Source organism: Micropterus salmoides, unplaced genomic scaffold (genome assembly GCF_014851395.1).
Source record: "Micropterus salmoides isolate LMB-PRFRI ecotype aquatic unplaced genomic scaffold, ASM1485139v1 Ms_hic_scaffold_18, whole genome shotgun sequence".
NCBI lineage: Eukaryota > Metazoa > Chordata > Actinopteri > Centrarchiformes > Centrarchidae > Micropterus > Micropterus salmoides.
In genome coordinates, this window is record NW_024040928.1 from 16,686,358 (window position 1) to 16,967,127 (window position 280,770).

At 40.9% G+C, this 280,770-nt stretch overlaps 4 protein-coding genes and 1 non-coding gene across 19 annotated transcripts in view; 1 reads left to right on the forward strand and 4 right to left on the reverse strand.

Moving 5' to 3' along the window:
• Window positions 1-37,423: 37,423 nt before the first annotated feature.
• utrn (utrophin) lies at window positions 37,424-227,868 on the reverse strand. Of its 13 annotated transcripts, none has more exons than XM_038726938.1 (80): window positions 227,463-227,868; window positions 225,540-225,668; window positions 225,138-225,298; window positions 205,563-205,624; window positions 204,692-204,784; window positions 203,353-203,430; window positions 201,613-201,705; window positions 200,689-200,861; window positions 199,584-199,699; window positions 198,733-198,899; window positions 194,160-194,390; window positions 192,937-193,118; window positions 192,185-192,335; window positions 191,827-191,946; window positions 191,468-191,569; window positions 190,872-190,979; window positions 190,554-190,733; window positions 189,432-189,595; window positions 189,197-189,320; window positions 189,012-189,099; window positions 188,004-188,248; window positions 187,115-187,283; window positions 185,801-185,928; window positions 183,137-183,274; window positions 182,924-183,037; window positions 182,565-182,720; window positions 182,145-182,315; window positions 181,794-181,985; window positions 180,895-181,029; window positions 179,007-179,156; window positions 178,251-178,412; window positions 177,518-177,649; window positions 175,407-175,580; window positions 175,070-175,225; window positions 174,763-174,933; window positions 174,083-174,262; window positions 173,290-173,418; window positions 172,309-172,479; window positions 172,077-172,121; window positions 171,744-171,899; window positions 170,875-171,012; window positions 170,632-170,727; window positions 170,243-170,413; window positions 169,563-169,735; window positions 167,930-168,080; window positions 166,750-166,925; window positions 166,247-166,382; window positions 165,647-165,796; window positions 165,320-165,472; window positions 165,114-165,215; window positions 164,764-164,884; window positions 164,059-164,276; window positions 163,798-163,915; window positions 163,318-163,523; window positions 162,207-162,361; window positions 161,845-162,034; window positions 113,414-113,586; window positions 111,690-111,846; window positions 100,811-100,940; window positions 98,838-99,106; window positions 97,643-97,789; window positions 93,424-93,502; window positions 92,107-92,167; window positions 86,299-86,360; window positions 84,865-84,939; window positions 80,699-80,900; window positions 79,904-79,989; window positions 78,293-78,450; window positions 74,552-74,718; window positions 72,402-72,513; window positions 69,236-69,372; window positions 63,800-63,838; window positions 63,246-63,311; window positions 58,352-58,417; window positions 48,505-48,666; window positions 44,905-45,142; window positions 41,775-41,850; window positions 41,419-41,502; window positions 40,028-40,056; window positions 37,424-38,823 (listed from the first exon to the last, which is right to left on the reverse strand). In XM_038726938.1, the coding sequence occupies exons 3-80, from the start codon at window positions 225,208-225,210 to the stop codon at window positions 38,815-38,817; spliced, it is 10,617 nt and encodes a 3,538-aa protein (XP_038582866.1). In that variant the 5' UTR covers window positions 225,211-225,298; window positions 225,540-225,668; window positions 227,463-227,868; the 3' UTR covers window positions 37,424-38,814. The 13 variants fall into 13 exon arrangements, with proteins under 13 accessions (XP_038582866.1, XP_038582865.1, XP_038582871.1 ...); XM_038726937.1 differs by having other exon boundaries at window positions 225,522-225,668; XM_038726943.1 differs by lacking the exon at window positions 225,540-225,668 and having other exon boundaries at window positions 40,028-40,053; window positions 171,753-171,899.
• Window positions 227,869-231,227: 3,359 nt separating this feature from the next.
• On the reverse strand, window positions 231,228-231,310 carry trnal-uaa. The gene has a single exon. It is a non-coding gene; the product is annotated as a tRNA-Leu (tRNA).
• Window positions 231,311-234,985: 3,675 nt separating this feature from the next.
• Window positions 234,986-243,351, reverse strand: LOC119909274 (syntaxin-11-like). Its single transcript, XM_038727406.1, has 3 exons — window positions 243,345-243,351; window positions 242,019-242,140; window positions 234,986-235,940 (listed from the first exon to the last, which is right to left on the reverse strand). The coding sequence occupies exons 2-3, from the start codon at window positions 242,133-242,135 to the stop codon at window positions 235,158-235,160; spliced, it is 900 nt and encodes a 299-aa protein (XP_038583334.1). The 5' UTR covers window positions 242,136-242,140; window positions 243,345-243,351; the 3' UTR covers window positions 234,986-235,157.
• Window positions 243,352-245,983: 2,632 nt separating this feature from the next.
• On the reverse strand, window positions 245,984-249,444 carry stx11b.1 (syntaxin 11b, tandem duplicate 1). Of its 2 annotated transcripts, XM_038727092.1 has the most exons (3): window positions 249,118-249,444; window positions 248,007-248,039; window positions 245,984-247,906 (listed from the first exon to the last, which is right to left on the reverse strand). In XM_038727092.1, exon 3 carries the CDS (start codon window positions 247,897-247,899, stop codon window positions 247,000-247,002), a length of 900 nt encoding a protein of 299 aa, XP_038583020.1. In that variant the 5' UTR covers window positions 247,900-247,906; window positions 248,007-248,039; window positions 249,118-249,444; the 3' UTR covers window positions 245,984-246,999. The 2 variants fall into 2 exon arrangements, with proteins under 2 accessions (XP_038583020.1, XP_038583021.1); XM_038727093.1 differs by lacking the exon at window positions 248,007-248,039 and having other exon boundaries at window positions 249,118-249,443.
• A 1,117-nt stretch (window positions 249,445-250,561) lies between these two features.
• The window catches only part of mthfd1l (methylenetetrahydrofolate dehydrogenase (NADP+ dependent) 1 like), a 41,600-nt gene continuing 11,391 nt past the window's right edge, over window positions 250,562-280,770 (forward strand). Inside the window, exons 1-25 of one of the 2 annotated variants that reach the window (XM_038727090.1) lie at window positions 250,562-251,144; window positions 252,123-252,207; window positions 252,383-252,433; window positions 252,561-252,614; window positions 253,378-253,502; window positions 254,289-254,389; window positions 255,072-255,208; window positions 255,757-255,868; window positions 256,490-256,557; window positions 256,660-256,757; window positions 256,982-257,155; window positions 257,425-257,561; window positions 258,090-258,136; window positions 258,720-258,827; window positions 259,231-259,305; window positions 259,866-259,968; window positions 261,438-261,514; window positions 262,793-262,933; window positions 264,370-264,438; window positions 268,095-268,206; window positions 274,135-274,274; window positions 275,129-275,170; window positions 277,311-277,414; window positions 278,849-278,896; window positions 279,079-279,256. In XM_038727090.1, coding sequence (XP_038583018.1) covers window positions 250,909-251,144; window positions 252,123-252,207; window positions 252,383-252,433; window positions 252,561-252,614; window positions 253,378-253,502; window positions 254,289-254,389; window positions 255,072-255,208; window positions 255,757-255,868; window positions 256,490-256,557; window positions 256,660-256,757; window positions 256,982-257,155; window positions 257,425-257,561; window positions 258,090-258,136; window positions 258,720-258,827; window positions 259,231-259,305; window positions 259,866-259,968; window positions 261,438-261,514; window positions 262,793-262,933; window positions 264,370-264,438; window positions 268,095-268,206; window positions 274,135-274,274; window positions 275,129-275,170; window positions 277,311-277,414; window positions 278,849-278,896; window positions 279,079-279,256 — 2,622 coding nt within the window. In that variant the 5' untranslated portion in view covers window positions 250,562-250,908. The remainder of the gene's footprint in view (window positions 251,145-252,122; window positions 252,208-252,382; window positions 252,434-252,560; window positions 252,615-253,377; window positions 253,503-254,288; window positions 254,390-255,071; window positions 255,209-255,756; window positions 255,869-256,489; window positions 256,558-256,659; window positions 256,758-256,981; window positions 257,156-257,424; window positions 257,562-258,089; window positions 258,137-258,719; window positions 258,828-259,230; window positions 259,306-259,865; window positions 259,969-261,437; window positions 261,515-262,792; window positions 262,934-264,369; window positions 264,439-268,094; window positions 268,207-274,134; window positions 274,275-275,128; window positions 275,171-277,310; window positions 277,415-278,848; window positions 278,897-279,078; window positions 279,257-280,770) is intronic. The other variant, XM_038727091.1, reaches the window with a different exon arrangement.

The window sequence follows — 280,770 nt, forward strand, 5'->3', positions numbered from 1 at the left end:
TGGTGGTATTGCCCAATACCCCCAGCACAGAGGCCGCCTGCATTGCTTTAAAACTATCATACAGCTGTGGGTCTTTACTCTGCCTTTGTTGCTGGACTCTGCTGTATTGGCTGCAGTGATCTTCCTGTCTGCTGGTCTGGCCGGCCGGCTTGTTAGCTTCCCCCTGCGTGCTGGTTCGCTAGCTCCCTCCGCTCACGGTTGCGGAGCGTCACAACCATAGACTGTAGCTACATAAAAAGGTCACATCTCAGAAAATGTTTGAGCACATTTTAGAATCGCCATCATTTTTAGTAAAACTGCCAATATTTGACATCTACACAGCTAATTTCTCACCTTAAACCTTCTCAGAAGTGGATTTAGTGATGAAATAACGTACGAAAATAGTAAATAACGTTCTGTTGTTGGCCTCTCAGCTTCTTTCAGACCCTCGCTTGAATGCCGAAATGAATGCTGGGATATCTCTGCCGTCAAGTGCCAGATCGAGATGGGTCCAGCTGCAGCCTGCAGACAAACATGACAGAAGGACTTCCGGCAAGATGGCGCTCTAAGCAGCAACTCTTTCCCGAGCTCTTCCAATGGTCCCTCAAAAGTGCGTATTTATACAGGAGTTAGTCTCATTTGATGTTTAAAACAATGAATAAGCACTCTTAAAAGAGTAAGAAAGTGCATTTCTCTCCAGTGTATGGATAAACGGGATCATAATTATTCGCTAGTAAGTGACGGTGCTTTCAACATGAACAAACGCAATGCGCCACCAGCTTCTCCGGACAAGCTAAAACTCTTGACGAAAAACAAACCAGGGGAAGTCAAAGACCTGGCTGAAGACGTCGGTATGAGTAAGAAAATACTGGAAGCCGTAAATAAATTGGCAGATAGATTTGATATCCAAGAAAAAAGAATGGAAGAACTTTCCAGAAAGGTGGAGGAGAACTGTAGCTTGGTTGCCGGGTTACGAGAGGAGGTGACCGAGTACAAGGTAAAAATGGCGGAGCTACAACAGCAAGTGGGCACACTCCGGGAGGAGATGAAGGGGCTGACGGAGAGGTGCAAAGAACAAGAGAAATACAAGAGGAGGTGGAATTTACGTGTTAAAGGCTTGAGAGAAAAGGAAAATGAAAACGTCAGGGCAGCGGTGATCTCTCTGCTGTCCAAAATTGCTCCCGGAGTGCCGTGGAACATGGAAGACATGGTGGACAGCGTTCATCGCGTCGGTAAGAAAGAATTGAACCGCTCAAGGCAAGTCATCATCCAGTTTGTTAAGAGAGAGTGCAGAAATGACATCTGGAAGCTTTCTAAAGATTGTGATGTTTGCAAACAAGCTGGCATTCGGTTTGCAGAAGATTTAACAAGAGATGACAGGGCTGCAAGAGAGCTGCTGTGGCCAAAGATTAAAGAAGAAAAGGGCTTACTTTCGTGGGCCCTTCGGCTTCATAGAAAATGTTCAAATATTCCCATAAAAGGTAAAAATGGACATGGAGAGTATGGGCTGTAAATTCTTGAAGTGACTGAATGAGACAAAATGTTTGGTCTGGAGGGACCAATATAATTCCGTTTCTTTAGGCTACAGAGATTTGAGCACCCTCAGGGAGGGGGTGACTGTTAACTTGTATTAATTATCTGTTCTAGTTATGGTAGGTTCTAAGGTTTCTTTTATTTCGTTAAATACCAGGGGACTCAAAAACAATACCAAGAGAAAAGCCATATTTTTATTTTGCAAAGGACAACAAGCGCAGTGTGTCTTTTTACAAGAGACTCATTCCAGTAGAGAGGATTCTACATTTTGGGTTAACCAATGGGGAGACACAATTTTGTTTAGCTATGGAACTAACAGATCAGCGGGTGTGGCTATTTGCTTGAACAATTTCCCAGTAGAAGTCATTGAGTTTGAAGGAGATACAGAGGGACACTGGATTGCTGCCGTTTTGAATATGGAAGGAACTCCACTCATTGTTTTGAATGTCTATGGATATAATGGAGGTTCTAGGAACAAAACTTTATTGGAACAAATCTCAGATACTATTGGAAAATTTAAAGTTAAGTACTCAACTGATAATATGTTAGTGGGGGGTGATTTTAATTGTGTACCCGACGAATGGTTGGATAGACTCCCTACAAGATATACAAACCATGAATACAATCAAAATATAGCCAATTTTTGTATCAACAATTCCCTAATTGATGCTTGGAGACATATTAACCCAAATTTAAGAGAGTACCCATGGGTAAGACCTAATGGAAGTTGTAAGTCAAGAATAGACTTTTGGTTGGTTACTCAGGACATTTTAAAATATATTTCACAGGCTACCATCTCTGCAGCTCCTACTACCGATCATTGTATTGTTACTGTTACAGCGATGCCTGACACGGAGGTAACATTTAGACAGAAATATTTGTAATAAGATTTTTTTGGATTGATGTAAGAGAATTACTCTTTGAAGCACTGAAAGAATGTTTAAACCGTAATATGTTACTAACAACAATGAAACAAGGTATAATAACATTAATCCCAAAGCCAAACAAAGACAAAACAATAATAGATAATTTAAGGCCGATTACTTTACTTAATGTTGATTATAAAATATTTACTCATGCTTTGGCTTCTAGGCTTAAAAGTGGTATGGATAAAATTGACAGTGAAACACAGTCAGGTTTTCTTCAGAATCGCTTAATACATAACAACACCCGGCTTATTTTAGATCTATTGGACTATGCATACTTAGTGAAAGATAACGGTATTATCTTATTTTTGGATTTTATTAAAGCTTTTGACAGACTGGAACAACCCTTTATTTTACAGACACTACAATATTTTGGGTTTGGGAAAAACTTTATTGAGGTTATTTGTATGTTGTACAAGGGTATAACAAGTGCAGTCTTACTTCCTACAGGAACTACAAGAAGGTTCAATGTTGTAAGGGGAATACGACAAGGAGACCCAGTTAGTCCTCTTCTTTTTATTTTAGCAGCTGAACTGTTAGCAGTGTATATTAAAAATGATAAAAGTATAAAACCATTGGATGTTATGGGTAATCCCTTGATAATAACACAGTTAGCGGATGATACAGCACTCTTTTTGAAAGATTCTGATCAATACCTAATGCCTTAAAAGCTGTATCTATTTTTTCTGAAGCTTCAGGGTTGTGCTTAAATTTAAGTGTGAGATTTTGACTATTCACGACTGTGCACAACCTTTTATTCATAACATCCCAGTCAAAAAGGAGGTTAAGTACTTGGGAGTAACTATCAGTAAAGGCCATAATGACAAGGGAAACACTCACATTCAAGAGGTTTTGCAAAAGAATCAAAGAATTTTAAATAGCTGGTTACAAAGAAATATCTCAATTTCTGGAAGAATTCTGTTAACAAAAATGGAAGCAATTTCTAGACTAGTTTACCCTTCATACTCCTTAGCAGTTCCAGACAGATGTATCAAGAAAATAAACCAAATGCATTATAATTTATTTGGAATAATAAGCAGCATTTGATTAGAAAAAGTGACATGGTTAAACCAGTAGAAGGCGGCGGCATAGATGTGATTGATTTTGAAGTAATGAATGGCGTTATTAAATTAAAATGGTTAAAATGTTTATAAAACAGGAACACTGTTTATGGTTTAGTTTTCCAGCTTATCTTTTTCAAAGGGTAGGAGGAATTGGTTTTCTGTTAAAATGTGATTTTGATCCATCAAAGTTGCCACTTAACTTATCAGATTATCATATGCAGGTATTACTGTATTGGAAAATGATGTATAAGCATAATATTTCCCCTCATAAGGCTACGATATGGAACAACAGGTATATCTTACACAAGAGGAAAACACTATTTTATATAGATTGGATGGAAAAAGGAGTGTGGGCTATAATACATCTAATGGACAGATATGGGAATATGTTAAGTCATGATGAATTTAAAACAAAATTTAATTTGGATTGCTCAATTAGACAATATTCCTTAGTATTCAATGCCATTCCTAAGTCTTTGATAAACCAGATAAAAGGAATGTTACAATACTCTGCTGTGATACCTACATCTGCTAATCTCTTTGTGGATAAGTATAATTTCTTAGATAGTAAATGTGATAACAAATTTTTGAGGTCATTGATGACAAAATAATGTTTTCCTCTTCCTGTGAAAAGAGAGGTTTTGTCTGAAAGACTTTCAAGAGTTGAAACTGTCAGGGTTCGAACTAGATTTTTATCATTTCCGTTGTTTCCTAAAATGAAAGAGGGTCATTTCAAAAAAATTAATGACATTTATCCATGTAAAGAGTTCTTAAGAGTAAGATTTAATTTAGATTGTAATGTTTGTACGTTTTGTCAGACTGATATTGAATCTCAAGAACATCTTTTCTACGGCTGTAATGTTGTTAAATTGTTGTGGAACAGAATATTTGATTGGTTAGGTACAAAGAATGTAATACCTGTTTTTGATTACCATCAGGTGAAGTTTGGTTGTTTTATGGATAATAATAATAATTAATGATTTGGAGAGTCTTTTTCGGTCATTGAAAAAGCTGGAAAAGGATAGTGCCTTAAAATTTTACTTTCACTGTATTTTGACTAAATCCCCTTAATTTATGTTATTTTATTTATATTTTTCTTTATTGATTTATACATTTGTAGCTATTTATTTTACGTATTTAATTATTTTTTTGCTTATTTACTTTCGGTTGTATGCTGCTTAGTTGTACAATGGAAGGTCTATGCAATGTTACTACGATGCCTGTTTGTTTATTAAAAATGGAAATAAAGTGATTTAAAAAAAACAAAAAAACAAATGTGACGGAAGTTGAACTTCCATATATGGTTTGTCCCAGAAGTCACCGCGCACAAAACGTGATGACGTTTATCTCGACCACTCGGCCCACACAGGGCCGTTAAATTTAAAAAAAGAGCCGTTTAAAAAGAGGTGTCAAGTGTCATGTGTGTCAATGTGTTAACATTTACTATACTATAAATATATATTATTAATATAGTATATTTATATTATAATTCCTGTAAATATTTATTTATAATACCCTAATGATAATAATAAAGCAATGTTTCAATTCATACCACTGTATATTTTATTTCTTCCAAAGTAATTTTAAGTTTCACAAACCAAGAATATTCTGTAATGTTACATCAGGAGCCAGATGTATCTCGATTTAGGTTTAAACTTTACAACATTACTGAGAAATTAATGATAAAATAACAGCGGTACAAACATTAACACTATCGTTCAGCTGTTGCTGGACACGTCTGCTGTGTTGGCTGCAGTGGTCTGTGTGACTGGGCCTGGGGGAGCTAACCGGAACTAGCTAGCTAACTATTCCTGACAGCCCCCCGAAGTATATTCCTCTTACCCTAACCATCACAGGTGTGTGCCTAAAGTTATTGATTATATGCATGTCGACCAGTTAACCCTACAGCTAGCATGATCCAACTAAATATTTCATATCGAGATAACAATGTTTTTTTAATCGCTGGAGATTTGACTGTTCATTATGATGTAATATGACTATTCTTTAGATATTAAAAACGTTAAAAAAAATATGACTATTCTTTAGATATTAAAAACGTTAAAAAATGTGAGCAACACAAAGGAGGCTAACCCTAGCTGCTAGCACATTGCCCGTTATCGCTTTCGGTCTAGACAGGGCGTCTCATTCAGATGAATCTCAGAGGCGTCTCATACGGATGCCAAAGGGTACCTTTTGCATCAAATAACGCTAATAAAGCGTAAGTATTTGATGCCCTGAGATGAGAACAGACAACAGCACACAAATAATTACGAACAGGCACATTTGTGGTAGCCTTCTTTGACAGACATGACCCCTTTTGTGCATGTGAAGAACGGCTCTTGCTGGCGGTACAGATATGGCACTGACAGTTACCAACTGATGCATCCTCAGTAAAATGGGCGTGTCAAGAACACTGTTCTTGCCAAAATGCAAACTTGTGTATTGGGACAGTACTTGGGCCACAAAAGATGACGCTTCACAAGAACACAAGAACAGACAATAACGTAGGCTGTGTTTGAAACGGAAAGCAGTTGCCTCGCTGCCTCGATACCGTAGTAGACAGCTGCCTCCTTGCTAAGTTAAAGTAGTGGTGCTGCCTCTATTTGAGTAGTTATGTTACCATGTTGTTGCTATCTATTCTTGATATTATTGCTGAAAAGAATCTAAATAAGTTACTTTTGCAGTGTTTTTATTTTCAGCTAGGTTTAGGACATTCCTTCATTTTATGTGTAACCAATGCTTGTTCACAATGCTTTCTGACAACATAATTTAGAAATGATGATAAAGAAATGTCATACTACACGCTATTAATTGCCAGCTTGAATTTAAGGCTAAATAACAAAATTTTCCAGCTCCTGAGAAGATTGTTTTTGGATTAATCTAAGCTTTCCTCATGTAACCTGAGCTCCCCCAAGTGGACGAAATAAGTATTACATGCCATCGTCGGAAATGCGGTTAATGCATAAATGTCACTCATTATTTATCATGACCAATAATTTGACAGTTGTTTTCCTGTTACCAAATGCTTAAACTTAGAACGGTACAACCGTTTGACCATTGAGGTTTGATTGTGGGAAAATATTTGATTATAATACGCGCAAATAGATTTTCTGTTCCTTTTAATAGACATATTAAAAGTTTAGAAAAACAGTCCCTCGGGAAACCGGAAAGAAGGACTGCCCTCTGGTGAACCACGCCCCAACCGACAAAACAGCGACGCTCTCTTCCCCGCTGCTCTCTGGACGCTTCCCTCTTGTCTGCCGGCTTGTTCCGGGCTCTTCAACGGCGCTTCGGCACGCGCCCGGCGTGCCCTCTACCGGCAACGCCCTAAGAATTCGACCAGCGCAGCAAAGTCTTGAAGTCGCTTGAAGCTACACACGTGAAGTGCCGCGACATCGATTTGTCCCTCAGTTCAAGCAACTTTACTTGTTTTATTTTCTTTCTTTTGTTTTGTTAAAAGTTATCAGTCCGTTAAGTTACATTGGTCTAATTCAAGAACGACCAAGTTCCCTTTTAAGCTTTTTCGTCGAGCTAACTTCACCGAGGTCAGACCAAGCCACGTGGTTTCGCCAGCGACAACAAAGGACATCTGAAGAACAGCCGAATTCCCAGACGGAGGACGGCCAACCCTTGAGGGTTTTTCTTCAATCAAACACGGAGAACCCCCGGAGAATTCCCTAGCAAAAAGCCAGGAATCGAGCAGCTAGCGTGGGACCCGTGCAACAGGGACCTACCATAAGACCAAAACAAAGCATTCTGTTGTCAGGGATGTCCCATAGTGTTAATATTGTATTTTAACTCCTAAACTCATAGCTTACTTTCATTAGTTCTCCTCTGCCGTATGAGTCAAATCCTCCCACAATCGAACCTGCATTCTCATTGTTTAGCCATTGTTTATTTCTCTGATGTATTTAAACACCTTTTATATCACCTTAGTTAGTTAATAAATTCACTGTAACCAAGGAATTGTGTGTATTGCCTACTTCTAAGTCCCTGGCAAGAGAATTGACCATTTAGATATGAGACTGACTGATTGATTTAAGATAATTGAGCGATTATTAACTAACTGATCACTGGTGAATAATTGTATAATTATTAAAAGCTACCTAGAGGTCTGGAGACTCTAGGTTAATAACAACTCCGGTGGTGCCCCTGCGAAACGAGTTTTTTTTATGGATTAATATTTTCTGAATATTAAAATTCATAATTGGGTATTAATGCTCATAAATTTATTAAAATTCATTCGTAGTTTAGACATGCTACAGTTGTCACGTCCCAGTAGGGGATTAGGGAGTAACCATTGATGTTAAGTGCTGAAAGTAAGGATGGGATACACCTGATGAAAAATTAACCACGCGTTTTATTAGTAGAACAAAAAGAAACAAAGATCACAGGAGACATACTCCGCAAAACCTAATAGAAAACAAACGGGTACACATGCTCGGGTGAGTGAGCACGGGTGGATTCTGTCAGCAATCACCACTCAACCGAAACCTACCAACGTGGGGAGACAAAACAGTACATACTCCTCAGTAACAATCGTCAACCGCTTATCCTGCGTACAGGGTCGTGGGGGGCTGGAGCCAATCTAAGCTTACATCGGGCGAAAGGCAGGGTACACCCTGGACAGGTCGCCAGTCCATCGCAGGGCCACACATGAATGACTGACATTCCTGGGAGTTTGTACTCCCGAGCCGAACTTGCCAAGTCCGAGCTTTAAAGTACAGAAGCCCCTGTGTGTCTGACTGGGCCAAACCAATACTTTCAAGATAGAGGGGTGTACGAGCGGCCCCTCCCAACTTGGACCGATCTTTGTTTTTGCTGAAATCTGATTGGCTCAATAGGGCCATTCCAAGAAGTTCACTTTCTATTTGGAGCGAATTGGGGCGGCTCAGGAGGTAGAGCAGGTTGTGCTGTGTGTAGAGCGTGGGCAAGATACTGAACCCCGAATTGCCCCTAGTGGCTGTTTCGCCAGTGTGTGAATGTTAGTTTCTGTTTGAGCACTTAGGCTAGTAGTGTAAAAGTGCTTTGAGTGGTTGAAAAGACTAAAAAGGCGGTATACAAATACGGAGAATTTACATTGCATTTAACAAACGTTTCGACGGGGCTGAAGCGTTGTGTGATAGGCTCAATAGAGAGGGCAAATGTGGAAAAGAATGTGGATGCCGAAAAAATAAGAATTAAGAAGAAAAAATGTTGGCATAAGAGGCAGGTAAATGTGCCAAATTAACTGAGGAATCGCTTTATATATATTAGCTGTGGAGGTGATGCACAGGGACAGGGTGATGATGACCCCAGTCATGTTGATGATGAGGAGGGAGAGAAGGGACAGGAGGAGAAGGTAAATGGAACCAGAAAAAACAGTGAAAGGTACAGGGGCAGTGTTTTTAGAATTAGAAAATTGATTATTTTAAGCCATATTTATTACTGATTTTCTTTTTGTGCATATGTAACTGTACAATCAGTAAAAGCAGAGGGTCCAGCACAGGGGAAGCTGAGCCAGGGATAGGCCTACTCAGAGATGAAGATGAGGGATTGGATTTTTCTGCACACACATACACACTGCACTATTTTATGGGAATGTATTGTAGTTTTAGTAGTATGTTTAAGTATTTTAGCCCTCTGACTGACTCAGGCTTGCCCGACCTAGTCTTGTTCAGTCCAGAGCTGCCTTGCTTATACAAAGTAAAGAGGCAGGTGTCATCCTGAAGTTTCATGAAGGTCTTCGGCATAATCTGATTCACTGTATACAACAAAAACACTATAATAATAATAATAATAATCCTTATTTGTAGAGCACTTTTCAAAAACAAGTTACAAAGTGCTTTAACAAGTGTAAAGAATAATACAAAAAAAAGATAAGAGCATGAAAATTTAATATAAAATTAGTAAAATACAATAAAATAAAAGGGATAAAATAAAGTCAAATAAGATCGGGAAAAGCTCTCCTATAAAAGTATGTTTTAAGAAGGGACTTAAAAGAGTTCACTGACTCAGCCGACCTGATTTCCTCGGGCAGGCTGTTCCAGAGCCTCGGGGCCCTGACAGCAAACGCTCTGTCCCCTTTAGTTTTCAGTCGAGACTCTGGAACAGACAACAGACCTCTGCCCGAGGATCTCAAGGTGCGTGCTGGTGCGTATGGGACTAAAAGGTCAGAAATATAACAAGGCGAGAGGCCATGAAGAGCTTTAAAAGTGATCAATAGAATTTTAAAGTCAATTCTAAAACATACTGGGAGCCAGTGTAATGAAGCTAAAATAGGAGTAATGTGGTCATATTTCTTTGTTCTGGTTAAAAGCCTGGCAGCTGAGTTCTGGACAGTCTGGAGTCGATCAATAGATTTTTGGGTTAAACAGGTGAAAAGGCTGTTGCAATAATCCAGGCGTGATGAGATGAAGGCGTGTAAAATGGTCTCGGTGTCCTTAAAAGTTAACATAGATCGAATTTTAGCTATATTTGTAAGTTGATAAAAACATGATTGAACAAGCTTTGTGGTGTGCTGCTCGAAATTTAAATTACTATCAAACCAAACACCAAGGTTCTTTGCCACAGGCTTAATGTGATTTACTAGGGAACCAGCAGATGGCAGTATTTGATTTGCCATCTGCTGGGACCCGATGACCAGGATTTCTGTTTTGTCTGAGTTCAGCTGGAGGAAATTATTTGACATCCATTTTTTAACTTCACAAAGCCAGTTGTTAAGTGAATTCAGCATTCCAGGGTCTGTGGATCTGACGGGCAAGTATATTTGTGTGTCATCAGCATAAATATGAAAAGAAATGCCATGTTTATGGATAATACGTCCAAGGGGAAGCAGATACAAGGAAAACAAAATGGGTCCTAAGACCGACCCCTGAGGCACACCATATTTAACTGGACAGAACGAAGAGAAATAGTTGTTTACAGACACGCAAAACTTCCTATTTGACAGGTAGGATGAAAACCATTCTAGAGCAGTACCAGAGATCCCCACCCAGTGCCTCAGTCTGTCTAACATGATGTTGTGATCAATGGTGTCAAAAGCAGCGCTAAGGTCCAGGAGTACAAGGACTGAGCACATACCTTCATCAGCAGACATTAAAAGGTCATTGGTGACTTTAAGCAGGGCAGTCTCAGTGCTGTGGTACTTCCTAAAACCAGACTGAAACTTTTCAAATAATTTGTTATTTTCCAGCACAGTGAGCAGCTGTTTGGACACAATTCTTTCTAGAATCTTTGCAATAAAAGGCAGTTTTGAAATTGGTCTAAAATTATGTGGGAGGGAGGGATCTAAACCAGGTTTCTTTAAAAGTGGGTTCACGCAAGCCGTCTTAAAATAATGAGGGACACAACCAGTAGATAGGGAGCTGTTGAAAACAGAGATCAAATGGGGCCCAACAGAATCTATTACTTTCAGTAAAAATTTTGTAGGTATTATATCAAGTGGGCCGGAGGACACTCTCATTTGTGATACTGTTTTTAAAAGCTCAGACAAGTCGATGGGATAAAACTGGTTAAAACTCTGTTGTTGCTGGTGAGGGACCTCTGAGTAAGAGGCCACGGGCCACGGGGGTAATAGAGGCTCTGATTGACACCACCTTATTGGTAAAATAAGATAAAAACAATTCACAGTCATCATTACTTCCAGCTGAGGCACAAGGAGGGGTTGGGTTTACCAGCTGATCCACAGTCTTAAACAGAAACCTGGGATTGTGTTTATGTGTAGTAATGAGTTCAGAAAAGTAGTGTGTTCTCGCATCCTTAACCATGTTATTGTAGTTAATTAATAAATCCTTCAGACTGAGGTAATGGACTTGGAGACTGGATTTTTTCCATCTGCGCTCTGCTTTCCTGCATTCCCTTTTGAGGCTGCGAATGCTGTCATTTATCCAGGGTTGCTTACTAGCTTTAGACGTAGGCCTAACCTTTAGAGGAGCAGTAATATTTAGTGACGACAAGCAGATATGATTGAAGTGATCGACCAGATTATTGGTGTTGGAATCAGACAGGTGTTGACTTTGGCTCTGAAAGAATGCGCAAAACTTTGAAACACTTTGTTCATTAAAGATGCGACAACACACGGAGCTTGGTGAGGCGGCATGAGTAACAGGCAAATCGCAGCTAAAGACAATACATCTGTGGTCAGATATGGTCATGTCCACTAATTCCACAGAGGAAATGCTGACACCCAGGGTAAAAAGTCCAGTGTATGACCACGGTTATGTGTTTGCCCTTTGACATGTTGTTTGAAGTTAAAAGAAGTGGCCATATTTAAAAAGTCAGTTGCATTAACATTGTTGGGGTCATCAACATGAATATTAAAATCGCCACAAAGAACAATTCTGTCATAATTTAAAACCAGAGTAGATAAAAATTCAGGAAGTTCTGATAAAAATCCTCCAGGCGGTTTTGGGGGGCGATAAATTATAACAAATATGATAGGTTGCAGCCCTCCAACTTTAAGAGTGAGAACTTCAAAGGAGTTAAATTCATCACAGCGTACTTGATGACATTAAAAATTTTTCCTATACACGCTCACTAGCCCACCACCACGACCACTGACCCTCGGTTGACTAAAGCAATCATATTGAGGCGGACACAGTTCAGCTAGCTGGCTATAGTCATTCATTTGCAACCAGGATTCAGTTAAAAACATAAAATCTAGATTTGCAGACAAGATAAAATCATTTAAGATAAATGTCTTACTTGAAAGTGATCTCACATTGAAGAGAGCCATTTTAAATGAGTTTGTTCTGGGTGCTGGAGTTGGTGCAGTTGTCCTAATCCTTAAGAGATTACTAATATTTCTGTGTGGGATGTGCACATTTCGGTTTACTGGTCTATGCGTGATGATGACAGGAATAGAAGTCTGTGGAACAGCGCTGGGAGCAGACGGCTTTACATGCCAGCAGGTGGAGACAGTTGTTTGTGGCGGTGAGGCAGAGATCTGTTCAGTGAGCGGTGGTGAGTCCAGGTGTGCTGCATGAATGATTAGTCATTCACGTAAGTCATGTGTGGACCGCACCACATGCTGTATGTGAGCAGCTAATATTTCTGAGCCCCGTTTGTTTGGGTGAAGTCCGTCTGTCTTAAAAAGAGACATTCTTTGCCAGAAAATATTAAAATTATCCACATAAAACACACGGTGAGCCCTGCAGGCGGACTGGAGCCAGTCGTGGAGGCCAAGGATTCTACTGAAGCGGCCAGCACCGCGACCGACTGTGGGAATGGGACCAGAGATAAAAACGGACTTTCCGCACTGCTTTAAAAAGTTAAGAAGACGGTTAAAATCTAATTTTGTCAGCTCAGACTGCCGAAGAGCTGTGTCATTTATTCCGTCATGGACTATCACTCTTGTGATGGAGGACGGGAGCGACGGCATCAGGTCCTGGAGTTTTTTTTAAATGACAGCCGTGGTGGCACCGGGGAAGCAGCGAGTGGTAGCGTTAAAGAAACGGATGTTTCTGGTTATGGAGTCACCAATTATTAGTGTGGTTGGGAAGAAAAGAGGACGAGGAGATGCTGGTTGTGGGGATCCAGAGCAGGACTGAGCAGAATTTGCTTCAACACTGCGTGCGGACTGAGGATGGAGTGTGTGAGCTGTTGAGTGTTGTGTTGGAGTAGCAGTAACAGACCTGAGAGAAGGGCTACCCGACGGTGCAGGGTAGAGACGGCCTCCGGAGCGTCTGAGCACAGCCTCCTTCAGGATCCTACGTCGGGAAGCGGAGGTTTTTGACCGGGATGACGGCCGCCGATCAGGTCCGGCGGCAGACCGGCGGCCCAGCGCGGGAGATGTAGCCGGTGAAGGAGATGCAACAGTGTCGGCAGGCAGGCACTGTGCGCCGAAAGAGATCCGTATCAGGGAGACTCAAAGCCGCAGGTGCATCCGCTGGATGGACCGGAGTGTCGTTAGACAAGGCTGCATAGCGGTTGGAGAGGCCGATGTGCGGAGGAGAGGCAGCCCCGTCCGAGCCTCTCTTGCAGCCACGGACCACCACTTCAGCCCAGGTTGACTGATGGTCGAGCAGGATGAAAGCCTGGGAAGACTAGAGGGGTCCCAAAACACGGTGTCCTGGATGTTAGCGGTTGCGCTAAGAGAAACAATCTGTTTGGCTTGTACTGAAGCTACATCCATAAAGCCAGTCAGCAGGGAATCTTTCTCTTTGAGTTCCTCTGAAAGTCGTCGGATGTCTTCCATAAGGTCAGCAATCTTCTTGTTCGCTTTCTTAAGGAGTGTGCAGTCCTCATGGGGCAGAGTTATCTCGGCTAGCATAGTCACCGGAGCTTTGTTGCGATCAGTAGCGTTGATCGCGTTTTTACGGTCATCTAGCTTAAAATCCATGTCGGATGACTAAAATCCTTAACCCACGTAAAACTTAAATAAAGTTAAGTTAAATAAAAAAGGATATAGGGCCCGTGTCCACCAAAGCGTTTTTTGCCAGCTGAAAACGCCACCTGCTGTTCTGAAAACGCCACCTGGGAGCGCTAGGGTGCGTTTTGGAGGTGGTTTTTTTTCGAGACGTTGTGGTTGCTATGATACATAATTTCCGTGGAGGCATGTTGCAAGTAGGGTAGCCTACTTAATTTTACTGAATGTAAAAATGTCACCACAAAGTATGTAGACTCCTTGCTCTGGCCTTTGCTCTGCATGAAGAGAAGGCTGAAACATGAGAGCACAGACTGTCCGTACGTGGGTTCATGAGATTTTGCGGGCGAGGAAACACCTCAGCGAGTAGGCGCATCGCTTTGGTGGACACAGGCCCTAATACGTATTAAAATAACTGCAAAAAGTATTTATGCCCGCCCCCAAAAGGGCATTCGCATAAAAGGCCTCTCTGTCTCAAAGTCCCGGGCTGAATTCCAGTCCCAGTATACCCCTGATGTCTATCCATCCATCCATCGTCAACCGCTTATCCTGCGTACAGGGTCGCGCGGTGCTGGAGCCAATCCCAGGTGACATCGGGCGAAAGGCAGGTATTTGTGAATGGGTTGTAACCTCATTAAAATAAACCATTTGCCGGCTTTCTCGGTTGCCTCTGACAGCCTCTATGCTGCGTTCTATATGTGACGTTCATGCACGTCTTGTCTACTGATTCTGCACTTAACAGCAACAACACCACAGTCCGCCAATGGATTGGTTCAATATCAAGCTGATAAAAAATATTACTGTAATGTTGCAGTGGGCGTTCAACTGTGTTTCCAGCATGTTGTATGATGCAGTCTCTTGTTATGTCAGTCTCTGTTTTGGCCAACTCCAAGTGCTTGCTCATTAGTTTGAGCATGTGCACGAGGACACGCTTGGAAAGGTAGTGGTTGCAATCTGAAACCTCACCTAGAGGCCATGGAAAACTAAACAGGGCCCCTTTAATTAATCATAATTGTGGTTTGGGAGTAACATGATTTAATCCAATCAGAGTGTCATCTCCCATTCCCTTTAAAAGCCAGGTGCCAGCGTTGCTATTCATATTGAGGACCAATTAATAAAAAAGTGGGATGCAGACTTGCAGCAGAGACAGAGAGAGAGAGAGCTTGTGTGGATGAGCAAGAGAGATGGAGTTTGTGAGGGTAGACATGATATAAAAACTTTATTTGATCATGCAATGTAATTTTACTCTACAGTTCTGTGGTTTATCAGTGAAGTGTATGAAGTACACTGCAGACTGGAGTCTCTGTTAACAGTGACAGACAGATCTGTGTTATGTAAGCTCCTCTGTTCTATGAAACATCTGAATCCATACTGCGATGTGTTAGAATAAACTATGATGAAGTGGCCGTGGGTCACATCTCTATCTCCTAGGTGATTTATTTATTGTGTTTTTTTGACATATGAGTGTTTTATTTAAAGGTATAGCCTGTGTTTCATGATAAGAGAGGCTACTGTCAGTAACTTTAAATGTTTCCATGTGCACAGTAATGTCACAGCAAACACTGAGGGACATTTAAGCAGCAAAACTAAAAACTGTACTTTAACTTGACATAACAGAGGGAACTCTCCAGAGGACATTTAGCTTCTGAAATTCATTTTTAGACAGCTCTGATTGAGCTCAGGATTGATCAGGAGGACAGCTGCCAAACAATTTCACTGTATGAACCTGGACTATGTGTGAGGTGTGTAGAAGAACACAGAATATTTATTAAAATTATATCGTGATCCTGTCGGCGCGCGGGGAGATTTCAATAATCACTGAAGCAACACTGCTGTGCCTCGTGCGTAAATGCGCACAGGGTCTCTCTTAATGGGAAGCTATTAATCACAATGTTCATTTTTATGATGCGGCCCACCCAGTCCTTGCTTCACTGGAACCTGTGCCCTTTAAATAGCAGGAAAATACTGCGCCATTGACTTCAGACCAGGTCTTTGTCGGTCAATGGCACAATCTCTTTCTACCGTCTCAAGAAAATGACAGCTGCCTTGGTCGGAAACTAGCAATGACAGTTGCGCTGTACTATGCACTGTTTTGCACCAAGTGTAAGATAGAGCCCTAAAACTCCTTTGATAAACATATCAGATTACTTGAATAAATTACTCTCCCTGGAAAACTCATGCTTATTTTAAGGTAGGAGTGAAACAATGCATGGTCAACAAACTCATTTTAATTACTTTAATGTTTAATGACATTTAATGACTCACAGTAAATAAAAGAATAGTAAAGGAGCAGGGTTGCACTCAGTGGCAGTGGGAAGCTCAGAATAAGTAAGCAATTTTCTCCAAAAGGTTGAAAACACACAACCAATGCTCAATATTTTTGGCATTAAACATCAGTTTGAAAGAAATGTATGACTCATAAAGTGAGTAGAGAGACTGCTGCCTAATTGGTGCCTACTCTTTACTTAGGAGTGTGGAAGTACAGCAGATTTTCTGCAGTTTGGGCATGGAGAAGGAGAACGGATTGGGTTAGAGTGAGTGCAGGCCAATGGATACGGTAATATTAAAAGAAGAGTAAAGGATGCTGTTGGTCATCCCATTGGTGTCTGCGTGTCCATGTGCACTGGCCCCTCTTTCCACCCATTGACTAATGAAAGCAGAAGTCAGTGTGCCAGTGTCCTGATAGCAACCCTCTGTTCCAGGATAGTGGCTCTGCTCTCGCCCTCAGGCCCTGAGCAAGGATCTCTTTATTCCGCTTGGATCCTCTTCTCTTTGCAGCCAGCTGCTGCCCTACTTCGGTTTCTCATTCTGAGCCTATGATTGCCCCCTCTGCTTAAAGCCTGTGCCTCTTTCCTCAGAGGACTATTTGAATCCATTCCACCTTGAATAATTTTGCAGGTCAAAGCTCTGTGTGGAGGCGTACAGTTTGAAAATGGTTTGACATGCAGGTTTGACTTCAGTTTCAAGCACTTGAGTAAATTGGTTCATTTGGAAATGCTGCATATGGCAGAACGGGTCTAGGTCTGGATATAAATGACATTCATTGATTTTTCCTTCTTGCAAAGTATTTCTCACTCAACTTGTGAATAAGCTGTCTTTTTAGCATTCAGTTTGTGCACCTTGTGCAGTAATTGAAACTGTAACATCAGCATGGCCAATGTAACAGTACTCAAGTAGGCATGCATTATAGTAGGCAGAGGAGAGAATGTTGAAAAGGATGTAGCATAACAAGAAGTGCATTGTTTTTATCATACAAGCAGTCAGCAGGAACAGAGAAAGTGAACAGGTGAAACATGAGGCTTGTTTTGAATTCTGCACCAGGCAGTAGGTTCAGCAGAACATTCTGTAAGACGTCAAGACGACCCTCATTAAAGCTCTCTTCTAATTATCATTAGCTAGGTGAATTTGTGTAGTGGGTAATAGATGTGACTCTGTGCTCATTAGGTGACCTAGTGTCCATTTCTTGGCTAGCTGTGTTCATTAAGAGCAGATAAGCCTGGGAAAGAAGGTTAACCAACAGTGCAGAGGTTATTCCTTTCACACATCCATATGAGGTGTTGACTGAGTGGCAAATCTGTGTGTGTGTGTGCTGTTTCTTTTGTGTTTCACTCATAGTTAAAGTTTGGAACATGTTTATGAGCATTTGCTGAGACATATGAGTCACACGTACAATGGAGTACAGAGAGCAGGGACAGACAGGAAGTGCAGTCATGAAGAAACACAATCATTCTTTGCAGTCCCATTAGTCCTTTACTGTCCATCCATGATGCAGTGAAAGAGACATAAAGCTCCTCTCTCCTGTGTAATCAGCAGCTCCAGCCACTTTCTGTCTGAAATGTTTTCTACAATTTCTCATTTTGCACTCGCTGGAGTTCACACCTTCAATTTTACCTGTCTTCTTCCCATCTCAAGCAGTCCGCTTCTATATTCATCAGCAGAAGGGCCGGGTTTATGTTCCTCCAGTACCTCCTAAAACTGACATTTTCCTCACAGACATCAATGTGCACATAAGTTCAAGGCATGAAGGCAGTGGACAAGATGTGTCTATGTTTTTCTGTTTGAAGAATGTGTGTGTATTTTGTTGTGTTGTGGGAGTGGAAAAACGAAAAGGGCAAGGTTCAGCGAAATCCAATAGCTATGCTCGTAGTAAATGACCTTTACTATAAATGTATTCCTTTTTTTGCAGGCAAGAGAGGGATAAACAATTCATCCAGTCAGTCGCAATGAAGCAAACTTAAACTTTAAGTTAAACTTCAAGTTTACTTTCACCCTGCAGGTAAACTTGAACTCGGGGCACCGGAAACAATTTCTGTGCATCCAGGCCTGAACACAGCATGCATGTATGCACACACACATACACACACAATGCTGCTCTGTGGACCAAACTAACGTAAACCTTCCATTTCTTAGGTTGGTGAGTTGTAGGCCTGCTTTCTAATATGGGCTGGGACTCAAAATTGGCACCTTCCCTGTTCTGGTAAGGCCCCAATGACAGGAGAAGTGCGCTTCCACAATTGTTGGACCAAGCATGATACATTTGATTTCAAGATTCTTGTTTGGATTTCTCTGATATTGAACTAGTAAATTGCCCGAGTTAATTAGACAGCAATTATCCCATCTGGAACTGAATTCTATCTGGTAGAATAATCATAACCTTTCAACCTGGTATCTACGGACTCCATATTCTTCCTTACTCTTCTCAGTCACAATTAGTATTGTTTTTAGCAAATAAGTTATTTTCAAAATGTAATAAAAATGAAAACTAGCAAGAGTCATACATACTATAGTGAAGATTTGTACAGACCTGAACATAAATTGGGGTGAGAGAATTAACCACCGACATTATTTATTTTGACATGGGTATTATAGTAAGTCGAAGAAATCAAATAGTAAAACTGTACCCACCACCCTTTACACTAAACTAGTATTAAACTGCCTTGGTACAGTCAGTGAAAATTCAGAACCAGAAGCTCAGAGCGATGTTGTTCCAACCCCTGCATGAGAGAAATTGTGGTGTGCCAAATAACTCACATAACTTCTATCACTTGCTTAAATCTCTAAGTTCATGTTAGATGTACTTTTTCAAAAGTTACCACTTAATAACAACAAAAAAGCATAGTTTCACAGTTGTTTCACTCCACATGTGGTAGTGTAGTTCATCATTGACTCAGCCACTTTGGTGAAGTGCACCGACCGCTTGCTGACATTTGTGTTCCTCTCGCATCATTTCTCAGAAGACTATTTCAGCTTGATATGGATCAGTGAGTGTGAAAGCACCCCTAAAATGTTTCACACAGTGGGTGGAACTGACTTTATTTAGAGATGAAGGGAAAAGAGGACATCTGTGAGGATTAGAGTATTTTATTAGAGCAGTTTGGCATTCTAATTTAGTCATGGTCTTGCCAATGGCTCCAGTTTGCCATGAAAATGTTTCATTCTATTTGCGAAACCTTTACCAGCCATTATTTCCCCGCCTCGCTTCATCTCAGAACAGACACCAAGTGGAGTGGGGTGGAATGGTCGTGGTTGGCCATGTTTGGGCCAGATTGAGAAAATCTCATTAATTTGTCTAAAAGTGGCTTTAGAAACCTGTTTCTGTCTGTTAAGGGGATGGATGCTGGCCGGCATTTGTATCCAGCCCTCAGAACGGCTGTTAGGGTTTTGAGGAATGCCATTATTGGTCACAATAATGTCTGAAGTGAGTACACCTAGTGAGTCTTTGTCATTATTACCTCCCTCCTGTCTGCACAGGGGGGGTGTTGGACAGAGACAAGAGACCTATCACATTATATTAGTAGCTGGCCTGTCATAGCCTAGGAGGAGTTGGACGAATCAGACACATAATAGACACAACTAAAAATGTGTGTGTGTGTGTGTGTGTGTGTGCGTGTAAGTTTTCATGTGTGCCACTGTCTGTGTATGCTCGTGTAAATTCAATTTCCTCATAATTTCCCAGTCACGACAGCAGCGATTCCAATTACTTATTCATGACATTAAATGGAAGCAATCTATCTAACTCTTAAGTGGGTAAAAATGGGTGTTGAGGTTTCTCACAGGAAAGCATAAAACAGATATGTCCAAGCTTTTTATAAAGCCACTACTGTATTAGACCCATCTTTTAAGTAAGTACCAAAGCTTCGAGCAATTTGTTTGAGTGTACACAATTCATGGTGCATTTTTGTTCAATTACTTGTTCAATTACCTACAACCTGTCTCTCTGTGCCTTTTCTATAACAGGCATTGGCATTTTCAGCGGAAAGGACAGGAAAACAACAACTACAGCTATTTTGGTTGCTTAACAGCCTTTACGCTGAATGATCAAATACAGAAATACATGTTTCTTGTTTTCGAGGATGAAAATGTCACAAGAAGAATGAATGTGCACAGTACAAAGAATGGTGCATTATTGACCTGCAATAAAATGTAGTGTTTTATCCCATTAATAGTAAAAAGTTTTTGCTGTATGGCCAACACCCAGTATACTCTGTGAGAGAGCGATATAAACCAGCATTAATAGAATGGTTTGCAGTAACATATATAGGGAGTCTTTGAGGGTGGGGGCTGGCAGCAATATAAACTTTTTGCTTTTACAGCATTGTACTCACACATTGTGATCAACCATCGACCAGTGTCTCCAACAACATTAAGGTGCCTAGCACAGCTTATATGACATTAAGGTGCCAAGCACAGCTTATAACTGATTTAAACAATGCATGCACATTTTAAATATAAAGAGAGATGATTAGAATACAAATCAAATAGTAGTAATGAGGTTATATTATAATGCAAACTGAGTAAAAAGAATACTCCTAACAGAGTATGTAGGTCAAACTTGCACAGGCGTGACAAGTAACCTTCGTTGTAGCTAGGAAGGAGACGACCTGCATGCTTCCGCTGTTGGTAGAGAAAGGCCAAACAGTTATGAGCAGCCACTGATGGGCTCTATAGGTCTGCACAGGAAATGCATGGAGACCAGCAGTGCTTTGACAGTCAATAAGGGCACATCTACAGCCTGTGGTCACCATAGAATGTATAAAATATGGACATAGTGTCCGTGACGTCACTTATAGTTCAGTGTTCAGTGTGGGCTGCTCTCGGCAGCTCCGGCCATCACAATCTTGGAAGTGTCCGACAAATCCAAAAACAGGCAAAGAGGTGGAGCTGAGGCAAGCCAAATGAAGCCTCGTTGCTGAAACCACCTAGCAGCTGTAACTTAATTGAATAATTATAATATAAAGTTATATAAAAATTAACCTCCCACACATCGTTATCGTGAATTAGCAAGCTATAGAGACCAAAAAAATCGATTTTTGTACTGGGCTGTAAACATGTTTATTTCTGCTATAAAGTTGGAAATTTTAACATGAGGGTCTATGGAGACTGACTTGCTGCACGCCAACAAAGAGTCAAATATCTAATAAGTAAATAAAGGATCATTGCAATGATGCCTGCAAAGAAAAATGTAATTTGGATTGATTTTTTAAAATATGAAATAGGAGTCCAGGATCAACAAAGCCTGAAACTGCTACCTTGCAGATAAATTGTTCATTAAGCGAAATAGCTGGGGGAATCTAAAAAAAAGATACATACAGAAAAGGCAATAAGTGGCAATGATGTATTTTGGCCCTATTCCATGGAAGCAAATTGGATTGTGAAGGCTAGTCAGTGCCTTAGGCTCTCTCTACAATCTACAAAGCATGCCACCGCCATCCACACTTGTATAACGGCTCTCAGAAATGTATGATTTGTTATATTGTGGCTATCCAGACAATACTTGAAACATTTTGAACTAAACATGTTGATCTCTTGTTTCCCTATGAAATTGGTGTGAAACAGAAATCCTCCTCAGACAGAAAAATGTACCATTACGGTTGCTTCTTATCCAGTCCTTTGTTTTATCATCACATTTATTCAATAGCAAATGCTAAACAGAGGGGGCGATGTCAAGTGCTTCTGTCTTGCTCCCTTGACTAGTGTGATTTGGCTCAAGTGATAAAGTGCCTCAAGGAACTGAAACTGGTATGCTAGTAAAGCCATCACATCTTCTCTTCATTCAGAATATTTAACCCTCCTCCTTTTAAGTGGGGTTGCTTGTTTCCTGTGCATTCAAGCATGAGATAGATAGAGTCTGGTTTCAGGGGGAAGACAGCAGCAGAATACCATCATTTATACAGCCCACCATTTCTGATGATGTGCAGTGTTACCAGGCTAGGACTTAGTGTGGTAGGATCTATTCACAGTCTGTAACCAAGGGAGCTCCAAGGTACTTGTCTGAAGATGTAGATGAAGAATGTCACCTAGCCATGATTGCTGAAGCGACTGCATACACACACACACACACACACCACATTCAAACAAAGAATTGAAACAATGTTCACATCAGCCAACCATGACAAGGCTGACAGGTAATCTTGGGAGAGCAAAGAAAAGGGCATTCAATATGTCTCTACCTTGAGTCTGTGTGTGTAAATATGAAGATGAGAAATGGATTTGGTCATGTTGGCGTGTGGAAGACCCAAAGGACTCACTCAGTGTGGAGACCCTAAAAACCTCACATCAACCCGCAATGAAAAACCAAGGCAGGGAATTGTGTTTTTAAGGAATCCTATGATAAAACATTGTAAATTTTAACTCAAAACCTCAGTAATAATACTCCTAATACTTTTCAAATATAGAGTCAGTTCTCCTCGAGGTTTCTGCCTGTTAAACAGGACATTTGTCCTTGCCAATGCCGCCAAGTGCTTTCTCATGGTATGAATTGTGGGTACGGTCTAGACCTGCTCTATATGAAACGTGCAATGATATAACTTCTGTCAAGAATTGGCGCTATATAAAGAAATTGAATTGAAAGCATTAAAAAAGTAACTTTAAGATTCTTTAATTAAAACAAGGTAATAGGCAAGTTTATAAGAAGACAATATTCATTTGTCCACATAAAAGGAATTCGGGGCAGCGTCCTCCTCTGGTGTTTTTCTTATCAGTTTCGCATATCTGTGTGAGAAGGAGGGGGCAGGTTAAGAGTCCATGTTAATGGGTCTTTGGTGGGGTGTAGAACCTGGACTGAAAGAAAGGGGTTCTTTGATGTATGGAGTAATTAGAAAGGGGGGCACGGTTGCCATGGCTACCCTGTGTGGGGGCAGTTTAGCGTCTCTTGACCTTTATTCAAAAGGGTTCTGATAGGCTGATTCCGGATGAAGTTAGTCTCTGGGAAGTGTCGGGGTGACACCTTTATGGTCACTGAGGTCCTCACAGCCTGGTTCAGGTTGAGGTTATTCTCTGGACAAGGTTAATATTGTCATTTTAAGAGACAAAGAGAATTTGGAATCTCCATTTTTTTTGCATAAAATAATTAAAACAACACACCACTACATGGGGCACCTTCGCAATTCAACCAATAAAAAAGTTCAGGAAAGCTTTTTATTCTTTCTTGGAAACAAAAATCTTGACAAAAAACTGGCAAACATTGAGCAGTGCAATACAGACACAGCAGTAAGAACTAAAGGAGACTGGAAATAAACACCCCAACTACACAAGAACAATTTTACAGTACTATTTCCTAACACCATGCACAGTTGTTAAGAAATAGGTTTGGTCGGAGACAATAAAAAGCAAACAAAAGACATACCTTTTTAACCAGGCTTTTAGTTGAATTGTATTTATTTTATTTTATTTATCTGTTTATTTATTTATTACTATATACTTACATTTTATTCAGTTTTACTGATGAATTATTTTATTTTATTTTATTATTCTGTTCCCTTACTTTTATTTTCTTAATTTTAATATTTAAAAAAAATAGCATTGCTATTTGCTATAATTTTTTTATAGTTATTATTTATCTTTATCTACTAATACCTTACTCTGCCTCTAGTGTTTCCTCATTGCAAATTTGAGTTTTATGCTGGTAGTGACCATTCATGATAGCATTTCCTCACCTCATGTTTTTATTGTCATTGTCTTTGTGTTTATAGTGCAAAACACTTTGTGTTACATGACTTTTAAATAATGACTGTTTTATTGATCGATTGAATCAAAATATCAGCAGCTGGTTATTACATAGTAGATGCAATGACACCTAAATTTATAGACTCACATCCCAACCTTAATGCCAGCATTTGAGACATTTGATAAATTTTTTCTTCTATATCCAAAACAAACACTACTATTTATTTTCTTGTGCAGGCAGAGGATGCCCATCTTCCACATGATTAAACAGTCACAACGTGACATTATTATGAAGAAGAGACCTCAGTGTGCAGTATATTTGCTCCCACACAAACAAGAACACTAATTTACATGTTATAAAATGAAGCGAGAGGAAAAACATCACTCTATTATAATCTGTGCCCTCAGCGCTACATGCACACATGATCAGACATATGCACGTGTACGCTTACAGCCTAGCATGCATCCACCCACTTATGTGGTATACCCACACCCACGGGCACCCTCACAAACAAAGCAACACTCAACAACGGCTAATTCGTTTACAGACATCGCTCTGCTGGAGAGGATTGAGGCGTGCGGGGGGAGTGTGTAACATCAATTCATCTTTTCCCACTGAAATGGGCAGCGAGGAGGTCTGAGCACATTAGCATGAAACAGTTGTCAACAAAAACAGCAAAACAAAGCAGGGGGTTCCCAGCCACCCCGCACACACGACACACTGGGGTTAGTCCCATGATATTCCTCAACTAGGCTGAAAAACAAAAACATCACACTGACACTGGGGTGTGTAGGTTTTCACCCTGCAGTGTACACCAACGCTCCACACAATGCACCATGCAAACACACATCAAAGACAGCACCTGAAGTACCTCACTCAGGAGTGGATCAGAGAAAAAAATGTGTCATTTAGAGGTGGCTAGCAGGAGGGAAACTGGGGAAGTACTGTTTTTTGGTTTTTTTTCTGTATGTGAACACATATGCACATCCACAGGAAATCATATATGTGTATAAATACATTTTATTCTCCAGTTTATATATCTGAGCCCTTTCTACTCTTAGTTCTTTATTGTTTTGCAGAAAATGTTGCTTTTTCTGTATAGCCACAAGAGTGGTGTCACCATGACAACCTGCTTTTACAGACCTGCCTTGGCTGGATTAGCACAGATCAGTATTAGCTGCCGGTCTGTTGTATTCATCTGGGCTTTCTGATACATTCTGTTGTCTTTGGTAAACAGTGATTTGTACAGTTTCAGACAGAGGTAATCCTGTACATGAGGGTGGAATTAGCCTAAATCAATTATGACCCCACACCGTGAGCATATTATGGCAGCTGGCATCTACCTCAGAGAGCTGTTCCGGTGAGTTTACCCAGGTTTTGTTTCCAAATCATGGGGAAGAGCATTCAGGATGCTGAAATGAGGAAATGAGGAGTTCACACATTGAGTCAAAGTGTAGTTTCACTTCATTCATGAGTATCTCAAAGAACTATCATTAAGCTTCCAATGTTCTGTTAAATCTACTTCTGTTAAATGTACTCAACACTCCTCACCTTTTGACACTTTAAAGATGAAGAAAAATAACATAACTAGTACTGGGCAACGATTATATTTTTAAAATCGCGATTAATTGCAGAAAATCATGCAATTAATCGCATAGTTATGCGCAAAATTGAATAATGTAGTGTATTGCACACTTTTAATTTAAATGTACTGCTATATACACAAAAGTGGAATAACATGTGATTTGCAAACACTTTAAACAAATTACCAGCAGTATTACCTTTACACAGTAGCAATAAAACATTTCTTGTTAACAGATTAACATAAAAAAATCTGTTTTCTTGTTGTTTTTCTTTCTGAATAGGTATCAGCAGAAACATTTTTCTTTTATCAGGGAGCAGCAGAAACACTCTATGTTCAGTAGCAAGTGTCCCTGTTAGAGTGAGGTGAAGTGGTCGCCTCATGCGCACGCCCGCCGCCAAAGTTAAATTGTCTTGAACTTTTTGTAGGCTGCACGATGCGCTGCACAAATCATTGGAAGAGAGACTGATCCTCGCTGTTTGTGAGTTTCCAGAATCTATTACTGTTTAATAAATAGGACATCAACAGGAGGGAATTTGCTGCATCCCCGCAAAAACAAGAGGAAGGCCTATCAGGCAAAGTTATCTAGCCTATAATTTTAGCGCTTGTCTCCCTGTCTGATCACCGGAGCAAAGAGCAACCCCGCGGGGCCAAGCGACTATGTTGTGATTTTAAGAACGTTCCTAAGACCGACATCTTCCCCAATACTGATCAGCATGCAGTGTGTAGCTACCCACTTTGCTAAGGCATTTAATTGTTCGCTTGTCTTGCTTTTGTTTATCTAGCTGCATCCAGCGTAGTCTCCCAAAGCCTCCCTCCGCTGCTTGTTTGGATGGCAGATTTCCCACCCCTCCTGTGACTCCTCCCCTTCTGTGTATGTGTATTCAGAGGCACTGTGCAACGAACTTTTAAAATAATAATAAAAATTGCGTTAACGTGCGATAAAATAATGTGTTAATGCAATAATAACGCAATAATAACGCGATAATAACCCAATAATAATGCGTTAACGTGGCCAGCCCTAAACATAATGGAAGAAGAATTTCTTGGAGTTGACAGCAAGGACGCCCACAAATAACACCTTGAGTAAATAACTGCAAATTCAAGAATTCCAGTCTCTCACTTGTTATGGCACTCAGTAGTGTCTATATTGCATTGTGTTTGTGTTATTATCTGAGGACAATGCAAAATGTATAAACTTAGTCTTATTAGATTGTTTTTTAGTGAGTGAATATGTGATGCACATTCAAAGCCTTTTCGTAGCTTTTGGCCGGAGAACTTGGACTCATGATTGGTTTGCTTTTGTGTTTATATCATATCAGGAAATGAGTACTGTAAGCAGTTTACAGGACACACATTTAATATGTACACACTATCATGAACACATTACAATCTCCTTGAATCACAGTGTGGAACTGTACTGGTTGTTTATTTTCTACCTCAAATCAAGGAAAGCAACAAAAACTTTATACGTACTTTAAGGATGGCTTTAAGCAAATACACTGAGATTGAGCATTTTGTTCATGCATGGAAGAGCAAAATAAAGGCATGAAAAAAAAGAGGAGGGGTCAGAGCAAGAGAGAGGGGCAGAATGAGAGAGAAAGTGGTGCAATGACAGAAAAGGGTGGAAAGCGAAGCAATCTGCAAGAGAGCGAGAGAAATGTGGGAGCGGGATTAACACAATTTCGACTGAAGATATGTAAGTCTGGTGGAGGAAAGTGAAAAGGGAAGAGAAAAAGAGGGAGATTCATTAATGCAGTGGATGGATATGGACCATTAGGTGATTGCTGCAATGTTTCCCAATAAGACTCTCAGGGTCGGCTAATTCACCTGCAATCCTTTACCCTACAGTACACAGGCACAAAGGCCGCATAGCAATCAGCATGCAACATGCAGAAACACATGCGTGCACACACAGATTACATAGTGGGGGCACATTGTCTTTCCAAATCTTCCACACAAGCGCACTCTCACGCTGTCTCAAGGTCATTAACAGTTTTTGTTTCCTTCCTTCCTGCTGTGCTATTGGTGTTTCTTCCACGCATTGTGATAATTAACAATTAACCTTTAATCGACAATACTTGTCAGAGCTCACACTTAACGTGTCCATTAGTTTCATGTCAGCGCACAGCTGATATTAGCAGTCTGCACATACTTAATATCTCACATAATCCAAAGTACACAAAGTCTGACCTTCTAGCTATTGAACAGATGATTAACCTTTATGCTCATTTAGCCTCTGGTTCGCTTCATTACTTGATGAAATTTTAATTACAAAGCTGAAATCATGTTCAGAGAGCCCTCCCTTGAAATCCATATCGAAGCTCTCCCTTGAAGACTATCAGCTAATGTGCAAATTGAATCCAGCCACACGTTTTGTCTGAGTTTGCAACTAGGGACAAAAAAAAAAACTTAACTGGAGCTAAAAAGGAGTTCAGGAATTTGTCAGTTCAAACTTTTGTCTGAAAAATCTCCTGGCACCCAAAAACATGTCAAGAAAACCTTTTGGTCGTCAGCATATGTCACTTTTTAGAATTCCCAAAGCCAATAGTTGTGCATTATGACTGATCAGTCGCATCAGGAGTCCATTTTAAATGGTTCTTCAAACTTTGTCGCTGCTTCAAGATTCAGAGCTTGACAAGGAATTCTCCAAAGCAGATGTTGTTTTCAATACTTAATGGAAAGACTGAACACATATCTCCCAGAGAAGAACACACAAAACCCCAAAGCTATAGACTTGCCCCTAAACAACAGTCAGAACCACAACTGCACACAGCTAAATAAAGCTCTGCATCGCTTCAAAGCACACAACATATAAGTCAGTGCAACTGCATTCATGTTTGTATTAATTAAAGTAAAAATACAAACATGCACCCACTCACACTGTAAATGCATTCACACAGGGGCACACTGCTGATCACGGGGGAGTTAACAAGTTTAGTGGTTTGCTCTACTTTTACATTTTGGCTTGTCTCTCATCAGCAGAGAACAGAGCGTGCAGAGAAGACAAGGCTGGCAGCTGAGTCTCTATTGTTCACCTGCGGATTTGGGAACAAAAACAAGGTGTTGTGTCGTGTCATCCCAGGCCGCTTCCTGTAAAAGGATAACCTGCTTTCAAACTGCAATCTGTATCACACACAGAAACCCGATTCCCAGCGTATTCTCCCTAAGACTACAGGATGGATTGGGGCTACAAGGAAACACAGAGAGGGCCTTAAGCCGGATTGGTTTCAGCTTTACCTCAACATATTTTTAGAGGGGGAAAAGTGGGGCAACACTTTCTCTGGGTATCTCTTGCCATCCATGAATAATGTCATACAGACATGTAGAGGGAATGAGGGAAATTAGGAAACTGAGATTCCAGCCACGAGATTTTTATTTTATTTTGAAATCATCCTATTGCTGCTCTTCATCAGAATAAAAAACAAAAAGCATAACAAGAAGTGCTAATTCATTTCTGTAACTTCTCCCCGCACAGAAGTAATGCTGTGCAATATTGATTTGCTGAGGTCATGGACTTATACACTGTTGGTCCAGACAAAATCAATTATTTAAAGGCTACTTTGAACCAGAAAATGTACCCTGATCCTGGTCAGCCATCAGTAGTTCCATACCCCATACTGTGTGATAGTTTGCATTATAATCTTGCTAAAAGGGACACAATTGTGTTTCAGAAAACACTGCCACAAAAATTATAAATATCTGAATTCTGATGGTTCACTACAGGGGAACAACAGTATAGTGAATTGATAAGATGTGATGTAGGTTGTCAACCTCATCAAGAAGTGATACTAGGGGAGTGACAGCAGCAGAAAGGGACGTAGAATATGAGAGAAATGAACAAACATCTACATCAGGGGTCGGCAACCTATGATAGGCGGGCTGTCGTGGACACACAAAGACATCAGTGGAATGTGAGAAAGCAAATACTATATACTACAATATTGACATCCAGTATGTTATTAATTTGTTAAATATGACATTAGTGTGGTACAGTAGTTAATAAACCAACAGAATTCAGCTGTCAAATAATTTTGTATCCATCAGGAGTGACACTGTACTCTGAAAATTGTCCCTTTTAGCAAGATTATAATAAACAGTTTCACACAGCGGAGTAAATCAAGAGGGCAGTGTCAAAACATGCTAAGCAAAAGTAGCACTTTTGAAACATTGTGTGCCTACAGAAATATCCGAGGTCCTATAAAATGTCATAGTGTATTGCAAAGCGCTGGAAATCATTCACACATGCAGACTACATAAAGGAGGTTTTCCTCAACAAAGGTTTTGTTTGATGGCCTGCTAAATAAGGAGATTACTGAAATGGCGGGAAATGTACACATCCAGCAACGACTGTTGCACTGACAAATGCACCGGTGTTCAGTGCAGCTGTGGATGAAAGTGTGGACATTACTCACATCCCACATCTCGCTATCAGCTGGCGACAGGCCAGAGGGGGTGTAGCTGTAGGTGTGTAGCTTAAAGTATCAACATGCGGTCCAGAAATAGCACAAGCGAGCAGCGAAAGGCAGGGACAGGGATCTTACTAATTCTTAGCCTGGTTTACATTTTACTTTTTAGTAGCCTATATAACAAACTGAGAGAGGGGCACCTATGCAAACATTAGGCCAACAACTCTTTTATACAACAAGGTCAAACTTCAAATAATAGTTTAATATCATCATAATGTGCGTTAACAAACACCTCTAGCACACAGCTCACCCCCATCTTATGGAAAATGTTGCCGACCCCTGATCTAGATGCTAAATGCAAGATTCAAGTTGCAAATTTAACTATGAGCAATACTGAAAGCTTGGAAACATCTGCAGATAGTTGGTTGTGAAGAGAAGAACAGTAAAAAGGAAGAGAAGAAGGACACAAAGAAATACAGAATAGCAGAGATTTAGCACCTCAGGTTGAACAAGGAGACGGGATCACTTCTAACTGGCAGCCACTGGAACTGCCAATTAGAGGAAATGAAAACAATGAACGCCAATGACAGACGGCTCATGTACTCACCAGCAGTTAATTGAAAGAATTTCCTTCTTCAGTTATTATCAAAAACTCAAGCAGAAGACGGTCTCTGTCTCAGCTCACATACTTTCCAAAGCCAAGAATATGAGTGAGGAATATGAATCACAAGTGATTCAGTATTCAGTTATTCACAAAGGACTGATTAAGATGGGCTGCATCTAAAGTGGATGCCACCAGCTGTCAACTTGATTCTCTACTTACCTTTCCTTTCTCTTTGGCTTTTGACTTTATTATTTCTGCACATACGGTAGAATCGTTGCTTCTTCCATTCCTGTTTTCTTTGGTTTTGCAGTGTCTTTCTTTGCTGTAACTGTGAAGTGAAGTTGTATCCCAACAGCCTTGCTTTTAGAAGGACCACAACAGCCATTTTCAAGTTTAGTCAGAGGGGCTCATTGACAACACACTCTCTAGTGATGGCTCAAATAAGCCTATCAAACCACTCCTGCCTACATTATTCACTGGCATCTTCTCCCTTGTTTTTTCTGGTGGTATCAGAGTCACCTGTTCCTTTTATACATGACAACTCCCTTTCCTCCCATCAACCTGCCTGCTGAATTTGACAAGCTCTTTAAAGGCCTCTGTGAATTGTCTTTTGATCATTAGCACCCCATTTGTCAAAAAGAAAATGCATATTCCAAAAAAGGAACTTGGGGAAAAGTTGTATCCCATGCAGCCTCTTCTCTGTGGAGCAAGCTTTCTGCTCTTGTTGGGGAACCAGTTTCATCAAGAGTTTACATGAAGAGGTGTGAGACATATAGTCTTAGAAAGTTTGTTACAGTAATCTTGGCTTTGGAGAGTGCATGTAGACAGTATCTGTTTGTATATTAGGTATAGCCATATAAGTATAAAGAAGGGTGATACCGTCCTAATTATGTATATTACATTTATAACTAGAATAAAACATAATCAACTACAACAGAATAGAATACAGCCTAAGCTCTGCTCCCTCCAGTGAATTCTGTGTCCATACCTTCACACATTTGAGAGCTCCTCCAGCACCTGCTGTCTGCTCTTACAAACTGCTGTAAAGCAACGTTTTGGGAAGGGGACTGTCGACTAGGCAGGAATAAAATAATGAACGTGACATTAATCAGCACGACAAACTGCGCATCTTAGCTTAGTAAAGTTAACTTAATTGATAGCGACATGCAATCCGACATAAACAGACACTTTTTTACTGACAAAAGCTTCATACTGTGCACTGTGTGAAAAAAGTTAATGTTTTGGAAATGTTAAACTTTTGATAATTAAATATTAAAGGCATCTATTGTAGATAATCTCACGCTGAGCTGTTGTTGTGCTGTGGACTGACAGACTGAAACTATCCAGAGCTGCCATTAACACTGTTTTTGTCACACTTTGAGAAATTCAGAGTCTGAATTAGTTGATTCCAAATGAGAACTGTGGTGTCCAAACAATAATGCTGCGATGATGTGTTGAGAGGAAACCCGCTTGACACTGTTCTTGATTATAAAAGTTTATTAAATCAAAGAGTTCAGCATCAATTACAAGCTCGGCAGAAGCTTGGAGAGTGACCCAGCCCGATGGCCACTCTGTCTCTCTGTACATCAAACAAAGCTTATATAGGATATGTTTAGGTATCTGTTAGGTACCATAGAGGGGGCAAAATAAAAGGTCAAACCCATAGAAGGGTACAGTACTATTCTGAAGTAACAAAACAAGGGGTTAGAGGTCAAATTCTATAGAAGGGTTCAGTCCCTACATAAGCACCAATCACTGCTCTCCCCATAGAAGGTCACTGACCCTCTGTCCTGCTGCTACAGTGCTATTTTGAACTGTTATGAGTCAAATACATAAGTATTGGATACTACAGAACACACTGTCATGTGCTCGCTCTATCATGGTCAGTGTCCTTAAGCCTTTTTAATAGCAGACATTTTGCCTCATCACAGTCGGAAAAGCACAGGTGTTACTAATACCATAGTGGCTCATTTATATTCCAGTAAGTCATGACAGTGTGACAGCGAGCCAGCATGCACATAACCAGGACATTGAAACCAAAGCAGCTAAATGCAGCCATCATTAATTTCATTATTTGTACCTGTGCTAATCCTGCTATTATTTGTCAAGATGTCTTCTGTAAGGAATGCACAGCTGGTAGTGCGCTGAGACCCCAGGTGAGCACCCACGGCCAGATCAATCCAACGTAAGGATGATAGGACGATCTGAAAATACAGATGATCGCCCCAGCCTAACCTCTATCTCTTGTCTCTTATTTTCTCTGAAGCACTTGTGATAAAGATATACTGTATGCAGAATGTATAGTCGGTTCATGAGTAAACTTGCCAACACGGGTTTATTACAGAGAACCATTACAAAGACAGTCAAGATGTCATTTCATATACACATCCTCAGGCTAATTTGCGTGTAACTGAACCTGTCTAGCATAGAGGTGTAATCATCACTGGATTTGCTACTCGCGGACACATTTCATTTTCATAAAAATGAAAAACATTGTGTACAGCCAGGGATTTAGTCACTCTTGTTTGGGGCATTATATGCAAGTGACAATGAGTGAACACCTGCAAGCACATTTAGCACACCAAAGGTTCAGCCTCATTTCAACATCAGAACATCATCTGCATACCAAACAACTATCATATGTAAAAGTGATTAAAAATCCTAGCGCCAGCAGTACCATAAACTTTTTTTTGTGTTTTTTCGGTGTACCCTCTCTTTTGCAATTTTGAAAATATGGAAAACATAACTCCAGGTGCCAATTTTCTTTCAGTGACTCATGTCAAACTCAACCAATTCTACTATAAGTTTGTGGATACTTTATTCACTATATTGCACTCATCAACATGCTGATGTTATGGCAACTGGCCTCTGAGCACAGTGACTAAGAGCAATGTTTTAATAATTCAGAGTGTTTTTCATTCACAGTCTGCAGTAAGTGTTGTGGTGCATCAACCACAACCTCTAAGCCACCGAGGTGTGATGAGCATTGCCTCTGGCAAATGGTTTGTTATGAAAATAAAGGGTGCGAGGAAAAACATCTTATTTATGTATTTTTATATATTAGATATTTTGCCACAACTTTCCGACTCACACATACAGAGAAATAAGCAAATCAGACTAAAATGGTTGTGCCCACAATGGAGGTGGGCTTTGTGGTTACTATTTCTTTTTACTAGACACAACACAACAAAGGTCCATTGAATATTTTCCAGGGATATTTCAGCAACCAGCCAATACAAAATGCCCATCAAATTTCATTACAGCCCGTGTTCTGTGTTTACAAGTAGCCTGATTGGTTCATACTGGCAGCAGGGCTCTAAACATCATGAGCAGGAATGTCAATGACCTGCCTGCAGCTAATGGTGCATGGTGTAATGAAACTGGGAAGATACTGACTGATTCCCTGCACACCTCCCACTGCTCTAATTTCAGACACACCGATTTCTGTTAGTCTCCCTTCATTACTCCATGGCCCTGACTGGGCATCATGAATGAGCCTATTACAAAGAGGTGAGGGACATATAGACTTACAGAAAAGCAGGTGAAGTAGGTGTAAGTGCATGTACAGTATGTTTGTTTGTGTATCTGGTATAACCATATAATGATAAATGTTGGTGTTACTGAAACTGGCCTTAAATTAAATATTAGTATAAAGGAGGCAGGTGACTGATAACATAAGGATCACATTACTCTCAAGAAAATGAGAAACAAGTAGCATGGGGGCATACATTTGAAAGAAGAATCTAACAAATCTAAAAAGTTAAAGGAGTGTGAGTGTCACTAAGGCTGGCTCTTACTGAAGTACATAAAAGTGATGTAAGAAAGAATACTTGATATATTAGGTTACGCTCTCTATTTCTTTTTTTTTAAAGCCGACAGAAGAAAATGCTGATAGTGCACAGAATATTCCCTAAAGCGTCCAAAATTAAAACCCTAGGTCGATGCCCTGCCAAGAGAACATCCAGTGCAGTTAGCTACTTAAAAGTAATTGTCAAAGAGAGAGCTAATATGGTGCTAATGCTAACACACCATGTTCACTCAGCATATTCCAGAGATCAGAAGTGCATGGAGGACAATAAACTTCAGCAGGCAAGTACTGCAAGGGAACTGTTAAAGCTAGGAGGTTCATTAGGATACAAGTTTAACTCGGGTTTGTGTGAGCTGGAACGTTTACAGAGCGAAGAACTGTGTAAGCATAACAGAGATTCAACTGCTGACATAATAACAATAATGAAAACAAAAACTGGCTATTCTCCTGATCTGTTTCAGCTCTCCCCTCCAGGTTGCTTGCTTTGTACTCATCCCTTTCCTCTTTTTTCCTGACTCCATCTCTCTGGGTCCCAGTCTGTATTCCTCACAGGTCCTGCAATGTCCTGCCTCCCCGCTCCTCAACATCTGTTCCCTGTCCCTGCCTTGTGCCAGGGGCAGCTACCCGCCAAGACACCCATACCCCCAGCTCTGTAGCTGCCAAGCATCTGATCAAAGGGGACAGCTGTCGAACGGATCTGCATGCCAGCCAGCGTTGCTGCATGAATGAGAAATGGGGAGAGGAAGGGAAAAAATAAACACCATCAGCAGCAGAAAAATGGGTTGGTTGGTGGACAGCTGAGGCCATGGAGGAACCGCCATAGTCTGTTTTTACCCACAGCAAAGAGAATTATCAGATCACAGATGGTGATGCTCAGACGAGGACAAGGAAAGTAAATATTTTGGAAATTGTCTGTTCTGTGAGAGGCTCATATAAACCGGACAAGAATGAACCTGTAGAGCAGAGCACTGACTAAGCCAGGGCAAAGGTTTACTTGCCAGTGAGGTCACCTATGCTTAAGAGGAGGCATCAGGGGCAACTGCGGAACAGGGGAAACCCTGGATGAGTCAGGTTGTTAAAAGACTAAAAGATTATTTTTTCAACCTGGACTCTATTTTCCCCCGTTTTTGTGTCTATGTGACTAATGGGGAGAATATTTTTAAAAAATTGGTCCAGTACTGAGCGAGCACGCTGCAGACTGCAGCAGCGAAAAGAGCTGCAACATAATCCTTGTGGGCAATTGTGCCCCGTCAAAGTACGTCCACTGAAGTGCTTGTTTTTGTCGCTGACAGGATCAGATTGTTATTGTGTCTGACAAAACTCCCTACAGAGACAGACCTATTTTTTTTATTTTTTTAAAAGAGTAGGTTTTTGAGCCTAACTGGATGACAAGATGTCCTCAGTTGAATTGGCAAATCCTCACAATATGACAGCTCCACCACCTGAGGGTCGTGTGATACAATTAAAGCTCCAGTTATTAAATGGGCTAAAAGATTATTTTGTAAACTTTTTGATTTAGATTACAGCGTACTGCACCCTCAAGCCATACGGCACATTTTTCGGCCCAGTAAAGTGATCTCATTACTCTTCATCCATCCAACAATCTTGTTTGTTGGTGTGTAATGAGCGTTACAGCCACAGGAGGCTGCCATAGCAGTAGGCATTTTAGTCTTGCTGTCTGATTAAGATTGAGGACATGGCTTGCAGGATGCTGTTGATTAGAGTTCCCCAAGGTGGAATTTTCCATGTCAGCAAGCATCTATCAGTTCCTACCAGCTCCGGGGCTGCACTGTTTCTGTAGCTGAGCCTGACCTCTGGCCTTTTAGAGGGCCAGAGAATTTCATTACATTGTGTTTGTTAAAACATCCACTAAGTCGAGTTTTTGTTTGAACTGCAGAAAATTTGCTCAGTCTAGCAAGCAGACTGCACCTCGCTGGTGCTTGACAATCTAATGTAAAGTCACAGAGAGCTGCGTCTGAGCAGGATAAAAATACTCAGGAAAGATTGCTGATAGATCATGCAGTATTGTTTTGACTACATTTTATGAGCACATTAGATTGTTGCAGTAATTAAACCAAATCCGCCCTCATATACAGCCTAATCGTCACATTAAAAAGAATAACAAGACCAGTACACTTCTTTTTGTAATCGGATCCAGTAAGGAATAACTACCACCTCTCCCTTGTGTATGCTAGTTTGTTACTTACAAACTGCTTTGCCTTTACAAACAAGCTAATTCCTGCAGTGCATTATAGAAATGGGAGTGACTAATTAAAGGACCTCGGGGAGCCCAGAGGATGTGAGCACACAGTCTATAAGGAGTCAGAATATGTACAGCAGCCCCAGATCCAATTAGGGTGCACTACCACTTGACTACAGTTGCATTATTGAAGCGTATTGTGGATGGTAGATAGGGAGTGCTATTAAGACAAAACTTGTCCTGATGGAAAAGTTAATTCTTTTTTGTTTAAAACACAGGTGGCACAACAAAAAACAACAGGAATAATCCATTAATAGATATGTTAGTTATCACTCTTGTCTCCTGAGCTGTAGTGGAGAGGACACAGTTATACAACTATGACTTGCCTGCTAACATTTTGTGATATAGAAAGTAAGAAAGAAGAGAGTTTGGAGGGAGCAATTAAAGGAAGGAAACAACCCAATTGAATTTGGTGTGGTCTAATAACTGCAGCAGTAAGAGTACAGAAAATATCCTGTTGGGACAATGTAGTCTTTAAGCGAACATCACACAATCTTTAAGAACAATCACTGCATGTGGCCACAAGCGAGTTATGCTGCTTAAAAGAAAAAACTGGGTTTGAAGGGCTGGAGTAAAAGACGAAGGGGCTAATTACCTTTCATCATTCATTTGGAATTCTCAGTTACAGCTCAAACATGTAATAATGATACAACCTCTCACTGCGTGATCAATTGGATGAATAATAATGCTAGGGTTCTGGCTGGATGGCAATGATGACTTGGCAGTAATGAGGCCTATATTCCCCAAACCAGGTGTGGGTCTATATAAGATTCTTTTAAATGCAGGGCTAGTGCTGCATATGAAAACATTTTAAGCAGTAGGATGAATTTCTGCTGAATGTTTATGAAATTATGTGAGGTTCATCTATATTACCTTTAAATATTTACAGCCTCTACCATTACAGTCCTAGCAATTAAATGAACAGAGCAGACACTAAGTTAAAAAACATAACAAACAGAGCAGATGCGTAGTTGTTATAAAAATTTTATTTAGAATAAAACAACGTAGCCATATTACACGTAGTGTGGTCAATCTATTTTACATACCTCAGGAGAAGCGACACAGTTCTGCCATGGTACGGTTCATCATAATTGGAGTCATTAAAATCATCACCAATATCATCATTAGTCTACAGTCAGAGGAGGTTATAGTAGTGTTGTTCAGTCTCACAAGTTTTACAGGATAGCATATAGCACAACAACACAACGCAGTGAAGGACCAGTGCTGAAAGGCCAGTGGAAAAACCAACAACAGATAAAATAATACTCATCATAACAGGCGGCTAGCTTCAGCAGGCCACAGACCCATTGTGGTACAGTAATATGAAGGTTTTACTATTTTACTTGGTATCTCCTTGTTGCAGTGTACACCAATACAGTAAGCTAAAGCTTAGAATGCTAAACCAGGTTGTTCTTATTCTGTAAATGATCACAACTGTTTTAAACAAGTTTACAAACCACAAAAACAAAACTGTGTCTATGAGTCTGAGGTAGCAAGGCAATCATGGCTTTCCTCTGATTTCAGAACATATATCTTTTAAAAAAGCTATTCTACATAATGACGACGGGCCTCTTACAAACCCAAATTCCAAACAATGTTAGATTTAAATCTTTATTTTTCAAAACCTCTATCTTTATACACAATCCCACTGAATTCATGAACTCTTATCTTAGTCTTCCACACGTGGAATGACAAACTGTATAGGCACAGAAGGGGTAAAGTTTATATTAACAAACCGCAGCCGACACAAAGTCCGCCGGCACATCAATGCTTTAAAGGGGAGCTTGACATCGAGCATGCTACGAGATAGATCTTCGAAACAAAACAGGCGCTTCGAGAAGTGACAGTCTATATCTTTAAAATGATCCTTTCTGCCACTAGATGTTATTACTCAGGAACTGTGCGTGCTCCCAAACATGGACCAAAATCCTGTGGCTCCTTCCATTGACAAATAATTGCAAATGGGGGGCTGGAGGGTACAAAGCAGTGGAATGACAAAACAATGTAACAGTTTGATTCCCAGTGAAAGCAGAAGTTAACAAGGACCCTCTCTCAAAAACAAAAAAAAGCAAATTTTACTATACAACGCCATGTGTCCATATACTCATCTGCATATCTAAACAAATCACTGACAAATGTTGAACCAAGTTCAGATACAATCTACAGTTCAAAAAATTTACAGTTTGCATAGTACAAGACAAGGTGGTAAAAGTAGTTAAGTTGTCTGGTCCTGTGCGTCTTTGGGATTTAGGGTCAGGGGGATTGTTTGTTTGGGAATGGTCCTGTCTCTTCCAACGCTTCCCACACACTCACATGTGTGCACACACAGACACACACCATCCTCTGTGGTGACTGTCCTCACATCACCTGCAAAAAAAAAAAAAAAAAAAAAAAGAGAGAACACAAACATGTTATCATCATGTTGGATCAGACAAGAAAAACTTCACGTTTTAAAAACACAATGATGCGTGACTGGTTTCAAGCAGGCCAACTGAAAGTTAGGACTTCTGTCTTTTTTGTTAGCCTGTGCAGCAGGTAAACCCGCCTCATTTCTCTTCATCAAGACATCACTGTGTGGAAATATCAGAGCTTAGAACAAAGTAATCAGGTTTGAAAGGTAAATGGACTGCAGTCCCTCAAGCCAGTTACAGTCCATTAGGAGCTCGGTGTGGAGGAAAGGGAGGAGGTGGGTGTGGATGACGCAGGAGAGATTTCACCAAACATAGCTATCCTCTCAGAAATGGAATTAGGCACTTAAAACCTATTCAGCCATGCCTTTGCATTAACACCAATAGGAAGCACATGGAACGGTGTTTGCCAAGGACAATGGGAAAAAAAAAAGAGTGAAAGGATGACTCAGTAAAAGTAGGCTGAAGAAATGTAAGTGTGGTTCACTTCATTTCCTGAAGTGTACCAAATACAAAGCCATTCTAGAGAGTCATGATAAACTTGATCCGGCTTTAATTAAATTTACAGGTGTCAAATACTGAAAGTGATACATTGAAATACAGTGGTCATCAAAGAAGGTAGAAATCAAAGGGAATGTATGTGTCTGTTTTGCAACAGACACCAGAAAATGGATTCATAGCAAATGCCGGCGTGTAAAGGTGTGGGTGAAGAGACAAGCCAAGCTGTTTGAAAAGACAGTGAGAGAAAGAGGAGAATGGAGTGAATGGCGGGGCACCGGAGCTGGATAAGAAATTAGAGCGGGAAGAGGTCAGTGGCACCAGCTTTCACAACACCTCTGTCCCAAAATGCACCTCGGCGTCAGACCTGGGGGGAATGAGATCAGCAGCTAATGGCACTCCTCAGAGATCCATTAGCCGTCGCCTTCTCACAGGCCACCAAATGTTAAGGGCTGAGGCGGGTGAAGGCTACACGGAGGGGACTACTTTTGTGGCAGCAGCTGTAATTACCTCTAAAATATTGCTCTGCTCAGTCTGTCACCTTTGCCAATTACTAAAACAGTGACCCACAAACACACACAATGGAGCAGAAAGGAATAAAAAAAAAAAAAAAAAGATTTACAGGACTGCTGTGTATCTGGAAGTGTGGAAGAACCTTGCCTTACCTGTGGTCTTGAAGAGAGGCTCAAGGCTGCTGGAGACAAAGCAAAGAGACAAAAGAGTAGTTTAACACTTGGACTCCCCAGTTCATGTGTGTTTTAATAAGTCTACACCAAATTATCAGCCTCTGGGTCCCTCCCACATACTCACGCATACACCCAGCTCTGTGCTGCTCAGTGCCTCGGAGCTGTGCAGAAAGCAAATGCTAATATCGCTGGAGCGTCTGCCAGATTAGAATGGATTTTTAACTAAAGCCCTCATAGGAGTTTTGACTCTAAAAATGCAATTTAGAGTCATTGAGCTCTAAATCACTATTCGAACATTTTTATTTATTTTTCTATTTTCTTAATATCCCCAGAGGTGGATATCCTTCCAATTTCTGCTATAAAGAGTAATGAGGGTCTAAGGCTTTTCCTGATCATATCAAATACCAAATTTAAATGATAATCAAAAAATCCTCTAGGCTGTATTTAAAATCTGTGAGAGAAATTATTTCGTCAGAATCAAAACCATAAAGTCAAAATGCAGAGGAACCTGCATGCTCTACACAAATCACTCTCTGAAAAAGCAAACTCTATATACCACTCCTCATTGAAATACAGTACAAGGCCTTCTGAATTCATGACTACAGACAAGTGCACAGCTGCCCGAGCTGTTATCATTTATACATGACACCCCACAGAGAGCGTGTGCGCACACACACACACACACACACACACTGTACACCACGCCCAAACAAAGCCGAATGACAGATGAGGTAAAAAAAGAAAGAGAAAAGACCAGTGCAGAACAGGAGTATATGAGGTGGTGAAAGAGAAAGATCAGATCAACAAAAGCAACTACAGGAAGTAAAGGAGACAATTAGAAGGTGGACGGTAAGCTAAAATTATAGATGTTGATTGCATCAGGAAATCATCACAATTAATTTAATTAATTGTTGCTACTTCATACAGGGTCAACTTCGTAGAAGATGTCATAGATGCAAAAACAGCATGGATAAACAAAAATCCAAAACAAAAATAGTAATAGGTGCATGCCCTGTAAAATGATCAGAGGAACATGGATCTTGAAGGAAATGTGTTTTTTTTCTTTTAACGTGAAAAGTACTTTTGAACAGATTTGTGATATGTGTTGGGCATTTGCCGTGTTGCATCCCATATCATGTGCAACAAAGTCTATTGAATTACATTCTGGTGAAACTAAACTATTCTCCATATTGCTGTAAAAGATAGGCCCAAACTTGCCTAATTCACACATCTGATAGGCTTCAGTTAAACACAGTGACATGCACTATTTTTCTGCTGACCAGCGTCCTTGTGGCGAAACACAAATCTGCCTTCAGAGACTGGGGAGACACAGTGGGAGAGAGGAGGAGGAGGAGGAGAAGGAAACTTACGACTGCATGCAGGGAAGGAGTTGTTAATCTGCTCCATTACATCTGCCAGGTCAGAGCTACTGTTGTGGGAGTCCAGCAGCTCATCTGAACACACAAACACACACACACAGATTGAATTTCAATTACCATAGCCGCATTTCAATATGTTACCATACCAGCATGAGCAACAAGTTTCTATCTGCAGATAAACAGCGTGACATCCTTTTCTGTGTTGTGGACAATGATATAACTCGTGCTCCTGCTAAATGCTGCATAATGTTACTTTAAACTGTAGCTTCTGCCATAGTGATTGAATTCAGATCTCCATATACCAGCATCAATGGCAGTTTGAGTATTTTTAAGCTTGAGCGTCTCACCTGAGTTTTCAGTGAGCAGTCCTCGATCTTGCACAGTGGGAGAGGACACTCCATTTACTCTCGAGTCCACCTCGGGCTAAAGACAGAGAGAGACACACAGAGGAGTAAGCAAAAAAAGAAAACAGCATTACTATAACATAATTATTCCGCTTGGCATCCGCTTGACAACTTCAAAATTAGCCGTGCTTCACAGCGGCAGGCAGAGACAAGGGAATACCAGAGGGCGGCACAATGTGGCTGTTGCCTTGTGCTCAATTTTCTCATAAAACATTTTTCATGAAACATGTCTCGAGTTTAACATGCTACAGTATCAATCACATGCAAAGACCTCAAAGGACATATGCGTAATTAAATGTTTCTAGCTAATTCTCGTGTACAGAGCTATATTATTGAGTGCACCAGTAGAAATTCCTGGACCTCCAACATGTACGATTAAAATTTAAAATCATGACGACCACGCAGCACACATTTAAAGCAACAATGTGAAAGTTTCTTCACTGAGGCACAAGGCGTGTAGTTGTCTTGCCTTTCTATCCCCAGGTTTCTGCTCTAATACTCATTTTTACGCCCACCTCACTTGAGGCCGATGTGAAAGAACAGTCTGATGAAACAATCAATTTCTCAAACCAACAAAAAGAGAACATAATGAAAAATCCCAGTTGCTCCAAAAAAACATAACAAGACTGTATCTTAATTGATCAAATAGAGACTTGGATTGTGTAACTTAAATCCTGGACAGCTGATCAACTGGTGAAAGCATGCTCTGCTGCATAGAAGCGAACATTTGATGTCTGGAGACAATGCAGAATCCCAAATTCCCTTAAGCTTTTCAACTGCAAGAAACCAAATCAATGTTGCCTCCCTCCCCTGCCTCATCACTCCTTTTCTTCTTCTTCTCCTTCTTCTTCAACTCCTCGCGCCCCCCGGGGCCGGCACGAGCAAAGGCTAACATGTTGGATACGTCTCTGGAGCACAGGCAGTGTCTTGAGGCTCGTCCTAGAATAGCTAAGGTGAGGGCTTTGGTCAGCCTTCAGGAGTGTGAATTTAATGCGTGCCATCAAGCTGGCTGGGTTTATTATTCTGCAGCTTGGCAGTAATGCTGCGGTTGATGGAAAGACATGTTGACATATTGTCAGGACTCCTGGGGGGCTTAAATGTCAGAAAACAGAAGTTCTTATTTAGCGTGGGGGGATGTTTATGCAGGTAGTTGTGAGTGCCATCACGTTTGCATTTTTTGTCTTTCAGAATCTGCATCAGAATCACTTCTCTTTGTGAATAAAATCACAGGGGGTGATGACAATGGTGCAGTACAGACAGTACAAGACCATTTTGAAACACTTGCACGTAACTTAAATATTTCTACTTTATGTTAATTTGCACTTCTTTTTCTCTGTATTGAATGTATTTCGACAGCTACTGTATGGCTACTAGTTACTTTTAAGAATGTATAGAAAACGTGTGTTTTTATAATTTAAACTATGTAACAGAATATGAAGTAGGTCAATTTGCAATTTGTTTAACATCCACCAGTTACAACACTTCAATGCTGCTTAAATGTTGAGATATCACTAATAATAGTCCAATAATATACTATTGTATGCTAATATAACATTGACACAGGCCATTCTGCTGCCTACTTAGTACTTTTCAAGACTCAAAATTCTAAACTTTTACTTATAAAGGAGTATTTTTAAATTTGGTATTAATACTTCCACTGTCCAAAATATTAAGCTGCAAATGTGTATATTCAAATCAGTACGCTAACAATGATAAAACTGCTGTTGTAAATTGAAGGAAATCTCCAATATAGTGAAGGATGGGTACACAAAAAACTTCTTTCTGTCAAAATGTTCATCTTTATCCATTAAAAATCTGCCGAGTCACGTCAGCCGCCTTCCCCAGGCCATATTTGTTGTGAGTTATTACTGTGCTTCCAGCTCCACAGCTTCCAGAGAGCCAATACCTGCCCCCGTGTTTGCTCAGTCTGATTTGTCAGGATTGCGGTTTGTTTGGCTTGAGGGTTTGTGCATTTCTCACTTGGCACAAACAATCCAACCTCAGCGAGCAATTAGGCCAGGCATAAACAAATCTGGACGTTATTGATAGAGGGACTGGAGACGAGTGCTGGACTCCTGGATGGAATGGTAATGATGTGATTAGGATCTAATCTGACGGTTGATGAGCAGGTTTTATTATTCAAAGGCACAAGAAAGTAAGGATAAAAACGGAATGGGTTAGCATGTTTACATACAGACGGATTAAAATGTCAATATTTATATTTATGTTGGATGACTTTGAAAGAATCCTTTAATTCACTGAAAGCATTCTGTATCAGCGTTGCACTTTTTAAATGAGTTTTTATTTTATTTTATGAGTTGCACAGAAACAGCCCTGTCAGCTGGTGTGTGTGAATGAGTCTGTTAACTGTGATTACTACCCTGCTGCTCCCCAACAACAAGCCTAATGAACTAAAAGAAAAGACAACTTAGGGAAGAAATAAACTTCAATTCACAATTATGTATGTGTTGTGCCCAACAGGCACTTGTGAAGACTGTGAAAACATTGTTGGGGTTTATTTTCGGGAAAGGATTTATTTATTTCATTTATTTTTGAAGAACATCACAAAAATCCAAACTAAATCACCACTGCAGACTCTGCTACAAAGACAGGTCATATCAGTTGCCATTAAGCAGTAACAGTCAACCCACTATTTGTTGCATATATTTGCTGTATTACTAAAAAAGAAAGTTAGTTGTCTCATGTTACTTTCAAAGCTTGCATACCGGCTCTCATTTTAAAGCTGACAAATGCTTCGAACTTTATTTCTTGTAACTGTGATTAAGCTACTTCAGGTTTGAAGTTCTTTTCCATTTGGAGACAACTTGCAATATCTATGTTGTTTTCCGCCTGCTAAGCACCAAAACTACAGCCATTCTTTCTGCAAATGGCCTCTTCACAGTGGCAGTTTGAATCTATTTCTAACAGTCCACAACAACAAGGAACAACCCAGAGGAATGAATGACTTTTTGTAACATATGAGTCTAAGAATATATATCTCTGTCTCCTCTCAGCCATAACTTGTGGCTTCTTTGTATAACACAAGCCAGACGAAATTGTTGTGTTATATCACCTGGTGCAGAAGCTGTCGGAGGCGATGGAGTTGAGACTCCAGCTGTTTGTTGTGTTCCTCCAAGATGTGCATACGGGCCTCCAGCCGGCCCTTGTGTTGTCGTAGCAGCTTGGCCTCAGCTAGAAGATCGGCCTCATCAGGATGAGCAAAAGTACCCTCCGACTCCCAGGGGCTTCCGGCAGGGGCCCCTCGCTGGCCGTGCTGCTCCTTTAGCTGCTCATACTCCCTCTGATGGGTCCTGGGTAAGAAGGGTTAGAAACATGTAACTGTTACACCCAGTGATTGAAGAAGTATTCAGATCATTAATAAAAGCAGCAATACCACAATGCAAAAATACTCCATTACAAGTAAAAGTCCTGTATTTAAAATTTGTACTTAAGTAAAAAATAGGGAAGTGTTATTAGCTAAATGTAATTAAAATGTAAAAAAGTAAAAGTATTCATTTTGCAGACAAATTATAACAATGATTTACTATTTAAGAAAGTCAAGGTGAGGCTAACAAGCTAGTTGTTCTCCAGTGTCGCTTGGCTGTTTCTCCACCTTTCAAAGTCAGAGTTGAAGTCAAAACAATACCGAATAACACTGCATCATCCAGAACAGAGAAATCTTGTGACGTGGCTTGTGACAGCTACGCAGTAAGTATTAAACATACAATAAATATATACATAGCATTTATTTTATAAAAAGTAAACAAATAGAGCAGCAAAAGTACAGAATGTACAGATGGGGAGTATGGTCAGTGTGAGTAGAAAGATTTGTCTTAGTGTTCGTATTTTAATCTACAGAGCCCAAAACTTGTCATAAGGTAGTGCTCTTCCAGGTTCACATTCCTCTCTCCTGACCCCAAACCTTCCACAATGATTCGTTCCTGCTGCCTAAATTCACTTCCCACTTCTCCTCAAGTCAAGCTATCACTGCCTCAAAATATTTTTTATCTAATATAGTATTTTTTATTTAATATCTCACAATGGTTTAGCTCATGTCAGATATAAAATTTCTAAATATTCTCTCTAGATAAAGGGATTTTTTTTTTTTAAGACAGAGTAGAAATAGGAGAAGGATAAACACAGCGTCTTCCCTTGCTTCAATCAAATATTTGATGTCATCTTATCAGTGTGCAATCAAAGAAGCAAGGAACTCCTATTTTTCACACAATGATCACTTAACAGGGTCATAATCCCAGAATCCTCTTTAAAACCATGAACTCTGTGATTAGTCCCTAGCTCAGCCAGCCAGTTAAATCCACCCCCAGAGAGATGTGAAGAATTTCTTCATTACTTTTGGAACAAAATAGTGGAGATTCAGTAGCACATTAACACAGAATTCAGGGAGCTTGATGCTATCTCCTGCCCACCTTCAATATTAAGTCATCTCAGTAAAATCTCTGTCAAACCTGGAACGCACTGTTACTTCTCACAATAATCCACCGACCGCTTGGTTTTCAAAAACAATATTTCAGACAGTTAGTCCAATTATAAACATTCCACTGTTTACCCCTCTTAAAGAAGCCCTCTCTGGATCGCTCTGTTCTTTATCTCTATTTCTAAGCTGCAGCTCTAAGATTTTAGAAGAAATTGTCTCCACTCAATTAATTTCTTTTATGAACAACTGGTTTTCACTCTCTACACAGCAGATACTGCTCTGGTCGAGGTCACCAATGACTTATTGCTCCCTGCCAATCCAGGCCTGTACTCATTTTTAATTCTCCTTGACCTCACCCACACAGCGGACAATAAGAACTTAATCAACCCACTGAAAAACTACATTGGCATTACTGTTGTAGCTCCTTAGTCATTTTGTTTATTTTTTATGAACAATTGTACATGTATGTGCATATGTATATTCCTGTGTCTATATGTAGCGGCAGTTGACAAATTAAGGGAGTGCAGATGTTTCCATACAGGGCACTAGGAGTCACTGGATGGTTTGGTAAACATGAAAAATGTGAATTATATGGTATCGCCTTCACAGTCACCAACTCTCAATCTAACTGAACACCTTTGGGCTGATGTGTTGGACAGTGTGCTCCACTACCATCATCACTACCAAAACACCAAATGAAGAAGTATCTTTTGGAAGAATGGTGTTCATCCTTCCAGTAGAGTTACAGAGACTTGGGGAATCTCTGCCAAGTAGCATTGAAGTAGATTGAATCTTACTACAATAATTCCTGGTGGGTTTTCCTGTAATTTTTTAATTTTTATTTAATTTTTTAATGTCATCCATCTCAAGGTCAATGTAAAAGTTATTCTCCACATTTAAAGAACTCAGTACAAAGATTGCTTTCCTTCAGTACCAACGTTGTATCTGTATCTTTAGTATATACATGTTTTTATGTATGTATTTTTACTTGTATTTAAGGGTCAGTATGAACATGTATGTACTTTTCAAAAACAAGTTACAAAGTGCTTTAACCAGTGTAAAGACAATAATACCCAAAAAACAATAATACAAAAACAATACAAGATAAAGAAAAGAAAATACATGTTTAAGATAAATATAAAATTAGTAAAATAGAATAAAATAAAAGGGATAAAATAAAGTCAAATAAGATCGGGAAAGGCTCTCCTATAAAAGTATGTTTTAAGAAGGGACTTAAAAGAGTTCACTGACTCAGCTGACCTGACCTTCCTCGGGCAGGCTGTTCCAGAGCCTCGGGGCCCTGACAGCAAACGCTCTGTCCCCTTTCACTATGTACTGTACTGAATACAGTATTCATATGTATTTGTGAATAGTCACAGTATGCCTGTATATGATTCTTTATGATTTTTAATTATAGTATTTAAGGGTCCTCTTTTAATGTTTTTAATATTTTACATACTTTTATTTAAGTAGTATGACTTGTAGCTATGCATAGAGTGAGGGGGCTTCTCTTTCATGTGATACTTCCTACGGTTAAATATCTATTACAAACAAACAAATATGAATATTATTATCATCAGTGAAAGACTCTCAAACAGAGCATTCAAAAGCTCCTTCCTGAACCTTCACAGTGGGACGCTACACAAAAATTCCACAGTCATGTTTACCTCTGCTTTCTGCTTTCCCAGTGAAATCCTATTTGAAGTGGATAGACAAACATAAAGGACCCCCCACCAAATCTCTCGCCTCTCTCTCTCTCTCTGAGTACAGAACCATAAGCTGCCGTGCTTTACTTAAGTTGGCATTCATGATTCTGGCAGTAAAGCGCTCTCTCTCTCTCCTCCTTGCTCTCCTGAAGCGCCTGTGTATGTGTGTAATCAGTGTTAAATAACTCGAATCGAGCTACTGGTTGCGCAAAAGCACCTCTACAACAATAGATCGTACAGTGACTCTGTGTCTAAGCCATCTCCATTTAATAATCAAACCAGGGAAGGACTTGGCATGTGAGACTGGGGGGTACGGGAAGTGTGTGTTTATGCATTGTGCACTCGAGTGTGAAAAAGAGCACATGTACTCAAATAAAACTTAGGCTACGTTCAGAGTGTAGGCCAAAGTGACCCAAATCTAATTTTTTTTACTCATATGTGACCCAGATCTGACCTATGTTTTGGGCTTTAACCAGCTTCATTCCACACTGAATTCTCTCATGTTTCTTTACGGACATCTCTAATGCCTTACCTCTGCTCCTCCTCCAGGCGAGCTATGATCCGCTCCAGCTCGCCTCGTTCCTCCCTTTCTACGGCCTGTAGGATCTGGGCAGGACTCTGGGGCTGACTGCAGGGGGAGCCCTCCCCTCCCAGTGTCTGACAGTACTGCAGGATCAGGGCATGCTCGTCGTCCCTGTGGAAGTGATTGCAAAGTCACGTGATGAGTGAGGATCCCAAACATCTTGTCCCTTTTAGTCAGTTCAGTTCACCTTAGGGAGAGAGGAGCACTTGAATGATGTGTAACTGAAAAAATGTTGTGCAGTCTAAAAGAATTATGGTAACTACTTGTTGCAAATCATAATGTTTGAAAATAACTTCCAATGGATGCTTGGAAATGACCATATAACACCGTGATGCTTTACAAAGGCATAAAGCAGTAACTATAGAAGCAGCAAAATTGAGAAGAATTGTTTAAAGTTGAATTAATTGTTTAAAGTTGAATTAATGTTTGTAATGCCTTCATTTTATACCTGTTTAGGCAGATTAAGAACCTACATAATCACAGAAACATAATAACACATCACTACAAACATCTGTTATCTATTCAAACTACTTGTTTTTTTTCCTGAAGAAAAGAAATGTATTACGGATTATTTATAGTTCATCATTACAGGGATGGAATGTCTGTGTTTTGCTAGTCTGTCTGTCTACAACTAATAACATTTAATCTTTAACTGAATACATTTAAACCTGTGATTTAAAGGTAGAGTTAGACACTGAGATGGCAGTTGCTGTTGCTCAGCTTAGCTAGTTACCTTTAGCAGGAGTTTAGCTATGTGTTAAGCTTCTGCCTTGTTTAGTTATGTAGGAAAAAAAGTAAATTACCACAATGTTGTCAACATATTTCTAGTCGTGGCAATCTTCCCTGCTAGCTTTCACTTGATATCTATCTTGATGTCTTTCCAGCTTTAGCGTTAGCGGTCTCATTGTCTTTCTGTTGTTGACAATTTCATATGTTTTCAGGAAAAGTATACATTTCTACTACATAAAAATAATTTATATGGTAAAACAAATGCCAAAAATTCAAATTCTAGTCACATTCATTTTGACTTGCTTAACCAATGTCACTTCAGTGTTACAAGAATGATTGTCAGAGGACATCAAATAGCCTAAGGTGGTAACAAATGCCTTGTGTTAAATAAAGCCAGCTTACTGTAAATACAAATAAAAACTGCAGCTTCCAAGCACCTAATCTAAACAAAGATTGTGGTAGCTGCCATGATATATAAGATCCTTCAGCTATTGTCGGTCTGCTACGCTTAAGTCCCACAATCCCTGTTGGAACACAGATGCGTCAGTCTCTACTATCTGATAACTGGGATAAGGGAGGGCTGTGAGGAGATGGAGGGAGCAGAGAAGAGAAGGAGCCTGGCAGACAGATAGGAAGATATGGAGGGAGGGAAGGAGAAATGGCTGCTGGTGTCTGCTGTTGTGTGTCTGTGTGTGTGTGTACATGTCTGTCTCTTCATGTGCTATCTCAGTGATCTGAAAGGTGGTGGCAGGTCTTTCCAAAGCCCAGCTGTCACCTTCCTTCTCAAACACAACCTGAGCCTTAAAGACTAAAACCTGACAACCACACGTGCACATAAAAAAAAATAAAGATGGCAGACTGTTCTATGAAAGTCCTTTCCATTGCTAAAGTGACTGTCCAGAAGCAGTTTGATAGCTTCAAATTGAGTTTGGCTGGGAATGTTTAGAGGCATGGTGGATCCACGTGTGGCTTTCCAACCACTACTGACATTATCTTGGCTTTTTTTAAGATGTATTCAGCCTGTCAAAATCATCAGTCATTCTGTGACGTTAATATCCTGCCGTTATATAAGAATTCCCTCTTAAATAAAAGAATATCTGGAACATAACAACAAAAATATTATAGACAAATGGTATTCCACTACTTATAATGACATATACTATAGACAGAAAGTTTAATTTTATTACAATGTGCGTCTTATTTTTGTAGCTTTGGTCATTGCTTCTATCGGTTATGACAACATTTTTCTTGCTCTGGTAATTGCTGAGATCTGGATTTAACGGGCAAAGAAACACAGGTGTGCAGGCAATTGGCCAGATTATCAAAACAACTTCAATTGAAAGTAAAAGTGAAAAGTGAGTGAACCTGAAATGTAATTTATAATCAATCCGTGCACAGGAAAACTGTGTGTGCGCACAACTATGGTAACTACGGACAAAGTCAATCTGTAAGCTATGGGGGACATTTACAACAAATAGTTTGGCTAATAATTTTTACTGTATACCTTAATTTTCTCACTGAGCACTGTGGTACAATTCCCAAAACAACAAAAACAAGATCCAAGTTGTAAGAAAATGGAAATATCCTTTAATTCATAGATACTGTATTTCAATCTTACTAAAAAGCCATTAGACAAATGAAAAGGCAGGTAATATTGTTTTGGTAGGCACAACTTCCTTTACATTCCCAATAGCAACAACCAAAAATCACAATCAATAATCAGCACTCTGTGGTGTTTTTGGAGCTGTTCCTTATTTGTGTGTTGTGAAGTCATCTGCTTCAGGGGACAGAATAATGTACGGACATCTATGAACTGAAAACTGTGCAGTACTTTAAGCCACACTCTTGGCACCTTTTAAAATAAACAGAGACTTGGTTCACACACACTCTTATCAGGGCCAGACCACGACAGAGTGCATAATCCTTGGCGATAATGAGTAAGTTAATCAAATACGTTCTAGAGAGCAAACTGGCAAACTGACACATCTCAGGTTTTACAGAAGACACTCTTGCATTTCACCACAGGAGACAATCAATGACTAATACTAGTAAAATATTCAGAGTGCCATTATTACCACAAGGATAAAAAGTAAGGTTACAAAAAGGAAGCTTTTTCTTTCTCAGGGATGACATGACTTATACTAATTCATGACCAAGTACTGGGTCGAGTAGACAGCTAATGAAAGCAACACAGAATGAGGCTTTCATCTCTTTTCATATATAAGGAGCAATCTGCCAAACTAGTAGCCTTCCATGTGTGCGGAAGAGAAAAGGGTTTTCATCATTAACCAGCCTAAGCTCCTTGTGTGATTTGAAGCACAAGTTTAGTGCTTTTGGTTTAGTTCAACCTTTTCATATATTTAGCTAAAAAGCAAGGCACCAATGATAAAAGAGGCATTAATTAAACTTGATAAACAGGGACCTTAATGTGTTTTGAACCTTTCTGCACTTTCAATTAAAGAAATGCTTTTTTTATCTCCCATCCCCAGTAGCTCTTCCTTGCCTTTTTTTCTTTTATACAGCTCCTTCCAAGTGTTCTTTATGCAGTCTTTGCTTTTTGATTTGACAGAAACTTTTCTAGTCTTTCGTCATATGCATGCACACAGATTGTGATTCATCAGTTTAAGTTTGTTATGACCTGGCTCAAAAGGCCACAACAAAAGGGAGACACACCATGGTAAAAGTTTAACCAAATATGTTTATTTAAACCAAAATTAACCAAATTAAGAAGTATTTCAAACTAACATTAAAGTATGAGGTATGTAGTCTGTGGTTTCAGTAGTGTCTGTGCAGGATGATGGTTGCATGGGTGTATGTGTGAAGGTGCTGTAGCATGCAAACAAGACAAATATCACAACGCAACAGTCCAACCAAAGAAAACCAAACTAAATGGAAAACCAGGGAGCCGGCCGCAGGGAGGTCTGACCTGGTCTTGACAGCAGCTACCTTTGCCGAATGAGAAAACAGTCCCAAATACTCTACAGGGCAATTAGCCCAGGAGAGAGAGAGAGAGAGAGAGAGAGAGAGAGAGAGAGAGAGGCCACACTCACTCATGACCCCACAGGGCGTCACACTAATAAATTACACAGAGAAAGCTGGCAGAGACGTGATGTTGAATTTCACACTGTCGTGGGTTTGTTTGGGTCAATGACAACATGGCGGAAGACAACGCTGCGGAGGTTTTTCAGTCGTATTTTAGTTTTTATGAAATCGCTGAGGGAAACTTGATTGAAGAAAATGACCTTATAGTAAACGCAGGGTGAGTTAACTTTTAGCTTTAGTTTGTCTCTCTGATTTGCTAACAGCGTGTAAACTGAAGCTCTCAGTGTTGCTGCTCTTGTAGAAACGCTACACGTTGTTCTGTTGCTGTGTGCATCGGCAGAGTCTATTCGTCCACTGCACATGATAACATGTTACGCTGTTTAGTCAACCAACCAGCATATCTAGAAACGCTACAGACTCCTCTGTATTTATGTCAGTTTTTGGGCTCATTGCAGTTACTATCATTGTCTTCTAAAGACTTATTTGTTTTCATTTAATTGTGCACAGGATCATTGCATTACCTATATAATATAAAGTATAAAATCTTGATAATGCACACTTAGATGATTTTCATATGTTTACAAAAGGTATTTGATGTTGTTTTATTTTTTATGCAAACAAAATGGCAATTGTATTTGTAGTTTTCAATATAAAACTTGTTGAAATGGTTTCAGTGTGTGTATCAGTACATTTTAATCTTTTTTTGCACATTTTTTACAATACTGTGATAATACTGATAACCGTGATAAATTTGGTCATTATAATCGTGATATAAAATGTTCATACCGTTTCATCCCTACAATATACCAACACATACACATTTCTCTTTGAAATATGGGTATGCTGTGACAAGGGAGATATGGATAATAAAGGAAGGCTTAGTTACTGTAGGCAAACTTGAAAATTGGTGGTAGTGTTGTCTGCTGGGGTTAGGAGGACAGGGGTCCAGCACAAACTGAGTGACCAATTAGCTAGGTCCCTGGCACCAGGAAGCTGCAGTGGGACATTATTTCTGGCAGGGGGAGCCTGGAGGAAAGCAGGAAGGGGATCATTACATGTGAAAATGGGGACTATAGGGGGTAGAGATGGCTCAAAAACCACCTACTCTGGAATATTGTGAGAAAGAGGAAACGCAGTGAAAGGGACTGGATGCTCAGGCAGTGTGGTGCTGCTTGAAGAGGAAGGAACACGGAGAAGAAAGAGATGATAGAGGAAGAGAGCACCAGTGTGGGAGAGGAATTAAATGGGAATAATGGCAATGAATGCCAAGGCTATTAGCTGCAATGCATTGTGAGTGGCGTGCTTGGTGAGAGAGTGGGAGAGGACATGACTGAAGGGACTTTTACAGTCTCTACCCAACAACAGTAGTCTCTGGGCCTGATGCCTAGCTAACATATCACAAAGCTATCAGCTGCCTAGAATGAAAGAAACACTGAGTGATAAAGACGGAAGGAAACAGGAGAAAGAGAAACAAGGAAATCAGGAATACGAGAGACAGAGAATAGAGACGATGAAAGAGGGACAGTGGCAACAAGTCTTTCATTCATTGTAGAACCTCACTTTCTGTGGGACTTCCAAATTTGGGAAAATAAATCTACTTGTGATTTTCCTGCCAGATATTGCGATTACGATTTGATTTGTTGTTGTTTTTTTAAGTTAAGTTACAGTTCAATATTCACTGCCAGTCTATTTTTGACAGAACCTGTGTCAGCACAGAACAGCTGAATCTGGTCAATTTTCAAAATAAAAACACCCTATGCACACTCCCGATAGTATATCAACAATAAACCATAGACTGTATCAATAAACACAGTTAAAACAGACAAAAAAACAAAACAACTGTTGAACTATGTAGCCTACTTAACCATAGTAGAAGCACAAAAACTTACAACTGAACAAATTAACAAAATCTGAACAAGTCAGCAAAATCAGGCAGTCAAAACGCTCTTATTCTGAAATGCTCCATGTGGGAAATGGGGCCTGCGGAGAGCGGCACAAAACCGGCTCACAGAGAGCTGTAGCTGAAGTGGTAGTTTAAGCACAGAGAATGACAAATTAACAGCACGTCAACAACGTAGGGCAGCTAAACGCTCCACTGGTGAAACACTTCAGGGTGAGTTGACGGCAGACAAAATAGCTACATAGCCGCCACCTGTGTCTGTTCACCTGACTCCATTATCCCACGTTTTCCTCTAGTTTTGTTTGTTGTTGGAAAATGTACACACCCTGTGCCAACTGATTGGTGAGTAGGACCGTAACAGGAGAAGCATGGCGCATGTGATTGGTTAGCAAGTCTGTCACACAAGGACGACAACGGAATAATATGGAACTGCATGACTGTTGAGATGCGCGGTATAATTAACCTACATTTTAATCGCAGTCTTCACAATTAGCTAATCGCATTCTTTCAAATCACAATTTCGATTTGAAAACTATTAATTGTTCAGCACAATTTGGGAATTGATCAAAGTAAAGTCCAGCGACTTCATTTACTGGAGGTGCATAGTTTATGGTGCAGGGCTTCAAAAAAAAGTAGTCCAATGTTTACCTCTGTGCTTAGTGTTCAATCTGAAGGTTGCATGGGCCCAAAGGTAAAAAATGATTAGACTACAACTACAAATGATGAAAGGAGGAGAAGAGAAACAGGGGAGGACGCGGCATGATGAAAGGAGATTTAAAAAGAAAAGGGCTTGAGAAATGAAAGAGAGAGGGACAGGAATAAAGGACAAAATATCAAAAGACAAGAAAAAGGGACAGCACTGGGGGAGAGACTGGAAAGCCAGAGATAACAAAACAAAAAAGCCCGGCGAAAAAAGGGAAGCGGGGAGTCTTGCTCCTCTGGGACGCACCGAGGCATCGATGACAACATAGTGCTTTGGGCTGGAGGTCGCCAAAATATGCAATTCCGACTTCCTAAGTAAGGATTCCCTTTTAGATAAAAGCAATGCAGGACAATAATTACACAAGCAGTGACGCCACATGCACGCTACAGCTCTCTCACACGTACACATACACACACTAATTATTGATATCACTGCACAGCTGGCAGCGAGTCCAAATCAGTGTTTGCAGGCTTTGAACGATCAGAAAATACAAGCCAAAAGCCAAACATGCATGTAATTGGCAAACGCAGTCATCCATGTTACACTATGCATGTTTTAATAAACTCAAACACTGGCAAGAAGGCACCTTCTACTATCGTGTCAAGCGTGGGGATAATTTCTGTGTTTGTGTGTGTGTGTCCACACAAACAACCAGATGGAGTAGTGTGATAGACAAAGAGGCTTGGGGGAAATCCATTGTTGGCGGAAAAAATAATAAATCTTACAAAAAAAGCAAGGAAAGACGATCAACCACTCCACACCAAAGGCATTTAAAAAGGAAGAGGAGGGAGAGTTAATTCGTAGCTGAGAAGTCTGACAACACAATGTACAGCTTCTTCCTTTGAGAAGAGATATGGCTGAGTGGGCTGTTTTACTTCACTGGTATCTATAAAGCACAATGCTGCTATTTTCATGCAGGGATTCAAAGTTACTTTCCGCTTTAAAAGTAGGGCTTTATGATTCTGGCCTTTTAAAACCACCCCATATTTCATTCACAACTAATGTGAATAACACTTTTTGCAGCACAGTAACATTCAAGTGAAGGTTATCACATATGACATAGTAGACTTGCAAAAATTTTTTTAAATAGAACACCTTGCATGTACATTAACATTGTATTATTGTATTCTAAATGTATTTTTAGGGTTATGGTTAGGTTGACTGTAATGAATTTTCCCAAGCACCAATTTTCATCACAGAGATCTCAACATTGTTTAGCACTTAGTCAAAATGAGCCGATATGTGGGGGAATACATTCAAATAAGGTCATTATCCTCCAGAAATAAATAATAAAAAATAATAATCTACAACAGCAGACAAATTGGACATATTTTTTCTTCCTAATTAGTGAGACTGTTCAGACTGCACTAGCTTGCATGCTTGGTTATTCATTTTATTTAGAGTAATAACCACATTTAGCTTTGCATTACAAAAATTGTACATCAGATCAAAAAATGTTGATTTTTTTCTAGAAATTTTAAGTATGCACTGCGCACACAGGTGCTATATTGTGCTCAGTACAAAGACATTCTTGTCAAAGATATACTGGATAAATGCACTACTTCTAGCATTGTTTTTGACTGGCATTTAAATTTCCTTTTTCTAGGAGGATTGTGCACTTTTTATTATTACAGTTACATACAACAGCTTTGCTGTTGTTTTTCAGCAAAGCCGAGTGCAAATCTTACAGAAATTACACTGATGTAAAAGTGAGTGAAAGCAGAAGAGCTATGATTATGCTCTAAATGTGCCCTGATGGATGTTTTTCCCCTCTGCTATTAAACCCATTAGCCTTCATCAAACCATCATCTTCCTCACATCATCAGCACTCTACACACTTCTGTGTAAGAGCGTCAGTGTTGTTTCAGAGCTAGCATAGATAATGGCTTCGTCTCTTAAATAAGCCCGAGTATAAAGCACAAAAGACTGAGGAGGAGGCATAATGTATTTGTCCCGCATCACGAAAGCTCTGAGAGGAAAATAAATCCACCTCTGTTTCCATCTTCTCCCGCTCACCAACACTTTTTGTCTTTCTATTCTTCTGGCTTTCTATTGATCAGTTGAAAAGCAGTGAGCTTTTGGGACTCTTCAATTGAACACCTTCTGTTCCTAAAACCGCTATTCTACGTGGCAAGGTCAGATGGAGGTGAAGTGTGGGAGCAGTTGTCCACACGATGCATACAGCATGCACATCAGCAGGGGATGCAACCTACAACCGAATGAAGCTTGAAGCTTCACTTTATCTTCATCTTAAGATTCTCAAAGGTTTCAACCATCATCCATGTGCCTTTTCATTGTTGTTCTATAATACTCTGTACTGTAAACTTGTTTTTCCTTTCCTGTCTGCCATGCAGGGAATCCCTTTGCTCCCCAGGTGCACACTTTTCAACATTTCTGAAAAACACACTTGTGTAAGAAAGTAGATTTTTGGCTTTGTTCTACTTGAAATTGTTATTGAGAGAAAAAAAAATCCTCTCTGTAGAGTATCTGTTACATTCTCATGCACAAATTAATTTCACACATTGCTCATTTCCAAATCTAGGATGATGATCTATGATCCATGAAAAATTTTGAGATCTACAAGTGTCTTATCAGGCGAATGGAACGAAAAGTAATTTCCCTCCAAAGACAAGAACACAGTGACAAGGCGTCCACTACGTGTGTATTCGTGCTAGTGTGTCCATGAGCTCAGAGGGCGTTTGAACCTCAAGAGCTCATTCCCCTGATTAGGATCTCAGCTGGGAAAAGGGACAAATACGTCCTTCAACTCAAATGGCCACACACACATGCCATCACACACGGAGACACACACACACACACACACTCAGAAACGTCAGCGCTGGTGCTCCTCATTAGCCCCCCCTTTTGTGATTTCTTCTTTTTCAAGTTTGCCATGTTCTCATCTCCTCTGATCAAAGATAACTGGTCGTTATCAGAGATCCTGCAACCAATCACCCTCACTTCTCATTGTTGGCAGTCTAATCTATTACATTTCTCCTGTCCTTTTCGCTTTTTTCAACCATATCCCATTCTCCCTTCCTGCTCCCCCTCACTCCACACTTCTGCACTCTTGGAACCATTCTCAATTCTCCCACACTCTCTCTTGATCTCTTCTCAAGAATGTGGAAAGCCACCTTGTTATTTCTTTGGCTAGTTTTGATACAGTGAACACAGGGAAGGCAGAAATTTGAGCTACCTGACAGGTAAACATTGCACCGAAAAATGTCGGGAAGATATCAGCTAACATGGAACAACATTTTATTTGGCTTTTGGACCAAAGTTTGTTGTTGCTGGCTGGAATGCATTAGAGATGTTTATATAAATATGTACAGTAACTTGATGTTGGAAACACGTAGTCATGCTGGAAGGAAAATGTAGAAACGTGTAAAATAAAATATTGGAAATGACTAATGGTGACTTACATGCTTCCTGTGGCTGAGCTGCTGTCTGTGGGCAGAGAGCCGTTGGAGCGCTCCATCTGGGCCAACCTGAGAAAGAAACCCTCATCAGTGACTGAAACTTATGAAGCATTTAAACACAATCATCATCTCATCAAAACGCAGAAAACTGATGTGGATCTCACAGTAGCACACCAATTAGATGTCAAAGAATGTAGTGAAGTCTCCAACCGGATTGCATGCACAGACTACAGTATGGTCTGGTGTATCTGTGCACAACCATATTTGCAGTCATATTAGCAGTCATGCTAATGAGGCTGTTTCCCCAGATCATATCCTGTATTTACTGAAGGTAAAGTGTGACAGAGAGCAGGGTGGGAAATTAACTTGTTAAAATGTGAACATCTACCAGCCACTGACAGATAAATGCTCAAATTCACCAGCACATTAAAATGTCTACCAGACACTTTCATATTTTACCATCATTGGTTGGTTGCTGGTGCTAATTTCCCACCTGACAGTGAGACAGGGGGGGTCATCCGGCAGATTATGAACATGAATGATGGAACTGAACTATGACAAAATACGCATGCAGGGAGATATTTAAAGTTATAATTCCACCGGTGAAACCTCATCATTGTGTGCATTTGTCCATGCAAATCTATAAGCTACACTATAATCTACAATGTCAGCCTCTGTATTTCATTTAAAATTGTAATTCACAAGGCTCATGCCTGTGCCACTGCTGATAAAACAATGCAGCCAGAAAGACTGAGCGAAGGTTAATGGTGTGTGACCGATGGACGGCAGAGCAGTGCTGCATCAGAAGACCCTTCATGATTTTACGCTTTGTGAGGAAAGATACACTGGAGTCTATTTTGACACACGTAACCCATGTCCACTTTAGAGAAGATAAGCTTTCCACTGATTAGAGATTTATTCAAGGGGCAAGATGGGATTTGTGCAAGTGTCGGCTCTTAATATTCAGACTCATCTTAAAATCAGACATGACAGGTTTTCAATCTCAGTGCAGCAGAACAATACTTTGGTGATGTTGTTAACGATCAACTGCAGCTCACACGCTGTGTGCATGGGTGTGTTGATGTACGCAGCAGGATCATTTGAAGTGGGTGGCTGAAAACAGCTACAGGGCTGGTCTGTACTCTGATCTCAGCAGCAGATCCATAATGTCGCCAGCCAAAGATGTGGGTGGCTGCATGCTCACTCACCGAGCACACTTTGACAGTCATTTGAGATTTAATGTATGCGAAACTCAAAGTAAAAAGCAGACAAACAATGTTCAAAAGTGTTTATGACTGTTGTTGTTTGTACCTTCACTGAAAAAAAAATAAACTTCTTATGCCACAATAGCATATTTTCACTGCACTCAAGGTTTATAAAATATCTAGAGACGTAGTGTTTTCCATTATGTATATATTATATTTAGTTCAGGCTGACATTAATGATTCAATATTTACACTGTTACACTGATTTTTTGCGGAGTATTAAGTTATACAGATTCCTGGCCATGACAGTAATCCAGGTCTTGTTGATTGTGGTTATCAGCTGCTCTGGTGCTGTCTGATGGGAAACTGGAGAATAACAGTTTTGCTTCTCTCATTTGTCTATAATTGTATTGTGAAACAACTTTCAAAATGACACTTTCAGAACATAAATGAAGGCAACATGCCATTTCCTTCTTCCTGTCTTTTTGATGTCCCAGCTCAATAGAGCACGTTCATATTCCCAAAATAAGTAACAGGAATATTTGAAAGATATTGGCAGAACGTGCTTTGTTCGACTCTGACCTAAAAATGTCAATTTGAGAATTTAATGAGAATGAATATCAAAACGCTGTTTTCCTCAAGAAACGTCTCCTCTTCCAGAAACACAGAGCAACTAATCAAAGGCAATCAATACTTTTTGGATTTATATGATTTCCCGGAAGCCTTACTGTACGGACTACGATTTTACAACAGTTCAACAATTATTTAAATACTTCCTTAAAATATTGCATTACATATGTACTATGTTTTCTGCACAACAACTGATTTCCATTTATCTCTTAAAATCATGGTATAAAGTAAGATTTTATTTGGCTGAGCATCAACATCATGTCTGAATGTATTGTATCCAACCAAAGAAAGACTGTTCTCATTTATAGCATTTGTTTCGATGTCTCACTATGGGATGTGCCTCCCCGCGTATTCCTCAGAAGCATTTATCTCATTACGCCAATCTTGATTGGCTGGTGATCGTGGTGCCTGCGTCTAGTGGACCCACCTACCCTTAAATAGCTTACGCTACAACGCAGACACCATTCAAACATCTCTTCTCGCTTCGGAGCATATCTCGATCTGTTGTACAGGCTAGCTAGCTTAACTGTCCACAGATAAGAGCTGACATCTCAGTTGCCTGACATCTCAGTCGCCGTGTCGAAGGCAGCTAGCCTTCGACCTCACCACAGACTAGAGCATTACCCGCCTAGCCGTTTCACAGTAAGGTCTTTTTCTCTAACGTGTTAGCACACCAGCTAATGCGACGTTCTTCTTAATTAGCACTCCAGCTAATGGAGATGGACTCTAATCCCCCTCACACCAGAGGAGACGGTGATCCAGGGGCTCGGCTCTGCTGCTGCAGGAATAAAATTTCGAGCAGGGACACACACCAGGCCTGCTCTTCCTGCCTTGGGCTGGAACACGCCTGCTTGGCCGTTGAAGCCCCCGGTTCATGCAGGCACTGCGCCTGCTTCACCCTGAAGAGCCTTCGACAATGGCTAGCACGCCAAGCTAGCTTGTCGGGAAAGGACCCTTACCTGTCCACCAACGACTTGCCGGCTGGCAATGAGGGGACCGACGTGGACGCTGAACAGTGTGCTAGCGCTAACTGGGGCTCACAGCTGGACCTAGCCACGGCGACCCTGCTTATGGAAGATGCGCTAGAGTTGGATTATGAGGATGATGACGAGGGCACCTCGGAGCTCCTCATATCTGAGGATGATGAGGATCAGGACGAAATGTTCATCCCTTCCGCTCAGGCTGCCAAGCCCGACGCTGTGTCTGCCTCTGCGGGCGAGGACGGGAGTATGCTGGCTTCCCCCGCTCCCAGCATGGATATGCAGGACATGTGCAAACACGCTGCAGCCAGACTGAATATTCCCTGGCCCGTGGTTGTGACGGAGACCACCAGATCCCGTTATGAGGGGAAGAAATTTCCCCAGGCCAAGAGGATGGCCTGTAGCTGTAGTTTTTCCTGAGCTGCTGATGGATGAGGTCTCGGTTTCATGGAAGGACCACCCATTCAGCAGCAAGACCCAGATACAGGGCGCTTCCTCCCTGGATTTTGAGGGCACAGAAAAGCTTGGCATGCTCCGCATGGAGCCGTTAGTCAGCCCACCTCCACCCGCGACATACCACGGTTTCCAGTCCGCTATGAGCAAGATGGCTCAACCTGACAAACCTGTCTGACAGGGAGAAGGAGGACATCTTGGACATTTGCTCGGGCTGTCTCTGGCTCCCTCAGTTTAAAATCCCTAAGCGGCCGAAGACCCAGCCCACCCCAGCTGCCTCTCCACGGCAGGAGGCGAGAGCGGGGACACTGGGACAGCCGGTCCAGACTGCCGGTCAGCAGGCCAGGAAGAAGAAGAGTGCGGTTTGACAGCCTCCCTCTCCCCACCTGTGAGAGGCTGCCGCATCCAGGCCTAAGGTCAAGGGCACAGTTAAATACAATGAACAGAAAAACAATAAGCCGAGGAGAGCTACGGCTCCCTTCAGGACGCGGGATGCTGCCGACTCCATCGGTGCACTAACACCTTGCGCATGCGCAGTGTTGACCAGGAGTCACTCTTGCTCCCCGCCGCTAGATGGCCCCATAACGCCATTATTGACGGCGCACAGTGGGGAAGACACACTGGGGGCTGCCATTCCTCTCTCGCTGATGAGGAAAAGGTGGGCGGCGCTCATGACTTCGGCCTGGGCGCTGAGAACGATATCAAGGGGTTACAGGCTTCAATTCACTGTCGCCCCCCCTCGCTTCTCGGGCATTGTATGCTCCCGGGCTCAGGGGGAGTCAGCTCGTATTCTACAGGAGGAAATTGTCTCGCTGTTAAAAAAGAGAGCGATATGTGTAGTGCCTCCCGAACAGAGTCAGAGCGGCTTTTACTCCAGGTATTTTCTGGTCCCCAAACAGGGGGAGGAGCGGTCTTCTCCCTATCCTGGATCTGCGAGCTCTGAACAAGTACCTCAGAAAATACAAATTCAGGAAGCATCCCTGCTTTGTCTGGTGTGCTAGGGCGATTGGTTCACGTCTGTCGACCCGAAGGACGCCTATTTCCACATTGCAATTTATCCTCCACACAGGAAATATCTGAGGTTCGCTTTTCGGGGTGTATGTTACGAGTACACAGTACTTCCCTTTGGTCTGTCCTTGAGCCCGAGAGTGTTCATGCGGTCTACCGAAGCGGCTGTGGCTGTCACCAGACAGCCCTTCTTGCTGGGGCGAAGCGAGAAGAGGTGCTTATTTTGAATGGTGTCTGCGTTGTAGCGTAAGCTATTTAAGGGTAGGTGGGTCCACTAGACGCAGACACCACAATCACCAGCCAATCAGGAGTGGCGTAATGAGATAAATGCTTCTGCGGAATATGCGGGGAGGCGCATCCCATTGTGAGACATCTCACTCATGCTACTCTGAGAAGCGGGGTTACGCAAGTAACCTAAAGTTTTTGCACAGTAATACATTGTAAGTGCAGACTGAAGGCAAATGCTCCTTGGAAATATTTAAAAGCGTATGTGAATTTAGAATTCTCATTCTATAATGAAGCTTTTTATATGTGCATCATTGCAACACAAATGCAGTTAAAAACTCTTTATATGTGCGCTTTGTGGCATCTGAGATGATGATTGGAGTATGCAATGCCTACCTGCTGGCATACTGCTCTATCCTGGAGTGGGTGTCATCATGAGAGAGCTGAGGTGACTGGGACAGCCTGGAAATGAATGGGGTAATGGAGATGAATGAGATTCAGCATGCTCACACAACCTCATTAACACACAGAGATTCACAGGCACATGCACCCGCTCGCACACACACAGAACCTAATGGGCCTTCACAAAATCACCTAGAAAACAAATCTGATGATCCTACAAAGAGAAAGAGGAGAGCAAAGTGATCTACAGAGCGGTTGGATGGTTTTCGACAGCCGCTGCTGGGATGAGCAACTGAATGCTACTCGGGTGCTTTAGAGAGGAGAAGAAGGTGATGGTAAAGAGACTGAGTGGGTGAGTTTTTTTGGTTGCATGTTCAGCCAATGGGTCAGGCAGGCAGGCGGACAGGCAACATGCAGTGCAGTCATGGTTTAGTTGGAGTGAGGACTTAGTGGGAGGTGAGTGAGGAGAGAGGGCAGTAAAGGAGGTGTCGTTAAAAGCCATTCCAGTCTGGAGACGAGGTGCTGTTTCTGGTGCCGTGGATACTCACTCATACTGCTCCGGACACATGCTGATGAGGGTGACGGGACTGTAAAGAGAATCGGAGGGAGGGAGGAAAGGAGGGAGGGAGAGATAAGGTACGACAAAACATTTCAGGGTCAGATACAAAATCACAGCAGGTGGAGGAAGAAGTGGAAGGAAAAATCTGTCCGGCAGCTGATTGTCTGGACTCAACAGTCACCAATACATACAACACACACACACACACACACACACACACACACACACACACACACACACACGGTTGTGATTATCCCCGTGACATTATCTAAAACATGCTTCCAAATAAACTTGTGACACAGAAAATATGTAGGCTGTCAGTCAGGTTTGAAAGAGTCAAGAACGGCAAGTGGACATCTCAGCACACTGTAATATACCTAGGTTGTGTATTTAAAAGCTCGCACAGAACAAGGCTGATTCTATCAGTTGACTTTGCCGCACATGTATTTCATTTAATTGTTTTTTACAAATCCTCCCGCGTGCAGAATGATATGGCCCAAATCCTTTCCTTTTTCTCATTTATTTCTAGCAGTATTTTCTGAAACAGCATTCTAACAAAAAAATACTGTATATAGAACCTATTTTCTAGTTAATCTGCTACTGAGTACATTGTGTTATAAAGATAAGGTTGGTGTGTAAGAACCCAGCAACTAGTGCTCATTAGAGTTTTTGGAAATAAAATGTGGCAAACCAAGATTCTAGAGGCATGTGTCTTGATTTCATAAAGTCTTTTCAAGTTTCTGGTTCCTAGTCCTCGATAACAGCAGCTATTCTAAAAGAAACGTAGCATAAATTGTTATTTGTAGACAAATGGGACACCCTCTAATCTAAAAAAAACACAAAGAGAGGTGTTGTTTTCACGGAGGAGGCTGGCTAGAAATTGGTAAGATAACAGTTGAGTTTGACATTTGTTCGCCTCGCACGTTTGTTCCCATATTAAAGAAGGGAAATTCAAAGGGAGATGTGAGGCTTAGTGGTTATATTTCTCATAGCAGGGTAGTCACTGTAGTCACACTTCTGTAGCTGCGAGACGAATTTGAAATGTAGCAGGGGATTCAGACGAAGAAGAGTCAAAAAAGAACGACAGTCAGAGAAATAGAGCTCGGGGTCGGCAGGGCAGACTGAGCTAACTATTTTGAACCGCCAGTGCGCCAGTGCGGCATTTTACTCGCCCTCAACGACATCTTTGCCAGAAGGAAATAGTCAGTGTGCTCATTTTGTTTGTCTGGATGTCAGTTTTCATCTTTGCCAAGAAACTGATAGCTTTGTAGACTGTAGACAGTTTTCCTTTCAACCATTTTTATTCTGATCCACATACAGTGACATAACTTTAACCTTCAGATGGATGCACTTGAAAAAAAGTAGTTTGTGGTGAAGGCAGAAACAAAAGTCACTGTAACAGAGGGGGAGGGAGAGAGAAGCACTTGAAAATGAAGCATGAGGAAAAAAATGGGTGAAGGAAATGTAACCAAAGGAAGGGGGGGGGGGATCACGACAGCAGAGACCATGGGAGAATTTCGGGTCTGACAAATGTGGCAACAAGTGATTGTTTGGAATGCTTGTTTTGCTTGCCGAAGTACAATAACATGGTGCTGAGCAGTGCCCTGTTCACATTTCACTTCCACTGGTATAGTGCTAGAAGTAAAAAAAACTAATCTGAGAACATGTCCAAAATACTTTGACTCTGATCTGAAAGAGAAAATTCCCCATCAGCATTAAGATGGTGACATTATAACAATGTCTTACCAGTAGGCTGAATATCAAGCCTGCGGTAAACAAATGGTAATGGCCCATGGTTAAACAATAAACACTGTCACAAGCTGTAAAGCCCATTTAGAAGGGCATGTTTTTAGACAAAGCTAGCTCAAATAAAGCTACCAAAATTAGTGGCGCCTTTAGAATCCCTGGTTGACTGTTGACTGAGGAACAACTGAAGAAACTGCCAAAAGGGCAGATGTCTTAATCATATCTTTGTAAAAATCATGCAGTATGTGTTTTCTTGGTGGAATTCCCTAAAAGGTTTCTAAAAATAAATTCTGTCATTTAATCATGCTGTGGTAGTCACTCTGTTGACTGCTTCTCCTTTTTCTCTGTCAGGGAAAAAGACCATCTGCGCATGCTGACACCTCTACCAGTCTGTCAGAAAGACAGCTAGAGAGCTGGAAAAAGAAACATGTGTGACAGTGTGAGAGTGAGTGAGTGAGCGAGCGAGCGAGCGATTGAGTGAGTGAGTGAGTGAGCGAGTGAGCGAGTGAGTGACAGCTAAGAGGAGAATTATTTATAGCAAACCAATTTTCTTGGGCTGCCTGGACCATACATCCACCTTTAGACAGTGCTCGCCACCATCATCAATGAGCAATTTGGAAACAAAAAATCATGTAACATACAATTTACTGGGCACTGAGGAGATATTTATTCACCTTAAACTAATTTACTTGGGCACAACAAAACCATTTTGTTGAGACTGGATTCTGGTGGAAAAAAAAGCCAAAATATATTTAGCCACTAATTTTCAAATCCATGTTCATGCCTATTAACCTCTCTGCAAGGCCTAATGCAGCCAAGATTAATTTACTCTTTCTGGTTATGCAAGGTAAAAAGCAAAAGCCAAGACCGATTAGAGTGGTTTATTCACATTATCACATACAGCTGTGACGAATCAAAAATCCTATGTGCCGTGAAATGAAGGAGATATAAGTGGGAGGTGAGAGTAGGTGGTGTTTTGCTCTCTTAAGGTGGAAAGAAACAGTGGGTGGAATAAAAAAAGAGAAATGATGATACAAGAAGTGGAAAGGAGAGAGACTGCGAGCGAGTACATTAGGGAGGGCAATTATACAGCAGACAATCTAATTTTCTTTTCGGCTCCTACAGTACTTTAAAAATTACAACTTTTTAGAAGTTTGCTTTGTTAAGATGACCCATAGATCCTGACAACGCATTTAAAGGTTTGGGGGGAGATTTTTTATAAAGAATGAAATCTCTTAATGTTGTTAATAATCATACACAGCACAGAAACTGGAATACTTTAAATATTTAAGCATGATATCCAGGATTAATAGTAAGTTTTTTTTTACGGATTCATCAGATTAGTATTAGACACAAATAAATGAAGGTGAAAAATTGTGAGCAATCATGATTTTATTACAACAAACACAGCAGCAAGTCTTCTGATGTTTACCTAATCTGTATAATTCCTCTTTTAAGACCTTTCTAGACCTTGTTCCAATTATAAAATCCACTTCAATTTAGGTCACAGTATTCATTTTAGTGACATGGAGATGGCAAACGCCACTGAACTGTGACAGGTCTAAAATGACTGTGGTATGCTGAGCATTTCTTAACACTGATCATATGTTTGAGCCAGATCTTCCAAATCCAGGCTTATTTCTGCATAAAGCTGTTTGTAGTGTACTTCAGCCTATGGCAACAAGTGGAGAGCCCACAGCTCACAGGAGAGACTCTATGCAGTAAAATAGAAGGAGAAATGATAACCATGAAATAGTCCTACATTCTCCATTCCCTTCTACCATAATTTGAAAAGATCTCTGTGTTTCGCCACAATTCCTCTACCTTTTAGAGGCATTTATCAGGCAGACATCTCTGCAGAAGTCATTTTTCAGAGAGCAAGGGAGGTGAGAATGGAGTGAGGCGGGAAGTGAGGAGGAGGACAGGCAAGGATGGGAAGGATGAAAGAGGGAGTGCAATCCGTCTGAGAGGTGACTGTGTGCAACTGGATGTCGGGGACAATCTGTGAACAGGTAAGTGCACGCATAAACATCTTTTAGAGTTTTTGGTGCTTACAAGATGCAAAACTACACTGCTTAAAAAGTAAGACGGCATTAGCAGAAAAAGTCAGAATAAGTGACTGAGTGATGGAATTTTCCACGAAATACAGAAATACTGACAGGCAGAGACAAATGATGAAATAGATACATAGATGGATAAAATTTAGAGAAAACGAGTTACAAAGAGTGAGTCTCGGACCGCATGGGGCAAATGGGCTAGTATTCGAATGTGCCACAATTCAGACTCAGTGTAGAGGATGAGGAGACTGCCTGGGGCGTCTGCATAATGTGGGCCTAGTTAAACGGCTCTCGAGGGGGATTTACGGCTGGCAAGAACAGGGACATAAATCAGACGTAGTCACTGGGGCAGGTGCTGCAGACAGAAGATCTACAGTGCAGCGGTGGCACCTAGTAAAGACTGGACCGACAGGTAAATAAACACATAAACTGAGTGAGAAATTAACACTCCCCACATACTGTAGCACAAGTGTGTGTGTGTGTGTGTGTGTGTGTGTGTGTGTCAGGCATGAGACATTTAACAACCTGTGACCTGTGGATATTTATGACAGAGTGAGAGATTTGAAAGTTTCAAAAGGCATTCCATCAATTTTACATGTCAACGCCAGTGGAAGCTGTGGAATAATGTCTTGAGTGGCTCTTGAGAAGCAAATTAATATTACAAGCGTTATCACCTGAGTTATCTTAGCCCGGAGACTTAAAAGTATTAAATGAAAGCCTGAGCTACGAACTGGTAGCACGGAGTTTGTGAGACCTGACCTGACAAGTTGCATTTTGGGAAGTGTAGGAGCCAATGTTATTAGTTTAAAAGACACATTTAAATTAAAAATAAATTATCCAAGTTCTAATTCTCTCTACATGTGTTATCAACTGTTGAAAATGCTAAACTTGGTCCCAATTTGTCATTTTTAGTATTTTAGTAGTTCTGATTGACTTTGGGCGATTAGCTAACCCCGCCCATTATAAAACCGCACTTGAACATTAGCTTGTGGCTTCTGGTAGAGCATTAGGATGTGTGTTGGCAAAAACCTTTTCCGAAAGAGGGTGATGATGCTCTGATTTATTAATTTCTAACTCATTATTCTTACTCTTGATCTAACACGATCAATCAAACTCACTAGAGCTCCGTATCTCGCTGCTTTTTGGCAAAGCAACGCCCACTTTCAAGCAATCCAATCAAATTTTAAAGCTAGATTATGTAACGTGGGAGAAACTACCAAGGGACAGGTTTTAAGGTATCCAACTGATACTGGAAATGACAGTCTAGGCCTTTTCTTTGTTTTTTCTTCAGAGCATTTAATTTATCGATTGCTGTTGTGGATGTAACGAGAATTTCAACAAACAAAAACTAATCTGAAATACTTAAGGATTTGATTTAAATCCCTCTGGTAACAGTAAACTCTGCCACTAATATGTTAAATTACTTAAAGATGCTAGGACTTTGCTTTTACTGTGACTTTAAGATGGCTGAAAGGCATTGTGATGCATGACAGACATACAACTAAACCAAGTGGATTTTGTTTTTGGTTTGGACATCAACCTGTAAAGGAAGAGTTTTGAATGATGAATTACCTGAGCGAATCATCTTTAGGCACTGATCTGTTTCATAAAGTGTTACTTACGTTTCCATGTTGTCGCCCTCCAGAACTGTCTGGACTGGCAGGTAACCTAGCCGAGGATGTTTGGCAAAGTACTTCTTCGATCGGAATTTGTTCTTCAACACTTTGGTGAAATCACGCATGTCCTCACCTGATGTCGTCTATAAGAGAGAGAAGACAAAAGATAGAGTCCCTGTGTTATTTATAGCAGTGTGTGTGTGTGTGTGTTGGTCTCTTGTACACACATAAGCAGCATATCCATTTGTGGAAGAGAATGTGTTTTGTTAATTAGATACTTAGCAAAGGTGTTCATCCTGCAGAAGTGGTTTCTGCGTTGTAAGCAAATCACAAATTACCACAACAGTCTGACCAGAGGGAGAGAAAATCCCTTTGCAGAGAATTCAGATAACCACTGCGGAACACACACAACCCCGGGTTATTTTACTTTTTAAGACAGTTTTTCCTTTATTTGAGAGTGACAAAGTGGATATATACAGGCCACCAGGACACACTATTACATATTGTTACAACAAAATGGCACTAGAGGCACCAGTCACAGTCGAACAGCATCTCCACTTAGGAAAGGTAAAAACATTGAAATTACAGTGATCAATACAGCACAGCACCAAATTTGGCTTCCTCAGTCTCACTGACAAAACCCATTGGAACTATGAAAATGCTACTCCCATATAAATGAAAACCTAATAAAAAAAAGCAATATTGTGGCCATAAAATAAACAGTACGACAAAGATGAAAGAATGAATCTGATTAAATGACTGCACTGAGTCTCACAAAAAAACCAATATGGTTTTTGGAGCATCATTATTCAATATAGACTTGATATTTTCAAAGATATAAAACTGAAATAAAATTTATTTTGAGCACGGGGGAAAGGGCCTAAATATAACTATGTATGGTATGGACATTTTTAGAGGAAACTAAGAGAAACAATAAAAAGAGAGTTGAAATGCAGGATTTAAAATGGCACAAGTTGATTCAGATGAGTTTTCATTTGATTTCTGGCAGGAATTACAGATTGGGGTCTTGGCTAGATTTGGGCAATTTGCTACCAGTCTCTTGCTGTTCAATAAGGCTCTGTTAAGTTAGATATGCAGTGTTTATGAACAACGTTTCACGTGATATCACAGCTTTCCAAAGAATTTCTTACTTTTGTTCCACAGCCAGTCCAGTATTGATCTAACTGTACTCTATGCTTAAGGTCACTGTTCAGGCAGAACATAAGCCGCTGCACCAGTCTTAGGTATTTGGCACTGCAAAGCAAGCGTTCCTTGATAATTTGCTTGTATTTGGCTCCTTTCACTGTTCCCTTTATCCTCAGACATCTTCCAGTTGTTTGTGGTGAAAAGCCTGCGGACAGTATGCTGCTGTCACAACCATTCTTCAAAGTAGCAATGGTGATAAGTTGTGACCGCTTTCTGGCAGACGCAGAGCTTAAAATTATGGCTGATAAGTTCAAATATTCGTGTTATCACTGCATGCAATCTTTTGTCTTTTGCTCTCAGTCTTTCACAGGACATTTTACAGCTTCAGGCTGCTGTCACAAGCCAAACACACCAGATTTCTGCTGAAGTGATTATTGTCCTTCTAACAAGACCTGCCATAATAGCGGTTTTATCAGCACGGTCCCTACATTCACAATCTCCTCTAACCAAAAGTTTGTCTTGCCTAGTTGCTCGGGTTGTTGGGGAACCAGGTCTAAGAGAGTCTAGGAGAGTCTAATAATGTTATTATTCTGCCCCTAATAATGTAGATACACTGTAGATGTACATTCATCATCCCAGTCATGCAAAAATGTCTAATCAACTGAGCTGGCCACAGAGTAGGTCAAGTTGTACAGACACCTAAGGAAGATTAAAAATAATTTGGATTAACCTTCACTGTAATAATAAAATCCACTTTGATTTTAAGATATGAAAAAAAGTCACTGTAGAAGAAATTTCTATTCCGATATAGTTGACAAACAATAAACGCTTGAGTGATTAATAAACCCCTAAGCTGTGTAATAATCTTTAACCAACCCTTTACGTGTCTGTCTTTGCAGCAAAGCTGAAATAAGATCATGTTTTTTTAAAGTCAAAGTGGCAGGCAGCTGCTGGGCATCTTAACTCAGGGAAGAATGATCACTATTCCCTGCAGCTGCCCCTCCAAAGTCAATATCTATCCCATTTGCAAAATTGAAAAAGCAAATTAAAAGACAGAAATGAGAAACGTCTCCACTCGAGTCAAAGTCTGACATTAAGCAATACTGAAACGAGTTGGCCCACAAGTGTGCAATTCCTAACTGAGAAAGAGAGCAATGTTCAATTTCGCCATGCTCCCCCTATTCTAATATTCTTCTCTCTGCATAGTAGTAAAGTGAAATATTGCTTTCTGGCAGAAACAAGTCCTCAGAGAGTCATGAGTATTTTACCATTTGTTCTTGTAAATTCAAATTAAGCCAGAGGTCTGTCGAGACTGTTGATTGTGGAAGAAGTTGGAGAAATCGACTGCATGGGAAGTAGGATGTAGAGGACAGTGGCAGGAGTACGGTCAACTTGTATGAATCACAGTAAGATGTAAAAATCTTTTTTAACAGTCACATTATGGAGACTCACTTCCAACTGTGGGGAAAAAAGCAAGCCCCAACAAGGTAAACTATGAAATTTTACTTACTTATTGATTATATTTTTCGTTACAATAAGAATTGGTGTAGGGGGGGGTTAAAGTTAGGGTGGGTAGGGCTGTCCCTAGTCAGGTTTGGGTCTGACATGCTTATCACTCATGCGGACTTGCAATACTGTTCTTCTGTTTAGGTCTGTTTTTCATGGTTAGGACTTGGAGCCAAATTAAGGGAACTATTAATGCCACAGCATTTGTAGCAACAGCTCAGGAAAGGCCCATTCTTGTTTCATTCATCTGTTGAAAAAAATGCTAGAGGGTTATGTTGTTGTTGTTGCGTGCTGGTTGAGGTACTGGTGAGATGATCTAATCCAGGAAGTCCAGTTTGAGTAATAGATTTCAAATTGAAAACCAGTATAAATGTGTTGCTGTAATAACCAAAGTCTGTAAGTGTGAATGTGTGAGCTTTCATTAAATGGATGAGCGGAGTGTGGGAGCAAGTGGAAAGGAGATATGAGATGAGCTGCTGCCGTGTGTCTCTATGTATGTTTGTGTGTGTTACTCACTCACCGGTGTGCAGTACTCCACCATGGGGTAGTTGAGCTTGTGGCCCTTGGCGGTGCGCCCAGAAAAGAAGCAGCTCTGACACACATCGTAGTTGAAATGCTTCAGACTGCGATACCTAGGGAGAGGGGAGGAGAGGAGAGAAAGGCAGGAATAGAGAGATAAGTTGAGTTGGAAGCAAGAGAGCTCATATGAGTCCTACAACATGACTCATCTCCAGGCTATAGTGGGGCCTCCTGCCGAGCTGTCGATATCCACTGTCACTCTGTCACACAATCCTCCACATGCACTTGTTCACGCACGCACACACACACAGTCTCAATATACTGCGAGTGTGACAGATAGTTGGATTTCCACCAAAACACAAGATGCGTGAAAGCAACTGTTGAGGATGTTTACCTCAACAGCAGCTGTAGCCAGAATGCTGTTTAAGAGCTAAATTGAGACAGGAGCCATTCAGACAAAATAACTTATGTCTTTTATCTTTCTCTCCTCTCCAGCTCTCCCAAGGTTAGTGGACTGATGAGCTACAAGAGAGTGCCATATATCAAAGGATGCAACAGCGCACATGACACCACCAAGTCAAATGTGCCATTACATGCTGACGGGCAGCATATTACTACGAGGAGGGGGCGTTAATCCAAGTGCTTTTTATAAAGATTTATAAAGATTCCAGTACATATGCTTTATGAAGAAATGATCACTATAATGTGAATTCAAGCAGTGATTGAAATATGAATGGCAATAGTAAAAATAACAATTACATGAAATTAATTAATAGGAAACTGTATTTATATATAACTGATTATCCAGCACTTTTAAACATCTGTTTATTATTTTTTTTAGCTAATTATTTCAACACTGCACTTCGCAGTCAGCCTATCGTAGCTTGTACAGTAGCTTACTACAACTGCAGAAGTAAGTACCCACAAGGGTATATGTACCCCTGGTTGGGAATCACTGATGTCAACCATGACACAATGAGAGCTAATAAGATGACCAAAGAAGATCCTAAAACAAACGAGAGAAATACAACTGCATTAAAAAAATAAAAGGTCAACATCCAGTTTTATATTATTACTCCTGCAAATGATCATATTAAAACACCATGAAGGTCTTTTGTTTTACTGGCATGTTGTAGCAGAAGCTATTAAGTTAAAATTATTCCTGGCAGGTCCAACATTGCAAGTAAATATGTAAATGTGATGAATGCTCAGGTGAAGTTTGCTTGAATGCGCAGGTAATGGTGCATGTTGAATGTGGCTCGATGGCTTGTTAACTATCCCACTAATTTGATGTTGTTGAGTTGACATTTATCAAATGTAAACATATTTGCTGACACATTATCATTCATATTCTGTTGGAGTTTTTGGATGATCCCATGTACCATGCTTGTTTAAAAAACGACGAGAAAAAAAAAGAAATCTACTAAATGCCTGCCATGCATTTTCCATCTTCTTTCTGTCTTGCTCTCTGCTTTTCTCTCCCTCTCATCGATCAGTGACAGAACTTGGGAGACGTGTGCTTCATCAAATGTCTGACTGTATTTCTCTCTCTGCTGGCAAAGCAAGGGATCCGAACGGGACAATCCTGCCACCCTACTTCACTTAGCATGGTGTTACGCATATCTCTTGCCACCGGAAAAGCTTTCCCCTGCTAAACTGTCAGTGAAAAACAAAATTTTATGATAAATCGACCACAGCTGTTGAACAGCAATGCAGATCTTTTTTTACCTGTTGTTAAGTGTAAGGTAAGATGCCCAGGAACCAGCTGAAACAAAGGCAGCTATGGGTGTGTGAGCATATGTGTGAGTGTTATTGTCAGTCCTGCAAGGTATCGGAGGGTGGTCTGTTATGGACTGTTTGCCAGCCAATCAGCTCTTTGTGAACTTTGTGAATGTGGCCGTGCAATGTATGTTTGTGTGTCTCTCCGGATGGTATTTAGTCAGTGGTGTATCAGCTGTTGACATTTAGATAAATGCCTGCCCTCCAGAGCAGATCTGCCCTTTATGCTCAACCAGGAGAGAACAACACAGGACCCTGCTACATTTGGTGTTTGTGTCTGGTCTGTTACATATTGCAGACTTGTCTCTTTATTTTGTGCTTCACAAATCCTGAATGAAATGCTGAATATGAGCATGTGCGTGTGTGTCTTACCTGAAGCCAACAATGGGACACTCCTTGCAGATGTTACACTTGGCCTGATGTTTCGCTGTCTCTGCAGCAGCCACTCTGTGCAGGACAGGAAGCCAAACCATGGATTGGGGCTCCAGACGCATCCAATCAACAAACTGCCTGGGCTCCAGCTCCACCTTATTGGTCACCTGTGCATAAAAGAGGCAGCGCAAAGGGTTAGGAGTTTAGTAACCACGTGAAGTTTAAAGTTCAATAAAGAGATAGATAAATATGATAAATTGAACATGATAGAGAAACATGCACAACTTAATTTGCAGAAATGAAAAGCAGGCTGTAACTCTATACTTGTTACCGAAAGCCTAATAAAGATGCAGACATATTTAAGATAGCCATACATATTAAAGCGACAATTCGCTCAAGCGCATTATTGCCTTGAATTGAGGAGCAAGACTAAATAACTTTTACGAGCTCCTTATTCATGTTTATTGGTTGAAATATCTAACAATAAACATTGATTGATTTTAACACCCTCCCTGCCCTTGTCCTACACGCCCATAGCTTTGCTGTTAGCTAACAGCCATATTGCTCCATGCAAGTAGCTATGAAAAACACCCACAAGCTCCTACTTTTAACTGCTGCTCTAAACATTTGGAGGTGTAATTGTTATGTAACCTGTTTTATATACATATTTGTGATACAATTTCTAACATTTGCCTCTTTTAAAACCAACCTGTTGACAAGAAGAAAGGACACAAAATATATTTCAGGAGAATCTTTGTTGAACTGCAGATTATAATGAGCCCATTGGAAAAACCAACACGGGGCGAGAAGCTTTGACATGGCTGTTGTTACAGCTAAACAAATCAAAGACGACCTTTCCATCATTCCTGACACACAAAAAGGGCAGCAAATGCAGCAAAGGGCTGAATAGATTTGAAATAAGAGGAGAGAATAATCAAAAGGAATAACGTTTGTGTGTGTGGATGTTCCCCTGATCCCTTCCCAAGGCTTATGGTGTGCAAGACTATGTCTCAATTTTATAAGCATATCCTTCTGAAAATAAATCCATGCTACAAAACAAACTAAAAAGAAGCACATTCCAACCTGAATATTGGAATTAGGGAGTGGCAATTTTAATTAATATTCGCAGTCAGTTCGCAAAGACACCAGCGAGTGTTGGTATGTCATAAGGTCAAATATCTTCCAAGCACCAAATATGGAAAAAGTACCAATAATTGCCATCAAACATTTCCTCATTCACTCATGAAAAGGTCCTCATTTAAAATTTGCCAACTACAGACTGTATTTCACAAAGCGTTATTTACAGCTGCCTATGTTGAATGTTTTATCTTTAAAGAGGTGGTATTATGCTCATTTTCAACTCCCTTTGGGCTGGACTTAGGGCTTTTTCACTTTGCAATCATATTACATGCATAAAAAAAGATAAATAACTCAATAAAGTAGAGGGACAAAGCCAAAAAGCATAATACCACCTCTTTAAGTTTTGATAAATTATAGAATAACATGTTTATATTCTAATAAATGATATCCAGCCCTAAAGATCACCTGGGTAAATGCATTTCAGGCAATCATTATGTTTAATGTTAAGTGAATTCTATGTCCATTTTGAAAACTTGAAAACCATAAAATGGTTAAGTGTGGTTCTATCAGATGGGTTGAAGTGCATGAGAAGGCTTCTGCTTGACAAGTGAGAACACTGCCAAAGAGACTTTCACCCTGATGACATCTCAAATCATCTTTAATTCCTTCACCCTTCCATTTGACCTTCCCCTGAACAATCAGAGTACATCTGTCTCACCATTCTCATACTCTACTCTCATCTTTGGCTTCCTTCCCTCCTCTGTGCTATCTACCGGCAGATTTATAGCACTTATAGATTAATTACCGCAGGAGAGAGATGGCTATAAGGATGACTAGATAGATGGATAGATGGATGGATAAATGAAGGAGAGTGACAAAGGAACAGTGAAAGAGGCCATATTTATGGTGGCACAACTCGTTCATCACAGGCCCATTAAACCAAATGGACTGGTTGACTGCACTGTCACTGGCAGGGCAAACGGACACACAGGTGTCACATGGCTTTACTTGTGTATGGGTGTAAAAGAGAGCGAGACAGTGTGTAGTATGTGTCAATCTGGTTTCTACCTGCCAACTTGGTTTGATGATTGAATGATTAATGAGCAACTGGACAACAGTTGGCACAGCAATTCATGATCTGTGTCTGAAGTTTGTGAGCAATTTGTGTATGTACTTGTGCATGCTCACCTTTCCGTGTGCATGTGTATATCAATATGTCAACAAGAGAGCGATTTGTAGCAGGCAAGGTGTTTGCCTTGTGCATTATTTTGAGAATAAAAGAGAGAGAGAGATAAGGTTTAAAACTGCCTCACTCGGCTATTTTGAGAGGCGCAGCACAGGAAATCAGGGAAATTTATAGCTTCCTAATTTTAATGTTTGGCTCCCATTTATGACTGCCGAAGCATGAGCCAGGGGAGAAAGAGCGAGAAAAATGAAACAGTGATCCCGGGGGGATGAAGACATCATTAAATGCCAGTAACGTCCAGAGATAAACCCGAGGAAAGTGGTTAGCTGGCCACAGTAAAACACTAGAGGACAGCCAGCAGAAGACTGGAGGCCATTTGGAGGTTTCATGGTTGGTCAGCAGAGCTTAAATATTGAAGCAATTTTACAGGATTGAGAGAGGCAATTAGTTTTGGGAGGATGCATCGAAACTTAATCCCCTACAGTACTGATTACTTGGCAAAACCATTATCAGTAATGTCACCAGCTCTAAATATACTGGGCATTTTGACCAACCTTTGGTAACTCTGACTAAAACTTTTGTGTACCTGTCATGTACAAAAAGCAAGACAACCCCCCTGCATTTAGATGCCAATTCAGAAATGTTGGCAGAGACAGTTCCGGCTCTGTTACAATGCAGTGAAATGAATCCCATCTTTTTGAAGCTCATCATGTTCAGATGTTGACAAGGAGTCAACACATGACATCTTCTATGGATAAAAGTGAACACCAGTGTCACCAGTTTTGTTTGTAACAGATACAAAATGTCTCCGACCCCTGACAGAAATAAACATGATAGGTTAAGTTAAGTTATATGGCTAGGTATGAGGAATGGATTTATTGATTATTTGCTGGGAACGTGATTGCTTATAATTTTTGTTACTGAATTAGCTAATATAAAAATATATTTAGTGCATGTAACAGATATTATGCATAACCTATTAAGAACCCTGTATCCCACCAGAGGAAAATCCTCTGCAGTTGTAGAGAACCAACCAGCAGAGGTTCAGGAAGCTGAGGTTCCAGGAAAAACCCGCTAACTCTGTTCCTGGAGAGCTGGGTCCACCCAACTGCAGGATTACCAACAGACAACAAAAACCTGACTCTCCCCAGAATATGCAGATATGCTAGTCTTTCAAAACAAGAAAGACTAGATATTATGGAAAAGAGCAGTTGTAGGCCAATTTCAGTTGAGTTGTTTTAGTTTAATTAGCAAATAACCTGTCCATTATTTTCTTGATTGAGCAGTTTACGCTATAAAATGTCATTAAAGAGTGGCTTTATTTAATTATGACTTTATAATGGTGGGAAAGCATGAATGCCTTATGCATGCATCCATTTTTATAGAACACATGGTCATCCATCTGGTATATTCTCTACAAGTACACTGACACGTATGCGTTCATTGCACATCTACATGCTTGTGTGTGAACATACGTTCTGGAAGCAGCTGCGGACACTGGGTTCGATGTTGGAGCCTCCGAAGGCGGCCACCTCCCCAAGCTGCCTCGGGATCTGGATGGCTTCATGAAGCAGCAGGCCAAGCTGCCTTTGGTCACACGTGTCACCCGCCGATGCTACCTGGCTGAACAGGTCTGAGCCGGAAGGTTAAGGGTGGAGGTGGATGAAGAAAGGGGGGGGGGACAAAGAGGGAGTGAGAGTCAAAGCATGTGGATGATATTTATAATAAAAGATACAGGTATAAATAGATCTAGGGGGAGAAAGTGTGACAGTATAGCACGGAGTGGGAGGGAAAGTGCGTATATGTATGGGTAGGAGGTGGTTGGGCAGACACAGGAAATCAGGGAAAAGAGACATTTTTAATCTTTCTGTCTTACTTCTTACATGCCAGGCTCTCTCTCTCTAATCTCTCTCTCTCTTTCTCTCCCTGCCTCCCAACTCTCCACCACATTCTCCCAGAGACTGACAGAGCTGTAGTGGATATGGATGCCTGCCCAGTGACACACAGGCTCAACCAGTTAACACATTGACAGCGTTATATTTTAGATGAAGGTCTGAAACATCTCCAGAGCTCATGCACAAGCTGAGCAAAGAAAGCAGAGAGGGTAATCTGGAGAAAGAAGGGAGGGAGAAAGTAAGGGCATGACAGGTCTTTCTGCTCTGCTTGCAGTTGACTTTGATCTCTGTGTGAGCCCTGGCCCTGATGCCAGCTCCTGTTATGTATGTGTGTGTGCGCGTGGGGTGCATGCAAACACCAGCAATGATGTCGTTCGTGACCCCATTCCAACACACACCTCTTGTGTCATCTGACTGATCAACACCCAAATCTCCAACACACCACTTTCTGCTACAAGATTACATTTGACATACTCAACTGTCACCAAAAGTGAGTCAAATGGCAACATGCCTGGTTAGGCGCGCGCGCGTGTGTGTGTGTGTTGCAGTGTAGCTATATGCATGGGACTGACAGCCAATGAGACACTAAAAGAGCAAAGGAGGAAGAACGCAATCAAGCGCGCTTGATACCCTTCTCAGCCTAATAGAAACTGCAAGTGGAACAAATAGGCTCAGGGATGCAATGGCAAGAGAAAGGGAGGAGAAAGAGGAAGAGTGGAGGGCGGAGGGGGAAAAGAAGGGGAGCAAGAGTAAGTAAGATAGGACAGAAGACAAAGTGGCACTGTTGGATGGATTAACAATGGAGTGAGCAGTGACAGCGGAGGAAGATAGACAGAAAGAGATACAGCAACAGAAACAAAGAGCAGGAAGCCAGAATGACAGTCTTCTCCCAGTGCAGCAAGCCTACTACATTCACGCTCTCTAATCCTCCAAAATAAATCAGAATAGAAAATTAAATAAAGAACAGGGGGAAATGCGTAGGAGGTCTCTCATCCAATTAGACGACCCGTCTCCAGCTCCTCTTTCTCTCTTTCCATGCGTTTGATTAATATTGCTGGGATTACAGGCGTGCTGCAGCAGTATGGGATGGACTTGCTGGCCTGTTTGTGTGTTTGTGTCTGTGTGTGTGTGTGTGTGTGTGGGGGGGGGGGGGGTGTACAGCAGATATCTTACAGACTCGTTAGCACTTACATTTGTATTTCTCCTCCAGGTGTCCCTTGGACAAAGAGAGCAAACCGATCTTCATGGACAGCACGCGAATCTTCCCACTGCGACCACTGCAGGGACCACACACACACACACACACACACACACACACACACACCAGACACATCAGACACTGGCAATAAGTCAGTGATATTAATTGTGGGTGTACTGTATGTTTCTGCGTAAACAGTATGCTTATAGGTGTTTAATTCAGATCTGAAATATACGCACGGCCAGAAAATCAGTATGTGCATGCAAAGAGAGGAAATAAAGTGTGTATGCATGCAATAATATTTTCACCGTGGGAGAGAGCTGATGAGAATATTCATACGTTTTCTGCACACCTACAAGCAATGTTTAGACCAGTAAGAAGGGCTATTTACAGCATGTGAACACACATGTCATTACACATGCTGTTTAGACCAGTGCAGAGTTTATTTGACGATGTGTGTATGTGTGTCTGGTCTCAAACAAACACAGTGTGTAACAGCATTGAAAGCATGCCAACTGAGGCACTTGCCTCTAGCATGTTGACAATGCTAGAATATGTAGAGTAATAATTAAGCATCAGTTCTGCCACTTTCAACCAATCTGATCTGACACATGGCACATGTTTAAATCTGTAAACAAGCAACTGCATGAAGATACAAACTTCATAGGATGCAGGCGGCAACATGCACAATTCATAGGTTCTGTCAAAATCTGTGACAAATTTAGAAAAGAAAGGCGACTTTTTCATAACCCCCACTTTCCTGAAAGCCAAACAGATGGCATACATACGTGTCGTAAACGTTGAGCAGCCAGTTGAGACACATGTCAACGCAGAGCGGCACATTAACCAGGTCTTTGTGCTCCTGCTCCAGACCGTCGTAGATGGATGTCAGGCAGTTGATGACGTCGGGAACGGACAGCAGCTGGTTGTTGTTGGTGAGCTTGTGCTGCTCGAAGGTGTTCTGGGCCACACTGAGGTCCAACAAGTCCACTGCAGATGAGGAGGTAGTGGGGGGGGGGGGAGGGAAGAGAAGAGTTAGAAGGGTGGGCAGAATGAGAGGCGTTAGACAGAAAGAAAAATAGAGGACAGAATGGGAAGGAAACAATGAGACAGAAAGAAGGAGGATTGGGAGAAGTAAAGAAAGAAAGTGGTGAAAAAGTGAGGAGAGTGGAGGAAGGTTAACAAGAACAGAGAGTAGGAACAAAGTAAAAAGTTAAGAAAGAAATTACATAAGGGGCGACAGGGAATGCAATAAAAAAGAAGGCAAGTCAGAAACATTAGTAACCTTTTAGATTTTGATCTTTGGACTTTCAGAAGTGACTCAGGTTTTTCTAAAAATGCCAACAAATCTTAACAGGATGAGGAGCTGAAAATGGCACAGACTATTAATAGAGGCACTTCAAAACTGCAGACTTGACTGATACTGTGTCCAAAATAGTTTTAAAAAAACTAACTGCGAGAGTCTGCCAGGAGTACAGACAGACCGTTGTGGTGAAATATTAATATGAGAGAGAAATCTGAACTGAAAAAGACAAATGAGAAAATAATGTACGAGAGTCAGACTCAGAGTCTAGTTTCTTCTAATTTAATTTGTTGGCTACATCTTCAAAGATAAAGCAAAATAGGAATGTTGTATTTATATCAATGTCTCAATTATCTTTCCATTGTCTGCTGCACTGTAGCTATCACTTACATATCTTGAGAGTAGGGAGAACATTTAACAACACAGGCTAATTGAGTAGGCACAAAAATCTGCCAGCGGGGTGAGATCATTTCACTCATTAAAAACATCACCTGCATCAAGAAATTCCTAGAATTATCACTCGATTTCGATTATTACTCGATACAAGCAAGTTTTGACAACGTAGTGTGTTCACACTGGAAAAAAGTGTCAAAATAAAGTACCCTCAAAGCAGACAGCATGTATACTAAATAAGTCCCATTTTTGAGTTTGCTGTTGATGCTCACCGTTCTCCCTCAAAAAATCTTGGAACCTAAAAAAAATATTTGGATGTCTATTTGTGGGAAGGGGATTACGGATTATCTTTACTCATTGCCATTGACGGCAACGTTGCCCTGCACTATTGCTCTAAAAGTTGCTCTGTGTATCATCACCTTAAAGCTCACTAATTAACATGTTGTCTCATTTGTTTGTGTGGGCAAGAAAGGCAATTAACAGTACTTCCCAAACTGTTGAACTATTCCTTGATGCCTTAACATGATTTTACAAAGCCAAGCTCAGATTCTGAGGGAACCTTCATTAGCGCTTTATTCAAGGTCCACTGACAATGTCAACCAGTTAACCCTATCTCTGTTCAAAACATGAAGACATGGCTATGGGTTAAAAACACATACACAGTGTGTCGTCTGCTACAGGTGGTTAATTAGCGTGACCAAAATGAAGGCTATTACAGTGTAGACATAGATCATTACCACTAAAATAGCGTCACAAGCATTTCTACTTACTTATTTAGACCTATCCCTTAGGTGTGTATGTATTTTCAGGGCACTGATTATAGCATATTGCTTCAGATGTATCCAACAAATACTATAATACAGGAGGTTCAAAAACATTTGTGAGTGTGACTACTGTGTCTGCACCCATCTACCTATACTCCATAATACAAACTTACGTTCCTTCTCGGCCACTACGCTCCTCCAACGAACGCCGCCTGGCTCTGCCATTCCTTCACACAAAGCAATCCCAGTCACGGCTGTTCTCATCTGTGACATTACGACGGTGGAACGAGCTACCACACGCCATCAGAGCAGGGGCGTCCCTCTCTAACTTCAAGAAGCTCTTGAAAACTTATCTCTTCCGAGAACACTTCCTCTTATAACACCTCTAACTCGTAACCTCTAAGATGCACTTCCTGTGCTCTTCTTCTTCTATCCCCTTACAATGTATTGATAGCACCTTTTTGTATTGATTGCACTTTTTGTTAACTCTTACTTCCTTCCCTAGGTATCTACCCCATTGATGTGATATGTACCATGAGCTCTAGTATTTATTGCTGCTCTTACTAGTATGTATTGTCAGTTGTAGATCTGTATTTGATGCTGTTATGAGTCTGCAGTTCTCCTCCCCAACCCCTTGTGTTTATGTTGTCTTCCCTCCCTGTGTCTCCTGTTAGTCTGTCTGTCTCTCTGTGTTGTCTGGGCGTGGCTTCTCACTCTGGGCCTGGCGCTCCACCTGCACACCTGATCCACATTCCACTAATCAAGACTCTGCAGTATATCAACCCGGTTCTTCACCCCACTTGTCGCCAGCTTACTTGGTATTTGCGCTTGTGTTATATATTCTATTGTTTGTTTCTTGTGAGATCACTTACCTTGTCTCCCTGTGCTCAGGATTGCTGGCTGCTTGGAAATTCTGCCACTGCCTCACTCAGCTCACAGCCTGCCTGGAAGTTCACTCACTGGTTTCCATTCCCTGGTCTGCCCTCTGCTCTGCTCTCACCCCACTTTTCAATAAACTTTAAATTCCTGGATCTGCTTTTGAGTCCATTCGCCTAGTCTGCCATAACAGATGCTCTGTTGATGCTTTATGTTGTTCCTCAAATGTAAGTCGCTTTGGATAAAAGCGTCTGCCAAATGAGTAAATGTGAGTGAACCACTGGACAAAAGTTTTCATAATTTATGAACCCTCTGCAGTTCTGTGTGCACCGCTCCCTCTGACCCACTAGCACTTTTCCACAAACCATTTAAACCCTCTCAACTCATCCTCTCACTAGAGTCTCCTCATCAACCCTTCTGCGGCTCCCTCGCCTTATGTTACCCCCCCCCCGTTCTCCAGACAGCACTAATTACTGGGGTGTATCCACATGGAGCTGGCACAGCAGGGCAGCCATGCTGTCACAAAGCAAAACTTTACTTCTCTCTAGCTTTCTGACTACACACACAGATATGAAGCTGGGAGACTGTCGCACGTTAGCGGGATGACATGCAACCTCATTTGTGCTTCTCCAGCCCCCTGGCACAGACTTAACCCAATTAGTCAGTTTATAGTGTCCCCTGCGTGTGTGTCATACACACACACACTTACAAACATTGATACAGGCACACGCAAGTCTCCAAGCACAGATTCCAAATGATTCCAGGCTAATAACTAATAACTACTGATCCTTCTGCTGTGTGTTTGTATGTGCGTGCTTTGTGCTATGTCTGTTCTAATCTAATGGATGAAATTGAATTGCGGTGCCCCAAGTCGAAATCACTCAGGCTAATGCATTCCCATCAAAAGCACACACATGCGATCAGAGAGGCAATATGAGATAGCAAACGAAAATGTCTGACTCACTCAAACTCATTAACGACCAACAAACACAATAACACACTTTGATACCCCACGACTGTTCAGGTGCACACACACCGACAAGAGGCATTTGATTCACACATGCACACAGAGCAAACTACCTACAGGCAGCAGGATGTAAATGAGCAGTGTGGGCTCGCAGTGCGTGTTGCTATCATAATGTCAACAGCTGGATAATAGTTAACAATTGTCACCATTACTACTACAAAAGGGGGATTCTGGATGCACCTGCAGTGCGTGTGAGATGGGGGTTGATGGCCACCTGAGACTGGTGATAATAGCTGCCAAAGCTTCCATCATAAACAAGAAAACAGCAGCTCGTGTTGAGACACTTTTTGAAAAAATCCCACCTGTGTACTCCAAATGAGGCTATGCTCAACAGCTAAACACAGGCACCAGCTGTGACTGTGCATGGACAAAACCATGCACATCCACACACACACACAGGCTGACACAGTGTGGGTAATTTTAAAGCCAAAATATCCTTTGGCTCCTGCGCGGTTTCAGGCACAGCGTCTGGCAAAGCTTCAAATCATAGCTGCATCCCCTCATTGCACCCAGACTTCAAAAGAAGCAGACCACTGTTGTAGGTATTAAGGTGTGTTTGAGTGTGTGTGTGTGTGTGTGCATCTTACTTACAACACAGTGCTTTCTGTAGTCTGCGGATCTTCATGGCTGTTCGGTACGCTGAGAATCTCACATTGTTTAAGTCCGCTACAGGCAGACATAGAGATGGAGAGATGAAAGGTAGATGGACAAAAAGAAAATGGAGGCTGAAAATCTGAAAATAAAGCGCAACAGAATTCTGCCTACTGGGCAACATAAGCAGGACCACAGTCTTCAATGAAGTTTGTTAGTTATTGTCTATGGATATGACCGAGTGGAGGGGTGGCTAATGTGGACTGTGTAATTAGGTTAGTGAGTTCTGTCTCAGTGGGGGCTGGTGCTATTTGCTGAGCTGCCGGCCTACAGCAAATGCTCCCTAAGTTTCACAGCTTATTAGTTATCCGGCTGCTCATTAAAGAACAGTCATACTGACCAGCCCACAGGGACAGAGGCGTGCATATGGATATTAACAGGGAGCAGGGGAGAGAGCAAAAAAAGATCAGGGTGCAATTTCCATCAAGTTAAATGTAAGGAGTAAACTAACTAGACAAGAGAGTTAATCCCTCAGCAGAAAACGGCCTCCAAAAGATCAACATGCAAGCTGCAATTTGTAACTTGACTTTATTTCCTCTCATGTTCATTTTGACATTTTTGACAAATCAAAACAAAAGCCATACTTGCCACCAATGCATGAGCATGCCAGAGCCCTGTAGAAGCTGCAGATGCACCTACACGTAATCATTTATGAAATGTGACACTACCGCCAATTATGAAAGTGTTTTTGTGAAATGGATCCGTAGTCCTTTATCTATAATTTCTTTTAACTCTCTAATCTTTAATTGTATTTAAATGTCTTTTATATTGCCCTATATTGCTTTACGTTTTATGTAAAGCACTTTGAATTGCCTTGTGGTTGAAATGTGCTACACAAATAAACTGGCTTTGCCTTTAAAAGACTAATAGACTGCCATAAAACAGGCTTTATTTATCTAATTAGGGTAAGTTCAACAAAACAAAACATTTTTTATGACTTGCCTCCGGTGGTATGTAACCATGTAGAGAGTTTGGAGTTATTTGCCCAGGTTTTGAAATATCTGTCTCTAAAATGTTTGCCTCCATCCCAATACAACGGCAGCAACAGGACTTCTGTTTGTGGTGGTTACAGCGTTGACAGATGTTAAAGTTTAAATATCAGAAGAAGTTTAAATATTCAACAGCACTTTTTTTTGGAATTCGCAGTCCCATTACTCACAAATAATGTACAGAACACACCATGATAAAAGTTTTAATTGGTTCACTTATTTCTGAAGAATGCTTAAAAAACAGTTGACAGTGAATTCTGTAGATTATCCAGGGTGACAGGAACAGGGTTTCTGGACAGAAATGTTACTGCTGTTACATTTTTCCCCACTACAAATGAAACTCGCTTCTATTGTTTTGGTGTGTAATTGTGTGTGTGTGTCTTACCTAGTGACTGGTAGAGCTCTGTCATCTTTGGATGATCCCAGCAGGTTGTCTGTGTCTGGTGACTGAAAACCACAACAACAGAGGAGAACAATTAGACTGAGGAACACACAAAAAAACCCACATAAGCTGACACACATCCAGAACAGGAGCCACTGACGTCAAAACACACACGCACAGATACGGACACTTGTCTGTGTCTGTATGTGCTTATCACAGAAGTAAAAAAAAAAATACAACCCGATAGACAGAACTACCTGGAAAGCTAAGATACACAAAAACACACACTCAAATTAGCACAAGCAGACACAAAAACCTGGCAAAGGAACACCCACTTGGAACAGCGCACACGCTAACATCACTATTATCATCATAATTTGGCGCGTGCAGACACTGTCAATGGCTTTATTGCCAGAGATCGAAAAAGCTCCTCTGAATGAAAGAACAGGCATACACACACACACAAACACAAATAGACATGTACTGTGAATCCTGCTCATCACCACAGGATCTGCCTTTCTAAACACCATGGGACGTAAATATAAGGAGGACAAGTGTCAACTCCTTGTTTACATTTCTGCTTCAGACAGAAGCCTCACAAATACACACATACAAACAACACGAACAACACTGAAAAACCAACACCACAAAAATGAATAAAATAAGACCCGTGTGCTAAAACTGATCAAACATGGCTGCCTCCACACACAGGACAGCAAAGGCTCGTTTCTCAAGCTGCAGCTGCCAATCAGTGCATCTTTTTGAGCTCTGCTGGCCATGATGTGGCTGCGTGTGTGCACTCACGCGCGCGCATGTATGTCTCAAGAAGGCACCTGACTGTCAGAAGCTGAACTCAGATCTGTGTGGAATATTTGAGAGGATTTCTGGAAGACGTTTTTTTAAAAGAAAAGTCTGCTTTATGAATGCAGAGGCTCCCCTGTGGTTTCTGCGATGGCTTACTCTCTGCTGACAGGCAGCAGGACATGAAGTCAAGTGCTGACAGTGAATTGAGGTGGCGGAGGGGACGAAAGGAGCCCTCCTTGTGCACAGATGTTCATCACTATTCAATGGCTGTACAGATGATGACCCCTTTCACATCTGCGCAGGCAACACTTATGTCAAGTGTATGTCAAGATAGACCTAACACAATAATGGGACACACAATCAACTCACTACACAACATAAATAGTATTTATGTATACACACACACACACGCACACTAAAAGGCAGGCAGCATTTCCATCAACAAAAAGATTAGGAAGCTTGTGCTTATTTCCACAGCTCATGAATGCCATAATAAGGAAAACTGAGTTGTCAGGTTCAACTGTCCTCAATGCTTTCCCCTTCAACACATTCCCTTTGTAATGCCTAAGCAATCTTTTTGTTGTCCTGTAGGAGGAAAAAACAGCAAACTGGTGACACATTTACTACAAAGCTGCTACAGTTTAGATAACACAGAAGAAAACATTCATAGGCGGCAGGAGAGGCATCAGAGAATATTAAAGAGCACGGGACAGAAACTGAGATTTTCTGGCTGATATTTGAAAGCGTCTCTGATATGTGAAATGTATGGGTAGAGCTGCTCTGGGAACTTGTGATTGGCATTTTATGCAGTTTTTTTTTTATTTGGACAAAACAATTATTAAAAAACTGAATCGATAAAGAAAATTTAATTGCAGTTAATTGCAGACATCATAGACATGAGCAAACTTCTGCATCCATACCGTATCTGGCAAGGTATCCGACAATGATTCATTGGCATGTATCTCCCAAATAGGAAACCTCTTATCTTCTGTAAATTCAAATAGAAACGTGGCAGTTTAAAGTGGCCTGTTATCAGACATGGTGGTTTTCATGATTTTTCTAACTGTGAGCAAGAGTGTCTGGGGATGACGCAGATGACTGACATTTTCCTTCATAAACACCATTAAATGACATCTCAGACTAAGCATCAACAAATCAAATGGGAACAGGAGGGGGGATACTGCAGAAGGCGGAGGAAGGATAAAATTTATGTATTCACTAGGTTACTGAGAGGGGGGGAAATAACCTTTTAAAATGTGTTTTTATGAGATTTCTGTCCCAGCAAGGGAGCTAAGTAGGCTGCTGAAACCACCACACAGAATCTGACCTTCTCAGACTAACAGATCACCACGATAACAATTAATCTTATCAAAAATAATTGCTATTTCCTTCGACGTTTTCAGTGTAGCTTCGCCATTTCCAGCAGCTGTAGAGTCCAGCAGAAGGTTAAAGTGGTTTTACTAATTACTCACTTCTTCTCTTCTGCTCCATAATTAACCATAACCAATAACAAAATCCCTCTGTGATACGTCGTTGATGGAATACGTATCCCATCAAACCGTTGGCTTCAGACCAGCCAACACTTCTGCACAACACTTCTCTTTGCTGCTGGGAGTTTCTCACTGTCACACACTGAGAGAGCGTCATGAATAATCATGAGTGTGTGGATGAATGATTACTTGCGTATCTGGATATCCAAAGAGACAGCATAAGTCAAATATCTGAGTAGGGTAAGCAAGAGGAATATTTCAGGAACCTTTTTTTTGGTGACAGCAACCTGCTAGACTTATCAAGAAGTGTATGTGACAGGTGATAAGTGCCTTCATTCACCACATGACATCTTCTGTCTTTGTCTGGCTTTCACCTCTCCTCCTCTAGCCTCCTCTTTGCTCTTAAAACATTAACCCCCTCCCTCCCAAAGTTACCACTATTCTGCTTTAGAAATAGAGTTTGAAAAGCTTTAGATTCTTTGTAAAACTTTGTTCAACTATATTTCGCCTACATAACAAAGACACACTGAGTCCACTTGTGTATACAAAGGCTGTCTGTTAAGCTAGGGACAACCAACCCCGCCAAATATTTCCTGACTACAATATAGACAGTACATCCAGAAAAGCCTTGGAATGTAGAAGAGACTTTCTCTAATCTTCATCATCTATTTGATGAAGTCACGCTATATTTCCTCTCGAAAAGCCTACGAGGCATGTGAGCCCACACTCCCCACCCCCACCCAGAAGTGCCAGAATGGGTGAAATGGGAGAGCACGTGAGGTTGCCAGCATGAGGCGGCAGGCACAGTACTTGAGTGAAGCCATTTGATTCCCCCCCCCCAATATGTCTCTTGAACTCCTCACCGCAGGGGGTGGACAAGGAGCAGTTTTAATCAGGGGCCCTTTGTCAGCTCAAAGAAAAGAAGCAGAATATCAGAGGAGATGGAAGGGGAGACGAGGAGGAGTTTGGGGGAAATGAATGTGTCAAAGACTTATGCGGGTGTCCCAAAGATGTCACGGCACTGAAAGCGACCTGTGATTAGTACTGGAGATGGATTTAGAGTTCAGTTTTAAAGCTACAAATTAAGTGGGTATGTATGAGTGTGCGCCAGCCGGCATGTATATTTGTGTGTGAGGGAGAACTGGAGAGGGCACTGTTTGCAGCAGACTGTCTTCATTATAAAATGAAAGAAAAGCCACACACTGAGTTAAAAGTTGAAAGAGGAATGGTTTCTTTCTTCTTGTTTCTGAAAGGCAATTCAAGGTTAATGTGAAAGCCGCCTTGGAGAAGAAAAACCTGGTCCAACCAACCTACAGGCACTAACAGAACATATGGTGTGTGTGCTCAAATTGGGTCTGTGTGTGTGTGTTTGGTTAGCAAGTTTGAGCTTGTTTCCAGTTGGAGTTCATATGCATCTTTGGGTGTGTGTGTGTGTGTGTGTGTGAACGTTTCCCTGCCAGCATGACAATGTGCATCTCTATTTGTGTGTCTAAATGCGCGTGTGTTTATGTATTGTTTTGAGCGAATGCCCTTGTGCACATGTGTTTTGTTTGTGTGAGTGGGCGGATTCAGGTTCATTGGCTGGGCACATCTGCGATCACAGGCTGTTGTTGACTCTAAAGTTATAAGCCCGTCCTCCGAGTCGTTGCCTGTCCCTGCCTTTCATCTCTTGTGTCAAGCTGCCTACTCAAACACAATACAGGTGTCCTTCCCCCTCTCTCTTTGTCTAAATCCTATTTTACTCCATCTCTGTCTCAATTCTTTATCATCTGTCTTAAAACGTTTTATCTTGACCTCCCCTCAAATGATCTCAAAAAGTTTCAATATGATTCAATAAACAAAACTGTTTGAACTTGCTGGTTTTATGTTGCATCAAAACATTTTAGAGTTTAGCCCATCACTGGGAGAAGACTAGACCTATAAATCTTCATAGCTGATGTTTTTATTGTGGTTTGTTCTGTGGACATTGGAACAAGGAGATTTATTTTGAAAAATGGCTATTTGACAATTTAACTGAGACAGTGACATTTCGCCTTAGGGCACAAGGCGATTTAAGGGGAGGCACCCTTAAAAAGTACACCCACTTTATCATCCTAAATAACAAAGTAAGGCAGTAACAGTGTTTCAACGGGAAAGAGAGAGAGAGAAACAAAGAAAGCAGGACTGACAAATGATAGCTGAAATTGCAACCCAAAGATTTTTCTAACCACCAGCCAAAAATGAGGGTGAATTCAGGTTTGGTTAGTCAGCAGTTTACTGACATACGGTTACATGATTTGTGGATAATGAGGTCCGTCAAACTTTCAGAACTGACATTTCCTGAACAGCAGAGAAGCTGTCTGGTTTGCTACCAACACAGATCTTCTCTCTGCCTGTTTAAAAAGAAACCTGCTGTTTGGCCTGATTTGGTAAAAAATTAGAATGGGAAGCAAGACGTCAAGCTAAAGTTGCTATAGTCACGATTAGAAAAGTGTGTGAGCTGTCCTGGGATTCAGCCAGGTATTACCTATTCAAAAGGAAGAGCTAATGTTGGACTGAATGAGAAATGTGCAGGTGAAAGAGTTTGAATTTTAATATACACACACAGGAGCAAATCGGCAGAAAGGAGCTCCTTAATTGGCAGTAAAATGAATGATGTACGTGCACAGAATACACACGGAACAAAAGCCACATGATCATTTGTGGTTATTGTGTGTGAGAGGTCACTAGAGGTCAGAGCTTTAATGTGAAAAGGTTGAGAAAAAAATGTTTGAGATAATGGGCTGTTTCACAACACTGTTGAACACAAGATAAATCCAACTCCATCTGCACCATCCTGCCCATATTTGGGTCTACCTTGAGGAAGATATAGCAGTTCTAAATCTTGATAAGATAGATAATAAGTTAAAGTTGTCAAAGATCATACAGCAACCTGTCTACACAGTATATCTTAGCTTGGTCTGATTGCATTAACTTTAATGAGACATAAATGACTCATAAGGCATTTTCAAGAAGGAAGTCTTTTGCAGCTATCTTTATAAACTCGCACAGTAGAGTCAATCAAACTTCTAGGACAGTGGCTCCAAACCTAAGGATCAAGACCCGACAGTTGTCCCAAAATGAATCCAAGTCGAACGTTGATCTCTGAATACAAAATAACTCAACCACGCTAAACAAATTTCTTTCATTGTTTCTTCATTTTCTGACATTTCAGTCTTTGCTTCAGGTGCTCACAGCTAACAGACATCCACCCTGTGACAACAAACAGACAATCCATTGGCCACACACACACACACACACGCAACTAAATGGAACCTGAGAATAAAGGAGCTAGGCATTCATACCGAAAAAAGGAAGTGCTCTTTAAAGCAACAGCATTTTTACACACAATATCCTGACCGCTCTGCCTTGAATGCCTACCAATGCAAAAGAATCACTGACACATGCCGACACACATGCACACACACACACACACACACAAATGCATACATTTATACGGACACAAAGATGGCTATCAATGCAATTTCTTGCCACTTACTTGATGTAATATGGAACCTTATTCTGAGAAACTGCACGTTGCCAGGGGAGCTGTACTGAAGCTGCAGACAAATAAGGGAGACAAATAATCAAGCGGTCAAAATTGTACCATCTTAATAAACATTGCACAGTTTTACCATGCAGTACAGTAATTCATTTAGTGTTTGGAGCTTGACTTGAGATAATTCTCACATCGACCACTTCCATAATAACATAGCCTAGCTATGTAAGGAAGACTCCTACTGTGCATGAAACTGAGAGAAAAAAAAGGAAATGGGTATTGTTTCCTGTTGAAAAAAGGTGCCAGGTTTATGTTAATCCTGGATATGAAAGACGACAATAAATACTGACAGACCAAGTAAATCTTAAAAATGACAAGCAGATACAGTGTTAAAACCAGCCAAATATAAGACTTGAGAAGCGCTCAAGAGCAATATGGAACAGAAATGTTGCTTGATTTATCACCCGCCCACTGTCCCTCCTCCTTGACACAGCTCTACGCTCAGATAGAGAGATGAAAAGACAGTAAGAGAAAGAGATTAAGCGAGATTGGGAGATATACGAGATGGATAGGGCAAGATAAGGACGCAGTACTTTATTGATCCCTGAGGGAATATTAAGCTACTAGTGTAATGAGAGAGAATGTGTGATAGAGTAGATAGTGTCATAGTGCCAGGAAGATGAAAGAAGAGACAGAGTGCTGTTTTGTCTGGTGCAGCAGCTGTGCTCTCAGCTGGGTTTACTTGGTAAATTCACGTCTATTGGTGACACAGCGGCCGAGCTTAACCACCTGCTATGAATCACACACCGTCCATTTTGTCTCTCTGTCTGACAGCCAGCAAAGCAAATCAGGTGGAGCAGAAAGAACGCTAATGACTGTATGATTATAGGAAATGAGAGAGAGAGAGAGAGAGAGAGAGAGAGAGAGAGAGAGAGAGCGGCTGGTTTGTTTTATGTTCACACTAGTGCATTTGTCTTTTCTCTCTAGCTTTGTCTCCAACTCTGTCTTTTCCACTCTCTCTCTGCTAATGACCACCCTAAAGAGGGTGAAAGAGGAGGGAGACAGTGGAGAGCTGTAATTAAGCCTTGCATTATTCAAGAGTAAAGCGCCTCGTCTGCAAATTGTGTGTGCATGGTTATGCACGTACACCCAACATACCCACTGAGCACGCATGACTGTGAAGCGTACGGCTCAAGACTGGAAGATGGGACATGAAAAAATTAGGGGTTGCGAAACAGCATAACTGAGTGGAAACAAACCAAGTCTCCCACCCAAATTTTCAAATTTCCCAGGAGAGGTAATTGGCTCTGTACTCACTGGAGAGGAAATGTTGGGAGGAGGGGCCAAAGTCTCGGTGGGCTTCCTGAAGCAGCTTCAGTCGGTCCTCCACCGCCACCTGCATGATGAGCAGACACACAGACAGGAGAGGAGACAGTCAGATGTGGTCCTGAAAGCTGCACTCATCGAAACAGAACTTTACAGTGGTTGACGCTGGCGTCATGGTTGGAATGAATTCAATTTCACTGCAATTAAGTTGGAAGGGGATTTGCTGTAAAACCCCAAGCACAGGAAACTTTTTTCTTTTGGAGGTATAGATATATCATGTATCATATGTATCTTGACTGAGTATAAAGTTAATATACTGCACACATATACCAGTACATTTACCTCGTATAGCAGCTCACCAATATGTATTGCATTGTATAAAAATGATTTGGACTGGAAATCAGTTTGAACTAGTTAAACTGAATCCTAAAATCCTAATTGGAAAAATCCAATTATGCTAGCTGGAGTTCTCTGTTAGAAACTTGGATACTATGGCATGATAATGTCTCATCCAGATTCTTGATCAGTGTCAGGTAAATGGGCAAAATTAATAAATTAATAATTCTTTATTACACATATACAGTGGGTACGGAAAGTATTCAGACCCCTTTAAATTTTTCACTCTTTGTTTCATTGCAGCCATTTTCCAAAAATCAAAAAAGTTCATTTTATTTCTCAGTAATGCACACTCAGCACCCCATCTTGACAGAAAAAAACAGAAATGTAGAAATTTTTGCAAATTTATTAAAAAAGAAAAACTGAAATATCACATGGTCAAAGTATTCAGACCCTTTGCCGTGACACTCATATTTAACTCAGGTGCTGTCTATTTCTTCTGATCATCCTTGAGATGGTTCTACACCTTCATTTGAGTCCAGCTGTGTTTGATTATACTGATTGGACTTGATTAGGAAAGCCACACACCTGTCTATATAAGACCTTACAGCTCACAGTGCATGTCAGAGCAAATGAGAATCATGAGGTCAAAGGAACTGCCTGAAGAGCTCAGAGACAGAATTGTGGCAAGGCACAGATCTGGCCAAGGTTACAAAAAAATTTCTGCTGCACTTAAGGTTCCTAAGAGCACAGTGGCCTCCATAATCCTCAAATGGAAGACGTTTGGGACGACCAGAACCCTTCCTAGAGCTGGCCGTCCGGCCAAACTGAGCTATCGGGGGAGAAGAGCCTTGGTGAGAGAGGTAAAGAAGAACCCAAAGGTCACTGTGGCTGAGCTCCAGAGATGCAGTCGGGAGATGGGAGAAAGTTGTAGTAAGTCAACCATCACTGCAGCAATCCACCAGTCGGGGCTTTATGGCAGAGTGGCCCGACGGAAGCCTCTCCTCAGTGCAAGACACATGAAAGCCTGCATGGAGTTTGCTAAAAACACCTGAAGGACTCCAAGATGGTGATAAATAAGATCCTCTGGTCTGATGAGACCAAGATAGAACTTTTTGGCCTTAATTCTAAGCGGTATGTGTGGAGAAAACCAGGCACTGCTCATCACCTGTCCAATACAGTCTCAACAGTGAAGCATGGTGGTGGCAGCATCATGCTGTGGGGGTGTTTTTCAGCTGCAGGGACAGGACGACTGGTTGCAATCGAGGGAAAGATGAATGCGGCCAAGTACAGGGATATCCTGGACGAAAACCTTTTCCAGAGTGCTCTGGGCCGAAGGTTTACCTTCCAACAAGACAATGACCCTAAGCACACCGCTAAAATAACGAAGGAGTGGCTTCACAACTCCGTGGCTGTTCTTGAATGGCCCAGCCAGAGCCCTGACTTAAACCCAATTGAGCATCTCTGGAGAGACCTGAAAATGGCTGTCCACCAACGTTTACCATCCAACCTGACAGAACTGGAGAGGATCTGCAAGGAGGAATGGCAGAGGATACCCAAATCCAGATGTGAAAAACTTGTTGCATCTTTCCCAAAAACGACTCATGGCTGTATTAGATCAAAAGGGTGCTTCTACTAAATACTGAGCAAAGGGTCTGAATACTTATGACCATGTGATATTTCAGTTTTTCTATTTAAATAAATTTGCAAAAATTTCTACATTTCTGTTTTTTTTCTGTCAAGATGGGGTGCTGAGTGTACATTACTGAGAAATAAAATGAACTTTTTTGATTTTTGGAAAATGGCTGCAATGAAACAAAGAGTGAAAAATTTAAAGGGGTCTGAATACTTTCCGTACCCACTGTATACTGTGATACGCTGTTGCAAACCTTCTGGAAAAGATGTTTTTTTAATTTTTAAAATAAGCCAGAGAAATTCCAGATGGAGAAGCCAAATCCGGCACAGTAACATATCGAGGAGTCAAAAACAAGTTGGTACGACACACAGATCAAAAACCTGTATCAGAATCATGTAGTGTCTCATGTCGCATGTATAAATCATATCCTGAATATAATCAAAACCAAGATGAGACTTAAAACCTTCCTGTGCAAAGATATGGTGGATTTATGTTTCCTTGTACACTCCATATTACCTTTACTATGACAAAACCGTATTTCAGAAACAAATGGATAGCTTGCTTATAAATTATGCTAGATCGACTGTTCATGTTGCATGCAGTGCACTCAGTGAAAGGTGAAGCTTCATACAGCTTTGAGTTATCAATCTCACACACACATTCACTCCTGTACCCCTGTGAAAGCTGCGTATTGACCTCTCAGGCAGTGCACCTGTGCCCAACGTGTGGGGTTGCTTTGCTCCATCAGGCTGACTAGCAGGACAGTATTGGCAGTCTGTAATATTGAGACTCACACAAACACACCTCAGGCGTTATGGCAGCCAGATCACAGCTGTCCACACAGGGATCCTGGAAATAGGCTCAGAAAGGCCGATAGATCAGTTTCTTCCTGGCCACTAATGGCTATTATGGTTTATGTCCCACCGAGACAAAGATGGGAGCTGTCTGCATATGAAAACCAAATCATTAAACTACACAGTCAGACCTGGCTTATTAACGTCTCCTTCCTGCAGGCTGAAGGAAATAAAAAGAGCGAACAACGGAGAGACCTGCTTGCGTCCACTGAAACTCTGCTCTCCTCTGAGTTATGGTCATTCTCCAGGCAGAAAGACTATTAGTGGGTGTCTGTCCAGTACATGTGAAATATCACAAGGCTACAAATTAGCCCAGCTACCCAGTTTCTCTCTGCGGCATTGTCACATTTCAAAAGGGATGACTTTAGGTTCCAAGATTATTACATTTATTTCTCAACACATTAGTCTCTCTCCTGCTTTTTTCTGGCCACATTCCCAACTCATTTATCCACAGCGATGATGCCGCGTGGATGTATACAAGAAAAACTTCAAATGAAGTCTGCAAAAATATATGTCTCCATGACAGTGTCTTCAAATTGATGCCATCACAGCTGGGTGGTGACATTCCTCCTACAACTGGTCATCATCAGCCAGCTTGGTCAAAGGACCTCAAAGGCTCAAAGAGTCTTGTCATTAATATAAATAGTCTACAGGCCTGATGAGGAAAAAGGGTAATAAAAATTAAGAAATAGGACAATCGACTCGCTTGATAAAGAGATTGTGTCTGAAAGAACCGACACAACTCGTACTCATGCTAGTTGTACAACTAGTATGCTCTTGTGCTCATACAAACTTAACATAGAGGATTTCACTCCATAATTCACAACCAACATAACTTCACTTCTCTTTCTTTCTGATGACTTGTAAAGAGACTTCTCTACAACTTTCCCTCTAGGGGCTGACACACGTTCCACTCTGAGAAAGACGGGGCGACTCCCCTCAGCGGATCAGACCAAGATGTTCAAGTACGTATAAAGCCAAGAATGTGGCTGTTCTGTGAGAAGAGTGTCTATTGATGTGTAGTGACAAAGTGTTGCTGAGAGCACAGAGCCGTGTTCAAATAAAACAGGTACACAGGTGGAGGGACAACTCTCAGTCCCCTGTGTGTTCGGCTGACACAAAGTGAAATCAGCATGTGCACGGCGAGAGGGAGACGAAGATAGACAGAAGAGATAAAAAACACACAGGCAGGCAGGAAGAGAGTGAGGGAACAGGGAGAAAGAGGATCAAGATATATTGAAGACAACATTAATTCGGCAAGTGTGGACAAAATGCTGCGGGAAGAAATGTGGCAGAGAACCCGAGAGAGAGAGCAATAAAGAGTGGGTGTGGAAAATCATGTCAGCTCTAATGTCTGCATATGATTCAGGAGAATTTAAACTACCTGTAGTAGTTTCCATCTCATGTTGAGCTGGTCTAGTTGTCTGGAGGCAGTGGAGGACAGCTGGATGTCCAGCGGTGTCAGCTCTGCAGAAAGCTCATTGACGATTCTTACGTCCTGACGCAGAGGGGCAATCTCATCTCTGAAGGCCTACACAGAAAGGTTTATGTTGTTGCAGTGTGAAAAACTGATATTGTAACTGCGGGATAATCAATCAAACTTAATCATGAAGTTTGTGTTTTCACAAGCAATACCGGAGTTCCTGTTGCAGCGAATGTCAGTTACCTTCCATTTCAAACTTAATTGTCTTTTTTCTTGTTTATGGTCTTGACCTCATTATTGCTAACCTGAGATAAATCAAGTTATACATTGAGTTTTGATGTGCTATAATTTGCATTTAAATTCTCCAATGTTGCTGTCAATATAAATGCAACGCCGCCGCTGCAGCAAAATCTATTAATGTATAAATCTATTAACAGTTATATTCAAAGTGGATGCCTACATGACATGGATATTAAGAGATATAATTGGCCAGACTGTCCATACCATGGGGAGGCAATCATTAAGATGTGAGGTAGTTTAATAGACCAACAAATGAATCCAACAGTGAAGGGGGTGCCTTTGCTCATGCACCCTGTGAACCATAATGTGGCTATTATTGGGGCCACTGTTTCTCCTCTGTCCTCTATTTCTCCTTTTCCACATTTTAATTTATTGTTTACTGTATTACGCCGTGCTGTCATTTTGTTCCTAGTTGTTAACTAAATGTGTTTGCTTGTTCCTTGGTCAGGTCTCCTTGGGAAAAGACATCCTCAAATTTGACAAGTAGCATTTGCAAACAAGACAAGACAGAATCATCAAACCGAGTGCACAATCAAATCAGGTAGCTTTTTGTTCCGAAAATAAAAAGAGAGAGGAGTGTACAAATCGTGTGAGAATTCACAACCGAGTCTCACTCACGTTATTGCACTCGCTTCTATCGTGGATGTGTTTCGGCTACTGTTAAATCAGCGATTTACAAGTTAAACAGACAATTCACAGACAGACTTTATACCTTATATAAGATCCTGCAAGTTAAGACGAGATTTATTCAAGTTGATTCGGTGTTGCATGCTGTAATAATGTACAGATGGGAGGGGTGTCACATCTAACTTGATGTCTCAATGACTACGACGCGTAAGGTGTCTCTCTGACTCACCACGGTCTTGTCGATGTGGTCCTGCAGAGAGTCGATAAGCAGATCCCCGACAGGCTGCCAGGTAGCTTTGGCCTCCTCTGCCTGCGTGAGCCGCAGGTCGAGCTGGTCCATGGAGCTCTGCAGCTCCTGCAGTCGCTCCAAGGCTCGCTCCACCTGACTCTGCCAGCCACCCATGTGTCCTTTCAGACGCTCCCACCGCTCCCTGACCTCGCCCGTTTGCTTGCGGATGGCCCGGGCCAACCCTCGAGCCTTCTCCTCTGGGGTGAGGTCTGGAGGAAGAGAGAAAAAAAGAAGGGTTAAGAGATAAGTAAGACAGTTTTCATGCACCTTATTACATTTCACTAATAGTACATTGTTGAAACACGTTTTCCAATTATATATTTTTATATACAAGTTACAATTCAGAGATGAGAGAAATAAATTTCCTACATTATTTCATGTCAGACTCTTATTCAACTAGAAAGACATTTTCATTTTCCCAAATGTTTCACCCATCAATTTTCAGAAGGTGTAAGGATCCTAATTTATGGAGCTCTGACATTTTATTAAAATTACATCTTCCTTAAAACCATACAGAACATGATTAAAAAAGGCTTTAACCTGTGTTTTATTAATTTGGTCTTTTAGGTTTGAATAAGCCTTTCTTGACTATTTCCCTCTCTTCCTGCATTTCCATTTCCCTCTCTTCCTTACTTTCCATTATTTGTATTTGCTTTGTTTGATTTCAACTTATGCAAATAAGTAAAACTCAAGATGACAAGGGAGAAGAGGAGGGTAGAGTGAGGTAATAAAAGAGTGAGGGTGGAAGTGAAGGCAGTCAAGGCATGACAAAAGTGACTAAAAGACAGAAAAAAGGTTTGAGACAGAGCATCTAGGAAATGAGAAGACAGGAAATGTAGGGGTATGATAATTGTGACATATCTGAGGAGGTACACAGAGAGGAAAATAAAAAAGCAAAAGAGAAACTGCCCCCCCGAACACGCTTTTTTTTTTTTTTTTTTAACTAAAAAGGAAGACGAGCAGATTTTATGAGTTCTAAGGTCTTGTCTCCAGGGTAGTGACTGGATTGCCTTCTTCACCTGTTGCACCTCTGCAATCTCTCTCTTTTCCCATCCCTCCCTCACATGCATACATTCAGACACAAGTCAATGTGAGATGTACTGCAGGTAGCACCTCATGCAGATACACACAAAGACAAGGTATGAAGTTGTTAAGACTTTGCCACATTGTCACTCTGAGAAATCCCATTTCTTCTGATTAAACAACAAGAGCAGCCTCTGATCTTAAATCAGCTTTTTATCTATTTATACAACAAGGCGACGCTTTGATATCCGTATCAAAGATCACAGACAACAAGCCTATCAGAATGCACTCTGAAGTCCTGCCACACCCCTACAAAGCCCCTTGGGTTGGTTTAATTATTTACACAGTAGGATTTGAGTTTGAAGGGAAATGTGCTGACTTAACCAAGACTTTCCTGCCGCATCCAACAGAGACAGAGAGAGAATGCTGAATGAGTCGGTGAATATTTAATTCTTGAGTGCTCTGTTAGATATTAGTATTACTACCAGCTCAGGTTAAAGTGAATGGTGTTTTAAGGGCACTTAACCTTAAAATTGGGCCAAATAAGATGTAAACAGAGACAGATATCACTTACGACCATCTCTTTTGTGTGATGTTAAGGGCTGTGTCTCAAATCACGGCCTATTTACTGTATAGAGCACTTTTTCTCATCCCCCACCATTTTATTTTAGCCGCAAGCAGAGAAAACATAAAAAGTGGTTAAGATGGAGTATAAATGATATTGCAAATATAGTTTTAGTAACATTTCTTATTTCAAAATAAGGCCTTAACATTTTTACATCAATTTAGAGTGAAGTGTGATGAAAGCTTTCTAATAGAAAACTCTTCTATTTCTTTTCCAGTCACTGACATGAATATATAGATGGCTTTTAAGGAGATTGCAAATGTACCAGTCTTTGGCTGCACGTTCTTGCGTGGCTCTCCAGGACCCTCGATTGGCTGATCAGCCAGAAACATCCTGGCTTGATCCAAAGTACTGACCACCAAGTGCTCACGTTCCTTCAGCTCTGACCGTATCGCCTGCAGGGAAAAAACGCAAAGCAGCGGGTTAAAGGGGTGTCAGCCTGTAATACATGACATCAGAAATTGCTCTCTTTGAAAGCAGTCATTAGTATTCAATTTAATACTAATACTCTGTGATGACCCAAACAGATGCATGTGAGAAAAGACAGTAAAGATTTTCCAATAACTTTAAAGCATACACAAGACACTGCAATGAGAGAGCATTTGTAAGCAGTTTAATTTTAACAGAAAATTTGAAAGGGGTAATTAATGCATTTCCTCTGCAGGTATGTTCTACTCGTGTCTCCTGATTCGTCTGCGACAGTGAACTTCAAATGAACCTGGTGTATTGCGAATGAAGTGTTGTACACCCCCCACCCCCCCCCCCCGAATCAACCACTTATGCTTAAATCAGCTTCGACTTTCAATATATTACGAAAAAGGCACTTAATATTAACTCACAGTCACACACGCGTATATACAACCAAAGAACAAGAGCAGGTGTTCATGTTCAGAGATAAACAACACTCTCAACGGCTAATTAGGCGATTGCTGCATAAAAAAAACACAGTCTCTGCCCAGTCTTCCCTTATTAAGAGGAAAAGCAAGAGGTGAGAGCGAGAGAGCAGCTATGTTCGGAGTGTCAGCGGGAGCGAGACCTCTGAGAACACAGCAGCGATTGAAGGCGAGAGTATGGGGTCAAACCGGGCATTTCCTTAAGGTTGGTGTTAACTGAGTGATCCGCAGAATAAAGTGAGCTGCTGGGCGCTATATAAGGAATTATCATTACAGAGCCGGCCAGCAACACCACATATACACTGCGATATGACAAATTACCACACACGCATAAGGCTATCCTCACACTCAAGGCCCTACAGTACAGAAAAACAGATGCTAAAAGTTCATCAGCCAATTTGTAGGACACTTTTCTTAACCTCATGTCAACTAGTCAGCCTCGCCACAGCTCACAGCAGGCGATAAAACTTGATAGAGGGAGTGGGCATGGCATGTAATGGTATAATTATTCTTGTTTTAATATAAGTGTGACCCCCCGGGGACTTCATTGCTTGTTTCAACTAGACTTCAATGCCTATCGGAGTGTGTGATTGCTTTGTGAAGAGGTGATGTAGTTTAAGATGCTGTGAGGCAAGTTCATTAGATGGGACAGCTCGCGTTGTCTCACACCTATCAGACTTATTAAACAGACGAGTGCAGCGAAAATCAGATGCCAAAAATTGACCTCAACATTTATGGAGTGGCAGATGACAACATGCTGGGTTCAGGGGGATCGTATATGCAGTACCATCTGAAGAGATAAGAAGATGACGGACACGAAAGCAGTGTAGGAGGATGGGTCTCCTCGCAGGCCTTGAGATGTACACACACCTTTTTTGTTCTAGTTTCAAAATAAAATAAGCTCATTTCAAGGGGTAAGTTTCTATAAAAGTTAAGTTTAGCCCACCGCAAAGACAATTTCACACTGCCTCCTACGGACAAATTTACCCTCATGCTGAAATGGAGCATCCTGCTGAACACAAATTAAATCACCTCTGCTAATAAATGGTTTGCTCCGTTCCAATGATTTCCTCCTAGCTCACATGGAGGAAACATAATAGGCAGGTAGCTCAGAGAGGGGACCTTGATAGATAGAAACTAAATGAGAGGTGATTGAGGAAGAGGAAAAGAGGTATGTGTGGGGAACAGAGATAAGAAAACGAAGCTAAGCTGTGAGGGGCAACTACCAGTAGAAACCAACGTCTTGCTTTTTCATTGGCTTTTTGTTTTGCACTCACAAATTTGTTAGAGGCTTTAGAAAGGGTTTGCTTTATTGTGAATGACTTTCATTCGCAAATGCTCTAATTTATTAATTAACCTATTAATTGTTTAGGCTATAAAATGTCAAGAAAATTTGGAAAATGCCCATCCTACTTCCCTGAGCTCAAAGTGACCTCTTTAAATTTCTTATTTGTCATAAACTACTTAATTTAGAGTTATATAAAATAGAGAGAAGTAGCAAATCACCATATTGGAGAAGTTGTTACTAGATAATTGTTGTTTTTAAATTCCTTAAACGATTAAGTGATTATCAACATTGTTGTCAACATTCATTGTGGTCATTGGAGTCACACGAGGGACATTTTGAGGTACAAATTTTGGACTGGGAGGAAAGATGGTTCAAAAGAGGAGTGAAAGAAGCTGTTTACACTGGAATAGAAAGACCATCACTGAACAGAGGAGAAGGGCTAAAACACCACTTATTCCCCACCCCTCCCATCAAAGCTGTTCTTTCATCTCTTCCCAGGACATTGATTAAACACTGACATTGGCCTCATGTGCAATGCCAACGAGGATTATTCAGACCTGGCCTCAAGTAACTCCAACAACCACAATGACTGTTGTCACAACAGCCAAAGACACTAACGAACCAAGCGGTAATTATCACCTTGATTATGACCCCACAGAGGTTAAATAGCTGGGATTTTCCTACCAGTCAGAACTAAGAAGCTTCTCCACATAAAGATGGCCTAGGCTATAAGAAGGTTACCAAGACCCTGAAACTGAGCTGCAGCACTGGGGCCAAGACCATACAGGACAGGTTCCACTCAGAACAGGCCTCTCTATGGTCGACCAAAGAAGTTGAGTGCATGTGCTCAGCGTCATATCCAGAAGATGTCTTTGAGAAATAGATATATGGGTGCTGCCAGCATTGCTGCAGAGGTTGAAGGGATGGTGTCGAGCATGTGTGGCGGCAACCAGGTGAGGAGTACAAAGACAAGTGTGTTTTGCCTACAGTCAAGCATAATGGTGGGAGTGTCATGGTCTCATGGGCTGCATGAGTGCTGCCGGCACTGGGGAGCTACAGTTCATTGAGGGAACCATGAATGCCAGCATGTACTGTGACATACTGAAGCAGAGCATGATCCCCTCCATTCGGAGACGGGGCTACAGAGCAGTATTCCAACATGATAACGACCCCAAACACACTTCCCAAGACAATCACTGCATTGCTAAAGAAGCTGACGGGAAAGGTGATGGACTGGCCAAGCAAGTCTCCAGTCCTAAACCCTATTGAGCATCTGTGGGGCATCCTCAAACGGAGAAGCGCAGGGTCTGTACCATCCACCAGCTCCGTGATGTCATCATGGAGGAGTGAAAGAGGACTCCAGTGGCAACCTGTGAAGCTCTGATGAACTCCATGCCCAAGAGGGTTAAGGCAGTGCAGGACATAAGGGTGGCCACACAAAATATTGCAACTTTTGGCCCAATCTGGACATTTTTTACTTAGGGGTGTACTCACTTTAGTTGCCAGCGGCTTAGACATGGCTGTGTGATGTGTTATTTTGAGGGGACAGCAATACAGGCCGTACACTAACTACTTTACATTGTAGCGAAGTGTAATTTCTTTAGTGTTGTCACATGAAAAGATATAATCAAATATGTGAGGGGTGTATTTAATTTTGTGAGATACTGTATATTGCTTAATGTAACTGTATTACTTCTCTATTACAATAAATGTTGACATGTATGAAAGAAGTGTTCCGCCAAACATCATCCTTCAGTGTTAACTGGCTCAAAACAGACTAAGACAAAGCCACAGACGGCTGTAACAATGACAACACAAGTAGTGCCAAGTAATTTCCTCAGAAACAGACAACTCTCTGTCTGTCATCCAGCCATTCGGTACACTTGCACTTCAGACAGATGACAACACCAAAGACCTTTCCCTAACACTCAAACAAGTTCACATTATCAGAGTGTCACACAGGGACACACTTTTTAGGGGGGAGCATGAGCGGTAGATTTCAAACACATGTACAGCTTTCAGGTTAGGAAAAAAGCTTTTTTTTCATAGCAAATCCCAGCTGGCCTATGAGTGATAAGACATGGCCGTCTATGTCAAAGATAAAAGGGGGCGGGCTTCACTTCACTTTACTCTTTAATAGTTTTTTTGCACAGGCACATTAGAATATGGTCAGGCCTGGGCTGAAGACCAGAAGAATAAAGGACTCTTGTCAGCCACACAATACCTAGGACATCTATCTTGTAGCTATGAGTGACCTTGGTTGTGTCTGTGTGGGGGGATATGCGCCCGGATCTGTGTATGTGTGTGTGGTGTGTGGCCGCAGTAGCACAGAAAACTCTTATCACCGTGTGCCCTGTGCTGTGCTGGCGACAAGATAACATCAGAACACAGCTACTTTCAGAGCTCTGCCAAACATCCCTCTTCCCACTCTCAAAACCCTGCTATCTCAGCCTTTTCGCAATATTACCGGACCCCTCATCTTCTTCCGGGAAAATAAATAAGCCTCCTGAAAGGACCACTACAACATACCACCTCTCAACATCAGAAAAGCACCTGACAGAGACTCAAGGAGCCTTCACAATAGGGGCTCACTCGCATCCAAAGAAATTGCAAACTGCCAAGATGCCTTCTAACTTCTTCGCCAGCAACAAATTAATAATTAATACGCAACTGTTTTTTGGTATTTGTAGTGAACACAAATGATTGAACTTTTGTTGCCTGAGCCAAATTATATTTTGCAACTGCTTTACAGCCTATGATGACACCTCAGAGTGACTCTGTAATAAAAATGTAATAGTGCTGCCCCTTAACATTCACTGTTATCTTGAAATAGCTAAAAGCTACCAATAGGTGGATGTTGTTTGAAGTCATACTCTCTGACATGTTTTACTAATCTACAGCTTCTAGCCTTGGCCATTTTTGAATAACTAAAATATCCCCACACCCGCATTTGTCAGAAACAACCTTGTGACCATTTTGCAGCAAATATAATAGTAAGGCACAGTTAAATAACGCACACATACATTTCTTCAGTTTATTTTATTATTTATTTTCTTTACTTTATGCATTGGATATGTTTATTTTACAATGTTGTGTTGCTGCCAATGCAATTATTTACATGGATTTTAGACCACTGAAGCTGATGATTTGCTTATAATAATAAATAATAATTATAGGGTAATAATAATAATAATCATTCTCAATGCAAATTCAAACATTGGATTTTTTGTCCCTATTATTGTCACTGATCACTATTGCTACTGACCACATAGTTCATTCACTAATTCATGTCTTTGTTTATGTTATATGTTGTTCAGTTTGTCACCCGACTTCGACAACACATCAAAACATTACCTAAAATCTAAATCTATGCTCCCAATGACAAGTTATAATGGGGCATTTAATCGGCTGAAACATTAAATGGAATAACCTCTCTTTGAGCTTTCATTACACAGAATATAAACTGTAATCTATATGTTAAATTAGCTAATGCTTAATACAACAATCTACCGGTGATTATTTTAGCACCCCTGTGAGTCTTTTTGTAATTTTCACTGTGTGAACCCGAAGAAGCCATAGGCGAAACGTGTTGCTCACAAAAGTCATTTCAGTGTGCAGTAGCTTGTTTTCGATTTTTAACAATCTGTGTTTTACAAAATGCCTCAGCATAACAATTTCCCAACCTTCTCATATGATAACATGCACTCCATTAAAAGTATGCTTTGTGTGGGAAGCACACTTCTTCATACATATCAACTACGAAAAGAACAGCTGATTGCAGTAACCGTTTAAGCTTTGATAATCACTGCTCCTCCTAGTGGTTGTGGTGGTTTCCAAACATGGTGCTTAATGTGGCATTTAGGCAGCTGATGAGAGCGGTGACAGCAAACCAAAACAGTACAATTGTGGGGCTGTAAAACCAAAACAATGCCCTAAAAGACACTAAAACACTCCATACAACTGGAGGGAACTTCAAAGTCAGATGATTTATATCAGTGGCTTAATCTTAGCGAGCACATACAAGTTGTGATTTGAGCCATTGTTAATAGAAAAACATTGATTATAGCAGCTTTAATGTTACAATGTAATGTTGTATAATGCTGAGGTGTAGTGCAAACATATTCCACTAAAGTGGACAATAAAGCTGTAACATTTTGTAAGATATGCACTTGACTCAACTAAAACAAAACTGCGTTCAGCAAGCACAGATGCAGACTTTTAGGACACAAGTCCAACAACGTCACTGGCACTAAATGCAAAAAAGGAGAAAGAACAATTAAAAGTTACTCAAAGCGAGTTTTTTAAAAAAGCCCTTCCTTCCCAAAGAGATAAGGTAAAGCCCAGCGCACCAGTTTAATCCATTTCATTCTCCTTTACGACCTGTCCGTTCAGGTGCAAATGGTGCTAATCAATCACGCAGGCACAATGAATAAGATGGTTTCAGTAGCAGATTATTAGACTCTCCTCACTTTAGACAGGATAATTGAATGTTGCTTAAGCATACTGAGCCTTATTTAACTGTGTAAAAGTTAATGAAATTTAAATTTAGATAGAATCACACGTTGCCCGTTTGTCTTCATATTTATTCATTCAGAATAGGAGGAGAGTTTAAAAAGACCAGGCTGGACTGTCCTGGCAATGTAGAGGAAAAAGCCAACTGTTCCTGAAAGATGCCCATAAGCGCTTACTCCCTTGTTCCCACTCCGAGATCTAAAAGTGGTTAATTTAATAGAGCAGATTGACGAGGTTAATGCTGACGATGCTGAGGAAGGCCTTCTTAGTGGATAATTGAATGTGTGATTAATAAATGCTATTATGGCCACTTTAGCAGTGAAAAACACAGCCACAGATCAATACACAGAGGAGCAAGTCACTCAAGAAAGACAGGACCATAACCCTCCCTCTCTCTCTACGTTCCCATATATCATTATAGTATATGTGACAAAGTTGATTTGATTTTTGATTGATTTTCAAATTCCCCCTGTGATTTGCCAAATGAACAGCTGCAAAACTAACCTCCTTTCTTCCACATACAAATCTCTTTTCATCCTCATTCTTCCTATTTTCTTGCAATCTATCTTTGCCTCTGTTTGCCGATTCTTGTCCATCACTTTCTTCTCTCACTGTTCGGACCACTGCCCTCTCATATTTGTCTTCCCTCTGATTCCTTAATAACAGCAATATCCGTTGCTCTCTGTTGGGCTAAGTGGCTTAGCCTTCCTCTTTTATCTCTCCAACCCTTCAAGAAAGAAAGGGAAAGGGAAAAAAGAAAGGTTTTTCAAGCCCTTCTAAGCCCTCCCTACCTCGCAGATACCAATTTCCATATATCTATACACATTTCTCCCATCATGCTGACAGAGCAGCTGGTGTGTGTGTTATCACTGAGTGACTGAAGTGAGTGTATGTATGCATGAGCATAGGGGACTGGCGCGTGTGTGGCGGTGTAAGCAAGTAATAGAGCATGACGTGTTCAAAGCCCCAGCTTTTTGTGCTGCTCAGCCCACTCATCCCTCTCAGGGTCGGCAAGACCTCCAGGCCAATCTATTAAGAAGACAGAGGAGAAGGAAGTGAAGGGAAAAATATAACACAGTCGAAATGAAAAGTGTGCCTTCGACTCCACTGTGCCATTAGTTCCCATTTCAGCATCTCAAAGCTGAAAACCTGGAGATGAACAAGGGACTGGAGAGAGCATGGTGTGAGAAACACTGTGTGAAGGCAAAGAGAAAGAAAGACTGTGAAGAGGAGGAGACCAACAGCAAGACAGACACCACAGAGACGAAAACGAGATAGAAGAGCTGAAAGAGGGTAATGAGAAAAGGAAGGTAAAAAGTGGAGATGCTGGAAGATTGTATTCTCCTGCGGGTATTGTTTGCTCTGAGTCCCATTCCTTATCTAATGGGCCTTGTCTGATCCGCTGGGTTGAGGCCTGTCTCTGCTCTCTGTCAGACACAGAGAGGGCCTCAACATCCTCTCAAACCTCAGAGGACACGTTTTAAACAACCTGGATAGTTTTCATCATATAACGGCTCAAAACACAATGCGAACCCAGATATTGAATCCTTGATTCTAGGTCCTGGCAAACAATTTGATGGAATTCCTCCCTTTCTTCCCATAATCCAAATCATTAACACATTATTTTTAAACTATCATCTGAATTCAAACATCTCTTTCCAAAATAATGAGGGACAGATCATCGCCAAATCGTACTTTCTGCACTCTGGATCGGGTATGTTCACACACACACACACACACACACACACACACACACACACACACACACACATCTCTCATTATTACGTTTTTAATCATGATCTTAGGGAAAACTACTCTTGTTCTGCTTTTAAATGATGAATCATCAAATCATTAAAAGACTATACTTAGCAGGTGTTAGAGCGGCCAAGAAATTGATTGTCAGGCAATGCCAACTGCCCCACTCGGGCACCAAGCACATTGTTTTTATATTAAAGCCTTTCTTCCCTGTTTTGGGCAGACGGGGGTTAGGATGGGGATTTGTAGTCCTAAAGTTTGAAAACATTCCTTTCCCTTTTTCTTCTTTCTTTTCCTTCTCTTTCCATGTATTAGTATTGAGATACGTTAGATTCACCTCCTTATAATTGACCAATCTCATTTCAACTTTTCTGGAAGCTGATTCTGTCTCTGTGTGCATAATTGCTTTATTAGTATTGTATGACTAAAATGTAATACATACAATTACATAATAATAAACTCTAACAAAACCTTACACAAACATGTGCACAGGGATACATACTGTATGCACACAGAAACAAATGTGCTTCTGTTAAATGTAGGTCTCTCATATACACCCTAACACATATGTAATGAATGTGTGTGTGTGTGTGTGTGTGTGTGTGGGTATATCTGTGATCCTGTGCCCCCGCATGACAGCACATGTGTTTACTCTCAAGGCATTTTGGGGAACATAATAGCAGTGTGGTGAATGGGTTGTGGAGAAACGCATTACGATGTCAAGAGCAACATCAACAGTAGTGGCGGCCAGCGGACTGGGAGTAAACAGTAGCCACAGGGTGAGTCATCTATCTGAAAGCAATTACACGCCAATGTACTATCACAATAACCAGTGGTTACAATAAATAAAACAGTGGGGAACACAGATGACAAATAGCAGCGATGACAAAGGTGTGAACGGGCCGGCACAATGAAGGTATTGATTGCTTGTTAGAATAAATGATACAGTGTGGTATAAATTATTCTAAGAATGAAGCAGAAAGAACAACAGCACTGATTGTGTAGTAGTGATTTTGATATTGGTCTTTAACTCTGTGCTGATATAAGTTTAATGCATGGATACTGCTGAGTGACCATAACAACATTGCTGCTTATTAACCATAGTTATGCTTGACTGATGCAATCTGTAGTTACTTACTGTAGCCACCGTGCTCACCACCCTAATGCTTAATAATGTCAGGATGATTCCTGCTACTGCTTTACAGTCACAGCACTTTGTTGTGATTTCGGTCCTGACTGTTCAGCAGATGTGTATAAACTGAGTACAGTAACTGTATAATGAACACTTGTAACAGCACTATAAAATACTGTAAATCAGCTGCCTGGGTTATCAACTTTGATCGGCTTAATTACTGAGTATAGGTAAAGTGTGCAACATTTCTTTCTTCTGTGAGGTAATTTGTCCTATAACCACCTGAGTGATGACTGTTTTTATCTATTTAGGTTTGTTTTCATGGGAGACGTCTTTGACATGTCACAGTAGGACAGTGCAGGTGTAAATAATACAATGAATGATGACTGACTTTCCTACTTTCAGGGTCCTGAAACACTTCCTAACTGCTTCTCCTATCTTAACTTACACAAGATGGGAAAACATTTCTTAAACTCACTGATGTGTTCTATCCTATCTCAGACCTCGTATCTTATCTTAATTTAAGAAATCATAAATAGAACTGTAAACTTGATTCTTAAATCGGCACTCTGTCGGGCCTGTATCTGTGTTTAAAATGTACATGACACCCGTATCCTTGACACTTCACTTGTCACCAGCTAGCTAGCTTGCTATAATGGACAAGAAAAGACAGGCGTTTTAGCAATGAGTTGGAGGCATTAATTGTGTTGGTGGAGGAGAGGAAATCCCACCTTTTAGGGAAGTTTTCTTCCAAATTATTGGCCCAGGATAGAGATTAGAACGGATATAGTATGTCAATCAAATTCAAAATGACTCATCTTGGCGGTCGATATATCCCCATTAATACATTGTCTGGAAAATGTAAAGCACCATAATATGGTTTGAGTAGACTTTGTTCACGTTGTTCCCCATCTTCATGTAATGTAATTGTAACCTAACAACAGTGGTGCTGCCATTTTTGGCAGTTATTTAGAATTTAGCACATGTCATCCTAACTTAGGAAATTCTTCAGTTAGGAGGGTTCTGTAGTAGCTAAATTCCTATCCTTTATGCAGTTAGAAAAACATGTTTTTTTAATACCACGAATCCTAAATGTCATCCTAAACTGAGATAAGATAATGTAATAAGGTCCTCTATTGTGCATGCTGGCTCACTGTCACAGCTTACATTGTTATTAGTAACACCTGTGCTTTTCCTATAATAACAAGTGAGTACTACTATGACAAGAGTGAGCATACCCACTCACATTTATTCTGACTTATTTCGAGATCTCTGCTATGGTTGAAAATGGGCGGAGCTAGGCGGGAATTGAAATCACAATGAATCAACAGAAATGTCTTTAAAAGAGGTCAAATGAGGTCAGATAAATGAAAACCTTATTAATGCCTAGTATGGCCTTTAATACTTTCACAGAGAGAGAGTAGAGAAATATACTCTTCTATGAAAACTCAAAAAGTCAACTCAGTAACTTGAAAAAAAAAACAAAAAACAACACAATGAAGGAAAAGGTATGATAAAACTTGCACAGCGTGGCAGGAACATTGCCTGTGGCGACATTACGTACTGTGCAGTGGTTCTGCTGTTGCAGCAGGGTGGGGACATCTCCTCCGATGGGCATCTGCTTGGCCAGCTCCTCATCCTTCATGCAGATCCACCTCCACAGCTCCTCCAGGAGGCCCAGCAGACGAGACCAGCGCTCAGCACTCGCCTCCAGATGGGCTCTGCCAACATACACCATCCACTTGAACTATTATTAAACTGTATGCAATTTCAACTCTCATACTTGCTCATACATTGAAGCATATACAGTCCTGTACTGACAAATCAATTATCTATTCAAGGGACACATCTGTACTATAGTGTTGTATCTTCATTTTTATAATACACTTTTGTCCATGCAGGTTTGCAGTAACATGTAGAATTAGTACCTATCAAAGGCTGATATCAGTATTTATACAGAAGTAAAGCCACATATATTCTTTTATTTTTAGGATGCTGATTATATAAAAGGTTCAAAGCTTATAAAAACATAAAAGATGAAACTAAAAACCCTTCATTACTAAAACCCCTGTAAAAACCTGATCTCTGCCCACTTCTTCTGAAATAAATGTCATTCGTAAGAGGGAACACAGTTGGCTGCTAATTGTGTGGGTGGTAGCATGCATGCAATATGTATTAATAAGCACGTTCTCTTCTCCTATGGGCATAATGTATCTGAACACAGTGTGCAGGGACCTCCTATCGCCACTCATTACTTAGCCGTAATTACACATGTATTGCAATTAAGGAATAATGGGCTGCATACAATCAACAAGCACGGGTACCGTACACACATACACATACACACACACACCACACAAACACACACACAGACCTCTCACTGTCTATTTTTCTCTGTCTTCCTGTGGAACAAGTCCAGCCTATTATGTCTGCATTGCTTGACTTTGACTCACTCCCTTTCCCCACCCCCCACTCAAAACGAACTCTTTGCGCAGCTGAATTTTTCCCCGCACCATGTTTTTAATGTCCCCCGGCTTTCTCTTCTGCCTTTCTAACCTTTCCCCCTGCCCTGTAGCATTGATGTGTTCCAGTACTGCTTCTCTCCATCCTCTTCTTTATGTTTGAACATCTCCATCTGGCCCTGTCAACTTCACTTCCACCTTCACTCTCTTCACGCTCTACATCCCCACCCATCGCCAGTCTTATTTATGCCAAGGCTGTGGCTGTCTCTGTCTCAAAAGTTTATGTGCCACTGCGGTGGCTCTAAGGTCTGTCTGGAGCTGTATTTTACCCCTATGATCCATGGTGGACATGTGGAACACTGTACATGTGCAGCTGGTAGGAAATACAACAACCCACATGAATATGCCACAACGTGCTGCGTGGTTTCCATGAATTAAAGACATGTAAGTGATGTTCCATCATGAATATGACTACATTTTCTTTTTATGAACCTGAGATCGGGGAATGGTCCAGTTGTCCTATGGTCCAGCAAGGGAGATATATTTAGAGTTAATCGAGTACAACGTATTGTTGAGTATAGTGGCCTTGAGTTCTCAAGCTTTCCTTTTTGTTCTTTTGTTTTCTTATTTGATAGGTGAGAATTAATTGCAGGCAGAGACCTGCTTGAACCACTGCTATGATCGAGACCTTCTACTAAGATGATTTTTTTTGTTTCCAGAGTTGAGAGCAGCAAAAGAGAGGAAAACTGCAATCCGAGCTGCATGAGCATAAATAACTGGAGAAAAAACATTTCTATTTGTAAGTATTGGGTAAGGTTTTACTGACCGGATGTTGGCAGATTTGGCCTTCAGGTCGCTCCAGCGTTGGTTCATGTCATCCAGTCTGTGTTGGAGGAACACGGCTTCCTCTGAGCTGCCCAGAGCCTTGACCATCTTCGACTTGTTGCTGTCCACACTCTTGTAGATGTCATTGTGGGCATCAATCTCAGCCTGGATGTCCTACAAATACACAGATACAAAAAGTATTGTTACAAGTGACCATTTCTTCAGGGAAACTAAAGTATCTTGAGCAAATCTACAGTCAAAGACAACAGTAAAAAAAAGCTCCCATCAATATCACCCAAAATTGGACGTCACAGTCTTCTAGGCTACCAAAGCTGATTATTCATGCACTGAAAATAGACTTTGTCACAAGGAGTAGCCTTGAGGGAGTTCACAGCATACTGCACACAACATTTCCAGAAGGCAGAGAAGTTTATATTTTCATGAAATGTCCTTGGAGTACTTTTTGACTGTTTGACTAAAAAGATCTTAACTTCCACCCTTTCACCGACTTCGAAGGACCTGCCCCATCCAGGAGCAAGTCCAAAAGCAATGTCTGCCTCCATACTTATGCTGCATTAGGTTCTACCAGGGCAACACCAAAGAAAGCTTGGCTAATTTTATGCTGGGATACAGTATGTACTAATGTATTGCAGTGCTAATCCAAAAAGCTGTTTTTATATGTGCATGCCTGCAAGAGACCACTGTATTCAATACTGTGACGAAGCACGATTTTTCCTTGTGCGTGTGTGTGTGTGAGAGGGTCCTTAACAAGGCAGCCTTATTACACAACCACATCTCAAATGGTATGTGTGAGGGTTTGTGTGAGGGTTGAACCACAAGGGGGGCTGACGCAAGCAGAGGATCCTGTCAAATGTTTTATTTTTAGATGAATAAAACCCCTCTCTCTCTCTCTCTCTCTCTCTCTCTCTCTCTCTCTCTCTCTCTCTCTCTCTCTCTCTCGCTCTCTCTCTCCTCTCTCTCCATCTCTCGCTCTCTCCCTCTCTCTCTCCCCCTCCCTCCAACACTGTATGGCTATATGGATGAGTGTAATAGTGCCTGCAGCACAGAGAGAGATTTGCAAATGGAACAAAATGAGTGTAGATAAGAGAAGTGTAATGAGACCTATAGCCTACAACAGTATAGTATAAAAAAAGGAAATTTGGTCATTGTGTGTGAAATGACCCATCGTCAGTGCCTGAAGTTGTTGCTTTCTCATTGGAGCGTAATAGATTAGAAATCATGCAATCAACTAAGTTTATTTTTTACAATTACTGTAAAACTGCCCTATCTAGGAAAACGCCATTAATGTTGCGGCACTGATTTATTAGAGTCTCTGCATTATTAAAATAAATTAACAATTACAAAAAGAGGTTATTAAGGGTTAGCAAAAGAGTGTTCTCAGCTTTCTCAAATCTGTAAATTAAGCAAAAGAATCACAAAATTTTGCACATTTTAAAGTTAAATGCATGAATATGGTGCACTTTCAGCACAGATCTATGTGTATCTACAGGCTAGATCTATGAAGAACGTTGCGCTCTTATGAGCAATTTCAACAAAACACATTGGTTGTATACTGATACTACATATATGAATGGCGATGACATGGCAAAAGTCATACCCATAAAGATTGGTAAACGAGACAGCGCTTAGCGCAATTCCCAATGGGCCAAAACAAACAAAAAAACTAATGGGAAACACTGTTGTAACATTATCAAATGTGCCTGTAAAAAGTGACCTACCAAATTACACAACTGTCACAAATAGCTATATGGATATGTAGGCAATATTCAAAAGAGATAACATACCTTAAACTAAAAGGAACCCCTATTATCTCACACCAACATACACAGCAGCAAGGGATTGACAACATATGGCACAGTAAGTGGAAGACGTAACCATAGCTCAGCTTCTCTGGAAACTGTCTGCAAAATACAGTCCAGCTACAGTAAAACCAGACTACACACAAAACAACTATCAATTACCACATTCATCCGAGACACTGTGTTGCAATTTACTGAACGCCAACAGACATTTCACAAAGGCTGAAGCAAATCCCTCCACTGTGATCAGCAAGGATAATCACCCGCTGGCTTTTTGACACAAATCAAATGCCTCTTAAAGGTCATAGAAGAGACAAAGTGAGAGAGAGAAAGGGAGACACACAGGCAAAAGAAGAAAGAGATAGAAGACAGACAGACAGAAAAAGAAAGACAAGAGGAAAGACAAAGAGTGAAAGACAGAGTCATTCTGTCACTCAGCCAGCTGGCTGTGTTTCAAGTCATCACCCAAGTGCTTGCCTTTTTCTTTAGCACTTCTACTTCCACTGAAAGTAACAGTGACTGTGCTGTGCACTAAAACACACACACTCACACACACACACTGCACAGGAGGTGCTGACTGTGTGGGCATAGAGACAAACATTTATTAATTTACAAAGCTCCCTTTAAATTTAATTTCTCCCACTGAAAGACTACTTTGAGCCAGTGGTTTATGTATGTCAATGTGTATCCTGAGGTGCTTAAGTGTGGTGACAGATCACTTTCTTTCTCTTGCTCTTTAACATACACAAACACTTTTTAAAAAACTACAAAAAAGGTTTTTGTGCCACAGGTCACTATGTCAGATGCAAAAAAAGCCTCTGTTTGCCACTATTCCATGTTTTATTTATAGGTTATTGATAGACATTACCTCAATACGGGGTTTTTCAGTTATGGCAATGGATCTCAAATTTAGCTCTTTAACTTTCATACATCCACATGCTCCACTCACACACACAAACAAGTAAGCCTTTAGCTTCAGGCTAATTGTGAAGGCACTAAAGACAGCGAAAACATGGCAGCATTTGTGGAAGCAATTGATCCACAAACATACATACCACTAACGGACTGCTACTGACTCAAATGAACCACCATTTCTCGGACCTGCTACCCCACACACAGATATGTGGGCTAGCAGGAAATTTAATGAGATCTGGATCTCATGCACACTGTAACAAGTGATAAAATTAGAATTGTTGGCTGTGGGCTGGTTGGAGCACAGATAGGATGTGACAAGAGTCTCCCATGGAAACTGAAGTTACAACAGCTACTTAGAGATCTTGTGAAGGATAAAAGAATTAAACACACAGTTAAGCTGTGGCTAAAGTTAAATACACATAAGCACATTGTCCTTTTGATGATGCTTTTGCCCAAAATAAGTACTTCACATTAACAAAAAACAATGACCCTTACTGGGCTAAGCCATGTTTGTCTTTGGCCCTTAATAACACAATTACTGTGAAGGTTTACTTTAACAAATTAGGAGAAATTGAAGGCTCTGGGTCTTATTCTATACTAATTCGCTCTCTGCATGGTAGCGCTGTCTAATAACTAGCAAAGCAGGCCAGAAACGATTATTCCATTTTAATGAGTCAAATAATGACTACTCAGACCTTATAAAGCAGACCAAATTAGGTCCACAACTACAAACACAAGGAGAGACAGAGAATGAATGGTGACTGTGTTTGTATTCATGGTGTGGAAAAGACTGCATTCATTCAAGCCATTACGAGACGAAGACCAAGCTGTCATCAAAATGCATCCTTAAATGAGTAGCTTTATACCTGTTCAAACTTTCTGAGCAGCTCCTGCAAGCTGAAATTCAAGCCAATCATATTGGAGTGTACACAGACTCCTCCCACTCCCTCCGGCACCTACATCTTATCCACTGTCATCCAGGTGGAAGATCGGCAAAGAGTCAGCACAGTTAGGTAAGTCCTCCGTTGGTTACGGTCAAATTGGCAACCTTCAAGGTCAGGGCTCAGATTAATAGTAAATCCAAAGTATATACAGTCTTGAATCCAACCACAGAGAAACCAAGCTCTTGTAAGAAAATCATATACAAGAGGGTCAAATCCCGGTTGCAGTCCCAAAACAGGCAATTTACACACTTCACACACCCCTTGGCAGCACTTGTGCGGGTGCTCCGGTGTGTGTGCTCGCCCAATCCCACCACATGTTCGTAGCATCCTCTTGGGAAAGGCAGCCAAGCCGAATGGTGGGGGGTGATGGCTACCCTGCAGTCATGCTTCAGTGCTAGGACTGGGATTAACAGGACGATTGGTGCCACGGGAAGTTTGACAAAGTAGATGCTGGAGGCTGACAGTGGAGTTCCTCTGGCCAGGAATGGGGCACTGAAACTGGGAGGGAAATCCAACAAATCTTGGATGGAGGTCTGCGAAGTAGAGATAACGGTTTGTGTCTTTTAGGGACAGCTAGGCGGAAGAAAACCTCCGAGGACAGTTCTGGCTTTCTCCTTCCACTTTGCTATGATTCCCTTCCTTTACTCCCCTCTGGGCATGAAGGGAGCTGTTTACACGATGTCCGGCAGTCCAACCCAGGGCAGGGGCATTTGTTTTCAATTACTGTGAAAAAAAGCACTCTATCCCTGCCAGTCACACAACTCCACATACTTCAAGAGGATAGACGGCGGCACAAAGAGGCACATGGTTTGCCCTCTTGTACCCCTGAGTAGAAGTAACAAAGAGACCGAGTCACCTCAGTATCTGCTTTACTACCCGCCCCTCTGGTCTCCAAACCCGGTCTGGTCTCGCTCTATCACACCCTCCTAATCACTGCCATGAACGGGCCACTTAGTCAAAGAATGCCTTCTTCTTTTTCTGGAGCCACGTGTTCGCAGGAAGATGCCTCAAGACTAAGTCTCGATCCTGGGCAGAGAGACTTGACTCACCGGCCTCTTAGAATGGAGGCTCTGCCGATTATCTCCTTGCCGCTTGAGAAGGAGGAGTGGTCGGTCTGTTCGTCATCGTGTTCTTTTCCCCCCAGAGGGGCGAGGAAACTTTTTAAAAAGTTACGTTTCCTCCTTGGCTTTTTGTTCTCTCAGGGGTCACACAAACACCCGGGCTGGTGTCCATATCCCTCTCTCTTCTTCCTCTGTTGCTCTCCTTCTCCTTGGCCACTAGCCCCACTCTTTCGCACAGCTGTTTATTATTTTGATCAGTATCCTCCCTTTCCCCTCCTCTCTCTACCTACCTACCTCTCTCTCTCTCTCTCTCTCTCTCTCTCACCCCCCTGAACTAACTCGACACACTACACACCCACATCCTGAGGCCTGTACGGGAAAAGAGCATGGTAGAGAGAGGAGAGTTTCAGAGAAAAGCAAAGATTACACACGAAATTTAGTAGAAAAAGAAGGATCAGTATTCAGAAGTAAGAGTAAGAAAAGAAAGTGAGCACAGTGAAAGTGCAAGACGGCAGAAGCAGAGGAATAAAAAGGAAAAGGATTTCTGGGTTAAAGAAAGTGCAGGGCCAAATGATTGAAAGGACTGGACTGATGAAAACATTAAAAAAAAAATTTTTTTAAAGAATGCAATGGGAGTTTGGGATGGTGGGTGTCAGGACAGGGCAGATATAATCTTCTGCACAGAGAACATTACTCATGTGATTTAATCAATGAACAACACCTTTCCTTGACAGCTCGTTTTTGAATTTCAACTCCTAGAACTACTGAACGACCGACACCTGTTCAGATTCCCCCAATTTGAATACATTCAGCCTTCAGAGGACTTCACTATGCGTGCCCTGCAATTATATTACTATAGAACAACGGCTAAATGCTTCAAATGGGTTTATGAATGGGGGTTATTTAATGTTTAAAGAGGCTTTGGTAGAGGATGGAGCTCAGTTAATAAGGTGCAAGTATTCGTTTAAAATGCATTCGATGTATTAAACCTGTATGTGGAAGTGTTTGTGTGACTGTGTGTGACTGTGTGTTGGCATTTTGAACAGCAGGGTAGACACGTGGTGTGCATCAAAGACATGCAGACAGATGGCTGTCAAATGAGAAAAAAAATACAATACAATGTTGCATATTCATAAGACAAAAGACTTTGAAGTGCGCTTAGCTAATTAAAAATATTTGCATACTCAAGACCCCTTAAACAGCATTTTTGATGTATGCCGACAAATATATACTATTTGAGGGCTTTCCACTGAAGGATATGGAATTAACTGGTGGGAATTGGCACATTTGACAAGCATAACAAATTCAACAATGAGTGGAAGCTGAGATTAAAGGGGGAAAAAATAGATGAAACAACCTTTTCTTGTGAAAAATGTTTGACAATTTTGGCTCACCGAAGGTTTTGATACTTTAACTAAGTTAATGCAACTCATAGACTGTCATTCACAAAAACAGACACTTGTTAAAAATGCAAACACACAGATATGGAGCTTAAGGCAGGAGACGTGGGGGTTAATGTTGGACTACATTACTAAGCTAAGCGGATTAGGACCATTACAAGGAGTAAGAATGTAACGCTTCCAATCTCTCAGGCAAAAGGAGGAGAGAGGAGAGAAAAGTTGACTGATTGAGAAGAGAGAGACAGCAGCAACAATAACTGAGGAGTAACACTTTTACCCAAGAGGAGGATGGGAAAAACATGAAAATAAATAATAAGTCATCAGAGCAGAAAAGAAAATTTTAGAATAGACAGAATGTGAGAAAGAAAGAGAGGAATTTTTTTAAAGCTCAGAAAAGAAAACAGAGGAAAGACAAGGTTGAGGCATGTACCCAGTATCCAACATGTTTAAATCAGAAGGCAGATTTTCGTTAAACATTGGAGCGTAACATTATGTACAGGTCAACTGCCTCTCTATCACGGCTTTGGCTGCTCTACTTCTCTGACTGCAGAGGCTACATGTTGCATCAGTACTAGCCCACCACCAAACAGCAGACAGCAAGTTAGCAACTAGCTGGAGAGCTTTTAGCATTTAGCAGCTAAAGAGATGGGTTGGTAGAGACAAAAACAGAGAAAAAAGGAATGTAAATGTGGTACACTTAAATGTGTGAACATTTGCATTATTGTCATGACCACCACTGTTTATGATTATGTCATTGTAAACCTGCAATCTCTTGTTTTTCATTATTCTCTTTGCTGTTATTAGAGGTAAAATACCAGCGGTAACGCAGAAGACCAAAGGGATTGTATTTATATAGGTTTTCCAACGAAGGTTAAAATCAAGGGCAACTGGACTTGGTTGAAGATACTGGAAGACGTTTCGTCCCTCATCCAAAGGACTTCTTCAGTTCTGGTAAATGACCCCACTGAGGTTAAATAGCTGAGTTTCCCTGCCAGTCAGTCAGAACTGAAGAAGTCCTTTGGATGAGGGACGAAACGTCTTCCAGTATCTTCAACCAAGTCCAGTTGCCCTTGACTTTAACCTTCGTTGGATAGCTATGACCTGGATGACTGAGAATCTTCATAGACATTTATATAAGTTATAGAACAAACCCTTAGTTGATCTAGGAATGAGAGCACGGAACCAATGTGTCAGGTGTTGCTACGCCAGGGGTTCCTTTTATGCGAGAGTTTCCGCCCTCCCGTTACAGGAAGTTTGGGAAGAGTAACGCATGGTTTATGTCTTCATTCATCTGATCACTTCACCTGTTTTCAGGTTAATACGCTGTTAAACCACATATTTTATCTCTTAATAGCTGAAATGATCCTAGCATGAGTGTTTTGTAATCTGTCGGGGGATTTTAATGCTGCTCTACGAGCGTTAAACGTGAAGGAAAACAAAGTAATGCCGCTCACGGCGGCTTTCACACCGTGAGTTAGACTGTTTATGCCTCTGCGGAGACTGAGTACATTATAAACGTGACTGTGTATTTTTCATAGCACTAGTTAAAAGGTGGAGCGCTAAACGCTTGACATATATTTTGTTTACAGTTGTTTTTGTGATTAAGATGCTTTAAAATGTAAGAGCAAGTCTAATGCGAGAGAGTATCTAGTTAGAAATTAAAGGTACAATAACTGAATTCTTTTTGAGTTTGGGTCAAGCTGTTCTTTGAGTCCATTAATATTCCCTTTGTGACATGTTGAATTGTTTATTTATTAAGTCCTGTAACAGTACCTTAAAGGGAGAGTACACTGATCTATACTGCTCTGTGAATTCATGTGTGGGGAGTGTAACTCCTAGTGATTGTACTGTATTATGTAGTAGTTGATTTAGCAACAGTTCTTACACTGGAAAGAAGTATTTGCATCTATGTAATGTCCACACTGGAGTGTGATGGAACTGACAATAAGTACAAGAGAGGGACCATACCAATTAATTTCATTGGGACAGAGCACTGACAGCGAATTAGGCAATGGACACTTTAAGGGGACACTTATGCACAAGGGAAAGTTTTGCACATGTGTTCTGTGGTTTGGGAAGAGGAAGTTTGGGAAGAGTAACGCATGGTTCGTGTCTTCATTCATCTGATCACTTCACCTGTGTTTTCAGGGAGTTGGAGAGCATTTGAACCACTAATCATTTGTTGCTGTGGTACTCGTCATTCGAGACCCGTAACATAAACACTGAACTTATTCACCAGGTGGCCAGAAACAGAACTCCAAATTAATGCTAATGTTGCTCTGTGTCTGCTGGATGTGTAAATAAGCAAATGTTTGCTAAGACATTCACTTTATATGGCAATGTTATGTCAATGTTGTGTTTATTTGCTGCACTTAAGTGCTGGAAATGATTTATTGCTGTTTTAAGTATAGACATCTTTGACAAATAATTCAGATGTGTGATATGTGAATGATTCAGTTGTGTGTGATGTCTTTACATAGAGGAAAATTATGAACAAAAGAGGCCAGGAAGGTTGAAATCATTTTGTGCAGCTTTAGATCACTTCAGTGTACCATCAATAAAATAATGAATTCAAACAATCCATTCATAAACCTGTAAAAGATGTTAAATTGTGTTAGCCATTTTACTACTTTCTTACTCACCCTGGCCAATAGCATATGTAATAACATAAGAGACACAAATAAAAGAACAATTTGGACAAAAGAAAGAACCAAAAGACAACCATACTAGGGATAATCTCTACATATACTACTGTAACTCTTAAATGCATTTGATCAAATACTCAAACAAATGCAGCTCACCCTGTCTCACTATGAAGCAATAAATAGAGATAAGGCGGGAAGGGAAAATGTGAAAGAGTCAAAGAGCAACAGCTGAAAGAGAGGAGGCAGAGGTAGAGCTGTTCTTCTGTCTAAGATGATGTCAAGGGAGGGGAGCAGAGGCCATACCGTCTAAATAAAGTTTGGCAACCATATCACAGGATCACAGAGCAAATGAATACGGCTACACACGGATACACAAACACACCCAGAGCCAAATTTCACTAGCAGACCAATCTACCATAGTATAGCTCGGCAGCTATTCCCCAGGTGGATCACTTAAGATTCATCCAATCCCATCTAATCCAGCCTTTCTGCCTCTAGAAAGTACAGTGTCAGACAAAAATCAATGTAGCTGCGACATTCCACTATAATTCTCAGGCCTCACAAATAGGCACATCCAATGAAGCCACATCCTGTGTCCCAGGATCACTGACACTCCTCTTCCTGTTAGGAGGGCAGCACCCTTCTGGTGAGATTAGGGCACTGATTTTGTGTGTGGGGGGGGGTGTGTGTATATATATGTGTATATGTAACTGGCAGAGTAGTTCTGAGGAAAAAATGGTAGTGGGTGTGCAGAGATGACAGAGCTCTTCCTGTATTTTACAGGTTTACAGGGCTCTGGTGGTCTGCATTCAAATGTATAGTGATAGAGTTCTACGTAAATAACTGCGCAAGTGTGCTGTGGTAGTAGCTCTTTAAACCCGAAGGTCAGTAACTCAAGCTCAATAAATTGACAGCCTACAATCACAGAGTGAAGAATATCTTTAGCTGTCACATCCTGCACGAGCTTCACTTTTGTTAACACAAGGTTAGTGCAGCTCCCCGTTTGAGTGCTGTGTAGGAGGATGAATGGAGAGACATTGTTTGATAGATGAACAGAACAGTATTGACAAAATAGTGCAGTTAAATGGCATGTTTGCGTCATCTGCACTTGTTTCACATTCCGTGTCTCCCAAGAAAAGAATTAACTAATACACCACGTAACCATAAGTAATATATATAGTATATTTACCAGCTGGCAGGACAGAAGTATTGACGAACACTAGCAGAACACTGCCCAGATGATGTACTTACATCTGACGACATCTGTCCACATGACTGTAGTGAAGGCCTTACTAATCTAGTTTATGTCTAAATCTGAACTTCTGTACGTCCACACAACTCCAAATCAAAATCTAGATAACTCCATAAATAAAAACAAGACCAAGTACAGTGTAATGGAAATAGGCAGAACATGAACAAAGCAAAGTCAGAGCAATAAAGCATGTCCCTGAATCTGTTAACTGTTAATGTGCACATTAGAAAGCCACCGTCCACCACTCAATCGACAGCTGACCTCAGCTGATGTGACAGAGCTGCCATTAGAAAAGAAAAGTGGAGTCAAAGGTCACGCAAATCACTAATAACACAAGTCATATCCTTGTAAGAAAAGGGGAAACCTGGAATTCATATGTAAGCTCCTACACAGGGAAATTGAAATTGATTACGAGTGCTGTATGCTGTTGACCGATAATCAGCTATTGATTCTGGTGGGCCTTTTGTGTTTTTGCGTGTCTCCAAGACAATTGGGAGATGACCTTAAGATTGAGGTACAATGCAGAGGATCTTAGATGTTAATGTTAATCTTTGTGCTCGAGATAAACAGTGCATTTTTGACATAAAAACTACAACCAGTAAAGCTGGATTACATAGATGAATAATTTCCTGTGAATGCCTCATGCGGTTAGGCCTTGGAATGGCCGACCCTGCCACCTACAATGTAAAGCTACAATATAGAGATTTAATTACAGCATGTCAATACATTGAAAACCAGTATCAAAAAAGTTGTTTGATTTCATGGAATTCTGAAGGATTATTAAGGATAAATGTTGACACAGCTCAACACTGAAACTCAGGTCTCCAGTATGACAGGAATAGAGGAAAACAGAACTTTAAGCAAAATTATTTCCAGTCAGCTAATTTTGAGATAAATCTACTTGCTGAATTGACTGGATTTTAAAACCAGAGGCCTGCTGAAGGCCCTGTGAGTTCTTATCACCCTGCTATTCCTATTGAAAGACTGCCCCTCCCTCTTTCCTTTTATCACTGCTTTCCTCCAGCAGGGACTCTCTTTTACTTTCTCTCCACTCCTCACAACTATTTGAAGCGCTCTGACTCCTGGGACCTGAAGATCTTGACTTTGGTGGGTGGTCTGTCAGCATGTAGCCATGGTAAAAAAACAAAACAAAAAGGAAGTCACTGTGACGTGATTGCTTCTGAAGCTGCTGTCGCCTCCACCACGGGCCTGAGATAGGAGTATAATTAGCGCATGAGCCTGCCACCTGTTGTGTTTGGTGGGAAGGAACAGGGCCTTGAAAAGGTTAGGTAACTGCACCAATTAGAGTGGTGCGCTAACAAAAAGTTGTTTCCTGCCGTAGAAGACCAAAACTCAGAGGACGGTCCCGTGGAGTTATGGAGCTTAAGTCAAAATAATGGGTCATCACACATCATAACTAAGACCTCACAGTTGGAAAAAGACTGATGAAGAGGAAAGCTAAAACAGTAACTATTTGTTGTGCAACACGCTCTCTCTCTCAGTCACACACAGACCTTTGAGAGCCTCGAAAAAAGTGAAGAAAATAACTGGTATTGTCATCATACAATAATAACAGCAAACGGCCAGGGTCTGTAGGCTGGCCTGGAGCAATGGGAGACAAGATGGGAGAAACTGACGGATGGAAGGAGATGTTAATGAAATAGTACATTTTTAAGTAAATGAAATGAATGAAACAAAATAAAGTCAGAAAGACAGCAATAATATCAGTAAAACAACAGATGGTATCATCAGAATACCCCCAAGAAAGCAATAAACCAATGTGCAGAAAGTGTGTCGTTTAGTTACAAAGACATGACAGGACTACCTTGGGTTATTTTTCAATCAATTTAATTGTTTGTTTCGGGCCTGAGAAAACAGACAAATGGCAGCGTGGGAAAGGGTGTATTCAAATCCTCCTCTGCCCTCACCTCATTTAAAAAAAACAAAACATTCCAATGGAGTTTCTGACAGCCCCACAATCCACCTGGTAATCAGTCACACATTCATCAACATTACCACTACCACCCACACATCCTCCATAATATACTCCCTATATCAACTCAATATGTTTTAGGAAAAAAAAATTGACTCTTTGGTGATACATTTGCTTCATAACTATTAATTCTGCCCTCAATTTCACCCTCAACTTCAAACATTATCCTCGTCTTCAAGCGGAAAACTGAAGAAAAAGAAAAACACCGTTCAGAGTTACAAAAAGATGACCTTAAAATCCCTGGACACTGAACTTGCAAAAAACAAACTGACCTGCTCTTCACATATTGTTTACAATTGCCTTTTATTGAAGTGTGAGGCCTGCTGTTCAGCTCTGGTGTGACATTTATTTTCCCTCTGTCTCTGCAAAAATTTATTGAGAGTTCATATCGTTCAATGGAGGGGAAGAGTTTCCCGCCCTGGTGGATGGGGCTCAGGGCTTTGAGAGTGCAGAGATGAAATAATCTGACAGTTTCTTGTGCACTGGCAAATAACTGCACTATCGATCTTACAGATAACCCAGCAGGGATTTTGAGATGACGTCTGGATGAGAGTTAGAGCTTCATTACAGTTAAAAATCTATATATAACATGGATCCCGTTAATTGAACGTTGTTTGGATCGATGACCACGACTCGCATTCCATGCCGTTCTGTGTCAGCTGTAATTTAATGAAAAGTACTACATCACTGTAATCAACCATTCAAACAGCATACAGAGAAGACGCAGCACTGACTTGATGACAAATGATACATATTTCCATGAACCAAAATCACACAGCCTAGCAGAGTGTGTGATTTCCTGCATGCTACAAACGGAGTTCCTGTCCAACCCCTCGGGACGAACCACTGGGTGGGACTCACAACAGTTCTACAGTTCAAGGGAAAGATAAAACCCTGGAGTTTCCATACCCTAACCCCTATGCTGTTACAGTACAACAGTAGTGGCATTTCTAGTGACCAAAAGCAACACCTCACATTCAGATTTATTCAAATCCAAAAAATAGAGCTGTGGAACAGTTTTACTACCAGATATCATTTTCAAAATTGCTTTTCACCCTGTGTTTTGAGGGCTCCATTTTAGGTACAGAGCAATGGGTCTCACTTCTATTTGATCTTTCTTGCGAGTTGGGCACAGTAACGAGGTAAGGACTATTAGCCAATCAGAAGCAAAGTAGGCAGAACAAACCAGAACAACCCGAACCAGCTTAGTAACCTAAACTGGAGCAAGATGTTTCGGCTGGTATCAGGCAGTTCAGGAGCAGTGTTTTGTGTGGGTGATGTTAACTCTGTTTGGGGTGGACTTCAGGCTTTTTTTACTTTGCAAACCAATTACATCTACCCAAAAATATATATAACAAAGCAAAGGGAAAAACGCCAAACACCATAATAATGAAGGGGAAAAAAGCACTCCATAGTAGCAACACTTTGAGCCTAACTCCATTGTCCTGACTGCTGTATATTATGCAAAATATGCAAAATACTTCCCTTCTCTTCCAGCATTTTGCTGTACTTCATAGGTTTATAAGTCAAAACCTGGGAAGAGATTCAAACAAGCAAAGAATTCTCTAGTTCTGTGTTCCTGTGTTGGGGATATGAGAAAGTGAGGGGGAAGCGATGACACTGACATAGTAGGCGCGTAAGTGTATGAGGAGTTGTTTTTATTGCGGTGCAGGTTTCATGTTAAACAGCTTATGTGCACCCTCCACACCCCTGCTTCTCCATCAGAACTCATATATAAACTTTTCATTCTCTCTCTTAGTCATATTTGTCTTCTTCCACTGCTCCTGTTAGCTCCAACTCCTCTTTCATCCCCTCTCCCTCCTCCTCTTCTATCTCTCACTTTCAGCGCCTCTATTTCATCCTACTCATCTTTTTCTCTCTTTCCCTCTCTCCCGTCTCCTCCTCCTAGTTATTTTATTACTCAGGGAAGGTGAGTGAGATATCTAACCTCCACAGGTCGCCCTCCCTCTGAGCTCACCACCATCCCATCACCACAACAACTGGCTGACGGTTGGCTTATTACTCCCTGGAATGTTTACTGTAGGCAAGCTCCCTATAGCATCACAGTGTTTTTCCGTGCTGAGCTAAATTACTTCAGCCATCACTCACGCACGACTCTGGTTGGATTTTCTGTCTCCCTTTTCTTTCCTTTCCACTGCTACCCTCAACTTCCCTCTTCATATATCTCTCTGCTTACGTTACTGTTTTAACATTCACTGCATGCTGCTATTTCAGGCCACAAGTTGGAAACCATCCGCTATTCTTGAAATCACTAATTTTATGGTGTGTAATCTACAGCACATTGATATCCAGTGAACCCATCAGATTTAGAATAGATTTGACTCAGTGCCGTCTCAGCAGGATTGCATTTTTACCCCAGTCTAAACTGCTTCAATTCTCATGTACATGCCTGGAGTTTCATATCCACTCTCCCACTGTGAATCCATTACAAGTTTTGATGAATGTCATCAGCGTACAGCACCACTCTAATCCCCAAAGATGGACAACTTAGCGCATGACGTGGACTCCTGCACTCAATTTTCTTCCTATGGAGGAGCACAGGGACGTTTTTTTTTCACTCCACTGGGCATATGGTGAAAATAAGAAAGCTGAGAGGAGAGAGTTTATCCTTTGGTCCTTATGGTTTCTCTCTCAAAGCTCTTCATCTCTAGCGATACATGTCTCCTTTTCATCACCAACAAAAGCAATGTTCTCTCTTTGTCACCATAAAAATCCTATTCCTGAAGTAATCCCCGTAGCCCATTTTTCTCCCTTCTCACTAACACAGATCTTGGTTGCTTCCTGTTGATTTTCACATAGATGGAGCATAGGGGAATATGCCAGATTAGGTCATATTATGTGTCTTCATGGCCTTATCAGGTTTCTCTCCAGATATATGATCCAGCTCTGTAATTGTAAACCCTGAAGCCCGGACAGCACACTTCTCCAAACTTGCCTGCACTACTACTCCCTCCAGAGGGGGAAACAGGAGTGCTTGAAAGAACTTTTTTCAGCATGCACACCTCAGCTGGAGTTTGAGAGGAGTCACCCGCCAAGACCAGCTGCCTCAGGGCTCCGATGTCAATAGCAGCACTCAGCAGTTTTCCTGAGCTCTCAACATAACGTATTTTTGCTTGTTGATATCTACCAACAAGCAAAAATACTTCACACGATGTGTAGCTCCACAGCTGTTGGTTATAATGGTTGGCCAATTACTGAGGTTCTATATATAATATAATAATGTCACACTCCTTAACAGATCAGAGTACACTCAACTGTACAGCTTCTTTTTTTGGGCTGAGATACAGGATGATGCAGATGTTATGAAATGTAGATTTAATACGGAGATATCCGTCTGCAGTTGATATGCTTTACCACTTCACACAACCCTCACCATTCAATTCCCGCAATTATTCATCACACTAATTAGCTACACACTTGACTCCACACACAACATGTTCTTGCTACTAATGAGACATATTCTGTCAGACGTTAACTGAGGCACAAATTGAGTTCTGAAGAATCATTGGACTGGAATAACTGCCAACATTAGTTTGGTGTCCTGTCTGATGCCCCACCACCCACCCACAAAAAATCTAACTGCCTATGTACTCTAATCAAGATCATGGGAGGAAAACTCAGTGATGTGGTCCATTGCAGGTCGTTGAGGGGCACTGAGATTATTCTATGGGCTCTGCCCCAAAAAAGAGAGGGAGAGACAGGGTATCATTAATATGACAACCAATCCGTTTTTAGAGCCCATTTCTGTGGAACACAACTGTTAAAAAACTATGCTATTACAACTAAATCTCAATGTGAAAGTTGAATAGTGACATATTGTACACAGACACTATCTATCTGCGGAGCCAGACAGTCTGTCTTGATATAGGTTTACATAATCATTATCTTTTAATGGGTCAAATAGTTGTCTCTTGGAGTGGTTTTGTTTATGTGGTGCTGTTTGGGGGGCATATAAATTGAAAATCGTTTATCGCTGCTGCTCTTTGAACTCAAAGTTTTAGAATATATAGGAGTGACACACTATTGTGTGCACTGCCATCATTACTTTCATTGACATAACATCTCCCACACACACACACACTGTTCATCATGTCCAGAGTGATGGGACAGTGGGTGTTATCAGCTTTCAAGATAAAACTCATATATATTGAAATGAGTAGGTGTGATGCAAAATGCATCTATTCTGGAACAAAAGCATCTGTCATCTGTTATATGGATGCCTTCAAACACAAATAAATTAAAGATACCTGGATATGGCCATGGATTTTCCGAAAACAGGCATGAATGCCATACTATGTTGCGCCTAATGGCACTTTTGAAAGAAGTGAAGTTGCATGTGCATTATTATAATGTCTATGCATTAAGTTAAATGTCTAACTATAGTGGAATGTTGTGTATGTCTAAATTTCTATCCCGTCCTCGATCCCCTCAAGAGGCTAATCCCCTTTTGTCAGGCTGTCCTTATAAATAAGAAGTTGTTCTGAAGGGTCCTGTTTAAATAAAGGTTCAATAAAAATATATATAGTTACACATTTTCACATTAGGAGACACAAACGTCTTTATTGCTAGACATGGAACTGACCATGAGATGTACAATTTATTTAAATTAATTTGGGGGGATTTTGCAACAGCACATCTTTGTTTTATTACTGAAAGGGCCATTTTGAACCACAGTACAGTACACCATTTTAGAAAAACTGGCAGGCAGTAAATGAGATCTCTAGGGGCCCCAAGTTGTTTGACAAGGCCAATTACAGAGGATTTGCCTTTTCTGTGTATAAGCACACAACAATTGATGGTGTTATATAAATCTATTCTGAAGTTGCATACCTTTCACTCAAGCCCCTTTGATCAATCAATGAAAAAAGTTTACTCCTTCCTTATCCTCGCAAAGTTTGTGCAGATCATAACATTGCAACATAACCCTACAAACAGGCAGAAAGGGATGAAAACATAACCTCCTTCAACTTTGTTGTTTCGGTACACACTATACTAACATGACCTCACCACGGAAATCAGGGCAAATGCAATCCGCTTTCAATCAAATGTGTGAGGAGAGGACATGGTGACACAGCTTTGAACTTTCACTTACAAGTACACCAGAGGGTTATTCAAATGAATCTGTGAGGAGGGACAGGGAAGGTGGGGAGAGAGACATAAAGATCAGAGAGACAGAGTGTGTGTGGCCTGAAAAGACTGACATTTCCTTTTCGCCTTGATTCGCACAGAGGGAAATCGTTTTGAGCCTGTACGAAAATATACACATCCCTAGTTTGATCTGTCTGTGCCTTTTCTCTTCCTCAGACTTTCTGACTAATGAAACAAAATCCGCACTCTCAAGAGTGGTGTCGTAAGACAAGTTAGACTCTTCAGAGCAAAGAAAACGCAATTAGTCTAATTAGACGGATAGACACAAACAATGAGTGTGAAAAAGCAAGATTTAAAGTGAGGTGTGCTAAAAGGAAAACAAGGTTGTTGTTTGTGTATGTACATGTGGCAGTGTCTGTGTGTGAGCTTGGGATGTGTGACTGCACGAGTGCACCACTTAAACACTGTGGGATATTCATGCCCCCTAAAAGAAGTTAATGAACAAACAACAGCTGCTTCCATCACTGATGAGCAGGAGCATGAGGAGTGGGAGGAAAATGAGAGCGATGAGGAGAAAAGGAAAGGAGCACTGCTTGTGCTCATCTGGGCCTCTGCGGTGTCTGAGATAGCTCAGCACCTCAAATGAAGATGAGAGAGGGTAGGTAGGGTGAGAACAGTAGCAAACACACACAGAGTAGGCCAGCCCCGTGGAGGCTATGCCGCACACTTCTCAAACAGCACTGAAGGAGACACAAATGTTATGTAAGTATGCCTTGTGACTTCAAAGCCACAGATGGATGCAAATATAAATGTTAAACACCGTTCTGCATGCCTGGGAGATCTGTGTGAGTCATGCTGGGTCATAAGATGAGCCAATGACATGACAAAGTGAGACCATCAATTTGAGTTGAAAGGAGAATAATTAGTTAGTCAGCATAACCATCCGAAATGTACAAAATCAGCAGATCTAAAACATGACCATGAAACATGAAACAAGTATGAGCTTGTGCCTCAAGTGTAACTACTAACCACCAGTCAGATACAGAACAGATAAAATGATCACAAGATTAAGTTAGAAAAAAGAGAGACGGATATTACCTCTAATGAGTCTAAAATAACATATGACTACCCATCTAATGTCTTCAAATTTCTTTTTAATGAAAAATATAACATCAATGTGTTTCATATCCATACTTCAGAACATTACATAGCACTTAGGGCCAATGTTTCTGGTCAGTTTCCCAGAAGCATGGAACAGATGTACCAGCAGGAACTTTTACTGTTATTGCATCTGAACTAAATATTGATTTTGTGTTATTGCTGGCTTGTCAAACATCTTGTAAGTGTTGACAAAAAGTATATTTTCTGGTCACTACTGAATTCATACAGACAATCATAGGACTAGGCATTTGGGATTGAGAGGAATCATTACTTTTTATTAGTCTTATAAAATTTCCTTAACCCCTTGAAATCGTTACCAAATATCAAATGTTGACAAATGTTTCCATGGACGTCTTACCTTAGAAGAACCTTTTTTGCACATTGGCTTTACCTGTATTTGCATCATTCCCATTCATACAGTCACGTCTCGTCATTACCAAACTGCCCAGCTCTGTTACAGAGCAACCCAACTCTGTCATCGACAGTTTCCACTCACTTTCCTTCCTTACACTCGTCCTGTCATTCATCAAGCTCATTATTCTGATAGTACCATACTTTTTACAACTTCATATTGCAGTGGGTGTTTTTCAAATACAAATTAAATTTCAAAAAAGAAAGCTGGTAATGCGGCTACCAGTGAAATAAAACATTTCTACATGTTGTAAGTGAAGCTTGAAGCAAGAACAGAGCTGCATGGTACTAAAAAAAGCTCCTTAAGTAATGTTACAATGGAAGAACACGAAATTAAGTGACTCCGTGCAACTTGAAAGGGTTGCTAGTAGTGCCAATCCAACTGAGAGTCAACACCAAGTCTACAAAACATTTCTGCTTCCAAAAGTGTGGGCAAGCACCTCCAAGCTCACACAAAACAATTTTGTTTGCTTCCGGTCCAAAAACTAAAAATAAAGACTCCAAAAGTATACCTATGTTTCTTTGGAACTGCTGCATGTGTAAGTAGTGTTGGGTAAGTGCTTGTTAACATGTTAAAACCTAATTTAACAGAGTATCAGGGAATGTTGCCCTGAGTTTACTTTTGAGTCTACTTTCTGCACCCTATTGGTCAAAAATCACACATGCAGCTTTAATGACAGCGACAGCTGGATTTTCTATCCCGCTACTGAAAGAGTGTTTTTGATATTTGATCATTTGAGCTGGTTGCTGTGCAGTTAAGTAAGATAAGGATTAAGACAAACAGATAAAAAGTGATAAACACGGAATAGAGTGGGTTTATATCAGTGTTCCCTCAGATGTTCTTTTTACAATGAGTATTCAATGACACACATGCATGGATGCATACACACACACACACAGACACACACACACATTAATACAGTCTTCTTTTTAATCTGCAAGTGGTGCCTTTGATCTGCCTCGATGAGGAAACGCATATTCAAAAGCAGCAAGAGCGAGAGATGAAAGGCCTGTCCAATTATGGTGAACTAAAGCGATCCCTAAAATATGCAGTTGTTCATAAACACTTGTACACATTAGTTTGATGCGCTATGAAAAGTCCATACGCCAACGCATTTACAGCAACGTAGAGGTTAGAAATTGTTATGAACACATAAATTAATCCTGTTAATGATTCAAATAGAGAGAAGGCACAGTGTGACTCATCATTAATACATGACTGCAAAAAAAGCAACACACAGACAGAATTGTTTCAAGAATCACATTAAAGGTACTTAAAACTAGGAGACATAATAACTAATATAAAAACTTTCCAATACTTATTAACACCAATTTAGACTGACTGTCTAGTATTGTATAAGACTATGCATGACAGAGATGTTTAGTATGCATCTGTCATAATGGCTATATGTATGTACTTACGCACACACACACACACACGCACACACACTCTATATATTGTACATCTTGTCATCATGGCAACTATAATCCTCTATTTACTGTCTAATCTCCTTGGTTATGCTCAACCATCTAGCATCCCGCCTTACACTAAATTACCAGCACACTCAGTAATATGAACACACACCATCAGAGCTTCTTACAAATACTTAATAAAAGAAATACAATGAGCTACTCTTTAGGGTATTGTAAATACTAACTTTCTATTGTTGGAATCACTTTCATGTTTAATTTCGATGGACTGTTCTTCGTTTAAATGGATTTTGTGGATTACTTGTTTGCTTCTCATCAATTCTGTGGTTTGTTTCAAAGGCTTGTCTAATAATTGAGGCTTCTGCTAATACAGCTGTAACTTGGAGATGCTTTAAATAGAGCAAAAAGCTGACTTGCCAATGACATCTGACACAGCCCTGTTTTCAAAGGACATTTTATATCTGGTAATCCCCAAAGTGATGCAAAATTGACCAAAGAAACATATGTAACACATAAAAAATTACCATAATGGAAGTAAAAGTAAAGCTGTACTTAGGCACAGCAGTGCTTTGAACTACAACCTAATGCTGGCATGCTAACATGCTAACAATAACAATGTTAACAAGCTGATGTTTGACAGGCATAATTATTGCCATGTTCATCATCATGTGTTAGCATGGTAACTTTTGGTAGTTAACACCATATACAGATTATAGCTAAGGGTTGAAGGACTGTCATTAGTTTGCAGGTATTTGGTTATAAAGCAAAGTAGAGGATACTTGATGAAAGCACTAGATGAATAATCAGGGGGATCACCAAAGTTATTCACCCTGAGGTGCATATGAACAAATATACCAAATTTAATTGCAAATCAATCCAATAGTTGGGGAGATATTTCACTAAAAACAAAAAATGCCTCACTGCTAGTGGAGCTAGATGAAAAGGCACCAAAAACAGTAGGATTCATCCTTTTAGAAAACAGATAATAGGCATAAGATCATCTCCTAAGTGCCTTCCAATGGGAAAAACACCATGAATGAAATAACCTTTCATGTCATATCATCACCTTTCATGTCATAGCCTACATTGTTTCTAACAGCAATGATAAGTTCTTTAATGTAGAACATACTAAGAAATGCATCAGAATATTAATGCAGATCCTTTTAAGTGGCAGAAATATCTGTCTGGGGTAAATGTGAGATGACCGCTAAGATCCATTGCCATGCCTATGATTTGCATCTATTTAGTTCTTTGGGGTATGAGTGGTGTCAGCAGCTGCTCACCTTTTGATACCCAATTAATCCTCCTCTAACCCACTGTACCTTTAGAATCTGTATTAAGGAGAAGACAAGAGAAGAACAGGTCTGATTCAAAATGAAAAAACGGTTTCTTTTTTGTTTGTTGACTTGACAGATTCAGCAGTCTGCAACAGAGGGTTGGAGAGAACAGAAGGCAGCCGAAAGCACGATGGGAACTAATAACTTTATAGTGCCAGCACACAAGCTCTAAAACAGAATGAAAACAACAACAAAGTAAAAGTATAACACACTGAGGCTGCAGTGGCTTCAAAGTGAGACCTTTGAAATTCATTTTAGCACACACATAATCAGTGAGGTGGAAGGTAGAGAGAATGAGAAAGGCAGAAAGGCCTTAAGTCCAGAAATACTGAGTAATATGAGGTGATTAGTCATTTGTGGGAGGTCTGTTAGAATATCTTCCCACAATCTATTATTGCTGAGCAGATGGGTGTTTAAATTCACTCCACATGGAACAGATTCATAACATGACATGTAAATTAAAACTCAAGACACGTCTGTGTAGGTTCTATAGTCCCTGTAATTGCAATTATAGAAGCTTATGTATATAGTTCAGCAGTGGATGCTGTCCTCGACATACTGTAAAAACCATAAGAGGTCAGTCTGATTTATATGGTTAGCACAGTGTCTTGCAGTTGAAACAACAGCAGGGATCTTTGTGCAACTGTGTACTGTATATTAGCATATGCATGTTTCTGACTGGCAGCGCTTTTAAAAATGATAATACAGTTCCCCTTTTTTTAATGAAGCCTGAACTGCTGAGCCGTCCTCTGTGATGATAGCAGCCTCTGTAATTGAACCTAGTATGTGGCTGAGATCCTATTTTTCCAGGCTAAAAATAATGAAATAATAATGCTTTGAAGAATCCAGGACATCCTGGTGATAGATGTTTACCATCACGATTCTTCCAAACACACACATTTTATTCACTGTGATAGCCTTACACTGAGTCGGCTTAGAGCAAGAAAGAAAAAAAATACAGGAGTGAAAAGAATAAGGAAAACAAAAACAAAAAAACTGAGTTACCATTTGCGTAAAGGGTATCTGCACTCAACAGTGATAAAATTAAACTTCAAAAAAGATGCATTACAGGATTATATTTTTAGAACCAAATTTAAGGTCCCAACTCTGCACTTATTTTTTCCAATTATTCTCCCACCACCATGACTGTCATCAGATTCACTTGGAGTCTGATGGCGGGATGTGATTTACGCCTTGTGCCTCTCCGTTAGTCCACTTAACCCTGACTGGGAGAGTTGTGATGCAGTAATTGGCTTGACTTGAAGCCCAATCTCTAAATCACATTGCCAGCACACTCACAGCCACACACATACACATATATAGTCTGCACATATATCATCTAACACGTTACTCCACTTGACCACTTCGCCATGATACAGCACACTTTAGACACATTAGGATGCTCCAAAGTTTCAAAATTGACACAACACTAACAGCAACCCATGCTGAGAGCACTTTCTCTCTCACACACAACCATATGAGCACATTTCACACAGAGTAGATGTACTAAATGCAATGGTCCAGCGTAATGGTCAGCATTACAGAGCCTCTCTTCCTGGGCAGCAAGTATTGATTCAAACTCGAAAGAGGTGCTCTAAAAGCTTTAGGACAAGTGATGTGAGGCTTGTCTCTCTCCACTTGGTTTTAGAGTTTTTCTACATCGTGGTTGTGCAGAGGCAAAGATTCAGCACTGCAGCACAGTGAGGCCAAATCAATTCCCATATCTACCTGTACATAGAAAAATATACTGACAGGGTACATACTGTTCTGTGACAAAATGTTAGGCTGCTGTGACTACTGTGTGCCATGTAATCATTAGTATAACTGATGCAGGCTAGGTTCACTTTCAGACATTTAAGAGTCTCTGCCATCAATCTGAGAAAATTAGGCAAAAACTGATGACTCTGTAATGTTGACAGGCCTATAGGAAACTAGACTATTAGCAACGCATGCTAGTTGTCTATGACCTCCAAATTGCCTGGCACAATGAACATGGCACAAGATCAAAGCAAAATAGGAAAAGCACATGAGAGAAAAACAAGAAAGATCAGCATGGTGGGGGAAAGGCAAAGAGAGATGATCTGATGTGACCCATTACTTTCCGAGTGATTTTCTTCTGCTTATCTTTTTAAACAAAAAAGAAAAATTGTGCTAACTTAATTTATGTGTAGCAAACGGAGAGGAAGAGAGGTAAAAAAAAAAAAAAAGAAAAAAAAAAGACTGGCCTAATTACACCAATGACAACAACAAATTAAAGGTGACTCATTTGATGGATTCAGCAGGGAAGACAAAGAACAAAGTGGAAAAGTACAGTGAGGTATAGTGTACCTTTGTGTTCTTCCAAAGACGCAATTAAAAAAGATACAGCTCAGGATGTCTATTGCCTTGGCTGTGGGAGCACAATGTCAGTACGGTTTATCTTTATGGGACATTTCTCCTCCATGTAGAGCGTTTTACTCAGATGGCCCTTTCATCTTATAGAAATGTGTCTCTACTTTGATTGGTCCAGCTCTGAAACATGGGTACATCCTTGGGGTCAATGGGAGACTGTTTCTCATATCACAACATGGGGCATATTCCAGTGTCATGTCTGAAGCCATTTGTGGAACATTTGTACCAGTTATATAAATGGCTCAGGGGCATTGCTATATAAAAACCCCAGAGAGCAATGAAAGCTAAACATTGTACATATTTTTAAGAAAAGATGTTGGTGTAATTGTCATGGTTGATTCTGATCTTGTAAACTACTGTGAGAGAAATTCAAGGCCATACATTGTTTGAACGCATTTTGCCATCTAAAACCATAAACTCTTCTTTCTTTCTTTGCTATAATGGCTACTCTACGCTGATTTGTTAATGTTTAAATTCCAAATTAACTGAGCTAACATAATTCACAATTCACACGGTCAAAAGTTCCGGTTGTCACTTCCGGTAAGTGCACAACAGCTGTGTTTGATTTGAGACACAATCACCCTGTCGAAATTGACGCACTACGCAAGTAAGTACAATGTGTACACAGTGTACTACTTGTTAGTGTACTAATGGTAGTATCCAAATTGAGACACAGCTATCAAGCTATCAAGTTTCCTTTACCTCATGTTAAATGCTTAGAAAATGTTTCCTATATCGATATTCTTAAATTGATGTTTTCGTAGTCTTGCCAGTCAGATAATAAAGTTTAATACTAAAAATGTCAGCTTTTCAAGAATCAACTGCCTTGTTTGTAGCTTGAAGGCAATCTATGTCCAATATTATTCAAATCAGCTTAGAAAGGTTTTTATAAATGAAAGATCAGATAATTTTCTCAATGCCCAGAAGATCAAGCAGGCAATCCTTCAACTGACGTGAAAATATGAAAATCACCAAGTTAGCAAGTCACCTGCCAACAGAAATATGCAGCACATAATATTATCCTAAAGGTCATCCCATAAAACTAGACTCCATCAATAAAACAAAATGCCACAGAAAGGCAGTATGACAAACAATCTCACCAACTCAACCTTCAACATCAATAGAAAATGTGAAATGAAAAAAAACAAAAACTTTAATCAATTCAGATTTTTTTGTCATTTATACAATAATCACAGCAACACAACAATCCTTTACAGAGAGAAGGGAATGATTCCAGGAGCTGGAAGGTGAGTCCTCGAGTAAAACGGCATAAAGTAAGAGCAGGGCAGCCAAGTCTTCTCATGTACTGTAGGTCTGTATACAGTCTGTAAATGTGCCTTGTGTAGAGATTCACTCTATTTATAAAATAAAGTTTTCCTAAATAGTAATTTTTGTTCACAAACATTGTGCTACAAATTGTTCTATTTTGAGATGAAAGCAAAATCCCACCATGAAAATTTGGCTAAATATATGAAAACAGCTTTCCCCAGGCAGCGTTTTTTGGTTGTGCTGGCAGTGTTGCTGTGGGTGTTTCTTTCTTTCTAAATTGATTTTCTGTGAAATATAAAAGCAATGTGCATTTTTTTGATACATGCAGCCATGAACAGGAAAACATCTGAGATGGTGCTGAAAGCATTTAAATCACACTTGTAAATCAAATTTAATCACAAGAGTTTCCAAAGAACACAGTTTGTCATTAGGACACAGAAAAATCCCATTATTATGCATTTATGTAGTTAAAGTTAATAATTAAGTATGACAAGATTTATTTTTCTTATCTTCTCAGTACATTTTACCACTAAAATAAGAAAAAGACAAAACACCTTTGTAAAGAAAGCCATTTACGCGACTGACTATAAATGCAATTGTAGTGATTTCAGTAAATCATGGCCTGAAACAGCTTAATCATTATAAAGGAAGCAGCCACTTATAAATGACAGTCAAGCTTTAACAGGGCACTCCGTATACTCAGTGCACTCAGTACAGAGAGTGGGGAAGAGGCACGAAAGAGAAAAATGACGGAAATAGAGTTAGAGACAGACTGTACGTGACGTCTTAACTGTGCAGCCAATCAGCGTTAGATTCACAAACACCAGTGAGCACCTCCAGTGGTAAAGCCATTTATCAATCTAGTATGATTTGTGACAAACTAGAAAGAGCGACACAGCTGCTGCATGCATACCTGTTTGTGTGAGAGTGTGTGTGTCACTTAATTCAAGTATACTAGTGAACTGAGCAATTAGGTGATGAGTCACACGTTTATTGAAAGGTTGGAGTTCTATATTGATTTCCCAGTGTTTAAGTCACTGGTGCACATCAGGCCATTCAAAAAGTTGTTGTGTTTTTTTTTAGAAAAATTAATAAAGGTAGATGGAGAAGAAATAGAGAGAACCTGCACTACCGCCTAAGATTGCTCTGTGCCAAAACTGGACAAAAGAAGTGAATAAAACCTACAATCACCTGGGAAAAATGTAGTTATATCACAGACATAGTCCAAAGCCATCTTCCATTACAGTTACCATTTGTCCCCTCCAATTCAGTATCTTTATACATGCAGTTCCCAGAAGCAATTCAGCAACATAGCACAGCCCAATATCCTTCTTGCTACTGGGGATATACAATGCTAGGGTTTGGGAGCCATCCAATCAGACTTTGTTGCACATGATGAAATGGCATTGTGGCAGCAATATAGCCTGCAATGCCCAACGAGCTTTGGCTGGACATTACGATTTAGTATGAATTCACATCCGAGTACTAAATACATAACATCTCGCTCAGCTGTAGACTGGTTATATTAAAAAATATATATTTTGTATTATTGTATTTTCATAACAGCAGCACAGAGCTGCCTCATAAATTTCCATCAAAGATGAACTCTGGGCAGTGTTTGAGTGTTCATCTTGTAAATCACAGAGTCAGCCCAGTCAAACAGCACTTAGTGTACACACACAAGACTGGAGACCAGTGGTAGGCGTTTGTGATTTGAAACTTCTGACAGCCGCACACTGTCTTGTTTCTAATAAATAACCAAAGATCATACCCACAGAAAGAGTTTGCAGGCGAGTTTTTAATAACAACTACTGAAGCAGGATACAATTACTGTACTCTAATGCGAACCATTTATTGCAAGACAGTTTTTTAATAATTGAAGCCATTAAAATATCTGTACCAGAGGTTTGAATGACTGGAATGAAAAATGAACAGCCTCTTGATCGTAGACTATAAATGTGCATGAATGTCGTCTCATCTCTCTAAAACACTTTACTGGCAGTAAGGCTCTTTTTTTTAGCTTGACTGACATTTATCATGAAAATTGTAACTCTCCTATAATTGTTGGGCTTGTAAGTCACTTAAGTTCGATTGATTTCATTCACTCAGGTCACTTGTTTCCTGAGCTTTCAGGACCCTGTCTCCTTACAGGTATTTCTGATTTGCCTCTGTCTCTGCTATTCAGGACCAGTAATGACTGGTTAATTTAAAAAAACAAAAAAAAAAAAACATTGTAATTTTGCATAATTTTTCTGATGTACCTTCTAAGGTACCTAAATATATTAACTTAACAAATGCTAATAAAAACCTGTTTTAGTTGTCTTACCTAACCTCAAATGTTACTCTGGTCAGAGTCAAATAACAATATTAATAATTAATATTATAACTATATCCTTACAATATGCTGGGGAACATGATGCCCGAAAGGGCTGGTAAAAGGTGATTCATTTAGCAGCGGTGCAGTGGCAAGGGGTAGAGACACTCCTTTAGCTGAGACATTAACAAAACAATCAAAGTATATCTCCGCTTCATGTGTAGGGTAAGATGACATTTCTTATTCCTTCATTATTTTTCCTTTTCATTTCCTCTCGGCTGCCCGCTAACTGGTCCTTTTTCCTCTTCCAACGGGCTGCCAGTGACAATGTCATGGCAACCACCATTTGCAGTTCATGCTTGCTTGCTGTATAGTATTGTACTCAGTGAAGCCTACGCCTTGTTAATGCTGTCAGTCTTTTCATACAAGCACGTGTTACGTATTGCTATGGAAAATGCAGGCACCTGTTTGGGAATGACCTGATTGTGGATTTTGTTCTCAAGTCAAGTAAGATCAATGAGATCAACAAGAAGATTTTAACAGTGTCCACAGTCACATGGATGTTGCACCAGACAGTCTTGGCGTAGAGGTACCTGAGCTTAAGCAAAGGTCTTTATATTTGGAAGTATATTAACGGCATAAGATTTGAGAGAGCACAAAACTAATTTGCATGCCACTGTAGTCTGTAAGTCTGAAATTCAGTCTACAGTGCAGGTCCACACACCCACAAAAAACAGAAATTCTAGGCTAAACAATAAGGCTTATAGGTATAAATATTTAAACCACACATTGTCCTAAATAATCATATGGTCTCCAATTGCTCTTTATAGAGGAACAATATATTCAAAGTGTGACTTCTTTCCTTGTGCTGACTTTAACTTTGAAAAGGACCCTTTCCACAGACACAAGCAGTCAAAATCGGTTTCCTTCAAAGGGATAGGGTTAGGAAAAAACCTACACAGAAGTGTTTAAAAAAAAGCCAGCTGAGGTTTTTCAGCGGGCACATCCGGCTGTGAGGAGACCTAAGGCACACTTAGAATATGTTGGAAGGATTACATAAAGTGTCCCATCTGTCCTGGGAACCGCTCAGGATCTCACAGGAAGTAGTAGAGGACATGGTTGGTGAGAAAGGCACACCACTTTGTTTGCTGCCATGGGTGGATGGAACTATAGACAGACACCGTTCCCTGATCAACACTTACACAGGCAGAAAAAAATTTAAGATTTTTTACAAGCCTTTATTAAACCACTCAAGCACATAGAAGAGCAAAACAAATACTTAAACTAACTTAAAAACTGGAGGAGTCAGTAAAGCTCTAAAATGGAGCTGGGAGATTAGATGGAGAGAAAGAATGATAATACTTTAGTTGACAGGCACATAGAGATGCAGCTAAGCAGAGAGAGAAAATATTATCAGCTAGATTCCCAAAACATGTACTTTCAGATAGTCATGACGCCAAATTTAAAATTTGCCACTCTGTCAGTATGCTACTTATGCTGATCTTGAGACAGTAAGCTCCCCATGCTGTCAACAAACAGTAAAAAGTTAAGAATTAATATCTTTGGAGTGCTAACAGGAGACTGAGTGGTACCGTTGCTGGAGAGTTAGTGGTGAGTGCAGCTACCCCAGGACACTAATGCATCTTTCTGCCAAACAGTGAGGAAGGCAGTCAGAAAAGGAGATACTGTGACAGTGGAGCCACAGTGACAAACAAACGGCCAAACAGTATATTTTGAGCTGGTTTTGCCAGTTTTATTGCTGCACACATGAGAATCAGTTTGAATTCAGTAACCATGGCAGCATATGTGGAGTGGTTCAATGAAACTTTGAAGTAAATGTAAGCTGGTTTTATTTTTTCATTTTATTTATTTTACACACTACCTGCCAGTGCTTCCATAGATAACTCTGCTATTATTTTGGTTTGTTTGCACATACACTGCTCTAATATGGCTTGCAAACTGTGCCAAATGTGTTGTTCTTTCTTGGAGATCTGATAAAGTTTATACGGTATTGCTGTAAGTGGTGTGCTTTTCTTTGAAGGTGTGGCTGTCGCTGCTCATTTTTGCATTATTCCTATATTCTTTTTCATTATAAACAAAACCTAGTTGCTGGTGCTGCAAATGTAACACTTCTGTGCAGACACTGGGGGTTAAGAACCACAAAGCTTTTATGAGTTCTTGACAATCTAGGAGGATTAAAAAGCAAAATTAATTTCTAGGCAAATTTCAAAGCACCTTCCTTGTTAGAAATATATCTGCTGCATAAATAGGCACTTAAAAAAAAAAAAAAAAAAAAAAATCAAGTTCAAAGCAATTTCAACAAACACGCAATTCGGACAGGTCTGCTTTCTGTCCCCAGAATCAAAACTAAACATTGAGAAGCAGCGTTCAGTTTTTATGCAACATATATCTGGAACAAACTCCCAGAAAACTGCAGGTCTGCTGAAGAATAATAACTTACACTGCACTTTTACTGTTTTATTCTGTTTTAATTTTCTATTCAACTCTTTTAAAAATTGTATTTCAATGTCCTTTTTTTTATGTTTCCATATGTTGCTTTTATGTTTTATGTAAAGCACTTTGAATTGCCTAGTTGTTGAAAGATGCTGTACAAATTAACTTGCCTTGCAATTCATTTGGATGCAGCCCAGGATGTTGGCTAATGCAATCTTGTATAATTGACTTGGTTCTTTTATTAGTGTTGCCACCGTTGCCTCACTTGAGTGATAACGCATTTAAAGAAAATCAGCAAAAAGCCTTACCTTTATCCATAATTTTATTATCTGAAATGTCAAATCCAAAATGCATCCGCATGTTACTTCTTTAAATCTTTGGTGCCATGATTTGCCAAAAAATCACAACTCGCTACTGAGAGCAACAACACACGCAAAGGGTCGAACAGACAGTGCCTTTTAGGAATGCCCCAAGTACAAGGCACAGCCTGTTGTGTTTATACACTGAGAATTTTGAATTTAAACAGGTGATAACAGATTGAATACTTCACATATTTAAACAGTACTTCAAAATTTAAGTAAAGAGTGACAGCCAGCATATACAAAGGCACAAAGGTAGGGGTTGGAGGGTAAGTAATTAATGCAGTCAAGAACAGTAAAGGTAGTGTGTGTGCATGGGTGTGTGTTTTTGACCTACATCCCCTCTGTGAGCCGGGTACTCTGTCTCTGTGTGAGAGGGGAAGTTTAGCAGCGGGGTGTAAGGCCATCCAAACTGAGTTATGATCACACACACAGACAGTGCAGAGTGAAACTAGACAGTCAGACACTGGTGATGTCAGAGGGAAGGTCAACAAGAGGAAGGAGAGCGCCAGATGGATCGAGAGTGCTCGTCCATTGCCCTGTCAGTCATTTGGTTGCCATGGCACGGTAGGTAGGGCGGGGCCTAAAATGGGCTATAAATAGAGTAAGGCAGGATGGAAAGAGGACAGAGGACAATTATGATACATCAGCCAGGGGTAGAGGTGTGTGTGTGTGTGTGTGTGTGTGTGTGTGTTTCCCAGAGTGGTTAGTGGTAATTAATGGTCTCTCTCCGGGATGGAAAACATCAATCCAAAATTAAATCTTGATGAACTACCACAAATTGACAAACCTAAGGGCAAACAAAATACACACACAATTTGTAGCTCTGTCTTTGTGAGGACCAAAAACATCATTTTTACTGCAATCCTATTTTTCTAAACCCAAACCCTAGAATGAACCCTGACCTTGACCCACTTGTTAGATGTGACCCCAAACCCAGATAATCCCACTTCATCTCAAATGACCTCAGGTTGGAGGCTTGCCTTGATTTGATTACTAAGTCCATGCAAACACAGAACACACACAGACATACACACACATACAGATTGACTGCAGACCAACTCAGCTCAGAGTAGAGAACAGCAACCTGACCCGGGCTGTTGCATAGAACTTCAGGTTTGCGTTGGATTATTTTCAAATATAACTTACGAAAATTCTCTCTCTTTCGCTCTCTGAATCTGTATCAATCATGTGCATCGATGCACGTCACGTTTAGCAGGTAGATAAGCAAGGCCTACTGGGAATTTATAAACCTTTGGCATATCAGCTAGTAGAAGTAGTACATCGTTTGTGCTGGTGGGAAGCCGTGCCATTGTCAGATTAGTTATTTTTTTATTTGTGAGAAAGCCTTTTCAAAGCAAGCATAAAATGTTGTCTTTGAAGAAGTAGTAACAAAAATATAGCTTCGGTCTCGGTTCAGGTGTCAAATATGGCTGTACAGGGGTTCAGACACGTCGAGTTTGAAAGGCGCAGATAAAAGCCAGATTCATGTCTAGGTTTTCGGCCCGTGCAGATCTCTGGCTCTGAGTGACTAACATTTCCAATCTTTTAGCTTTAACCAACATAATGTAACCCCTGCACTCTTTACACAAACTTCACCTGCAGCCAAATTCTCAAAACCCTCATCCATAAATCTTCATTTTTACAAGTGAACACAAATCATCCTTTGTATTCAGAAAGGTTTGTCAGTGTTCCAGTAAAGGAAATGACCCAAACACACACAGACACACATTTTTGGCAGATTCCACTCTACTGTCTCAAGCATACAGGCTTTTTCAAGGGCATTTCGCAGTGAGTCTCAGAGAGATGATCTAATTACTGTCATTAGCAATATCTAATTGAAGCCTTAAAATTAAAAGATTTGTTCTGGCGCTAACTGTGCTAACCTATTTTAGGGTTTCAGAGAGCAAGAGAGAAAAAAAGCAAAAATAGAAGGGAGAGAGAGCCAGAAAGAATGTGAAACAGCACGCTTACTAGTGCATCACAGAAAATGAACTTGGATCTGGGTATATCATTTGCCCCTTTAACCTCCTAAATAAACACGCCGAGGCAATGAGAGGCAGAGGGGAACGCAGTGTGTCTGGCCCTACATCCCCTTCTCTACCCTTTCAGCCTCCATCCCTCTTCACTAATTAACAATTGTTTTAATCCTCCTTTAATTCTGCAGACAATTGCACAATTTGTGTGTGTGTTGCACCCTGAGTGTCCCTCACACCATTCACCAGATTAGTTGAGCTACTCTCCGCCAAACGTCGCCCACAGCGACCAAAGGTAATTGCTTTTTAATTAAGCCCCCGGCGCTAATCCCAATGATATTTAGCAGGCACGAACTGGCACATACACACACATTGACACACAGACACTGATGAGGGGACATAGACTGAAAAGGGGAGACACTCAAGAAGACCTACTGTAAACTGGACAAATGTGTTAATAGGCTTTGTTGGTATTTCTCCTTTGTCCGCGGTGCGAAGAAAGACAGGTGCTAAAAATTAGGTTGTTCATGTACTGAAGCGATAAATGAATTTTCACCCCATGCCAATCTGAGAATATCCTTTAGACTGAAAATGAGCACTTGGATCAATTCTAGACTCTGTGTGTGTTTGTCTCTCCAGTGACCCTCAAATAATCCCAGAAAACCTCAAAGATGGAAAAATCTTTTATCTTCTTCTTTTCGTACACTTATCTGCCATTTCTTCCTCCCCCTTTCCTTCTCTTTTCTTTCTCCATCAGACTTTCTTCTCTTCAACACTTCAGTCTCTATCTTCCTATCTGTTCTGCCCTTTCTCAGTGTCCAACTTATTCTTGTCAAAATATTGCTCTTTTTCATTTTCCATCTTTCCACAACATCATGTTTCTATTTCTCTTTCCAAACCTCAGTTTTTTACTTAAAAAAACTAAACAAAACCCCCCAGCCATTTTCTTTTCATGTCATGACATGTTTTTCTTCTTCCACCTTTCGAGTCATCCTCCCTGCTTCCTTTTCGGGGGGAAGCCAGACTCATCTTCTCCTATGTGATGACTGAAAACGTCCCTCTTTTCAGACATTTGGGTGATAACTATGAAATATGCTGAACCAATGAACACCCGCACTTGCAGCACTGTAGTAAATCTAATTTGATTCCTCGTCACGTCTAACAGCTCTGAATTTCCTTTGATGTCTTTGGTCCGATGTGTGAAGGTACCACTCAAGCAGAGTTATGGCTCGTGTTGGACTGTCTTTCGCAAACACTTTCGTTGATCACACTGATCCTCTCCTGTCATCTCTCATCCCTCTCTCAACTTTCTTGAACATCACACATTTGATGGAGCTGTCTCGTGGCTAATCTTTTAACCATGTTGTGTGAAAAGGACATTTTTGATTTCACGTGTCTTTTTAGTTCTACCAAAAGCTGCTCAGCGTCTAAACTACATGTCAACAACAAGGGCTACTTTGGGCAAAGTTAGGATTTTAAATTCTGCTTAATATTTTTGTGACATGAGTCTGACTACCCATCATACCGATCAAACTCTTCTTCCACACTGTTTTTCTTGTATTTCCACTGTGGCATTTGACTCTGTCTCCTCTTGCTGGCTGTACCCTGCTGTAGATTATAGACTATATATAGCACGATTTATCTTTAATCTCCCTGTGATATAACAGCGGAAAACATTTTCAGCTCTGCTTTGTTTTGCAGCACCACAGTATTTACCTCGGAGGGCATGCTCAGCGCACTATCCTCCTCCTTTAACCAATGCACAATGCCATTTCCTCCATCCCTGTACCTTCTCCATGATATAGTTTCTTTTGTTATACTTGTTCTCCTACTTTGATGCTCCTTTGATCAGCCCAGCTACCTTTAGGTGCTGCTTTTCTTTCAACTACTTTCCTCTTCATTTAGCCCACATCTGGCAAAAGTCAGGGATCTGCCCATAGCAGAAAACATGTAAACTGAGTGTAACTGAATTTCCAACATTTTGATCAACAAGGTATTCCGATAAATCCCTAATTAAGGTCTTGTCTGACATATTCCTTAATTTCCTCATTGTAAAACAATTCCCAAAAGAGGCTGCTAGGCAGGCAACATGCACTTTGTAGTTACTTTAAAAGATGTAGACTCACAAAAAGCTCTACAGAATTAAAACATGAAACTATGAGCTATTAAGGTGAGTCACATATGATGTGCGACTGCTCCGTAGTTTGATGGAAATTGGCACTCCCTGCATAATCACATGTTGCCGTGTCAAGAGAAAGCATTCGATCAATGTTTTAACAGCATGTAATGATCTGGTTGATAAGCATGGCATCAAGGCGGGCTCAAGTAGCATGTAAGCCATCTGTCTAAGACTTGAGGAAAAGATGGGCAGAAGGTTTTAGGAGGATGGGGGGAAAAGAGGGAGAGCATGAATGATTAAAGAGAGGCATGCAAGGAGCAGATGACGGCATAAATAGAAAGAGGAGGATATGAGCCCGAGCATATGCTAACTTACTGGCTTACTGAGGGGTGGTATTAGGGAAATTGATACTGAGAAGTGTGATAACCGAAGAGGAAAAAGACTGGTACAATAAGAAAGAAGAGCGTGGCTTTATACTAAAGCTAAAAAAAGTTAGTTCACGCAAAGTTTTTTTTTCCCCCCTCCATGTGATTGAACAAAGAGCCTACACGATTGGTTAACTGATCAAAGAAATGTTTGTCTCTACAGAAAGGGTATTATTCAAGAAACAGAATAACAGCAGAACCAAGACATTTGCTCAGATGTGAATAAGAGATTTGAGGAGCGATAAATCACTGAAAATGTGGGCTGTGTCTTCCGCAAAATCATTTGGGCCCAGTGCACCACAGAAATTATAACACCAAACCACTGAGACGTAGCAGGAGCAGACGTTATCTTCCAGAAAATGTGCCACTTCTTTTTAAAGAATTAATTACCCTTGACAAGAGAGGAAAAATGGCCAATAGGTAGAAGATCACAAAGGAGAAAGAATGAGCATTAAAGTCAAGGTGGGTACACAGGAGGGCAAGACAATGACAGAGAAAAGGAGGAGATGAGTGACAGAAGATAACAGTGAGAAGAGGAAGAGAGAATATAATTTCTAGATAAAATCTGCATAATAAGAATTGGGCCAGGCCACCTCTGATCATTTTTCCTAATACGATTGATTGTGTGTGTAAGGCTGATTGAGTGAGGATTATGCAGCACAATCTCTCCTCCAATCTGAGACTGTGGTATTTGTCAGCCCCACAGAGGTACAGATGCTCACATACAGAGAAAACACAATACGGGCTGTGAGTCAGCACTGTTTTTGTGTGCTTACCATAGATATTGGCAGGGCGGGACGCTGGCAGGGTGCAGAGCTCGGGCCCTGTGCCCCGTAGATTGATTGTCAGGCCAAGAATAAAAAGAGCAGCAAAGCAAAAATGATTGCATCCCTCGTATTATTTCCCCCACTTATGTCGCCCCCTGGATCGCACCCTGACTTGGAGGGTGAGAGGGAGCTGGAAGGTCAGAGAGACTTCAAGCTGGAAACAAAAATCACTGCCTCCAGGTCATTGTGTCCCCCTTTCTTTCTCTTTCTCTGTTTGTCTCCAGAGATCTCGCTGTACTTTTAACATTTATTTTTACATTAATTCTCCTTTAGAGAAAAGAAGGGAGGGCAAAAATATTGAGACGGAGCTTAATGCATAACTACTGTGGGGGGTGGTGATGGGGCAGTGGATAAGACACATGCCTTTGGTGTGAGAGACCCGGGTTCAAATCCACTGCGAGACACCAATGTGTCCACTGAACCTGCAGGACATCGTAATCTCTATCCTGTGTCAACTTGTTGTGAACCGGCGTGGGAAGTCTGGGCCGGCCATAGATCATAATGTCAGGTGAGTTGGAGAGTTCTGGCCGAGCCTGCTGTCTGAAAGCAAGCAAGTCTCCCAGTCCATCTGAAATGCGCCTGCAGCAAGTATAAAATCAAGCACTGTACTGAAAGTTAGCATTAACAGCATTTTCTTGTTTACATATTCATATTCAGCTTTGAAAACTAAACACTTCGATTATTATTTCATGTTTAATCAATGCAGAGAACTGTAATTGATTAAATATAATATAATATTATAAATATCACTTGTCTCCATGGCCAGCAACGGGAAAGCAGAGACTGCAGTGCCCTCATCTTCACAGAGACCTGGCTGCATAGCAGCGTACCTGAGGAAGCTGTCACACTTGACGGAAGGAGTTTATTCTGCTCAGCCAGGACACTAGAGTCCAGTAAGACAAGGGGAGGACGACTGTGTATCTACATAAATCATGCTTAGTGCTCAAACCATGGCTCAAACGCAGCTAAAATGGACGGACAATGTTTATCAGATGTGGAATTTTTAATGTTGAGATGTCGGCCATAAAATCTGCCCAGAGAATTCTCAAGTGTTTTTGTCGTTGCTGTTTACATTCCTCCAGATGCAAATTAAAAAAATGCACTACAGGAACTGTATGAGGTCATCAGCAGTAAAATGACAAAACAACCTGATGGTGTTTTTATTGTTGCTGGTAATTTTAATCAAACAGATCTTAGAACAGTACCAGTACCAGAGGAACGAACACGCTGGACCACGTCCACACCAATATTCCTGGCAGCTACAAAGCCCGCGCCCGTCCCCATTTTGGTTTATCAGACCATATTTCTCTGCTTTTTCAGCCCACTTACACCCAGCTGATTAAAAAGGTCACACCAAAAATTAAAACAGTCAAAGTGTAGACAGATGAATCTACAGCAGCTCTACAGGACTGTTTTGGGAGCACAGATTGGAGTATGTTCAGAGAGGTCGCTGCCCAGGAGAGCGACATCAACCATGAGGAATACATCATACATCAGCAAATGTGTTGTATGATCACTAAAATGATAAAATAATTCCACATTCAGAAGGCCTGGATGAATGGAGAGGTGAGGACTCTGTCCAGAGCCAAAAAAGCTTCTTTTTCGGTCGTGTGATAAAGAAGCTTAAAGTACCGCCAGAGCGAGACTGAAAGCTGGCATCAGGGAGGCAAAGCGGAGATATCAGCAGAGACTGGAGAGAGACCTCAACACCAACAACCCCAAAGAAATGTGGCAGGTCATCAAAAACATCACTGACTACAAAAACAGGAGCTCCCCCATCATGTGTGAGGCCACATTACCAGATGAACTTAACACTTTTTATGCTCGCTTTGAGTCTAATTCACCTCCAGAGGACCGGCCACTGTCAGTATCCACAGCAGATGTGAGGAGAGTCCTGCTGAGAGTGAATATGAGTAAATCAGCTGGGCCTGATAACATTCCTGGTCGTGTACTAAAAACCTGTGCCAATCAGCAAGTTATTACTGACATTTTCACCATCTCGCTGTCTCAGGAGAGGGTTCCCACCTGATTCAAAATAGCCACTATCATTCATTGAAGAGTGGTGCTCAGAGAACAACCGACTGCTCAACATCAGCAAAACCAAGGAGCTGATCACTGATTTTAGGAAGAAGGCGATTAAGATATACACTCTTGTCTACATCAGTGGAGCTGAGGTGGAGCAGGTAAATAGTTTCAAGTTCCTGGGAATTAGCATCACAGAGAACCTGACGTTTCGTCTCACATCTCCACACTGGTGAAGAAAGCTCAGAAACGACTATATTTCTTGAGGAAGCTTAAGAAGGCAAATTCCCGTGCCAAGTTCTTGCCAGCTTTTACAGAGGAGCAATAGAAAGCATCCTGATTGGAAACATCACAAACCGTCATGGGATGTGCGCGGCCCAGGACCGGAGGGCTCTGCAGCGGGTGATTAAAACTGCCCAGAAGATCATTGGTACCCATCTCCTGAGCATCAGTGATATCGGTGAGGTGAGGTGCCTACGCAGAGCCCAAAGGATACTAAAGGACAGTGCCCACCCAGCCATAGCCTGTTCACCCTGCTTCCTTCTGGGAAGAGATACAACAGTTTCTGCTGCCACACCACCAGACTGCAGAGCAGCTTTTTCCCCCAAGCTATCAGACTCTTAAACTCTAACTCATCCTCAGCACTACTCCAGTGATGATAGTTTATTTCTGTTTACCATTTTTTATAACTGATTCTGTATTAATGTATATTGACTACTATGCAGCAGAAGGGAGTCACAAAACTCAATTTCACTCTATAACTTGTTATATTGTGACAATAATCCTACCTACCTATATTAATGCAACCATAATATAAATACACGTGCAATTCTCCATGGAAAGCTTTGCGTCTGTCCTGTTCCCCAAACAGTTGTTTACCCGGATCCCTGATCACATGTTTTTGGGCTGGGTGGTTACAGAGCTTTCCAGCACCATGAAGTCTATCTGATGATAAACCACATAGGCATTAGCAGGGTGAGCTTGCTGTCGGGACCTGCCTGAAAGCCACTAATGGAAGTGTGCGCACAAAAAACCCAAACCTAGCACACACATGCATTACTGGCTCAATAAATGGGCTTACTGGATGTGGATGTGTGTGTGTGTGTGAGTGTGTGAGTGTGAGAGAGAGTGAGAGAGTGAGAGAGGCGTGGGGTTGAAGGACTTTCTCTCCATGTATATTTGCATCTAATAATATAAAATGTAGTTTATTACATATTTAATCTAATCCCAGGATGGCATTTGTCAATCACTTGGCGAGTTTCTCCTCATCTCCTCCTAACTGAATGGTCACTTGCTGCAGTAACGGCAATTGAACAGAAGAGCTGCTTATCTCTGGGCCATATCAGTGATTTAAGTGCAATTTCATATCGCCACTACCACCAATTTGGAGTCCATCTGCGGTGATTTACTTGTAATGTTGATTGGGAGCGGAATCCCATCTTCATGTTCTTTTATTGTCCCTGCTCTCTCCCACTACCATCTTGATGAATTTAAATGATCTGCATTTATGAATCCACATAATTCTCCCGCCTGTGACTCATCACCAGGCTTGGTGCAGACTAAGTGAGACTGTGTGTGCGTGTGTGTGTATACTTGTGCTTGAGTGAGTACATGTGTGCATCTGAGTGTGCATGCGTGTGTGTATTGAAGTGCGAGGGAGAACAAAATGCATTGTGGGCATGTGTGTCCGTAAACTATGTGTCTAAGCTTGCGTGAAAGAAAATATCTGTTATTTCCAGGTTACCGGGGGGGGGGGGTTACCCTGCACCTGCGGCTCTGTCTGCTAATGCTAACACTTGCTAATAACCCAGAAGACCCCAGTGGAGCTCAAGGACGGGGAGGTCAGGCCACTGGGCACCATGCCCATGCCTGAGTCACCTGTCCTGGGGTAGCAGTGAGCCGCAAGCAAAGGTAGATGGAGTGTGGAGCCCAAAGGCCAAAGTATTTGCCAAACAAACAATAGGAAAGATGAGGCATGACTCCACATTGTCAGTGCTTTAGGGCTGTTTCTAAAGTGGGTTTTGGCTAGACACACACACACACACACACACACACACACACACTAGGAGCCAATGCCACAGTAATGAGAGTAGGAGGACACTCCTCAGGAGAGAGGTGGGCCCTTCAGCCAATTCTCAGCTAGTGATTACACACAGAGAGACAGAGCAGAGCAAACGCCAGGAGATGAAATGAGCTGCAGGGGCCCACTGTATGCCTCAGTCCAAACTAACAAGGCACGCTACTCAGAGGCACTCTTTACCAATAAACTACTCATGTCACAAGCATGCAAGCACAGAAGAAGCAAGAAACACGAGGCTAGAGGAAGATGAAAAGAATCAGGACGTTCCAAGGATTCAGAGAACCTCACATTTACATTTAGGGCCTTTAGTATGATATCTTTAATGGGAGTCAGTGCGATTCCGTGTGTGGGGAAAAATATACTGTAGGAGCGTACACATAAACAAAGCCTTAGGGAACACTGTATAGATGTACAAATACTCCAATAGCCTACAACCTCATTAAACATAATTGCTTTAAATTGGGAAAGTGTGAGAAGAAAACAATTTAAGCACCAAATAATAGATGCAATTCTAAAAACTGTTCAAGTTTAATGGCTTCTGTTTGCAAAGTCTGCAAAGCTCAGTATTATACATCAGCCTAATGAGCACTGTTAAAGGGGCACACAAACACATATACACTCAAAAGCTACTAGCAAAGCACGATTAACAGAAAAACGACAAGAAGGTTATGACTCAGTACATTTTATAAACTTCCCATCATTCATAGCTTGGTGAGCAGGCACAGCGGTCACCCTGTACTATCCTGCCACTGTGAAGACATAGTGAGGACCAATATGACAGAGGTCAATATGTTTTAAAAGATAAGCTTGGCTTTGAGTAAAATACAGCCTGCATGTAATTTATAGCCTTCATGTGAGTCTGATGACAGGAAGAATGCTGACTTGGTCAGTCAGATCAGCAGAATATTGTTTTATGTAGATTTCTTTTCAGATACAGGATGGCATGAACACAGCATGTTCCTCAAGCCAGGAAAAAAGTATGTTAAATTTAATGCTTTTCAAAACTTCTCTCAAGTTATTTTCCTACTTAGAGTAATTACAGAGGTTAAATTTAGTACTAATTCATAAAAATCTGCTTAATGAAGGGCCACTAGTTTTTTTGTTTGTTTGTTTGTTTTTATGTACTATCCTGAATCAGACAATAGTCAGGTGGGCTGTTTTAGGAGCAGCACTGTCCTGTCGCAGAAAGAATGGCTGGACCCCAGAGGGTGGGCCCCAAGCAAATCCATCATCGTGAAGTCACTGTTCCAGTCTGGCAGCCAGTGAGCGCACCCCAGGGAGGCAGGACAAGTCCGGCATCACTGATTCCCCCAAGGGAAGGCCAAACGAAGCTGGAATGACTGATGCAACCCCGGGGAGGTTAATCGAGTATAGAATGACTTATGCCTCCTACCGGTAGGGACGCAATCTGAGAAGGTCTGGCCTCTAAGGATGTTGAATGGAGCCAAATTATCAGTTCAACTCCAGAGTTGAGTAAGTTTACAGAGGAAGAAAGAGTAAGTGTTGATTCTGCAAATACTGTACACATGCAAGTTTACAGGAAGGATATGATTTTGCCCAGAATTGGCTAAACAAGCTGTAGCACGCACAGCATTCACAAGATAAACAACTGAGAAAAGAGCATGAACAAGTATTTATGCCTAATGTTTATCGCTTATTCTTGCATTTGTCTCTCCATTTTTCATTTCTCATCCCTGTGTTCTGTTGGTTTTTGCAGGGGTTTTTTTGCTTAAGAAACTAGAGAGGTAAGCAAAGCACCTGTAAAATATGGTAAACAGAATTTACCCTTGCTCACGCTTTGGCAAAAATACAAAGACTGACAAACAACCAAACACAGGCAGCAGAAATAAGGGAGGAGCACTAAAGAGCAATGGATTTATGGATTAAAGATGGATTAAGTCGAACCAGCACATGTTTGTTGAGGCATGATTGAAGCTGGCAAGCAATCAGAAACTAGTCTGATGCATCACACTGTCAAATCCCAACAGCTGGTTCCCCCTGCCCTCTGACAGAGAGAGGGTCAATGTTGTGTAATGCAAGAGAGACAGCAATGAAGACCAATAATGATCAACAGTGGGTCAAAATGGCACCAATGTCCACCACACTCCAGTAGCCGTTTCCTCTAAGGAGAAATTGATAGAGCCAAACAAAACAGCTGTAACAGGTTGGAGAGTGATACAACTCACTTTTTCATTTTTCATTAAACATCAAGTCTGGTAAATCAATTCAAATGTATGTGTGTGGCAGCAACACGTTCAGCTGTGTGTGATTTCAGCATCTAAATGACTTCACCATTACAAACTCAGGTAACAACTTTAATTAAGAGACTTAATTGTTCATTGCGGCCTTTATAGAGCAAACTCTGTCATCAATCCTTTCACCACTGAGGAACTCGCCTCTCCTTTCACTAACACAATATATCCTGTCAGGATGCCTCTCACAAGCATAAACTGCATAAATACAGTATTCTTACTCAAAAACAGCAACACATGCTCTTCTCTGCCTTGTTAGTTTGTTTATGCCTGCACCACTATAAAGTCAAAACCTACTTCAAAAACGGAGCGTATACAGACAAAAATATAAAAATATAAAGCGTGCACACAAACACCACAACAGGGATGCACAGTTGGAATTATTATTTTGTATGCAGAAAAAAGATATATATATATATATATATATATATAAAAATATAAAACAACAACATACTGTGGAGGTGACAGAGTCCCTGAACAACATCGACTGGAACAGAATGTCTTGACAACCAAATGACTCATGAATAAAAAAAAATAAAAATAGAGGAGAAACGATGGATGAGGCAAAGATTGACTACTTGGTGAGCCACTCCTTATTTTTGAAAAGAAAGGACATTTGTACTGAAAAAAATACATATACCCAGCGAAAACTTTGAGGCAATCTGCTGATAGGCGTACGCAAACACAAGCAGCTTTTAGATTAGTAAAAATAGTCTCAAAAGCAAATCCAAAAGCTTCGAACATACTCCAAAACATGCAAGACGATGAAAGTTTTGAGAGCAAAGTCAAATCATTAATAAAAAAAAACTGCACGTTACAAGTTTAAAACTAATTTCCATCCAATGTATTAAAAGAAAAAAAATAACGGGAACAGAAACTCTCTATCCTCTAGCCCGCTCTCTCTCCTGAGTCCACATACCTTGCAGAGTTTCTGGTAGCGCGGCGAGGAGATGGCCATCCTCTGGAGCCTGTGTAGGAAGACCACCACTTTCTGGAGGGAGGTCCGGACCATGGCCATCATCTTAAGACTGCTACAAGTCTGTAGCAGCCTGCTCCTGGTCCGCATGCTAGCACTGCCCTACCCCACTCATATTGTTCTCCCTCTCCCTAGCCAGCCGACCAGACCCCAGCCAAGCTGACGTGATGCGCACACACACACATGCACACGCAGAGATAGGGAAAAACACACACACTCGCAAGCGTACTTAGCTCAGCATGCCTCCATGTTTCGTCACACATACACAGACGCTACACACAGTGAGTGTAACCTCATTTAGCGCTCTCTCTCTCTCTCTCTCTTTATAAACACCTCTGAGCATGCACACACACACACACACACACACACACACACACACTCACACGATGATGCAGGCGAGCAGGACAAGACGAGACACTCACTTTCTCCTCCACGCGGACATTCACACGAGCACCCCCGACTGCAGAGCCAGAAGAGAATCAAACAAATCACTTGTGACGGCACCCTGCAGAGTCAGAGGAGGGTGACGAAGAAAAAGGAAATGAAGAAGAAGATGAGAAGAAGAAAAAAAGAAATTCAACAGGGAGACTGGAGAGGAAGAGTGGAAAGTGCCGGCAAACAGAGGAAAAAGAGAGAGGAAGGCACGAGTTGCACTGGACGAGAAGAGAAGCTGGTCGTTACACGGTTCACTTTTTACTAGCTACTACTGATCTGGAGAGAGAAAGAGAAAGCGAGGGAATGAGTGAGAGAAAGGGAGGGAGATAGTACTTCTACTGGACCACAGAAAGAGAGAGAGAAAGCGGAGAAGAAAGAGAGAGGACAGAGAGAGAGAGACGGATCAAAAGCAGCAGTGTAAAGGACGACAAACACTGCCTCTGCCGTGATAGGAGAATGACATTACGCAAGGCAACCAACAGATCAATGAGCCAGAGACAGGCAAGGAGAGAAAGCGTAAGAGAGAGAGAGAGAGAGAGGGAGAGAGAGAGAGGGAGAGAGCGCAACAGTGAGAAAGGAGGACTGAGCAAGAACTACACAGATGAGATGCACACACACAATAGAGTTACAAAGAGGGAGGAGTTATTTCAAGAGTCCAGTAAATGTCCCATTCATTGCCTGCTTGTTAGTGACTGAAAGTTGGAGCACTTCCACAGCTTGGATGGACATGAAACTCATCTGGTGAAATCATGACATCTAAACCTGAGTAACTGTATTAGCAAATATCTGTTTCTTTAAAAAAAGCCACTGTGTACTTACGTAGACAAGTTAACTAGGACCATTTTGGTAAGAAATCACAGAGCTTAAATTCTGGGCATGTGTGCCACTAATGCTGAACTAAAACAAAAAATGACGCTATGAAGAAATCCATTAAAACATCGTAAAACAGTTGACTTTCAGATTAAGGGTCAATGGGTGAATTCAGCGAATTTCCAATTGCAACAACAATGAATTTTAATCCACTACAGTTCTGATTTGCACCTCCCTCTCCATACAGTAGCAACGGCAGCTGAGGCTCATGAGTATTGTAGTGTCTAAAGCCATTCGCCCTACCAAACTGACAAAAAAAAACCAACTTACATATATCTCACAAAGCCGAGATCTGTCGAACATAGAAACACTAGTTTAACAAAACAAATCAAGCACTTACTCGCTTTTTCATTCGCATCTTACAGTCTTCCTCAGCAAATGGAGATTGACATGGCCGTTGTCTCAGTCTCAAGACACCTGCGCACATATGGAAAACTGCAGATCTACGACGACGTGATGGAAAAGTGGAAGGAAAGTAGAGCAGAAGGAGAGACGGTAGGAGGGGCAAGGTCATGAAAAGATTAAGTCTTTTAAGCATCTTTTATCGATGCAGAAAACGGCTAAATCTGTAGGGAATAAATCTGTTGGAAGCACACAAGTACTGGAGAGATGATATCAAGAGATAAACAGGCAGGAGAAAAGAAAAAGAGTCACATATAAGCACAGATATGTGCACAATCAGCAGAGATTATCATAAAGCAGCTGCTTAGCTCCTGCAGAGCTACTGACCACACAGTATTACGCACAGGTGGGTATTTTAAACCTCTTCATGTTGTCTATGACTCTTTCTGTTGACTTATATTTGTTTTGAGTTGCTGAAAAACACTCCCTCTCTCCCGGCCGCAATACAAGAGGTATTTATTTGAAGTTAGTATGAAAACCTCTGTGTCGCCCCAAGAGCACCACGGTTCACACCAACGGTTCCCCCGTAACTATGATTCATGCATTAATAATGAGCACAAACTGGCACACATACACAAATGGTAACACTACAGGAAGCATTACAGCATTTTGCTCCCTGTTTGCCTCGTCTCTTTATACAAATCAGCGGAGACACCAAGGCAGAGGGGGGAATTGAACACAAACAAATTCCTTTAAACCAACATGCAGCTTACGTACGCAGCCAGTAACCATCATTTACTGACAGGCTCAAGCAGAGATACACACACACACACACACACACACACACACACACACACACAGTCACTAGGAGAGGGGATCACGATGAGCTTACTGAAGAGCTCTGTTTAGACAAGGTTTAACTGGCTACAGCGTCCATTTCAGTCATTCCACAGAGTATCGACTCCGCTTCACAGGGAATTACAAGGAAGACTGACTGAGTGTTTTGTTGGCTCTGTCTTAATGGCACTGACAGTACCAGGTCTCAACTAAGAGGCAGAGGTTGTAGGTGGCATGTCTGTCTAAATCTAATGCCCATAGCCCAAAAAGTTAAGCTTGATAAAAGCAGCTCCTCCAGCTTTGTTTTTTTACTTGATGTCATTATTGCTATATGTTCCAACATGTGTGCACATGTGTGATGTGGTCTGATGAAGGGACTTATATACCATATACCAGCTCCAGTAAGAGTCAGGTGATATGACATTATATACAATGAGATGATGGAAAATGAGTTTGCGATACCTTTCCCACAAAGGTAATTATTCCTTTAATGTCTCTGGTTGTGTTGGACTATGTTGCAAATTAATGAGCAGGACTGCTTTATGACAAGATCGGCTTTACACAGGATTTGCTAATTCAAGTTTCCAGAAAATAAGCTAAGCCACAATATATTGAATATAGACAATGCATTATAGAATGACATATACTGTAATAGAAGATTGTATCTATATAACTCATGTGAAAGTCCATCGCCAAGATCATGAAACAGTATTACAGTTAACCATTTTAAAAAGACTATGTTTAAAATGTGTCCAATCTACAGTATCTATAAGCAAACACATATTAATGGAAAATATGTTGGAAAATGATATTATGATTGATTTGATTATACTATGATTAGTATAATCATACACTCTCATGTCTGTACAGTGCGTATTTAGCTAGAGCTGGAAGGTAATTAGCTTAGCTTAGTGGTTGGCAAGGGAAAACAGTTAGTTTGTTTCTCTCAAAAGTTCAGAGATTAAAACCTGCCAACAACTCTACAGCTCCCTAGTTAACTTTTTGTATAACAACAATTTTGGTGGTGTAATTGTTTCTTGGCGAACATGAGTTTACTGCTCCCGACCACTTTCTTTACGCTATGCCAAGCTCATCACCTCCTGGCACAAGCCTCCATACTTTATGAACAGACAAAAGAGTGGTATCAATCTTAAACAGAGATTCAGGTGTTTATTAGTGAGCTTTAGAGGTTCTCTTAGGCATAATTTTGAACACTGGACGGAGTCAGGTTAGCATTTCCCCCTTTTCCGGTCTTTATGTTAAGCTAAGCTAAGCTAACCACCTCTTGACAGTAACTTATACCTAAACAGACAGACACAGGAGCGGTGTCAATATTCTCATCTCACTCTCAGCAAGAAAGCAAATAATTGTATTTCCCAAAATGCCGAACTATTTATCAGACACGCCACAGTGGTTTTAATTTTCAGGAAAAGTCGTGATTCCTGCGGTCCGGTCTATCATTAGTGCATCACGAGTCAGGGCCTAGAGTTTTGTTCATAATTCATTCCGCCTCCACATTTTCAGGAAATGTCAGTTAATGTGCTACATTTGTATTAGTCACTGCTCCTAACTCACCAACTGTGGGCTTAATATGAAAACAGCAGTAATAATTACAATGGCCTGTGGCCAAAAAGTAACCCAAAACTCAACAGTGGCAGAGCAGTCATTGTGAGTTAATAAAAAAGTTGGGGAGACAACTATGTCGACTCACATCTCTAAAGGCTCCTAGCCTATCTCTGTTTCAGTATCCCACCTTCTAGGCATCAGTGCCATCCATCAATCTCAACTCCAACTGAGCCAGAGATGGAAATGAGAGAAAAAAAGGAGGATACTGATAAAGACAGTGGGGAGATGACCAATTCAGACCCACTGATATGCTGGTGTGCCAATATTTCTTGAGATTAGCGTTTGACTGAGAATTTCAAGGTAGTTACTTTTTTACAATATTTACCACACAGTTGACCTTTGCGGTGACTTTGACAGACTTCTTCTGAATAAAATCCAATAGTATGCAGTATTTGTCCTTTGAAATTTTGAAAGGGTTTATAATGATGGATGATGTTCAACAGAACAAATATAGATCACTGTAACTGGCAGATAAACGTGATAACAATATCCATTTCTCCTCAACGATCTGAACTGTATTAGACCAAGACAAAACCCAGCCAGGCCTCAACAATGAGCTGTAAATGAATCCTCAGAAATCTTTGTGGCCATTCATGCAGTTATTCATTGTAATTTTTCTCCATAACCTTGGCCTGTTTTTAAATAATTGGACACTGGAAATGGGAGCGATAGCACTGTGGGATTCAAGAAAACGTAGCCAAGAATGTTATTACTGGACTTAAGCTTTTGGTTCTGAAAGATGTACAACATTGCAGCTTTTTCTCAGGGACAAGAAGTTTATTTAAAGCTTGGATAAACACACATACATCAAATAATTGACCATTTCTGAAAGAAAAAGAAGATTGTGCAAATAAAAGCCCTACAGCATATAAACCCGAAAGAGATGAGTGCAAGGCTGGCAAGGTCAGCATTTTTAAAGAAGACCTTTCAACTTCATTAGGATGTAAAAAAAATAAAAAAATAAAAAAATTAGATTAGTGCCCATTTTATCTGTTGAAAGGGTGAAGTGATTTTGGGATTAAAACCTTACATAGAGTATAAGATGATGTGCGTCAACAGATCCCTGAGAGAAGGTCTGGGTAAATGACAAGCTATTATAGGGGTAGCAAACACACACACACACACACAGAATTCCTAAGCAGCATAGGACAAGAGGATCAATGAGCCGCACTCAATGCATACAAGCACTCAACACGCCTTCTGCATGACCTCTCATTCACACATCTATAACCAGTAGCTTACACGTGGATGCACCTACACACACACCCCTGCCTCAGTTCTACTGGTGAAGGATGCCTTAATGAAGGATGACACTGAGATAATAGGCTAGCACCTGTGCATAAAGTCCACACATACACACATTATCTCTACAGCCCTACCTCCAGTTGTCGCCTCAGCTCTTTCACATGGGTGGAGTCCTGCGACAGGTCTTCCCTCTGGGAGGCGTCGGCCAGAACATTGACTGTAGTCTCTGCCTCCTGGAGCCATTTGAGGAAGGACTCCAACTCCCTGAGAGACATCTGCAGGCCCTTTAGTTCACTGTCTAGCAGGGCGTGACGGTCACTCGCTCTGCCAACCAGTAACAATGAGTCAAATAAGCGATGATAAATGAAAAACACATGATTTATGATTTTTACTACTGTAGCAGTTAGCAGACAACTAAAAACTTGCATGAAAATAAGCCAGTCATGTGACGCAATCAAAATATTTGTGCAGGGAGAACAGGCGAGTTTGTGTGCACCTATTGTTGATGCTCTTCCAGGCAGCGTTGTGTTTATCTGTGACCTCTTTAATCCTCCTGGTGTCGTCGGTGGAGTACTCCTGCAAAAGATGACTGGACAGCTCGTTGAAGGCCACAACTGTAGCTTGGCCGCGGCCCAGGTCTTGGAGGAACGCCTGTAAAACAATCAACATGGAGGCATTAGGATCATCATGACAGTGAAAATGTGACAGATGTGACTCAACCATTAAGTGTCAGTGTACAAGGCCCCTGTTGGCAATACTTTTTTTATACCACTTATTTACATGCACTGTTATTGCTATATATTGTTGTGTATTGGTATCTGCTTTAGTTAGACAAATTGCTATGCAAGAATATTAATGACCTATTATATGAACTTAATAAAAACTTAATTAAAATTCAGGCACTAAAAACACAAAAGAAATTTGTTATTCTACCGCTCAGCTATCTGACATTGTTATTTTAACCTCTAGTTAATCAAGCAGGTTACATAAGACCCAGCTGTTATTCATGAGGCCAGATTATTATTTTAAATTTACCATTAGCAAATAAGTCATCCGTATATGACCCCCAGGGTCTTGTTCTTTAACAAAAAGCTACACTTCACTATTTTAAATGGACAATTACTCATCATCACAAGACCACACAAACCAGGAGCACATAAGCTGTATATCTAATGTGCTGGATTCTGTTAAACTCAGTTGCCCTCTAGTGTTTGGTACCTGTAATGTGTCAGACAAACTCATGAGGCAGAACGTTTCCAGAAACCCTCCGCCAAGTCATCATCTCAAATTAAAATGATGGATGATGGGGGTGTACGAATGTTATTAAGGTTCAAAGTGATACTGCAGAGAAGTGATTTATTCATTCCCACCGTGTACAGAGTTATACATCTGTATAAAGGACTTCTAATACTTTGTAAAGTAAGTTTGGTTTGCTGTAAAATTTTTCTCTCTATTAGCAAAGTGAGCAGACAAATTCCTTTGAGTACATTCCTAGTTTACCATAATAGCAGGGATAAGGAATCACAGTAAATGACCTCAGGAAGGACAGGCGTTAAGACACCCAGAGGACATGGAGAGAAAGTTTAGCAGTGAAACCTTTCCCTAACCTTGTTGTCAGCAAGCTGTTTAGTCAGGGGATCTCTGGACTGCTGAAGAAGGTTGTGGAAACGTCCTTCGTTGTGCCCAATTAGAGCTTTCACCTCCTTCCTCTGCTCCTCCCACTGGTTGCTGTGGCCAATCATGTTGTCCAGCTGCTGGAGCCGTGCCTCAACACCATACTGAGTGCTGTCCCACTGGCTGCGAACCCTCTCCACTAGAGACAGAGACAGATACATATTCAACAAGAAGAGACACACAGAAAGTAATGATGGTAACTTAAGTGATGAGCATGAATACTAACGCTGTTTGAAACCAAACCAATTAGAAATAAAAACAATAAACAAATCCTGAGAAAAGAAGAAATCTACACTAGTACAGTAGTATTGTTTCCGTCTTTGGAGCAGCTAATGTGGTATTACTATCTGGTGACATCTTTTTATCAAACTATTCAGTGGCTTTCTAGTATGATCATCCTACTTTGTACATACGTTTCTCCGTAATGGATGTGCGAACGTCCAGATTAGAGGTCTTGTTTTTGATGTTCTGTGCCAGGGTGAAAATGTCCTCTAGCTGAGGGTGACGCTGTTCCAGGTCACTTTTCGTCACCTGTCAGGATGAGGCACAAATACACACATACACAGTCAGAGGAAGTGTGTAGCTCATAGGATTGTATTTGGCAGTTCAATTTCACAATAAAACTACTCCATTAAAAAATGTTCCGTCTGTCCTCTCCGCTCCCCATTTCTCACCTGAAGACGTCCCATAGTGGCCCTGATCTCCTCCGTGTCCCCCACAGTAACAATATTTGACTTAAGCATCTGTGTGATGAGAAGTAGCCAGTCTGCCAGTTCGGTGGCTGTCTCGTTGAGGTCGGTGGGCGCCACGGTGTCCGGTGTGTGCGGGGTCTGGTGGTGGGGGTCCTCGCTCACCAGGCTGGCCATCTGCACGGCTGAGGGGACCGCAGACACTGGAGCAGGGGCGAAAAAGTAATGTTGACATATGGGGCTTCTTTAAAAGGAAATGATGCAATGCACATTGAAGATGTTAAAGTGAGAGAGGAGGTGCTGTCACGTAGCTCTCAGAGGACAGTGGCATCACACTAAATCATGATGAATGAGGCACCAGGGCTTGTTTTAGTGTTTCACAACCAGGACTTTGTTGCTCACCTGTTATTTGTTATTTCATCATGCATTGTCATGCTGCAGATTAAGCCAGGCCAATAAGGAATTTCAAATCTGCCACCTGAGTACTTATTACCTCTAATACGAGTACATATTTATGTTTGTGGTTTCTTGTTAATGACCCAGTATCTCATTTTGTCTGTCTCATTAAAGGCTTAATACTTCATTGGGACCATGTTGAGTGTTTTCATCCCTACATCATTGATGTACCATAAATAGAGAGTTAGTAGAGAAATCAAGCTTTAAATTAAGTGCATTCCTAGTTATCTTTACCAAGCTGCTGGTGCACAACGGCATGATGGTGCTGTGTCCATGGAGAGACAGGTGGCTGGAGAGATTCCCTCAGTCGCCCATCCAGAGCTTTCCAATCAGCTGCCAGCTCCTCTACCTTACTCTACACACATGGAACATGCATGTAATTATTTAGTACAAAATATTAGCAACAAGAAACAGAGCATTTTTAGCTTTTAATAAAACAATCAATTAAACTTCAATAAATTATAGGAAGTAAAATTACCTATAATTACCCTTTTAGTGGCACTTAAACGGTGCAATATGCTATAATTATATGCTACAATTAGCAGTATTTCTTTATTGAATCATTTTACTATGGAAACAGGGACCTTTTCCTGAGGCAACAGCTGCTGCCGTCTCTGTAGCTCTATAGAATGAGCCAACAGGTCTTCCAGGTCCCTTTTCCTGTCCTTCATGGAGGCCTCCAGAGCCTACAACAGGTAAGAACTCATTTTAAGTACGTTTGTGTCTGTGATAAATGAATTTTCAGTGAGGTTACGTGTATTGGTTCTTGTGGTGTGTTCAGATAATCTACCTGTGCTTGGCTGGGACTCAGGCCTCTGGTCATGATCGTCTGGTGTGTGACAACGAGCCAGTCAGTGAGTCTGTTCATCCTGTCCTGGAACTGGGCGTGACTTTGCAGGTTGGCCTCCACCTCCCCCACTTTGTCCAACAACTCATGGGTCACCTGCAGAGGAAAAGGGGAGGAAAGAATGAGCGACAAAGGAGAGAGGAGAGACAGCAGAGAAAGGAGTCAAAGAGCACATGAAGGAGACAGGAAGGGCTGGAGATGTTGTAGTTGTCATGATGTTGTAAAACATGGTGAATATGAGCTTGGATATGGTGTTAAGAGGATTCTCACCTTGCTCCAGTTGAGGTTGATGGCTCTCAGTTTGCCAACATGCTGGTCTCTGCTGTGAAGGCTCACACTCGGACTGGCCAGGATCTGAGGGGCGTGCTTGTTAAGCCATCCGAGATGTTCATTCTGCGCATCCATTTCCTCTGCAAGGGCCTGCACGGAAAAATAGCACTGACCCTTAATTACACAAAGATGGATTGATTTGACGATGTACTAACAAAGAGTTATAGCCACATAATATCATTCATTGTAATTCATTGCAGTGTGTCTCCAAAGAGTGTGTCTCCAAAGAGGAACATTCTGGCTGAGGGTTGATGTGAGGAAGGAATAAAGGCAGAAAACACTAAGTAACTTGCATTGTTTAAACCAAAATATTTGCGACATAGGTTCTTTCTGTGAAGATTTTCAGGGTTTGACAACCTTGTGACTGAAACACAGAGAGCAACTTGTGGGTACAGTGACGCATATGGGGGAAAAGGAACAAATGAAAATACAACACAGTCAGAGCTGACCATAAAAATAGCTGAATCGACCAAGTTCTGGACCAGAAATAGAAATATCTGCACTCCCCTTGAATTGCACAAACGTTGGGTCTTGCTGTACCTTGAGTTCTTTGAGGTTTTTCTCAGTGGCAGTGACAGGTAAGGAGCTGACGGCGTTTTCTGACTGCTCCAGCCATATAGCCAGCCCGTCGCATCTCCTCGCCAGGTCTGACAGGGCCGGGTCCCCTCCAGCAAGCCTGCGCGCGCACACACACACACACACACACACACACACACAGTACTCAGATTAGGATCTCCATTTCCTGCAAGTTGCAGTACTAATCCTAAAATTTACATTTAAATTACTGTTATAGACTGATTGACCACACTGATAATGTTAGCCTGCCAAAGACTGATAAAAAAACCCAACAAAGACTGCCAATGATGGAGAGGGAGCGCTAACCTCTGTGCTATATTATACTGTAAATGTAACCAAATGTTATATAGTCAAGACACAGCAATGATATGTATCATGTTAGTCAAAATCCATATTTGACCACATCCCCTTAATCTTTCCGATCTATATGCAACGTAACACCCTGTGCGTTTCCGAGGATACATTACCTGCGCTGTCTCTCATGGACTTGACGGCTGACGGCTCTCCAACGTTGACCCAGGGTGTCTAGCTTTTCTTCAAGCAGGGATCTGTCAGGGGATGACAGCTGCCCAATTATCTGCTCCCCAGTGTGGGTCAGCATGGCCAGGACGGGCTGGTGGCTGGAAAGACCTTCCTCCAGCTCCTAAAATATGTATAAAGGAATGAGATAAAGAGAGCAAGGGACAGAGAAGGAGGAAAAAATAAATAAAAGGTGGAATCAGGGATCAATCAAGCAGCATAAGCCGATTCACTCAGGGCCAAATCCCCTGCTCAATCTATCTCTCCAGGCAAATCACTGATTGACACGTTGGCATGATTTGTGGCACATGAAAACTTAAGCTGCCAAATCTCTACTTCCACTAAGAGAGATTTAACTTGCCAAGACAGACCAGTAAAGTAGGGTGAGTGATTGTTAAGTCCGCTAAGGGGTGAAACGGCTAATTGATCTCTCAATTGCCATCCACTTGAACCCTCATACCATTCTCAGCAACTGTGAAAACGTGTAATAGAGCTAGACAGATGGAGTGTAGCTCGAGCTTTGCAAATCACACTGATAAAGGTGTTGATGATGATGGTGGTCCTGTCAGCGATAATGCAGCGGCTTCAGAGAGTTTAATTCCCCATGGAAATGAAACCGCTGCTTTAGTAATCAAACAAAGCAAAATCAGAGGCCTCTTCTCATCTTACTCTTCAGTTCACTTTTCTCCATTTCTCGCTCTGCATAATGAATAGTTAAATGTGCAGTGTGTTTGTTTGTTTGGTACAGTATACCAACAATTTTTTTCCCCTTGGGGAACAAAATGCAATTATTTCCTGTCTAACATTTCCGACCATCTAGCTGCTTATATTTCAAACATATTACTACTTCATCTTGGGAAGGTAATAATCTGAGCTTATAAACAGATGGGATGTTGTGGGTTTATATTTGAATAATTTATTATGATAAAAGGTGGAATGCTGTGAAAGGTTTAAAAATTGTCATAAAAATAGGTAAAAATACAAATCAATATATTCTGTACTTAATGAGACTTGCAGATGTCTCTGCGGTTGTGTGGCCAAACGCCCATGTGAAAATCATGCATGTAAATTCAGGCAGTCACACTTGCACAAAAGACATATTCAGGTGCTCCTTCACCCTCCACTGACCTCTTGGTGTTGTCGTGCAGAGTTCAGGTCTAGCTGCCCATCAGGGCCAATGCTCTCGGACAGCAGTGTCTCTGTATCAGTCAGCCACTGGCTCAGGTCATTTGTGTCACAGTGGAACTGCCTCCACTCCTCTATGGCGCGGTCAAAACTCCTGCAGCAGAACGAAGAAACACACACGTCACATTGTTGTCACATTATCACAGACATGAAAATTGTAAGCGTATCTTTTAAGTGCAAAAATGTATTTTTAAATTTTGTAGCTAGTTACTTACCACCACTAAGAAGATGTCATTCTGCACATGTATGTATGACATCTGCAGAAAACTGAGCTTGGTCAAAAGATGTGCAAACGATAAAGTGCGTTTGTTTGATGTTTTTACATCCCGGAGGGGACTTTAACCTGAATACACACTAACCAATGGGGACAAAAATTGAGGTGAAGATTTCCTTCGCCTGGCTAAGTATCAAAAACACAAATGCACACTGTGGAAGTTAATTTCAAGTGGACATTAATTTCTCAGATAAAGGGATCAAGATACTATACTATATCTCTTATATATAATTCATTTCAACGAGGACAGTGAAGTCTAGTTTTGATTGCTCCTTAATAACTAATAGCAAATATTTTCTTTACATCTTTGCTATTTTTTTTCAGTCCAAGTTGGCTTCATATAGAAAGGGATGAGAAACTGTTGAATTCTGGTCTCTTATGGTACAATCGAGTTTACCCACTGGGAAATTCCACAGTTTGTGATAAGGGAAAATGGCACAGTTGACCTCTATTAAACTCCAGAAAATGTCATCAACCTATGACAACACTGGACCGACTCTAATGAATAAGTCAGCATAGACCGAGAGGCTGATTACTTAAAATGCCTAATACAAAATCTTTATCGCACTGATGGTCTGCATGAGGGCCATTTCCTCTTACAGCATTGCATGGAGCACAACAAATCTGGTAAGGTGAGGAAATGTGTTTTGAATGAGCAATCTTACAAAATATACTCCATTCTTTTGATTTTTAATGATGCCCAGAGGTTACTGTGATTACAGACAGAGTGCTTTGGCATTTGTGTGCAATCTTCAAAATTAGCTTACTAGTTTATTCTTGCATGTGCACATACTGTGCTCAGCAAATGTAGACTGTTTATGCCCAAGGAATTGTGTTAATGGAAGTCAAGGTCACCCAGTATGTGTGTGTGTGTGTGTGTCTGTGTGCGTATGTGTGCGTATGTGTGTGTCAGTAATTGAATGAGTGAGTGAAGATGTGAATAGGCATGAGATTGTTTATGCCCAAGGAATTGTTTGGATAGTAATCAAGGTCAGTGCGTGTGTGCGTGTGTGTGTGTGTGTGTGTGTGTGCGTGCGTGTGCGTGCTTGATTGTGTTCCCTGGCCTCTCTCTTTATCTGTTCCTGCTGTCTCCTGACTTGCAGACAGCTGGCATTTAATATCCCTGCAGCATTGGCCATATATCCTGACACACATTCACATCTGAAAATAGCAGCTTGTTCGCTTCTCCCTGGTTTTCTGTGAAAGACTTATTCAGGTTTGATTCAACACCTTAGTTCAGGCGATCAGTGTATGTACAATGGGATCTGTTGTAGTGGTTATGTGTGAAGTTGAGGCACGCACCCCTTGCGGTGGTTGTACATGCGGTTCAGGCGGTCCCACTCGGTGTTGAGCTGTGTCAGGGCCTCTCCAATCTGGGCAACCTCAGCAGGCGAAGCATCCAGAATGGCATCCGGCTGGCGCTCATGGATCCCTGTGACCTGCTCACCAAGACGCTCTAGACTATCTTTGATATTCTACAAGAAGACAAATGCAAGATGAAGGAAAAGTAACCGCAAGGTTGGAGAGGTAGGGGGAAAACTCGAATTAAAGCAGCGGCTAGGAAGTTCACAAAGGAAGTAGAATGTTAAGTGGCGCTAACAGAAGAAAATCACATCACTTCAGTTGTAGCAGCTGATTATCTGAGACAGGCTGACTTTAATATTTTGCTGATCACTTCTAAAGAAAGGACAGATTTGCCCCGTGGTCTTATTCTGGAGTTTAATTCTTTATGGGACTGAGTAAAAGCTTAAATTCCCCAAAAAAAGTGATTACAATTTTAACGACAGATTTAAGGCCTTGGATATCAACACTTTGCACCTCAAGGTGCAGAACTAGCGCTTTGTATTAAATAATTTCCTCTATTTCTACTGCAAACGTGCCTAAACATGTTTAACTTTATGAAAACAGTTTAATATCTTTTGTGACATGTTTATAATGACAATTTTTGACTTAGCAGGTTGGGTATATGAGCGACGACCCACCCTCAGAGTGTCCTCCTGGGTAGAAAAGTCTTCATAGAGCCCACCACTGAGCTCAGAGGAGTTCAGAAGCAATTCGTTGTCTGCCATGGCGAGGAGCACTTTGTTGATGTCCAACAGGTAGTCGGAGGGTTTTAGAGAGGGAGCGCTGCTACGCTCCACTGAAGACATCTCCTACGTCACACAGGAGAAGGAGAAAAACACAGGACAGAGGGAAGTGAGAGAGGAAAACTGTAACTGCTATAATACCTATTGTACCACATGATAATACAGACTATGCTGAACCAACACTATAGTCAACCCATGCAAGCACTTACAGAAGAAGACACAACCCCACGATTAAACTGTAAACTGTACAAAACATGTGCTTATGCATGTGTGAATCCCCTCACCTCCACTGAAAATTGTCTTCTCTGCTCTGTGAAGGTGTGAGTAGATGACAAATCCACGGACACTTCCACCTGCCGGATTTGTAGTACCCTCAACTCCTAAAGCAAGCAATTTGACCAAACCACAACAGTGCACAAATGGCAAACACAATATGACAGTTAGCTGTGTTTTCATAGATAAAAAAAAAACATTTCAGTATATGTCCTGCATAAGGAAGACACAGCATATTTTGTGATGCATCTCACCCTGCGTGCGGAATATTGGCTCTGCAGCCGGAGCAGGAGAAGTCTCAACTCTTCTCTCTGGCCGTCGTCTGAAGTTTGCTGAAGCAGTTCTTCTCCTCTTCTCAGCAAGTCTTCCACACTGGCTTTTTCCTCATCCATCTGGTGCAGAGAGCGACAAATGAATGAGCTCAAGAGATTCAGATGAGATGTTTGTTTGTTTTTTGTTTTTTAAATAGAGCAGTCTTCAATACATCCTAAATCTATATATTAATTCAGTTAGCATAGAACATAACAACCTACACACCAGAAACTGTCATTAGCTTAGTAAGTTCCTCCTTTGCTAAACAAGCAACAAGTTCAGACGCTGTAGACACTCATGAAAATACTGTTTACAACATAACAAGAGCTTGCTCTGGCATGCTGACCTTGCTTTGGACTGGTCAGGTTTGCTTAACGTCATAAACCTTGATAACACCGCTTGAATTCCAGACTTGTTTGACCTTGAAATATCCAATCAAAGCTTTTCTTATCAGGTGCAGCTTTATATAGCCAGTGGCCTGTCATCTTCTTCATAGAAAATCTCATTCTCAATTGTCAGTCTCAGAGTGAGAATAATAAGCAACCTGGGGCAATTTTCTCTGTGTTTTCAAATTTCTCTGTGAAATTATTAGATGGCTAACCTTTACCGCAACCAAACAATGGACAGAGCGCCTATTTCCCTATCTGCAATACGCCAACATTTGGTGCTCTATTTTAATGAAGGAATTACTACTTTTCTGCTTATGCCTAGTCTGTGTACGTATCTCATAATTTTACCATCATTAACAGTCATCATCACTGTGAGTACTTTATTTGAAATTTTTTAAAAAAGCACAAAATTGAAAGGTGACCTTGTGTACCTTGTCATCGTCCAGGACATTTACTGGGTCTTGCTGCTGCTGCAGAGCCATCAGCGTGTCCTGAAGCTCAGCTTGAAGCTCCTTCACCTCACTGAGGACCAGAGCATCAGCAGGACTCTCTGCTCGGATCTCCTGGCTGTGAATGACCTGATGACAGAGCACAAACGTACCTCAGGTCAAGACAGGTAAAATAAATGCAATTATCTGAATGCACGCTCAAAAGATTTTTTGAGAAACTTTTTTTGGACTTTTCTCTAAAAAGTCTATTTAAGTCTATATATCTTCTATATTCTTTGTCAAAACCTGTACTACTCTTTCTTGTACCTGCTGGTTTAACTCCACACCACCTGACTCCAGACTGGTCATCATCTGAACACCAAAAGACAAGAAAAAGATGGAGTGACAGTACAGACTTTGTATGTGAGACTCTAACCTTTTTTCTGTGAGTGTAGCACTATTAAATTCCACACTGAATCCACATTAGTAAAGCTGGTGATGGATGTTTGCTTGTTTGATGCAGTGATTTTCGGTTTTCATACAGTTTGTGCTTTTGTACCTTCGCAGTTTTGATGTGTTGGGAGACTTTGTCGAAGTTGCAGTTGAGCTCAGCCAGTTTAGGCTCCACCACATCTCGGCAGGCAGGCCCCCTGCTGGTCATCAGGATGATGGCCTGGTCCTTCACGTTGTCCACGCGCAGACTGATGTCCTCCAGCTCCTCTAGCATGCTCTGAGGACAGACCATAGAGTAGCGGGTCATCTATTTATCTATCAGTTCTATCAGCTATCAGTCATTCTCTCTCAGACTGGATGGTAGTGTAGCCTTGGTTCAGACCAAAGAGCTCAGCACAGCATGTACTAATCAAGGTTAGCAGCCTGCGGTACTAGCTGATATTTATTGGAGACCTTCAGTTGTCATGGAAGGGAAGGGTTAAGAATTTAATATAACTGCAAGATAAATTACTTGACACTAAAAAATAAAAGGTTAAGCTTCTCCTCTTTCCACATTTAGCCACTTTCTTCAGACTTCAACAAACCTCTCTCTTGGCCCACCCCGATTAGCTCTCAGTCTCTTTTTTATTCCATTTGGTAACACATGGTGAAGTTGGCGATTATTAAGAACAATACAAAAAAAACTTAATAGTGTCCAAATATGTGTGCTTCTTAAAAATTTCCATCTTACCCAAGCATAAAACACTTCTGCTGTGAACAATCCAAAATGGGGCATTTAGCATTAAAATCTCTCCACCACAAGGTAACAGGATGGATCCTAGCAGAATGCATTTCCTTGCCAGAGGTAGTGATTTCCATAAAGCAATTATAAACTACTATTACATACTTCTAACCTTGTCATGGTATGAACTCTGGCAGTTCTTATATTTACTTGACACTACAGTCAATGAAAAATAGTATAAACTCAATACTTATGATAATATGGAAAAGACAGATTTTAACTATCCTTCATGTACCATGTCCTGTATCCACACTTTTTCTTCATACTAATGTTTTCTCTCTCACACGACTCCCTCTGACGACTTACCTTGACCACCTTTTCCCTCTCTGTCGGGGCGAGCCGCTCAGCCTCATCCAGGTGGATCTGGGTCTGGTAAAGCCAGGTGCTGATGTGAGCCAAGTTCTCATCGAATATTTCCACTTCATTCTGGTGACTCTGCAGACATACAATGAAAAAACAGAGCTCTGTGTTTCCATAAGGAATACAAACATGAATTACTGTTAAAAAGGTCCTCCTGTGTTTTCCCTATTTTCTACTTAATCTAAAACAAAGACAATTATGTTAATAATGACTTTCTGAGTTTTCCACAACCTTTACATGACTTGCTGCACAATCACACGAAGAAGTACGTCTTAGTTTAAATAAAATGGTGAATATATCTTTACTGAAGAGGTAATTTGGGTGTCCCTGTTTTGTTCTTGATTTGAAGTGTATGTCTTTGCCCAGCTACTGCAATAACTTGACTTACACAGCATAATGAGGAAATGTTTTATTTTGGTTGTAAATCTTTTTTTTTTCCTTTCAACTTCACATGTGCTTAAATTATTCCAGCACATTTGATAGGACTTATAAATGCAGCAATAATTAAAATAATTATTATTACACAGAATAATTGCATACTAAATGGCACAGCCAAGTATCCTCTGTACACTTGTATCCTCTGTACACTTGCAAATAACGGCAAGTAAAAGCATTGTTTAAGCATATCGCTATAAAACTTAAAGCAGGAGGGAGAATCAACTTACTCAGAGGACATTAAATAAGTAACACAGCAACTCTTTATTTATTAAGCCTTGCTGCATAAAATATTTGCACTCACCAGCACAGCACTAAGCCAGTCCTCGGTCCAGGTGCGGACGCGGCCCCAGGCTTCATTGAGGCCAAAGAGTTTGTCCTCCAACTGAGCCTCGCTGCCCTCCACAAGAGTCTGCAGACCAGCACTGGTCTCCATCAGGCTGGACAACTCAACCTTACGACGCTCCGATTCCTTCAGCAGGCCCTGGTGGAGGGACGGACACACACACACACACACACACACACACACAGTGTAAATCAAACCATAAATAAGGCATAAAATACAGGTAACATAAACCAAACATAATACCATGAATTTAATTTATTCCCCCTTTAACTGCATATACATTTTAAAACTGTTACTTACTCATACTTATGTATGAACTTGTGACTCATTTTAAACTCATACTGTTTCAGTTTTAATACCATTGTACAGTGTGTAGGATCATATAAAATTTTAAGTCCTTTTCACTGAATTGGGATCTCAGAGATGGGATGAGTACCAATAGCATGACAAAAAGCATCCGTATAATTCTGACCACCTTTTCTCCATTTAAAGGGTGGATATGGATTCAATCAATGTTTTTTAATACTGTAGCTGTCCTCTTTTCAGACTGTCTCTCTGCACCACCTACTGGCTGGAAGCAGAAGCACTTCTTTGCACCCTCTGAAGACATGTGATAAAAGGTTTGGTAAGTTACTCACATTAGCCCATGCTATCTCAGCATCAATGTCAGCTGGCATGTCTCCACAGCTGTTCTTCTGCTGGAGCTGAGCCTCATTGGTGGTCAGCCACTCTTGCAGGGCGGCGCTCTCCTTCTGGAACTTTTGAGACAGAGACAAAGCTTTTTCCAGGTCCTGCTTACCCTCTGTCACCTGTAAAGAGAAGATAAATGAAGTTGACTTAAAATGGAGATAGAGATATTTAATATTACTTATAATCCTACACGAGCTGCGTTTAGTAGAATGAGGTGAATTCATATGCTTTAAATGTTCCCTAAAAATATGTTACCTGTGCCCCCAGGTCATTGTAGAGCAGTTTGAGAGCAGTGAGCTGTTCGTCCATGCCCTTCGGGTTTTCCGTCTGCTGTTTCTGTACAATCTGTCGACCTGTCTTTATCACCGTCTCCACCTCCAGCTTCACCTCACTCAGCAACTTGTAAAGTTTCTATAAATAAATTAAAAATGAAAATGAGCCTATGACTGAGGTACTTTTGTCTGCATAAATAGGTAGCTATTTATGTTTATGTATCTTTAAATAATTGTATACCGCGTTGAACATTTGTAAAACACAGAACAATTCATCCAATCAGCAATTGTTTAAAAGAGAGAAAGTTTGCAGCTCTCACCATGCAACCACTGAGGTGGGACTGGATTTTTTCTGGATCCACATCCCCGACATCCAGAATGTGCAGCTCAGCCTTGGCGCCATCCAGGACCCTCTTACAGTCCAACATGCGCTGCTCAAAGTTAGCTGGCTTCTGGAACAGCTGGTACTTTGTGGAGATCTCCCTAAGTTTCCTCTGCAGTGGGGGAAATGAGAGATTTCTAAAGGTCATATAATTGGAATATCATCAAAAAGTTGATTTATTCCATTCAAAAAGTGAAACTTGGATATTATATTCACTCATCACACACAGACTGATATATTTCAAATGTTTATTTCATTTAATTGTGATGATTAAAAGAATGATGAAAATCCCAAATTCAGTATCTCCGAAAATTAGAATATTATAATAATAATAATAATAATAATAATAATAATCCTTATTTGTAGAGCACTTTTCAAAAACAAGTTACAAAGTGCTTTAACAAGTGTAAAGAATAATACAAAAAAGATAAGAGCATGAAAATTTAATATAAAATTAGTAAAATACAATAAAATAAAAGGGATAAAATAAAGTCAAATAAGATCGGGAAAGGCTCTCCTATAAAAGTATGTTTTAAGAAGGGACTTAAAAGAGTTCACCGACTCAGCCGACCTGATTTCCTCGGGCAGGCTGTTCCAGAGCCTCGGGGCCCTGACAGAAAACGCTCTGTCCCCTTTAGTTTTCAGTCGAGACTCTGGAACAGACAACAGACCTCTGCCCGAGGATCTCAAGGTACGTGCTGGTGCGTATGGGACTAAAAGGTCAGAAATATAACAAGGCGAGAGGCCATGAAGAGCTTTAAAAGTGATCAATAGAATTTTAAAGTCAATTCTAAAACATACTGGGAGCCAATGTAATGAAGCTAAAATAGGAGTAATGTGGTCATATTTCTTTGTTCTGGTTAAAAGCCTGGCAGCTGAGTTCTGGACAGTCTGGAGTCGATCAATAGATTTTTGGGTTAAACAGGTGAAAAGGCTGTTGCAATAATCCAGGCGTGATGAGATGAAGGCGTGTAAAATGGTCTCGGTGTCCTTAAAAGTTAACATAGATCGAATTTTAGCTATATTTCTAAGTTGATAAAAACATGATTGAACAAGCTTTGTAGTGTGCTGCTCGAAATTTAAGCAAATTTAATATTTAATAAAATTTAATATTACTTAAGACCAATACAAAAAAGGATTTATACTACAGCAATGCGGCGTGGCATGGAGTCGATCAGTCTGTGGCACTGCTCAGGTGTTATGAGAGTGGCTTGACACAAGGAATGCGACAGCTGAAACCCATGTCTTGCATACGTCTGTGCGTGGTGGTTCTTGAAGCACTGACTCCAGCTGCAGTCCACTCTTTGTGAATCTCCCCCACATTTTTGAATGGGGTTTGTTTCACAATCCTCTCCAGGGTGCGGTTATCCCTATTGCTTGTACACTTTTTTCTACCACATCTTTTCCTTCCCTTCGCCTCTCTATTAATGTGCTTGGACACAGAGCTCTGTGAACAGACAGCCTCTTTAGCAATGACCTTTTGTGTCTTGCCCTCCTTGTGCAAGGTGTCAATGGCCGTCTTTTGGACAGCTGTCAAGTCAGCAGTCTTCCCCATGATTGTGTAGCCTACAGAACTAGACTGGGAGACCATTTAAAGGCCTTTGCAGGTGTTTTGAGTTAATTAGCTGATTAGAGTGTGGCACCAGGTGTCCTCAATATTGAACCTTTTCACAATAAATCTAATTTTCTGAGATACTGATTTTGGGGTTTTCATTAGTTGTCAGTTATAATCATCAAAATTAAACACTTGAAATATATCAGTCTGTGTAGAATGAATGTATACATTATACAAGTTTCACTTTCCATATACACACATACATACACACACACACACACACACACACACACACATATATATCTCATATTAGCAATAATGACAGTGTTTAATAAGAATGTTACATTTCAGAAACTATTTAGCAAACATCGGCACAATTATTACATGTATTTATTTTAATATCATGATTAAGCAGTGATGGTGGCTGGAGGAGAACCCAATCTGACATCAGTTCCCTGTGTTTCCTGATGTCCTCCAGCAGGAGTCAGTGTTACCTGTAGTTGGTCCAGCATGGTTCCACCTCGAGCAGCTTTGCCATCAGTGGTGGGGGGGGGCAAGTTGGCCACGTTCCTCCTTCTCATCTCCTCCACCGTCAACTCGTGGGCTGCGATCTCTGCCCCGATGGTCTGAAGGAAAAGTGGAACTTTTATACAACATAAATGTATACAGTATGTAGACTCATACAGACAGACATTATGAATTCATTAGGTTTTTCCAAATGTTTACATACAAGACCTCTGTATGTAATACTATGAAATCTTTAGACTTTGTGGTATGTTTTATGCTACTTAGGACCTCAACAAAGACCAATTTAACAACCAAAACATGTACTATGAATAAATATGTTTATTCTGAAAGTTTTTCAGACTGCTGACTACTGCTTAGTCTTCCAACGTGTCATTGTGTGTATATTATATTAATATTGTACTACTGTTCCATGAGTCTCTAAGTGAAGCAAGAGCCTTCAGACAAGTGAGATGATACTGCCTGAAGTAAGATCCATCAAGTTTGGGTGCTTCCCAACTGTCAACGTCTTGTCTGATAAAGTGCAATTTATACTCCTGCGTCGAATCGACGGCGTAGCCTCTGCATAGCCCCCTACCCTACACCGTCACCTACGTCGTAGCCTGATGTGCACCTCCTCAAAAATGTAACTACACGTCGAGGCGACGCGGATTGTAACTCCTCTGGGTGTGAGAGTGTGTATTGTCCACATGCGTACTGTACCTGCGCCTCCTGCGGGAGCTGGAAGGCGTCGATGCGGTCCGTGAGGTAAGAGGTGAGTGTGTGGTCCAGCTGGCTCAGAGACTCCTGCAGTGTTTGGAGCGCCTGTTCGTTCTCCTTCAGGGTGTGCAGCTGCTGCTCAAGGCTGATCTGCCTGTTCACCGCCTGGTTGGACATCAAGTCATGGCGCTTTAAATCTTTCATGTCAATATTCTGATATTCCAGATTCAAGAAACTAAGGGGAAGTGCATGTCCTAAAACTGTAGATGGAGAAGACTAAATATAATAGCTATTACCAACTGTACTCAGGAACGTACACACCCATCTGAAATAGTGTTTTTCCGTTGTGTTTGACGTGATGTGATAATACAACATGCAAAATAATAGATTCACACAAATATACTGTGTACCCAGTGAAAAATTGTAAAATAAATTTTGTGCTGATATAATGTGACATACAGTGAAAATATAAATATTTAATACATGTTTATATAACTAGTATTAAAACATAAATGTGTTTATTATCACTATCAATATAAATCTGGTGACTATTTTCTGTGTATAGCCTATAGATATGTTTAGTTGGATATGATCAAATGCAAATAAATAAAAGAATAAGTATATAATAAGTAAAATAAATAATAAGTCAAATAAAATGCATAGGTCTAACTTTACTGAAAAAGAACACAAACTCATAATCTAAAGTAAGAAACACACACACATCCCACATTTGCTTACACACAAAGACAAGGTCCTGACCTGGTGGTTGAGCTGCTCGTAACGGGAATTGAAGGCCTCTAGTTTTTCGCTAATGAGTTCATCTAGTATGCCCCCATCAATCAACGTCTGACCCAGCTCTCTGATTTGTGTCCGGTTGTCCCCAGGGTGGCGAAGCGCACTCTCCAAAGACTGGTGGTGAACGGAGAAAGGGAGAAAAGGGTAAATTTAGGGGCAAAGGGAAATCAAGCAAAAATGGAAGGAAATGGAGTGTGAGGATGTGAAATTCCCGGACAAAAATAAAATAGTCCTTCGATAAAGCCGCAATCAAGATCAAGAAAGGTAAACTGCTTCACGGTTACAAAAATTTGCCACGAGAAACGAGGAAAAAATTTAATGAAATACCTAGAAAACAAACACTCGACCACTAGAGAGAAACAAGAAATCCAGTGAAGTAGTGAAAAAAAATGTGTGTGTGTGTGTGTGTGTGTGTGAAAAATTGAGAAAGAACCAAAAGGCTGAGAAAACAGATGGATTGCAGATGCAAGAATTGCTATGTTGGGTGTGTCAGATGGAGGCAAACCGAAAAAAAGATGATAACTGAACGCGAAATGAGAGACAAGTGAGAGACAAGCTTGTCGAGTGACTGCACTTGTTTGGCTCCAACAGTCATTGTTTACGTGGGGTCATTAAATGTGCTTTTCCTTCCCGGAGGTAATGGACAGAGAGAGAGAGAGAACGACAGCACCCCTCCAGAAGGGTGAGTCTGATTAGGAAAGAGGGAGGATGGAAAGGGTGACGGGTGAGAGAGGAAGGTTTTGAAGAATAGAGAGGGAGAGAGAGAAAGAAAGAAAAACAGCAAAAAACACATAAGGACAAAGAGGAGAAGGGTTGTCTTCAAGGGTCTTCAATTTCCTGCATCACTATGCAATGTTACAGAAGCAGCACTGTGATTAAAGTGAGTTTGACAGTTGTGCTGCAGGCAGTTTACAGATATAGTAACAGAGCGAGACATAGCAGAAGAAATTTGGGAGACAAAGTCAAAGACAATGAAGTTATTAACAGAGTTAGAGTATTAAATGGATGGTTTGGTTTATGAAATTTGAAATGTTTCCTGTCTCAGACCAATGAATGCACATATTTGATATGCCTCTATTGGATCATGCAGCAGCTTCTTTGAAATACAGTGTAGGTACAGGAATAAGTTCAGAATAAATACAATTGTGCACATATTCAAAGATGAATGGCTGGTCTAACTAAAAAATATATTTATATAAGTACCTCATTTCCACAATGAGTAACAAAGATTATATGAGACTTCTTATTTACTTTCTGTTGAAATGTGCCTGCAGCCACGGAGGATGAATATGTGCATTTTCAAAAAGGTTTATCCAAAAGTAATCCAGTAGTTGTTATTTCCAGTAGTTATTTCTATGTTTGTACGTTATGGGAGAATTTGTACAATAAATTTATTTATTTTGTTCAAGTGTTACCAGAAGGTGTCTTATTATATGTTTGATGTTTGCATCAATAATATAGCAGCGTCTATGTGCGGGATGGACCAAATGTTTGGCATGGCATGTAAATCCAAACTAACCACAGACAATGTAAAGAAAAAATTATATGTTCATATGTTAATTGAGACCAACAACAGCACTGTGTCAAAGGATGGTGAATCTCCTGTACTTCTGGTACAGCTCAGCAAAGCTAGTCTCCCCCTTGAACATATTCAAACTGCACACATAGAAAGGCATTCATGATAATTAAAGAAGTAAAGTAAGAAAAATATGAATACTCCACAAAACCTTAATATTCCCTTTCACAAATTGAGAGAATTACCAGAAGAGAAAGAGAAGATTAAACGCTATAAGATCACAGATTAATTAAATGTGATCACAGTAAGTATATGTGTGTGTGTTTGCATTTGTACCTCCAGAGCTTCATTGACAGCCTCACTGCTCTCTGGTACATTGTCAGTACCTTGGATCTTCTCCCCCAGAGTGTTGAGCCAAACATGCTCCATATCCAGGTACTGAAGCAGCTCCATCCAACAGGACCAAACCTCCTACAGAATATCCCCAGCACACACATAAACACAGTCAAAAACATCTAAATACAAAAACATGAATAAATTACTATTAAGTGACAGCTCTATCAAATGTTCTCACTTGCAAATCTTAAAGGACAATATAAAAAACACTTCCCTGTGAGGCACTGAAAAAGGACTCAAATTAAAATGCAAAACTCTATGGTGAGTACTAGACTTAAGGCAAAGGCTATACATGAGCAAAAGCACAACTCAGTGACGTGTCTGACCTTTACCCTGCAGAGTCGGGGGGATGATGATAACAGTGCCCCAATCTATGATTTTACACTCACAGATTAGCTCTGGAATCCAGAATCACCGGTGCCCTCCCAGCTTCTCTTGTTCTTCGCATGAAAATTAACAAAAGGAGCTCACGAAATGACACATCACATAAACCTACATGTCATTCCCTTTCTGAAGCATGGGAGTTACAAGCTGACGGATAAATTGGGCCATTCATGCATAAAATGTGTCACAACAGCTGTTTTTTTTTTGTTTTGTTTTTTACCAGAAAAATACTTTAACCCTAAATTCAAAGCCAACATAAATCCCTAATGACTAGGAGCATCTTCTTTTTCCATCTAAAATCACAAACTGCGTGACACTGTGGTGCAAGTACATTTTTGCAAAAATAAAAGCATAGGTGGCCATCATTTTCAACAGACATCTGTCAGACAGCCAATATTTTTATTCAACTTTTAAACTTCTCCAACACAAAAGGACCTCATGTCCACAAACATTACCTCTAGAGTGTGGCACTTGCTCTTGAAGCGGTCACAAAGCTTGTGGTAGTTAGCTAGTACCCCCTCTAGCTCTGAGGTCAGCTCCTGTCCACTGTCTCCACCAGGGGGCGATGTCCTGGATACCAGCATGTTGATGCTGTCTTTCAGGATCTTTACCTTCACCTCCTTCTGCAGCACATCCTCTTTAGCCCTCTGGGAGAGATGAGGACAGATAAGAAAACGACAGCAACAAAGAGACTTAGTCCCACACACAAAGCACAGTCAAAATATCTTTGTTTATCAGAGAATAACCATATTCCCCCAAAGTTCCTAAATGTTCCTGTTAGTTTATATTCACGCATCCACTCCCACCTTCATCTCCTCTAGCGATGCTTCCAGCTCCTCAGGACTCTTATATTCAAAGTCCCTCATGAGAAACTCCTCATCAACCTGTGTCATCCACTCCTGCATCTCCGCCAAGTCCTTCCTCAGATTCACATGCCTCTCCTGACTCTCCGCCACACGCTCCTGATGGCTCAGCAGCTGGAGGGAAGCATACAACATCAGGTTTGTAAGTGAAACAAAAAGCTACGTGACCTAAAGTCAAGCTGTAAATTCTGTCTGTCCCTATCAGACTTTAAGCTACACAAGATGTCTTACCTGCTTGCTAGTGAGACTAAAATGACACTGCAACAACGTGAATGGATTCAGGCACACATAAACACAAAATAAGAAGCCATATTTCTTTCATACATGAATTACAGGACGTAAAAGCGCACAATGAAAACTCACCTGTTTGCTGAGCGTGTCCCATCTGCCCCGGCACTCGTCCAACTTATCCTGCCCCCACTTGGCTAGTCCTGGGACTGCAGATCCCTGTACAGAGCCCACATTCTCTCCCATCTGCTTCAGTGAACCTTCCACTGACTCCATCTCATTCACATACTCCTTGTTAGCAGGAAGAGAGAGAAATTAAGACGGATAACGAATAATACTTTGCAGATATTTAAATCCAATACAATAGTAAACAGGTCATCTGAAAAATGCAAAATCTAACTTTTAAGCAGTAAGTCATGATGCCTTTACCATTAGAATGTCAAAATCTGTTGGATAGAAAACCAATGTTTTCATTTTTTGCATTGTCCTCTAACCTTGCATTGGCTAAGCTCTTCCTGTAGACGCTCCTTGTCGCCCAACCCCGTCGCATCACGAGACAGCAGTTCCTCAACTGCAACCAACCAACGTTCCACTTCCACTAAACGCACCTAATATCAACAATAATGTTCATATTTGAAATAAATAAAGATAAAAAACCTCAATGTGACACTTCACTAAGCTGTAATCACTAATTACAGCTACTCTACCTGATTTTCCTTCATGCTACCCAGGATGCACTTCAGTGTCCCCAGCTCCTCACGGGCCCTGGAGGACAGTTTACTCCATCGTTGTAGTTCTGCAGGATCGGAGGCTTGCTGTGTTTGCTCAATCTCTAGACACAGGACCTGAGGTGAACAGGAGCAAAGGCTTAAAATGACATGTCCAAGCTGTGTCTATAAGTAATAGGCAACCATGCGAACTCTTACTGCATGTAAATGCTGTAACATAAACAATAAAAATGTTTAACAGTGAGTCATACGCTTGGTGAGAAGAAATTAAGAGGTCCCCTGAGGTCTCTCTGATTGACTGAGGCTTTACTCTTGAAGAAAGAAGTTCCCGTAAACATTTTGGTTGTCATGGCCTCTTTTAAAAAAAAAAAAAATTAAAAAAGAAGGTATTTTAACGGTTTGCCAATTTAGTATTTTTCTCAAGTGATTTATCCTACATTGACCTGATATTATGAACCGCAATTTTTAATCCAATATTTGATATAAATGCGATGTCGACTTTTTGAAAAACAAACACAGTGATGTGTTCTTTGCCAAAACACATTGTGTGTATCCTTGAGGCCTCATGCAGCATTTGTTTCATATGAGTAGGATAGTCAAGATGGGAAAGTTTCTTATGTTTATGATTTGTTTATGTCACTGGATGACTCAAGTTTTTGGACTGCAGAGTTGTGGTGTGAGGGTTAAAACTTCAGTGCATTGACAATCTAACACTATAACCATTACATTTAGGATCAATTATCTCAAACAATGGACTTTGTCAGGCACGAGGCATCCATTTGTTTGATTTTCAGCCAAGTTTCCCACTTGTAATTACAACTTAAGATGTTGACGTGAATGATACTTCCAAGTGGGAAACTGGTCATTACAATAACTCCAAGACAAGAATGCGGTCGGCATAACAAATTTGTTTGTCTTGCCACTGTCAATCAGTTAAATGGTGTGAAACTGTTAACAGGAATGGGCATCATATCACTGGTGTGCTCTGGGACCTGCTCCTCAAAACATTGCTACATAGCATGACTACTGGTCAAAATCTCCACAAGATACTCTACCATTAATTATGGAACAATTCCTTATACATAAAGTACATGATATGTAGCGATGTGACGACAATGTAGCACAAATAATGTAAAATGTACGGGGGCAACAATATGTTGTTACAACCTTGCAATCACATTAATTCCCTTGAACTTATTACTATCACGGCTTACGGTGGTGTCGCATCAGCCAGGTGTAGATGATTTGTGAAGCGAGGTGATGTTATCAGTTAGACATTTGTTTTCACTGAGAAAAATGGGTGAGAAAAATTATGTGTGGCGTGAAAGCATGTGAAAAGTGTCAAATGTGTGAGTCTCGCAAGACAACTTTTCCCATGAGGAGAAATAACTTCACTCTTGGCACGAGATCTCATCACAGCCTTATTAATTACTCATCTCAGAAGCACTTTACATTGTGTATAGTCTAACCTGAAAAAACATTACTGAGCCAATCAGATGACTATCACCTTGTGTCATTAGGCTAATTGCAAATAGGATTCAGAGATGCTATCATGGGAGTGTATGCGATAGTTGTCAAGCTGACTGACTGGTTGAGAGGCTCTACACTGAAACTGCTGGGAGCTCTGTGCTGCACGCATGGGCATGCTGCCCAGAATGTACCACGTCCCCGCCCTCCCCCACCCAGGCTCCATGCACTATCTGACACAATAACAAGAGCGCGGACTGAACCACATTCCACTGAAGGATGGAGGAGGAGAGAACCACACACACACACAAAACACAACGACACATATATCACAAAACTACATACCAAAACACAAACACACACACACACACACACATACACACACACACACACACACTTTTCCTCCTACACAGTGCAGACGGAACTGACTGGCTGATAAAGGGGCCTATTGTGTGTTGTAAAAGACAAACTGACAACAGACAGAGATTAACACTCACTCTGATATACATAACACAGACACAAACAAAGAATCAAATCCTTTTAGTTTAGAGGTCGGAAGGGCACCACAAAAACAACAATGCAAAATAACATGTCATTTTTCATTCTTCCAGCATATGAATATGCAATTGTCTCTGTTGTTTTCACTTTATTTTATTGTTTTTTTAAGCTTCATATAACCAGGAAATCCTTAATTAGATTAGAAACTTTTCAGGGGAATCTTGGCTAACCAATAACATCATAGCAGAAACATTTAACAACATAACAATACGTAATAAGTATGTTACAAGATTAGAATTAAACAACAATATGATTAAAGAATCGTAAATATAACTGCCAATAAGAAAAGCAATCAAGTGAATCTGTGAGAAGTGGAAATGTATATTCTGAAGGTTGACTAATAAGTACCCTAGAAAAGATTGTGTGTCCTAAGACAACTTGAAGTGGCACCTCAAAGACAATTTAAAACCATAAAATAAATAAGATTATTCCACTAATATCAAACATTAATTAATCAGATCATACCTCTACCTTTGAGTTCTGTGTTCCTGGTTATCTGACTGTCTTGTAGTAATCACAATATGTGCACTTTAAATGTTTAAATAAAGTGTGGTGGAAAGTTTTCGCTTTCACAGAGAGCCACAATGTTATGTATGCAATGCATGATGCACTACTCACCTGTGCCCGCTCCACTGCCCCCTCAGCGGTAGTGATGTCTACGATTCCTTTACTCAGAGTGGCCAGCCTGGCCTCTAGGCCCCCCACTGGGCTCTGCAACGTTTGGTTGGTCTCAAGACTTACCAAAGCTGGAATAAGACCAGGAGGAGGGGAAGAAAAGACAGCATGGGAAGTTAAGGTATCAAAACTTTTGTATCAGAACTTCAACCACAAGGGGGCAGTGAGGTGGTTATGGGATTTCCCTATCTCTGGATGTGTGTGTGTTTTCCATACTGCAAGAGGATCCCAGATGTTTGTCTGTATCCCAAAGTAAGTGTAGTTGTGCACATGTCAATCATGCCAGATTCATTTAAAAAATACATATATATATATTTACAATCACAGCTAACCAGCTATCTTCCCCTATTGCAAACGTAATTAAATGAATAACATCATTTGAATCACATTTGTTATTTGTGACTACTTCAAGGTCATTTATATTGAATTTGTAATATTTCTTCCAGCTCCTTGTTCTTTCCTCTGACTCTCATCTCCTGTTCTTTTCTGTCAGTGTTTTAATTTTAATTAACAAAGTGATTTAATGCTTCTGGCTATGTTTATATACACAAAGAGAGATGGAGCGTAACGGGGGTTATAAAGAGAGGTCCCAGCAAGAAGCAAAGTGCCCTCAAGCAGAAACAAAATGGTTTTCCTTGGCTGTCATCCAAATCCTCACAGTCAAAAGACAGACAGACACACACACACACACACACACACACACACACACACCCACGGTCTGGGGCGGAGAAGAGCATTCAAGTCTCCCTTTACAGACTCTCTTTTTTTGGCCAAGAGGAGTGCATATAAATTCCAGAGGTAAAACGGTGACTGATTTTCAGGACTGCCCCAGGTGCAAGTCACGTCCTCAGGTAGAGATGGAGCCGGCACAGAGCCATGATCATCTTACACTCAATCGCTCACGTAAATACACATGCATCTGTGAGCTTTTGGAGGCCATATAAGGGTATCATCTATTACTTGTGGCTGGCCAAGGATTCATATAAAAACTCACATCAAATTTACACAACCCCCGTGGGACTGAGCTCAGCTGATCTTAGCGATCACTCTTTCGGTCTCCCTATAAACCTGAAAGCTTTGAGCCAAGAGCAAGGGGAGAAAAATGGTTCTTTGTTTCAAGGAAGGCTTAAATCTCCTGTCCTGCAGCTCTGCGTCTCAAGGCTGTCGGCTCCCTTGAAAAGCATATTGTACTGTTAATACAGAGGAATCTGCTCAGAGTTACGAAACAGGTACAGATTTAAAAAAATTCATTGGTACCTTTGTTAACCTCCTGCTCTCTACTCTGTAGCCGCTGCAGTGTGGAGGCATGATGTGCTGATACAACCACCATGCTGTCTTTCAGAGCGGGCACGGTTCCCAGTGACCTTGTCTCTGCAGAAAGATGCTCCAATCGAGGACTCAAGGCAGTGACCTGGATAAGTCGGGACTGAAGAACAACAAGAGGAAGACGAAAGTTCAGTCATTTGTATGAAATAAGGAGTCATCATAGGCGTGTTACTTTTGATTGCTCCTCCAAGTGGAGAATTGTTCAAGGATAATTCAGCAGGGAAAAGTGTCGTTTCTGTACATCCACACAGAAAGGGACATTTTATAGACTTGGCTCAAGATTAGTTTATTTGCTTGACTTTGAAATAAGCCAGCAATATCTGTGTAACTATGTTTGAATGACTGACCTGACACAATAGAAAGTTACAGTTTCTATGGTGAGTGTTTTTTTTCTTGAACATATTTAAACATATTGTGTGCCATTAAGAATAAGTGTCATCTTTAAGAATTCAAGCTTTTATCATTGTTGGGAAACCTGCAACAATAAGTTAGTCTAGAGAGAAAGTTACTTGATGGAGTTAGGCTTTACAGTAGCAAGTGCTCCCTCGCTGTTCAAAGTGAATCAAAGGGTTTTATGAGTCTTACTCTGCACACCTTTCACTGACATTTCAAGCATTTGAGGCACCTTGTAGCTTATTTTCTATTTACTGCCTCTCCAGTTTTCCCTCATGGTTGTTTTGATATATGACTGTCTTTTAAAGTGTTTCATCTCTGCTGTGAAAACTGAAATATTTATGAAAAAACTGCCTGACCTGAATTTAAGAAGATTGACCAAAGGTTTAAAAGTGAAATACAGATGAATGTGCATGATCACTCTTGCCTGATATTCTCCACACAGGTTTCTGAGCTCGGCCTCGTCACACTTTTCCTCAGCCGAGGTCGAGTCCAGCCAACGGTCCTGTTCCTCCAGGGCTTGGTCCAGGTCTGCCAGCTCTGCAGACACCGCTATGACCCGGCTTTGAGTGTGAACTCGCTCACTAGCTGCCTGCAGCTCCCTCGCACAAACCACCCACTCTGTTTGCATCAGGTCTATGTCTGCCCTCACCGAGTCCACACACACTCCTTCTACAGAGAGACACAGAAGTCAACAGATATAACGGTTCGCATTAAATGCACATAACAAATAATCAATTAGACTTTTAACAGATTTGACATCGTTCACTCCGAATGTGTAATAGCCTGTGTTGTGAGTTTTTGGCAGGAGAATGAGACCCTAGTTTGGTCAAAAACACACTAATGGGTAAAATATAGGAAAACAGACAATACGGAGGAGAGAACAGCAGATCTGAGGGAATCAAACAAGTTGAATTCAATGGTAAGTTCGGTGTTTAACAAATTTTCCCCAACTTAGCAGTGCTGCTCCACTACCCCTCACTGCCTCCAGGACAGTGTAAACACAATAAAATCCTGAGTGCCTCTTCATTTCATTGAGCAGTTATATGAAGTCAGCAACCCTGTAGGCTGACAGATTTTTACCACTGTCCACAAACACACACACACAAACACACGTTCCGATTACAGGCATCGAAGACCAAATGACAATAAAAAATGTAGGCTTGTAAATACCCAGAAAATACCAAGCAGCTGTGGAAAAGTTGTAAAATCTTACGAGACAAACACAATTTAACGGGGAAATGGAAGATTTCTGTTGGAGCCAGTAGTAGTGAGCCTCTGAGATAAATATGAGGCACTATCTTAGCACACTTTGGAAGAATGTGTTTAACAAAACTTGGATGGATTCGTTTAACATAATTATTTGGTTTATTGTGTATAATAATGTACAACTTCAGAGTCAATGAGCAAGGACAATGTCCTGTTTCTTTCATACCTCTCTCCAGCTGGTCCATCAAGCCCCGTCCCTCCTGGATCACTTGACTAACTGTGGCTTCCTTTGCTGTGAGGTCCAATTCCAAACCCTACAGTGATTGGTAACATATTTAATATTTTTAAAACATATGCTGTAACTTCAGTTGTAAATTGTTTGTTCTTAAGCCATTTCATCGGCATGTTTACCTTTAGCTTCTCCTGCAGGTTTGGCGTGTCAGGTGTGGTCTCAGGGTGCGTGGAGGCAATCGCCTGAGTGGACGTCTTCCATGTTTTAATCCAGCACAGGAGGTCAGAAAGCTTATTTTCAAACCTGCAGAACACAAAACACAACACATGCATTGGTGTTTGTTTGGGTGTCTTTCATTCTTATGCTTTTCTGGCAAGGGAGGTCCAGTCTGCCCGAGTGTGTCCCAGTTCTTACGTTCGTCTGACTTCTGCATCTGTCTCCATCAGCCGTTTCTTAGGGGGGGCAGGTGGGGCCAACTCCTGGTTAGCGATTGAAGCAGCCGTGGCTAATGCAACTGTATCCACGACGACCTGCTCTTCCACCTGAGTCATCCCAGCATCCGTCACAGCTTCCATTACCTTAGCAGTGAGTTAGAGCATCAGTGAGAATGGGACAGAATCAAACTCACTCACTGAGTCACAGCCAAAAAATCAGGGCAATTTCATTTAAAACTACAGATGAAAAAATACAGTCATTGTACCCTACCAGCCTTCATTAACATTAACATTGCAGTCTGACATTAAAATGATTACCCTGCATGAATATGTACAGATTGTGATTTTAATTGAATATTGCACTAAAGTTAAAATTTTATATCTAAAACCACTGTTTCAGAGTTTCCCCAACACTGACTGCTGCGTGTCTAAATTAATCTACATATTGTGACGTAAATGGTAGCACTTGCTAGATTCTTCTAGTTAAGCAGCCATGAGCAGCATTAAATTGCCACAGTTAGCATCTTTGTGTCTCTAACAGCTCCGCCTCCGTTGTGAAAGAAAACTATTTTATTACTTGGTTTTATCATTTATTTAAAATATATTACCAGAATATTAACAAAAAACTGCCATGTGCTCTTCTCTGTTTAAGTATGGTCTCTGAGAATATCTGTCTCTACCATATGCTATTGTCCATCTGTTTCCTGAAATATTCTGAGGCCCCACAAAGAACCTGAAAATGTCATGAAACTTTTCTTGTGTTACTGTTATGTCAGCGTAATTGTAGTATGTTCAGCAGAATGTTATACTGGTACTACTGAAAGGATGGGCTGGCAGATGTCCAATCAAAATGAAAGATTTTTTGTCCTGTCTGGTATAAATATGTACTGTGTTAAGCAACAGACACACCCTGACTGACTCTTGTGGTAAGGATGAGGTCTATATCATGTAATATATTTGAATCTTCTACCCAGCAGAGCTTTGTGAATTATTTCATTATGCGTATTAGTATTTACAGATAGTTTCACTACCACTGTAGTATTTGTTGTGACAAGTACAGTAAGCACAACGTGTACACAAAGTTGCACAGGCAAAAACATACCTGGAAGGAGCAATCCTCCAGCTTCTGCACCAGGTTGTCCCATCCATGTGCCAGCTCCTCTGTGTCTGCCTCAATCTTGGCTCCTGCCTCAGGGCTCCGCAGTAGCAATATCACATCCTGTCCTGCATCAGACAGCTGGTCGAGAGTCCTCCTCTTCTTTTCCATATCTTCTTTTAAAATCTACAGAATTGAAAAAAATCAAAGGCTTTAGTAAATATGGAAGCCTTATTAGAAAAGTTCACAAATTATAAGGTAGTCAGTGATCTAAGTATCTGCTGCGGCAGCAAGCCAACTACAAGGACATGGCAGACTACTTACTGCTAATCGGCGCACATTAGTATTCATTTCACTCGGGTCCGTAAAGTTGCTGGTCTGTACTTCACTCAAGGCCTCCTCTTTTTCTGCCAACCACTCTCTGAATAAACTCTACAGGAGAGGTGAGGGGAAAAAAGACATAACTTAAATTACTCAGTAAACAATACAGTCTCGGTGTCCTGGAGTCTTGTTAACATAATGTAAAACGTTTTGAGTTTTGAATTCAGCAACCAGGTCAATGCCTAAATTCAAAGCCAGAAACATTTCCAACTCAAGCAACAGTGTGTTCATGGTTACAAATGAATTCCAGGTTGAAGAACATAAAGCTCTAATCTAAAAATTTAGTGGCAGACTGAAAGTTTCACTGTGCACTGAAAGCACTTAAGTTAGCCTGATGGCGTGAAGGACTGAACACATTCCCTTGAGCAGTTTTTAAGATTTAAATGACTTTGTGAGGCTTTCTGACTCTCTCTTAATATAGCTCAGTGGGTGATGAGACTGTTCAAGTGGACCATTATAACTGTATTAATTAGAAAGAAGACAGTACACATATATGTGCCTGTGCATGTATGAGAGGTAGAGCATGCTAATTGTCATACCTGGTCCGACAGAAGCTGTTGCCACACCATGAAGACTTCCTGCAGCTTGTGCCACCTCTCCTCAGTCCAGCGACAAACAGCCGCCCAGCGCTCACCCAAAGACTTGAATGCAGGATAAAGATAAACATTAATACAAACATGGATGTTTTTAGAAACACAATGTACAGCACAATGTCAGCTTATATACACTACATAAGATAGCAATGGGGCATCAATGTTTCAGCAAAATTGACCATGTAATTATTCTTGAATAGGCATTAAAAGGCAGACGCCAAGTAGAGGAGGAAGACTCCCCTTCTTTAAATGACAAAGGATATTAGTAAAACAAATTCACAAACATTATCAGGCTGACAACCTACTTGTAGTTGGTCCTCCAAGGCAGCGGTGGCACACTCACCGCTGGTCTCATCTACCACGACAACCATGTGCGTTAGAGAGTTGACCTTCACCTGCTCTGCCTCCAGGTCGTTCTGAAGTTCCTGAACGGAAACGCAAATAGTGAAATCAGCACGGTCACATATTATCCATTAACAGAGCTGGCAGAGAAGCTGCTCAGCTTTATGGTGGCAGTGTTTGGAAGGGCAGGATCAAACATGTGACAACATGATCACAAGATGTGGATTTCTATTTGATCCTGTCCAAGTTAAATCAATTACCCCTTTCCTCATTGATTAGATTCATGCAAGCTAAAAAATTTGCATGGGAAACTTTATTTACTTTGTGCTGCTCTAACTGTTCCTTGTAGATCTCCACATCTTTAGCTGCCGTTTCTGTCTCTATCTTTCTGATTCGCTCCTCTGTCTGCGTAAGCCAATCAGAAAGCTGCTGTAGCTGCTGCTGCTGAAGATCCATCAGGACTTCATGGAGCCTGGAAAGAGAGAGAGGAAGAAAGTAAGGACAGAGAGACAGAGAGGTGAGCGTGTAGAGGTATAAAGGATATGAATGCTTTCAGTTTAATAAACTTTAAGGTGAAACTGCCTGTTCAGCTGGTTATTTGCCCACCTCACAGTATCAAAACTAGAATGAGTGGCAAGGCTCCATACAAACTTCATGGACAAATAGTCGAGCACACACACCTTCGAAACAGGGTCAACATATTCTCTAACAGATGTCATGAATACAATTTATTAACAACTGTGTATGTGTGTCTAAAGCATCATAAACCTTGATAACACAGCTTGAGCATCAGGCTTGTTAGACCATGGAGAGCTCAAGGCTTTTTAGGTGTCACCTTCACACAGCTTGCAGCCTTGTACATTATTCAAGGAAAACTGAGCAATTTGTTGCTCATGATGTGATGGCACTCTATTGATTTTTGAGTTTTAAGCCTTATTTTTCTTCTCTTTAAAAAAACTAGTTTCAACTAGTTTATGACCCAAATAAACTCACATTATGTAATTGCCATTTGCAAATAAACAACAGTAAAAGGTATTGCAATACCTCTACAGGCAATATGTATGTGTATCTACCTGGCCTGGCGATCCATGCTGTCCACTCTGAGGCTCTCCCAGCGGGAGTTGAGGAGGGTCATCTGCTCCCGAATTTCATCTTCTTCCTCCTCTGTCAAGTTGCCCTGGGCAATTAGTTGGTTACCCGCTTGGAGCACATTACCAACACTGCTCTGGTGCGCCGTCAGCTCCATCATAAAGTCCTTTTGGGGGAGAAGGGGGAAGCAGTTAAAGTACAGACAAAGAAATGTACTGCAAATCTGTCTTTCAGACAAGCTGTGTGCTACAAACAGAACAAAAACGAAAAGAAAGAACCCAAAGAAAGATACCGATATCTATGTTAAGTTACGAGAGACCGTGAACCACAAACCCTTAAAAATTATTCAGATTCAGTCTAACATGGAGGCCTAACATTGCTTATATAATGATGCTGCATGCTGCCACTTGGCACCCCATACTAACGAAGACTAAATGAAGACCAGACTCCCTCAAGGAGGCAACTGAGGCCAATTGCAAAACAGAAGAGGAAGGAGAAAATGCTACAATGTTTGGTTGCTTCTTAACTCCTCAGAGTAGCTATTTTCTGCTGGTTCTTGTTGAGAGCGCCATTAAGACCAATGAATTGAGTTATTGTCAGTTGTCCGTGAGCTCTCTGGATGAGTAAGCATTTTTTCCTGCACCTCTGAGCACACTATCTTTGATAAGGCTTTGCTGGAAGTACGTGAACAACAAGGCTGAAACAAACTGGATTGATTTTTTTAGACCTCCCGAAAAGCCTGGCTGTTAAAGAGGCTTTGGGCCTTGTTGCTCTCAGTCTCACTACCAGCTTTCTACTTTGACCTGGATTCCAGACATTAGAGTTCATAGATATTCACATCGCAGCCAAGGGAATCCTGCCAAAGCCCCTTTACACACATGCACAGACACAAACCCTGCAACTACGCCTTCTCGAGCAAGCAAGTAAGCTCTGGGCCAAGGCACCATTGGATGCTGTTCGCAGCAGAATTCCTGGCATTCCCAACATGTAAAGAGCACATACTGTTGGCTGTGACAGGCCTCTACTTCTTAGTCTTAAACATGTGGTCTCTCAATCTGATGTCTCAGTCATAGAGTAGAAATCTCAAGATACATAAACAGAAAAAAATACATAGCACAGAGACACAGTTGTTTGTACCTCTATCCACAACGTGCATGCATGTTTACACCTCTGCAAGCCTTAAGCCAACCTGCAGGTCTCCTCCTACCTCATGCGTGTGAAACTGTTCTTTGACTTCTTCCACGTCGTCCGACACCTCGTCCTGAACCTGTAGGGCATCCTCGGCCGACAGCAGCCAGGTCAGTACCTCCTCCAGCGTGGTCTGGTAGCTGTCCAGGTCGACTTCCAACAGGCTGCCCTCCATCTCTCCCTCTGTCTCTGTCAGGGTGCTGGGTGTCTCAGGCCGGGGGCTGCTGCCTGCTTCCTCCATCTGCACATTCTGACAAACATGAAGCAAAGGATATAGGCACAGATTGACTGAGTTATAGACAATGTGTTTACATAGGGGTTGTTATTAATGTATTAATAGTAAAATATTACTGAAATTAAGTACAGTACTAGGCTTAACATCTATCAGATAGCAAGGAACAGGAGGAATGTAGTCCTTTCATTTTCCATGTCATTATACAAGGTCAAGTCTACTGTCTTTAAAGTGGAAAGAAAACAAGGAAAAGTAAGTTTTTCCTTCCCTGAGATGTCACATTCACAGTAAAACTCAAACACAAAACTAAGCTTCAAGCTAAAGCTCTCAGGACAAGGATGTCTATGAAACACAGCCATGCCCAAAACATCCACTTGTCCTTTACTCTGATTTTCATCTGTGCACATCAGCTGGTGAGTTTTAAAATAGAACCAGACATCTAGGAGGGGCCTGTGCTGCTGTGGAGCATGCAGAGTGACCTGCCTTGCTCGGTTAAGAAAAAAAAACAAAAAAACAACTGCAGGCCTATTATGGGATGCTGGGAGTTGCCCCTGGCACACTGGGCAGGTCAATCCTCATTCTAGAAATAGCAGTAAGTTTGAAACACAGAGGTATTGTGGGTAAAGTTGGGTGTACAGACAGAGAGATGGATGGTGCGGCCTCAAAAAAGAAACAGCTTGAGAACTGCTTTAAGGAGAAGAGGGAAAACATGGTTGAATGTAACACACTTTATGCAATTTAAACTTAAACAACACTCTAGATGTTAGTGGAAAGATAACTGACAGAAGTCTTGTGAGGGTGGTGTCCTTCAGCAACAACTTCTCTGAATACGTTTCTAAATCTAACACCATAAAAAAAATTATATTAATTTATATTTTCAACACCGTCTCAATTATGAATTCCCTTAAATACAGGGTTGTTACACGCTATGTAAACATAGTGACGCCTTTTGTAGACAACAGCATTAACAAACTTTCCCAGGTTTCCATTGTTCTGAAGGAAATGTAGGAAAAAGCTCAAAAGAGCTCAACAAATCTGTCTGGAGCTGAAACAAACAGGAGATAGAATCTTTGCAGCAGTAACCATGCCAAGTCCAAGATGAGTAGAGTCTGGTACAGTAACAAGTCAAATGGACCTTTGTTTTCCAGGCTGGAATTACACAGCAGTAATGTATGTGTAGCAAACTCAGGAAAAGGTCACCTGCTGAAAATATTCAATGACCTTTTGGTTATTTTGGAGTAAGTCACAAAAATACTGTAAGCCCTTATGTTAGACCAGTGTAGGCAGGCAGGAACAAAGCAACAAGGAGAGAAGGAAAGTCATGGGAGAGAGAGAGAAAACTGCAGCCTTGGTCTATTTATTGAGTTGAATGGCTGTAAAATAGCTGTGGTCTGGCTCAACAGAACACTTTATTATCACCAGATGAGTTGCTCAACTCAATCCCCGCGTTTATCACTTTTGCAGTTGTGATTCTGAAGCATGTAATGCGTCATCATGCATACGCCGTGATATTCTGACTTTAAAAGACAGTTAAGCAATAATATTTTACTGGATCTCAAGCTGAATTGTCATCAGTATTGAAAACAATCACTATCTAAAATCAACATTAAGAACTCCACAACAATATCATGAACCAATATTATTGATCTAAAACAAAGAGCCTTTATTTTTCCTCCACTCAGTCTCACTACCAGCAGCATTACACATCACTTCCTATAAGGAGGCAAAGTGTGCCAGGAAAGTAAACCCCTTGTTGGACCAATCAGAGCACTATTTAAAAAGACTTTTCCAGCACTCGTTCCAGGACGTGTGAAGTATGTGCCCACGGGGCAATAAAAACTTAAGAGATGGTTTCGGGATTTTCTGACTTCTGACTAAAAACTTCTGAAACAAGCTGCCCCAGGGATGTATGTGATTGAAAGAAAATAGCACAGCAGGCTGGATGGGACTAAAAATGTAGCAAAATAACTTTAATCAAGTTAAACAAATTACATTTTTAGGGGGAATGCAGCTTTTCTGTATATATGGAATATATAGATTATAAATTACAATCACAAGTGAGTGATTGAGCAGGAAAGTCCAATTGAATCAAGATGTACAAAAACGACCCTGAAATGCTCACAGATATAAAACATTGAACAGTATCAGTATCTTTAAAGCTCAAATAACCTTCCCTGTAAACTTTCACACACACTCCCATTTTTATCAATTTATTCCCTCATTTCCCTCCATCCCTTTACAGCTCGGTGTTTCCAACAGCATGCAGCTCGGTCTGTTGGCTAATGTCAGAGGGGTGAGTCATGGCTCTCCTCCCTGTTTGCCATGTGCCTGCTGTGCTTTTCATGAGCAGCGCTGGAGAGAATGAAGGAGATGGCTTTTTTAGAGTGGGAGTGACTCATTCGATTTGGCAACACACAAAGAGACACTTCACAATATTCCTTATGCTTGCACATAGCAGAGTCTGTGGCCTTCAAACTGAATGTTATCGGAAACCCAACACAGCAGCAAAGGTCAAAGCAGTTATGGGTTCAATTTTTTTGAGACTCCAGCTTTTCAGTTGTTGAAGCTGAAGTTCAGGAGCTGAACTGTCATCTCTACATTCATAGAAAGAGCTAATGGTTTGTCTACACCAGCGCAGGCAGAGGGGTCCAGACCGGCAGTCACTGGGGTAGACAGATCTGCTGGTCTGAAGCACTGTGTCACTACCGAAATAAATCAATCATGCAGATTAAGGAGGTTGCTTTGGGTTTGTTTTGTTTTATTTAGATGAGTATTCAGCGCACGTATTCATCATGAACAGTTTGATGTAGGACATCCAGATAATTTATTTTAATTTGGTATGCCATATGACCCAAATACTACTATAGTCCATTCTATTTGCAGCCAATATATTGGCATGTGCAGAACATAAGTTCAAAACTCCAAGTCCAGCAAGGTTGGGCAAGGTATCAGCTGTTTATTGTTGGCTGAAGAATGTTAGTAACGTTGGCACAGTTCATATAAAACATAGCTAGTATCATCATTAGGGCGAACACGGACGAAACAATTCCAATTAAAAAACCTTACATTTAAAGAAAAAGCTTCCCATATGAATTGCTGTTAAACTACAGCAAAAGGGCTAAACCTGACTGAGGTGAAATCCTTCTTCTCTGCAGATTCAAAACAGAGCCAAAGGAATAACAAAAGGCTAGAATAGATTTGACACATTACTCAAAAAATGCATAAGTTAGTTATAATCATCTTCATTTGTGTATATGAGTGCAAGTTTTGTAACTAAGTTAGAGAAATGTTGACACATTGCCCTTTTTTCTTTTAAAAAAAGGCAACGGAGCAACTGGACTTGGTTGAAGATACTCAAAGACGTTTCACCTCTCATCTAAGAGGCTTCTTCAGTTCTGACTGACTGGCAGGGATAACTAGAGATAACTATGACCTGAATGACTGAGAATCTTTAGACAATCCCTCTCAATCTTAGTTTACGACTCACTAGAAGTGTGTGCCCTTATCTTCTTATTACTTTGCTGTGGTTGGGACGTTTCTGTGCATCAACCTTTGGGCAGCGCCCATGGTGTGTGGTCAGGGCTCATAGTGTAAAACTGTAGTAAAACGACAGTCTGGGTGTCTGTTTGAATGCAGACAGGGCTGAGCTACAAGTGCACACACGCACACACACACCTTCTTCCCATGGGGTTGTGCTGCGGTGTGTGAAGGAGTGGCCGTGTTTATTTAGAACATAAATGGCATGAAAAACAATCAAAAAATAAAGTTTTATTTCTCTGATTCACTGCTTTGTTCTCACTAACGCTGCTCCCTCTCTTTCTTCGCTCTCTAGCTCGCTCGATCACCACTGCTCTCTCTCAAGCCGGGGAGGAGGGGCCAACTTTGAATCATGTGTTTCCAAACAGCAACCGACAAATCATACTCATTATGCCTTTAACTTTTACAGCACAAATTATGGTCAATGAGCAAGTGTTTACATGTTCTAAATAAATGGAATGAAATTCTGTGATGTGTTTTTCCTCACTGTGCCAAAAACATACTGAACTATGACCTAGGGTTGGGTATCTGAATTACATCTGGTTCCAAATGTATATTATTAATTATATTTATTTGTTAAGAAAAAAACTTTTTGATTGTAGTTACAATCAAAGTGTGGAATTACTGTTTACTGTGCTGGGTATCAGCTGTGGATATTTAAAGTTTGCACACAAAGAGGCACCTTGTATTCCTTGAAAAACAGATGGAGTGCAGTGAGCAACTTATGTGTGAGCAGTTCAAAAGGTTGTGAAAATATTACAGTGACTCTTCCCTAAGTCTCACATGTAGTACAAACTGTAACCTGCTGTGTTGTACATTTTACCTGAGCACTGAGGCCTCGACCTGAGTCCTCAGACTCCACTTTGTATTTCCGTGGCAGGGTCTCCACTTCTCTGATAGCCTCCATGCTCACGTCTTTGGGCAGCACAGCAAACAGTGATGTTACGTACATGATGATCGACTTCTTATCTGGTAACTGCACCGCCACATCTGAGAGAGAAGGGGGGCAAGATGGTGGTAGGGAGGTGGATGCAGGGCAGAAAGATCAGAGATACAAATTAAGCATGACAAGCAGGTGGGAGGGAGTGGGGGATAAAGAGGTGAAAATTGCATGAAGAGAAAAGCAGCATGGAAGATGAAGTGAGATAGCAGTTAAGTGTCACAGGAGGAGATTAGATGGGAAGGAAGGCGAGAAGGATGGAGGGGAGACAAAAAGCCAGGTTGAGGCAAGTTGTTCTGATTAAAGCTGGCTTTGACACAGGTCAGGTGTGACTGCACGTCCGTCATGACATAACAAGTAACGTATGAGTTTAGACAGCTGAAGTACATGCACACCGAGAATCCACAGGTGCTACATGAACTTGAAAAAACATTCTGAGCAAACACAGCTTCTTACAAATCTTGAGCCAAAGACAACCCCAAGGTATTTGCTCCACTGTGATTTTATCCAACTGCTGGCAGAACATGAAGGTAGGCTTTGTGAACACTGAGTATGTTTAAATATGTAAGAATTTTGGACAGTAACATGTACCTCATTCCATATCCAACTTTCAACTTTTGGGACTACCATAAAAGGTAGCTGCAACCAATTTTACATTTCTACAGTTATTCATGTCCAAATAAATACAGTTGACCTATGCGTACAAAGTGGGAAGTGGGAAAGAGTGCCAGTACCTTCGGGATCCAGTAGCCTCTCAATAGCCAGCTGGTCTTTGGCTACAGCGAAGGCATGGTCCAGTCTCTCCACAGGGCTCAGTCTGACCACCTGATCCCAGCTGAATGCGTTCGGCCTGAAGACACACAGAGTGGTGGCAATGAGAGCAGCAACAGGGAGAAAGTAACATTCTGGATTTCCGGTATTAAGGTTACAGGCTCAGATAATTCAGAATCCATATATACTGTTAGCTGCATGAATGTACGCATTTCTGTACATACTAATAATATGATAATTCAGAGGGTGGAGGTTTCTAGATTCTCTTTTTGGACAACCAATTGCCTTTTCCTGAGCATATTCCCTGTGTAGAAAAAAAATGAACCTACGTGTGCCCTCTGCACAGAAAAGACGTGCCACTCAGTGGTGCAGGGGAGACTTGTGTTGAGGCCAGTTGGGTGTGGAATGTGTGTGTTCAGTGATCCACCTAAACCCTGGCCCAGGTCTAAACCAACACTGGCCTCTCACAGTTCACAGGCCTGTGCGTGTGTGCCGCATGTCACTAGTAAGGACAAGAGGTTACAGAAAGGGGGAGTAACACCACTGATGCTTCTCCCGCTCTGTTTCTTTCACACACAACAGCGTACACACACACCAAGCGTGTGCAAACAGTGACATGGTAGGCGTAAACAGAGCAAGGAAAGCAGTGTATACACACCAGGCAGGCGCTGACCTGTCAACCTGACCTTGAGCAACTCCACACACACACACACACACACACACACACATACACACAGAAAGGTTCATACACATCTGCAATTTCTAAAGTCTTGACGGCTTTGAAGGTCTTGGTCTGTGCTCAGTATGAATTACATTCGGAGTCAAAGGGCATATGTCAAATATGCAATGTCAACTTAAAGGGGTACAATTTATCTCACAGCAATAAATACCACAACTTGGCTTTCAAGAAAGGAAATGCAGTCTCATAAAATCTGCATGCAACTTAAATACAATTCAAACTAAATGTACCAAAACACTGAAATTCACAAAAAGCACTTTAAGGTTTAATCAGATCACTGCATTAAAAAATGTAGACACATTTTCAAAGAGTCCATGATCCTTCCTCACCTAAAATGGTGTAGAATGCTGTTAAGAGCCAGCCCATCAGCCCAGCTGGTGGTGAAGTTCAGCACATTGACTTCTGGGTACGAGCGGGTGCACTGGCGTACCCAACTCAGTAAGATCTTCTCACTGTTGGTCTGCTGCAGGTTGGACATAATATCCTTCATGATGTCTTTCACCTAAATGAACATGGAAAATCACACATTAATATGGTAAATAAACATGCAATTTTGCACATCCTTTTCTTTATTAGTATTCACATAGTTGTTAATAAACTTAATGTGAACCGCAAACCGGCTGCAATGGCTGTAACATATTCCTTTGGGGCAACTGTGAAGCCAAAATTATGAAAGAAGTCTGGCTCGAAGACAGCTCTTCAGAGCAAAAGACTTCTGTTTCTGGTTAAAAACCGTTGGTGTTACTGGTAAAGATCTTTTCCATGATGTTGTTAGACAGTTAAAAGTCTGAGCATTTCAGCGGCAAAAAGAAGCACTTTCTGTTGACATATGTTGTAGCCATTGCATCTGATTTGTGGCTGTCGGCTGGATTGATCTACTTCACGGATTCCAAAACGATTTGTACCTACTAGTCATTTCGACCCCAGAACATGTGAAAATTGGTTGGAAAAGGGTTGAAAAATAATTCCTTTAAACTAATAATACTGAAAAACTGTAAGTGCCAAACGCCCTTTTAATAAAACCTCTTCATAAACTTTTTTACTTGACCGTTTTAAATTTCAGACACAAAAAGCAGTAGAAGATCAGCATGTTTACATGCATGAACGCATGTGTGCACACTAATACTGATTTTCCATCATCTGTATTTTTCATCCCTCTGGAACATCAGTGAATTGTGAGCTCACAGTCAGAGCAAACATTAATGAGTCTTTGTGTGTGTGTGTCTGTGTGTGTGTGTAATATCTGTGCTCACCTGCCAGTGAAGGATAATACTCCAGATGAGGCCCAAGGTCAGTTTGTGGTTTCCATCTACAATATCTGTCCCTCCTATGTTTACAAGATCAACCTGGAAAAGATGATAGACAATGATACAGAGACGCATTACAAAAATATAATTAATAATACAAGAAAATGTACAAAGTTATGCATTAGCAGTAAAGTAGAAATGCTTCCTGTTTTGAGAAGATTAATTTGATAGCCCACCCAGTTGCAGTGAACATCTTAAAACACCCTTAAAGTAACAACTCTGATCACAAAGTAATATATAAGTTTCTTTACGCAGTGGAGTAAATAAAGAGTGTCCACACAGCTGAATACCTCTGAATGCATTTTAACCACACAGTGGATTGTACCACCCTCATAAGACCATTCCTTTGCTACCTATAAAGTGTGTCTTTGTCAGACATCATATGAGGTGAGGGCCAAGGGTGGACTGATTACATATAAATATTTTGGGGAGGATCAAGGCACAGAGTGGAACACGAGGTCAAGTGTCTGGTCAAACTAAAAAGTGACCTCTCTGTCTACTGCAGAGCTCACCTCTGACCATTCTCTAGTCCCAATTAGCTCTACTGCGCCACACCATCACTTATCTCTCTCTCTTTATTTCTTACATACAGTGTATCATACGTCTGCTTCTGTGCGCATGGTTCCCATCCACAACTTCTAAACTAGGACATACTGCCCTGTGAACTCATTTTTAAAAACCTTTTGAAGCAACAAGAATCATCCAGCAGCGCTCCCTCAGCAGAGTCAGAATAATTCTGACTCAATATTCTGCAATAACACAGATTCTCCAAATGCAAAGGGGTACGGATCGGCGTGATTGCAGATGATGATTATGATGATTGTCATGCACATTGCAGCTGTCTGCTGGAAAAAGCCTCACATGTCTTATTCATGTGTTTTTTGACCACCTAAGCAAAGTTGGAAATAACTTGCTTTTTGCACTTCAACATTGTAAGTAAGTATAAGGTGCACATTAAAGTTTTTCAATGACTAGAACATGACCTCAAAGTCAAGCATATTTCAGTGATAAATTAATTTTCTATAATTTAATGAGAAACATCAAGTATTTATGACATCCATTTATTTCCAGAAACCTCAAAGGCCTTATTTCATTTTCTCCAGTCCGCGGCCTTTAGAGGCTTGTGGGAACTCTGGCCTTCACTGCCAGCTGACAGTCTCTGGCTCTTGCAGGAGTGAAACCAGCAGGGGTTGCATGCAAACTCCAGCCTCTGCTACTTCCCATGAGCATGTGCCTTATTCTCCTACTGCTAAGGTCAAGGCATTCCGACCAACTATTGTACACAGAGAGGAGGAGGGATGAGGGAACGAAGGAACGATGGAGCAAAGGAATGAAGGAGGCAGACACATAGAAAAATAAAGAACACATTGTTGACAAAATTACACATTTGGAGAACATGTGGTCTTGCATAGTTACAGGAAGTGTTACTGGTTTGAATCAAGCAAGTGCCACCTTGGAAATGTACACATCTCTAGTAGTGCAAGACAATCTTAAATGTATCATAGCCAAAGAGTTTTTACTTGGACACAACACAATCAGCTAATTTTGCTATTCATTATGGTTCCCTCTTTCTGGCTGTACCTATGCTGTACTGGGTGGCTAAATGAAACCCTGTAGACTCTTTGTCCTTAACAGCAGTTGAAGGGACAATCACACCAACAACAGCAGAAAATACAGGGTACTCACATTACTTTGATGCAGGACTTGAAGTACTTTGTTGACATTGTTGAGAGCGTGCACCCTGGTGGAGCCTCTCTCTTTGGTCTGAGGAACAGGAAATACAGCACAAATCAGGTGACAGCATGTTCACTGTTCCCTAGCCAATCATACTGTAACGCTGTGGGGATTTAAACATTATGTAAATCAACAGTTCATAAAAGCATCTCAGATAAATGGAGTTTCAATGGAAAGAGAATGGAATCTATGACATATTCCCATACAAGCTTTTTGCACTAAAGACAGTGAAGATGACATGGTCCCAGGTCAAACTAGAAGAAGGTATGTCATCACTCAGCAGAGTGTTTCTCTCCATACATTCATCACACCCATTACCCTATCAGCAGCGTCCAAGGGCCAACTTATGGAAAGAATGGCAGGATGAATAGCTGCCAACTGCAAATCCGTTTTAAGTCTTCACATACCTCAACCGCTTATTAGCACCTACTTATAGAATTAGTATTCTGGTATCGGGGGGGGGGGGGGGGGGGGGGGAGTTTAAAGACAGTTGGCACTTCATCAGCTGCGGGTACTAGAAAACACATATGCTGATGAAGGGGTGCCAGCAAGGTGACCCTGATAAAAAAGAGAATATCCAAAAAAAAGTAAAAAAACACACTCGTAAGCACATTGTAGTCACTGAAGACACACATACACTGGGAATGGTCTTAAAAAAACAAATCGGCTTTTTAATAAGATGTTTTATCTATTTCTTTTTTAGAGTATTTGTTTAGGAAAACTAAAAACAACATACATGCATTAAACACCAAAGTTTAAACAATATAAGAACATTTATTCATCTACGATTGATGAAATGAGAGATATAATGTGTTTGCAAAACATCTGTTCTTCATTTAGCTCTTTCTTTTCCAGGAACCAAAATACATCTGCTGTCCCCGGTGTGGCTCTGATGTTTACATTAGATTTAACCTTTGAGTTTACATGAGGTGATGCATGTGCTTGACTAGCTTGAGTGGATGCAAAAGTCACATCTCAGCTACAAAAACATTCTCCTGTTATTCAATTGCATGCATTGCCAAAGAAAACTCATAAGCATTTGCTTGAAATCAGTGTTTTAAAAAGGCCTTCGTTGTCCATCTTAAAAAAATACACTCACACAGTAAACCTGCCACATCTTAAGTTTTAAATGAAGTCAAACTTTGGCGAGCGTATATCAAGAAAGATTAAGCACTGATAGGATAAACCAATAGTAGTGAGGGTAACTTAATTTTAGGGTCAGGTGACTAATTTCTTAATAATTTGTAATCATGTGACAAAAAGGTCTGTAGACATTAATACACAAACTCACCAAGACAGTGCCGGTGAGACCCTCCAGCAGGTCTAGCAGCTTCCTCCCATCCCTCAGGTCAGAAAACATATCCTTGATGGGCGTCTTCCCTGTCTGATTAGACAAAACAGCATAAGTGGTAGGTTTTGTCTACAATTTGTAGTCTACACCAAGAATGAGAGCTGCAGAGTGTGGCTGCAGCCCAGAACTAATAATCATAATAATCAATCAATCTATCAATCTATATATATATAAAATATTTATAATAAGAGCTTCAGAGACTATCTTGGCCTGTCAGGAGTGTAAATATTTAAACAAGACCATTCAGCAAAATCAACTGAACATGTGAATGGTGTGTTTATGAGAATAATAAGATATAAAAACAGGACCACACATTTAAAGCCATTAGTGCTCTGACAGATACTGTGGCTGGGAAGAGTAATTGACAAAAACATGCATTAAAACAAAATAATGTGTTTAGTTCATTTGTCGGAACATTTGCAATTCGATTTTGTTTTTTAAAATTAAAATAAGCTATGGAAATGTCTTGCCATCTGCAGTGTAACTGCAACAACATTTATACAATGACAAGTATTTGTACAGTTTAGTCTACTCCCTTGCTAGCAGCAAAGCTGCAGGCCTATCACCCTCTTCAGTGTGGGACAAGACGTTTGAAACTAATATCTCTAATCTTAAAACTAAATTAATCTTCATTTAGTTCCACCTCTTCAGTTACTCTTCAAAGTCTCCCATTTCAACAACATGTAGATTAAGCTTTTAGTTTTAAAATCATTAACACTTTTCCGAATACATTTGCATTTTCTAGTGTGTTTTAACCAGTGCAGTAAAAGTTTGGCATTCATTTGACCTGGTCTACCATCTTTCACATTACCTTGGAGAACTGTGCATTTATCCATTTGGTAAATGTTTTCTTCTGTACTGCATCATGCTCATCTGTGGAACACAAAGAAGAGGCGTTGTTGGAAAGGTGAACAGGTGCATCATCGGCAGTAGGTACAGTCAGTCATGTGATGACAGAAAAGGACACTGTTAACACTCCATTACCACTGGTTTATTTCAGGAACCAACTGGCCGAATTCACTCTCACGCTGACATGCTGGTAAATGGTAATTATAGCTGGAGGCATCACGGCTTAAAAGCATCATAATCAATGTGGCTGGAACATCAGAAAATTACAGGAACAAAATGTAGGCAAGAGGGGGATTTGGATAATGAGTAAAAGATGTCAAAAAGGTGTAAAGGTAACACACCTCATTGTCCTAAAAAAGCTCATTTAGATGTGTGCACACACTCTTCCCCATTTATTATGTTTCCCTGGTCTGGCATACAATTGTACAAATATTTCACATTCTCTCCCCTGTTGACTCCCCCCAACCACCCCCCTGCTCCTTCCTTATACTCTCCAACATGGCTCTCTAATAAGGCTTCATTGTGTGTCAGACAGAGGGACAGCTGCTTTGATGTGCCTGGCCGATGGTTGGCTCCTGTAATGGATCAGAGTAGATCACACAAAGCAGAAACTGATTCAGAAAAAATAAGTGGTTTCAAGTCATAACTGTGGACTAGGATCCATCAGCCCCAGTGCTGATCTTATTGTGCTGATCTTATTGTGCTGATCGGGTATCAGCCAGATGAATGATGTACATAAATTAGGACTGCACAATTAGGTAAAATATGATCAAAATTGCAACATGGAAGTGCAATCTCCAAATCGCACAAGCTAAAAAAAGTTTCATGAATGTAAAATGTGTGACAAAACAGTATTATAATTAAGCACTATAGTGCTGCAGAGAAGCTCCGACCAACACATTTTGTTTACAAGGTGAGAAGAAAACATGTTTGTTTGGTACAGACCCCAACAAATGCCAGGTCATCATGATTTAAAAGTTTTTGAACATTCCTACTAATCATATCACAAACATAACATAATTTTTTTTACCATATTGTGTAGCCCTACACAAAATACTTACTAGTAGTGCGCTTCATTAATTTTAATCCAGTGAGCTAATTAAGCTCTGTTACTTACCACTTACTGCAGATGCTTCACAGTGAATGCATTTTAATGTGAGAGCAGTGGTAGTCATGTGTTGCAAATACAGTGGCAGCCTTATGTTGGATAGGAAGGATCCCAGCGAGCTCCATGCAGCATGTAAGCATTACTCAGATTTTAAATTTGGAAAAGGGGAGCACTGGTATTAAATTGGTACTTCCGCTTCCCTAAGTTTAGGTATTGGAATCAGTACTTTCTTGAGGAAAAAGTTAGCGAAGAACCCTGTATAAGGAGACACAGTAATATAATCCAACTATCACAGGATGTGGAGTGGTGGATCATTAAACTCCAGGTATATCAAATCATTGCAGACACATAATGACATTCCCAAACAAAATTCAGCAGCAGTTGCCTCCTAAATAACCAGTTCATTAAGTTGTCAGTTTGTCTCAGAATTGCACACTTGAGGGGATGGGTTAAAAAAACGCATTCACATCTGTTTCTAAGCTGTGACTGAGGTCTAAGACTGTAATAATCGACGAGTGAGGACGTGGTAAAAGTGTATGTGTGTGTGAGCGTTAAACTGCCACTGTCGTTCAACTAGCCATTGTGTAAAGCACCATGAACTGAACAAAAGGTCAAAGGTTATGATCACCAGCCCCAGCAGTGGTCAGCTTCTTTGTTTGAGGTGTGTGTGTGTGCGCGTGTGTGTGTTTGAGGTGTGTGTGTGTGTGTGTGTGCGCGTGTGTGTGTTTGAGGTGTGTGTGTGTGTGTGCGCGTGTGTGTTTGAGGTGTGTGTGTGTGTGTGTGTGTGCGCGTGTGTATGTTTGAGGTGTGTTTGAGGTGTATGTTTGAGGTGTGTGTGTTTGAGGTGTGTGTGTTTGAGGTGTGTTTGAGGTGTGTGAGGTGTGTGTGAGGTGTGTGTGAGTGTGTGTTTGAGGTGTGTGTGAGGTGTGTGTTTGAGGTGTGTGTGAGGTGTGTGTGAGGTGTGTGTGTGTGGGTGTGTGTGAGGTGTGTGTGAGGTGTGTGTGAGGTGTGTGTGTGTGTGTGTGTGTTTGAGGTGTGGTGTGTGTGTGTGTGTGAGGTGTGTGTGTGTGTGTGAGGTGTGTGTGTGAGGTGTGTGTGTGTGAGGTGTGTGTGTGGTGGTGTGTGGTGTGTGTGTGTGTGAGGTGTGTGTGTGTGTTTGAGGTGTGTGTGTGGTGTGTGTGTTTGAGGTGTGTGTGTGTGGTGTGTGTGTTTGAGGTGTGTGTGTTTGAGGTGTTTGAGGTGTGTGTGAGTGTGGTGTGAGGTGTGTGTGAGGTGTGTGTGTTTGAGGTGTGTGTGAGTGTGTGTTTGAGGTGTGTGAGGTGTGGTGTGAGGTGTGTGTGTGTGTGAGGTGTGTGTGTGGTGTGTGAGGTGTGTGTGTGTGTGTGTGTGTGTGTGGTTTGAGGTGTGTGTGTGTGTGTGTGTGAGGTGTGTGTGTGTGTGTGGGTGTGTGTGTGAGGTGTGTGTGTGAGGTGTGTGTGGTGTGTGTGTGTGTGTGTGTGTGAGGTGTGTGTGTGTGTTTGAGGTGTGTGTGTGTGTGGTGTGTTTGAGGTGTGTGTGTGTGTGTGTGTTTGAGGTGTGTGTGTGGTGTGGGTTGTTTGAGGTGTGTGTGTGTTTGAGGTGTGTGTGGTGTGTGTGTGGTGGTGTGGTTTGAGGTGTGTGTGTGTGTGTGTGTTTGAGGTGTGGTGTGTGTGTGTTGAGGTGTGTGTGTGTGTGAGGTGTGTGTGAGGTGTGTGTGTGTGTGTGAGGTGTGTGAGGTGTGTGTGTGTGGTGTGTTTGAGGTGTGTGTGAGGTGTGTGTGTGTGTGTTTGAGTGTGTGTGAGGTGTGTGTGTGTGTGTGTTTGAGGTGTGTGTGTGTGTGTGTGTGTGTTTGAGGTGTGTGTGTGTGTGTTTGAGGTGTGTGTGTGTTTGAGGTGTGTGTGAGGTGTGTGAGGTGTGTGTGTGTGTTTGAGGTGTGTGTGAGGTGTGTGTGGGTGTGTGTGTGTGTGTGTGTTTGAGGTGTGTGTGAGGTGTGTGTGTGTGTGTGTTTGAGGTGTGTGTGTGTGTGTGTGTGTGTGTGTGTGTTTGAGGTGTGTGTGTGTGTGTGTGTGTGTGTGTGTGTGTGCGCAGCCGCTGGCTGGGTGAGAAGGGGAATAAAAACAAGAATGTTCTGCAAGCGGAGGCCAGAGATAGGGATGAGAGAGGTGAAGAGGTGAGAGGATGATATAAATGGTGGTGGAAGAGATGGGTTCTTTTGGGACCTTTTCCTTATCCAAATCAGGGTCGTATAGAAGCTATACAGAGGGATAGTTGTGATTTTGGGCTATACAAAAAATTACTTGAATTGAGGTGATAGGGAAAAAGAGAAAACATGGTTTCTAGATTGTCCATTTTTTTATGAATTTTCATACTTTGGGTAGACATTATTTCAGTCAATAAATTAATGTCTACTCAAAGTATAAAAGTTCAGTGAATTAACAACATTTTAGAAACATGTTTGATGCAGCCAAGTTACTAACAGTGCTGTCAAGTATTCTTATTATCCAGTGTCACAGTTTTCATGAAAATGTATAAATGTGTGGCAATGTGGGTGAGTGACAAAACAATCTTACATTTTGCAGTTTCTGCATGCGATTCACAGAAGAAAAGAGGCAAATATAATTTATATGTCTCTTCTAAATGCTCCAGAAATGTCAATTTCGATGACTGGAAGAGAACAAGGGTGGAAAGACAACTAGAAGTGTGAGATTTTGAGGTGGGGATAAAAACAAGACAGACTAGCTGTCTACACTGGTATACACTTGCACTCTGTCCTCTTCTCTGTTCCATTGTCTTTAAAGTGCTTTGAGCCGTAACGCTGTTAAAGGCCTTCTTGGGAGTATGTTGACCCATTTTTCCACATAAATCTCAGGCAGCAACAATAATACCTAATTGATTTTTTCTTAAGAGGTAAAGAAGACAAAGAGGGAATGACTGAAGGAGGTGAAGAATGATGATGGAGAAAAGCATGATTGACAAAAGGGTAGGTGCCACAAAAAGGGGCTAAATAACTGATGGCAATCAATCCCAGTGGATAACTTACAGGTGGAATGGTTCAACATGTCCTGACAGACAATGAGAGAGGAAAAAAGAAAGACAGCAGACAACAAGACAAAACGAACAAAAAATTGGGGGGGAAAATAAGGATTGAGGGCCACAAAGATCTAGAGAGGCAGCCAGGTGGAGAGAAAAATGCTGGCAACAACATTTAGAAAACAACTCACAAGGAGCAGGACAGGTATGGTACTGGTATGCTTTCAAAGCAATATCAATTTTCCTTTTTTAAAGCGCTACGTAGAGGCCTCCTGTCCTTACAGCCTTATCAGCACCCTGTATAGGGCCTCTGAGGTCCCTGAGGAGAGGGTTCCCTGTGGGCTCGGCTCTCCACCTTACCACCTTGACAGGACAATACATTCGATTCATACAAGCTGCTCCCCCTCAATCTGTCTGCTGCTCCTACTCACCACAGCACAGGAATGTCTTACTGCTGGATAGATCAAAGCAGCAGCAAGGCTGCGTGCGCAAGTACTGTATGTTCAAAAATGCATGCGTGTGTGCGCAAGAGAGAAATAATACTGTACCAAGGGGATTCTGTATATACAACAAAAAACAGTATACATGTCGACTTATGTCACTTTGATGCCCACAGGAGTGCTTGAATGTAATACACACCACTTACATGCTGACATTTACATGATGGGGAAAGAAACATACACACACTTAGTTAGTTGTAAACAAACTGTGAAATCATCTGTGACCATAAGTTTTTGTCTGTGTGACTGGAAAGTGGTGTGTGTGCGCTTGTGCTCTTCAGTGAGACCTGGCCTGTGGCACTTTCAGCTTCATGTTCATCTTCACGCTGGTGTAAAAGTTACTATGTGTAATACTTGGCAAGAATTTAAGTTCAAAACATTTTTAAAAATGAACTAACATGATCAACAGAATGGGAAGGAGTTACTGTTCTGACGTCACGTCAAAGACGTCTATGCATTGTGTTGCAGAGATATCTACTGAAGTTAGCATGCTAAGCCGCTAGCCCCGGACCGTCTGTGTTGTGTGTAAAATAACACTTGTGCCTCAACAAGCGATAGTGAGTCACTGTAGTGTCCAGTATGACGACGTAGAGCTGCCCCAAGGCCTTGTCAATCACTGCTGCTTCACGAGCTGCTCTACCTTGCCCTCCCTGACCTCTCAGGCGAGAGGCTTAATGGTCAGCCAAAGTGATGCTGGAAAACTTCTTGCGTCAGGTGTGCAAAAAAACAAAAAAAAACAAAACTGCTCTGCACGGTGAGTTTTGTCCCTCTAGTCCCTTTGTGATCCTTTGCTATAGGGAGTATTCAGCCGTGTACAGTTCACTGATTTCACATGATGCAATTCCTGGGTGTTTAACTCTCGGCCTGGTGTACATTTAAACCAAAAAGGTATTGAATATTAAAATGTAAAGTTAAAAAGTAAAAGGTTTGCCTGTTCCTATTCAAGACAACAGTCCAGTAAAGCTTTTACTGGAAAACGTTGTTTATGAGTCACTTGGTCATATATCGGCAGAGTGAGTAGAAATCAACGAACTGTACTAGCACAGGGAAGCAAGTGGCACATTTGCTTGCAGAGCGAACAGACAACCCCTGTCAAACAATCAGTGTGAATGTGTGTATCTGTGTAATGTCACAGATACACACTTTGCGCAGTCAGTGCAGAGTCATGTACAGTGACTGTGCTGAGAAACAAATGTTTCCCTTCCTCAACAGCCAAACAGGAAGTAGTGATTACATCAGGAAGAGAAATCCCACAACTGTCTTCTCACAGTTCACTGAGCACACACATGCTCTCAATGTATTACACATGCGCGCTCACACCACAGTATAAAGACTACAGTGCTGTGTTTCAGGTTATGTGCAGGGTTCCCTTACTAACAAAAAGACAAAGTCTCTTATTTTCACATCCTGCTTGTACAGCTTTCAATTAACATGAGGTTAATACATTCTTCAAAACCAAATAAATAAAAAATCTAGATACAAGTTAATTTTTCTTAGTTATGACCATGATCTATCAAATTGCCATGCTGTTCTCATTCCCCTGACACAGTGGTGACCATCATTACATAAGCGAGACTTGACAGCACAGAGAAGATTTTGGAAAAAATATTTTGAAAACGACATGCTAACAAACCTCAAAAGATGACATAACAGGACAAGAAAAACAAATTCACAGAAACACTCATGTTCCTCAAGGCAGCCAGCTGGGAACACAGAGCAGACACATAAAACATACAGCCCCGGTCTATTAGTAGATCCCTCCCTCTCACAGGTGGAGAGAGCCTGTGGCCGCACAGCAGGGAGAAGGGGGAAACGGTGGGAGGCGCTGAGGTGAAAATCAAACAAACCATCAGGGTTTCCACGGCAGCATCACACAGTAAACAGGAGAGCTCAGAGCTTAGACAAACAGAAGTATTTACAAAGTTTAGCCGCACCACTGAGCAGCAATTACCTTTAGCCAACTTATACTTAACAGCAACATTGTTCAGGTATAGCTTTAAAATGCATGCGTGGCCACTGAATGAACTCAGATACCTGAGGAGCCACACATTCAGGCCCAGTATCAGCAGAAGTCCCTGAAAGTTTAATTTGCAGAAAACCAACTGGGATGTTTGTTTAGAAGCTGTCATGGTGTTCAAAGTCACTGTACCAAAAGTTAACTTTTTGTTGCGTGAAATTAGATGCAAATTGAATGCTTTACTTGGGTCACTGTTGACAAAAAAAAATGAAGGAAAGCTCAAGTCTTGGCTATGAAACAACTCTCAAGCACAGGCTGCACTCATGAATATATTTCCCGAGCTGAACTTCACCTTGATAGGAGTCTAGAAGGAGGCTCAGCTGTTGGCGGTCTTGTCTTTCAGCACAGCACCACCCACGGCCTACTGGAGGGCACTAATCCTTACACAGGACACACACAAAGTCCTACAGCAATCACGCTGTTAGACTTTCATGTCAACTATTGTCCATCACTTAACTTAAAAGCCCTCTGACAAACTGTCTCCTTTCCTCACAGTTTGATTCCAGATATATGCCTTATTTTGACTCTATAGGTCGAGAGGAATGCGTAGAATTCCTATCATTTCCCCCTGCATTCCTCCCTCCTCCCTCCAGTGGTCACTTGTCTAAGCTTGTCCCAGCTGGCACAGCCTTGTTGACACTCTTCCCTTGCCAAGATCTGGGAATTTGTATGGAAAACACTTTAAAACGTTGAGAAAGATTAGCCCATATCCCACTTAGCAGCTTGAAAAACACTCTGCGGTGTGAATAGGTGCATGCATTGGTGTAATTAGGAGTGAACAAGGATGGCAAGGCGAGGGGTACCGGAATTTAGTGAAGCCGGAGCAGGCTAATAAACTTTGAACAGCAAGTCAAGTCAGACATATAACAAACACACTGTAAATCAGTGCTGCAGCTTGTAAAAAGAAGTGGGAAATAAGAGAAGGGCAGATGAAACTGTGTTTAGTGATTCTGACTGGTTTAATCTCCTTTTCACAATTCTTTAGTGTCCAATATAATATTACAAGACACTGATACCACCAACAGAAACACTACAGGGCTGAACAATTAATCAAAATGGCCTACTGCAATTTTCAAATCGCAGGAGGCTCAATATTTGTTGAAGGCAGTGTGTGAAAATAGCATTTTAAATGAAATATTGTCCTGGCCTACACATTATATTCAACAGACTTGAGAATAAATATAGATATAAATACAGAATAAATCCCCTCAAAAATCACACTATAATCATTTTAATGTTTCCAGAGAAAACGACAATAATAATGTTGATTAATTCTATAGCTCTTCACTGCTATTCCACATTTGGCTTTACTGTATGATGCCACATACATTTAAAGAGGTTACTTCCCCTCAAAAAAGACAAAAGTGGAGGAAAGACTCAATCATATGTACATGTGTGCTGACTCAGGAAGGATGATATTAAATGAGAAAAAGATCTACAGGAGAAACATATCTGAAAGCAATACAGTATACCTGAGAATTGTATGTTTCCCTTTACATAAATAAAAGCATTTTCACAATAAATTGGTGCAGAAAAAATCCCTAGAATGCAGGAAGTTAAGTGTTTAATACTCAAAATTTTCTTTCTAATGATAAAGGAATATGTGTTTGACATATTCGGGAAGGAAGAGCTTGCATCTTTGAATACCTCTCCTTAAAAGACTACTGTACACAAGACCTAAATATCTGAGGTTAAATGATTATTTAAATCTGAAAACAAATCATGAAAGCGTTCCATTAAGTAAAAATCTGAACTGTGGTAAAAACCTGTAGCATGTTCAGTGTGTGTACCCAAGAGCGGGAGAAGGTACATATAATAGTAAATATGAAATTAACTACCTTCTATTCAATGCAGGCCTCCTATTCAATCCAAGTGGTTCAAAAATGGCATACATCTTGATCAAATTGCAGGAAAGCAAAGAATTTGTCACCTACGCTTGCCTTGCTTGTCTACCACACCTAACTGCCTCCAAGACATGTGTCACACACCTGTCTAAAGTTCCTACCTCTGAGTTTGAGCCCATGCTCTGCCATCTTTTACCATAAGCCGCCACAATGCTGAACCAAAGAAGCAGCAAAAGCCAAAAAAACAAAAAAAGAAGAGAGTCCAAGAGTATCAGCGCAAGACAGTATTTGATATTCCTGCCTCCCTCTACTCCTCTTTCCTCTGCTGCTCCTTGACCAGCAAGGGTGAGAAATTACAGAAGAATGCTGCAGCACAGAGAGAGGGTAGGGAAAGAGGGACACCATCAATGAAAGGGAAACAGATTGGGGGCAGAACAGAACAGGACAGGGCAAGCCAAGAGTGGGGAGTCATGATGCATCGTGGGATAGGGGATGAAGACAGATAAACACAGAATCTCTGTTCTGCACCATCTCTGCGTGCAACAGAACAGAATTCAAAGCGCTGTGGCAAGAAACCAAGAAGGCTTTATCAGCCAGAGATCACCACACAAATACAGACACAACACAGGACTGTGGTGGAGCCAATGAGCTGGAGCAGAGGCGTTAACTTTCTAATTTGCTTTCTAAATACAGACACAACACGGGACTGTGGTGGAGCTGATGAGCTGGAGCAGAGGCGTTAACTTTCTAATTTGCTGTAAATCTACCCAACTTAAAGTTTGGGACACAACAAACGCCCACCATCATTAGATCCAATCCCCCGTATTTATTATATTCCACTTATCCTTACATGAAGACTTTTAACCTGATACTTAATGTAGCTGTCACAAGCAACACAACACACAGGAGCCTGAATGTGAGCTATCTACTATGTTGTGTCATAAAATAATGACACAAGTCTGTCAAAGTAAGAGAGATGTGGAAACCATGTGGAGGTACAAGGCTTCTTTCTGTATGATGAAAGAGAGAAATCCATCTATCTGTACATTTGATTTCAAAGACATAACCCGATGCCAGTACTGGTCCACAAAAAAAGTAGGTGGATGTTGATGGTTGAGCCACACACACACACACACACAGGTATTAAAAATACAGCCCAGCACATCATTAGAAACTACATATGTAAAGTTGAACACAACACATTCACACACACAACATAATAAGTTCCTGCATAACGTAACAAGAAAAAAAAAGCCTCTGAAAGAAAAGGTAACGGTTTCACTGCTGGGGTTATGAAAAACTGGGGCAATCGACTGCTGGTCAACCACCGTTGGGAACATTCAGATTGGTTAAACAGCTTTCAACTAGTAAAACAGATAACTGTTCACTTTGTAAGTTAAGTGGATAAACAGCTTTGTTTCCTTTAATGCTTCTTTGAATTCGCTGATAAACTCGTCTCCAGATGGACAGAACTACAGATGTGCTCATCCACTTACCTAGATCAATTTCAGGCCTTGCTTTCCTCCTGAAAAACTTGTGTTTTCTCCACGGCATCCACTTACTAAAATTCATGATGGAAAAAAAAGTCTTTTTACAGAAAAAGAGAGAGAGAAAGAGGGAGAGAGAAAAAAAAACAACAAAAAACAAATCCGGAACAGGAAGTCAAGGTGGCGGTGGAGATAGAGTTAGAGAGAAAAGTGAAAGAGGAAGTAGAGGTGTGAGAGCATTAATCGAGTACCCTGAGTCTGTTTATGTGGGGGAACTGGGCCGGGTTGTCAGATGTGACATCACCCACACACACTCTCTCAACAGGAGGGTGAGAAAAGGGAGTGACAAGAGCAGGGACCGTCAATTAAACAACACGTAACAGGTGACATAGATGTTTGTGTGTGTGTGCCAAATGCATTGCCGTAACTGACAGCTGATTCTCCCCTGAAAACACAAAGTACTGACGGGGACAACAGCCCTCATTCTCCCACATCGCAGAAAGTGACAGCAGACAAACATCATAAACTCTGGGCTGTGACGGCCACTTCCTTTGCTATCACTGTTAAAATGAAAGTCAAAACTTTCATAAAACTGTCTCAGAATAAATGCAGGACATACGGTCAAAACTGTGACATCGCTCCTGACATTTAATGTAGGTCTGTGAGCCAGTGGAAGTAGAAGAGGGAACAGGGCAAAGGGCCTGAGTCCATTTGCTCATTGACATATTTAGTCAATGAGGGGCAACTGAACAAACAACTCTTTACCCACAGAGAGAGAGAGATGGGAGCGAGAGTAGAGGGAATGGGGGGAGGGAAACAGTCAGAGAGAAAGTAATTTTCCTGTGTTTTGTTTTGCTTTTTCGCTTTCCTTCACAAACAAGGAAGTACAGGTGGAATACCAGCCCGGTCCACCTGTGACCAACTTCCAGTCTGATTAAATGAAATCCACTTCCTTCCACAGAGAGTTGGAGCAGCTGGTCTGGTCACAACTCAGAGGAATGGACTGGGTTGGGTGGGGCTGGCCTTGGCAGTGACTGAAGGAATCAGAGACCAAAAGGGACTTTCCACTGGACTACGTCAGTCATGAACCCATGAGACAGGCATCCCCCTCGGTCATTGCGTCTTTGCAAACCACCCCAATCGAGCGTCCATCATCGAGCTGCTTGAACGAAGCCGTGCGCTCTTTAACTCTCACACTTACACACACTTCATTTGCTTATGGTAGCTCTTCACATCCAAATCCCTCGTCAGACTAATGGTGGATGAAATTTATGTAACGTTTCACTTGTCTCACCACAAACATTGCTTGAGTTAACAAGTTGACATCAATAGCTGCTCGTTTACTGGACCCTTGGTATTTGAACTTGAGTAATTAGTAAGACAATCACTTGTGAAAATATGTATGGTTAAATTCATGTTGATGGATGAATTGAACTAATCTTATGTCACACAGCCTTATAAAGTCAAAAATTCGCCATAGACTAAAAAAAAAGCTACATGGTTTTGAGTCCTGAATGAAAAGGCCCTGGCTGCAACCTGACTGTGTATCCCCCTCTGGCTGACCAAGGCCTCCTCTCCCGCCACAAAGCTACACAATATCTAGTCTATACAACAAATAAAATATTTACTGAATACTTAATATGACCATCGATCCTCCGCTGACAGAAAATCTGTTTCCCTAAAGGAGAACTGTACTGTAAATCTGTGATAAAATAGTGTAATGATTTCAGTTTCTGATCCGCATCATTCACGAGACAGCCAGAGTCACACCCTTGCCACACCTACTACTACCTGTTTTGTTACAACAACCCATTATGGCCGTTTGGGGCTGACGTTTGGTATTTCCACTTCTTTTACAAGGGACTTCCTCTTGAATGATTTACAATCGCAACACACAGTAATTAACTGGACCAATAAATGCAGGATGCAGGTTAATAGTGTTTTAGGGTGGATTTTTACTTTAAAAATAGAAATCATGGTGGTACTTCTCACACACACAAATGCAAAGACAGCGGATGAGTCAATGGTCCAACCCACATCCAAGAGAAAGAGATGGAAAACACAAATATCCCACAATGCCACAGGCTTCAAAAAGGTTTTCGAAAAGATTCCAATGTCTAAATGTAGCCACAATGTCCTTGGTTCAAGTCTGACCTGAAATTCTTTGGCACATCAGCTTCTGTCTCTCACCCAGTCGGTCCTGTCCATCTCTACCTACCACTTTATGCAACATTGGAAAAACACAAACACAACAGGTTGTGATGGATCTGTAACATTCTAAACTCCCTCCAGGGCTGAGTAGTGAAAAACCCCTCACTACAGAGGTTGGTAATAACACCACTTTTAACACTGTCTCAAAAAGCTTTAAAATGTTGGCACTACGCTCCTAATTTTAGCACCATAAACAACCAAAGGACAAAATAATAAACCTTCAGCACTAAGTGGGCATTTCAGTTAAGGGATTTAATCCCTTCATGTTATTAATCAGCAGTAAAATACCACTGTAGCTTTAAAAGGGTTAATTTAAACTCTCTGGACCTCAGCATGTTTTTTTTCTGTTTTAGTAAATCCTGTCATGCGAGGGGTCAGAAGGTAGATTGGGCAACATGGCTTTGCAGCTCTAATGAGCCAGGAAACGGGGGCAGAATTTATGCTGAAAGGGCTTGCTTTGGACAAGTGAGATTCACAGTAAGAGGAGGCCAGTTTGTGTTTATCAACCACAGGAATATTCAAGATTTGGGGTGTGACGAGACACACAGCTCACAAGATAATATTGGGTTTACATGAAAGAGATAAGATTTTAATACTATTTTTAAGAAATCTTCAATGCTGAAGAAAATTTTGAGCATTAAACACTTAACTTCCTGCATTCTAGGGATTTTTTCTGCACCAATTTATTGTGGAAATGCTTTTATTTATGTAAAGGGAAACATACAATTCTCAGGTATACTGTATTGCTTTCAGATATGTTTCTCCTGTAAATCTTTTTCTCATTTAATATCATCCTTCCTGAGTCAGCACACATGTACATATGATTGAGTCTTTCCTCCACTTTTGTCTTTTTTGAGGGGAAGTAACCTCTTTAAATGTATGTGGCATCATTTCAACCCAAAATTACCCAAATAAATGATTAAATTTTCATTCAGTTATAAACTCCCGTACTTTAATAACTCCTCTGTTTCAGCAGGTTTTTTGCTCATGTCCAAAACTTTCTGTACATTCAAAATCTCTCCCACATATCTGTGTTCTCTGACGTGTCGAAAAAAAAAAAAAAAAGAGTCATACAATTAAATGACTAAGTCTCATCATTTAATGAGAATTCATAATATTTTTAATGGCTACCTGCCCTATATTTTGCTGTGCATTACATTCTTGCTCTGCTGGTAGTTTCCCCTTCAGATCATCACCAAACTTACAGACAACACTTCTGGTCAGGCAGAAATCTCACATGTTCAGTGTGTCAATTACCGGTGCTTTAAGAAAGCACGACAAAGTGTAGTTATTTGACGCAAAAGATACACTTCATTGTTCAGGCGTTTGCTAGTGCGTAGCAACACAAAGGAGGCTAACCCTACGGCCGATGTACACAGCTGTAGGGTTTGCCGGTCGACATGAATGCAATCACTGACTTAGGTTGAGCCACACACCCCAGTGATGGTTAGGATAAAATATGGGGCTTCGGGGGGCTGTCAACTCCTTTAAGAAAAACGTAGTTAGCTAGGTACTAGCGCCATTAAGGTCAGCACCTCCAATAAAGTGCACCTCAAAGTCAAGTGCAAGTTGGCGATTCAGTTTTTAGATGTTTATCTTGCAAAACTCTACCAGCTATCACAAACTGGCTACAACTGACGTGAGAGCGGGTTCACTTGATTACTATCACAGCGTACCCTGTTGTCGCATCAGCTGGGTGCAGATGATTGACTCCGCGTGTCAACCTTATCAGTATTGTATTTGTTTTTCAGTGCGTGAGGAAACTGATAAATGGCGTGAGAGGATGTGGAAAATGTCAATTTAGTGAATTCTGCAGCTTTTAACCCAATGACAAATCTCGTCACACCACTATTCAAGACTTATCATTTTCTATTATTTCCAGCTTTCTCTAGAAGGGTTTAAATGTCATCTGGGGTGGTCGGGGTTGTCTGCGTGCTGCTGGATGCGCACAAACACACATTCGCATGCACATGGACCAAAGAGGCAGAGTCCCACAGACAACCGCACCCAGGGGAGATGTTTTGGCCAGTGTTTCCATTCTCAAATTCCCAGCCAGGATTTTGCAGAGCTTGTTTCCTCCCACTTCCCAGGCAGCCAGATCCAGCTACAAGCAAAGGGACTAACACAAAAACACACTTGTGTCTATATATTGCTGTGAAGAAGACACATCCAGCTACATTCCATGTGGACACTCAAAAAACTGACCATAGACTCATACAAGAAAGTGAAGCTCAAACACCAGAGGCAAAGAAAAAAACAAATTTGGGTCATGACATCTCAGAATGAAGGGGCAGCCACAGTGAAAGCTCCTCTGTTTTGATTTGTGTTCTATGCCACCCACACATGCAGACACACACCCATTATTACATATTTGCATAACACTGCATACCACACTCACTGACAGTTAGAAAAGGCTTTCACTGTCATAGCTAGCTGGTGAATATCACTTCAGATAACTTTAACGTTTCATCCTATAAGTTCTGAGAAATCCAATCTCTTTCCACACATGCACACAAACACACACACACCATATGAAACATTTCTAAGTACTTGGTCCACCCTGCTACAAGAGGCCAAGGCTAGAATTAAGGATCCATGACATGTAGCTGAGCTGGAACGGTGACAAATGCTCAAGGAAGTCTCGTTTCCACACCCTCCACACCCTCTTTTGGTGACAATCGCATTCCTGTTCTCTTATTAGATACAACAATATTTATTTCACTGAACTGCATGTCACACCAAAAGACAATGATGGTCCTCAGGTAAAAGCTTGTGCAGACTACACGACTTTCAGTGTCGGCCAATGGCCGTGCTGTTCAAACTACAAAACTTGCCGTCTTGTGACGGGAGTCTTGAAATCGATGTGGCGTTCACACTACGTGACAATCGGTGACAGGGGGTCACGGTCACACACTACACGAGCTGACAGCGACTGTGTCACCCGACGCTGGTCTCCAAACCACGCACGAAAACCTACACACAAAACAGCTGTTGTTTGTTATTATAAAGATAGTAATTATAATGACAAAGAATATGGGTGAAAGAATGGATTAGCACACCCAGGTAAGCAGGGATTGTCTGAGCTACAGAGAGAGCTGGAGGTGAGTAAAAAGTGTTTTGCAGTGAAAAAGTAGCTGCCTGCTCTCATTGGCTGGATGTGGATGTCGAGGTGGCCGACTCTTCCAGATATTTGGCACGCTAGATATCTGGCTGGTTTCGGCGATGTGTCAGAAATGTGTCGGGGAGCCGTTTTGATGCATCGTTGAATAGTTCACACATAACGACTGGTGACCGCTGATCGATCACTGATTTACCCCTGATCACAGCCTGACGGTCGCTGAGCTCTCCGACCACCAAATCGGGCTACAAATTGTGCAATGTGAACTAGGCTTAAAAGGTGAGAGGGTTAAGGGCAACCAATTTCAAAGCTGTATACACTCCAGGAGTTGCAAAGCACCCACTAAATCTAGTTGCCTGGGATTGCTGCTGTTTTTCTCATTTTTACAAATGCAGAGATACACACTGAATCATAGGAAAGATTTATGAGTGAGGGGAAGAAAAGGCCTAAAATAATAGAGGAGGGAAAGATAAAGAAGAACCAGACTAGGTCAGGTAACCAGAGCTGTTTGAGACCTCTCAAGTAAACAGAGAGGGAAAAGGGTCAGGTGAGTGTCCATTATTGTGTAATGGTTGCCCTGTGGATGATATTTGACCTTCCACATTTGTCTGCACTCTGGAATGGAGGGGGTGGGTGGGAGGGGATGCACAAATAGATAGATAGGGCATCAGGGGAACTTTGTCAAAAAATGTCTGTAATCACTCCTTTACATCTGTTCCAGCCCTTTCAGAACTACTATGTGGCAAATCACACACACCTGGTTCTCAACAGCGTCCAGCCTATTAAGGCTACAGGCAATTATTATTTTCATTACAGACTGTCTATAGACAATTTCTTTTGTCAATTTCAATTTCAAACTGTTTAATCTTGTGAATTAGTCTATTGAATATGAAGAAAAAAAAATACACCATAAGCTCTCAAATTTGAGGACAAAACGCCATCAAGTTGCTTGTTTTGTCAGACCAAAAGTCCAAAAACCCAAAGAGCAGTCCAGAACAGCAAATACCCACCGTTAAGACACAGAAACCAGTTAAAAGGTTATTTCACTACTGGCAAGATGGTATTTTCACAAAACTGGGCTCTCCATGCAATAGCAAGACCCAAATATTTTTTTAATTTGTGCTACATTACAAGAGAAAACAGAGAAAAGGGGCTGTAGTCCCTCAAAGCTTTGGTGTAACACACAGCCACTACGCCTCTGTTTCCATTGGCGCACATTTACCACAGCAGCACCACCAGTCCCTGGCACGAAGTAACTCTGCGCAGCTATCCTCACCTCACCTGGTGGCTGGTGGTGCAAGACTCTCAGTTGTGGCGGTCTCTTCCTCCTCCATATGCCGCAACTCCTGTGCACTGTATTCTAGCTCATATAATTATCCCTGAATGTCTGATTCCAGCATTAGACTATTAAAATCATTCTCTTCCATATCTACAGGAACATTGCCTTCTGACAGTGGTTGTTGTTGCCAGGTGATTTTTAACAACAGGATGGTTAGATTTTGGAGCGGTCAGAAGCCACCCCTCTCTCGATTTGACTGTCCGTTGAGGCGGGCATACAAAATTATGCGGAAAGCATAGTCTGCATCAACCTGACGGACTTTGCCTGAGTGACTTTGTCGAAGTGCCCCTTTAAGTTTGTTGATAAATTACTACTACTCACTACGAGCTTGCATTACAACTAAAACCCCTCAAGAGGCATGAGCGTGCATATGTCTGTGACACACACACAGCGGTGGAGATCTCAGTGTAGTACCAGTTTACAAATGGAACACACACCAGCTAAAATAACTAAACCAGAGCTTCAATATAACAGAACGTGCTGCTACTCTCCACACGATCAGGACGACCAACTTTCTGTCAATCAGTAATGATGCACAAGCTATTTGAGGATACACTCTACTGTTGTGACTTAATTCTTCAACCATTCAAACCATGGCCGGCCTGGAGGTCACATGACCAAGTGTGCTAATGGTTTTCTCGCAAGGCTCATCTCAGCTGTGAAAACATCCTTCCACCTGCCCACCACACACACACACACAACTATACACACTCACCTGCTTGTCAGTCACCTCTAAAAGCCCATGTTGGTCTTCTTTCTCACAATCTATCTTCCTGTCTAAATTTCTGAACACCACAGCAGACAAACCCGTGTTTGTTCGGATGTCACGGGATAAATGTTAATAATTAGTCTCTAAAGTTTATAAAAGGCTTAGCACCTAGAAAAAAATCTTGATTTTTAAAGCCCTTATGTATTTTATGATGACAGAAAGAAGAGCATGTACAGGAGTGGGGTTTTTCTGGGTGAGGGTGGAGCAATGCATATTCCATGTGTTCTGGTCAAAAAAATAAAAACATTTTGCAGAATGTTCTCATTGTGACGTATGAAGCTATTTCCCATAGTTTGACCTTCACATACTGAATTACTTTAAAACACAACAACTAATTTAAGATACATTTCTTTAAGCCCACAGGCTACACACACACACCACAAAAAATTTGTCCACAAGGTGCGATGAAAAAACATTTGCGCTACAGCCTGCAGGTTACCTTGACACAAATGTGTTCCGCTACGTTTCGTGGGTTGTTTTAGTGTGCAGCTAAGATACTTGCTAAATGTTTCTCTCTTTGCCATAACAGAAAACATTACTTTTGGGGTTGCTAGGAAACCTGAATCTTTGTAAGAAATAAGCACTGTGGTCTGAACACAAGCGCTGTAAATTACAAACTCCATTGGCACGGTGGAATTCCTGGCAGGAAATCTCTGCCAGCATTCTGGGGCTGGGCGGGTGGGGAACGCTGGCACACAGACAGGACGGATAAATCTGCACACTTTCCTTATGATTACTTTCTGTATTTGGCTGTTTACAGTAGAGACACAGAAATAGCAAGGATGGTGAGCTGGGAGTTTAGAGTTGGCAGGGTGTCCCCCCTGGCCAGATTCCAAACCGAGGATATCACAAAAGCACATGCCACCATTGTATGATGCCCAACATAGGGATTTACATGATGAAATCCCAGGGCATATTACAGTTAACATTAACAATGATTGCCTGCCTCAAGTCGATTGCCGCTATAACTTTAATAGTTTACATACGAAGCTCAGCTTTTATTACATTTCTGTCTAATATAATATGTTCTATACATATGAATATAGCACTATATATATATATATATATATATATATATGTTTGCTTTTTTGTTTTCTCCTGCCGCTGTATTATATAACACAGCAGGAAGACCCAGGATGTGGGCTGGGTACCACTTTTGTTTATGACCCTTGAATTGAAGTATTCATTCAATAATTCATAATGACAATCATCATTATTAGATATCATCATATTACAACATTAACTACCAAACTAAATTTACCTAGCTTTTAAAATGTGGAATAGTTTAGCAACCTTTTCAGCCTGATATGTAAATATTCATACACATTCATTTGATAAATACATAGCGTGAAATACACCTTGGTAAGTATCAGAATAAAGTCTTTCTAGGTAAGAAAGATCATGCAAATGTACAGCACATGAACAACGTCTACTCAAAAAGCCAGCAATAACGGACACACCAAGTACAATATTCTATTTAATGTACTGATCTTGATTGTTTGCAGCTCAGCTAAAGCATGACTCTTGCTAGAGCAACAACTTGTTGTGTGTGTGTGTCTCTCTCTCTCTCTCTCTACCTCTCTGAGGTAGGTGTCTACAAAAGATTAACCTATGGAATGATCCGCAGAGAAAGGGATCACAGGGTGCGGCCCTCTAAACCCATCCCTGCATTCTTGTCTTCCCTTTTCTCTGCTGCCATTGGTCACCTTTCCTGCGACTTTCTCTTTCTCCTAGCTAACATGTTACAATCAACCATCTCCTGTTCTCTTCGTGCCTTTGTTGCTTGCTTTGCCTCTGTCCCCCTTCCCTTGCCTCCATGGGAACTGAGGTTAACCATGCACAACAGGATTTCTGGCTCTGTCAGGGTTTCCTTTCAGTGACTGCTCTTATGCACGTACAACAAAATGTTTCTCTCTTTGCAGTTATGAGATAACTAGTCATCTTGCTAAAAAAAAACTCAATGATCTGATAGTATTTGGTTGTACATGCATTCTTACACACTCTGCAAACAGAGTGCCCTATATGGAGCATAAAACATGAGAAGAAGAAACACAAGAAAGCAAACTCTATACTGGCCAAAACTATCAAAAACATACCAGATCTCCACTTAATGATGTCGTTGAATTCTTCATTGGCTCCCCCCTCTGCGATGTCGCCGTGTGATGCCATGGTAGCCAATAAATAAAGCGCTGTATTAGATGAAATTGTGTGATACAGTTACAGGCCTCTTGACACACCGTGCAACAGCCCTCTGCACCTGTAAGTGAGAAGAAAAGTTTAACTCGCATTATATTTCATTGTTGCCCAATTCTCACTGATATATAAAATATTTGGGCCTTTACACTTTAATGTGACATTTAAGGAGTGGAAATAATCTCAAAACGAGGCCTGGAGAGTGTGTCACATGCACTGGAGCTACACGCACACACAGGACATTTATACATGGTGAAGTAGCATGCAGGTTGTTAAAAAACACTAACAGCTGTTTGAGACTTCACCTCGACGCATCCGCTCAACAATGTTGGGAAAGCAACAAACGCCACAGGCCAGTGGTTGTCAAACTCGGGGGTGGGCCTCCCTGGGGGGGCGTTGAGCCACTTCAGGGGGGTTGTGGATGTTGAGTAGACCTATTGTTGCATAGATATGATTCATGTGGTGACATAAACAAATAAAAGTGCTCTGATGCTAGCAAGGTTATTTTGCAAGCATCAGAGCTATTTTTGTTTATTTCAATCGCCTGTATTGTTAATGATAGATAGATGATAGAAATCCACGTTTGCCTGGGTGGGGGGAGATGAACTTTTCTTCTTAAGGGGGCATGACAGAAAAGGTTTGAGAACCACTGCCTTAGGCTGACAATCTTGGCGTTGATTTATGTGTAATATGACTCCTGTAATAGCAGTTGGTGCTGTAATAATGGGACAATCATGTTGTAGACTTGTGTAAAGCTCAGGATCAAAGTAGCCAATAATCTCAGAGTTTGAAACGCCCACAAATCTAACACAGACATTTGTTTTTGTGTGCTTTGTTTGCTGTGGTTGGTCCGCACCAACCATCACACACAGTCAAAGTTGTGTCAAACGTAATACTTTCTTTTAAATGTTCAGTTCTGCTGAACTTCATGCTGAGTTACAGAGACTGTCCATTGTTTAAGTAGCAATATTTTGATAAATACACATTATTTTTATATTGATTTGATTTCAATCGATTTCAGACCCTGACAATAATTTCAGAGCTATCTGACAGCATTAAGTGAGATGGCAGAGCACGACTGCATGCAGTGGGAAAAGGTTTATTCTCATGCAACCAAGTAATGCTTTCCATTGGATCAATTAAGTTTTTCAGCAGCTAACCCAGGACTATGATTCCTTGTAAGTAAGGAGAGTTTCTTTCAGGGGGATTAATGAAATGTTACATTAGACTGAACTGTTATTATTGTCTGCCAATGTGCTATTATTCACAACTGCAACTGTGTTTTCTATATGTAGTTTCATAATGGGCGCCGTGACATGTGCTCAACTTTCAGAAGCTGCAAAAAAGAAACACCATCTATCATGATCTACAAAAGTTCAACTTGACCTAGGGCACAGGTCAGTTGGTGCTGCAGCTTTGCATGTCTTGTTGCAACTTTAAAGAGCTGCTTTGCAGTGTAGATGGATTAATGCCTGTGGTCTGTTTTAATTCAGGGCATCCTTTCATTAAACGCTCAAACATGTTCACTCCCAAAGTAGCTTGCTTTTACCATGAAAGGAGTTTGTGTGCACTTTTATCGAGCAGTGCTTGGTGAGTTACAGTTCTTGATGGATGATGCAAGATCCAAAAATAACAACTGTAAACTCCAGGAAAAGACAGCAGCCTCAATCTTGCTGGTGTCTTCACAATTTCAGTTCCTCTCACTGTGACAGGCATAGTTTTGACAACGGAGGCAAAACAAGTGAAAGGATACAATCAACCAGTTTAATCTGAACTCTAAATTTCAACAGGCAGAAGTGTAGTCCAGTACTTTCTAGTTAGGTTGATTGGAACAACAGTATTCTGTCAATACCCAATAAAGTTAAAGCACTCCTATATCGTTTTAATCTGAAAGATTAAAAAACTAAATAATACTGCTCCAAACACACAAAGGGACTTTAAAACTGTAAATATACAGTGGCCTTGAAGTAGCTAATGTTTTATCTCTTAGGTATGACGGTATTTAAAGCTTGCTGACTTTCATCAAGCAATTTTAAAAAATGGTTGCATTGCACACCAACAGCTAGCAACATAACTTACAAGACATCAGCTTAAGTAAGAGTAGTGACTGTTTGATGGCAACGTTTTAACTTTTTAAGGCTTTACACCCAACGTCTGACTTTGAAAGAAACAAGGACAGTTAACTTTACAGGTCCGAAGCATTGCACCGATCAAAATCACACACTCACCTCTGCTGTCACCAAGGAGTCAGGAGACGTGCCCCTTCAAAACAAGTCCTAAACGTGTGGCGCGTGGATAGACAAATAAAGTCAAATGTACTGAAAAGTTAAAAACGTACATCAATCCAATTGATTTAAGGCATTGTCTACGAGGGACGAGGCACTCTTTTTAACTAAGTTAGCTAACTATAAGGACAGCCGACCTCACGCGCATCCAGTCTCCACAATGTGCCCAAAAAAAGCTTTAAGAGACGCCTTTCTGCAACGCAAAGCAAAGCACAACTACCCAGTCCTGAAAACACACAGTAGGCTGTCTCTTGGAAACGGAGAGATGGTTATTACATTTCAGGAGTGGACGCAGCAATACTGTGGACTCGGGTCCCACAACTTTGTTCCTTCTCCGTGCTGCTTACATCGATGTTAAACTGGACACTGTTGGCAATACGTAGCGGAAATGATAGAACAGGTCCTTCAAAGTAAAATGGCATGAAGACGGCCCAGACATGGCAATCAATGGGAAATCATAGGCTAGCCTACCAACTGTCAATTCCACTCACTCCCGTTGCCTTTACTGATAATTGAGCAACTCTGCAATAATTTATCTCCTTAGTAATGTACTAATCTGTCAACATTAGGGCTTCCAACATAAACGTGAACGCTGTCACTCCATATATTACATTTTAAATTACGTTTAGGACATAAATTATGAGTGAAACACCATTGGTATTATTAACGTTTGCTACTGATTCCCACTTCACTTGCATAAGTTATCATGTTATGAAGCTACTGAGTAATTATTGCATCAATTGAGTTTATTTTGAATGTCTAAACCGGAACTACCGCTGCCCTTCTGGGTGACTTGAGAGGTCTTGAGCTTTTTCCCCTCTGGCTGTAAAAGTTTTCCTGACGCGGAGATGGAAACATGGCGCGGTGGGTGTCACGTGACGCAACACCAACGAAACCAGTGATTCCCACTGGAAAACACGAAGCTGTGCAAGTAACTTTAACTGTGGAAAAATAACTGGAATGTTTATAAGGCCACAGGTCTTCTTTCCACGTAAAGGCACCAGAAATTGACAATTTACACAAAGCCATTTCATCCCAAGTATTAGTTTTATTGTATAGGTGTAATGTGACATTATTTTATTCACTAGAATGATGAAAACGACAGAATGATGAAAACGACAGTTAGAATGAATGTATTCCAAACATAATATATTTCACTCAATAATAATACACTTTATTTATATAGCATCTTTCATACTGCAAACAAAAACAATTTTAGTTCAATCAAGGCAAATACAAAACTCTTACATTACACAACATTCAAAATCGTACTTAAGTAAAAGTACACAGTTTTGTCAGTTATAGTAAAGCATGCATACAAAATCCAGCCTACTATATCAGTATTTTATTATTATTGCATTACATTAAGCTGAATTTAACAGACGTGGCATGTCAAGGTAGAGTTCATTTGAACTACTTTATGCTACTTTATATACTTGCTAGGGAGTTTAATCTATAACAATCAATGATTTTGACTATGTGTTTTTATTTAAATCATTATTCGACAACAAAACTTGTAAGTATTGTCAGATAAACGTAAAAGTACAATTTTTCCATATAAAATGTGGTGAACTACTAGGTGGCAAGAAATGGAAATACTTAAATAGCCTACCTCAAAAGTGTATGGTACAGTTCTTGGTACAGAGTAAATTTAATTAGCTGCATTGCTCTACTACTGTCATTTTGTTGGGCTCCCCTGCCCATAACAAACTCTTGGAGATTGTTGGACACACATGGGGAAGCTCAAGATAGGTACAGTACATACAGTAAACCATGCAACATGTATGTATTCTAGTGTCATCTAAAATCAACAGTCAATTCAGTTTTCTTTTAATATTCTGAATACCAGTCAAAAGATAATGCTGCAACACAAATTGTCATATCACAGAAAATGTCTTACCATAAATCCACTCTATTTAGTTTCCATTCTTTTAGAATGAATGTATTCCAAACATAATATATTTCACTCAATAATAATACACTTTATTTATATGGCATCTTTCATACTGCAAACAAAAACAATTTTAGTTCAAATGGGAAACTTTATTTAAAAGTAAAATAATAAATAAATAAATCATAAAAAATAACTTCAAAATGACAAATTACCATGATAATAACAACAGCAAATATCATAACTATAAAACCTTCCACAACCCTTGTGCCATGTTTTTTTCATATTATACAAAACAACTTTTCAGTACCTGAGAGGACTGAATAATAGATTATGGCCCACTAGAAAGTCTCTCTGAAGCTTTGGGAGATGCAGATATGTTGATCATCCATTGTAAACCCTCATTCTCGCATCTTCTCACTTGTCAGGACTATGGAGGCTTCCTCGCACAGCTCGAAGAGGCTCAATTTCACAAATTAGTGCTCTTTTAGACCTCGAACACCTATCAAGTGACAGCAGATTTATTTGGTGATGAGTATAGAGGGACCAAGGGGACAGGTAGGAATGCTACGGTTCACTGACATGTTTATGTAGATTAATATGTAAAATTTGGGACTCTGAAGTATCAAGACACCAGGAGGCTACTGTCTTTTACACATAGTTATCAACTGCAACTTGCCACAGACCTGCTACACCCATGATAGGCTACATGTTTACATCCATTGTGTTTGTGAACAATGCAGTGCAAAAGACCTATATAGAATTTCAACTGGTTGAGAAAGTTTCAAAAGGCTTATTTTCCATCTGTACTTCTTGGACCTTCTTGTGACTACAGTGCAACAAAATTTTGAACACTACTTTAAAATAGTTACAGCTATTTTCTGTGAAGCTTTTCCTGTGGCAGATGCAGATGACTGGGTATCCATGAGTGCAAGGCATCGCCCTTGCAGGGAAATTATAGGGGTGAGAGTGTGTAGGCCTCCAGTGGGCCTGTGTTGGACTCCAGCCCAGAGACTCCAAGAAGGGCTTAGAGTGCCCTCTTCTGCCTCAATGGTGCAACATAAAAAAAAAAAACACCTACCCTTGGCTACCCCAGACCACACTTACCTAGAGGAATTTTCTAAAGAAAAAATCAATATAACGACATACATTTATAAACATGTTCCCCACAATTTGCCATGTTGAAATTAATTATTGGTATCATCACATAGGCACATTAACCAAAAATGCCAAATGTATGGATAATGAGCCAGCAGGAGGTGGGCTTGTACTTTAACAAATATCTGAACAACTTTGTATTACTCTACATAATAAGATCTGCAGCTGAGTTTCATCCTACCATTGTTTTCGGTATTATTGTACCAACAGTTGGTACACTGTTGCCAATCTTGACCATTTAACTTTCCTACTGACTGATTGTACAAATTCTCTGTATTTAGAAGAAAGTAAAATTATTAGAATGAGAACTGTTACCAAGGGCAATTTACACTGTCCTTATGTGCCTTACTAAAGTTAATCGCTGTAGAAAATGAATACTTAGAATATCACGACGGTCTTTTCCATTAATGTGTTCGTTTTGCTCACGTTAGCACTACTTACAGAAGCTTTGTGTCCCCCTATCTTTAATTATGACCTCGTCTGCATTGTGGTGCCTTCGATGGAAAATAGGTCTAACGTTACAGCTAAAGCGAAATGACTGCTTTCTTCGCTGTACTAGATATCAGAATTTGAATGTACTGTGTTACAGTTTGCAGGAGACGCTTCTTATGTTTCTTCTAGGTAATTTCTTGATGCAGAGACAGACGATTAAAATTATATACCAGGAGTGGGGTTCGAACCCACGCGGACATATGTCCATTGGATCTTAAGTCCAACGCCTTAACCACTCGGCCATCCTGGTGTATACACCGCATCCCGCCACATTTCCCCTTGAAAAAACATTTTTAACATATATGAATTACATCTTTAACCTTTCAATGATTACTTTATTACAATAGTCCCGTCTCATGAGTCAGAACTATGCTATGCTAGCAGCACAGCATTAGCAGCTAGCGTGGTGTGTGTCGTGGTCGTTGACAAGACAGCAACGCTTTTAACGTTACACAAACTAACTTTAACGTTACCGCCGTAATTTAGGGTCTCCTTACGATGTGAAATGTAATACCAGACAGAGTAAAGTCAGCGTGTTGACTGACAGAGCCCCTGCTTTATCTATCGTCACGACTACAAAGTTAGCTATCTAACCAGGACCAGCAGCTAAGTTAATAACGTTAGCATGTGCTAACTGATAGCACAAGTGAACTTACGAGCTCTGAACGACACCGTCACTACACTGTCATTTCGGCCTTACAGTGGAGTGTTTAGCTATTGAACACACTGTGATCAAACAAGGGCGCGATGCAACGCGAAACACCAATAACACATAAAGGGTCCTCTGGAGTCAGCTCACAAATGCATGCAGATAAGTTATCCGAGTCGGTAGAAGTAGACGTCAAATGAAAGTGACGGCTACTCCTGGGTTTTTCTGCGATAAAAAAGATGGGGGGGGGCAGGAGGGAATGGAGTTACCCGGTTCTGGTTGAGGGTAATGAGACAGCAGTAACAAATAGGGAGAAGGCAGAGCTAATGGCAAAAACCTTTGTTACGGTACATAGCTCAAACAATATGCAGGAAGAAGGTAGAAGAGGTAGAGAGAAAACAAAATCTGAAAATATAGAGGCTTTAGGTAGGAAAAGTAGTGTGGGGGATGGACTTAATGTCCCCTTTACAATAGGAGCGTTAAAACAGGGCACTAGACAAAGCGGGACAGACGGCGCCAGGGAAAGATGAAGTATGTTATTGTATGATAAAGCATCTAAGTGAAGAAAATCTGGAAAAATTATTGATGTTGTATAACAGAGTGTGGGTAGATGGAATAATACCAGGGAGTTGGAAGGAGGCTATAATAATTCCAATAAGGAAACCTGGAAAAGATGCCAGCAGACCTGGAAGCTATAGACCAATTGCCTTGACGTCTCACATCTGTAAGTTAATGGAACGTATGGTGAATGAGAGGTTAACATACTTCTTGGAGGAAAGAGAAATGGTGGCATCAAACCAAAGCGGTTTCAGGAAGGGAAGGAGTACCATAGATCCAGTGCTGGGACTAGAAGATGAAATAAGGAAAGCCCAAGTAAATAAAGAGACAATGGTTGCAGTATTTTTTGACGTGGAAAAGGCATATGATATGGAAGGAAGCAGCTGGGGGCTAATTATTGGGTCAATTTAAGAGGGCATGGAGATAGCCATCCAGCAAAAAGGGTGCTGCAGACGTGCCGGGAGAAGCAGCACAACACAAAAAACAAGTTTTGGGTGGACAGGAGAGCAAATGGCAAGGGATACAGGTGTATATGATAAAGAGTTTGGCGCAAATGTGGTGTGGCCTATCAGACCTGTCTGGGAATTAGAAGTACCATGTGTAGATTTGGAACTACTTGAGATTAAACGCAATAATAAGAATGCCGATTTAACTAGTGTATATTATAGCTATAGGGAATGTAAGTATAAGGAAAGTATTCAGATTTTCACAGATGGGCCAAAGGACATGCAAACAGATGCAACAGGGTCTGCAGTTGTTGTTCCTAAGTATCAGTTAGAACTTAGCAAAAGAACATCTGATTGTCTGAGTGTGTTTGCAGTTGAACTGTTTGCCATATTGATGGCGTTGGAATGGACAGAAATAATTAGTGATAAGGAAATATTAATATGTAGTGACTCTGTGTCAGCTCTTATAAGCATGAAGACATGCACAACTAGAAGTCACCTGGACTTGCTTTATGTGGGTCCCTGCACACTCGGGAATTCAGGGAAATGAGAAAGCAGATAAGGTGGCAAAAGAAGCAGTTAATAAAAGGAGATGTTGAAGTCAACATTAAATTATCAAAATCAGAGGGGAAAGGCATAGTGTGGAGAAGTGTAAATCAACAATGGCAACAGAGCTGGGATAACGCAATAAAAGGGAGACATTTACACGGAATCCAAAGCAAAGTAGGTATATCAAGAAGTAGGGGAGCAAAGAGGAAAGAGCAGGTGATAATAAGTAGGCTGAGAATTGGGCATAGCAATCTTAACAGCACACTTTTAATTACAGGAAAACATCCTACAGGAATGTGTGAACAATGTCAGGAGGCTGAAAAAGCAGAACATATTCTTATAACATGCAGGAAATTTACTCAGGAAAGACAAGAAATGATAACACAGTTAAAAAAAATAGGACGGATATATAATACAGTAAAAGGTTTATTGGAGTATGCAGAAAGTGTGGAGGTAGGAAATGGATATTTGGTTTTCTGAGGGCAACTGGATTAGATAGGCGGATTTAGTATGAATGGAAGCAAAGGGTAAATAAAAACTGAAGGTGGCAGTAATGCAACTCAATGGATGCCAGCTGCTGTAAAAACCCAAAGCAGAAGAAGAAGGTTTTTCTGCGCCTGTCTGAAAACTGAGGCACTGAAACAGGACAGGCGCCAAAAAGCTATTTATAAGTAATTTTTCAATGATAATTTCCGGACGGACTCCACTCTCCCAAATACAAAAACATGGTTGAATAATTTAGATAACTATGACTTTATTGACAAATTGTTAAACACGTTTTCAGTGGCTCTTAATGCCGATACAGTGTTGCGCTCATACTTCATTAGTAAAAGTGAAGGCAAACATTAACAAGGACTCCCTTTTGTCGTTTGATTTTATTATAAAATTAAAGGCTGGATTGCATTCTGGCCAACATGAGCTACTGGCCCCCTTGGTTGACTGTGTAGCAATTGGTTTGTTCAAATGAGCATAATCAAATGTAACTAAGCAGGTTGCTACAGTTGATTGTGTCTATTGGTTGTTTATTTTTCAGCAACAAAGAAATAGACAACTACTGGACTTACTCACCCCTAAGCTCAACATTTGTTAAAATAATTTGGCTCATTCCAAGACAAAAGTCTGATATGAAACTAACTAAAGGCTACAACTCTTATTTTACACTCCACAAATAGCTTAGTTTATGTCCTGGGATCATATGACATGTCTCTTCCCCAATCTAAAGTTTGAACTCAAAGCAGAGCCAGCTGATTTTTCCTCTCTGCCCTGTTTGGTGGGCTGCAAAGTGTAATTTCTGATTTTAAACACCTATATCAGAACTTGGCTTCTCTATTGTTTGAGGTAAACTCCAGATATGTAACATACCTTGTTTGGCCAATAATTGCCACCCTCCATCAACAGTTTCCACTTAGTATTTAAATCACACTTGCCCTTTTGCCACCAAAATGAAATACTTCTCATCATTATGGCACTTTCAGCTTTCACTTATTCAGTGTTTAATTAATGTCTGCCTGGCTGAATCATTTCTCACTATAATACTGCATTTCTACAAAGTTGCAATGGATCCTCAACTGTCATCGATAATAGCAATTTCTCAACTCTCTTTCCATCCTTACTGTTACCCATCCCCATGACTCCCAATTCCTCCACATTTCTAAAGACTGTACTTTTTATCCCCACGACCCAACTTACTATGTGTTGATGTTCTGTCAAGGACAACAAACCCTTTAATTTAATAAAAACAGCGTTTATTTTGCACGTCAGTGAACTGCTTAACGGTTAAAATAAAAGAGCATCCTATATGGTCACACACACACGGATTAATTAACAGTTGTCCATAACTATACAGGCAAATGTTTAGTTCAGTAATCTATAAAATTGCAAGAGTAAAATAAGCCTCAAGCCGTTTGGTTGCATCTCCAGCAGGGTAGACAGGAGCAACATGTCTGAAAAGGAGTCTTCTTCTTGTACTCGACACCCTTCCTGAGCCGAACGTTTGATTCGTCAACATGTTCCTCACTGGTACACACATTAGCCTCAATGTTATTGATCACGGATCCCTGCTCCTCCACCAACACGGCCATGTCCCGGAACAGTTCGTGGACATCCCTCATCCTGGCTTCCAGCTCCAACAGCTCCTTGTGTCTGCCTTGGAGCTCAGCCATTGCCCTGCTGAGCGTGCGGTTGCGTGTGGTCTGCACGTTCTGGGACAGCTCATCCCATCCTTCACCACCTTTGTCCACCATCTCATCCAGCTGCTCATTGGTGATTTCAGTTCCCATTATGGAGGCCTGCCTTTTGAGCCTCTCCCGACATGCATCCCTCTGCATCTCCTCTGCCTTATTGTATTCACTCATGGCATCATGGAAGGCACACATCAGTGCGTCATACTGAACCCGGGCAATGCGACTGACAGTAGAAAGTGGACCCGATTTCTCCTCCAGCCGGCGGCTCTCCTTACCCAGGGCCTGAATGCGGACATACAGAGCCTCACCACGTTGCTTGATCCCCCTGGCGATGGAGTCCGAGTCCTTTCTGAGTAGGGTAAGCCGCCGCATAGTGGTGCGAAAGCGGTCATTGTGCTTTTTCAGACGCTCTACCTGTACGTTGAGCAATGACATGTCCTTACGAATGCCGTGGACCTCCATCAAGAGGTTTTCGATAGCAGATTTGTCAAACACCACTGCCTCTTGAGACAGAGTCACATTGTCTACGTCATTTTCAGGCCCATGAAACTCTGGCTCGTGGTCCTCCTGCTCCTTACTAATGGTCTGCAGCTTCTCCAGCAGGTCCCGCATTCTGGCTGATATACAGTATTGAAAACACAGTTTAAGTTAGTGTCACATGTGTTCTACATGTTGGGCTGTAAGCACCCTCCATTATGATAGAACCCTCTTAATAGTGATGAAACACAGTGCTCCCCATAAAACAAGAAACATTTGATGTTTAACACTGTGGTGACGTATGTGCAGATTCATAGTTAATTTACCTACACCACCCACTAAAAGCTAAAATGACAGTTCTATAGTACATGCAGTGAGTGGTCAATTTATCTGCAGTAGGTTCTCTTTTTCATCTTAAACAATGAAAGCAGTCACAGCTCAAAGGCTAATTGAAGTGTCTTATTTTTAAACACAACAAGAAAGACATCCTCTTATTTAAAAAAAAAAATAAAATAAAGAGGCTTGTACAGAAGATGGTGCAGAGTAGCCTACCGCATTTTTAGTAGTTCTCAGTACATTCATTTTGTCAACCTCATGCTACACAAAACTTTTGAAATGGTGGTGCTTACCTAAATCTCCGCCACTGATTCTTTCATACAGCCTGTACTAAAAAAAAATTTAAAAGCTTTCACAACGTATGTTAAAACAATTAAATGTCTGATTCCTGGTAGTCACTGAATCAGTCCCATCTTTAAGCTGCTTGGGGAGTGTAGCACTAATTAAGACAATTATCCACACGTGCCTCTGCCACACCTATTACCTAACAAATTGATTAAACGTGTCTTACCTCTTGTGACTGGCCCCCACAAAATCAGAGCGGAAGTAAACCCCTTCAACGTGTCTCATGCTGATTTCTTTGGTGCAGTGGGTTTGGGAAACGCATCTTTCATTCGAATGAAGGAAGTTGTCTGTCGGCTGTGTGTGTGTTTCAGTGAGAGAGACTCACTGAAACACACAATAGGCTTCTTCCCTATAGGGAGATGCTTTTTGGTTGTCAGAAAGCAGAAGACTGGGTCGATTAAGTCAGGCAGCATTCTTGTTCGCTATGCATGTATTGAATTAGCTGGAAGGTGTTATTATAGTCGTAACGCCGCTAATTATTTCATTTGTAATTTAGCAACAATGTCTTCAGTTGAGTGTCTAAGAGAGTTTGTCAACGAGCGACTAAATGCTGCTGCTGCTGAAGAATTATTCGGAGTTTAAAAAAAAAAAAAAAAATTCCGTCGTGTACGAGGAAGAGCCTACTGCTGGATTTTTCATTTAGAAACCCGAAATAAAGTTACACAGGATAGGCGTGTTAAACTTCACAAACAGGAAAAAAATACATATAGTCCAATATGACAGTGCTGGAGATAGTTTCTGATTCGGCAGTTAAGGAAACCTAACTTACATTGCTGAGCATTTAAGGTAAAGGCTTAACGCTGTCTGAAAACCACATTAACATTTGTCAAACCATTTATTCTATTTGTGAAAATGGAAAAAAAGGCCTATGTTTTTTGCATGTACATCACATTGAACCAGGACCAGATCGAAACCACTATGCCAGCTGTTTTGATTGTCTTTCAAAAATTAAAATAACTTTTCAAATGTTGCTTTCAAGTGAGAACTGTAGGGTAGATTGTGGTAAGACTTAAGACTTTAACCAAAAACTATAAAAATCTTTCTCTCTAAACAATTGCATAACTTATCTTAAGGCTCCCCTTAATGTAAATATATATAAATTGAACACAATAAAAAATATATACCTTATTTGATGACAAAAAATTAGATCAACTTGGCTCAACTCAACTCAAAATGGCTTTGATCAAATAATTTAAAATAACAAAATAATTTCCCCCTGTTACCCTACATAGCAATCAGCCTTTTTTTTTATAAAATAAAAAAAGTCTGATTGCTGTGTAGGCTACAGTTTCTTTCTCATTGGTTTGACAAATGTCAGAGTGGTGTTTCAGACAGCATTAAGGCTATAACTAAAATGCTTAACAACTTTCACAACAGTAAGAGATGCATAACAAGGAGGCTCAGTCGCTCAGCAATGTAAGTTAAGTTTCCCTTAACTGCCTACTCGGAAGCTACAAATTGAAAGCTGACTGTCGTGGAAATTATATTCCTGGTGAGGGGTTGAGCAAAGAATTGAGTTACAACCAACCCTTGTCTTTCGAAGAATTTATTTTAAAAAAACAGAATAAACAGAGAAGTACTTAAACACAAATACAGCTGGTCCAGAGACCTGCCGCCTAGGGCGGCTTCGGGTGTCTGGCCCAGAGCAAAGGGATGCATCATCATTTACACAGGTTTCTATGTTTTGGGGAACAGAGATCCTCTCTCGGCCTTGAATGAACATTACAGGAGAGGAGAGGAACAACAAGAGGGGGAAAACACCAAAACAATCTCACAGCTCTGACCTAAACCCTAGTAAATGTGGACAGACTAACATCAGGAATACAGGAGAGGAAAGGTTAAGGATAAAAGCACTATATATATATAGTAATAACAGTAATAATATTAAAAGATCATACATAAAAGATAAAATGTAAGAGGACACAATTTTCTGCCATAACTCTGACTTCAGTGTTGTTCCAAAGTGTTTAACTGGTTCCTTCAGTGTCTACATTTATTCGTTAACATTACAGTAGTAGCATTTTCCTTTTGTTTGAGCTCCAGATCTCCCTCAGTAACATGTCTGTAAGGCAGAGGAGGTTCTGCCTGACCAGCAGCTCTGTATTCAGGAGAGGGACTCCAGTGGACCCAGAGCCTCCACAGATTAAAGAGGAACAGGAGGAACTCTGTACCAGTCAGGCAGGAGAGCAGCTTATACTGACGCAGGAGACTGATAACTTGATGTTGACTCCTACTTATGAGGAAGGTAACCACAATGAGCCAGAACCAAAAAGTGACCGCCAGCTCCTGTCTCACAACTGTCATGTAGCTGAGAGCCAAGATCAGAAAGGAGGCAAGCATGAAGATTTGGGATCAACTAGAGATGCAGAGCCAAAACAAAAGAATCAAGATCACAAAAGCAAAATACACAGGAACAATGTATACAACTCTACCATATCAGAGATTTGCCATAACTCTCACACAGGTGAGACACTCCCCAAGATGGGACTGATTCATTGACTACCAGGAATAAAACATTTAATTGTTTTAACATACATTGTGAAAGCTTTTAAAATAGTTCAATGAATTTTTTTTTTAGTACAGACTGACTTGATTAATGACTGAAAAGATTAATTGATCATCTAAACATTTGTCAGCTGAAACTTGTTCATTTTAAGAAACAACGAGACTACATATCAACTACAATCGCAGCTCCAAAACCACAGAATTGTCCCCACAAAGCCAGCAATCACACAATATGTTACGAGGTTGGTGTGGTGTGGGGACAGAGAGTACCCAAATGCAGCACTCTGAGTGAAGGAGGTTTATTTAGAGAAAAAGGGGGTTGAAGGACTGGAGTTGAGGGAGAGGAGGATGCCAGGGAAACACTGGCACAGGGAAACCAACGGGACGGGAACCAGGGAGCCGGGGAACACTGGGGCCGAGGAAGGGAGGATGCAAGGGAGAACTGGGAGGACGCCATGGGGGAAGCCCGAGGAGGAGAGGTCCGGAGGACGAGGGTGAGTGAACCTGTGAGGGAAACAGATGGAGAGACAGGGTTAGAGATAACAGAGACTAAGCACAGGGAAAATGTGAGAAACCAAGAAACATGAGAGCCTGAACACAGAGGTGACACTAGGTATGGAGCAATGACGATCAAGCGAGAGTGGTGTGGAGAACCGGGGTTGAAATACAGGCAGGGATTAGGTTGACTACTGGCAGGTGTGGCAGGCTGACGAGGTGGCTGATGAGGTGCAGGTGCGGGTCGTTGGCTGGGCTCAGGAGCAGAGGGAGAGAGAGCACACACAGGGGAGAAAACACAGGGAGGCAGGCAAGGAACAGAAAACCAAGGAAAAAGCAGAATAACTGATAAAAAGGAGAAAAAAAACCAGGACACTCACCGTCAGCCGGGCTGCCACCACAACACGATACATTTATTTAACTTTACCATGTTAAAGATTCTCTGTAATACTTAAATACATCCTTCAAATGTGACACCATTCATTACAGTATGTTTGGCTGGATTACCATCTGGACAACATGAGCAACTGGCCCTAGGCCCCAGACCCTTGGTTGACTGTGTGGCAGTTGGTTTGTTCAAATGAGCATAATTAAATGTAACTTTGTTTGGGAAAATGAAAATAATATACACCTACACATGTGAGTGTTACTTATTAGCTGATCTTAAGGCCCCCGTCTTTAGAGTCCCCATGTCAAAATGTAAGTTTTGGGCCTTTAAAAAAATGAAATTACCAAACCTAGGCCCAAGCAGGTTGCTACAGTTGATTGTGTCTGTTGGTTGTTTATTTTTCAGCAACAAAGAAAGAGTACTCACCCCTAAACTCAACACAACATTTGTTAAAATAATTTGGCTCCTTCCAAGACAAAAGTCTGATATGAAACAACTAAAGGCTACAACTCTTAGCTTAGTTTATGTCCTGGGATCATATGACATGTCTCTTCTCCAATCTAAAGTTTGAACTCAAAGCAGAGCCAGCTGATTTTTCCTCTCTGCCCTGTTTGGTTGGCTGTAAAGTGTAATATCTGATTTTAAACACCTATATCAAAACTTGGCTTCTCTATTGTTTGAGGTAAACTCTAGATATGTAACATACCTTGTTTGGCCAATAATTGCCACCCTCCATCAACCGTTTCCACTTAGTATTTAAATCACACTTGCCCTTTTGCCACCAAAATGAAATACTTCTCATCATTATGGCACTTTCAGCTTTCACTTATTCAGTGTTTAATTAATGTCTGCCTGGCTGAATCATTTCTCACTATAATACTGTATTTCTACAAAGTTGCAATGGATCCTCACCTGTCATCGATAATAGCAATTTCTCAACTCTCTTTCCATCCTTACTGTTACCCATCCCCATGATTCCCAATTCCTCCACATTTCTGAAGACTGTGTGTACTTCTTGTACTTATTAAATAAAATTTAGACACACGAGTCAGAGAAATACAGTGTTCTATTCTTCAAGACAAAACTGCTTCTACACTTTGTGCACATAAGTGTATCTCTAAAGGTTGGATTTAACATAATTTCAGCACATTTCATAACAATTATTTTTAGTTGTCCATAACTATTCATACTGGTAAATGTTTATTTCAGTAATCTATAAAATTGCAAAAGTAAAACAAGCCCTAAAGCATTTGGTTGCTTCTCCATCAGGGTAGACAGGGGCAACATTGCTGAAAAGGATTTTTCCTCTTGTACTGTATGGCCTTCTTGATCTGAACGTTGATTTCTTCAACATATTCCTCACTGGTACACACATTAGCCTCAATGTTATTGAGCACGGATCCCTGCTCTTCCACCAACATGGCCATGTGCAGGAAAAGTTCATGGACATCCCTCATCCTGGCTTCCAGCTCCACCAGCTCCTTGTGTCTGCCTTTGATCTCAAACATCGCCCTGCTGAGCGAGCGTGCGCCTGGTCTCTGCAGGCTCTGGGACAGCTCAGCCCATCCTTCACCACCTTTGTCCACCATCACATCCAGCTGCTCATTGGTGATTTCAGTTCCCATTATGGAGGCCTGCCTCTTGATCCTCTCCCGACATGCATCCCTCTGCATCTCCTCTGCCTTATTGTATTCACTCATGGCATCATGGAAGGCACGCATCAGTGTGTCATGCTGAACTCGGGCAATGCGACTAACAGCAGCGTGGGGACCTTCTTTCTCCTCCAGCTGGCAGCTCTCCTTACCCAGGGCCTGAAGGCGCACGTACAGAGCCTCGCCATGTTGCTGGATTCCCCTGGCGATGGAGTCCGAGTCCTTTTTGAGTAGGGTAAGGCGCCGCACAGAGGTGCCAAAGCGTTCATTATGTGTTTTCAGATGCTCTACCTGTACATGGAGCAATGACATGTCCTTGCGAATGCCGTGGGCCTCCATCAGGATGTCATCAATAGCTGAGGATTTCTCAAACACCACTGCCTCTTGAGACAGAGTCACATTGTCTACATCATTTTCAGGCCCATGAAACTCTGGCTCGTGGTCCTCCTGCTCCTTACTAATGGTCTGCAGCTTCTCCAGCAGGTCCCGCATTCTGCCTGAGAGAACCACGTAAAACAAGATAGTGGTTATTGTGTTCATAAAGCTTTTAGGCTGATATACAGTGTTGAAAATACAGTTTAAGTTAGTGTCACATGTGTTCTACATGTTGGGCTGTAAGCACCCTGCATTATGATAGAACCCTCTTAATAGTGATGAAACACAGTGCTCCCCATAAAACAAGAAACATTTGATGTTTAAAGAGGTGGTATTATGCTCATTTTCAGGTTCAAAATCTTATTTAGGGGTTGTCCCAAAGCAGGTTTACATGGTTAAATTTTCAAAAAACACCAATTTTTTTTTTTTCACATTGCTGCAGCTCCTCTTTTCACCCTGTGTTGGAGGCTTCGTTTTAGCTATGGAGTGATACATCTTGCCTCTAAATGATCTGTTGGGAACTGCACATGCGCAGTTCCTAGTTGAGGACTACTAGCCAATCAGAAGCAGAGAAGAGCGGGTCAGCGTTATTAATCTGTGACAAATGTATCTTTCATCCATAAAGTTTTAACTGAGCTCTGTCTCTACACCACAGTAACAACTTTATGTCCACTGACTGCCTGGAGGGTAACTAGTGTTTGGAAGGGATATGAGAGGTGTTTGCTGGAGCTCAGTGATTGTCCACCAGTGTTTTTGAGGGCATGTCGGAGTAGCCGTTTGGCAAGCAAGCGTTATATGAGGCGCATTTAGGGAAAGGGCTGGGTCAGTTCAGAGCAGTGTTTTCTGTGGGAAATGGGAACTGCCTTTGGGCTGGACTTTGGGCTTTTTCACTTTGCAAACTTATTACATGCTCAAAAAAGGAATATAACTCAATAAAGGAGAGGGAAAAAGCCAAAAAGCCTAATACCACCACTTTAACACTGTGGTGATGGTATGTGCAGATTCATAGTTAATTTACCCAGGGATGCTACACCGCCCATTAAAAGCTAAAATGATAGTCTACACAATGTACACACAGTGACTGGTCAGTTTATCTGCAGTAGGTTTTCTTTTGTATGTTAAACAATGAAAGCAGTCACAGCTCAAAGCCTCATTGGAATGTCTTATTTTTAAACCAGGAACAAGGAAGACATCCTCTTATTTAAAAAAAGGCTTATTGTAGAAGATGGTGCAGAGTAGCCTACTGCATTTTTATCTGAGTAGTTCTCAGTACATTAATTTTGTCAACCTCATGCTGCACAAAACTTTTGAAATGGTGGTGCTTACCTAAATCTCTGCCACCGATTCTTACATACGTACATACGAAGAAAAATCAATTTTGTCATAGCAGTAAAAAAATCATGAAACTATTTTAAAAGCTTTCACAATGTATGTTAAAACAATTAAATGTCTTATTCCTAGTAGTCACTGAATCAGTCCCATCTTTAAGCTGCTTGGGGAGTGTAGCACTAATTAAGTCCCTTCAATTATCCACATGTGCCTCTGCCACACATTTTACAAAGTATCAATTAAACGTGTCTTACCTCTTGTGACTGGCCCCCACAAAATCAGAGCGGAAGTAAACCCCTTCAACGTGTCTCATGCTGATTTCTTTGGTGCAGTGGGTTTGGGAAACGCATCTTTCATTCGAATGAAGGAAGTTGTCTGTCGGCTGTGTGTTCAGTGTGTGAGAGAGACTCACTGAAACACACAATAGGCTTCTTCCTTATAGGGAGATGCTTTTTGGTTGTCAGAAAGCAGGAGACTGGGTCGATTAAGTCAGGCAGCATTCTTGTCAGGTAGGCTAATGCATCCAGTAGGCTACAAGTGTTCATGGAAATTATTATTACTATTGGACGTTGCACCACTAAAGAAATGCAGCTCTTATATGTAGGCTATGTAAAGTGATGATATCTTAACAGTGTAACATCCAGCGGAAGTAGCCTAAACAATACAAGCACCAGAATTTGCTAGAAGACGCCATTGTATAAAGTGCCGCTAATTATTTAAATTGTCATTAACTCTTGCAAAACATGTGGGAAAAACTTCAGAACTATCAGTCACTTTAATCTCCACATTAGAACCTACACAGGTGAAAAGCCGTATTCTTGCAAAACATGTGGGAAGAGATTCTGTGAAGCATTGGACACACGCACAAGAGCAGCTCGAGTGTATTCAGAGAGTCTGAACAAAGAAAAAGATAAAGAACATTTATTGCAGAGTCTAGGTAGGAACATCAGTAACTCTAGCAAGCTCCTTTCTCAGCTTTATACACAAATGTCCCTACTACGAGAGGTTACAGAATATCATATCCGCCAATAAGATATTGCAAGAAAAAATAATGGTAATAATTTTGCTCTTACATTATTGTTTTATATAACCATATAAGAAGTCCTATTAAATGTGAACTGCCTCCTACAAAGCTATTTGTATACAGCTCCTCTCATGTGTCTATGTATGACATAAACTATGTAACTAGTTTATGCATGACATAAAATAGTCTAGCATATTTGGGCAAGTATGCTTTTGTATAGCCTACTTATAATAATTCCATATCAACATGTATTATCTTTAAGTTGCCATGTTTGTACATGTCACCTAATTAAGTTGGATGGACCTGAAGGTCCTTTCCATCCATCCATCCATCCATCGTCAACCACTTATCCTGCGTACAGGGTGAAGGTCCTTTCCACTTATAATTATTATTATTTCATTAGTAATTTAGTAACAATGTATTCAACTGAGTGTCTGAGAGAGTTTGTCAATGAGCGACTAAATGCTGCTGCTGAAGAGTTTTTAAAAAAAACTATCATCGTGTACGAGGAAGAGATCGATCATCAGCGCAGACTGCTAGATTTCATTTGGAAACCCAAAATAAAGTTACACCCGATAGGTGTGTTGAACTTCATTATTTTAGTAACAAAACAGAGAAATGGACATATCCAATATGACAACGCTGGAGTTAGCTTAGGTGGGCAAAAACAAAAGTGTGCATTTATAATTTTGTTCAGTTAGTTCACTCTACATGGACAGCAATCTAACGGTTATAACCATATTACAAATTACATGTTTGCAAAACATGTATGTGCAAAACGTGATTTAGCACAGATCAAAGTTCTGTATACTTCTTTGTGTCCCCTGTAAACTTTATTTCCCTTTTTGCAATAGAGATATAAAGAGGAATAAAGATTCTGATTTTTCTGACAAACCAGTGATTACCACTGCTACTACTAACGTTACTTGTTCTTGTTGGCTCATTCTAAGGTAATAAAAACATAATGGTTAATTATATAAGGTCTTTATACACCACTGAAAACATAATTCTGTATATTATCTTGCATCTCTGTCAATAGATCCTCCTAAATATTACACACTGAACCTTTAAACAATCTGATTACTTCTTTCACCACAGCCTATTTGTTTATTTTGGCAAAACTATTATCTGGAAAGTAACAAAAAAGACTTTTGTGAGTTAAAAGCAGTTGATGAGACAAGAGTATGAGATACATTTCCTTGTGGAATGAAGTGAGATAAATAGAATATATAATGAGATAGAATATTGCCATAAGTTGTAACTGGAAATGAAAAGCTGCCGCACTTCCACTATCTGAACAATACAAGCCCCAGCATTAGACTCATTTGTGGGTGTGTGTTTCTGGGTGGCCATTAGGATGTGGGAACCCTGGAGGATCCAGGAGACCCATAGCTGGACAGAATACCTGGCATATACCAGAGGTTATAGGCATTAATTGTCTAGCTGTTATTGAGCTATTGTGAGCTAACATTTTCTGCACTGCCCCTGGTGTGTCGGAGATCTTGAATAAAGAAAATGTATTCATGTAAACCAGCTACGAAATCTTAACATGTCTTATTTTCATGTGTTGATGTGGATTTCAGGTGAAACAAGAATAAACCCAGACTCTGGCTGATTTTAATATAACTCTTTATGTAATATACATCATACACCACAGAAGAAAGGCAGACAACATAATCAGGTATTATCATACATATCAGTCATAAAATATCAGTGAAAAGTAAAAGATTAGTGTACATCAGATTACATTCACTCTGTGATCCCTAACATTGAGACTGACAATAAATCTATTAAAGCTGTTGTCACTCCTCAGTTACTGGTGCCATCAAAAGAGAAAACAATCTGGCATTTTAAAAGTGTTGTGCAATGTATTTAGCACAAAATGGCTAGTTACTATCAACCAAAGAATTCTAACATACACACAGGAAAGCAGAACAGATTCACAATCTAATCAAGGACAACTAAACTGTGCAATTTCTAAAATATTTCTTTCAGCCTTACATCTAGGACATCCATTTTAGTGAATTGACATGTAGGGACAAATATGGATGGCACTCAAAAATAACTTTGGGTAATATTTTCTGCATTTCTTAAGGGTTCACTATTAGTGGAATTTACTGTATCGGGCACCCTTGTGTCAGGCAGCAGGCCCAGCACAAACATAACTCACCTTTCTGCAATTTTCTGAAAATGACAAACTATTTGGTAAATCCCTCTCATGTGGAAATTCAGCAGGCTATGAAAACAAATATTTCCAAAAAGTATTTGTTTCCGGTCTGCATCACACCTCAGTCATGGGGGGGGGGGGGTCATTCTGATATGAGATACCCGTCTCAAACCTTTCATCCAAACATTACAGACGTCAGTGGAGTACTTTAATACAGTTTAAAAATATTTCACCCAAGAATTTTTGTCTCTCAATCTAGACATAATAGTTTAGCCTTTCCATTACTAACTCCATTTTACTTCCTGGGGAAAATTTTATTATGCAATAGCTGTACAGGCCATGTTGATAAATGCTTTGTGACAACAGGATGAGCGTATTGAAACGTGAAGAAAACTTCCTTAAGATTTCCCCTCCTCTTTGCATATTGTGCCATCCCCTCTACCCATCTCTGCGCTTGACACTCAGTCTTGGTAGCATGGGAAACAGCTGCAAAACATTTTTTTAAAGGGGTTGTTCTTGTCATGACGTTTAGCCCTGTTGAGTTTGACGAGGACTTCCTGTATGCACTCGTCAGTTTTCTGAACGTTGGTTTGGATGGAGGTCAGCATGGGGCCCTGCTCCTCCACCAGTAGGGCGATGTCCAGGAAAATCTCATGGATGCCATTGATACGGGTCTCCAGGTCCACCAGCTCTTGATGGCGTTTCTCAATCTGGGACAGAGCCGATCGAGCAGTTTTACCTTCAACCACAATGTTGTCATTAAAGATGTTCCACTGGCCTGTCTCAATCATCTCCTCCACCTCCTCTCCTGTCACCTCACGTCCCACTATCTCCATTTGCCTCTGGATCTGGGCTTTACAGTTCTGCCGATGACTCATCTCCGCCTCATTATAGTCAAACATGGCATCGCGGAGACCATTGCTGAGGCAAGCATACTGAGTTCTGGCGATACGTGTGATGGCGGAATTTGAGCCGTGTGCTTCCTCTAGCTTGTGGGAGGTGTCGTCCATTTCCCGCAGTCGTGCCAGCACACCCTCAGCCCGAGCCTTTATATCAGCACCAATGGTGTTAGAGTCCCTTTTGATAGTGCTCATGGTGGTGATGCCCTGGAGCATGCGAGAGTTCTGCTCACGGAGCCTTTTAACCTCCAGGCGGATGAGCTGGATCTCTCTGTGGATATCTTGTGACTGGGAAAAGACCTCCTCCAAAGCAGGGCTGTTGTCAAACACTACTGCTTCGTGGGGCAACTCCTCTTCCAGGTCCACGTTGCTGAAGGAGTCGGAGACAGTGGACTCTGCGTACTCCATCTGTTCCACATGTCCATTGGACATTTCCTGCAGGTGGCTCAGTCTGTCCCTCATGGTTGGGCTGGAGAACAAGCAAAGGTTACAGATGGAAAAAAGATGATTTTGAGGTAAGAAATAAAGATGATTTTCTCTGTCTGGTGATCTTTCCTCTTCTAACTCACATTGGTAAAGATGGCTCAGTAATGAAGGCTGATCTGAAAGAGCAAAGAGCCACAACAAATCTTTAAGATTTACAGAACTTAGAATCTAACTTTTTAGAATCTGGCTTGATAAAGAAAAATGTGAAACAGACACAAATTGCATTCAAGAACACAGAAAACACTTTAACAACAAGTTAAAACACACCCAGTGTCACATTTAAGCTGTCATGCCTGTTCAAAAGCCTTTTCCGTCTTCCTTCACCAGTAACCCACACAGCACTGGCCTAACAGGTTCTCCAAAGAACAGTCAATGGTGGTGCTCCTCACTAAACTTGTTCTTTTGACTTGTCACCTCTCTGACTTCTTTGTCCAGACATTCATTGTGACTTTTAATCCATCTGAAGCATCAGCAGATACTGTCCATCAGATACAGAAATATCTTCTATCTCAAGTTTGAAGTTTCCAATGTGAAATAAGGAGGCCAGTGACATTTTCAGAAGGCCAAAAGTTCCTGATGTTGTCTTTTTTACTATTTTCAGTTAGAAACAATAGCATTTATGTGTGATCAAACAACTTAAATGATTCCATATTAAACTGAAATCCTGTGGGTAAGATATTTAAAAGTATGAATAATAAAATTAATATTAACTCAAAGGCTCCTTGGTCATCATGTTGGAAATCATTATTCTAGACTGTTACAATACTTAACTCTGTACTCCTGAAAAACACTCTTCCTTTTATAGTATTATTCAGATGATCTGCAACTCTCAGTATAAATATTTTCAAGGTAAATAGTTACAGGATACAAAGGCATGTTGTTGGTATAAAGAACAAGGCTTTGAGGTACAAATGGTAAACAACATCAAATCTATGTACATTTATGTTGAAGATATTTTAGAATAAATCATTAATATAGGTTGCATTTTTAAAAAAAACATAGCTATTTGATTTTGTAGGCCATAAAGCCCACAGTAATGTTGTTTACCCTACTGAGTAGCTTTCACCACGTAAATATCAAAACATTTTATGATAGATCCATAGCCTACACATCGGGTATACAGGTTGAAGTTTCCTTTAAAATCAAAGGCTTGCTGGAATAAAGTTTCATGCAGTTTTAAAGGTAAACCCTTACCCGTTTTGATTTGATCTCAGCAGACATCAAACGTTATCCTTTATTGTAAGGAGGCCGTGGTGCCTCAGTACCATCCCACAGTCGACTACTGCTGTGAGTTGAAACACCTGGCCTTAACTGCGTAATGCAGCTATATTTGGTGCCAAAACTGGTATTCATCAGCGGTTTTGCTTGGGTGACTGATTGCGCCACGCCATGCGGCTGTAATGATGTGACTTCAGGAATGAAGCCCGGTCGGTTTGGCCTTTGCAGTGACGCTGCAACTCAAGAGCGTCAATTGGACGGGACGAGGTGTGGGGCAGCTGGTGTGTTTAAACCAAGTGAGTGCCAATATGAACTTCTTCAAAATTCTCCTGGTTAGAATAAAGTAGGATTGTTAGGGAAGCCCATGACGAGTGTTTTTGACGGGGGTCTCTAAAGATTTATCATATTGGAGACACCTGACAATCACCAACCACTGCGCATTTGTGCTGTGAACTGCAGTTTTTCTGCAATTTATTTGTGACGGCAGCCAAGCCCGTTCTCAGGTGTGAAGATTTTCCAGCCACGCCCAAATGACTTCCACAAGTATTCGCTTGTGTGTGTGTGTGTGTGTGTGAGTGTGAGTGTGAGTGAGAGAGAGAGTGTGAGTGTGAGAGAGAGAGAGAGAGAGAGACTTTATTTCTTCTTTCATTGTTGTCACCAACAGTGACACGAAATATGCGCGCTTGCCCTGAATCATATGTTAGCCTACATCTCGTTTATCTAGAAGTTGTATTTTCCCTAGATGGCCACTGAGGTTGGACGATAAAAAAAAATATTCGCACTCCGATTGTGTGAGCTGTGTGATTTGGGTGAAGTGGGAAGTGAATAATATTTTTAGGAATTATAGGCTAACAAGTTAAGAAAGTTAATGTTCCTTGAAATGGCTCGACAAAACCCTGAAATATTCAATTCTGGTGTAGCCTCTAGATTATCAAAATGTGGAATAGCTGTTTAATTGTGTTTAAGTTACTGTGTCTATAGTTAGCCTTAAGTAGTCTATTTAGCCTAGGCTGTTCAGAAGATTTCATTCTAAAAGATGCTTTAGTTGTTTTTCTATTTCTGGACATTCCCTGTTGTGTAAGCTAAACTATTAGGCCTATTTTATGGTGTCTTGTAAGTCAGGCTGACTGGGCATAGGTAGCCTATAAGTTACATGATACAATGACAAAAATGCCATTCATTCATTCCTATGACGTTTTTGTGCCTACGTTTCTCTACCCCGGCAAATAGGCCAAACTCTTTTTCTGTTTATAGTCCTGACTGGATGTAGGCTATACATGTCATATTTTGTGAACTCCTTTGGCCTGACCCCTCGTTCTGTCAAAGTCGCACATGAACGCGCAACCGTAATCGCGAGCGTGTCCCTTCTTGTCAGGTTGCTGCTTTCAAGTGTAGGCTACCTCGGATTTACAATGTTAACACGCGAAGCGAGTATTCCAGTGTCCCTGGTTAATAACAAAATATAGCCCGTGTGCCAAAGTGTTGGCTATATTTGCTGTAGTCTTTTAACAAGACAAGCAGCCTCTTTAGCAGTAACCCTAGGACAGGGATTATCGTGTTAAGGGAAGCTGTGTGTGACGAACTCTGAATTTCAAATTTCCGACCGCCCGTGAAGAGGGCGTAGCTCCATCCAGACCCCTCTAGCCACCTCAACTTTCTTTTTGTTCCTCCCGGAGGTTGAACCATCGCTAGAGAAACAGAGAGGAAAAACATATAGGCCTGGCCACATTTAAAAAAAAACTAAACTAAAAACCAAAGGAAACGATCATGAAGTTGTCTATAATTCGTAGTGCGTGTGGCAGCCTTCGGCTACATCCAGCCCGTTCAGGAACCAGGCTCGGCGGTTTGTCGCGGAGATGCCTACCGGTTGGTCCTGCCAACAGCCGGTTGATCCTCCGGACGGCGAGCTCTGCCAGCAGCGGCGGGACTAACCCGAAATTAGTCGTCAGCTCTGGGGAACAGTCCCGAAAGAGTGATGGGTTTGAATGCGACAGTTCTTTGAGGTAAGAAATAAAGATGTACGTTAAAGCATATGTGGCCACACATTAGTGAATTTCTGCTGTTTTTGTTGACCGAAAACGGTCGAGTGGTGTTTTGCTAGTGATAAACAGTGGTCGGTAATGTTAACAGTTACTTCCTGTATCACCGGCGATTTTTACTGTTGGCTAGGAGCCAGTTCTGCACGTGTCTCAGATATCATCAGAGGGACTCCTGCCAGCTGATGCAACTTGTCTTCCTTGTTGCCAAAAAAAGGGTGCAAAAATGTGCATTGATTTACAAATGGCGAATGAAGCTAAAACACAAATGTGTGAATTATTGTTGCCTAAATGTTTTACTGTAACGTTATGTGACACAACATCACTACACGTTTTTATACGATTTGTATCATGTGTGATATTTACTGTACGTTATGGGGGTTTTAATGTTTAAATGGTGTATTTTACTACTATAGAGTGTGTTGCGGAATAAAGTACATTAAATGATTGATCAGAGATAGCTAGATGTGGACTTGATCAAGTTAATGTTTACATTCTGGGCAATATATAGGTCAGTGTGTTAACTGTATACATTAACATACGTATTAGCCACGCTCACACAGTCACGTGCGCAGTAAGGTGGCCAATGGGTGCAATCTCCCAATGTGTTTTATTGTATAAAATCTATTTCCTTAATTTTTTTTCTAAAGGGATGTGGTATTCTATTTACTGCCAAATCGCTATTTTTGTGATATATATTTAGTAGAATTACTGCTTCTAGGAGTTGAATTTCACTATTAGATTATTAGATTAGGAAAGTGGGAGCCTTTGAGGCACAATTTACATGTAAGTGGTTTATTTGAAACCAATGTTATCCACTTTTCTGTTCGAGGTACCTTTTCCAAAATCTTACAGAATGTATGTGTTTGGCTTGAATTTATTTTCCATGTGCAGCCTTACATGGATTTATAGAAACTGCTAATCAGTTCATTTTCTCTCTCACAGAGATGTGGTTCAGAGCACTAAGGAGGCAATGGTTGCTCTGCAGAGAACAAATCCAGCAATCCAACCTTTGTTAGTCATTATACAGGTATTCTAAGCAAAGTTCTATGCATGATTTTTGTTTCCCATTGTAGAATTAAAGATAAGTGACATTAAACCTGCTTTGCCTTTATTTACCTGTTGACCTAAAGGTTGCCTGTTTTTACTGAAGCCATTGAAGATTCGTGTATTACCAGGTCTTTATGTTTATGTTGCTTCTTAAGGCAGGTGAAGATGACAGCTTGTTTGAGATCAATAAGAAAATGGCAGAAAGGGTAACTTTCTCTCTTCTTTCCTCTACATAGATTTCACCCATTTAGTCTTTTTGTTTTTTTTGTTTTTTTTTACAAATCTACACAGTAACTCAAACTGTTCACCCTGTCCTTGTCTGTATATCCACAGATGGGCTTAAACATCACTCAGATTTGTCTGGCAAAGGAGTGCAGTGAAGATGAAGTAAGTGAGGCTGACTCACACATAAACTAGGAGAACTCTTCCTACCTCTCATTGCTTAGCAAGTCGGTGCATGATGTTCGCCTGGCTGTTTGTGGTTGTGTGAAGTGTCAAGGTAATCAGTGCCTCGCATAAGCGTTTGTTTCATTTAAACTGCATGTCATCATATATATCTACTGTTACATGGCTATTCCTTGATCTTAATTGATTGAGTCAGTCGTTAGATTCTTTTTTTCACTCCATGGTATTTTCAAACCAAATGTAACTGGCACTGGGAAGCAGCCTCTCGTCTGTGGCTCTCTTTGCCCAGTTGGGAGTTGACGCGTGGTCTATAGAAAGAAAGAACCCCTGGGAATAGCTCACACATTTCAGCTGACATTGGATACCTGGCCTAAAGGACCACCCACTGTTCTGCTGATCCACTGCTCTACTTTCACACATCTTTCTTTTTTCAGCCCCCCTCCAACCTATCTCTTCTCTCTCCTCGGTGATTACTATCTATTTTATGCTCACTAGTACTGACCTGACTTAAATGAGCTGTTTTGAACTTTCCCTTGTTCTTAATCAGTACTTCATTCTTAAAAGATCACACATAATTAACCTTTTAGGTGTGAAGGCTGGGGTTTCTGTGGACCAACAGACAGTACTTATACCAGCATGTGTGATATTTATAGTCAACTATTGCAACCCTGGCTTGCAAATACTTTGGACTTTCTCTACAAAAATTCTCGTGTGTGTGTGTGTGTGTTGTTGTGTATGCGTGCAGATTGTAGAGGAGGTGTTGAAGTTGAATGAAGACCCCAGGGTGCATGGAGTCTACCTCCACCTCCCCCCTGCTTCCCTCACCAGTCGAGTGCTGAACACACTCAAACCTGAGAAGGATGTAGACGGGTAAAAAACCTGCACTAGCTAACTTGTATCATTGCATTCAAAACTGTTGAGTTTTCTACTCTCACAAAGAGAGGCACAACAGTGAAGAGCATAGCTCTTCCAAAAAGCACAAGTTCTTCATCTGTGTTGATTTAGGATGGTTGTCTCTTTTAATTAATTTCCTTTAAAAGGACTTGACATGCTATATGTGTGGCAGTAGATATTTTTAAGCAGCAGTCAGCCAGGTATCAGTGGTTTGTAATTCTCTGTCCCAACAGAGATAATTGCATTTACTCACATGGTATGTCAAATTGGCCCAAATCAGAAAGGGCTGCACAGAATTAAGACTGTGGAAATGGAGGCAGACAAGTGAATGACAAAATTAGCAAAGCACCCTTCATAATCACAAATGAAAGAGAATTGGTTCAGTCAAGGACAAATTATGTAAAGAAAATTCACAAAAAATGGTTACAGTTGTCCCATGAAAAGCCGAGTAATTTATTTTTAGTGTTTGATAAAGATTTTTTTTGAACCAGTAATCATAGATCTCTGTCCAATAATAAAATCTAAAACTACTCAAATGCTGCTCACCAGTGTTAAGCTTTACCAGTAACTCATAAATTATGTGTGCCTCATGTGTATCCATATTTAAATTTTACCAATGTACTTGATGCTGTTCATTCATAGCACTTAACAAAACAACCTTTAACCTGTAAAAAGAGACCAACTTCCAGGGAGAAAATTATCCATTAAATTTGATTATGTTGAAAATTAAATATATTATATTTATGTCCATTTTTGTTTTAGGATATCAGATTTGAATTTGGGCCGTCTGGTACGAGGAGACCTGAGCAAAGGCTTTCTGCCACCCATAGCCAGCGCTGTCCTGGATCTCCTGGAGAAACATGGTGAGTTTCTGGGAAGGGAATTCAGTCCCTTCAGTCCCTGAGGCTGGGCTGTAACACATGGAAATTGCTTAACTCATGAAAGGTAAAGGAAAAACTTTAGAAACACTTTAATATGTGTAGCTGTAACGGTGCTACATGTGCTTCTGAAGGGACTCGTTACAGAGACGGCACAGCATGGAAAGTGATTGCTGACATGCTAACCAGTTTTGTACTATTTACTACAGTAATACTATAAAGTATACTCTACCAAATGTACTAATTTTGTTTGTTGTTGCAGTTAGAATAGAAGAAATGAATGTACTTTACTGTTGAATACTAGCAGAAAATGATACTATACTTAAATGACTGATGATGAATTTCACGTAAACTGCAACTTTGGAAGACCCTTGTCAATTTTAAATTTCATGTGTGGATAGGTTCACGGTTATTCTCAGTTTCTCTGAAACAACTGGTATAACATAGATGTACAACTAGATTCACCAACATGTTTGTCCAGTTGTAGTGGTATTTGGGGTGGTACATTTCAAAAAGATAAAGTTTATGGTTATTATATTTGAAAATGTACCACATATCACATGCCTTATCTGTAATTATGACAGCAAAGCCATTTCCATCCATGTTCAGACGCTCAGTATTTTAATAAATGAAGCATGTCCTAAGGTTGCATTAAACCTTTCTACAGATGCTCCTTTGGAAGGGAAAACTGTGTTGCTGGTCGGAGGAGAAGGAGCACTTGGGGTGGCCCTGCAGTGTCTGATTGAAAGAAGTGGAATGGTAGCACTCAAGAGCCATTGGCACTCCAAGAACCTACAGAAACAGGTGTTTGTATATGATTCTTTCTTTATTTTCTTGATGTTTTTTATTTACCCAAAATATATTTTTATAAATGTACGTTTTTAATCATTCACCCCCTGTAGACTTGAAAGGTGACTTTTGAGAATGATTTGTTTTGAAAGGCCTACCCCCAAAGCCATCACTTTACAACTGATTATTTGTCATCCACTTCTCATCCTCCATATACTCAGCCATCTGTTTTCATTGTTCACTTGCGCCAGTTACAGTATGTGCAGTTTTAGTGGCTGGCCACATGGAGTCAGTCTCTGCTTTTTTAAATGTAATGTGAAGTAATGTGATCAGCTGTAACAGAGCTAACTTGAACCGTTTAGGTACTGGTAATTAAAAGTTATATATTTTTTACTCGTCAGTCACATTTGACTGCATGATTTTTTAGGTTAATTTGTCATAAGTGTTTATGCCCTTTTACACATACAAGACATAACACACTTCTAAACTCTAAATCTTCACCTCTTTAGTTTTGGCTTCATAGCTGTTTTTTTTTAATTGCCTTTCCTTTTCTTATTTCCTAGGTGATGCAGGCTGATGCTGTGGTTCTGTTAGGGGCAGGAACATTGGATGTCCCACCCACCTGGGTTAGACCAGGGGCGGCTGTCATCTGCTGTGAGCCCACCCTGAAGACAGGTATTGTAGACTATATTGTGACAGCCATCGCATTCACTTTGCATGGGCTTGAGCTCTTGTGGGGGGGGGGGGGGTGGCAATTAACACCTGTTTGCTTGGATTATAAACCTTGCTGCTGCACAATCCTGTTTGCTGCTTACCTTTCATTCACTGACACTCACTTACAGTGCTGTCTTCCTTTCACTCGTCTCATTCGCTCCGGTAAAATATATAAATTTTAAGCAGTAGCTCATGACGGGCTTCGATAGTAATATTTTTCAAGTTATTGTGTCAAAGTTACAAATTCCAGTATTCTGACAGCACTAATATAGACATACTAGTGTAGTCAAGATTTAAAATATAGTATAATACAGTATTTGGCTTTTTTTTTTTTCAGCATGAGTGACATTTCTTGTTCATCAAATATAATTATAGAATGACGTGTAGCATTACTCTTTATTGTATAGACAGCCTTAGCAAGTTTTCCCCCTGCTGCAGTTGTGAGTTACATACTGTATGGTGGGACGCAGCATGTGTCCTCTGTTTTTCATATCTTTGTACTCTGTCCAACTCTCGTTTCACATTTGGAGCTGCATGTTTTTACTCAGCATGAGCATTAATCATACTGTTTTTTTGTTTCAGATGAACATGCTATTAAGATGTCCTCAAAATCTGGTTTAGGAAACCTCATAGCAGCTTACAGAACCCAGGTGATTCTCTTTGTTTCTGACTCCGTTCTCGCCCCGTTTGCATACTACATTCTGTCTTCAGTGTTCTTTAACTTGTTCTTTCTCTCCTTTTTTTCTGACTAGAATGTGGTGCATAGTTGCAGTCGGTGGCTCCAGGAGCAGCAGTACCAACCCTGGCGTCTGCGTAGCCTCAAACTGCAGCCCCTGACCCCTGTACCAAGGTGAAGACCCTCATCTACCACTAATAGGAATTTTAACTGAATCTACCTGAATGCAGGATCTTTTTATTTCTGAATGTAGTATTCTTTTCTCATGCCATACAGTTCTGAGTTACACCTACACCTATGTGAATGTTATATGAAAGAGGCTGAGCGTAGTGTGTAAAAATAAAAGACACTGTGTACATATTTGTTTCTTTAAAATGATTCTGTTCTGTGGTTATCAGTGACATAGAGATTTCCAGAGCTCAGACGCCTAAGCCAGTGGACCAACTGGCTAAGGAGATTGGTCTGCTGCCAGAAGAGCTTGAGGCCTATGGCAGGAACAAAGCTAAGGTCCGACTCTCCCTGTTAGACCGTCTCCACACACAACCTGATGGGAAATATGTCCTGGTTGCCGGGTGAGCATGACTTACTAATCAACTGAATCCTTTTCCTTAATTATCTTATTACTTCAGTGCCCCAGAGTGCTTAAATTTGCAATGTGAAAGAAGTAAGCCCTGCTGATCCTTAGCCATGGGAACATCGCCAAGGAATCTTTCTACATCTAAGCATATTGTTTGGCTGCAGACTGAATGTGATTATGACATCAATGTACATAGACTGAATGACATTATTCACGCCAAAAAATATGAAATTCAATAATTTTCTGTGTTTTCTGTATGTCTAGTATAACTCCCACCCCACTGGGCGAAGGTAAAAGCACAGTGACCATCGGCCTGGTCCAGGCCCTGTCTGCCCACCTTAAGCTCAACTCCTTCGCCTGTCTCCGACAGCCTTCCCAGGGACCCACCTTCGGAGTTAAAGGTCAGCAATGAATACTTAGGTCAATGTGCTAACTGTACATGACATATCATGTCTGAAAAGTATGCTTTCACCTCTCTGTGTTCTCTCTGCATTACACGGTAATACAATACATTTTATTTTGACGATAATCATACCAAAACTAATAAGTAGTAGTTTTCTTACTCTATTATTTTGTAAGAAAACTATTACAGTGAATAAGAACTTCAGTTACATTCTTTAAGGAGGTGTATTTTCATGACAGAAAGATGTCCAACTGTTTCACATGGTGGATGTTTCTTAGAATGAAACTCCTAACAATGTGTGGAATTTGAACAAAGCCAGAGACAGGCGCCCAAATCAGCAGTTAGGAATGTGTCAAGTAACTGTTTGATAAGCTATCTTTGTCAGCATGAGCCTAGTGTTTCATACCCTGCTACATTTTTTGCTGGGGTGGAGCAGTTCACCCAGTCCTGCACTCAGCATTCCTCCTTTGTGTGTCCCTGTCCTTTTTGTCGGCCTCTGACTGTGCTACCTCTTCTTTGTGCCTAGGGGGAGCTGCAGGAGGGGGATATGCCCAGGTCATTCCTATGGAGGAGGTAAGATACACAGACGCTCTGAGTGCTCCCTAACAAGACTAGCGCAGGCTTCAAAGACCTAAGACATGCAGAGACTCACACCAGTTTATATGAAAGTGCATAAATACACACACACAACCCCTGGGGCTGTGGCATAATATTGCCTGTGACTAAAGGCACTGTCCGTGAAGGCCGGAGGGAGGGTGGTTTTGAAGCTTCCGACACATAAGGCAGTGTCCTTTTCTCATACCAAAACACAAGCTTTGTTGAGCTTTTTCCTTCTACCACTCTTTCTTCTCACTTCCTCACAATGTTTTGTTTCCTTTAAATCGAGGGGCTCATACCAAACAGACAGAATATGTGTCATAATATTTTTAAAGACCTAAGTAACAAAGTCAAAACTCTGAAGCCACATTTATCTTGTGATACCAAATGTTGTGATTACAACCCATAAACCCCCATTGTTAGAGGTTTTTATTTCCACTGGGGCCATCCAAACCATTACAGGAGAGAGTGCTTTTGATTATTTTGTGTAATCAACTCACCTCTCTTTCTCTTTTTCTGTTTGTTCTTTTGCTTTTGTTTTGGGTATCTTGCCCTTCAGTTCAACCTCCACCTGACTGGTGACATACATGCTATCACAGCAGCCAATAACTTGGTGGCAGCAGCCATCGATGCCAGGATGCTCCATGAAGCGACGCAGTCAGACAAGGTGCCCGTGTGGTGTCACAGTAATAAACGCATTCTTACACTGCCAAAAAAAAATAATTTTATCACATACTGTATATAATTAGTTTATAGCCCTGTTTTTGGCCCATTGCCCATACCTCAGATGGTGAACCTCCCCATGTGTACATACTACAATCTTATCTTGTTATGTCACGAAAGATTCACAGGGAAGCCTGGGAAACAATGTCACAGAGACAATTAATAGTAGCCAATCTACGTAAGAGCATGCTATTTATGTCTCAATTACATTTAGCAGTCCCAACCATGACATAAGTCAACAGTATTCCATTAAAGAAAACATTCTTATCCCCCAAGGTGCTATTAAATGTACTGTATATGCAAATACACATGAATTGCATGTAATTGTTTTGTCTTATATATTCAAGGCCCTGTTCAATAGACTGGTCCCTTCAGTGAATGGAGTCAGAAGGTTTTCACCCATCCAAATCTCCAGGCTGCGAGTAAGTCTAAACACTGCAGTGGCAGCATCACTAGTGGGAAAAAAAAACACTGTTGTCCACTAGGGGACCCCAGTGAGCCTATCTTTTAAAAGGACCCTCTCTCCCTCCACATGTCACCATCAGCAAATGTTAGTTTATATCTTACGATCTGTTTTTATGTCTACGAATAATGCTGTTTTATGTAGGGTGGATGAAGAATAATAATATCAAGTCTTAACAGATAAAATACATATGGCAGATGTTTGAACATAAGTCAACTCAGTATTTCCCTTTCCTGTTGCATTAAAAGCCTCTTAATGGATACAGTGAGAGATGTGTATATAGTGTAAGAGTTGTATGTGTTTTTCAAACACAGCACTCCCAGTGAACCTTTTGAACCTCTGTAGTCCTTGTAGTCTGGAATTGCTTTTACATGCCGGGATGATCATGTGTCCAGCTGATACTGACATAGCTAGAAAGATAGATTGTTTGCACCACTACTATCTAGCAGCCAAACATTGCACTTCTCCAAAAAGACGTACAGACAGTCCCTTAAACTTCTTTCTCTCTTCTAATTCCAGCGTCTAGGGATCAGTAAAATAGACCCTGCATCTCTCACACTCCAGGAAGTCAGCGCCTTTGCACGTCTTGACCTTGACCCTTCCAAGATCACCTGGCAGAGAGGTATCTATAGATATCTACAGCAATTCATTCTGCACATTACTTCCGGTTTCTACCTTCTAATAGTGAAGGGCAGTGATATTGAAATGCAGCCTTTTTATATGTTCTCTTTTTTCCCCCTTAGCCCAAACTAATAAAGACAACTTGTATGTCTGTGAAATATTAAGTAGGATTTGTGTTTGCTTCTTCATCCAGTGTGGATTGTCATTCCTTTGCTTCTTTCACATAAAACTAGTGTTAAAATTAGAGCTTCTCCTGGAACACACGTTTAAACTAAATCAAAATGTTTTAGCCTTGTTTTTTTTGGTATGCAGTGACAGTGTTATTTACAGAAATGTGTGATTTACTAAAATGGTGATTATATGGCATTGTTTGTGTCAACCACACAGCCACAAACATCTTAGAGATGTTTGTGGCTGTGACAATAATATGAAAAATTGTATTTTATGTTTGGTTTTATAGTTCATACTGACATGAACTCTCTCAACTTTCCCTTGTCAATGAAACGGGAAGGCTTGTTGCACCATGTATGACTTTCTACAAGCACAGAGTCATAATAACGATCAAAATATCATGACTATCACACAAATCTAATTACATTAATAAGACCAACATCCCATGGTTCATATTCAAAGTCTTTTATGAATTCATTACTAAAGAGTGTCACATGCAATCTTGAATTAGAATGCATTTTCCATTTTTTATATAGGGAAACTTAATGCAGTATGTTGGTATTCGCAAATGAAAAGTGGCCACTACAGCGCTCTCTGGCCCTTGTGTTCATATTGTATTAACACATTTATTGTAAAAGCGTTGCAGTCATCAGTCACAGGAAAATAAATGTGAGTATGGTAGGAGTGGAAGTAGCTATCTCAGTGGTAGCTGTGTTGGTTTAAAGTTGTCAGTGACAACAACCAGCCGGGTTCTGCTATGACTGATGTGGTATTTACTCTAGTGGCTCCAGAGGGCATTCTTATAAGTTGAACCCTGGAGATTAAAAACAGATTTACCACCTAATGGTATGTGTCTGTGTTCATGAAAGACACCATGTTTTTTCTCTTTCCCTTTCATTACTTTAAACTAACATGAGGATAGTGTTTGACTAATGTGGTTCCCATGCTCATTGTATTAACAGTGAAGCCACAGAGTAACCAATTTCTAGCCACCTTACAAGTGAAATTTAAAGTAGGAAATCCCTCATAGCATAAGCACATGCAGTGTGTCTTATGTGTGTGTCTGTGTGCAAGCCTGTGGATGTGCATTGGTATCTATTTATGTGTGGAAATTGATTTTTACAGTCTGTCAGGTTCAGGCTGTAAAGACAAATCTTTGTGTCGACGAGTCAGGTTAAGTTGTTTTTATTACTTTATTTAAAGTTTTGCCTGTCATTGATGCTATGCCAGTTTTCATACTTAAAGTAGTATATTTTGCGTGAAATTTACAGGCCATTAAATGCATTTTTGTCTTTGCAGTTGTTGACACAAATGACCGTTTCTTGAGGAAGATCACCATCGGACAGGCAAGCACTGAAAAAGGACAGATCAGAGAGGTATGCAGCATTCATGCCTTCACAATCTTGATTCTTGAATTTATGACGTAGTTTTAAAATATTTGTCACCCACCGGCTTGGTTTGTGTATTTTATGATAACCAGAATATGACTGCTTCTGCTGCATCAGTTTGGGACTGAGGCATCTACTAATGCTAATATTTACATTCCTGTTCATTGCAAATATATTCTCATTCACTCACAGTATGACAAACAGTGATATCACTGCAGTGTTTCCATTGCAGAGGTTTTGCATGAGCATGGGTCTAATATTATTATAAAGGTGGCACGACATGTCTGCATTTTTAGGGATTCATACAGTAAGTGTATAAAAACTTTCCCATGCGGGGACACAGACACACTCCCCTCCATCCCCTCCTCTGTCTAGGATAAAGATGCATTTCACCCATATGTCTGTAGTAATGACAGCCAAATGAAATCCTGTAAATAAACACTTCACCTCAATGGGAAGCAAGCAGGCCTAAGTGAAAGCAAATGTTTAAGTGAAAAGAAAAATGACCCACCCTTACACACACACACACACACACACACACCTGGAACAGTCTCAGAGCTAGTTCAGCATATGCTTGCATTTACTGCCATTAGTTTGTCCATTCTGTTTCCCTTTCACTCCTCTGTCCTCCACCTTTCTCCATCTCTGAATCTCTGGAGCTCTCAGGATACACTATAGCCCCTCAGGGTTTTATCACCGGGAGTGGGAATAGAAATGTTTTTCCTTGGTGGATTGATGTGGTTTGAGTTATGTTTTAGTTTTTGGTGATGTGGAATGGAGACTACTTTGGTTTTCTGTACTCTTCCCTGTGAATGGACTTGTTTTCTCAAAAATCAATACAGTAAATTTCATCAAAAATAAGTTTAACATGTTCATAGTTTTAATTAAATAATTTTCATAAAGTCTAAAACAAGGCCATGTTCATAAGATTCGTATAATCTTGCCCATGTGATAAAGCTGGTGACTATGGTCAGTGGAGAGTTGCCAGCTTTCTTCCCACATTGGTCTTCAGAGTCAGTCAGAGATAAAACATTTCATTCACTCTCAAAACTATTATTCTTTACTGAGCTGTCACCACCTTATAAAACTAAGTGACATATAATTTATTGTGAAAGTGTAAACATATTGCTTTGCATCGTAGCGGCAAACTTTCACACGATTTCACACAATAGTAGCCGATTTGTATGTTCATATCCACCAACTCCAAGCCACTGAACAAGTACTTTGTGTGTTTACATTGTATGATTTCCTGTTCTCACACTCCAGACTGGGTTTGACATAGCAGTTGCCAGCGAGATCATGGCCATCCTGGCTCTGGCCGACAGCCTGGAGGACATGAAAAACAGACTGGCACGCATGGTGGTGGGGACCAGCCGCTCTGGACAGCCTGTCACCGCAGAGGACCTGGTGTGTTACCGTGTCTTTTCATTAAGAGGGTGTGGGAATTTTAAATCGTTGCTACATCTCAGAATTTCTACCGTGAAAGTATTAAATCAACTCCAGTTTTCTTTTTTTAGTTCAGATAAATGAAGAGACTTTCTGTGTCATCACCATGCAGAAAGAACTGTAAAAAGTTAGGTATGTTATGTATTGAACAGTCCTACATTTTTGGTTGGGACATCTGTGGCGTTTGTATGCTGCTAGGAATTTTTCCAACCCAGGGAAAAAAGGCCACAACAGCTTCTTAAATCCCAATTGTTAACAAAATTGTAGTGGCTGACAGAGATTAACACGCTGCAGCTTAAGAAAACGCAACATATAAACAAACAAAGAAATTCATGAAATCATCACCACTTTGACACACATACATTACATAAAAAAACTATATTGCCACTTTGACAACCGATGCATGGTATAAAAAAGCATGCTGCAAATCCACTGCAGGCAATGATTAGTCAAAATAAGTCTATTTTAGTTTTAATATTATGATTATGAGATTCTTTATTATTCGAGCTACCGTCTAAACAACTAAACTTCTGTTGTGTTATAAGTTCCAACATAAGTCAACTCAGTATTTCCCTTTCCTGTTGCATTAAAAGCCTCTTAATGGATACAGTGAGAGATGTATATAGTGTAAGAGTTGTTCTGTTATTATGTAGGACTTGCAGTGTTCCTCTGCTTGCTTGTGTTTTCAAATTGATTGAAAGAGTGTTGTCCAAGTAGTGACAATCTTCTTATTCTTCTGCATTTGCTTGTGTTGGTCTATTTGCTTGTATTTTCTTATATTGCAGTGCACTGAGCAGTCATCTGAAATCTTGTGTGTTTTTGTTGACACGTGTATAAAACATGTGAAACAGGACCCCACATCGTCATCATTTAGTCTCTGCTGTCAAACTTGCCGCTTCGAATTTTCCTCTTGTCTTTCAACAAACACATCTAATCTAGGTGTAACGTGCGACTATGATGCTGAGCAGAGTTCACCAGATCCATCTGTGGCGTCAGCTGGCATTGGTTTGGCACGAAGACTGCAACCTATGTTGTTTCAGAGCCGTAGAGGAGGATCCCCTATAAAGTTACATTAGTCTTTCTGATTAGTCTGGATGCAAAAACATCACTACACCTCAGAGCAAGCCCCAGTGAGAATATGGCGTGTGTGTGTGTGTGTGTGATATGTGTTAGTGTTCACATTGCTGACGACAAGGCATATTTTGAGACACAAGCTTTACTACTTAAAGCGTAAAGGACAGAAACCTACAAATGGACTGTAGTGCCATTTATCATGTGAAGTTGACAAACATTTGAGCGTTCTTGTATTAGGGACGTTCAGTTTTTTGTCTGACTCCTAACAACTTGCTCTTGTTTTCCAACCAACACCTTCATATTTCTTTCTTCCTCCCCGTCAGGGTGTGAGTGGAGCACTGACGGTGTTAATGAAAGATGCCATCAAGCCCACGTTGATGCAGACCCTCGAGGTGAGACACACACATAACCCCACTTAAATACTCATTATCCTGCTCAACTGAGCGTCTTCTGGTAAAATTCTTGCAGAATAAATAGGCTGGCCGTCCACAGGGACATTGGAATTGTGTAGTAGACCTACCTGTACTTCTGCTTTCAGATAAAAGAAGAAGGAGAAAAGAGTTCTCCTCTGAGAGCTTTTAAGGAGTGATGATCGATTGGCCTCATCCTCCCAAGGCTCTTTATCTTAATAGCAAGTTGGCGGTGTGTAGAGGGCAGGTGGAGCTCTCAGACAGGAGGCCAGCATATCCAGATTCACACTGCCCTAAGGAAACAGTTTAATTTGACGACTGGTGTGGACCTATACCATAACTCTGCCTCGCGCTACATCTGGCTTTCATTTTGCTTTTGAGACTTTACCGTTAGATGAATGGACACTCGCACATAAACAATTCTTGCATGTGCACAAACACGCATATGCATTTACCATCAGTGACCCTAAGTTGTCCCTGTGCTAGAGGGATGAGCCCAGCCCTGAAAGTGATGGTTGGAGATGTGGAGAGGAGTGGGGTTTGGAGGTTTTAATGGATTGAATGAACCGATAACAAACCAAACATCTAGTCTTAATCTTTGGCCTTTCTGGTACAGCAAAAGCCAACTTAGAAGAAGCACTGCATTTATAGGAGGCCGGCCCATTAGCTAACTTATCCACTAAAGGATGAGGATGTAGTCTTTGAAATCGACCATGTAGCCTGGGCCTGGTATCATTCACTTCTTTCAGTCCTTATTGTGTCAGTAGGCATAAAATATTTGCTTTTTTACCGTTTACAGTTCTAATATTTGCAACCTTTTAAACCTTCTATGGTGCAAACTGAATATCTTTAGGCTTTAGACTGTTGGTTGGACAAAATAAGACTTTTAAAATTGAAATAACCAGCAGACAGATTGATAATGAGTATACTGTCAGTTACATCTCTATATATCGTATTCTGTGTAAAAATAAATTTGTTTATAAATTATTAATATTAATAATTATTATTGGTCAGATTGACTTGGCATTTATCTGTTGAACCAGTGTAAATGTTAAAAAAACATGAACACTGCTAGTTACCCAGTTCACTCAGCATAGTGAATGGAAGTGGCTCTAAATCTGGGGGTTGGACGGCGAAGGCCGTCTGGTTTATTTTTTATGTTGATGCTCTCAGTGTTTGCTTTTCTCACTGGGAGTCTGAAACAATGGGTGGTGGGCCAATGGTTTGCTGTACCAGCAAAGTGTATTTTTCTGTTGGATTGATTTAAGTCATTAAAGTTTACAATGTTAGCAGTCATGCTTCTGCTAATTGTTTTTGTAGTAGGTCTATTTTTCGTTATGTTTGTTCCTTCTTGGTTTTGAGCAGAAAGCTTGATTACATGGCTGCTGGGTGGGGAAAATAAATACAGGCTGGATGTTTTCAAGTGTGTAGAGGGGGGTGGAGTGTTTCATAAAGCAGAGATTTGGTAACTTTCTGTTTTTTTGGAGGAAGCATTGCAGCCCTGTTCTGTGAAACCATTTCCTGTGTGTGTGTTTCCTGTGATTCTGGTTAGGGAACTAGTATTGGGACCAACCAGGCATCAGAGCTCCATGAGAATTTTCCATTGAGCTTGAACGCCTGTGTGCCCTTTATGCCCTCCAGGCTCGTGATTGTGTGTGTTGATATACAGAAGCACACATGAGAATAGATGTGCCATATGGAAGATAGTGAGTGTGTGTGTAAGAGTGTGCATTTCTGTGTTGTTTCACATGGAGAATGGTTTGGAGCACAAGAGGAAAAGGGATAGTTTTTAAACCCACTCCCTCTGTCTATTAAGCAGACCTCAGTTATTCTGTGCATTTTTTTTAAACATCCTGTCTACGTGGAGTTTCGCCAAACCGCATGCATCTTTCCATGGGTGAGGCAATGGATCATAGCATAGCCAATCAGACGTGTGAACACAGGCTTTCAGGAATCCTTGTGTTTGAAAATCTAGGCTTGGGAACATTTTGTTAATGTAGCACTGATGTGCAGCTTGTGTAGTGGAGGGTACAAGAGATGCACATGAAGAGGAAACAGTGACATGATCTGAATTTTCCTGTTTTTGTTCATTTGCCTAGTCTTCATAATCCTCTTGTCCACCAGTTGAAGAGGTTACACACTCGACTTTTCTATTATCTTCACGTGTTGCGGCTTATTTATTTCCTGAATCGCAGTCCCTAGTGTAAGGATGTGGAACGAGTGTAGAATGTGAACTGGATCGAGTGAAAGTTCAGAAGTTACGTTGAAATCTACATAATGTGTGACGTGTGTTAACGTTCCATCAGAATAAAGAAAGAAACATTGTATTGAATTGATAAGGGTAATAAAAGGATGTTTTTGGATTATATTGTGCACTCTTTCTCTCTTTTTCCCTTTTCCTGACACTTTCTCTTCATGCAGTTAGATGCTGCTGTAATCGGTATCACTAGTTTACATAGACAAATAGACAAGTGGCAGCATTTGTCAGAGCCTTGTTGAATGGCTGATTTACTCCTCCGAGGGGAGGCTGTTTATGCAGGCAGAGGGAGAGGTATGCAAACAAAAGCTTAGAAAACCACGCAAATCCTTCCTTTTTCCTCTCTCTCAAGGAATTCACATGCATTGTAACAATGGATCACTTGGCTTTCCTCACTTTTCTTCTTGACCTGTTTTCTCAGTAATGTCCTTTTTTTTTTTTATTAAGTCTGTCATGAGTGCAACGAAAGGATCGTGCTTAAAGGAGTAGAACTCTCCTTGGCAACCGTACTCTTTGATGTCTAAGTTGGATGCACACAGAAAAATACCTTTTGAATAATTCAGAACGAGCATTGCAGTGCTGTTGCCCGCAAACCTTTCAGGATAGGTCTGCTGCTTGTAAGCTAAAAGCAGCTGTGAGTTAGCCAGTAGTAGAGTTTCACCCCAGTTGAGAATGACCATTAGGTGTCATTGTAGAAAATCAATGTGAGATCATATCAGTGACCACAAGAACATCTGACTTACAGTAAATCCAAGGTGCAACATTAAAGTAGTGTAAGTACATAGAGATAAGTACACACACTCATAACTATGCTGATGTCAAATCTCATATATATAAAGGTAGATATTTCTGAACTCTCAGCAAGGTTAAGTTCAGCATACTCCCGATGGGGAACTGAACTCTTACATCTACAGAGGAGTAAATATTCAAACTGACAGTCAACCTTTCACCTTTATTAGATCTATGCACTCTGATATGAAATGTTAACACGTGTCTCACTGTTGTGTTTGTGTTTTGTAGTTGATCATGTTGTAAATATCAACAGAAAGTACTCGCCTGAGTGTCTTCTAGACATACAAACTTGCAGTTGAAGTGCTCTGTTAGTTTGTATGTTTCCAGCCTTTAGGGAGTTATCCAAATCAGCAGTGGAAGCAACCCTGGCCCACAGTCAGGCTGGCATACCAGTCGAGTACCCCTTAACTTGTGCTTACACAGTGCTAGCCAAAGTGCATGCACACTTAAATATTTATCCAGGATGTTTCTGAAGGATGGTGAATTTAGTATGAAAGAGCTGTTTAGTCCTTATTGAAACTTGGTCTGGTGAGTTGCACTGTTTTCTGACATCCTCCTGCATGTTTATGTGGCCCTCTCATTGTTGCAGGGTACGCCAGTGTTTGTCCACGCTGGGCCCTTTGCCAACATCGCCCATGGCAACTCCTCGGTGCTGGCGGACAAGCTGGCTTTGAAGTTGGTCGGACGGGACGGCTTTGTGGGTAAGAGCACACACACACACACACACACACACACACACACACACACACACACACACACACACACACACACACACACACACACACACACACACACACAAACTAAGGCAGAAGCACAACCACAAAACCTTTTTGGGGACGACGGGCAAGAGGATGTTAACTGTCTAGGAGCCCCAGATGTGGAAGACTTTAAGGCGTAAGCTTTCCTTAGCAGGGCATATTGAACTATAACTTATCATTTACTCCAGTCATGAACTTCAGCTATGCTTGCAATGAGCCTACACTCATCTCAATTCTGGTTTTGGCTCTGTTCTACATGCCTCTGCTTGACTAGTGTGTCTGCGTAACTTTCTAGGAAACTGGTGGAAAGATTGCGTAAAAAACACAAGAGAGCGGAAGGAAGCTGATTGATAATCTTAAGAGCCCCTGGAATGCTTTAGAATAAACCACACTAATCCCTTCAACGTCAAAGCATACTTGAGTATTGCCATTTTTTATCTGTCTATCCATCTCCCTGCTGTCTTTCTGTCTTCATTTACTTCAGCAGCAAAAATATGTCTGGAATTTGTGTGTGTGTGTGTGTGTGTGTGTGTGTATGGGTTGCTCAGTTTGTCAGGTGCATTTACTGTACATGCAAATCTTGTCAGTGGTTATAATTATGTATGTGAGACGGTAAAAGCAGAAGGGTGACTCTTTGGGCATACACAACATTTACACAGGCTGTCACCTGTGAGCTGGGCAAATGTGTAGGAAGCCTGAGCAGAGAGTTAGGTTTCACAACACTGGAGCAGAGAAGCTGGGAGGCTTGTATGCATTTTACACCACCACCTCTCCACCCCACTTGTTTTCGATCTGTCTGTCTCGTTCCTTCCCTTCCCTGTCTGTGTGTCGGTTACCTGACTCTCAGGTATGCCAGGAACTCGACCTCCCTCTTTTCCTTCCTCGGCAGCTGGGATGCATGTATCCCCGTCTTGCACCCTCACTCCCCTCCTTCCCTCCCTCTTGAGCTCTGTTCCTACAAACTTTGACTTCTTTTAACTGGCCGCACCACTGAAAAGAACAATAATATGTCAGCAAAGTTAAGGAAATCCAAGTTAAACAAGGATAGTCTGTTGACTGTAATGGATTTACAACAGACTCTTTGGGTCAATATTTTTCGAATTCTTCGGTTTTCTCCCAAATAAGTTTGGCTAACCTGTGGGTTTCTTTTATAGTTGCTCTAATAAATACTTGGGTCAAATGACTATGTAATGTGAAAAGGGTCTCTCAGAGACATACCCACAGAGAATCATCACCCAACTCCTCAGCTGCAGCTAGTGACTTTCAGCTCAGTGTTTTGGTTTTACTGCTGGCAACTTCACTGTTTGGTTCCTTCTTCCTCATCAACTCTGTTTCCAGACAGCAGGCAGCTGTTTTGAGCAAAGAAAAAGAGCTCTAAAAACACACTGCACACTACCTGCTCAGCAGATGGCAAAGTAAGCTGGTTGGTTAAGACCCAGATACTTTGTCTCACGAGTTGGTGGAGTCCAGATTTGAGCTTAAATGAGAGTGAATATTGGACTTACATACTGCAAGCCAGGAGTCCAGAAACTTCAGGTTACAGAGGGACCCCGGTTCTCTGAATAATTTGCTTGGTGTCTCACTGTGGGGTACGCTCCTCTTTTTACATCTCCTCCCTACAAATGGGATGATGCTGCATCATAAGCTCATTCAAAAACACTAATTTGGCTCAAGGGGCTTTACAATCTGTACATCATACAACATCCTCTCTCCTTAAACCCTGGATTTGGATTAGGATTAATTCCCCCCCCAAAATCCCTTAAACTGGGAGGGTGGAAGAAACCTCTGGAAAAACTAAACAGAGGGGGGATCCTTCTTCCAGGACTGACATGCATGCAATAGATGTCTGTGGAAAGAGACCAAAATAGCAAAATTACAACATGGAAAATCTGTTTGTCAAAATGATCACCTGATTGCTCCCCTTTCTTTTCCCAATCTTACAATTTTTTAGCAGTGTCGCCGCATTCTCAAGTCTCAGCAAATAACTTGATGAGTGCAATGTTATTACAGGATTGGACAGAGCAACGAAAAAGTAATGGCAATAATTATACAGTTCAGTTTAACTATGTCTAAAAGCTCCTCTGATGTGGCAAAGGAAGCACATGAACTCTTTGTGAACTCTGTGGGAGTGTGTGTATGAGCATACTCATGGCCATGCTTCATCATGCTCTGTATTATTGTGGGTTTTTCAAGTCACTTTGGAATTTGGACTTAAAATGGAGTAATGCTGCTATTGCGGGGAGGGGGCTGGTGGGGGATGAATTCCACATGCCAGATGTGAGGGATTCCTGTATCAGTCTGGAGTACTGAATACAGATAACCCCCCGATACTTACTGTATGATTCCCCACACTGCAACACCTCCCTAAACTAAAACAACAAATCATTTGGACTTTTAGAGAATTGGCCTCTAAGAAATTATGATACATTAGCATGTAAAGCGTTTCAAGCTCTACGCCCTTTTGACACCACTTTTTAAAAAACATCTCATGACGTTTACTGTCACTGAATTAACTTAAACTTACAAGAGACTTAGAAACATACTGGATTGGGTTTTAAAAGACTTACTCTGATTCACTTGGTAGTTTTATACACTTTAGTCAAATTTCCAAATTGTCTATCCTAGATATCTGCGTCCACTGTGCATTTATGCTCTGGTTTGTAAATCAGAATCCGCATGTAATATGCAAACAAGCGTGCATTAATGCAGCTTTAAATGCATTGGTAGATACAGCCCTCACATAGTGTGATAGTATGAATTTAGAAGTAGTACTGAAATGATTAGATTAATCAATTAGTTGGTTGAGAGATAATTAATAATGAATTAAGATCCATTATTAATTTAAAGTAAAAAATATGAAGAGTTTTATATCATTGTAAATTCACTATTTTTGTTTTTTTTGTTTTTGGACTGTTGGTTGCACAAAAGACACTTTGGGCTCTGCAAAATAGGCTAGCAAAGGGCATTTTTCTCTATTTTCTGACACTTAAAAAACTGATTTGTTGAACACATAATCAACAATAATGAAAATAATCATTAGTTGCAGTCCTTCTGTGTACAACATGGCTTATTGTGGAGAGCTCTAACAGGAAGAAGGTGGTCGTGTTGATCTAGCCTACTTTCCAGCCTTTTACGTATTGCTTTTATTGGCAGGGGTGCTGATACCAATGCTTTGACCGGTAGTAACACCATCCAGCTCTCTTTTCACTCGACACTATTGACCTTTTCTTCCCCTGTCGCTCTTTGGACAGTTCAAGGTTGTCACACAGAGCAGGAAGCTTGCGAGTGTTTCCTCATGACATCCTCTGGGGTCATTCTCCTGCTTGGTGAAATGTCATAGTCGAAGGCTTGTTGTAGTTGCTGTCATTAAATACTTGCTGTCTTTGTTTCCATTCTTTTCTCGCAGCTTTTGCTTTGCCTTAGTGTGCATGTGTGGTATGAGTACGCCTGTGCTAAGTTTTTGGGAGATCATTTATGGATATATCCACAAATCCTGTACCTAAGAATGTGATTTTCATTGGCAGGCTGGTTTAGTATTCAGAGCCAAAACTTTAGTGTGGTGCTAACATGAAACACTACACTCTGTCAGTGGCCAAATACAGTCTAGTTACATTCTTGTACTCATCCCTCAGCTTTATTTGTTGGTCTTTTACTTTTGAATTATGCTATTTTCTCCTTTTCACTATTCTCCTCTTGCTCTTGTCCCCAGAAGGTCTTCTCGCCCCTCTCTAACTTAATTTAACTCCTTGTCTTCTTTCCACTTCTAATCTTCATGCCTCTCCTCTCCTCTCTTCTCTTCTTGCAGTGTTTTTACTCTTGCTTGCTTCTCTAGTGAATAAATTGAACCACACAGAGCAGAGTGATGCATTTCTTCATGGAAACCCTTGTTTTCTCACTAAAGCCTCAGAGAGATGTACTTTATCAAGTGTCAGCCACAAGCACCATAAGCAACAGTGAATTACTCTTTTCTTACCAAAGGCCCCAAGTGGATAATGTTCTCTTGTAATGAAACGATGAATGTTTTCCTTTTCGTCTTTGCTGATTTCATAGTAAATTTATTTTTGGAAAAATTAATTTAATAAAATGTAAGCCTAATTAGATTTTTATTGCCATCCAGAATCGAGTACATAATAGATTTTCCGTCCTAAAGGAATTGATTCAAATCATTCCTGTATCCGACAGCTTAACTGTACTCTCTATAAAGTGTGCATTTACTGTATAGTTTCCTGGCATGCTTCCTAGTCAGGTTTCATTATTATCCTATTAATTGAATTAAATGTTCAGAGGGTAAGCTGTTGGTCATTGGCTGCCACACAGGCTGCCCATGCATAGATCATACAGACAGAAGGTGAATGCTACTGTGTTTTGATTTCACTGGTGGAAACAGTTGTGCTGGATATCCCAGTGAATCAACGAAGACGTTTGGGCCTGCTCTAGCTCTAGTGGAAAAAAACATAAAAACTAATAGATCTTAGAATAATAAAGTGGTCATATCTAAACCAACCCTTGGCTGCTAAACCAAACCACCTGTTCACTCTTTCTCCTAGTGTTGTCTAGTTCTTATGTAACTGTACTATGATTCTCCCTCTGTCTCTCTGTGTCATTTAATGACTCTGTTTTCTCCAAAACATACCGTGTTTTCTGACAGAGCATCATTTTAGCCCTCTTGGCTCTCATTAGTTAATCATCATTTAAATTGTATTACAGGAAGCTTTTGTTTGACTCACCTGTTCATGCACTTGCAAAAAATATTACTTTTGCATTTCAGTTTAAGGCTATTTATGGTTCAGCTTTTCCTAATGTAGCATGAGTTGTCAAAATATGGTCACATGGGTGGACTAGTTTAGACATCTACATTATACACTACGTCATATATCTACATTTTGGGAGAAAATGAAAACAAACTTAATTCTTAATAAATAAGGCTTTATTGGTCCTCTGGTGGTCACAAAATGCTCTTAAAGCTTGATACTCAAACTGGACTTCATTTGTAATAAATGCTGACGGGCAGCTAAAACCGGAGGGATGAAACTGCATCTAATGTCACGTACATTTTATGTAGTTTAGCTTTGAATTCATGGTTTCACAAGGCTGTTTAGTGTTGCATTTTCACTACAAATAAACAGCACCAGAGTACATTTAGAAGCAGATTTGGAATCCCACATACTTCGGTGGTGTACGTGCAGTTATTTTTTTCTCTTCCAGGATTCAAATAACTCACGAGGCTTAACAAACTGCAGTTAATGGGGAAAAAACATCAGTATTTGTTGAATCCTCACTAAATAAGTTAAGTGTGAAATCAGCCTTCCTCTAAAATTTGAAATTTGGCCCACCAGCAGATGTTTTAGTACAGTGGTGCCACACACACATTCGCACAGTCCCACACACATACATTCAACAAGTAACAGGAAACCTTATCTTAACAACTGTCACTCCAGGTGGACTATTGCTTTGTTTGGAGCCCGTTCAAGAGGCCTGTGTGTAAGGCCGTCCATATCAGAGGCCCTCTGTCTCTTTGAGAGCCCTTACAGTGAACCCATTGCTCAATACAGTGTTACTCTTCAGACAGAAACACAGACTCAACTCTTATTCCCATGATTCTTTAAAGATTTCTGACTGTGTGTATAAAGTTGTTTCAAGAAGAAAATGCTGCTGCAGTTGTGGTTTGGTGCATAGAATTGATTTGGCAAGTTTTTACTTAAAGAGCACAAACAAAACCTGGGAAAAGGGATGAGGGAATAAACATTGCTTAATCACTATTTGCTTACATTATGCTTGTGGAGATTCTTAACATCTGCGCAATAGGTTGTTGTTGGAAATGTGACTTTTTGATATGGAAATGTGTAGTTCTCCCTGTCTGTTTCCTAACAGTGACAGAAGCTGGTTTTGGAGCGGACATCGGGATGGAGAAATTCTTCAACATCAAATGTCGGGCTTCAGGGCTCAGGCCAAATGTGGTGGTGTTGGTTGCAACTGTCCGAGCGTTAAAGATGCATGGCGGTGGCCCAAATGTAAGTTAACACAACACCACAGACTGATGTGTTTGAATTGCTGGATAACTGGATAAGTACAACTTTACAATGGCCACAACACTTTCTGTCTTTTTTTTTTTCTCTCCATAATGCTGCCTTAGAATATCATAATGTGGTCTTGCAGCCTGGCTTTTACATTTTCTCTGATGTAGTAGAATTTAGTGATCAAGCGTAGATGTTTTCAACACCCTACGCTAGCATGTGACACATGTTGTGTAAAGAGTCTTAATCACCCATATAAACAGGCTGCTATGCATCAGACCTGAACAGATGTATACAGTGCATCTTAAAAAGACACATAACAACCGTTGCATGACGGTTTCAGTGGCCTTTTTGAGCTAAATTCTCCTTTTGTGTGGTAGTATGCTGTCCTGGTACACCTCCTTGCTGCTCATTAATGGCTGAATACGATCACGTGCCAAATACAAGAAGGGCATTTAAGGCCAAGATGGCATTTCTGATAGGTCAGGCTTATGTTCCAGATTCGTTTGGAAACTTTTAGATGTTTGTGCGTTCCTCCGTGAAAAAAAATACTTGAATGACCCACGTTCATACAACAACAATGGCAACAATAATAGAAATCTACATAGAATTTCTTGGTCCTTATCGGTCTGCATCCCATTTATTGAAATGAATGCCTCAAATTAATAGCAGTGTTCGAAGGCTTTTCCATGAAAACATTTAAAAGAGAAACATGGCGATAAAATAGCTATTCTGCATTAGAAATAAATGTGTCCAAAAAAGCTACAAGCTGGAAAGTGAAATAATACATTGTTGAATGTGATAAAAGACTGAGGTGTGTGTGATTACTTGTTTTCTCTGTGTGTTTTCAGGTGTCAGCAGGCACACCTCTTCCCAAAGAGTACATTGATGAGGTATGAGCCATATTGATATGCATAAATGCACACATAAACAAGCTTAGCCACTGTGATGAAAAGAGAAACATAAGGGAGACGAGACAAACCTGTAAACATTTTTGAGGTGCGGAGTTTGGGGGTTGTTATGTCACTTCCAATTAAGTGAAAAGAATTGTCTGAGCCTGTTTTACTACATTTAGTCATAAAGGACAGGATGTTTCAAGGAAGATTAAAGCTAATTAAACTCATTGGCCAATGCAGGGCCCCAATTATAAAACAATCACATGCTCATTACTATAACTCTATTTAGTTATGTGTGTTGTGTTTTTGAGTGAACTGCCATGCATAACTATGGGTGGCGATGCAACATCCTGTTATTTGCAGCTTTGTGGCCCTTCAACATTCCCAACAGGCCCTTAGGGGCCTCTTACAGCCCTGACCTTCTGTAAAGATGTAAAAGAGTAGGATAATGCTGAGTTGCATGGAGATGACTTGCTGCACACTAACACATTGGTGCAACACAGTTCACACAATATCACAGATCACTTATCAAATGTTTTTGCTGGTTGGTCCAGTTTTGGATATGAGCCATCATTTGACACATTTATAGAGGTTTTTATTCCCTCAGGCCTCCAGCTGTATTCTCGCAGACATTTAATTCCCCGCCTATATGCATAAATACTTCGCCCACTAACATGGTTAAGAGTACTTATTTGATTAACAGCGCAAATAAAACCTTTGCATGTGGTTTCCGGGTATTTGGGCGTTAGCAGTCTGTGTGTGTGCACGTTCATATCTGACTAGAATCACTGGTCTTTCAGCCAGGCTCAGCTGAGTAAATAATGAAGCAGTATAAGTTAATTGTGAAGCCTATAATGAGAACCAGAAGTACTTTGGAAAACAGATCCAGGGAAATGAATTTATGGGACCTTTATGGCCTTACTGCTCTGAGCCTGGGGCTGCGCGCGCACACACACCCCTACACACACCTAGTGCAAGATTGGATTACTGCAGTCAAACTAGCTGCACAATATGCTTCTAATGTGCTTAGGAGTCGCTGGACTTCTGCGCACCCATAGTTGTGCCGGCCAGGCCGTGAATGGCAGCGAGCAGGGGGTGAGTGTTTTATCCACTGCACAGCCCAGTAAGGTAAAGTTGTTGAGGATATGTTGAAGGTATGCTAGTCACAAACCACAGTAAGAGCCCGTCTCCTGCAGCTCTTCTCAGCTCACTGTGGCTATAACGGCTCCAATACGGCTAAAAGTGTAAAATATAACTTAATATCTGAGAACAAACAGAAGCACAAGAGTGAAACTAAACTCCAAATCACAGAGATTCACGTTGAAGCTTGAAAAGTACGGAGAGACTTTTAAAAAGAGAGCTTTCACTCTAGTTTCCAGCACAGAGACACATGAGTTTAGCCACTGAGGAGACAGTTAAGGGGAGGATGTTATCAGCCTGCTACCAAGCAGGAACCCCCTGTTGCAAGGCTGTAGTGAAAACGCATGGCTTGGCACTGTGTGGCTAAAGAGGACCATGAGTAAAAAAAACATTCTAATAAGGCACAAGGTGAATGCCATAAATTCTGATTTAGTTGCTGATATTTTGGAGAACTCCAGCTAAATTAGTAAATTGGAAATTAAACCATTTAAAGTAGACTTTCACTAGACTTCCTGTCATACCGTTCAAATTATGTCTCTAAAAACTATTTGGCAATGAAGGCCAAAATGGAGATCTCCAGCATTTTCCCCTGATGTGCTGATAATGTAATTAAAAACTATCCTCAGTGTTTAGTCACATACAATTTTTTTTGTTTTGTTTTTTTGCACACATTTAGTGTTAAAACTCTATAGCCGCTTCGGTGTCATTTATAGTTGTAAATCATGCACATCATTTCTTTCCCTTTTTTACAGTGTATTTACGTTTTTGAAGTAGTCTAATGAACAAAACTAGTCTCGTTGCTGTAAGTGTTGCCTTATGTTATGAGGTGGGAGAAATCCTCTAGCCACACATCCTTATCAAAGTTTTGTCATGATGGCTAACATGCTTTGATAGACCGCTGTAGTACATTTTATCGGTGTGTTTTGCAATATCAACTGAATTACAATAATACATTTCTGACCTTATGCTTTGTTTCTTCCGTCTCTATTTCCACTAGAATCTGACCCTAGTTGCAGGCGGTTGCCGTAGCAATCTCAGGAAGCAGATCCAAATAGCGCACCTGTTTGGGGTACCAGTCGTGGTGGCGCTCAATGTCTTCAAGTAAGATTCATGCAGACATACGTCCACAAAAACGCAACCTAACTTAAGTCACAGTAAATTAATAAACTTAACAGTAGTAATGGGCAGTGGTGGAAAAAGTACTCAATTTTCATACTTAAGTAAAAGTACAGATACCACATGAAAAATGTTACTCAAGTAAAAGTTATCCAGTATAAACCTACTCAAGTAAAAGTAAAGAATACCTGGTTTTTAACATACTTAAGTAATCAAAAGTATTACACATCAAAATCTGTTGATCTTACAAAACGCAATCTATCTTTTTAAATTCTCTCAAGACAGATTTGAATACAGCACTATAAGTTATAGTGAATCACAATAAGGAAAACTGAGTCGCAAGCTCTCATAAAGTGCAGCTCACAGTCCCAAACAGAGCAGGATTGGCTTCATTTTTCAGATGTTTATATCACAAAACTCTACCAGCTACATTACCACTCGGTCACAAACTGGGACTGCTGCACAGTCACACCTGACAGCACAATGCTCTCACTGCAATCCTCCCTCTGTAAGAAGCCTGAATAGAAACCGCTGCTAGAAAAACCCAGTGCTGGTTTGAATGGACCTCTGCGCACTAACTCAGACCTCATGAAGTCTGTTAAGACTGGGGCCAATCTGCTGGGCCATTTGGTAGAGCCGCAACTGTTCCATTACAGTCTGAGCTGCTTGTATCTGATGCTCATCTCTGGCTGTGCTCGTAAGGGCTGAGGCTAGATGTGTTTCACCTGGGTCTGTGTGACCTGCTAGAAAATTCTGGACTGGGTCTGTGCTGGTACTGGCTGAGCCTGGATGTGGATCAGCTGTGCTTATACTGGCTGACTGGCTGGAGTCTTTTCTTGTACTGGCTGATGATCCAGCACCTACTCTGACAAACTTTAGCTCAGCCCCTGTAAATTATAGATATTTTCTATATATTAATGTTATCAGCTGCATCAGGCCCATTCTGGCTCCACCAGGTTTCCTTAAATACATTTGTCCCACAGATGTTTCTTGCTCGAATGCATGACTGTAATTTCGTGCACGTGCATATGAACACATTTCCACACGCAACGTGGTCATCTTTCCGAGCTAAAGTTTGTTTATAAACTGGCCCATCTGCGTTTATCAAACGTAATAAATAGTTTAAATAGCATTTCACTCAACATTTTTCTGTCACAGTCTGACAAGCAACCAAGACACAGACACACAAGAGCTGTGCTGCTCAGCTGGTTAGCAGGACAGACAGACAGAGAGATTTACTGCAGCTGCACATTAGACATAAGTATGATCTGTTGACATCAGACATTGAGAGGAGAGAACACAAGTTTACCAGACTGCTGTTCCCGCACTTCACTCTCATTGCGTTTTTCTCTTCTTGTGCCTAGAAGGATAGTTCATCCTCTCGTCAAAGTTTTAAACATTCATGGTCACCTTTGACAGGAAAGTGAGGCAGGGCCGTTCAGCTCTGCGCTGTTACGCATCAGAGGCGTAAGTACAGTAACAAAGTATTTGTACTTGGTTGCTTTCCACCACTGGTAATGGGATAATTCATAAATTACGAAGGCCCACAAAAGCACCATTTCTATTAGCTCCATTTTGTCTCTAAATATGTAATTTGTTGTCATGTCCACCAAGCACTGCTAACAACGCTTCCCTTGGTGATCCTTTAGGACTGACACCCAGGCAGAGATCGACCTTGTGTGTCAGCTAGCAAAAGAGTGCGGAGCGTCTGACGCTGTGCCATGTCACCACTGGTCGCAGGGTGGGCGAGGTTCTCTTGAGGTGGCCCAAGCTGTGAATGAGGCTGCCGGCAGACCCAGCAACTTCCAGTTCCTGTACAACATAGAGGTGAGAGCAGATATCTGGATTTTGTGTATTTTACCAACAAAACATAAATAAAGATCCGCTGCAGACTTGTTTTAAGATATAAAATATTCAGCTTGGAATTATAATTTGTGTCGTATAAAGATTCTTTAATTCTTAAAATCTACTCCTTTCCCCCAAAGAAAAATCCAGAATATATGAATAAATGTGAATTTTTTTATTTCAAAAGTTTAATTACTGGACACTGGACATAAATCTACCTTCCTACATGACATCTCCTACAGCACTGAAAAGTATGTTATTAGTGTATGTGCCATGTAGGCTTTCCACATTCCACTTGTGCAAGTTGCATAATGGAACATATTTGGCTTTCAAACTAGACACAGTGTCACAAATCTTGCTTATACATCCATGGTTGAAACTTTGGTGAACACAGAGAAACAATTGCCAATTTGGCAGATAAATGTGAAAACAGCCATCTAGTGTCAAACTCACACATACATCATTCTGCACAGTGAAGTTCAAACATCTAAGTGGAAGTAACAATAAGCAAAACACATCTTTGAGAAGAGGGGGACTTGACAAATATAGCCTTGTACTGAAGCACAATGCATTTGTTTTATTTCCGTTATAATAAGCAGTTGTCATTATCCCAATCCTACTTTTTATTGGGTACTTTCCATTTGCAGTGAATGATGATGTTTGCTCTGGGCACACAGCCAAAGAATGTAGAGGTAAAAAAACATCAGCTGGTTTGAGTTAGTAAGTTTGGGAAGTTGTGACTTACATTAACTATTCCTGTTACGCTGCCATGAGTCCATGCATCTTTGTGTCCCTTTTTTACAGTATGAATGTGTGCCTGCATACCAAGTGTCCAACAGTAGGAGTACAATAAGTCCAGTACTGATTTAATTAATCCAGGCTGAAGCACAGTCAAATAAATGTGGCAATAATTAATTCATAAGTCCAGTATTCAATCTTCACAGTATTCCAAGTTCACAATGGCAGGTAAGTGGAGTAGTATTTGGAGGAAGGTCAGTGAACAGTGGAGCTTGGAGGAATGTTTGGGGTGACAGACAACCTCAGGGTAGGACTCTTGGTGGTGCATGGTCACAGACCTAACTTAAAAGATGAAGAGGCCCCAAAACAGCCCCAGAGAGCAGAGCAGAGGTGTCTGAAAAGGGGCACCCAGCAGGACATGTGGCAGACAGCAGCAGACCTGCAGGTCAGACTTTAGGATACAAGGGGGACGTTTTACTGGGAGCGTTTGGTTCAGTATGTCTCAGGAGGAAGAGAAAACAATTTTAGCAGCATCCATGTGAAAACTGGCCATAGTAGAGAACATGTCATGCTAAGAAGGCCTTAATGATGTGCCCAAATAATGAAATTAGACTCTCTACAAGCCAGCATGTTGTTTTTGATTCCAGTAATCTATAAACTTTAGATTTAATTTTTTTTGCAATTTTCCTTCACTTTGCATGTCCTAGCTACTGTACCATGATTTAAACACCTGTCAGGCCACAGAGGAAATCTAAAGT

Bases quoted from the DNA above. Each gene is read 5' to 3' on its own strand.
- utrn (XM_038726935.1), bottom strand. From the start codon at position 215,689: ATGAATTTTAGTAAGTGGATGCCGTGGAGAAAACACAAGTTTTTCAGG. The intron at 177,650-178,250 runs GTACAGTACGCA...CTTTTCCTTCAG, and splicing joins AGCTCCCGCAGGAGGCGCAG to ACCATCGGGGCAGAGATCGC. The intron at 63,839-69,235 runs GTAAGTAACACT...TTCTCTTTACAG, and splicing joins GAGGGCGACAACATGGAAAC to TCCCGTCACCCTCATCAGCA.
- LOC119909274 (XM_038727406.1), bottom strand. From the start codon at position 242,135: ATGCGGGACCTGCTGGAGAAGCTGCAGACCATTAGTAAGGAGCAGGAG. The intron at 235,941-242,018 runs GTGTTTGAGAAA...CAAGAGGCAGTG, and splicing joins CTCTGTCTCAAGAGGCAGTG to GTGTTTGACAAATCTGCTAT.
- stx11b.1 (XM_038727092.1), bottom strand. From the start codon at position 247,899: ATGAGGGACAGACTGAGCCACCTGCAGGAAATGTCCAATGGACATGTG.